At 40.1% G+C, this 278,164-nt stretch overlaps 3 protein-coding genes and 1 pseudogene across 13 annotated transcripts; 2 read left to right on the plus strand and 2 right to left on the minus strand.

Moving 5' to 3' along the window:
* The first annotated feature begins 92,557 nt into the window (after positions 1 to 92,557).
* On the plus strand, positions 92,558 to 241,119 carry LOC134226293 (liprin-beta-1). Of its 11 annotated transcripts, none has more exons than XM_062706973.1 (12): positions 92,558 to 92,951; positions 126,486 to 127,055; positions 205,018 to 205,838; positions 205,963 to 206,187; positions 221,710 to 222,057; positions 222,120 to 222,282; positions 222,391 to 222,837; positions 224,219 to 224,736; positions 224,790 to 225,326; positions 225,385 to 225,478; positions 240,607 to 240,647; positions 240,868 to 241,007. In XM_062706973.1, exons 2-11 carry the CDS (start codon positions 126,542 to 126,544, stop codon positions 240,615 to 240,617), a joined length of 3,678 nt encoding a protein of 1,225 aa, XP_062562957.1. In that variant the 5' UTR covers positions 92,558 to 92,951; positions 126,486 to 126,541; the 3' UTR covers positions 240,618 to 240,647; positions 240,868 to 241,007. The 11 variants fall into 11 exon arrangements, with proteins under 11 accessions (XP_062562957.1, XP_062562958.1, XP_062562955.1 ...); XM_062706974.1 differs by having other exon boundaries at positions 240,607 to 240,628; positions 240,868 to 240,996; XM_062706970.1 differs by lacking the exon at positions 240,607 to 240,647 and having other exon boundaries at positions 92,563 to 92,951; positions 205,018 to 205,398; positions 205,465 to 205,838; positions 225,385 to 225,723; positions 240,868 to 241,119.
* A 27-nt stretch (positions 241,120 to 241,146) lies between these two features.
* LOC134226295 (uncharacterized) lies at positions 241,147 to 243,563 on the plus strand. Its single transcript, XM_062706976.1, has one exon. It carries the CDS (start codon positions 241,147 to 241,149, stop codon positions 241,900 to 241,902), a length of 756 nt encoding a protein of 251 aa, XP_062562960.1. The 3' UTR covers positions 241,903 to 243,563.
* A 19,075-nt stretch (positions 243,564 to 262,638) lies between these two features.
* On the minus strand, positions 262,639 to 263,795 carry LOC134223445 (uncharacterized). The gene is made up of 2 exons (XM_062702592.1): positions 263,499 to 263,795; positions 262,639 to 263,433 (listed from the first exon to the last, which is right to left on the minus strand). Exons 1-2 carry the CDS (start codon positions 263,650 to 263,652, stop codon positions 262,718 to 262,720), a joined length of 870 nt encoding a protein of 289 aa, XP_062558576.1. The 5' UTR covers positions 263,653 to 263,795; the 3' UTR covers positions 262,639 to 262,717.
* Positions 263,796 to 266,577: 2,782 nt separating this feature from the next.
* Positions 266,578 to 269,223, minus strand: LOC134223446 (chromatin-remodeling complex ATPase chain Iswi-like; annotated as a pseudogene).
* Between the last annotated feature and the right edge of the window lie 8,941 nt (positions 269,224 to 278,164).

Raw genomic sequence — 278,164 nt, forward strand, 5'->3', positions numbered from 1 at the left:
TAACATACACAAAGTATATTGTAAAAAAAACGCATAATGCGAATCCATATAGGTGAAAATTTGTTGAAAAACTAAGTAAAAAACATATTCATAATCCCACCCTTATTCAACCTCAAGTTGAGATTAAACAAGAGTAGCTGAAGCCGAACGTCAAAGACGAAACACAGAGTACACTGTGAAAAGCGCATAATGCGAATCCATATAGGTGACAAACACAAAGTACATTGTAAAAAATGCATAATGCGAATCCATACAGGTGGAAGTTTGTTGAAAAACTAAGTAAAACACATATTCATAACCCCACACTCACGTTGAGGATGAACAAGAGTAGCCAAAGCCGAACGTCAAAGACGAGACACAGAGTCAGGCTTGTAAAATGTCATCTGCATGTCATTCGACTAATTTGTTCATAACTTTCTTCGGAAGCCAAATTTACTTTAAAATTTTAGATGCACGCATTACGCTTGAGTAGTGCTATATGTTTGTCCACAGGTAAATTACTCTAAATATAACATCTGAGGATAGAGAGTGAAATCTCTCCAAAATGTCACGTGTCATTTGACATAATGTCATTTGAATGACATTTTGCCTCCCACGCCCCAGATTACATATTTACAGCAATTTCTTGTTAGATAAAGTTGTAGCCACATTTAAGCGCCATAAAGTCGCCATACTTGATAGTTGATAGCTAACTACTGAAAAAAGTTCTGGGAAAATTATAAAAAAGAATGCAAATGACATTTTACAACACTGCACAGAGTACACTGTGAAAAACGCATAATGCGAATCCATATAGGTGACAATTTGTTGGAAACTAAGTAAAACACTTATTCATAACCCCACTCTTATTTAACCTCACGTTGAGATTGAACAAGAGTAGCCGAAGCCAAACGTCAAGGACGAGACACAGAGTACACTGTGAAAAAAAGCATAATGCGAATCCATATAGGTAACATACACAAAGCACATTGTATAAAACGCATAATGCGAATCCATAGAGGTGACAATTTGTTGAAATCTAATTAAAACACATATTCATAACCCTACTCTTATTTAACCCCACTGAAAGTCTCTTTAATAAAGACACAAAAAAAAAATTATTTGACCCCACGATGAAGTTGAATAAGAGTAGCCGATTATCTCGGAGAAGTAAAAAGTCAACTACGCCATAGCTCTGGTTAGCGCAGCGAGGGCTAAAATACTGTGAAGGGGGCCCTGGTGCTTCACAGGCTCCGTTTGCGGTTAGGTTCTTATTAGACCCCCCTAACCATTCATTCGTAGGTACGGTAAGCATAAAGCCGCATCACACCGAAAATTAGGGGTCACCTGTATGGTGGACTTTTACCACTGGAACAGGCAATCCGTAATGTTATTCTTAGCCAGATAACCAGCTGCCGACACCACACGGCTATCTAGGCTGCTCGTGGAGAGAAGTTGACATTGACTTTACGTCAACTCTCAATGTGACTGAACAGCCGACATATCCAGCTTTTTGTAGAGGTTTAACAGAGGCCGCTGCCAAGCCCCACCACGTCCTAGGCCGGCCACCTAACTCGCAGAGACCGTGGTGAGGGGTCGTTAAGCCCTTGGACATAGTTCCTGCTGCCCCCGAATTTTCCGGACTGTAATCCAGGATGTTCTGCGTTTCTCTAGTATACGTTGATGGTGAACCAAACACAGGAGTTTGAGCAAAACAGTTGAAGGATAGGTCTCTCTTACATTATTGGCGTTTATTTGCCCCGGAGACCAGCGCATAATTCGTCTTAAACTTCATTCAACGTTCCGGCCATAGAAACAGCACCAATCAAAGCTTAGGAGCCACTCAACATACCTTTATCGATAAATCCTCAAATCCAGTAGACTAGCTGGGTTTTTTTTCGGATTGAGAGAACTGGGTTTCGGATAGTTGATAAACCTGTGGCATTTTATGCAGCGTCCTCTTTTTTAATAGAACAGTTTCATCACCGACCAATATTTTATCGGTTTTTGATGTCCTAGTTTTAAGTATTCTGTCCTATTCCTATTCAATTTTAATCTGTTATCATAGTGCAATAAATTATGCTTCTGGGAGATCCCTAGGTTGGACCTGACAGTGGCTCCGTTTCAAGCCCCCTCTTTTCTCCAAATGCCCATCTGGTTTTTCCGTCACTAGACATTTGAAGAACTGATCCCTGTATCAAAATTCACAAAAATAAAGTAATATCAATGTTTCAGCTTTTACATTTCAATTCATCATTGTAATACTTTAACAATAGTGACAAACGAGGCAGTGGTGGATTTGAAACCATTTATAAAAGTAGTCGCTTGCTGGGTTTAAGGCAATGGTAGATGAGATCCCTTCATAAAAAGTAGGCGCTTGCATGGATTAAAGCAATGGTGGATATGATCCCTTTCTTTAAAAGTAGACGCTTTCCCGATTTAAGGCAATAATGGTGGATACGAACCCTTCTTCAACAGCAGACGCTTGTCCAGATTAAGGAAATGGTGGATGTGATCCCCTCTTAAAAAGTAGACACTTGCCCGAATTGCATAAAGGTGGATGGTGGCTAATGGTGGATGTGATCCCTGTTTTAAAGTAGGCGCTTGCCCGGTTTAAAGCAACGGTGGATGTGAATTCTAGCAGTTGCCCGGATTAAGGCAATGCAATGATGAATTTGACACTCGAAATAAGGTAAAGGTGAATGTAATTCATATTTTTGGAAGTAGAATAGGGCAATGGTGAATGTGATTCGTCCTTAGGATGTAGGCGTTTGCCTGAAATAAGGCAATGGTGAATTTAATTTCTTTTAAAATGGGCGTTGACCAGGGTTGAAGAAATGTTGGATTTGATCCCTTCTGCAAAAGTAGGTGTTTGTTCGACATCAAGCAATGGGAATTGAGATTCCTTTTTCAGAAGACGCCGTTTGCCTGGAATAAGTCAATGATGGATGAGATCCTTTCGTTGGAAGTAGTTCTGCCGTCTTGTCCTTCCGGTTTTCCGAAAAATGCCTACCATCTCTCTCAAATCCTTCCGAAATTCTGGCAGTTTTTTAGATTATTTCGGATCCATTCTCCTTCTCTGACCATAAGACTATCATCGTGTTATTCTCCTTATATAGTATTCCATGAATGGTAACTTGGTTTAAAAACCTTGAAGTTTATAACCGTAGACATGATTGATGAACACTAAACCGCGATTCGGCAGCGCTCCAGTGAGGGATGTAATGTCGACAAAAAGAGAAGAGAGATTTTTTGAAGAAAATCTACAACTCCTGCAAGTTTCTCCTGCAAATCTACAACTCCCAAAGTTCATCCCAGAATACTGTAGACTTTTTCTAGGATCTTGATAGACATTCAACATAGGGGAACTGTTCCGTTTTCAATCTCACTGTACATATATTCATCTCATCGCGAAACAAAGAAATACGGCACCAATTTCGTTCCTTCTTTTTGCTAACATGCATGCTCACTGCTGAAAAAAATGACAAAAATAATGAAAAATCAAATACCTTTTCGTTGCTTTGTTTTTCGTAGGACCAATATCGGAGCTATGAGATGAAGTCCAGGAGCAGTAACCCTAGTTCCCATGAAACGAATTTCTCAGAAAAAATATGTTAAGCTCTTTTAGTGCAATGTATTCAACCGTCTAAGACGAGTTTAGTACTTTTCATTTAATTCCACTATTTACGTTTTGTTATCTTTGCCGATACGTATTTCGACCTCAACTGTGAAGTCGTCTTCAGTGTCTCATACTTGACTCGACTGTATATGGAATATGGAATTAAATGGAAAGTACTAAACTCGTCTTAGACGGTTGAGTTACTCAGATTTCTTAAAGTCAGAGCCGTAGCGTGGACTTCTGGCGCCCTTTTTTTTTTTTTTTTAACTAATTTTATTTGCTAATTATCTAATACATGCATTCTAGGTGTTCCGTGTTTCCTAACACTATCATCCTTATTTGCTATGTTACGCTTTTAGTTATTATTAATACATTTCAATTGCCTCTGGCAGTTAGAATTTTTTCCTCTGGTTGAATTGAACCATGTAGGAATTACAATGTTTTCAACTTAAACTAAACTTAACCTATTTTATACTAAGGGTACAAGGAGTTAATCGTTGCAATAGAAGATTGCAACGATTTTTATCTAAAATTGGAAATTATTTTGTTGGACATTTGTTGCAATGTCGCAATATTAGAAATTCTATGAAGTTCATTGGTACTATACCACGGAGGCGACTTCAGAATCATTTTCAAAATTTTATTTTGAATCCTCTGGAGTGCCTTCTTTCTGGTATTGCAGCAACTAGCCCATATTGGCACAGCATACAACATGGCAGGTCTAAAAATTTGTTTGTAAATCAAAAGTTTGTTCTTAAGACAAAGTTTTGATTTTCTGTTGATAAGTGGATATAGACACTTAATATATTTGTTACATTTGGCTTGAAGGCCTTCAATGTGATTTTTAAAAGTCAATTTTTGATCTAGCAGAAGTCCTAAATATTCAGCTTCACTAGACCAATTAATTGGAACCTCATTCATAGTGACAATATGTCTGATAGAAGGTTTCGAATAAAAATCTCTCGGCTTATGTGGGAAAATTATAAGTTTAGTTTTAGAAGCATTCGGAAAATTTTTCATTTTTGCTAGTAAGTGGAGAAAATATCCAAACATTTTTGGAATCTACTATAAATGACACGAAGGCTTCGCCCTTTGGCTGAAAGGCCCGTGTCATCTGCAAACAAAGATTTTTGACACCCTGGTGGTAAATCAGGTAAGTCAGAAGTAAAAATGTTATACAATATGGGCCCCAGAATGCTGCCTTGAGGGACACCAGCCCTTACAGGTAATCTATCAGATTTAGTATTCTGATAGTTTACCTGCAGTGAGCGATCTGATAAATAATTTTGGATCAGTTTAATGATGTACAGAGGAAAATTAAAATTCATCAATTTTACAATCAAACCTTCATGCCAAACACTGTCAAATGCTTTCTCTATATCAAGAAGAGCAACTCCAGTCGAATATCCTTCAGATTTGTTGAGCCGAATTAAGTTCGTAACTCTTAATAACTGATGAGTGGTTGAATGCCCATGGCGAAAACCAAATTGCTCATCAGCAAAAATAGAATTGTCATTAATATGAACCATCATTCTATTTAAAATAATCTTTTCAAACAGTTTGCTTATTGAAGAAAGCAAACTGATTGGGCGATAACTAGAAGCCTTAGCTGGATTTTTGTCCGGCTTCAAAATTGGAACAACTTTGGCGTTTTTCCATTTATCTGGAAAGTATGCCAATTGAAAACATTTGTTAAATAAATTATCCAAAAAGGATAAAGAGCTCTCAGGAAGTTTTTTGATAAGTATGTAGAAAATACCATCATCACCCGGGGCTTTCATATTTTTAAATTTTCTAGTAATAGATCTCACTTCATCCAAATTGGTTCCCAACGAAGGGTCAAAAACATTCTCTTGATTGAGAATGTCTTCGAAGCTCCGTGTAACCTGATCCTCAATTGGACTAATGAGACCTAGACTAAAATTATGGGCACTCTCGAACTGCTGAGCAAGTTTTTGAGCCTTTTCGCCATTTGTCAATAAAATTTTATTTCCTTCTTTAAGCGCTGGAATTGGCTTTTGAGGTTTTTTAGGAATTTTCGTTAATTTCCAAAAGGGTTTCGAACTGGGATCCAACTTCGAGACATTATTCTCAAAGTTGGTATTTCTCAGAATAGCGAAACGTTTTTTAATTTCATTTTGCAAATCTCGCCAAATAACTTTCAAAGCGGGATCGCGAGTTCTTTGGTATTGCCTTCGCCTCACATTTTTAAGACGGATCAGTAGCTGAAGATCGTCGTCAATAATAATGGAGTTGAATTTAATTTCACATTTAGGAATTGCAATGCCTCTGGCTTCGACAATTAAATTTGTCAAAGATACGAGAGCATTATCAATATCACTTTTGGTATCGAGAGGAATATGAACATCAAAATTCCTATCGATATACGTTTTATATAAATCCCAATCAGCCCTATGATAATTGAAAGTAGAGCTGATTGAATTATGAATGGCTTCTTGTGAGATATCAAATGTCACAGGAAGATGATCAGAGCCAATTGGCCACACAGCTGACTTGAATCCGTTAAAACTAAATCAATTGTAGAAGGATTTTGACTGGAAGAAAAACAAGTTGGTCCATTGGGATATTGAATAGTATAATATCCCGCAGAACAATCTTCAAATAAAATTTTACCATTGGAATTGCTTTGAGCATTATTCCATGAACGGTGTTTGGCATTGAAGTCACCAATTACGAAGAATTTTGATTTGTTGCGAGTCAGAATTTGAAGATCAGCTTTCAACAAATTCTTTTGCTGCCCATTGCATTGAAAAGGCAAGTAGGCTGCAATGAAGGAAAATTGTCCAAAATTTGTTTCAACAGAAACTCCCAAGGTTTCAAAAACTTTGGTTTCAAACGAAGAAAATAATTTATGTTTGATACGTCTATTAATGACAATGGCGACCCCACCACAGGCGCTGTCAAGACGATCATTTCTGTAGATAAAATAGTTTGGATCTCTTTTAATGGAGAGTCCTGGTTTTAAATACGTTTCAGTTATAATGGCAATATGCACATTATGAACTGAAAGGAAGTTGAATAATTCATCTTCCTTACCCTTTAGAGAGCGGGCATTCCAATTTAGAACTTTCACACAATTATTTGGATCCATTGAAACGGAGTCCGATAACAATTTTTTGTGTGTACTTTATACCAACCTGAACAGCTTCAGGAATGGTATTTGCTTTGAACATTGCATCAATCATGTGATGCAATTGTTCAGTTAAAAAATCAAAATCGGAAACAGTCATGCTACCTGAATCGGCAACATGACCGTTATTTTCCGTTGGGACATGGGTACAAACCTCATTTTGAGAAGAGAAATTTGGTCTACCAGCAGCGATGTTTGCATACGTAGGTACATTCGAAAATTTGGAATTTACTGAAGTGCTTGCTACCTGTTGACGAGCGGCAAAATTTGTTTGTGAATTGTGGTGGGTATAAATTGCTCGACCGGTAACCGGTTTCGAAATTTGAGCGTTTGAAAAATTTCTACCCATCGAATCTGGGATCCGATTTGAATTTCCCGTCATCAATTTTGCACGGGAATTCAAAACTTTTTTGCGTGAAGGGCATTCCCAGAAATTGGATTTATGATTGCCCCCACAGTTTGCGCACTTAAATTTATTGGAATCTTCTCTCACAGGACATGCGTCCTTGGCGTGAGAGGTTCCACCACAAATCATGCATTTAGCATCCATGTGACAATGTTTGGTTCCATGACCCCACTTTTGGCACTTACGGCACTGGTTAGGGTTTTGGAAATTTCCCCCAGGCCTGCGGAAATGTTCCCATGTAACACGGACATGAGACATAATACAGGCCTTTTCCAAACTTTTCATATTATTTAGTTCACTTTTGTTAAAATGAACTAAATAAAATTCTTTTTCATCTTAATTACTTGGACTGGTGAAAATCCAAGTAATTGAGAAATTTCAATTTTAATCTCATCCAGTGATTTATCATCACTGGGTGAAAGGTCTCGACTTTGACGACGACTTTGAACAATCGCTCAGTTTTGTCGTCGTATGTGAAGAATTTATGGCGCTTCTCAGTTAAATAGTGAAGAAGACGTTTGCGATCGTCAAAGGATCCCGGCAAAACGCGGCAGTCACCCTTCCTAGCAATCTGAAATGAAACCTTGATCCCCTGAAGGTTACTCAAAATCTCATTCCGGAAGCCAGAAAACTCGGCAACAGATACCACAATTGGCGGAATCCTTTGTTTCTTCGCATGAATCGAATCACCTGGGCTAAAGGTAGATTCGATTTGCTCTGATTGCTCAGTTCGATAGGAGAAGAAACAATGTCAACATTAGATTTAGAAGGAATATCTGAAGTCTCCAGCTTCCTTCTATTTTTTCCGCGCTTAGGCAGGACGGTCTTGAAACCTTGTTTCTTTGAAGGAAGTGGAGAATTCAGAGACTCCTCCTTCTTTTTGTTTTTGTTAATACTCATTGCTAAGCGTGGAGACGTGACCTTCTGAGAGGTTTTTTGTTCACAAAAGTATCCTTGCAGAATTACCACCGCTTGTCATAATTTTACTTCCGCAAACGGGTCCAACGTAAAACGAAGGCACGGGTCCTTGCAAAGATCGTAACGGGATCAGTGGGTACAAATAGCGCTAAGAAGCACCGTTGAAATTAAAATAGCTTCGGGTAGTATTAAAAACTTCCTTCCGCAAAGAGAGAAAGAACCGCACAGCACGAAAGCACGATGCGGTCTGTCTGGCGCCCTTGGCGAAACCTTTACTGGGCGCCCCTTTCTTGCAGATGTTCAAAACAAAAAACGCAATAAAAGTTGGGAGATTTAAAAACATTTATTTGCGTGGTACACCTAATTATTTCTTCATGAATTAAGCCTCTAAAACCTTCAAATGTTCCAATATAGAGGTAGGAAGTAAGGATTACTAAAAGTCATAAAATTCCTAGAAATCGACTAAAAAGTTCAAACTCGCTTGATGCGAATTCACGCACGAGTGGATCTAGCTAGGCCAGAAATGTGTGCTGGTCGATGATTGGAGCGGTATCGGACCTAGACGAACAAAAAACTTACTTTGGAGTGGATTGGATGACCTTCAAAATCATCAACTTCAACTCTGGAGTGAATTTTGGTATATGGTCGTAATAACAATTGGACCTAGTCGTATCAAGAAAACCCAAGTCTGGAGTGGGTTGTTTAATGGCAAGAAAAGTCTTCAGTCTGTCGGTAGTATAGTGGCACTGTTGCTTGGACCAATGCCATCATTATTGGAATCTGTTGATGCAAATACCCTAGCAGCACACTTGTTCTACATAGGTTACAGCAACTCATATGTGACTAGATTTAGTCACAGTCAAGTTACTGCAGCCATTTTTGTCTGACTCGTGCTGCTCGGGCTCTGTATTCTGTACATGTGCTGTAAGATGAGTGACGTCATTTCAAATACTCATCTTCGTAAAATAAGTTAATACAGAACCAAGAGAAAAAATCACATCGAATATTCAGCATCTTCGCTTTGTCTTTTCTCATACAAGATTCTAGTTTAATAGTATCGGAATGTCACTGGATCAAATGCGTTTGTTTTCGGACCTCAAATAGGTTTTTTGTTTTTTTTTCTCAAACTCACGCAAAATCCGTGTATACGTTTTTTACAGTCTAGTCTGTGTACTGTAGGGGAAGGTGGGTAGACTTGATCCCCGGGGAGACTTGCTCACCCCCTGTTTTATCGAGAACTAAAGTAGTTTTGTTCTAGCGTATTTTTTAGTATAGATCCTATTGACAAATGATTGTTATGTGGTGAGCTATATTTTGGATTGACAATCTTATTTATTCTGCAGGGCGGTTTGTATGTTTTGACCTTCCTAAAGATTTTTTTATTGGCCACGCAAAATTTGAACAACTTTTCATAACAATGACCAAAGTCTTTCGTTTTTTCACAGCAACAAGCCATAAATATGCTTATTGATCTGTACTGATGAAAATGTGAACATTCCATCAAAGTTTTAGGATATTTGGATTTGAAGTTATTGCCTCAATATGGGGACACTTGATCCCCCGTTAGTCACCCATACAAAAATTTGCCGAAAAAATTAAAAAAAAAATCTGTTCTTAGGCTTCTAATTTTTCTGTAGATTTGACGGATTTGATGAAGGGTTGTCAGGAAAAATGATTTATTGCGTAGATCTCATAAAAAAGGGATCAAGTCTCCCCATATTTTAAAATTACATGTGCTGTCGAATTCAATAACAAAAATTGTTCATGTATACGCACAGCAATTCGATAATTCCGCGTATTTTGAAGGGAAAATATTTAAAAAATCTGAGGGCACCTTTCTAATTTTGTCAAAGCAATTTCTTGGAGAGGGATCAATTTCCCCCGAATATTTTCAAAGTCGATTGCACTCCAAAAAATCGATTGTGTATCAATAACAACAATAATTTAAGGACTATTATGCATCAGTAAAGTTAAATACTATATTTCTCAGAGAGTCTATGTGGAAATCGCGTATGTTTATTTATTTTTGGTTGTGATACATCGGGAATCAGAAAAGGGGATCAAGTCTACCCAGTCTCCCCTACTGTACTGTGTACTACTTTAGCGTATTGAAAATTGACCCTTCTAAGACTTCCTCCCCAGAATTATGTCCCGTACTCCTTGCCATTTTCATTTCCTCTTCTATATTTTTTCTTCTTTTTCTAATCCGTCAAACTAATTATGTAAAAGACAGTTGGTGGAGGCGATGGCACAAATCTTCTAAATTTGGAGAAACGTTCCCCCTGAGTCGACGTTCTGATACCTGTATCAGTTATTCACGGAAAAGGCTCTCCGGATACTAGTCGAACAGTTGATTGCGGAATCGTTTATTATCGAGGAAATAGTCTGATCGCTTGAATCTGAATCAATTTGAACCAGTGAGTTTGAGAATATTTTGTGATCATTTCCCATAGCGACATTCTTGATTTTGGCGCCCCCCGTAAGGCCTGGCGCCCTTGGCGGGGGCCAACCTGGCCAACCACACGCTACGGCGCTGCTTAAAGTAGAAGTCTCCAGAATTTCTGGGTTGGGATGTCCAATTCCCCAGCATCTTTTTAGGAGCAATCCTTTAGAACTCATGGAAGAAGGATTCCACAAAATAAATGGATATGGTATTCCGCTATACCCTTGAAATATGATTTTCTCAGATTTTCTGGAGTTCTCTGAAATCTCCACATCTCTTATCCAGAGATAAGGAATTTCACAAATTAAAAAATACAAAATTCCTTAGTGTTTATTCAACGTTGTATGGAACATAAAAAAGTAACATATCTATAGTTGCTCATATCACATTTTAACGAATTTATTAAACTAGGTAAAAATACCATTCAACAGACTATTACATTTGAAATGTTTATATTCATATAATTTGTCATTTTACCTTACCAATATGGTCGCCTTGCACTTGTATTGAGTTATTCCTACCATAATCCCTATTGCCATTACAAGAGAAAATAGTTCTCTTTTCAGAACGCAGCAGAACTTTTACAATAGCTTCCTCTATCCGCTCTTTGCGGTGGTTCATGGCTAAGTCGTCGTTTCTTCGTAGAGGATTTTCCACCATTTATAATACCCACTTGATGCTGAAAAGTTGCACGTGCCAACAATACGTAACAGGTCAAGAAGATAAAAATACACGAACAAAAACAAACCGAAGCTGCACAAATGAAAGGTCAGTCTCCCGGCAATGGCACATCATCCGGTAACCATCAGGAGAAACCGGGGCTCTAATCATCTTAATCCGTTGAGTGCGATAGCAAACCCACTCCGACGTAGACGATAAGCATTGTTTTTATGACCCAGATTTCTCGATTCTCGAGCTCGAGCCGGGGTGGTAAAATCCACTGACGTTAAAAACGATCATACCCGAACCGACCACGGGTTTCCATCGAAAAGGATTCCGCTTTCAGCAGCTCAGTAAACAACTTTTGGGCGGTAATCCCTCCGGTGAAAAGAATTCCGTTTGAATTGGCGGGCTGCAAAGGTGGAAGAAGTGTGGACGCACTTTTTATCCATTCACACAATTGGATCGTTCCTTAAGAAGTTCTCACCCGTGAAGCACGTTTAGGCGATTGCTGTTTAGATGAACAGTCCTAGCACTTCACTACACATAGTGACGGTCGTGGTGATGGGCGGGTGCCTCTGAATGGCTTTCACTTGACAGCTTTTGTTCCTGCAACAATCGTCAATTAGCGTACAAGCCGTTTCTATCTATCGTGCATGCCAGGAGCATTGCTCCGAAGCACCACATTCATCTTCCGTCCTTTGTTGGATTACGTTGTTGTTGTCGGTCACATTTTGTGATGTTTCTTAGTTTGCTGGTGGGGGGTGTATTGTCATTAGGGCGTTCAAAAAATATCGTTCTCAGAAATTTTATGAGTGTGACTATGTAGTTATGTAATTTTCGTCAAAGAACATCAAATATAGTATAGTTAGATATGTTTGGATTTATCATTTTTAAAAATAGGAATCACCCTAACAGTCACTCGCATTGATAACTTTTCTGAAACCCTTCGTTCCAAAACTATGGCAACGGTAGTCACGGACGCTGCTGATCCAGTGGTTGTCCTGCGGGGAAGGGGAGTTGTACAGTTTCTCAGATTCTCGTTGTTTGTGCTGTTTTTTTTTCTATCGTCAGTTCTGGTAGCAATGATGATTCTTTTCTTTGGTTGTTCTCCTCTGCGAAAAGTTGTCTGCGATTTGCCACGCGAAAGTATCAAAGGCACGTCGCGACGACTCTTGCTTTTGTGGCACTACCCACAACGAGTTCATCTTCTTTAGATAAATTTTGCTGTAATTAGGCACGGCTTGTGGTGGATTAAAAGCTTCTTTGATATTTCTGCCGAATAGTTACCTAAGGGTTGCTTCTCCTTCAATGTTAAAATTAGTAAAATGTTTTGTCGCTACGTTATTGTTAAATATTTTGTTCCGCAGAACTGAATGCCATGATTGAGGTTGATAAAAATTGGCATTAAATAATTTGTCGCAAAGACTGTAGCAACTTGTGTTGAATTTGAGTAATGTTACCAAAAGTAGCTCGTCGTCTTTCTTTTGACAGAGAAACATAATCATCCACCAAGAAATAAGAAAACAGTTCAAAGTTTTCTCCTTTTCACTTCTTACGACAGGATGTTACGATAGTCACAGTTCAGGTTTTATTACTCCCCGGAATATAAAGTAAAACTTCAATGATAAAGTTTTCTTTTAGTATTTTTCCTCTTATCAAAAGCCTAAGCTCGTGTTTGATGATATTTCCAATTAGCTTTACGAGTAAAGTCATTTTATTGTCAATATGGAGACGGTGAATTCGATTCTTGTATCATTCAAGAGTCTATATGTACCGGTAAAAAAATACTCAACTCCATTTTTTCTGTGTAATGGCAGACTAATAAGTACATTGAAAGCAGCACAAATATCAATAGATAGAGTTTTAATACTATTTCAAGTTTTCTTGACGAGCTAAAACACTTGCAAGGCTCTAACATTGCATGACCCTGATACCGACACCAAATAACGACCATAATGCCGAATTGGATAAAATTTTAAACGCAATTTTAGACTTAAAATAAGCTAACCCCCATCCTTCCTGCACTAGGCACGATGGCTACGGATCAGAGAAACGACTGGTATGACGGCGAATGTGAGCAGTTAGTTGAGGAGAAGAATGCAGCATGGGCGAGATTGCTGCAACACCGCACGAGGGCGAACGAGGCACGATACAACCGGGCGCGGAACAGACAAAACTCGATTTTCTGGAGGAAAAAGCGCCAGCAGGAAGATCGAGACCGTGAAGAGACGGAGGAACTGTACCGCGCTAATAACGCACGAAAGTTCTATGAGAAGTTGAACCGTTCACGTAAGGGCCACGTGCCACAGCCCGATATGTGTAAGGACATAAACGGGAACCTTCTTACGAACCAGCGTGAGGTGATCCAAAGGTGGCGGCAGCACTACGAAGAGCACCTTAATGGCGATATGGCAGACAACGGTGGCGGTATGGTGATGAACCTAGGAGCACGCGCGCAGGACATGCGACTTCCGGCTCCGAATCTCCAGGAAATCCAGGAGGAGATCGGCCGGCTGAAAAACAACAAAGCCCCTGGAGTTGACCAACTACCAGGAGAGCTGTTTAAACACGGTGGTGAAGCACTGGCTAGAGCGCTGCACTGGGTGATTACCAAGGTTTGGGAGGATGAGGTTCTGCCGCAGGAGTGGATGGAAGGTGTCGTGTCCCATCTACAAAAGGACGATCAGCTGGATTGTAGCAACTACCGCGCAATCACATTGCTGAACGCCGCCTACAAGGTACTCTCCCAAATTTTATGCCGTCGACTAACACCAATTGCAAGAGAGTTCGTGGGGCAGTACCAGGCGGGATTTATGGGTGAACGCTCTACCACAGACCAGGTGTTCGCCATACGTCAGGTATTGCAGAAATGCCGCGAATACAACGTGCCAACACATCATCTATTTATCGACTTCAAAGCCGCATATGATACAATAGATCGAGATCAGCTATAACAACAAATGCACGAACACGGATTTCCGGATAAACTTATACGGTTGGTCAAGGCAACAATTAATTGAGTGATCTGCGCAGTTTGAGTTTCAGAGGCATACTCGAGTCCCTTCGAAACGCGCAGAGGGTTACGGCAAGGTGATGGTCTTTCGTGTCTGCTATTCAACATCGCTTTGGAGGGAGTAATACGAAGGGCAGGGATTGACACGAGTGTTACGATTTTCACGAAGTCCGTCCAGTTATTTGGTTTCGCCGACGACATTGATATCATGGCACGTAACTTTGAGAGGATGGAGGAAGCCTACATCAGACTGAAAAGCGAAGCTAAACGGATTGGACTAGTCATCAACGCGTCGAAGACGAAGTACATGATAGGAAGAGGCTCAAGAGAGGTCAATGTGAGCCACCCACCACGAGTTTCTATCGGTGGTGACGAAATCGAGGTGGTTGAAGAATTCGTGTACTTGGGCTCACTGGTGACCGCCGATAACGATACCAGCAGAGAAATTCGGAGACGCATAGTGGCTGGAAATCGTACGTACTTTGGACTCCGCAAGATGCTCCGATCGAATAGAGTTCGCCGCCGTACCAAACTGACTATCTACAAAACGCTTATAAGACCGGTAGTTCTCTACGGACACGAGACCTGGACGATGCTCGTGGAGGATCAACGCGCACTGGGAGTTTTCGAGAGGAAAGTGTTGCGTACCATCTATGGTGGGGTGCAGATGGCGGACGGTACGTGGAGGAGGCGAATGAACCACGAGTTGCATCAGCTGTTGGGAGAACCATCCATCGTTCACACCGCAAAAATCGGAAGACTGCGGTGGGCCGGGCACGTAGCCAGAATGTCGGACAGTAATCCGGTGAAAATGGTTCTCGACAACGATCCGACGGGAACAAGAAGGCGAGGTGCACAGCGGGCAAGGTGGATCGATCATGTGGAGGACGACTTGCGGACCCTCCGCAGACTGCGTGGTTGGCGAAGTGCAGCCATGAACCGAGCTGAATGGAGAAGTCTTTTATGTGCAGCACAGGCCACTCCGGCCTTAGTCTGATGATAAATAAATAAATCCTTCCTTGATACTTTTAAGCACAAAAAAAATGTTTTCACAAAATCATAACTCTTTTGATTCTCAATCAAATTCGACGATTTACCCAATTGGATTGACTATTTGTTTCCGGAATAATCCCGGGGTCGAATGGGGTAGGAATGATCTTGTTGAAAGTGGTGAAACGCATCTTCTGGTGAGTCATGCTTCATGATATTACGCGACAAGTTCAATAGAGCCTATTCCAGTGGTTTCCGAAATAGAGCCTATTCCAATGCTCCTGGATGGATTTGACAAGTTTTATGCTCCATCGTTTTAGGCACAAGAAGAGTTTTTACAATACTAACAAAAAAAATGGAAGGTCTCGGAACTGAGAGATGGCCGAGTATTTTGACTACACTGGTCATTTGGCTAGTAATGGCGTTTCACCGAAATGGTCGTTTAACAGAAAGCGCCATTTGGCCGAAAGTGTGGCTTAGCTGAACAGGTTGTTTGGCCAAATAGTCGTTAGGCTGAAAATGTCGTTTCGCCGGAAATGGGTTTCGACCCACATAGTTGTTTAGCCAAAAATGTAATTAGGTCGAACGGGACATACCGCCGAAAATGTCTTTTGGTCATTTTGGTCATTAAGCCGAAAAGTTTTCTGGTCGAAAGTGTCGTTTTATCGAAAAAAAAACTTTTGGCTGAATGAGTTATTTGGCCATAATACGATTTGGCCGAATAGGTGTTTTGTTGAAAATTCCATTTGGCCGAAAATGTCGATTGGCCGAACAGGTTTCATGACCGAAAATGTTATTTGGCCGAACGGATCGTACGACCATAAATGTCGTTTGCTGAACGGGTCTACAGCCAAAACTGTCGTTTGGCCGAACAATAGTGAATGAGAAAAGGTAGTTGTGAAATGAGAAATGAGAAATTAGGGTTGAGAAGTGAAAAGTGAGACGATTCACTGCTCACTAGCACTCCATATTTCTTACTTCTTACTTCTCACTTTTCACTTCACATTTCTCTTACTGCATAACTTTCATATTCACTATTGTTCGGCCAAACGACATTTACGATCGTATGATCCGTTCGGACAAATAACGGTCATGAAACCTGGGTTTGGTTTTTGGTCATGAATCCTGTTCGACTAAATGTAATTTTCATTTGTAATTAATGTTTCAAAGAAATGCCATCAACATCATTGTAAAACATTTCAAGGAGCCTTCAAATAGCGACGGTCTACTCTTGAAGCACACCGTAGGCAAACATAGGCTCTGAAACACCCGAACATGAACATCAGTTGGGTCCCATATAGATGGATTTCAAGACAGTCAGACAGATGGATTTCAAGACAGTTTTTCATAGCCCCAGCGTTTTTTTTTTAATTGAAACAGTTTGGTACTTAACTCCTTAGTACGCATCTTACCAATAGGGTAGAACGGACCAAAATGCACCCCTTAAGCTTCTTCGAGGTAAAATTTACAAAACCAGCTACATTTCACAATGATCTTCTATTCAAAACAATAAGGTTTTCATGACTCTCTAACGCATTTAAAAAATGTTTTAAAAATAGGCCTTGGGAAAAACGCCCGAATGGTGGTGTAAAATGACTCAATTGCATGTAAAATTATGCTGCACGCATGGTTGTTTGTTTTTTGTAATGGATTGAACTACAATCTAACGGGAGAGGTGGAAGGATCGCAAATCGTTATATTTAAGTAAGTATGAAGGGATTTTTCCCGATGGAGCTCAATAATGGATAACTAATTGTGTGACCCTAAATGGCCGGACCTAGGGTAAGACGGTATAATATGCCCCCCCTAAGGCAACTCCTTGATAACTTTTTACTTTTCAACGCAATTTATACAAACTTTGTGTTATTTGGTAGTCCAGGAAGTCGCAAATGCATTGCCCGTGGCTAGTCTTATAAAAATATTACAGATAACACGAAATAAAGCTTTTTTGAAAAGTCGCGAAAAAATGGATTTCAACAAGTGCCTGGGCAATACGCCGCACATTAGCCAAAGACGTTTCATAGCCCTTCATTAGTATTTTATCAATCCCATAATAAAAAGGTAACAAATCCTTATGCGATTGACATTAAAAAACCAGGTGTGAATTACATTTCAATATTTTCCATACAATCTGGAAGCAACTGCTGCAGGCTCGCTGCGCTTGTGTCCAGTTGGTAAGGGCATATCGTCCTGCCTACACTGGGGCGTTTTGGCCAGTGAAACATGTTTTCGAAAATCGTTACATTTTTGAAGATAGAAGCAATTTTATATCATATTAACCACTGAGAAAAGTTATTTTGTTGCCCAACTGAGTGTTCCAGTGCAAGTTTTGTGGACAGTATGCCAGAGTCGCTCCAGAATGTTAAGCTAACAAACATCAAAAGTTACATCAAAACTGTAACTTTTTGTATTTTGCTATTATTTTCATTGTGTAATACAAAAATACTTCCACATTTACATAGTATGATGGGTTTACAAATACTTATAGGTACCAACTGATTTTGACCCTCAATTAGTTATAGTTTTCTAGAAATCCAAGGGGGGCGTTTTGGCCAGGTGGGGCGCATTATACCGTCTTACCCTAAGTTGTGGCAGCGACTCTCCTTGGACGCGTGTGCACGCCGCGGAGGTCTGACAAGAAGAGGCATAGTCATGGCTTGCTGCTCGCCGATTGACACGCTGATGTTTGAATCTATTAACGCACGGTGAAGGCATTTTACTCAAACCCCACATTTTCCTCTTCTCTCATTAAAAACGCTAAAAAATCTAGCATTGGATGCAACGCTTGTTTTTCTCCTGGTTTATTTAAATGAGACGAAGGTGAACATCGGTTGCAATTGAGCAATCGGATAACTCCATTGAAAACTGCACACCAAAATAAACTTGACTCAACATCATGGTTTTAATACCTGAACAATGATTCAGAGTATGGGTTCCCAAACTATAGGTCGAGAAAGATAAAACGTGATTCATACTTTCGTTGGATGATTAGAGAACAACAAATTTACGAAGCCTTCTTTTGTTTGTCAAATACAATGACAATTTCTTCCAAAAAACATTCCAAATCTTACCCAACTGCAATCCAAAACTAAGCGGTGTAAATTCCTTCCAAATCTAATTCAAATCCAATCTAAATCCAATCCAGTCCAATCCAATCCAAATCCAATCCAAATTCAATCCAAATCCAATCCAAATTCAATCCAAACCAATTCCATTCCAAATCTAAATCCAATCCAATTCCAAACCTAATCCAAACCAAATCCAATACAAAGCCAATCCAAATCCAATTCAAATCCATCCCAAACCCAATCCAAATCCGTAGATTTGATCCAACTTTTAGTTTGGCATATAGCACACCATCAACAATTTGCCATCAACTAGTTCTGCTAGCCAATAACTTCAAACTAATCTTACGCATAATAAATTCGAACTTTGTAAAATTCGGCAACCTTATTAATTTTTCAAATTCCATGATATCTGCTCCTACAGGTAATCTCGCTATGGCTACTAAGTCAGTACATTTCAAGATAAATTTCTAGATAACATATTTGGCTTTCCGAACAGTTTCGAACAGTACAGCATTGAATATTTCTCCATTTCGTTACATCATTACTCATCTGGCAGTCTCATGTACGTCGCCAAGTGGCATCATGAAATCTAAATTTGTTTAAATCAAAATTGCAAACCACAAACCAATTTCTTACGGTCTTCCAGGCGAGGCTTTGATGTTCTTCAAACCACAAACCATTTTTCCAGCGGTCTTTCGAGACGCGTCTTGTGATTTTGCAAACCACAAACCATTTTCCGACGGTCTTCGAGACGCGTCTTGTGATTTAGCAAACCACAGACCATTTTCCGAAGGTCTTCGAGACGCGTCTTGTGAATTAGCAAACCACAAACCATTTTCCGACGGTCTTCGAGACGCGTCTTGTGATTTAGCAAACCACAAACCATTTGCCGACGGTCTTCGAGACGCGTCTTGTGATTTAGCAAACCACAGACCATTTTCCGAAGGTCTTCGAGACGCGTCTTGTGAATTAGCAAACCACAAACCATTTTCCGACGGTCTTCGAGACGCGTCTTGTGATTTAGCAAACCACAAACCATTTTCCGACGGTCTTTGAGACGCGTCTTGTGATTTTGCAAACCACAAACCATTTTCCGATGGTCTTCTAGACGCGTCTTGTGATTTTGCAAACCATAAACCATTTTCCGACGGTCTTCGAGACGCGCCTTGTTTAACCACAATTTAACCACTTAAATTCAACTCACCTCATGAAATCAACGACAGGATCCAAAAAATAGACTGGCAGGATCGCCAAAATGTGAGACCCTAAATGGCCGTAACTCAGTTGTGACAACGACTCTCCGTAGATGCGTGTGCACGCCGCGGAGGTCTGACAAGAAGAGGCAAAGTCATGGCTTGCTGCTCGCCGATTGACACGCTGATGTGTGAATCTATAACACACGCTGAAGGCATTTTACTCAAACCCCACACTAATTGTGAATTGTAATGATAGGGGAGAGTGTTCTCAAACCGACCCCCCAGTCTATCTCACAGATGGTGTTGCCGACGAGTATGCCTGTATTGTCAGTAGAATACTGTCACAACACTACTAATTTGGACTTAGGCAGCCATCTTCCAAGGTTGTGTTTTCGGAGGTTCCGAGCCATATTGTGTTTTGACTACGCCGTTTCAACCCCTGAGTCCGGCCCTGGCAAGAATTTCAGAAAGTCAATATTAATTGAAAATGATTTTTTTATAACACCTGATTTGTATAGTTTGAGCATTTCCATGCATATTTCATTGTAATTGATTTTGTAGCTCATATTCTATCATTGTGACCCCCTGAATCCGGCCCTGAAAACAGTCAACCCTGCCCTACTTAAATCGTGAAGCCATCGGAATCGACTAGAAATCTTCACAAATATATTTTTGAGATGAACATTGCGGTGATGTTCGTATTTCAGGGTATTTCATCGAGAAGGCTATCTAAAGTAAATTAGTTACATACTATGGAACAGCTCATATTTTGGCTTATCCGGTGAAATACGTTAGGTGCGCGTGCGTGTCCTTCAGAATAATTTGTCGCTTACCAAGGCGAGTTTCAATACAATTCCTTCCCAACTAACATATTATTTCCTTCCAGTGCGCTCATGGAGATGCAGAGGATTCCTCGGTCTCTTGTAGTAATGAGTGTCTAACTAATTTCGCTCTCCAAATCCTAATTGAATGTGAGGACGTGGCCGGCATCGTTATTGGTCTTGAATTTGAGAAACTCCGAAGCATGTACAGTGAGAACAGCTTTATAGTGCCAAGAAAGCTACGAAGATATTCATATGGTGAGCTGTGCGTATTTGTTGTTTCTCGGCCAATCACGACTAGCAACTACGATGTGTACAGTCAATCAAGCTAAGTTACCATTTTTGCATTCGAATATCATGAGGCTAACACAATGATACTTTTATATCCATGGGAATCGAGAAAATGTTCAACCCGGGAATCGAACACAGTCACCTTCAACATGTTCTTGCGTAGGCGCGCATCTGATGCACGACTAAGGAAGACACCGAACGCAACTATCACAACATTAACTTTTGGAAAGACGATAGTGATACAAGTACTCAACAACAAGAAGCACTGAATAAAACGTAAATATTAGGGTTGATACTAGGGTTTATGATGTAGTCATGCATGATATTTGGGAAGTATGGAACCAGAAAGACAATTGATAGTTGACTGAAAAGTTTGCAGAAAGCGAAAATAGATAAGGAAGTTAAGAAGGGGTTAGAGTGGTACAATGTACTGTCAGGACCTATCGGTTTTGACAGACATTCTGAAAAGGCCATCGATTACAAACAGGACACCTGGTCAAAGTGTTTGTTGGTACAGTGCGCCACATGAAAAGGCTTTTTTTCAACAAGTTCACGGACTGCTGGAACCACAAGTCGATCACCACATTTGAGGGTACACGGCATAGGCAGAGGGTCCACGAGAGGCTGCAGACTCTGTCCTTGTCCACCAGCGCTGCAGGCCCAGCTGAAGAGCAGAAACAAAGAAAGGACCTACCACAAAAACTTTAAAAAAAGGAAAAGGGAAACATAAAGGATAGATGTAGGAGATATTGGTAAGCAAATAAGAGACATTGTTACTTGAAGTAATTTTCATGAAATAATGAACAATTTTTTATCAATTAACAATGCCGTAGGATCAGAGTCGTAGCGTGGACTCCAAGCGCCCTTGGCGAAACCGTTTTTTTGCGCCCTTCACATTCATGCATGTTCGAAACAAAAAGCATGATAAGAGCTGGGATATTTTAAAAATCCGTTGGTCTGGGTTCCTTCTCATTACCTGATCCCGGAAAATGAGAAAGCAAACTCTTTGGATAAGATGGAAATATCAGGAAACCTTGATCAGCTGGCAGCAGAAATGAAAAAATGGGTAGTTGGGTTGATGGCTGTATCAAGATTTTTTTATGTATACAGGTTATCCGACTTGTCAATATCCCCAACTTAGCCATCTTGGATTTTTGTATGGAATTTATGCTCGTTTGTTTACGTTTTGCACTGAAAATGTATGTCCCCCCCCCGCGCTGGTTTTTCCCATCTACTGACGAAGTCGGATAACCTGTACATAAAAAATCTTGGGCTGTATTCAATTCGCTTGCAGGTATCGAAGCGTTCAAAAAATTGAATATGGGATGAAAATTCATTCGAATCTTGGAAGGCAATCTCTAGGTTTGCGGCGAGAAATATCAGGATGTTGATCACGTCGTGTGGAGGGGCATCGTGGCTCCAGATTTGCGGTAAAGGAACATCTCCAGGTCCGAGGAAAACAACCAAACGTTGGGAGCGGGTGAAGTTTTCTTTAGCCGAAAAAGCATCTTATTCAGCTTAGGGCCGATTTCTTCACCTCCGGTTAACTCTTAAGCGGTGCTTATCCCTGGTTACCCTGGTTAACCTGGTTTAAGGTCTAAGTGGAGGTGAAAAAATCAACTCTTAAATTATTTATTGGGTTATTAGGGCAGTATTAGCGTGTCTTGATCTCGATTCCATGTCCATTGTTTGCCGATTTTTGAGAGTTGCTGATGTAAGAATGTAATCATAGTCCGCCCATTTTCTTGTCTGCCATACCCCCTCACGAATATCTTCCTCTTGTTTTCCATTTTATTGTCTGCCATTTCCCTTTTGTATGTCTTCCTCTTGGTATTATCTCCCGAGAAAATGTTTGTTCTACCCATTACAGAAGTGAAACATCATCAAGAATGGCAACTATGTGAATATCAGCATCATTATTACTTAAGCATAAGCACTCTAAATTCCCTTCCTTTCTTACTGTATTATTGTGTTCCATAACCAATACGCGTTTCCCCAAAACTAACATTTATGAATAAGAATCATAAAAATTTGTAATTTAAACATGATTTTGGCCCCGTAAAGCTTAATGGCAAATGAGCCTTCTAAATAAACGAAAGTTTTTTTTTTAAATCATTTTTTGCATGGTGGATTTAATAAATGCTTGCTTTATAAATTCCTTAAGCCTTAACCCGTTTCGGTCTGACCTAGAAATCAAAATTGAAATAGCCCGTGTAGGCTCATTTTTCGTCCGATTGCCATGAAATTTTCAGGGCAAAAGCGTCATCATGTCTATTTTTTGGTACATAACTTAATTTGGCCATGGTGCCAATCCGGTCGGATTTATTAAGGGGGGTCCTGGGTCGGGTGCAGTCAAAAACAGGTATTTTTTTAAAACCATTGATAAATGAACGAAAGTGCCCAGAATGTTGATGTTTTGATACAATTGAATCACCAGGACATGGTTCCGGATGTTCCGGGAACCTGGTTCCCTGGGGTACCCCTGGGGTAGTGGACACTTTTCAAGCGGACACAACCCAGTCTTCCGACATATATCAAACTTCCTGGGAGCCTGATTCCCTCAGGGGCCGTTCAAATTTCGATTAGCAACGAAACCCATTTTGCGGCATGTCCAACTCCATGACTTTGAAAGACAAGCACAATACTGCCGTAATCTGAAAAAGTGACGTATGCGCCAATTTACAACATACTAGTTTTCCATTTTTCTGTTAAAGAGCATGATGAATACTACTCGTTAACACCATTTTCGGAAATGGTTAGAACATCACTTTTTCAGATTACGGCAGAATACATGAATTTTTGAGAGATTTTGGCCACACTGGTCACGCCCGGGAGTGTTCCCGGGAGCCTGGTTCTATCAGCGAAGCGGTCAAATTTTGATTTGCTCCAAAACCCATCTTGCGACATATCAAAATTCATTATTTTGCTTGACTTTCAAAATCATGGAGTTTGTTACGTCACAAGATGACTTTCGGTACTAATCGAAATTTGTTTACTTCCTTGAGGGAACCAGGTTCTCAAGAACACTTCCGGTCATTGCTAATGCGTTCAAAATCTCAAAAAAAATCATGTGTTCAACTTGTTTTTCAAAATCATGGAGTTTGACATGTCGCAAGATGGGTTTCGGTGCTAATCGAAATTTGTCCGCTTCCCTGAGGGAACCAGGCTCCCGGGAACACTAACGGACGAGGCCAATGTGTCCAAAACCTCTAAAAAAATCATGTGTTGTGCGTGTCTTTCAAAATCATGGAGTTTGATATGTCGCAAGATGGGTTTCGGTGCTAATCAAAATTTGTCCACTTCTCTGAGGGAATCAGGCTCCCGGGAACACTTCCGGACGTGGTCAATGTGTCCAAAACCTCTCAGAAACTCATTTATTGAGCTTGTCTTTCAAAATCATGGAGTTTTGGCATACCGCAAGATGGGTTTCGGCGCTAATCTAAATTTGTTCGCTTCCATGAGGGAACCAGGCTCCCGGGAACACTTCCGAACGTGACCAATGTGTCCAAAATCTCTCAAAAATTCATCTTTTCAGCTTGTCTTCCAAAATTATGGAGTTTGACATGTCGCAAGATGAGTTTTGGTGCTAGGCAAGATTTGTCCAATTTCTTTAGGGAACCAGGCTCCTGGGAACATTTATGGATGTGGCCAATGTGTCCAAAATCTCCCAAAAACCCATCCATTGAACTTGTTTTTCAAAACCATGGAGTTTGATATGTCGCAAGATGGGTTTCGGTGCTAATCGAAATTTATCCGCTTCCCTGAGGGAACCAGGTTCCCGGGAACACTTCCGGACGTGGCCAATGTGTCCAAAATCTCTCAAAAACTCATCTATTGAACTTGTCTTTCAAAACCATGGAGTTTGATATGTCGCAAGATGGGTTTCGGTGCTAATCGAAATTTATCCACTTCCTTGAGGGAATCAGGTTCCCAGGACCATTTCCGGATGTAGCCAATGTGTCCAAAATCTCTAAAAAAACCCATCTATTGAGCTTGTCTTTCAAAATCATGGAGTTTGGTGTGTCGCAAGATGGGTTTCGGTGCTAATCGAAATTTGTCCAAATCCTCTCAAAAACTCATCTATTGAGCTTGTCTTTCAAAATCATGGAGTTTGATATGTCGCAAGATGGGTTTCGGTGCTCGAATAATCGAAATTTGTCCATTTCCTTGAGGGAACCAGACTCCCGGGAACACTTTCGAATGTGGCCAATGTGTCCAAAACCTCCCAAAAACTCATCTATTAGGATTCTCTTCTAAAACCCTGAAGTTTGATATGTCGCAAGACTGGGTTATGTCCACTTGAAAAGTGTCCACCACCCAGGGATACCCCAGGAACCAGGTTCCCGAACATGATTGACCACGTTTGCATCAGCATTCTGGCCACTTTCGTTCATTTATCAATGGTTTTTAAAAAAATGACCCGTTTTTGACTGCATCTGACCCAGGACCCCCCCCTTAATAAATCCGACCGGATTGGCACCATGGTCAAATCAAGTCATGTACCAAAAAATTGACATGATGACGAATATCTATTATTTGAAAACGGTTTAGCTTTCTTAGTCACGAATAAAAATTATACGCGTTTTTTTTTAAGTTTTTTTTTAAACTCTGTGTTTCGCTTTTGGCGTATTGAAGTCCTCATATAGGGCTTCTTCCGCAGAAACTTGTTACATTCTTCTTTTCAATTGTAGTTCCTGTTCAAGTTCCAATTCAAGTGGAATCCAACCAAGTAAAAATAACCTTTATTAGATTTGTCGTCACTTCCCATTGTTCTGGATTTCGGCGCCCCCCAAGGCCTGGCGCCCTTGGCGGGGGCTAACCTGGGCAACCACACGCTACGGCGCTGCGTAGGATATACTTTGCCGAATTATCTCTTGCCAAGAACACCAGCTCCCAGTGGGTACAAGAAATAGAAAAACATATTAGACAAAAAGGGCGATTAGTCCACAGGTCTATGGTGGATATATTATAAAGTAATTGGTGCAAACAAAGAATGTTTCTTTATTCTAAAACCAATGTGTCAATAACTGTTAATTGTCGTGACTCGCCATTTTATTCTGTGGGATTTTCAAATAAAATTACACTTTTTTTGCACTACTCAGAAAACCCGTGTATTTCGCTTGAAGTTTTCCAACAAACTGATTTAAATCTCCGCGCCTGCTGCGATCTACCAATTTTACGCTAGTAGAAAAGTCAAAAACGAAAAATTAGAATTACGAAAAAATGTCCACAGCAAGATACGGGATAAAACTCTCTAAATGTTTACATAACTTTAAAACTTTCAAAACGATATGTATTCGCGAGTGATTTGGAGCACCATGTTAGACTTTTGATTATCTACATTGTTTATATATTTATATGATTGTTAATGATAATAAATTTTCTTCGTGAATTGATCCCGGAAAAGACATCATTTTTTATGTTTATTCAATCTCTAATCTCGCGTAATAAACCATTAAAAAAAGGGCGGCTCGTATTTTTTAAATTATTTTGAACTCTATTGGCTATACCTTGCCGTGGACAATTTTTGTGATTCTACTTTTTCTCTGATGACTAGAGATGTCGCAAATTAATTGATTACTTCGATTAATCGATTCATCGTTGTGATAATCGATTAATTTTGAATCGATTATTACCCAACGATTAATCGATTCAATAATCGAGAGGAATCGTGAGTAATCGATTAGTTACTAATCGATTAATCAGAATTTTACGACATCATAAGGATGTCGAAAATTAATCGATTATGTCGATTAATCGATTCATCGTTGTGATAATCGATTAATTTTGAATCGATTACTATACAATGATTAATCGATTCAATAATCGACAAGAATCAAGAGTAATCGATTAGTAACTAATCGATTAATCGGGATTTTACGACATCTCTACTGATGACAGCGTTTATTCGGTTCTCCTAACGCATTCCTATTCAAATCCGATTTTTCAAAATATCTTACGCCGCATGCTGCGATTCGAGTTACTTTTTCTTTTTTTCATACCATTTTCAAATATTGTACGCCTACTGCATCCCACCCATTTCAATTATCATGCCCGTTTAAATTTGCCGAATATTTGACTTACATCTAGCCCACTGCGATCAATTCGTCATATTCATATTCATATTGAATGCTTCTTTTTTATATACTGTTAGTTTCTGCTGTTCACACACTAGGATCAATTTAGTTCGTTTATTTAAACATTTTTTTATATTCTTTGTTTTACGAAGGTAACACTAATGATGTATATATTTTTAATTGTTTTTATTCCAATCCTTAACATTAATGTCATAGAGGGACTACATCCGAGGTTGATCAAATTCCGATGGTTCATTTTGCTCTAACGACTTATATGGGGAAGCAATAATAATTATTTTGTGTAAGTTTAAAAAATTGAATAGTTCCTCAAGAAGTCTGAAAAAAGACCATTATGGTCGTGTTACCCCGTTAGGCATAAGCACGTTAGGCATAATGAACGTTCATGAGTATTAAGAGCATTTATTCAACTAAACTATATTGCCTTTTCTTCCTACATCAATATCTAGAACAGAAAATTCTACATCTACAAAAAAGATATTCACCCTTATTCTTGTTTACGGACGAACGATACTTTCGAACGAATGCGATTCGTTCGAACCGTTTCTCCATTTGATTTTGCTGGCGTAAACGAGAATGAGCTTCAACTTTCGTTCGAAAGCGCGTTCGTACGTAAACAAGAATATAGGTGATTATGAAATACCATCTAATGGCAAATGTTCACCACCTACACAAAGCTTATAGTAACAATCCTCAAGCTAAATCCAGCCCCCCCAGTAAAGTTAAATCAACCACAAATAAAGAGAACGTTGAACGGCTCCCAACTTCAACCTTGATTTAGCCAGACTACCCACCACGATGGATTCATGTAGATCAGTGCCAAAAATCTCAACCTCGCTCAGTCAGTTCAGCACAAGCCCTGTGTATGCATTTATTTAATTTGTTTCGTCGTGTTTCTGGCTTAAATCTATATAAATATGAATTTCGAATATACTCCCCTAACGTTGTACCAGCACAAGCTGATCATCACCCAGAATCTTCAACATTTCTATCGAAGATGGTTTGTTTGAAAGCACATTCGGTTAGAATTGGATTAAAAAAACAAATAATGTTGTAAATAATAAAAACATGACTTCGACCCATATAATCATTCCATCATCCAAATATTCCCATATCCACCAACGGGAGCCAAAATTACACCCAACCATATAAACGCAAACGCAAAGCAAAGGAAGCTGAATTGTTTATTTTATCATTTAGAATCAAGCTGCAGCACACCTCACCGAGTTTGATTCGTTCGAGTGCGATGTAAATCAGAGCCAGGAAGCATGAATCTCTTATTCTGATGATGCCTTATCTGTGTACAGCTTGCCGGTTTCTGTTCAAGATTGATGGTCCCCGCTCAGCAAGATAGGTCATCATTTCAACGTTTCAGGTGCACCATCACAGGATTGGAGAAAATTTTACAAATAATCGCTTCTCGGACCGGACTAAAAGCCCAACTTCTCCTGTAAGGCCCCTTTCCGGAAAAGAGATTACAAGAATTTCAATTAGATTCCGGATTGCAGCCATGGATGATGGACGAGTTGAAATATCCGATCAATTTTTCAATTACAGCCCTACCTGGTTGTAGTACACGATTGGTATCTGGAGCACCTGTTCGTACGGTCGACGAGCCGGTGCTTTTCCCAGTCGCTTGTGATTAATAACCATTCCATCATAAAAATCTGTCGTTCGTTGCTGAATGGTTTCTCCAGCTCTTTCAATTGGGGCAAGTTGTTCCTTCTGCTGGAATCGTGACTCGACTTGTAACGAGTCAACGAGCCAATAAAAATCCATGTATCCTACGTGCCGTTTTGTTCGAATTGGGAGCATATTGGGGATATTTATTTTCCGATGAAAAGACACATTTGATTCAGCGAAAGTTCTTTCCCGTGTACGGAGGGTGCACTTTTTATTTTTGTTCCACCACACAGTTGAAAGAACGAGCGCCGCCACTTCAGCGTCACCTCATTTGTTGAGGAGAGCTCTACTTCAGTGTCATCTTGCAAGGCCATTCCACCTCCTCCACACTTGCTATGTGCGAACTTTAACCTTCGGCGTAAGCTTGAAGTGGATTTTCTTGTATCTCTCCTCCATCGTACGGACACACGGTGATATAAATTTCTTAAAGTAATTTTCCTTTTCAGCTCAACATTTTTATTTCGCTCTTTCACTGCTTTATCAATTACTGAAATCGATAAAACAATAACCATTAACACCAAATTAACGATCCGATTAATAGAAAAGGATCCTCTTTTAGTATAATGTTTTCAACAATGTTCATCATGTTAGGTTAGATTAGAAATACAACGTTCATGAGTGAACATGTATGGATGTTAAGAAAATTATTTTGAGCTTTTTAGTGGAATGTCTTCACTTGTCATAAGACGAGTTTGTACAATCCCATTTAATTCCACCACTTAATTGTATCTTGTCTTGACAGATACGTATTTCGACCTCAACAGTAAGGCCCTCTTCAGTGTCTTGTCGAGTCGAGTCAAGTACGAGACACTGAAGACGGCCTTACTGTTGAGGTCGAAATACGTATCTGTCAAGACAAGATACAATTAAGTGGTGGAATTAAATGGGATTGTACAAACTCGTCTTATGACAAGTGATGTATGGATGTTTATTTGTTTTAACTCACAAGTCACATGAATGAAGTAAAGTAATATAATCTTTGTTTCAGTAAATAGTGAATATCTACACCATTAGTTCAACCCTTGTTATCACGATTTGGGGAAGGTTTTTTTACTGTTTTTTGGCCACAAGTGTCCACACAATGCGCCGCTTGGTTGACTCACTCCCAGATGGATGGCGACGGCATAATGACATCGTTGACGCCATAATTGTTCTCGGAATGTGGCACGTATGGTTCTATTCATTGAGTTCTCGGGTTATAGCTTCTGCTGATGTGAATGGATAACAGATTGAGAAGGCGAGAAGCTTCATAAAGATATGTGAAGGATAACGTTCTTCCATCATTTCACGAATCGGAATCCAGTGCTATTTTACGAGGTGGGAAAGTGGTTAATCGAGTGTGGCATGCCGTCGTTTAGTCAAACAATAATGGAAATTCTGATCTCGTACCGTTCAAACGTCCAACACCAATTTATACTTGGAAGACAATTATATTTGAAGTTTGGAAGGAATTTGGTGAAAATGAGAATATATTTTTTACGTATAGAAAAATTCTATGGGATTTCTCTCTTCCTTAACCTATCATGAATGAATTATTCGAAAATAAATGTAATTAATATCAAAGAATTGAATTTTTTTCATTGGCTCTACATTCCAATTGGAACTTTACCTGCTTTACAACTTCATGTTCTTTTAGTATTCCCACAGTTATTAATTGAAAGCTTCTCCATGCTCACCTATTGCATGGATACGTATCGTGTGTGGCAAGTCCAATGGATACATAATGAAAGAAGTCAAAAATGTATCCCAACCAAAAATCAAACTACGCCTTTGCCCGCTAGACTAACAGAATAAGGTTTTTGATGTTGTGTAATTTAAGATGTCTGTTACAAATTTGAAAATAAATACCTACCTCAAAGCTAATGTACCAAATCCGTACACCAATATTTTCTAGAAAATCAGTGGCCTGCTTTCCATCTTTCTCACTATTGTAATATACTCGGTACGTATTTGTATTTCATCGAACCCCAAAATTGCTCATACTTTATTATACTAAACTTTTCATATGTTATATAAATGATCGGAATGGCACCACCAACGAGCTGGGAACCGGCTTCATAGTGCTGGGTAAGATGCGCCAACGCGTGATTGGGTGGCAGCCAATCAACGCAAGGATGTGCAAGCTGAGGATTGACAGCTGGAAAAGACATACGATGGATGCCCACTGCGGGACGTTAAAATCGTCATCGGTGACATGAACGCACAGGTAGGAAGGGAGGAAATGTATAGACCGGTCATCGGACCGGATAGTCTGCACACCGTATCGAATGACAACGGCCAACGATGCATAAACTTCGCAGCCTCCCGCGGAATGGTAGTCCGAAGCACCTTCTTTCCCCGCAAAAATATCCACAAGGCCACATGGAGATCACCTAACCAAGAAACGGAAAACCAAATCGACCACGTTCTAATCGATGGTAAATTCTTCTCCGACATCACGAACGTCCGCACTTACCGCAGTGCGAATATTGAATCCGACCACTACCTCGTTGCAGTATGCCTGCGCTCAAAACTCTCGACGGTGTACAACACGCGTCGAAGTCGGACGCCGCGGCTTAACATTGGGCGGCTACAAGACGGTAGACTAGCCCAAGAATACGCGCAGCAGCTGGAAGTGGCACTTCCAACGGAAGAGCAGCTAGGCGCAGCATCTCTTGAAGAAGGCTGGAGAGATATTCGATCCACCATTGGTAGCACCGCAACCGCTGCACTTGGCACGGTGCCCCCGGATCAGAGAAACAACTGGTATGACGGCGAATGTGAGCAGTTAGTGGAAGAGAAGAATGCAGCATGGGCGAGATTGCTGCAACACCGCACTAGGGCGAACGAGGCACGATATAAACAGGCGCGGAACAGACAAAACTCGATTTTCCGGAGAAAAAGGGCCAGCAGGAAGATCGAGACCGTGAAGAGACGGAGGAACTGTACCGCACTAATAACACACGAAAGTTCTATGAGAAGTTGAACCGTTCACGTAAGGGCCACGTGCCACAGCCCGATATGTGTAAGGACATAAACGGGAACCTTCTTACGAACGAGCGTGAGGTGATCCAAAGGTGGCGGCAGCACTACGAAGAACACCTGAATGGCGATGTGGCAGACGAAGATGGCGATATGGTGATGGACCTGGGAGAACGCGCGCAGGACATAATTCTACCGGCTCCGGATCTCCACGAAATCCAGGAGGATATTGGCCGGCTCAAGAACAACAAAGCCCCTGGGGTTGACCAACTACCAGGAGAGCTATTTAAACACGGTGGTGAGGCACTGGCTAGAGCGCTGCACTGGGTCATTACCAAGATTTGGGAGGAGGAAGTTTTGCCGCAGGAGTGGATGGAAGGTGTCGTGTGTCCCATCTACAAAAAGGGCGATAAGCTGGATTGTAGCAACTACCGCGCAATCACATTGCTGAACGCCGCCTACAAGGTACTCTTCCAAATTTTATGCCGTCGACTAGCACCAACTGCAAGGGAGTTCGTGGGGCAGTACCAGGCGGGTTTTATGGGCGAACGCTCCACCACGGACCAGGTGTTTGCCATTCGCCAAGTACTGCAGAAATGCCGCGAATACAACGTGCCCACACATCATCTATTCATCGACTTCAAAGCCGCATATGATACAATCGATCGGGACCAGCTATGGCAGCTAATGTACGAACACGGTTTTCCGGATAAACTGACACGGTTGATCAAAGCGACGATGGATCGGGTGATGTGCGTAGTTCGAGTTTCAGGGGCATTCTCGAGTCCCTTCAAAACCCGCAGAGGGTTACGGCAAGGTGATGGTCTTTCGTGTTTGCTATTCAACATCGCTTTGGAAGGTGTAATACGAAGAGCAGGGATTAACACGAGTGGTACAATTTTCAATAAGTCCGTCCAGCTATTTGGTTTCGCCGACGACATAGATATTATGGCACGTAACTTTGAGAAGATGGAGGAAGCCTACATCAGACTGAAGAGGGAAGCTAAGCGGATCGGACTAGTCATCAACACGTCGAAGACGAAGTACATGATAGGAAGAGGTTCAAGAGAAGACAATGTGAGCCACCCACCGCGAGTTTGCATCGGTGGTGACGAAATCGAGGTGGTAGAAGAATTTGTGTACTTGGGCTCACTGGTGACTGCCGAAAATGACACCAGCAGAGAAATTCGGAGACGCATAGTGGCTGGAAATCGTACGTACTTTGGACTCCGCAAGACGCTCCGATCGAATAGAGTTCGCCGCCGTACCAAACTGGCAATCTACAAAACGCTAATTAGACCGGTAGTCCTCTACGGACACGAGACCTGGACGATGCTCGTGGAGGACCAACGCGCACTTGGAGTTTTCGAAAGGAAAGTGCTGCGTACCATCTATGGTGGGGTGCAGATGGCGGACGGTACGTGGAGGAGGCGAATGAACCACGAAATGTATCAGCTGTTGGGAGAACCATCCATCGTTCACACCGCGAAAATCGGACGACTGCGATGGGCCGGGCACGTAGCCAGAATGTCGGACAGTAACCCGGTGAAAATGGTTCTCGACAACGATCCGACGGGCACAAGAAGGCGAGGTGCGCAGCGGGCAAGGTGGATCGATCAGGTGGAGGATGACTTGCGGACCCTCCGTAGACTGCGTGGTTGGCGACGTGTAGCCATGGACCGAGCCGAATGGAGAAGACTCTTATATACAGCACAGGCCACTTCGGCCTTAGTCTGAATAAATAATGATAATAAATGATCGGAATAGGATTTCTTGGAAAATTTCAGGTCGGAAAGGTGTATAAAAACTTATACTTTCATTGAAAGATGGCATTGTTATGCTGAAAAGCTAATGCTAGTACCACTCTCAAATGGCGAAGGAACCACTCCCCATGGAAAGTCAAAATAAAATCCTTTCTTCTATCCGAAAACGTAAGGATAGAAGCACATAATATTTGCACCCATAATGATTGACTAACGGGCGGAGCTAATGGGCTTACCTTATTGGATACAAAATAGCCGCTTTCCCGTGTGCGCGAGCCATTTTGTTCGATTTTCCGTGGTCGAGCATGTTTGACAAACATTGACTCCGCACCCAGTGTTGGTTTCTGAAATGTGTTTTGGAGCAATTTCAATGTTTCATCGGTGATACTTGTTATAGATTTTGTTTAATGTTGATTCTAGCGGATTTTGCGTTTCGCGACGCTTAAATATAATGCCTTTGCAGTACATAAGAGTCTCTCCATTCAGCTCGGTTCAGGTTGCAACAGGTTCCCAAAGGGGTTGAGAGAGGTCATAAGCATTTTTCAATGGAACCCCAACAATATGGGTACATTTTTTTTTAAATGAGCTAAAAGTGGTCTTCCGGAAGTTCTGGAACACCCGGAGAACTGATCAATTCTTCCCATTTGCTCCAGTAGTATGTGACTATTTCTAATCACTCACTTATTGACCCCAGGTGGCCACTAACAGGTTCTCCGGGAAGACTTCCGGAACATCCGGAGCAGTGGTCATTTTTTGAATAGCAATATGAGGGCAAAATCCTTTTCAAGGACCACCTATTGATCCCGGAAGACCAGCAAGTGGCCAAACGGAAGCTCCGGATCATCCAAAGAAGTTGCCGATTCCGATGATTTGTCTTACAAAGCTGCGACTTTTTAGATATTGAGTGTTGAAGCCATGAGCGAGCAAAATCAATACAAGGACTCATTCATTTCGGATGGCCACTAAGTGATTCTTCGAAAGCTTGTAACGACATGCTGTCTATTCTTTACGCGAGGGGACACGATACACGCACGAGAGTGAATGTTTAAAGGGCCAGTAGCAAATGTATCTTGCAGTGATGACTAATTGGGTGGACGAGACCTATCGCGCTTATAAGTTAAATGCCGGGCTATGGCTATCAATGGTCGTCAAGATGCTCGGGCAGCCAATTCAGCTTAATGGATTCAAAAGTGTCCATAAATTTGTTTTTACATTGTATTGACAATTTTTCACTTATAACTACACCTACCTTACGACCTAACTTTGTGTAGAGCTGCTAATGACAGCCTCGATGCTCAGCCGCAGCTGCTTGCCCCGGTTTCCAGATCCAATCGTTCGAATGCGCTTGTCATCTGACCACGCTGCTTGTACTTCCACTTACTTACAGCATACAGGTCATCGCTTGACCCACAGAGGAACTTCTCATGCTAGAAATGGTCGCGGAATGTGTCTTCTTCTGGTTAGGTGTGTTCGCAGTATTACGTCTCGAATGCAAGGTACAAAGCAAACTGACTGTCGTTTTAAAAACCCGTATAAAGAAGCCCAGGAAGAATCAGAATCCGCGCTTGTTTTTTAGGTCGATCTACGAGACTTAAGTGAAAACTGACGACCTAAGAAAAGCTGCTAGCACACTAAGAGCTTTCTTTCCGGATGTTTCACTATCCTTTCCGGAGAGTGCTTAGTGTTGGATTTCGCTTTAAAATCGTTTATCCTGCCGTGTCCTTTGCCGGTAGACCGTGCTTCACTATATTGCTTGTGCCTCAGTTAGAGTAGGAAATTATGATTCCTTGCAACGTGGAATGCCGTTTTTTTTTCTTCCTAATCTTCCTAAGGGAATCTGCTCAACAGACATCCTGGGTTGTCCAGGAAGTGCGGGATTAGGGATCACCTCCAATAGCAAACAAGGGAGGCAGGACTACATCCCTGACCCGCTAAACCGTTTCCATTGCCGCCAAGCCCATAGTCCCTTCGGTACAACCAGAAAGTAATGCTTCAAAGGGGGGGCAGTGCACAACGCACCCTCGAGGTTAGCTGCATGTCCTTGCAGCATCGAACTTCGTGACTCGCTTTTTTAGAAGAACACCATGGTATCGTGCCAGCGCATTACCGGCTTTCCAGGTGGCCTTACCACGCCGGCGTTCCAGCCAACTTCATCTTTACACATCCTCCGAACTAGGTTGTCCGGGGTAGTGTCCAGACCACATGTGGCAAGCATGTGGTCACGCATTGCGCGAAAACGTGAGCACACGAACAACACGTGTTCCGCCGTTTCCTCTAAACCTGCGCACACCAAACTCTCGGGCGAGGCCGAGCAAGCTATGTGCGTTACCTGCACTGTGATTTTGTAGCACGCTTAAACGCCGGGCACATCGAACCCCCCATGGGGTACTTGCTGTTCACAGCTTTGCTGGAACAAATCAAACAATTGGGAGGGTTCGTGCAGCATTGTGCCTTATGACCCTCCAATCCGTAGCGTCGGCAGAGATTACTTCTGTCAGGGCCTTTGCAGTCCCATTGCTTGTGCCCCGGTTCCAGGCACTTGAAGCAAACTTCGGGTTGCTCGTATATGCCCACAGGGCATACCGACCATCCCACCTTGACGCTCCCTAACTTGACTACCTTGGAGGCGTCCGCTGCAGATAGCCGAACCAATGCTACCTGCGTCCCTGCCGGACCTTTCCGTAGCCGAACGGCTGCGGCGGGCGTCTCCACTTCACACTGTCGCCGCAGTGCCGTGACGAGCTCTTCGACTTCAGTGATCTCGTCCAGGTCTTTAACCCTTAGATTCACCTCCGTCGTGAGTGCCCTCACCTTGACCTTCTCGCCTAGGACCTCCTCCGCCAACTTCTTGTAGGCGGCGCCCTTTTGCGAGACGCCCCGCTTCAGCTCGAGGATCATCTCGCCCATCCGGGTACGTCTTATTCGACGTACGTCGGCGCCGAGTTCACCGAGCTTGACGTCACTCCTCATTGCCTTCAAGACGTCCAAGTACTTAGCCTCGTCCGCCGTCATGATAGACTTCTTTCTACCCTCATTCGCCTGGGCCTTCTTTTCGGCCCTTGACGTCTTCGGTTTCCTCTTGTTCTTGACCAGGGTCCAGGAGGCGTCATTCCCCTCTATTTCCCTGGTCTGGGGCGGCTGAGAGCTCTCAGCCTGCTGTAACCCCTTACCACCGTCTTTCCTGAAGACTGTTGTGGAGCTCAGAGGTCCTTACTGATATTATGCTTCGATGACGCAAAGTCGATGATGGCGTCCAGCTGTTCCGTCGCCACCTCGAAGGCCGAAAGTCCATCGCGTTTGCAGTTCATCGCCTCCACAAGCCATGGGCCGCCATTAACCCCCTACCGGCGTTTTTTAGCCGAGATGAAGGTTAAGTGACCCACGCTGGCGCTGCGCACTGAGCTGCCGATTATTGCCTCTGGCCTCCTAGGCGGAGACCTGAACAACCCACCTCTTGTGAAGGGGTTATCGCCTACACTACTACCACTAATTGAAGAATTGACTTGGTTTTCCATTTTGGTCCCACGAGTTGCTCGGGAAAAGAGGTCCACCACGCCAGAGCCCAGCATGACGCGGTAAGGGACAATTAATGTGGAGGGTGCCCAGGTACCCCACAGGCTCCGTTAAAGGCCTAGCTTATTATTTCACCCCCCTGGCCATGCATCCCCTCGGCACGGGTCGCTTGACGCCTTGGGATTAGGGGTTAGGGACGATGGTCCCGGTCTAACTCGCAGTGGCCATGGGGAGGGGTCGTCAAGCCCTTGGACAAAGTCCCTGCTGCCCCATGTGGATTACCGGTTTGGATCGGTTAAATTGGCACAGTATGGAGAGCACGCTAGATGGGGCAATTTTACTATGTGGGTCCATGCACTATGTCCGGAGAAAGAATGCCAATTGATGTTCTGTCAGTGTTGCGGTGTGAGTGGCGACAAGTTGCGAGATATGCTTTTGTCAGGTGACTGTTGGTGAGGCTGGATGCGTACTTTTATGTTTATGCTAATTACACTGCTAGTGGACATTATTAAATAACTTTAGAATTAAGGCAAAATATTTTATTGACATGACCCGTAACAAGCTCTGGAACATCCGGAGAAATGGTCAGTTGAACAAGCTCGTCCTTCGGAGCTACGATTTTTATAAATCGATTGTTGACGTAATGTGAGAGCAAAATCAATGAATAGGATACTCATCGACTCCGGATGGCCAATAAGTGGCCATTCAGAAGTTTCAGAACATCCTAAGAAATGGAAAATGGAGGAACTCCAGGAGGAATTCCTGGAGGAACTCCCGGAGGAATTCCTGGAGGAACTCCCGGAGGAATTCATGGAGGAATTTCCGGAGGAATTCCTGGAGGAACTCTCGGAGGAATTTCTGGAGGAACTCCCGGAGGAATTCCTGGAGGAACTCCCGGAGGACTTCCTGGAGGAACTCCCGTTGGAATTCCTTGAGGAACTTCCGAAGGAATTCCTGGAGGAATTCCTGGAGGAACTCTCGGAGGAATTCCTGGAGGAACTCCCGGAGGAATTCCTTAAGGAACTCCCGGAAGGATTCCTGGAGGAGCTCCCGGAGAAATTCCTTAAGGAACTTCCGTAGAAATTCCTGGAGGAACTCCCGGAGGAATTCCTGGAGGAGCTCCCGGAGGAATTCCTGGAGGAACTCCCGGAGGAATTCCTGGAGGAACTCCCGGAGGAATTCCTGGAGGAACTCCCGGAGGAATTCCTGGAGGAACTCCTGGAGGAATTCCTGGAAGAACTCCCGGAGGAATTCCTGGAGGAACTCCCGGAGGAATTCCTGGAGGAACTCCCGGAGGAATTCCTGGAGGAACTCCCGGAGGAATTCCTGGAGGAACTCCCGGAGGAATTCCTGGAGGAACTCCCGGAGGAATTCCTGGAGGAACTCCTGGAGGAATTCCTGGAGGAACTCCCGAAGGAATTCCTGGAGGAACTCCCGGAGGAATTCCTGGAAGAACTCCCGGAGGAATTCCTGAAGGAACTCCCGGAGGAATTCCTGGAGGAACTCCCGGAGGAATTCCTGGAGGAACTCCCGGAGGAATTCCTGGAGGAACTCCCGGAGGAATTCCTGGAGGAACTCCCGGAGGAATTCCTGGAGGAACTCCCGGAGGAATTCCTGGAGGAACTCCGGGAGGAATTCCTGGAGGAACTCCCGGAGGAATTCCTGGAGGAACTCCCGGAGGAATTCCTGGAGGAACTCCTGGAAAAATTCCTGGAGGAACTCCTAGAGGAATTCCTGGAGGAACTCCCGGGGGAATTCCGGGAGGAACTCCCGGAGGAATTCCGGGGGGACCTCCCGGAGGAATTCCGGGGGGACCTCCCGGGGGAATTCCGGGAGGAACTCCCGGAGGAATTCCGGGAGGAACTCCCGGAGGAATTCCGGGAGGAACTCCCGGAGGAATTCCTGGAGGAACTCCCGGAGGAATTCCTGGAGGAACTCCCAGAGGAATTCCTGGAGGAACTCCCGGAGGAATTCCTGGAGGAACTCCCGGAGGAATTCCTGGAGGAACTCCCGGAGGAATTCCTGGAGGAACTCCCGGAGGAATTCCTGGAGGAACTTCCGGAGGAATTCCTGGAGGAACTTCCGGAGGAATTCCTGGAGGAACTTCCGGAGGAATTCCTGGAGGAACTTCCGGAGGAATTCCTGGAGGAACTTCCGGAGGAATTCCTGGAGGAACTTCCGGAGGAATTCCTGGAGGAACTTCCGGAGGAATTCCTGGAGGAACTTCCGGAGGAATTCCTGGAGGAACTTCCGGAGGAATTCCTGGAGGAACTTCCGGAGGAATTCCTGGAGGAACTTCCGGAGGAATTCCTGGAGGAACTTCCGGAGGAATTCCTGGAGGAACTTCCGAAGGAATTCCTGGAGGAACTTCCGAAGGAATTCCTGGAGGAACTTCCGAAGGAATTCCTGGAGGAACTTCCGAAGGAATTCCTGGAGGAACTTCCGAAGGAATTCCTGGAGGAACTTCCGGAAGAATTCCTGGAGGAACTTCCGGAGGAATTTCTGGAGGAACTTTCGGAGGAATTCCTGGAGGAACTTCCGGAGGAATTCCTGGAGGAACTTCCGGAGGAATTCCTGGAGGAACTTCAGGAGGAATTCCTGGAGGAACTTCCGGAGGAATTCCTGGAGGAACTTCCGGAGGAATTCCTGGAGGAACTTCCGGAGGAATTCCTGGAGGAACTTCCGGAGGAATTCCTGGAGGAACTTCCGGAGGAATTCCTGGAGGAACTTCCGGAGGAATTCCTGGAGGAACTTCCGGAGGAATTCCTGGAGGAACTTCCGGAGGAATTCCTGGAGGAACTTCCGGAGGAATTCCTGGAGGAACTTCGGAGGAATTCCTGGAGGAACTTCGGAGGAATTCCTGGAGGAACTTCCGGAGGAATTCCTGGAGGAACTTCCGGAGGAATTCCTGGAGGAACTTCCGGAGGAATTCCTGGAGGAACTTCCGGAGGAATTCCTGGAGGAAGTTCGGAGGAATTCCTGGAGGAACCTCCAGAGGAATTCCTGGAGGAACTCCCGGAGGAATTCCTGGAGGAACTTCCGGAGGAATTCCTGGAGGAACTTCCGGAGGAATTCCTGGAGGAACTTCCGGAGGAATTCCTGGAGGAACTTCCGGAGGAATTCCTGGAGGAACTTCCGGAGGAATTCCTGGAGGAACTTCCGGAGGAATTCCTGGAGGAACTTCCGGAGGAATTCCTGGAGGAACTTCCGGAGGAATTCCTGGAGGAACTTCCGGAGGAATTCCTGGAGGAACTTCCGGAGGAATTCCTGGAGGAACTTCCGGAGGAATTCCTGGAGGAACTTCCGGAGGAATTCCTGGAGGAACTTCCGGAGGAATTCCTGGAGGAACTTCCGGAGGAATTCCTGGAGGAACTTCCGGAGGAATTCCTGGAGGAACTTCGGAGGAATTCCTGGAGGAACTTCCGGAGGAATTCCTGGAGGAACTTCCGGAGGAATTCCTGGAGGAACTTCCGGAGGAATTCCTGGAGGAACTTCCGGAGGAATTCCTGGAGGAACTTCCGGAGGAATTCCTGGAGGAACTACGGAGGAATTCCGGGAGGAACTTCCGGAGGAATTCCTGGAGGAACTTCCGGAGGAATTCCTGGAGGAACTTCCGGAGGAATTCCTGGAGGAACTTCCGGAGGAATTCCTGGAGGAACTTCCGGAGGAATTCCTGGAGGAACTTCCGGAGGAATTCCTGGAGGAACTTCCGGAGGAATTCCTGGAGGAACTTCCGGAGGAATTCCTGGAGGAACTTCCGGAGGAATTCCTGGAGGAACTTCCGGAGGAATTCCTGGAGGAACTTCGGAAGAATTCCTGGAGGAACTTCCGGAGGAATTCCTGGAGGAACTTCCGGAGGATTCCTGGAGGAACTTCCGGAGGATTCCTGGAGGAACTTCCGGAGGAATTCCTGGAGGAACTTCCGGAGGGATTCCTGGAGGAACTTCCGGAGGGATTCCTGGAGGAACTTCCGGAGGGATTCCTGGAGGAACTTCCGGAGCAATTCCTGGAGGAACTTCCGAAGGAATTCCTGGAGGAACTTCCGGAGGAATTCCTGGAGGAACTTCCGGAGGAATTTCTGGAGGAACTTTCGGAGGAATTCCTGGAGGAACTTCCGGAGAAACTTCCGGAGGAATTCCTGGAGGAACTTCCGGAGGAATTCCTGGAGGAACTTCCGGAGGAATTCCTGGAGGAACTTCCGGAGGAATTCCTGGAGGAACTTCCGGAGGAATTCCTGGAGGAACTTCCGGAGCAATTCCTGGAGGAACTTCCGAAGGAATTCCTGGAGGAACTTCCGGAGGAATTCCTGGAGGAACTTCCGGAGGAATTCCTGGAGGAACTTCCGGAGGAATTCCTGGAGGAACTTCCGGAGAAACTTCCGGAGGAATTCCTGGAGGAACTTCCGGAGGAATTCCTGGAGGAACTTCCGGAGGAATTCCTGGAGGAACTTCCGGAGGAATTCCTGGAGGAACTTCCGGAGGAATTCCTGGAGGAACTTCCGGAGGAATTCCTGGAGGAACTTCCGGAGGAATTCCTGGAGGAACTTCCGGAGGAATTCCTGGAGGAACTTCCGGAGGAATTCCTGGAGGAACTTCCGGAGGAATTCCTGGAGGAACTTCCTGAGGAATTCCTGGAGGAACTTCCGGAGGAATTCCTGGAGGAACTTCCGGAGGAATTCCTGGAGGAACTTCCGGAGGAATTCCTGGAGGAACTTCCGGAGGAATTCCTGGAGGAAATCCCGAAGGAACTCTCGGAGGAACTTCCAGAGGAATTCCCGAAGGAAGTCCTGGAATTGATCATTTCTCCGAATGTTCTGAATCTTTTGGTGGACCACTTGGTGGCCGCTGTGGGTCAAAGAGTGACCCTTGCATTGATTATGCACTTATCTTGCTAGAAAATCGATTTCAAGAAAACTTGCAGCTTTCTGAACCATTAAAAAAATGTTTAAAACGGAGATCGCAGTAGTCTGCGTATGTGGAAAGTCGTGTTTTCTTTTCACTAGTGACATTTTAGAAAACTTCCGAAAATTCTTTTTTTTTTCTTGTTGGTGCCCATTGAAAAATGACAAATGTGTTCGATTCGTGAAGTAAGATCCTGACAGCGATGGGACCCAAATTTATGCTGCAACCAACTGCGGTTTTTGGGGAAGTCTCCGGTGCAATACTGGTTTGATCAAGGTAATATTATAGCATCCGAGCAGCATACAGTGCCGTATATTCTGGATTCTGCTACATACTCTGAGAAGATTGTTTCTTTTGCCGTCTTTTCTGGAGGATCTTGAATGACAACGGAAATATCCGGTGAGTTAGTTCCTTTATTCAGTTTGGTATATATTAGGATTTCGGTTGGTGGGATAATGTGAGTATTCAAGTTTGATGGAATAGAAACACTATATTTCATTACATCGAACACGTTTATCATATTCCTACCAATAGGTTCAACACCCTATGACCGATTTTTTTTATGCAAAATCGGATCGCGATTGAGAATTTTTTTGAATAGCTCATCTCTTCTAATTTTTGCTCATGGAGGATTTTACAACGTTTTATGGCTTTATACAGGCAACATTCAAGAAAGCAAAACCTACCATAGAGAAACATATTTTAGTGATACTGTGCACTTTTTAATAAATAAATTTCATTTGTTGATCAAAATCATTATCATATCAGGGGGGAAGGGGAATTTAATTTCTCTTTGCTCTTTTTTCGTTTCAGAGAGCGAGCAAAGGCGCTTAAACCTAGGCTATTAGCCAGGGCAAGGCTAATACCTTCGCCCCATCCGAGGAAAATCATCGGCAAGGATAATGGAGTGACATAAATTTCTTAGCAAAGTCACTCCCAACGTATTTCCACAAATTTTCTATCATTTGCTTATAATGATACTCCTAAACCACATACCCTACCCACCATCCAATTCCTTGACATCTATGAGGGCGTCGGTGAGTCGCTGGCCTCTCGTAAAGTAGATGTCATATCATCATTTCCTTCCCTTTCCTAGTAACGGAGAAGATGGGCGTGGCCGGCAATGATAGCTTTCATGTTTTATCATTTTGGACCCCCAATTGGATTTCCATTGAATCCCAAATGGAAATCCATAAGCAATTGGGGTAAGAAAGGTAAAGAATATACATGACAACTATCAGTACGCAATCTACGAAATACTCCGTTACAACGCAACGCAACGCATTAAAAAAATGTTTAAAACGACTCATGACCCATCATGGAACCTATTCCGGAATGGACACTTTGGAGTCAACTTAGCTGGTGAACACATTAAGAACATGCGCTTGAGATTATTTCAAGAAGTTTGATATCCATATTGATGATGTTTCATTGAAAAATGTTTAAGGCCACCTATGACCCCTCGAGGAACCTGTTTTGAAATCGCCAATCGAAGGTTTGCACTTCTGATGGACCCAAAATAATAAAGATCAATCTGCTGTTGAAATTTCAAGAAATTCGGTACCCATATTGCGGAATACCTACGGAAATCAACAAACAATATCATCTAAGTAGGACGTGTCTCCGGTCCATCCCGATAATAACTTGATAGAAAAAGAAGTTCTAAATCGAACGAGCCCAAATTATGTAGATCGGTTGAAAATTGCCTGAGATATAAGCATTTTAGTTTTGTGGGTACCCGAGTACCTTGCCAACCTGTATGGTCCGTAGTTCGCCGTGCGGCGCAGCTTAGTCTTCCGGGTATGACCTGACCGCTGCACGGATCTGCCACATCGATTTTCGGAATGCCGCTTCTGATCCTGCTTATGAGTTACTTCGTGCCTTTGGCCTTACAATCACCTTTGTATACAATGGAGCTCAGTAGACCAACGAATGCTATGACAGTTTTCGATACATTTTCACGCTTAAAATGTTCGACCGTGTACTTTTTTCATGATCTTTGTTTGCTTGAAAAATTTACAATGCTCGCCGAAGTACTTTCTGTTTCGACGGCATGTTGTAAGCAATGTTGTAGTAAAAGTGTGTGAGCAACAATTCTAAGGAGTCATTCTAAGGATTTATTCACATAATGTCATATTTCTGTGGAAGCACTGTTATTCTGATATAAAAGTATTGAAGTCATTCCAAGTTTTTAGCTGCCTCCCGTTACTCACGAAAGTTCTATGATAAGTTGAACCGTCCATGTAAGGGCCACGTGCCGTAGCCTGACATATGTAAATATAAAAACACAAACGGGAACCTTCTTATGGACGAGCGTGAGGTGATCCAATCGTGGTGACAGCACTACGAGGAGCACCTAAATGGCGTTGTGGCAGACAATGTTGGCGGTATGAGGCCCTTGGGGTTGACAAACTACTGTTTAGCTGAGAATGTGCCATCACTCTCATGAACCTACAATCTGTAGGTGGGATAGCCAAATCATCCAAAAAGGTCTCTTATATGTTAGCTTTCTTGTCCTTAGGTACATTAACTCCATTATACAGACATCGCAAGTCAGTATTCAACTAAATTAAAAAAAAAAACAATTTCATAAATTTGAAAAATACATTCCAAGCCATTGAAACAGTGGCTCACCCTCACCTATACTTGGCCCAATGTCACCCCCGATGACGGTAGTATTTATTGTTTCGAAATGTTCGTTACGTGTTATTTTGTTATCTCACAAAATTGGTAAAATTAAGAAACAGCCAGTAAATAAGAACACTTGAGTATTCACAATATAGCCATGTCGAAAACTTATGTAATGTAATCAAAACTTATTGAATGCAATGTTTTACCCGAAAAAATATCTCTTCTATAATTTTCAATGTCTCCTTTGTGTCTTCTCGAGCTCCATTACAGAGGTCAGATACCCGTAAAGCCATTTCGTATCGATTTAATTTGACCAGGAAATAAATTCTGGTCAGCCGAAAGCTCTTTCACCAGAAGCGACTTTCCCGCTAACAACGTTATCGATAAAAATGTTCATAGCTATCACAAAGCCGGCAAAAGAGCAGCAGGTCGTTGATCCCATCTCCACCGGTGTGGGTTCGTGATTATATCGGGAAAATTCAAACGCTCGCAGCGATTGCAGACTAAGAGAAGCCTCATTTCCTGTAATGGTGCTTTGCCGCTGCGCTGGCTGCTGACGTCTGCAAATTTCGCCTGATTTTATGCCTATTTTTCCACTTCTATCCGAACAAACCCGGGACCGCACGGTTGCTCGTGCCTGATGAAAGCCACGTCTGGCTTTCTCGACAGGAACCAGCCAGCCCGAGACTCGAGAGTGGTAGGAGCAGTTCATTTCATCCTTTTATTTATCGCAAATTTTGTCTGGATTCCATCCGGACGACGATGAGGCACAGTGGTTGAAATGACCATTTTACAGGGAAATTTGTTAGCACCTTCCCCATGCTACTGCATACAGTTATGTCATTTTATATTTTATTAATAATTTGAAATTTTATTTTTCAATTTGCATTTGTCTTTCAATATTCGAAGAAGTCACATTCAAACCCACAGCTTCCATATTTGATCACACGAGCTTAACCATTGTGCGAGGATTGCGGGCGACATCGACACCACACCGCTGCCGGTTGAGCTTCGATGAAGGTTCCGATTTTGGATTCAATTTCCAGTTCGGGATGCCGGAATGAAGATAATTCCGAATGATATTTTCCATCTGGCAGCTATATTGAGCTATAGAGTCGGTATGCTTTCGGAAAACCGTGTCGAAATGTGTGCTGATTTATTTATGAGCCGACAATCAGAACTACAGTATCGCTCGATCGGGGGTAGAACAGGAAATAACGGTTGGAATACTTTTCCCGTATGCTAAAGATTCATCTTTGGATTTGCACCATCAGTTTTCTTTTCTTATTTTTTCTACACTGCAATGCTGGAGACGAAAATGATTTAAGGCCACGGTATGAAGTCTGCTAGCTGAGCTGGTAGCCATTCGAAGGAATTTTATGAAATCGTCAATTACATTAGAAGTGTTATGTTCTTAGCTTTTGCGAGAAAATGGTTAAAACTTAATCATTTTCAATTGTAAGACATTTCAAGAATGGTTTCAGCTGGATTCAATGTTTCAATTATTTTTTAATTTTAATCCGGTATGCGATAATAACAAGTTCGATACTGCATTCCAAGACAGAAAAAATTGATGCAAGTGTCAAGGAGTGTCAAGCCGATGTTGGTGATAAAAACATTATATGAAACATGAATAGTAGTACGTAGATGATTTTCGATTACGAAACTTCGTAATTATTAACTAGAAAAGTTTGTAATAAATGAAGCTACAAAACAGAAATCTCCCAGTGAAAGCTTTTTTTCCTTCCTTTCTTTTCTTTTCAAAAGTGCAAAGTTGTAGTAACTCAGCGCAACAACTAATGAGCAGATCCCCTCCAGTCATATGGAATTCTCATGTCACTTTGCTTTGGATGTAACACTAGATGCAATCCTGATTCCAGCTGGGACGAAATGCCACGTACTGCACGGTATTCTGACGGCACTTATATCAGCTTCCCATCAGCTCCCATAAATCTCTCAGAAATTCAATCCCACTCAACATACTTCCGTGCAAGTAAGCTGTTTACCCCGTCAAACAAAACGTGTGTACAAAGCTCCTACAGTTTCCTTTAACTGGAACCACTTTCCGATGTGCGTGGGTTCGAATCATATGCCCGCACAACATTTGTTTGCTTCAAATCCCTCGTCCCCATCGGCATGGCAGTGGCAATGATTGTTGCTGCAAGGTACCCAATCAAGCGGAACAACCCAGTCAAGCATGGCAACGCTCGGGAGCTGGAAAACTCATCCAGAAAGTCATCATCATCATCATCGTCAGCGTTCAGCGGTGCAAAAATATCGCCCCAATGAATAACGAAACATTAGGAGGACCGGCCACGCCACATGTGTGCCAGCGAGAAAAACCGCGAGCGCGCGAAATATTTGTTTTTACATTTTCCACATGTTTTCCCCTCGTGAAACGAACCAGGTCAGTTTCCTGGCGAATAGAAGAATTGCGCTCCCTCTTACGATGCACAATAGTTAGAGATGGAGTAAAATTTGGTGTAAATTATTTGATGAAGAGAATTCGGTTTTAGTGCCTTAGGCAGTGTTCAAATTTGGAAGCGAAATTGATTTTATAACAAAATTATCACCAGGTGTATGAAACTTGTATGGGTAATGAATAGTTGTATAAACGCCTTCATATGTGAAGCAGCAACGACTCAGTGGGGGATGTAATCCCAACAATGTAGAAGAAGGGACAGAAAAAGCGGTGGAGTTGAGAATACAATTTGATCTGAAAAGTTACAACTTACTTCATAAGAATATTGGTTTATGGTTTTGACCACCCTTGCGGATGAAACCCAGACACTGTCCAAAGTGGAGTCACATGGGGAGGGACTAACTGTTGTCTTATGTGAATAGAAAAGCCATAGGGATATCAGTGGCATGGGACTACGACGTCCACCGAATATAGTGCCGCCGCCACACAACCATCCAGACGAACGACAAATGAATGTGTAGTGCAATAAAAATGTTTATATTTCCAACATGGATGTAAACAAAGTCCAACCTCCAGCCGGAACGGAAGGCAAATGTTTCAACTAACGCGTGGCAGAGGCGATGACGACGGCTAGTCTATTAAATCAAATTTTATGAAAAATGCTTAAAATAGCACACAAATATATTCGGTGACCGTAGCTAGAGCTGTTGCTGCATCGAATGAATAGCATTGAGAATTAAATTAAACATTTTCATGGAAGCTGACTTCATGGTTGGGGTCAACACATGAGAACGTTTAATGAATGTTGACGGAACAAAAATGTATCTTGCTCATCGCTGGAGACGCTACAGATAGGCAAATAAATCTCCAAATGACAACGGAGGCGTGGGGGTAATAAATCAATTCCTTTATGGGACACTTTCCAAATTTTGGGCATATTCCGAAAAGCAGCAGACATACTCAGTAAAGGATCACAAAGTGGTGCGGTGGTGTTTGGAAAGTTTAAATTGATGCCATGTTGGAGTAAGACGGTTTCTAGAATTGAGTTTAGAGTTGAACTCATAAATTGGTTATCTAAAATTCCCAAAATAAACTCAAATTAATTTACTTGACGTGATGGTGTCTTTCACGTAATAAACAACATACTTTTGACGTAGGACTACGTCTGTCTTTTCTATATTGGGGCACACTTTGCGATTGCGAAAATCGGAGACCGTCACGAAAATTTGATAGACTTTGAACTTTAATATCTCAGCCATTCTCAAAGGATTTCCATTTTTTTACCATTAGATTAAGGATGAGTCAACGTTTCTTTGTATTTATCTGAAAATACTGATTTTCACTATTTATTATCGATAATTGATAGAAAGTCCAACCAATCACGTACGTACATGCATCGCAAGCACAGCCATAAAAATCAAGCAACTTGTGGGTTTGGATCTAATCCTCAGTCATACAAGAAAGCTGATTTCCGGCGCACGCGGGCAATTCTGATCGGAGTTCCGCCAAGAGCGGGGCCATCGCTTTGGTGATAGTCGTCGGCGTAGTTGCTGCAGATCAGTCAACCTCAACGTACCAACATTTTACCCAACCAACAAAATAGCGTATTTTAAAATTTACCTAACCAACAAAAAGCGTAAATCGTTTCTTGTCCGGACCACTATATTTACCAGAAGGGAGTTGATTCAAGATGAATTTTCTTCAAATCGACAGAAAATTCAATATCAACGATAGCGTAAATAGCGGTGATGCCCATTAGCCTGCCTGCAGTCATTCATGAGTAGGAAGTGAAGTTTTCTTATAATATTTAGTCACTTAATATTAACAATGTTTGGAAAGGCATATTATATAAATAAATCTGATCTCACGACAAACTCGGGAAAGGTGCAAAAAATAAAATTTTAATTAGCAAAGAAAGAATAATTTTCAATTTTTTATTCTGAATGCGTTTTCAATTCAATGAACCCACGTAAAATTCACACCAACGTATCCACTAAGATAAGTATGAAGCTACCCACTCCGTTATCCATCGCGGATAGCCAATATCATCCAATTTCATGACGGCTAGATTGTGCGGCACTGTAAATATCAAAAGCTTCAGCGAAATCTACATATTGAATACTTACTATACACTTTGTTAGACTCCTGAGCAGAAATTATATGCTCAGCTACGATCCCTTAGCTCAATAAAAACACGTGTATACTTCCGTTTATACTTGGATTGTTTTTATGGTTTTTCTGATCATTGTTCGATTATTTATTTGTCACATTTTGAAAAATGTTTGTTGATTCGTTGGTGAATTGCGCTTTTTCGATGGACTTTAGGTAAATCATAAAAAATGTGATTGGAACAACAATTTAATATACCAACTTCTTACTCGGAAGTTCAAAACCATCATTTGTTTTACTTCGAGACGAGATCCAAAGTTCATTTCACTTAGAAATCCATAAATCCTCTTACTAATGCTGCAGCATTTGGAGAAAGGCTATTTGCGACCAATGAGGATGCCTTCAGAATTGATTCGGTCGTTTGGTAATACGTCTGACCCAAACCTGTTGAAGGACCTATCCTGCAATCATATCGTGTAGATCGATACAGGATGGTAGAGGAACAATTTATTAATATTCAAAATTGTTTAATTTTGATTCAAATCTAATCCAAAAATAGACCAACAAGTTTCCTTATGAATTATGGAGGTGTCTTTAACGTCACTTAATCGCCAGAATCCGAACGTGTAGGATATTATTAGAAGTTTGTACCTAATATTTAGAAGGGGGGCTGTTCCGATCTCCATCTCACTGAACATATATTCATCTCCTCGCGGAACAAAATACAGCTCCAATTTCGTAGCTTCTTTTTGTCAACATGCGTGCTCACTGCTAAAAAAATCACAAAAATAAAAAACAAATCAAATTGAACCGTCTAAGACGAATTAAGTACTCTCCATTTAATTCCACTAATTAATTTTCGATATCTTTGCAGATACGTATTTCGACCACAACTGTGTGGTCGTCTTCAGTGTCTCGTACTTGACTCGACTTGCTTTTCATCGACTTGCTTTTCATTGCTTTGTTTTTGATGGGATGAATATCGGAGCCATGAGATGAATTCCAGGAGCAGTTATCCTATCAATGTCAAATCGAACACATAAGATACCATAAGTTTGTGAATACAAAAGTGCAATACGAGATTTTGCTAATTAGTATTAGCCTCGGACAAGCCAGTCAGGAAAGGTCAACAATGCTTATCAGGCAGCCACATCAGAAGTTGACCCAAGAGCTTGCCCAAAAGTTAACCTCTGCTGACAATCGTTTGTAGGATGTCAAATTATTAAGGTCACTCCTCACGGAATCCAAGTTTCAAAATGCTGCACAAGTAGCGGCACAGCACTTGGTACGGAGGCAGCGCACAACTGTCATTTTTGTTGATTTAGCTTTGCTGCGTCGCAGTATGCGTGAAATAATAAAAATGACAGTTGTGCGTTGCTTTCGTATCTAGTGGTGTGCCTCCGAAAACGCGAGCACTTTGAAACTTGGATTAGGTGAGGAGTGACCTTAAACAAGACTATAGGTTACTGAACAGATTTTCGCAATAACATTCACAGTCTAACCATTCACAGCATAAGAATATACCACAAAGATTTGCTTTTCCTTCTCCATCTCACGTGATAGGGCCGTGACGTAACACATCGACATAAGGTTGACCGTTGCTGATCGATTCTTCATGAACCCATGTTGAGAATTGGATAAAAGGCGATGCCACAGTGTATAGAACATGATGTATCAACTTCTCAAACACTTTGCTGAGGCAGCACAGGATGGAAGCACCACGATAATTGAACACTTGGTCTGAAGTACCGGATTTGGGAACGGAACTACGGAAGTTCTTTTCCATGCCTGCGGAATGGTTTTTCCGTTAACGATCGATTGAAGAACAAAGCAACAGGGTTTGCAAGTTCCGCTGATCAGTTCTTGAGGAATGATGGTGGTATATTGTCCGTCCTAGGTCTCTTAGTGGTATCAAGCTCATCGAAGGCTTTTAGTACCTCATCAGAAGAGAACTAAATTCGAAGCAGTCGTAACGAGGTGTTGGTGACACTTTATAAAATACACTCTCGAAGAACGTAGCGAAGAGATTAGCAGCTTCTTCATTAGAACTAGCTCGAGCTTCGTTGTGGTTTACGTTGCACGGGAGACGACCAGATAATTTCCGCTTTTTTATGAAATCCCAAAATTTTGATGGATTTTCCTCCACGTTTGCTTGGATATTATGTAGATAGGTAGGGGGAAATCCCCCAGCGCTATCATCTTATATAATACAAAAGAAAGCTATTGAAAAGTCCTTTACCTGTATGGAATATCAGATCCTCATGTCGTAAACTTTTTACAAAATTTGAAATTGAACAAAAATGTTAAAAACATTATTTTAGGAAGTTGAAATCAACAATATTAAATCAATCGAATGCGTTTTGTTTATGCAAGATGGTCCACATTAGTAATATTTCAAATAGCAACCGTGAGTTGTTAGATCTATAATGTATCTATGGTGCAAAACCAAATTCATGTATCCGGTATCTGCCCCCAGGGTCTGGACAGTGAGTTTTTCCATGTGATCAAATAGCCATTCTTTGCACATGTTTTGTTGAACTTTCTTCAATTCATTTGTTTATTCATTCTGAGGTATCAGAAAACTACGGAAATAAGCAGAAACTAAATTTGAAGATGTCATAGAAAATGGAAGGAATTTTGAGCAGGATGTGAGAAATTGAGCTGGAGAGTCAAATAAGCTCTACTAGCACGTGTTAATATCTACAACTTGAAGCAATTGGAAAATATTATTATTCTAAATGATGTCTTTACTCATGTAATAGGCACTTGATCATATTTGCACATAATGCAATAGTGTCCGGTACAAAAGGTCGAAAGGACAAAAGGTCGAAAAAGACAAAAGGTCAAAAGAGACAAAAGGTCGAAAATAACAAAATGTCGAAAGGGACAAAATTGCGATCAAGAACAAGTTGATAACAACTTGGGTGTTTGTGCTATGTTTTTAACTTCAAGCAGAAATAATAACACTCTCATGTCATTAATCAAAGTTGAAGAATGAGCCATTTTCAAAGAAGGAGAAAATTCTATGAAACAATATTATGAATGTCTATTTAGTTTTGTTAGAGATAAAGCAGATTGTTGATTTTGGAAATGATTAAATCTTCTATTGCGCGAGACAGAGTTGTTCTATACAGTTGGCAAAAAAAAATTGCCTATTATTTTTCACTATTTTTAACAATTAAATAAAATGGATTCAATGAGTGCAAATAATAGATGGATATCAAGGTTTTCTAAATGTCACTTCGATCTGTCAAAATAGGGCACGCCGCAGGCGCGCGCATTGATGTATTTGATGTGCGGCGTGCGCCATTTTGACAGATCGATGTGATATTTAGAAAACCCAAACATCCATCTATTAGTTGTACTCACTGAATGAATTTTAATTAATTGTTAAAAATTGTGTAATTTTGATCTTATTGATCTTTTGTTTCTTTCGACCTTTTGTCCCTTTCGACCTTCCGTCCTTTCGACCTTTTGTCCTTTCGACCTTTTGTCTTTCGACCTTTTGTCTTTCGACGTTTTGTCTTTCGACTTTTTGTCCTTTCGACCTTATGTCTTTCGACCTTTTGTCTCTAACCCCAGATCAGTCCTGCCTGCTGCCATCGGAGATTGGTGTCTATCTTCTCCCTTATCCGATTCAGGATAACTTTGCACAGAGCTTCGAGAACAATGCACAGTAACACGATGTCCCGTCAATTGTCGCACTCAGTCAGATCCCCTTTTTTTGAAACCTTCATTGATACGTCCTGTACACAGATAACACGGGGTAAATTTTGAGCATCTCTGGGAGCCGGGATTTCATGCTTCGGATGGCTGCTTAAATCTCCTGAAATGATGGACCTTCGGAGTTCACGCGTTTGATGCGTTGCTCCTTTGGCGGTGATCTATTGTAGCAATATGTTGATGGCTGGTTAGGCGTCTCAGCTTGTAGCATTTGTTCGGAGTACTGAACAGGTGGGCCGGTGACTAACTTATCTGATGCGTTTTTCACCGGAATCCTCAGTTTTACCCTTGCTTCACTCAGACGTCGTGAGATATCGGCGAATACCACCAGTTATTGCAGTTTTATCCCCTACGTCGGCCAGGGAGCCCATCCACCCTTATGTTGTCTGCAGCAGCGCTAACGGGACTCGTACTTGCCTGATCCGTTTTCTTGACCGCTCTATCGCGGCCTCTGCTTCTCTATTCTTCTTAATGTTCCGCAAAGTAACATCTGTGATCAGCTCAGCTCTTTCCACTGAGTGCGCAGCTCACCCAGATTGTTCGCGCTACATTCAATAAAGACATTGCTTTTTTATTCTACCACTTTCTGGAGCATCCACTACCCGAGTTCCAAGTCCTACCACGAACGGGCTCTTTACAGCTGGGTCGGCTGATGGTGTATTGATCTCAGTTATCTATCCGCTCAGTAAACAAAGGTCAATGTTTTTAGATTGATTGCACCGCTATTTATACCCTTCGAGAGGTGACAACTCTCAAAGGCACGCCCCCTCGATCAGTTTCGGCTTCAACATAAAGTGGGATAATAGGGGAGACTGGGTAGACTTGATCCCCTTTTCTGATTTCCGATGTATCACAGCCAAAAATAAATAAACATACGCGATTTTCACACAGACTCTTCAAGAAATAAAGTATTTAACTTTACTGATGTATGACAGTCCTTAAATTATTGTTGTTATTGATACACAATCGATTTTTTGGAGTGCTGTCAAAAATCGACTTTTAAAATATTCTGGGGAAATTGATCCTTCTCCAAGAACTTGCTTTGATAAAATTAGAAAGTTGCCCTCAGATTTTTTAAATATTTTTCCTTCAAAATACGTGGAATTTTCGAATTGCTGTGCATATAAGTGAACGATTTTTGTTATTGAATTCGACAGCATATGCAATTTTAAAATTTGGGGAGACTAGATCCCCTTTTTATGATATCTACGTAATAAATTATTTTTCCTGACAACCCTTCATCAAATCTGTCAAATCTACCAAAAATTAGAAGCCTGAGAATAGATTTATATTTTTTTCATCAAATTTTTGTATGGGTGACTAATGGGGGATCAAATGTCCCCATATTGAGGCAATAACTTCAAATCCAAATATCCTAAAACTTTGATGGAATGTTAACATTTTCAACAGTACAGATCATTAAGCATATTTATGGCTTTGTGCTGGGAAAAAACGAAAGCATTTAGTCATTTTTATGAAAAGTTGTTCAAATTTTGCTTGGCCAATAAAAAAATCTTTAGGAAGGTCAAAATATATAAATCGCCCTGCAGAATAAATAAGGTTGTCAATCCAAACAAAAACTATACTAAAAAATACGCTAGAACAAAACTACTTTAGTGCTAGATAAAACAGGGGGTGATCAAGTCTCCCCGGGGATCAAGTCTACCCACCTTTCCCTACTGATTTTGACCATGCATCGGAACTGAAGTTCAAACATATTTTTGCTTCTTCCTATGAAGTCCGAATTCGTTTTCGTACAGAGATCTGATTTCATTGCGTTTGGCATTTACTTTACCCAGAGCTCTAATCAGTTAGAGGATAGAGCAGATCCACCAAATTCGTATCCGCTTCTTTCCTACTTAATGAGCGCTCTGGAACTTGGAGATTCATGTCGTCGGCTTCGAAAACAGCATAAAAGTTGGATCATCTAAAAGCTATTTATAATCGTTCCACACTCTCCGATCATCGCTCTTAAGTATCAACAAGAATAGTAAGAACTAAAGCACAGTGTGGTAGATCTTACTCCGTATTGCACCACGTAAAAGTGTGTATCCAACATTACGGGAAAAGTTAGGATGTTACAAGCAAAGGTAATATCTAAAGACACTATAAACAAAGACGGGAAATGTTCCAATTGGAATTCCAAATGTACTGTCAATGCTATTCCAATCGAGCAGAAGACCTGTCATTCCAAAAAATCATGCATTACATATGGTAAGGGCTAATTGAACTTCCGCGAATAAACATGTTTAAATTATTGTTGTAATATTTTTGGATCAATGTAGCGTAATAAACCCGTACAAATGGTTGAAAATGACTTTCAACTTGTTTATAGTGTATTTGCTACCTGATTTGCGTGGGTAAATGCGGTACTAATCAGTTTTTTGGAATAAGGAAAATCACTTACACCAATTTGAAAAGTTTATTCAATATGAGCAGTGTTGCGCATTCAGAGTTGCCTGTCGAATTATTTGCTTAGGGATCAGATTTCGCGTCTTTGTATATAGTGTCTTTAGTAATGTCCTGTGCTTAGATGATATTACAATGCCTGCACGCCTAAAATCAATAACACAGAGATATGTTTGCTTCACACAAAACGGACCTAATGCAGAACAACACCTAGATGAGCGACAGTTACACAGGCACAAAAATGCCTCGTACGGTTGTGATAACGGTCCTTTTTAACATGTAAACGTTTGTACAGATTCCTTGTTTCATGAGGAACCAAATACTGTTGAAAATATTGAAATTCAAGCTTCAATAAAACCACACGAGCTATTTTTGTGGCTGTGTAACTGTCGCTCATCTAGGTGTTGTTCTGCATTAGGTCCATGTTGTGTGAGGCAAACATATCTCTGTGCTATTGATTGAAGCGTGTGGTTGAACCGCATTTCAAACAAGAGAGGATATATTTGCCAGTATTTTTCTTCAAATCACGTCAGATATCGCTTCAATGGCATCGGTAAGCAAATTGTTCAACTTTTACCGAGATTCGCACAGCCGAGCCCCAGCAAAGATGTTTTTCGCGTCAAAGATATCTGTCAAAGTTGCTGAAAATCAGCAAATTATTTGCCGAAACCTAGCAAACCTCATTTTTGATGGGATATCAGTTTTTCATTTTGCTGGGCACACGGCTGTGTGGATTTGTCCGAGCTGCAGAAATAAAAACTGAGTGTGTACGTGCAATTAGCGGTAGTTTCTTGGGTACCTTCTATTTTTTCATATTTCTATGAAAAATCATCAGAAGTTCTACGTGAAGTTTTAAAATTTACATGGAAGCTGTTCAGAATTTCAATGGGAAATTTTTCGAAATTTCTTGGGATGCTCCATAAGAAATTCTTTCGATATTTCTCGGTAAATTGCTCTGAAAGGAAGAGGTTCGTTTGGCCAACAGTCATTCGACGGAAAACTATTTGGGTGAATTCCATTTGGCCGCAATGGTTATTAAGTCGAAAACGGTTTGGCCGAAAATGTAATTCGAATCTATACCATTTGGTTGAAAGTCATTTAGTTGAAAGACGTTTCGCCGAATGTCATTTGATTGAAAGGTTATTAGGTCGAAGGTACATATTAGGTCGAGTTGGTCGAAATTAAGATTTTGGTTAACCATTAACGAACTATAGTTGGTATGCTGAATTGTTTACTTTTGTCTAAATAATCAATGAAAGAGAAAGTACCCATGAAATTAATAAGAAAATCTATGATGCAATTCACTTCTGACGAAATGTTCATTCGACCAACAATCCCTTCGACTACACGTCATTCAACAAAATGTTCCAAAGCCGTAATTTGGCCAAAGTGACACACGGCCGAATTGGTAATTCAGAAGAAGAAGTCGTTTGCTCTTACAGGTCGTTTGGATAAAATTATCAATGGACTGAACGCGTCAAACGGCCTAAAATGTCATTAGTTAAACAGTTAATATGGCCAAAAATGTCGACCCATTCGGCCAAATGACCCTTTCTGCCAAACAACCATTGCTGCAAAATTTTCTATTCCGTTGAAAGATTTATTAGGCTGAAGGACCAATGCAGCCAAATGACAAATTGGCCGAACGGCTATTATGTCGAAAATGGATTGGCTAAAATGTCATTTGGCCGATAGCGACACAGTGCCGAAAAGGACATACGCAAAACTGATTTCCCGAAAATGTTTTTTTTTTATATTCGTTTGTGGTTTTACCAACACTGATTATCATTGTAATTGTGCGTGAAAAAAAATGTCATTATACTCGTTGATTAACAGGTGAATACTCAAATAACTTGGCTGCGTGTATGCATGACTTATATTTCCGATGGACAAACTGATACTAAATTTGCTGAAAAGCCATCCACGTTTCTTGGAGGGACTAGAACCTTCATCTTCCTACTTACAATTTGTCCTTTTCGAAAATGATTAAATTATTTCTGAGCGTCTCAGGGAAAATAATTTTAATACAATTATAAGATTATTTTCTTCAATTTACTTGCACTATGATGAATTGTGTATAAACAGATGATGCGAGCTTCGTTTTAAACTTGCAACTTCTTCAGTGTTTTGTTATCGATCTCCAGTTAGCCTTGCGTGAAAAGACGTAGGATTGCTAATCCTAAAGGGAAATGGCGAGTTCGATTCTCGATCCGGTACATGATATTTTCGGGTGGGAAGCATTCTTGACTCCTTGGGCATAGTGCATCGATTGTACTTGCCACCCAAGATACACATACTCATGCATTGGCGGACATAAAGAGCTTTCTAATAACTGTGGAAATGCTGAAAGAACAAATAAAGTTGAAAAGCAGGCCAAGTTCCAGTTGGAATGTAGAGCTATATAAGAAGAAGAAGAAGAATAACAAAACACTGAAGAGGGTTTCAAATAGAAATCGAAATACGTGTGATACAAAATTCACCATAGCGGAAATAAATGGAAGAAACGAATCTTGAAATTAAATTTCGAAAAGTTATTTAACAACAAAATGATTTCTCGTTCGACCGGAATAAAATGCAATTAAGTTGAATACTGTCAACATTAATTGTATTGACACTAAACAGCCTTCCATGCAATCAATCTGTCATTATTTCTAAAAAGCACTAAATGTGCTGCTCTGATTATCAGAAGGATTTATTTCTCGCGCTTAGTTTCATAGGGGCGTAACTGCATTGATCGATTTCTCTTAATCGATTTTATATTTTGTTAATAACTCAATTGTTTCGAAAGCTACAACCGTAATTATTAATTCTGGTACAAGATACAATCATCCTTTATCGCACCAAATCATAAAATCATCGATAATCTAGCACAATTCGCCACATTTAAAAAAAGAAAACGTCGACGAAGAGAAATCGATCAATGCAGTTACGCCCCTATGAAACTAAGTGCGAGATTTTATTATCTCTAAGTTTCGCAATTACTGTCAATTGCAACTTTCTATTGTTTACTCCGATCGCCATCATTGAACACAGTAACTCATTATAATTTTCCATAAAAACTCGAAAAGACTGCCAGCTATCTGACAGTTCCCAAAACTTCTGCAAATTTGTTAATTGAACGACGTATTTCCACCCAACTCCCCGACGAATGCCAGGGCAAGTTATTCAAGCTGCTGAACTATTTAGTTGCATCCGAACTGTAGCCGGGCCGGGGGGCAAGTGCATAGTGGACAGACATTTTTCTCGTTTCCCCCAATAATCCCCTGGGGTTGCAAACGCTCCCAACAACTGCACAACAACGAAATGAAACAATGCTACTGACCACCACCAACCTCCGTTTCTACACCACCCAACGCAGCCCAGTGCAAGTTTCTATGGGTCAGTCCGGGGCAGTAGTGGCGTCGTTATCGCCAGCCAGCGTTGCCGGTCGCCTTAGTCGCCCAAGGAAGGAAAATACTTTCACCGAAGAATCAGCACTGAAACAGTTGCTTTTATTATCACGCTTCCAAGTTTCAGTCAGTTGTGCTGCATCCGGACCAGATCCCTTTCCTGCACTGCAGCAGCAGCAGCACCAGCATCGTGGAGCTGTTGCTTGGAAGCATGAAGCGAGTAATTCTGTTGTGTACTGTTTTTCGCTCGTTTGTCCAGCTCCGGGATCGGACAGCAAACTTTAACTTTTCAAAGTTTAATTTTCTTCACATTTGAGAGAAGTACCCATAAATGGCGAAGGGAACGGGTCCGGTCCCAGTGGAACGGGCGGTGGGAAGCACTCGATTCTAAATGAATTTTTACGCTTCGGACGATATCTGAGATTCGAATGGAGAGCAGCACACATTTCGAAAGTCTGCAACATAGTGTGGGTCCGTCTGTGGATGAAAGTGCTAATTGAGATTCAATTTGTCACGAATTAGAGTGTGAAGTGCTCTCTGCCCTGGTGAATTGTTTCATCCGGACAAATATCTACTATCGGAACGGAACTGTTTACCATTCATTTGTGGAAAGCCTTCTTCAATTAGACAGAAGGAAGGGCTTAGCCGATTTGATCCTATTGTTTCGCTTATGCATTAACACTTTTGGATTTTCCGAATGGAATTAGGTTATGTGTTAAAAACGGAGAAAAAGAATGCCACTTGGGAATCACAAACGCTTCTCGATGTTCATCAGTTTTTTTTCATCGTGAAATATCTTCATTAGCAAACGCGAATCTTTCTTCGTCTAGATGCTTAAATGTCAAACTTCGGCAAGTCCATGGAACTTGTTTGATTAACTTAGACTATTTACATTACGTGAAATTAACAAAATTTTGGGAAATTGTGGGGCTGCTCCAAACGTTGTTATAATTTCGATGCTGATCATTATAAATGTAATTATTTGCATGAAATTGGTGTTTATTTTAAAACTCTGGTACAAATGCATATGAGCCATTTTGAATATTTTCTAACATACTAACCTTTTTGCCTAAATTTTTCAAATCCTGAAGGTCTACTCTTGGTCTTCTAAAAGTTGCATTAATTATCAAAATGTATTTTTTTGTTATACGTATTTCTTAGCTCATTTTTCTGATTTTCCTACCTCATCTCATATTTCCAACTGTGGGACGCAATCGGTTTAAGGTGCTTAAACTTTTAATCCAGATGATACCCAACACTTTACGACAGAGGATAATAATATTCACAGCTCACTCCAGCCAGAAACCCAATCACTCGGCAAATGTTCTTCGGATGGTTATCTGTAGCCCGCATCGGCAACATTGTTGCATTTTCTTGGGGCCGTTTTAAAGACAACTGTCACAAATGTAGAATTTTAAATTGCTATCCCAACTCAAACTTGAAGCACCTATTCTGCTGCATAATAATGCACTTCTGACTGGAATGACTCTATCTTGCAGGGGATGCTAATAATAGCAAGCTTTGACACTCCTCGTTCCTCTTTTCCTCTTGAAGTCTAGAACGGGAGCCTTATTTGTGCAAGTCACTCGAAAGCCCCTTTCCGAATGTCTCGGTTCCACACATTCCAGTATCCATTTTGCCAGAGGCTCAGTCCCTGCACCGCAGTCGACATATTCCACGCTTATCGGTTGCATCAAATCGATTTATATGACACACTCACACAAACCCATCACATCGCACAGTTGGATCTATGAAAATAACGATGCAGCTCCGCTCGCCCAGAAGTTGGTTCGCTTTGCATACCAACCAGAGCCAGGGCTGCCTTCGCTGCCAGTCCGCTCTCTGTGATGTCTGTTTTATGTATCCTGCTTGTCTCTGCCGGCCGGTCGCCCCGCACGGCTGCATCCCGTCCTAATCGCCAGCATAACCGACTCTGTGGGACCGAGCGAGTGTTTATATGCAACCCGCGTTTACAGCATGCATACCGATTATTATGGATCGATCTACGTCTCCAGCCGCCACAGAGAGTGGCTGCGGTGGCGAAGGCCTTTCTCCCCACTTGGCAGCCGCGCACGGATGGGTACTTCTGCTCGGCACGGCTCGATGGTTAGCAATAATAGACAATATGATATGCATTTTGTTGAGAATATGGTCGGGTTGGTTCTACTGCATGTATTAAACTATCATCCTCTCATCTTGCTGTAGCTGCAAACCTCAAGTGATGGTCAGTTTAAAAAGTTGAAGAGCTTTCTTACGTAAATGCCACGGAAGTACTGAAATTGGCTCATCGATGACCTACTCATCGAATAAGAATATGTAAGCTTCAAAGACGAAAAATTTGGAAAATTTAATCAAGTCAGAGGTAAACCAGCCTTGGGTTGAAATTCTCTTTGATAAAGAATAAAAAAAAACAAGAATATATGTGATTACTCATACAAAATTTTATTCATTCCAATTCTACGCTTTCTAAAACACGAGATACTACAGTACTTAAACACGTTGAGTACCACATTTAACGCAATAAATTTCTTGTAAAATCCTTACATTTTTTGATTCATTATTGTGTTTCGGAATTATTTTTTTCCTACCATTAATGCAGACATTCATTTAAAGTATGCCTTAATCGGCACAATATGACTGTATTGACCATTCCGAAACCGCGTGTCTAAAATAAGAAAAAAAAACCCAGATTAATCCACCTAGCGGTGATGGTGCCTTTCTCGTTTTTTTACGAGTGAGTAATTTCTACGCACTTTTGGTATGAAAAAAGTATTTTGTCCATAACTTCTGAGCTCATAGTCCTATCCGGCCAATTTTCAATAGGAAACAATGGGTCAGGATTCTGCGTCGAATGCAACTTATTGCGAGCAAATCGGTTAGGGCTAAGTGCCTGAAAAGTGGGCTAGACTTTTTGGCACATACACACACATACACACACATACACACACATACACACACACACACAGACATCACCTCGATTCGTCGAGCTGAGTCGATCGGTATATAACACTATGGGTCACCGAGCCTCCTATAAAAAGTTTGTTTTTGGAGCGAACATATAGCCTTTACGTATACTTTGTATACGAGAAAGGCAAAAAGGCAAAAAAATAAACTTTGGCCATACAGTGTTGACCCGATTTTGTCACTCCCCGATTTTGTCTACCCCCGATTTTGTCTACCCCCGATTTTATCACGTTTTCGACCCGATTTTATCACGTCCCGATTTTGTCACGTTTTCGACCCGATTTTGTCACCCCAAAAAAAATTGTCATTCATTTTATTTTCGTAAATAATACCACAAACAACATTGATTTTCATGAAATAACTTTCACTGCCTGTAGTTTATTACGAACGACTTCTGAGTACCTGGGAAACATTCCGTAAGCAATTTCGACAAGAAATAACGGGTACCGTTCACGCATTTGGCCTTTCCAAGACATAAAATGATTCATGTTTGTGGAACGAATTAAAAAATTAGAAATATTTTTTTTTCCAATTTTGTCACATACCCTGTTTTATCACCCCAAAATTCACCAGGGGGGTGATAAAATCGGGATATTACTGTATCTGTTTAATTTTCAATACGAAACAATGGAACAAGATTCTGCGTCGAATGCAACTTGTTTGCAGGCAAATCGGCTAAAAGTAAGTGCCTAAAACCACTATCTGGTGATGGTTAAACTGCGCCCAAAACTATCCGTCATCAACAATGTTCGGTACCGACGACCGCCGCGGTACGACCTAGAGCGACTGAAGCAACCTGATGTCGCCACTGCATACGCGCAGCATCTCGAGGCAGCGTTGCCGGAAGAGGGTGAGCTCGATGGGGCCCCTCTTGAGGACTGCTGGAATACAGTCAAAGCAGCCATTAACGACGCAGCGGAGAACAACGTCGGGTATATGGGTCGAAGTCGACGGAACGATTGGTTCGACGAAGAGTGCAGACAGAATCTGGAGGAGAAGGACGCAGCGCGGGCGGTCGCGCTGCAGCAAGGTACCCGGCAGAACGTGGAACGTTATAGACGGAAGCGGAGACAGCAGACCCGCCTTTTTCAGGAGAAGAAACTGGAAGAAGCGGAGTGTGATGAGATGGAATAGCCCTGCCGTTCTCAGGAAACACGTAAGTTCTATTAGAAACTCAACGCATCCCGCAAATGCTTTGTGCCACGAGCCGAAATGTGCCGGGATAAGGATGAGAGCATCTTGACGGACGAACGTGTGGTGATCGAAAGGTGGAAGCAGCACTACGAGGAACATCTGAATGGCGCTGAGAGTACAGGCAGTGAAAGTCAAGGCAGCGGAGGAGATGACTACGTCAGTTCAGCGGACGATGGAAGCCAACCAGCCCCAGCTTGAGGGAAGTTAAGGATGCCATTCAACAGCTAAAGACCAATAAAGCAGCTGGTAAGGATGGTATCGGAGCTGAGCTCATCAAGATGGGCCCGGAAAAGCTGGCCACTTGCCTGCACAAACTGATAGTCAGAATCTGGGAAACCGAACAGCTACCGGAGGAGTGGAAGGAAGGGGTTATATGCCCCATCTACAAGAAAGGCGACAAACTGGAGTGTAAGAACTTTCGAGCGATCACCATCCTTAATGCCGCCTACAAAGTGATATCCCAGATCATCTTCCGTCGTCTGTCACCATTAGTGAACGAGTTCGTGGGAAGTTATCAAGCCGGCTTCGTTGACGGCCGCTCGACAACGGACCAGATCTTTACTGTACGGCAAATCCTTAAAAAATGCCGTGAATACCAGGTCCCAACGCACCATCTGTTCGTTGATTTCAAGGCGGCATACGACAGTATAGACCGCGTAGAGCTATGGAAAATTATGGACGAGAACAGCTTCCCTGGGAAGCTTATCAGACTGATCAAAGCAACGGTGGATGGTGTGCAAAACTGTGTGAAGATCTCGGGCGAACACTCCAGTTCGTTCGAATCGCGCCGGGGACTAAGACAAGGTGATGGACTTTCGTGCCTGTTGTTCAACATTGCGCTAGAAGGTGTCATGCGGAGAGCCGGGTGTAACAGCCGGGGTACGATTTTCAACAGATCCAGTCAATTTATTTGCTTCGCGGATGACATGGACATTGTCGGCCGAACATTTGCAAAGGTGGCAGAACTGTACACCCGCCTGAAACGTGAAGCAACAAAAGTTGGACTGGTGGTGAATGCGTCAAAGACAAAGTACATGCTTGTGGGTGGAACCGAGCGCGACAGGGTCCGCCTGGGAAGTAGTGTTACGATAGACGGGGATACCTTCGAGGTGGTCGAGGAATTCGTCTACCTCGGATCCTTGTTAACGGCTGACAACAACGTTAGTCGTGAAATACGAAGGCGCATCATCTGTGGAAGTCGGGCCTACTACGGGCTCCAGAAGAAACTGCGGTCGAAAAAGATTCGCCACCGCACCAAATGTGTCATGTACAAGACGTTAATAAGACCGGTAGTCCTCTACGGACATGAAACATGTACAATGCTCGAGGAGGACTTGCAAGCACTCGGAGTATTCGAGAGACGGGTGCTTAGGACCATCTTTGGCGGTGTGCAAGAAGACGGTGTGTGGCGGCGAAGAATGAACCATGAGCTCGCCCAGCTCTACGGCGAACCCAGTATCCAGAAGGTAGTTAAAGCCGGAAGGGTACGATGGGTAGGGCATGTTGCAAGAATGCCGGACAGCAACCCTGCAAAGATGGTGTTCGCTTCCGATCCGGCAGGTACGAGACGACGTGGAGCGCAGCGAGCGAGATGGGCAGACCAGGTGCAGAACGACTTGGCGAGCGTGGGGCGTATCCGAGGATGGAGAGATGCGGCCTCGAACCGTGTATTGTGGCGTCAAATTGTTGATTCAGTGTTATCTGTTTAGATGTACACTAAATAAATGAAATGAAGTGCCTAAAAAATGAGTGAGAATTTTTCTTGTCAACAAATGTATTTTGGCCATTATTTCGAATCCCATAGTTCGATTCGACCAATTTTCAATACGAAACAATGGGACAGGATTTCGCGTCGAACGAAACTTGTTGCGAGCAAAACGGTTAAGGATAAGTGCCTGAAAAATGAGTGAGAATTTTGTACGTGTTTCTCATGTGAAAAGTGGATTTTGGCCATAACTTCGAAACCCATAGTCCGATCTGTCTAATTTTCAATACGAAACAATGGGACAAGATTCTGCGTCGAATAAACTTGTTGCGAGTAAATCAGCTAAAAGTAAGTGGCTAAAAAGTGAGTGAGAAATTTTCTTATAAAAAAAATATATTTTGGCCATAACTCCGAAGCCCATAGTCCGATTCGGCCAATTTTCAATACGAAACAATGGGACAAGATTCCGCGTCGAATGCAACTTGTTGCGAGCAAATCGGTTAATGATAAGTGCCTGAAAAATGAGTGAGATTATTTTGCGCACACACATACACACACACATACACACACACACATACACACACACATACACACAGACATCACTTCAATTCGTCGAGCTGAGTCGATATAACAATAAAAAGTTCGTTTTTGGAGCGAACATATAGCCTTTACGTATACTTTGGATACGAGAAAGGCGCTCACCTCTAAACATTGTTGATATCGTCGAGAATTTTCCCGCAATGTATGAAATTATGAAAAAGATACGAGTCGTAGTAGTGGTTTTCCGGAGATTACCTATGAAAAACGATTTTCTGCAAAAATATGTCCGTTCTGAATTCGGAAAAGAATTTGAATTAGTGTTAAGCAAATAATTTCGAGCTTTTTAGTAAAATGTCATCACTTGTTATTTCGACCTCAACAGTTAGGTCGTCTTCAGTGTCTCGTACTCCAATCCAAGAGAGACGATCAAAATACGCCGATCTTTTTGCTTTTTTGAATAATTCTGCCGTGAAGCAATCAGAAACGATTTTGGCATTTTCTTCGAGGCATCCACAGCTATTTTGATTCAGCAAGCGTATGGGATCTTGAAGCGTCTAATCATTCTTGATACGATATTTGAAACTAAGCCAACAACCATACCTGACGATTGGTACGAAGAAGATGGATATTTTCTGGTTTATCGGTTAAAGATAAACTTGTAAAGAGACTGTAGCTTTGCTGGTGGCAAATACGTTGACGCCAGGTTCCTTGCATACAATCCGTAAGGAATTCTCCTATTATGAATCGGAAAGGATTGAGGGCAAGTATTTGACACTGATTTTCGATGGTCTTGGAACCATTCGTCCTACTTCGGTTGAACCAGAGAGAGCATTCTCAGTTGTTGGCAACACTGCTAACAAAATGCAATGCGAATTGGGAGATGAGTCGCTCAGTATGTAATGTCTACTTAAGTTTCGCTTTGCTCAGCTCAACAAGAATGATTTTAACATTTGAAGTTTGTCAACAAATATTGTTTTTCATCCAAAACTCCAAATCAAAAGTTTTTCCTTCACAACCTGAAATGTTCACAAAAACCGGTATTCTACCGGTATTACCGGTATTGACTTCATCAAATACCGAATACCGGTATTTAACTAAAATGGCCAATACCGACCACCCTAATTAGGATCTATGAGTAGCCAAAAGAAAGCAGAACCATTCAAGGTCCCAATCGTTAACGACCTTCTCAAAATAGAACCAAATCGAAAAGGTCTGAAAAGTAAATTACATCTTTGCAAATATGATTTACACATTAGCATCAATTAATCTGAATAGAAAAAATAACGTTAATTAGGTTACAAAATATTTACACATATACAGTTCGTCTCCGTTTACAGACAGAGAAAACGGTTCCCCATTACTTGGGGAAGATCCATAAAGTACGTCACGCAAAAATCGGCGATTTTCAACCCCCCTCACTTTTTGTATTAAACCTCTTGAATTTTTGTATCGTCACGCTGCTCGGAACACTCCTCCCCTCTTAGAGCGCACAATGCACTAAGGGGTAACTGGACCAAAATCCTGGCCAAAATTATATTTCGGCGTTTTCTGGTAGGTTTTACATTTATGATGCAAAAACATAGTAACAATCGATTTTCGAACACTTTTGCAGGTGCAAATTCACCTACGAGTGAGAAATGACCTTTCTTGATATTTTCAAAAATGAAATTATAAACTGATACAGAAGCGACAGCTCCATGACAGTTCATTTTTTCACACACTTTTGTCCTTAATTCACGTGGGAAACGTGGAAAATGAAAAATCTCGCGTAGCATTTGATAAGGGCCTATTACAGAAAGGTAAACATTAATCGATTCAAAACAAAACATTAGATTTTCAGCTCCCATTTCACAAGTTTTATTTTTAGCAGCGAAAGCTACCCAGAACGTACAATCAACACTGATTACTCACGCATAACATCAGTTGCATCGTAAAATTTGAAATTGATTAAACAAAAGTCTGGCTATTGTTTTTGCACCCTTATGGGTCGTTCATAAACTTTCTGCTAAAAACATCTTCATCTTACAATAACATAGGATTGATTATTTTTGGAGAGGAAATGTTTCTTTTTATTTCCTGTTTTGGTCCTATGTACAAGGTTGCCTCATATGGTTACTTCACTTAAGACCAAGTAGACTGCTTATTCGAATTGTTTTTTATTTAGCTTGAAGTGGCACTTGCCCGTTTTATCCCCTACCCCATATTATTTCTTTGCTTCAACTTGTCCACATAATATCAACTATTATGTATTTAAGTTATATCGAGTTTTACATATCTGTTGTCAATGCAATCGCCAAATTCAATACAATTGATATTTAGATTTTTCATAAGATTGGTTAGTGGGAAGGAGATGAAAGATAATAGAGCATTCGCTATGCTTTGTAGAGATTTAAATGAGTAGCAGATGCCCCAAACTAACATTATTATTTGAGGGTTAGGTTACAACATTGCATTAAAAAGTTTTTTTTTATCGGCTCCGTAACGCCCTACAGCATTTGAGCCTACCAAATGAACGAATGAATAACAAAAAACAGAGCATGTTACTGTTGTATTCAATCATGTCTATGTGTCAAATGCCTCGAAATCCAGAAAAAGCTATCTGCGGAATTTTTCTGCCTATATACTGTTGAAAACAATGGCCGAAAATATGAAAACAACCTATTTTGAAGTTACTCGCAAATTCGTTTGCGGACGAGTGCGGATGATCTTTAACCCGCAATGGAAAGATGAAAGCCTATATTTTCATGTGTGTACAATCTCGTAGCGGAATACGAGGGAGTACTTCTACTTTTTTAATAATGAAGTTTGTTAAAAAATGTCAAAAACTCCATATTATTTATGTTTATGAAATAATATCTTAATGTTAAATATAATTCATTTCAACTCATGGAGATCCTAGGGCAGTTCATGAATGGTGTTTTGTGTACTATAAACCTAACATTATATGTGTTGTTTAGATTAGTCAGCAGTGGTAACTGATCTTTGTCTTACGGCACGCTAAAAACCATCAAATTAACATGATTTTTGATAGGTTGTCATTAATACTAATAAGGAACAAACGTAAAAATTTCAATGACACATAATGGAGATAATATTGAAGAATATTCTAAAAATATAATACTATGCAAAAGTTTGAAAAACGAGAAAGGGTTTTTGGCCAGCCATTTGTTCTAGTTACTCCACCGTGCAATGGTCGGATTCGTCAAATTTCACGACATAAATTGATAACTCGAAAACCATCAGTGCTAGAGTTTTGACGTCTTCAGAAGAAATGATCTACAAGAAAAGATCTATTTTTGGTTTAAGTTGTCATTAGAGTGGCCCTTCGGTGAAATTTTTTTTGGAAATCTCGCTTAACTTTTCAAAAGGACCTAAGTAACATTTTTTTCATGAATTAATTTGAATAGCGCAATCAACAGAAAAACATGAAAGCTATTGATTGCAGTACTTAATTCATGAAACAAATTTTACTTAGGACCTTTTGAAAAGTTAAGCGAGAAATGAATTTTTTACCCTTTTGAATTAGGAGTTCATATATTTCTACAAAGTTGTAGAGAATTTAATTCTAAGCATTTTTCTAAGCTTAATAAATATTTATTTTATCTCATATAGGTGATGTTTTATGACAAAATTGCTAAATTTAGATAGGGTGGCCCTGAAAATAAAAGTTTTTAGCTTCCACTTTCATCAATTCAGAATATTTTCAAAAACTGTCTTAGCATCGCTTCACGGTCTTTGGATGGCGCATCTTTTGGTTACATAAGATGGTTGATTGCTTCATTTTCAAGCATATTATAAGCGTTTTTTTCATGAAAAAGTGATATTTTTTTAAACATTCTACTGCATTTAGTAGCAAATATTAGCAAATATTAGCAAAAATTTCAATCGTCATCTGAAAATATACATGCAGCCCCATCAAATCCATGGTATTTCATTTGTTCATCTTTGTCCACTTTGTTTGACGATAGTATTATTTTTGTACGAAAAATTAGGGTGAAACACATATATCATCTTTTGGATTTTCACAATATTTGGTAGAATAAAAGACAAGAACACCGTCTTCGACCAGAGGTCGTACAGACTGAAAACTTAACACCTAGACAACGGACAGGACTCATAATGCCCAGTGGGGTGGAGAATTTTTCGATCACGAAAGTTTCCTTCTTACCGAGGCAGGAATCGAGCCCACACTCCATAGTCCATGCCTCTAGAAGATTGACGGCGCTAACCGCACGGCCACATATCCCGCAAAGATTCGTTCTTTATCTAAAATATTCAAAAATATCAACTCGTGTGGAAAAGAAGTCGAAAAAATCATTTTGACATTTTAACTACTGGAACGATTTTTAATGTGTTTTCATGTAATAAATGCTTAAGAGCGCTACTTTTGTGGTGAAATACAAAATCATAAAATTCAAAAAAATATGTTAAGCTCGTTTAGTGGAATGTATTAAACCGTCTAAGACGAATTAAGTACTGTCCATTTAATTCCACCAGTTAATTTTCGTTATCTTTGCAGATACGTATTCCGACCACAACTGTGTGCACGTAAAAAAATTTAATGTTATTTATTATTAAGATTTCTAATACTTTTTTGCCAAAGCAGGCGCTTAATGATATGTATAAGAAAAAACTTATACATCGCATTAGTCACATACATTTCGAAACTTATACTTTTCATTAACTTATGAATGTTATTAGCTTTTTTATATGGGATCATTCATTAGGTGGCATAATGAAGAGTATAAGTATTTTCGAATGGTTTTTGGCCATAACATATAAGGTTATTTTTTTACGTGTGGTCGTCTTCAGTGTCTTGTGCTTGACTCGATTTTCGACGATAAGTCGAGTCAAGTACAAGATACTGAAGACGACCACACAGTTGTGGTCGAAAAACGTATCTGCAAAGATAACGAAAATTAACTGGTGGAATTAAATGGACAGTACTTAATTCGTCTTAGACCGCTATTTTATCCTTCTTTACGGCACATAAGAAACATATTTTACTTTTAAATAGTTTATTTCTGATTTATGTTTGAAACCAACAACCAACAACAAACCAACAAAACCAACAACCAACTCGATCGAAAGAAGTGATCCAGGCTACGGAACTCCCCCCTCTGGAAAAATTACGACAGATGTTTGAATTGCGGCCAGAGCAGAGTCTGGTCAACCAGGATCATCCGCCATCATTCGTATCACCCGAGCAGGAGAAATTGGCTCAATAATACTTAACTCTGTTATTGATACCATACTCTGTTATGAACTAGCCCTGTATAAGAGGTAAAATACCAAAGAAATTATACCAAAAACTAATATGCACAATACTTAAGCCATAAAAAACTCAGTTATTGAATTGAATTTCAATACCAAATGCATAACTATTTATTATTCGTTTGGTATAGAAATACCTAAGCATGGTATGCCTCAAGTATTTTGCATATAAGTTTTGGTATTTTACCTCTTAAGCAAAGCTAAATCATACCAATTTCTGTTATCGAGGTTGTCGCTCCTTCTCGGGCAGAGCTGTCGCGCCAGGACCAAGTGAGATCCGAGGAGGTGATTCCAGAAAACCAACAGCAACCGCTCATAGTCGAATCAGAGTCGCCATCTCACGAGCAAGTGATCTTCAATCTGGCAAGCGTTATTGAGGAGAACGTGGATACCGCTAGTCAGCTGGAAACTATTAGGAAACGAGGACATGGAAAGGGAAATTCTGATGTAACATCCGATGCATTAGGATCTGTGAGTAGCCGGAAGGAAGGAAAAAGTCTCAAAAGTAAATTGCATCTTTGCTAATATGAATTACACAATAAGCATAGCACCAATTAATCTGAAAAGAAAAAATTAACGGCAATCAGGTTTCAAAACATTTACACATAAACAGTTCGTCTCCGTTAACAGACAAAGAAAACTGCTCCCCATTACTTGGGGAAGATCCATAAAGTATTTGCAACCTCCACTACCCCTCCCCCATTCGTCTCACTTTTTGTATCAAACTTCTAGAATTTTTGTATGCATCGTAACGCTGCTCGGAACACTCCTCCCCCTTAGAGCGTGACGTACTTTGTGAATGGTTTGTTGAACAAATTCACCAGCATTATTCAAATTTGTTCAAAGAAGCCTTACTTCGGCAATATTGCTCTTGAACCGAACCCACTTGATAACTTGACAAAATCGCTTAGTTCACAGGAAGCAAATACGTAAGTCCAAACGATTTCGTAAGAAAAAAAAATTTCGCTTAAAACCTGTTCGAACCAGGACCAAATGGTCCAACGTAGGAATTTTACGAAAAAAAACTCTTTGACACAGTTAAAAACGATTTGGTTGCTTTATTTAATTCCTACTCCTAATTCCTATTCCACTCCATCCAAGGATTTTACTGTCGGTATAATAACATTGATTTCCAAAAAAGGTTGTTCACAAACACTTGAAAGGCCCATAAGCTTGCTTAATACGGATTATAAATTATTTACTAAGATTATTGCACGGACAACGTGAAAGATTTGCGGCGATTGATAACGCGCTCGGATTTATCTTGACCTCAAAAAGGCACTCGACAACGTTGACCAAACTATCTTTGGAAAATTTTGGACAAGTTCAAGTGTCCAGATCAACTCATCACATGCTTGAAAAATCTATATGGATCAGCCACTTCGAAGGTTCTTCATAATGGCTTTCTCACTCCAAACATTCCAATCCAATCATCAGTCCTTAAATTATTGTTGTTATTGATACACAAACCATTTCTTGGAATGCTGTTATAAATCAACTTTCAAAATATTCGGGGTAAATTGATCCCTCTCCAAGAACTTGCTTTGATAAAATTGGAAAGGTTTTATTAGGTTAGATTTATTTTTCCTTCAAAATACGCGGAATTTTCGAATTGCTGTACGTATCCATGAACTGTTTTTGTTATTGAATTTGTGCTGTGAAAAAAATGAAAGCATTTGGTCATTGTTATGAAAAGTTGTTCAAATTTTGCGTGGCAAATAAAAAAATGTTTAGGAAGGTCAAAACATACAAACCGCCCTGCAGAATGAATAAGGTTGTAAATCCAAAAAATAACTCATCACATAAAGGTCATTTGTCAGAGGATCTATACTAAAAAATACGTTAGAACAAAACTACAAAACTACTCTCGATAAAACAGGGGGTGATCAAGTCTACCCGGGGATCAAGTCTCCCCACCTTCCCCTTGGTCCTCTTTGTACTCTACGTTGAGCCGTTAATAAGGACCATAGAAGCCAGTTCAAGCGGTGTTCTCGTCTGTAGGAATTTTTCGAAGGTAGAAGGAGTTTGAAGATTTGATGGAAATCGGAACATGTTTAATAAGCATTTCAGAACTTCTTCTTCTCGATGTGTTTTAGAACAAAATATTGAATATGTAACTATTATAACATTTTTTTGTAACTATGACAAGTAAAACGAAGAAATGAATATGTTTAGGCTTTCAGGCATCTACGCAATCTATCCAAAAATTATTATTCCTAGCGATTATTTAATCAAATAGGACATGCCTTCAACATGTGGGCTTCGTGGCCGTGCGGTTAGCGACGTCAATCGTTTAGACGCACGTACTGTGGAGTGCGGGTTCGATTCCCGCCCTGGTAAAAAGAAAACTTGTCATAAAGCGAAAAGTTCTCCACTGGTCCACTGGGTGTTGTGTGAATGTTCTGTCCGTTGTCTCATGCTAGATGTTAAGACTTAACTTAGTGTTTAGTCTGTGCAACCTCTGGTCGAAGACTGTGGTTCCACAGATAAACAGACATAACACGTTGAACATTTACCCACCAAATTCATCGTCGTTCAAACACTAACGGCATCTGTTGATTTCAGTTAGTTGGGCAAATCACGAACCAGATGGTGGTAGTGAGCAAACATCAAACTCGAGCAAAAACGATGCGTGCGCCACAAGTGATCGATTGGCCAATTAATGATTATTTGAATTGACCAGTAAATCAGTGAACGATGGAAACTTGATTAGTGTTATGTCTGTTTGTCTGTGGTGGTTTTGTCTTTTTTTAACATGTGTTTCATTCCATTCCAAGAACTTGAAGGTCAATACGACTAACGAAACGCCTTTTTTGTTTTTTAAATTAAGCACACTCCTAGTGACCATGTTCCATTCCAGGCTATCCAGAAATTCCAAAAATAGGACTACATGCCTCAAGTTAAATACGCGTAACGAAAAATCTATTTGCTCCTTTCAGAAAATGCTCTTAGTGATCATTTGAACCAAATTGGATATACATGGAATGCATGTTCCATTTCACGCCATCCAAGAAAAGGACCAGTTACAAAAGAGGTAACAGCCCACTGGATACGCGTGACGACCTCGAGGCCCAAACTCCAGTGAATTTTTGAATGAACTGGAAAATACAAATCGTTGAGTGTTCATCCAATTCAATTCTATAGATCACAATCAGCATGAACGATCAAAAAAGGCTAACGGCTCTCAAGGAGTTGAAAGCCCATACCGTGTGGGACCGAAATCCGTACAGCACCGAAATCCGTTCACCTCAAGAGATATCCATAAAGTAAAGAGGGTTGAAGGTAATTAATTTAGAAATAATTTATCTTATCCTGTTTAGATACTTGACAGTAAGCTTTTAAGGACACTCCTCACGGAATCCAGTCCCAGAAGTGTGCGAGTTTTCAAGGGCACACCATTTAACAATGAAGCAATGCACAACTGTAATTTTTATTATTTCTGCTTTGCTGAGTCGCAGCATGCGTGAAATAATAAAAATGAAAGTTCTGCGTTGCTTCCGTATTAAATGGTGTGCCCTAGAAAACGTGAGTACTTCTAAGTTTGAATTCCGTGAGGAGTGCCCTTCTTAAGGGATTGAAATGGAAAGTAGGCTTTTAAATTAAAACAACAAAAATCAAAAACAAATTGCCACCCACCAAACGCGAAGTTTCTTCTGCCATTTTTTTGCGGATAGAGCATAATTGCACCAATAGTAGCTGTGTTGTAATTGTTTATTGTAAATCATTATATAAGATAAGCGGAATACAAATCGAAGGGATCGTTTCTCAAGGTGCGTATTGTACTATTTACAGTGGTAGTAGTCAATCAGTCTGCTTCAATTGAAATATTTAGTTAGAAAAGCTGTACGGATTTTGAACCTTCGATTCGAAATCTGTCCACGGTGGACGGATTTCGATTCAGGAGTTGATTTAATTCATTATGTTATCATATTGTTTGCAGTTTTTAATGTGTAAATGGTAAACACTTCAAAAGTAGTTTCTTTTGCATTCAATTTCTATTTTCTAGTGATTTTTTTTCCATATTCTAAGGTGCTTAAGTGTACAGATTTTGATGCTCCACGGTACTTCAGGGAATTCTTTGTTGAAGTGGGATGCATCAATAGTTGAAGGTATATCGATTTGTTTATATACCACCATCGGGGGTGACAATGGGTCTGGGGGGTGAGAATGGGTCATCGCTCTCACCGGCAGCAAAATCGTTCAAAAAGATCTTTTATATTTTAGTCTTCTTGCCCTCAGATACATTTAATCCATGCTACACACATTCTAAGTAGATGAAACAGTGACCCATTCTCACCCCCATTTAACCCATTGTCACCCCCGACGACGGTATATCACAAAGGTATCAACCATTTTTAGAAGCTTTTAGAGACTTCTGGTTATGCGTGTAGAACTTGAGTCATGTGCTCCAGAGAATGGCTAACTTATAGCGAAACATTTGATAAAGAGCTATCCAATTTAAATCTTTGAATAAAAAAGGGCACAAACCATTGTTCAAAGAGAAAACTGTTCTTTTGCGACGCATGTCGATTTTAAGACCCATACTTCAGGAAATTCTTGGATGACCTGGAATGGCAAAGTCATTGAATGCGTATCCAGGAGTACGGACTAAAAAGAGCATTAACCATTTAAATAACGGATCTTTTGTTACACGTGTAGATCCAAGGCCTATATTCCAGTAATTCTTGGAGTATCTGGAAAGGAACAGCCATTGAGGGTGAATTTAATTTGGTTTAATATTTCAAAATAGCATGAACTACTTTTAAAAAAATTAACAAACTTTCGATTACGTGTGTGGATTTTAAGACCTACAGGGAGTTCTTGGATGACCTGAAACGCAATGTTATTGAAGGAATATCTGATTTGATTTCATGGATCAAATGGAGCAGGAACAAGAGCAGGAACCATTTGAAAAAATATATAACCCATCTAGTATTGCGTGTTACGGTTAAATACTTGAAAAGAACAGTTATTGAATGCGTCACAAAATTAGTCAAATAGATAAAATAGGATATGAACCACGTCACGCACCATAAATGGAAGTGTCGAAGAGACAAAAGGTCAACAGAACAAAATTTAAAAATATTAAATTTTGCATACATAAGAGAGACAAAATATGCGATAACAAGTTTAGAAATATGCTTTCAAAGCAAAATCTAGCTTTTTCAACATTTCTCAGAGATTTCTCCTTCTTTATTTCATGGGCAGTTCTTTAACAAATTTACAGTGTGTGGAGTGTGCGATGGGATATGTAATCGCGTATTAGTGTATTGCACATAGAGGGCGCACGATATCCCATAGAATGTATTTTTGAAACAAACACGGTGTTAGCTTTGGGGTCTTTGAATAAGTGTCGTACAATGAACTATTTCGCCGCTTACCAACGTTTCTTATACATTCCATTCCCAACTAAACCAAATTTCATTCTCAATGTCGATCACGGAGATGGAAAAGATTGTCAGTCTCTTATGGCAATTACCGTGGGGCATCGAAATCCGTACACTTAAGCACCTCCGTATATGAAAAAGTCATTAGAAAATAGGCATAAAATGTAAATAAAACGTTTGTCATTGACCCAGGCGCATGAAGGCCTCTACTTTTGAAGTGTTCCACATTTACTCATTAAAAGCTACGAAAACATGATAAAATAATGAATAAAATCAACTACTCCTGAGTCGAAATCCGTCCACCGTGGACGGATTTGGAATCAAAGGATCAAAATCCGTACAGCTATTTCTTAACTAAATATCTAAACTGAAACAACCTGATTGATTAAACTACCACTGTAAATAGTTCGATATGCACCTTGAGAAGCGATCCCGTCGATTTGGATTCCGCTTATCTTATGTAATGATTTGCAATTAGCAATTAAAACACAGTTACTTTTGGTGCAAATATGCTTCACTCGAAAACAAGATGGCGGCACAAACTCCGCGTTTGGTGGGTGGAGATTTGTTTTTGATTTTTGTGGTTTTAATTTCAAAGCCTTCTTTCCAATTCTATTTCCTAAAAGCTTACTGTCAAGTATCTGAACAGAATTATTCCTACATTAATTACCTTCAACCTCTTTTAATTTATTGATATCTCATGAGGTGGACGGATTTCGGTGCTGTACGGATTTCGGTCCCGCACGGTAGTGTCAATTTTATTTTCCTCTCCTAATATACCGTGCGGGACCGAAATCCGTACAGCACCGAAATCCGTCCACCTCATGAGATATCAATAAATTAAAGGAGGTTAAAGGTAGTTAATGTAGAAATAATTTATCTTATCCTGTTCAGATACTTGACAGTAAGCTTTTAGGACATAGAATTGGAAAAAAGGCTTTGAAATTAAAACAACAAAAATCAAAAACAAATCTCCACCCACCAAACGCGGAGTTTGTGCCGCCATTTTGTTTTCGGGTAGAGCATAATTGCACCAAAAGTAACTGTGTTTTAATTGCTAATTGCAAATCATTACATAAGATAAGCGGAATACAAATCGAAGGGATCGCTTCTCAAGGTGCGTATCGAACTATTTACAGTGGTAGTTTAGTCAATCAGACTGTTTCAATTTAAATATTTAGTTAAGAAATAGCTGTACGGATTTTGATCCTTTGATTCGAAATCCGTCCACGGTGGACGGATTTCGAGTCAGGAGTAGTTGATTTAATTCATTATTTTATCATGTTTTTCGTAGTTTTTAATGAGTAAATATGAAACACTTCAAAAGTAGAAGCCTTCATGCGCCTGTGTCAATGACAATCGTTTTATTCACATCCGATTCCTATTTTCTAATTACTTTTTCATATACTAAGGTGCTTAAGTGTACGGATTTCGATGCCCCACGGTATAATTGATTTGAAAACATCAAAGTAAGCTTAATATGAACAACAACGGAGAGCCACCAAAATATCAACCTTAACGGATTGGAGTTACAGTTCTAGCAGACTTTCGCTTGCCTAGCAGCAGGATAATCTCCAGAATTCCCATCAGCATCCGAGTAGGATTCTCATCAGAATCCGAGAGGAATTCCCGTCAGAATCCGAGAAGAATTCTCATCTCTGAAGAATTCCTTTCAGTATCATCTAAGTATTCTGAATCGTTGAGGGGTACCCTTGGAAATCTGTGGGGGATACCCTTCATAATCCATGGAAGATTTGCTTCAGAATTTTTCGTTGATTTGCTTCGGAATTCCTCCAGATTCGTTCAAAGATTTGTTTCGTAATCGTTCGGAGATTTGCTTCGGAATTCCTTTGAGGATCTTTTTCAGAATACTTCGACGATTTGCTTCGGAGTCCCTTGAAGATTTAATTCGGAGTCTTTCGACGTTTTGCCTTGGAATCATTCAGCGATTTGCTTTAAAATTCTTTGATAATTTGCTTCGGAATCTCTCGACGTTTTGCCACGGAAGCCCTCAAGAATCAGAATCAGGAAGCTTCGGAATCATTCAACGATTCGATTCGAAAAACATTCACGGTTTGCTTCGGAATTCCTCGAAGCTTTAGTTTGAACTCCCTCGACAATTAACTTCGGAAACCCTCGACGAATTGCTTCAGAATTACTCGACGATTTGCTTCGAAATCCTTTGATGATTTGCTTCGAAATTTCTCAACGATTTGCTTCAACATTCCTGGAGGATTCTCTTCGGAATCGCTTAAGGATTCTGATCGGAATCCCTGAAGGATTAATTCGGAGTCCCTCGACAATTTGCTTCGAATCCCTCGACATATTGCTTGGAATCCTTCGACGATTTGCTTTTACATCACTGGACCATCGCCTACGAAATCCCTGGAACATTCACGCTGGAAATCCTAGAGGATGGGGGATCCTTAGAAGATTCTCATTGGAATCCTTGGAACACTCCCGTCGAAAGCTCTGGAACATTCCCTTGTGGATTTCTTTCAGAATCCCTGGAGGTTCCCTACGGTATGCTTGGAGGATTTCCGTCGGAATCCCTTGAGAAATGTTGCATTATTATTTTTTTCATTTGGTGTTCATAGATTATTTTTAAAATATGCAAAAATATCCACTGCTTACCGGTGGAAACTTAACGGCGATCCGTCACATATTGTCCTTTGAGTGTGCAGGACAAAGCCGAGCGCTACTACACTTAGACGCAATAGCCATGATACGCTATCAATTTGAGTCGTTGTAGCAATCATCGGATGGTAAACAAACACACTTCGATATTGTGGGCTACAACAGAAAACACGTGCTTGAGAAAAAAGAATATGGATGAGAGTGATTGATCAGCAAATGCCTTAGGTAGTTGGACCGTATTTATCACATTACCACTAAGATAACTTAATGAGGTGGTAAAATGTTGGAGAATTTTTTAAAAGAAGCTCAAAATAGAGAAAATAGATGCAGGGGCTATAGCCCCCCCTAGGCATCGGGGCTAGTTTCACCAATGGTATTCAATTTCAATTTGTATTACATATTTTTGTAAAAATGATTGAAGTTCTAAGATTTTGGAGTTCTAGAATTGAAATGCAATTATCATAGCTTGGTGGGCTTTCTTAAAAACGTTCGATTCATGAAAAAATCACTGCATTTATAAAAACCAAATAGTGGTCAAAACTGTTCACTTCTAATGCAACGGAGTTTTAAATTTCACTCAAACAAAAACATATTAAGGTTTTCCAACAGTTGAGAGATCTACAATCTGCACATGTGCTCCTTTGTTCAAACAGAGGCAAATACCGAATACAGTCAAATGACAATGTTCAAATTTATAGCGCTTCTTTAATTAAATTTATTGAATCCGTTCTTTCTACTTCCAAACGGTGACCCATTTTCAACTGCATCTCTTTCGCCAATCGAAAATTTATGTCTTTCACACGCTTCGAATGCACAAAATTGTGCGCTGGATTCACTCAATGTAGCGCTGGATCGCATTAAACGCGGCAATGTATCACAATTTACACTCAACGCAAATATGAGGTGGCGCACAAAAAAAATCTGTACTAAGAGTAATAAATTCACTTTGACACCTCATCGCAACTAGATCCCTGTTCCATCGTTGGGACAATCCGAGCACTTTTCCATTCGATTTTCAAAGTCCCCACCGCCGATGACAAATGATCGGCTAGTGTATCCCTTTTTTGTGCCCAGTCAGACTCGGTGTTGGCTGATTCCGAGTCCGGAATCAGAGACGACGCAAAACGGAAGCAAGACAGTTTGAAAACTAATGGAAAAATAATATGGGAGGAAAACAGAAAGATAGGATACGTACGCGGCGTGGCGTGGCGTGGGTCTGGCTGTCAACGTGCCTTGGAGCGGGAATCGTTATCGAATCGAACTGTTTAACTTTCCTTGTGTGGTGAGGTTTGAAAAACGTTGACTGGCAATCACCGCAGTCCAGTAAGAATGGCAGAGACTCACTGTTAGTGGATTGTGTTTTCCTCAAGTGGAATTGAATCCACGGGAAGAAAAATAGATTACCCAACCGAACAAAGGATGAACGAAAGCAGTCGACTGAGAAACGACGAAATTCACGTGACCGCAGATATCCTCACGACTACCCTTCTAACTACTTACATAAGAAGTTTCGATTGAGGAACACAATCACGCAACCCTGCAGCATCCGTCAGGAAATTGCATTAAAACTTAATCTTCGATCGGATCCAGTTTCGGTGCGGTCGGTTCCCGCGTGTCAATCGAATGCCACGACGTAAATAAATCACCCGGTGCAGTAAGTCACGACCACAAGACGTACCCGCTTCAAGTTTTACTTCGTATCGAATGTGCAGCACCCAATCGACCTCACTTATGTCAGGCTGCGGTTTCCATCCATCGATGCATCGTTCGGTATCCAACCAAGTCAAGGCAGCCAGCCCTGTCGGAGCATCGCGTGCTAAATAGATTGTTCTGATCTGATCCATACACGCGCGGTCCATTAAGCTCTTCCCCGAGAAGCGCTTTCTCATCACAAAGTTAAGATCGCTATCGACATCGTCGATTGAGATCCGTCCGGCTTGCCCGTCCCGATGCACCGACCGAACTTCTTACCGCAGAAATTCAAAATGCGATGAACTACACTTGCATCGTGTGCAGTTCATGTGGGTTTCTGTCGTGAGCCGGGCACACGCGAGAGAAGTATTCATTGTGTCTCGAGAGTGGCGGCGGTTAACTTAATCAAACATGCTCCATATTTACGCCACGAACGAAAAGACCAGAGACGAAGTTCACTTTAATTTACTGAGTTGGGTTTGGGTTGGCTCACACACGCAAAGATGTATCTTGTCGCAGAATATCGGAAAGAGATGTCTTGTTTGCTTTGGCAATATGAGACCCAAATCGATACGTGAAGCAAGAAAAAAAATCTACAAATCAATAAAATACGGATCAGAAGATTGCTACAGAACATCAGATAGGCACGGTTGAGAAAGCAGGTTGTATTTGCGTACCGGTCAGGGGCATCTTTTTCGAATTGGAATATTTTTTGGGCATGGATTATAATTTTCCTTGACATACAATTTAAAATCTCATGCATTAGTTGACATCTGGGCCATGATCAGGCGAGAACTGATAAAAATCATACAATTAATGCATGCTTGGTGGCCGGTAAATTTATAAACCTTTCCGTCCCGCTGAAAAAAACATATTTCTAGACCGATTCCCAGGTAGAAGCCGTGATATTGATAACAAAACATGTTATGAACTTGTTTAAAATAAGAGTAAAAATAACAAGCGAAAATAACAAAAAAAATGCATCGAAATATCATAAAAATATCAGGTTTTGCTATTATCAAGAACAAACCAAAAGCTCAAGGTATTGATAAGTTCTTGTTAATGATATTTTTATGATTTTTCTGTGTAAAATTTTGTTATTTTCGCTTGTTATTTTCACTCTTATTTCAAACAAGTTCATATCATGTTTTGTTATCAATATCACGTTTTACTGTTGTTAAGCTATTATCGTCTACCCGTCAAGTTCCATTCCAGCCTAATGGATCCTAGTTTTGGGTCAATCTCCGAAAAAGTGACCATTTACAAATCTTGGTCAAACCACACACATCTCCAATCTACAATCTTCATGATTTTACAAATCAGTAATGGGAATGATATTTTAAGGGTTCCTGAATCACTCGGATTCAATACGGCCACATCAGCCACAATCCGATGGATCTGTGGAATATCCATTTTCCAAATTGAGGCAAAGCACTTCGTGTAATACCACGAACTTCACGATTTTTCAAAGCAATGATGGAAATATTATTTTCAGAGTTTCTCGGCGACTTGTGTTTAATCCGTCTAGAGTACGCTTGATTTCAATGACCTAAATTCCATCATTATTGTTTTGTAAGATCATGAAGCTTGCGATGTCACACGAACTGTTTTGATTCAAGTTAGAAAATGGCCATTCCGTAGGCTCTTCAGATTGTCGCTGATTTGGCCGGATCGAGCCAGAGTGGCCCAGGAGCCCTGAAAATATCATCATGAAATCTTGCAGTTTGAGGTGTTACACGACGGCTTTGACTCAATTTAGAATATGGCCTTTCTGCAGGTCATTCAGATTGGATACTGTTGCAAACTTTTTCGTAGTTCGGGATTGAGCATGGCCCATTCCCCAATTTGGTCGTCTTATCAGCAAAGTTCAGGTTAGAAGGAACGTAATGCCATTGTTCTATTTTCGTCTGCGACTGAATTTCTGCATGCTATTCGAAATGCCACAAATTGTCAGTACTTCCTTTTGCAAGCTCTCAACCAGGCTAACACAGTTGTTGAGTCGGTCCACATGTACCGTTTTTGTACTGGAATGGAGTGGTTTTCTTGGACACTCTTGAGCGGCCTCACTCCGATCACTCCGGCACTTCATTCGTCGGTGTTGATCGAGGTTTCAGAGGTGTTATCTTAGCTTTAGCCGTTACTAGAGTACACCTTGGAACACCACTGTCGACAATCCGGAAATAAGCTACAGCACAGTAGGCCAACAAACTAGCATCTACGAAGACATGGAGCTCCAAGGTGTCCAGACTGCGTGGGCTGTAGTTCGGGAAGTAACACCTCGGCATTCGCACCTCCGCCAGATTTGGAATCAATTTCACCCAACGCTGCCAGGCCCCATAATCTTCTTCCGCAATAGGATCGTCCCATTGAACTCTAGATCTCCACACGTCCTGGAATAATATTTTCCCATGCACTGTGTAGGTGGCTACGATCCCCATTGGATCAAAATGGCTCATAACTATCCTCAGAACTCAGCCTTTTGGTGGGAACGACATGGCCGGTTACTAAAGGATTGAGATCATCATGAAACTGTGTGGTGAATTTGAATACATTGTTCTTGGGGTCCCAAGACATACCAAGGACACGTTCTGAAACAGTAGACTTCTACACTGAAAAGTGTTTCATTTTCTCATCGACGTCTACCCCGATCCGTCGAAGAAACTCCTCTGAGTTGGATTGCCAGTTCCCAGTTCCGCAAAAAATCCATCGAACCTCCTCTACAATACGCACTGTTTCTTCTATTGTACCACGGCTATCCAAGAAATGGTCAACGTAGGTGTTGTTGATAATCTCCGATGCTGCATCTGGACAAACCTCCCCGTACTACTTCGAATTTGTGTTCTTCACTCGTTGCGCAATGCATGAGATTGTCATTCACTTGCTTTACCAATATTTTGTGTATCATTTGACGCACATCTCCTACCGCTAGGTACTGTCTGTGGAGAATAAAGTGAGTCGGAAAAAAGCATTCGTATTTTTAGTTACTTTGGATTCACGATAAAAATAATGAAATAAACTAAACTATTTTAAAATGACAATAATAAAAAATAATGATAAAGTATTTGAAATTCAATCGTAGTAGGTATTTGAAATGCCAGCACACTTAGAAGCTAATGAGAAGAAATTTGAAATTCAATCTCAGTAGGCTGACAGGGAATGCTAGATTGTTCGAATGAAAATAAACGGTGATGATTCAGTGTTCATTTCTTGGAGCGTAAGCACGCTTTCCAATTTTCGAAGTTGAAGACAAATTTTCCGCTGATTTCAGAGCGAGGATTTGTAAGGCTACGACACTGTCTTTGACTGCATCCCTTCATAAGACCTTCAGCAGTGGAGTCAGCAGATCTGGACCTGTCAGTAGCATAGAGTGGAGATATACCTCTCCTACCCGTGCCGCTGCATCCCAAACAATGCGTACTTTCCTTGGCTTGTGTGGGTTTTGCACAATTTCCAAGGGAAGATACCAGATCCGATGTGGTTTGCAATTTTGCAGCTCTTTTTCCGTGCGCATAACCGCGCTCTCGATCTGCTTAACGACTTTTATTTGAAGTGCTGGATCCTTGGCCAGTTTCCTGTCCATGCAAACAAGGCGACGTCCTGCCATTTGATAGCTATTAGGAACTGCGAACTTGTCGTTTTCCATAACAGTCCGCATTCGAATCTTCCGGAATCGGTTCGTCTTGTAAACTATTCCAACATCTGTCTAGCATGTTTATCTTCAGGAGACTTCAAGGGCAAAATAGGTCTCACTCCGATGGATTCCACAGCAACTTAATCATTAACTAGACTGTGGAGTGTTTCATCCGCCTTGCAGTTGCACTTGTGAAACATCACGCGACCGGTATGTTGCTTTGCTTTTACTCCACCTCCGAAGATGGTCCACCCAAGTCTTGGCTTAGTTGCTATCGGTTTTTTGCTGCGTCTCTCTCGTTTGCCCAACGTTATCTTTAGCGTTGCATTATCCAGTCCTATAAGTATTCGAGGTATGTATTACATTGTAAAAGCTTCGTATGGGAAGTCCTTTCAATTGCTTGCAGAGTTCCTCGTAGTTTAAGCTTTGCTGTGGTAGGCCCAGATTAGGAGCTGTTTGCACTTCCGAAATGCTGTAACCTGGACCGCCGTTGACACTTGAAATACACTTGGCGTGTTAAAGTTTTTTTGCTGCCTGGCAAGGTTCTCGTCCGGTTGAATTCCACACATTGCATTTATAAACATCGGCCCCTCGAGAGAATCCCCCGAAAATATAGGAAACTCACGCGATACCACTTGACGTGCAGCCAACTGCTGCGCACCCAAGACGCTTTCCATGTTGGATACCGGATGGAAGCTCGAGACTTGACCCGGAAGCGTCTGTTGAAGACCATTTCCTTGATTTTGTTGGACGGCTCTAGTGGACGTTTCTTCAACCGTATTCAGCAATGGGTTTGTTGCTTTTTGAGTCATCCAAGCTGGTATTGGAACTGTTTGTCATCCTGTGGGATACGTCTGCTGATAGTCGCTGATCCGATGAGGAGCGTTGAATGGCGATTGGACTGGATGCTGGTTTAACACTGAGAACTGATGATGATTTGCTGCTTTGCTAACATTAGCATTCTGGGGCCACTGTACAAGAACAGCTGGCTGCGATGTAGCGTTTCGATTCCCTGTTGACGGTGGATGGAAGTCGGTTTGAAAGCCACCTGGTTGTTGCTGAGCTTGCTGCCACATCCCCACATCCTTTTTGCTGGTTTTTCCATATTTCTGGCATCTGCTTGGAATCGACCTTTAGAATTCCGCTGTACAGAAACTTCACTTTTTTTCGACTCCGCACTTGGTAAAGCTGACTCCTTCAGACCTGATTCAAATATTGGTGAAGGCTGTCGTTCCGTTGGATACGATTGATGTTGTTCCTGAAGATCTTGGGTGACCGTAGACTGATGCGAAACTGGATTTGTTTGAGCAGATGCATGAATTGCAGTATTACCCGAGCAAAGTCGGTTAACAAAATGAGAGCAAATTGATATTAAGCTCTGCTGTTGAGATTACATTGAAAACCAAATTTGATGTCAATTGTTATTTAATACAAATTGATATCTAAACATGCCTTCAATCTGCATTCCTCAGTACATAATGATAGCAGTTTTACATCAAATTTTTCAATCAATTATCTAAAGTGTGTTATTTTCGAAGATTAAGAGCAATCTGCAAACAAATATGCTGTTGTTGTTATGAATGCTCATAATAATAATCTAATCAGATGCTAATTTTGATATCAAATTTAGAATCTTATGATATCAAATATAGTAATAATGTTGATTTCATTGACAGCTAAATTTGTTTTCAGTATGATTCCACAGTGTAAAAATATGCTCTTATTTCTGCTGTGTTAACCTTCAATCCATACAAAACGAGATCTACTGGAGTAATCAAATAATTGACATCATGACAGCAAGTTTTGATTTCAAACTTTGCTCGGAACTTACGGCGCCAGTTTGAGATGGTTTGCTGGGGACCAGTGATCCAGCTGGCGCAACGGTCGTTTGAGGAAGAGTATTGCGTACAGTTGTCTGAGGAGCATTAACAATTTCCTGAACTACCACATAAGGGCCTGGTTCAGAAGCAGCTTGGGCTGGTAAACTAGTTTGCTGGAACGGTTTCATTCGATCGGTTTTCGTTGAAACGATGGGAGTTGATGTTGATGCGCCAGCTTGCTGAACATTCGGTGTAGTGTTGATCGCTTGATTAACCCACGTTCGAACCTCACTTCTATAACTGCTACGACTTCTGACGCTGTGCCGGCTCCTAAAGCTTAACATACTTTCCCTAAGCTCTATCCGACTGGACTTGAGCCTCCAATTGATGCTTTTCGGCCAAATAGGAACGCTCCCGTTCAGCTTGTTGCAGTAGAAGGCGATCGTCAAGCGCATTCCAGTCTTCTAGTTGCTTCAGTTGTAGGCGGGCACTAGAACAATTGGAACTTACCGATATTGCTGAACTATTTGTATCATCATCTTGGCTAGAGCAATATCCGCAGTACCAGGGTTTGTTGCAAATAGTTGGCTGCATTCCCGCTCATGTGAAGTGAAACCATGTTTTGCAAATATCGCATGCCACTATGTCCTCGGTGTGGTCCGGATAGCTGCAGACCTTGCTGTTATTTGCATGATGCGCTCCTGAACTGCTCATAACTGTCCGGAATCTTCTTGGATTTTATAATTTTTGAGAACTTTTTCGTAGTTCGGCTTTCCGCAACATTCTCTAAAATTAGTTTTCTCACTTACAACAATTCCAATATGTCCGAATCCCGGAGTTGGTATATGAAGTTAAGCAAAGTATACGTACTAATTAGATAGTAATCTAGTACTTTAGTTTAATTTAAGCTACGACTGTTGAGTTTAGGGCTATAACTCAATCTTCCAATAGTATACTACAAATTCACTAATTAACGAAATTAGTACAATTTCTAGATAATATATGGATAGAATTCACTATTTCTGTTTCCCTTCGTACGCTTCCACATTGCATATAATATTGCTGATGTCTTCCTTCACAATCGGTTAAAAACGTGTCACAGTTGGCAATCGAAGCAGCGCGTTGAAATGTTAAAGCGCCGACTTGTTGGCGACTCGATCCAAAGGGCCTATTTCGGATAATTCGCAACAGATACATAAATTATTATTTGCAGCATTTGTTTGTAAAATCATGAAGTTTGAGGTGTGAAACGTCTTGTTTTGAATCATTTTAGGAAATGGTAATTTTTCAGGTCTTCCTGATTGTGGCCGAAGTAGCCAGATTGAACACATGTGGCCTAGGAACCCCCTAAAATATATTTTTTATCACTGTGTTTTGTGAAATCCTAAAATTTGAAGTGTCACACAGCGTATTTTAACTCAAATTGATTCAGTTATTGTGGTCTATGTGGCCGGATTGAATCCGAATGGCCCAGGAATCCTAAAAATATCATTTCTATCATTGCTTTGTAAAGTGATGAAGTTTGAGGTGTCACGATCTGTTTTGACCTAAATTTATAAATGGCCGGGGACAATTGTCTCGGATCAAGATGATTCTGGATTGACCCAAATCCGAAAATTGGATTAATATGAAAATTGGAACGAATCGAAAATTGGAGTCCATCCGGGTGGAATGTAACTTGCTACGAACAAATCGGTCATAAAATTTGGTTTTGCAGCAATGTTAATTTTTGAGAGCCCTCAAAAACAGACGTCAGAGAAAGAAAGGTTAAAGTCAGGATCAAAATACAGCGCGGAACATCGTGGCAGTTGCCATCAAAGAAGGACGGCAAGGGACAGCGAAGCATGACGAGAGGAGGATTCTAAAGGAGCTTAACGAAAAATCAGTATACTACGCAATACAGTAGTGGTAAGGGATAAACAGGACTACGACGAAGAGATAACGACGAAAATCAACGGAGGATCCGCAACCAGGATTAATAAGACTCACGGAGAAAACAATAAAGGAGTGTAAGGCAGTCATCGAATAAGCTCGAGTGAAGATAGTAAACCCGGTTCTACCTAGATGCTGGGTCATTAGGCCGAATGCCGTTAGGCCGAAGGCCATCAGGCCGAATGGTCATTAGGCCGAACGGTCATTAGGCCGAATGAGAACTAGGGAGTGAGATATGAGTAGTGCGAAGTGAGGAAGAAGGAGAATGGAGAAGAAGGAAGAAGGAGGAAGGAAGAAGGATGAAGGAAGAAGGATGAAGGAAGAAGGAATAAGGATGAAGGAAGAAGGATGAAGGAAGAAGGAATAAGGAAGAAAGAAGAAGGAAGAAGGAAGAAGGAAGAAGGAAGAAGGAAGAAGGAATAAGGAAGAAGGAAGAAGGAAGAAGAAAGAAGAAGGAAGAAGGAAGATGGAAGAAGGAAAAAGGAAGAAAGAATAAGGAAGAAGGAAGATGGAAGAATGAAGAAGAAAGAAGAAAGAAGGAAGAAGGAAGAGGGATGAAGAAGGAAGAAGGAAGAGGGATGAAGGAAGAAGGAAGAAGGAAGAAGGAAGAAGAAAGAAAGAAGAAGGAAGAAGGAGGAAGGAAGAAGGAAGAAGGAAGAAGAGAGAAGGAAGAAGGAAGAAAGAAGAAGGAAGAAGGAAGGAGGAAGAAGAAAGAAGAAATAAGGAAGAAAGAAGAAGGAAGAAGGAAAAAGGATGAAGGAAGAAGGAAGAAGGAAAAAGGAAGAAGGAAGAAGGGAGAAGGAAGAAGGAAGAAGGAAGAAGGAAGAAGGAAGAAGGAAGAAGGAAGAAGGAAGAAGGAAGAAGGAAGAAGGAAGAAGGAAGAAGGAAAAAGGAAGAAGGAAGACGGAAAGAAGGAAGAAGGAAGAAAGAAGAATGAAGAAGAAAGAAGGAAGAAGGAAGAAGGAAGAAGGAAGAAGGAAGAGGGAAGAAGGAAGATGGAAGAAGGAGAAAAGGATGAAGGAAGAAGAAAGAAGGAAAAATGATGAAGGAATAAGGAAGAACAAAGAAGGAAGAAGGAAGAAGGAAAAAGGAAGAAGTAAGATGGGAGGAGGAAGAAGGAAGAAGAAAAAAAAAAGAAGGAAGAAGGAAGAAGGAAGAGGGAAGAAGGAAGAAGGAAGAAGGAAGAAGGAAGAAGGAAGATGGAAGAAGGAAGAAGGAAAAAGGGAGGAGGAAGACGGAAGACGGAAGAAGCAAGAAGAAAGAAGGAAGAAGACAGATACATAAAGGAAGATGCAAGAAGGAGGAAGGAAGAAAGGGTAAGGTGAAGAAAGAACTTCTTATTTTTTACTTTTTGCTTCTTTCTGCTAATTCGGCCTAATGGCCATTCGGCCTAATGACCGTTTGGCCTAATGACCTTCGGCCAAATGGCCTTCAGCCTCATGGCCTGAAACCTTCTACCTAGGATTAAAGGACTACCAAACATCCACAAACCCGGGAAGGAGATGCGAGAGATAGTTTCATTGGTGGGCTCCCCTATCGAAAACATAGCCAAATGGTTGATGAAGGAGTTTCAAAGTATGCCGAAACCATTCACCAGCAGGTCAGTCATCAACACCCAAAAGTTTGCCCAGAAGCTGTTGGAATCAGGACACATTGAAGAAGAGGACATAATGGTTTCATTCGACGTAGCGGCATTGTTCCCTAGCGTTCCAGAGAAAATGCACTGAATCTTCTAGAGGATTGGCTGCTAACACAAAGGACGGAAACAACAAGGCGAGGAAAGGTGAAGATGTACCTAAATCTGGCAAGGCTATGCATGACGGAGAACTACTTCACATTTCGTGGCAACTACTACAAACAGACGAAAGGAGCACCGATGGAAATCCGCTATCACCGTTTATTGTGCGAACTGTTCATGGCGATTCTGGAGACAAACCTACAAGAACAAGGAATACTACCCGAGAAGTGGTGAAGATACGTTGACAACATTTTCAGCATCATCAACCAAAAGGATCTACCCAGGATTTTGGACGCAATAAACAACGTGCATAAGGACATCAAATTTACCTTCGAGGAGGAAAAGAAGGTAAACTACCTTTCTTGGATCTACTGGTCATCAGGGAAGCAAATACAACGTTGAGCTTCGAAATCTACAGGAAGCCCACGAGCACCATGCGAGTCATCCCATATACATCGAACCATTCGTATTAACATTAACATTAAATGCCAACATTTAATCACATGATCCACAGACTGCAGACGATATCCCTGATCAAGAAGGAAAAACGAAGGAACTACAACACATTTTGGAAACAGCGAAGATCAACGGATAACAGAAGAGGACTATACGAGCGATCATCAATAAGAAGGAAAGGATCCTAAGGATCCGAAATGGACTTACAACGCCGACACCGATCGACGAGACGCTGAAAAGAGTTCCGGTTCCATATGATCAACACATAACCAACCAGCTACGCCTTTGTTCAAGGAAATTCGGCATCGATCTAGTATTTTCCAGTAGAAGCAACCAACTCCAGCCTTTATTGGGTTCAACGAAAGATAAAGTAGAAATGTTGAATTAGCTAGGCGATTATAAAATAAGTTGTTCTCAATTTGAAAAAAAATCTATGGGATCATTAGATGTAAGGTTCAAGGAATATATGGCGGAAGTAAGTAAGGCGAAAAGAGAAAACAATAAGGGATTGCATTACGAATTTAGATCTAAGGTTGCAGAGCATATGTATAAGGAAAATCATCTAATTACGGCATCAAATACTAGAATCTTAAGAAGTGTCTCTTCCCCTTGGAAACTTTATGTTGCTGATAGTTTGGAAATCTATTTAAGATTAGATAAGGTACCTCGCGTAGTATAAATAGTGTAAGCTACGATTGTTTTCTTCAAGTCGAGTCAAGACACTGAAGACGGCCTCACAGTTGTGGTCGAAATATGTTTCTGTAAAGATAACAACACGTAAATTGAATGGAACGTACTTCTCTGGAAATTGTTATAAGCTAGATTTTGCTTTAAAGCATGTTCCCAAACTTGTTTTCATATATTTGGTATCTTTCATGCGTACAGAACTATAGATTTTTTAATTTTGTGCACTCGATCTTTTCTTCCTTCAACCTTTTGTCCTTTTTACCTTCTGTCCTTCTGACTTTTTTCAAAGTTTTTAAAAGGAAGGAGTATTTTTTGAGAAAAAAAAACTGAAACAATAGTTTTCCCCTATCATAAGACGAGTTTATACAATCCCATTGAATTCCACCACTTAATTGTATCTTGACAGATACGTATTTCGACCTCAACAGTAAGGCCGTCTTCAGTGTCTCGTACTTGACTCGACTTGTCGAAATACGTATCTGTCAAGATACAATTAAGTGGTGGAATTCAATGGGATTGTATAAACTCGTCTTATGATAGGTGAAAACATTCCACTAAAAAGCTCAAAATAATTTTCTTATCACAATAGTTTTATTTTTAAAGCTGAAATGAGTGTGAAAAGTATAAAAAAATGATTGGAAATCAATAGTTACTAGCTTGAAAACTCGGTTAGGATCTCGGAATTCCAAAGGACCTCCTAGAATTTTAAAAGAGTTTGCTGAAAGATACTCCGAAGATTTTCATACTCTGATGCTCTGATAGATTTTCAAAGTCAATTCAGATGGATTTTCCAAAAACATCCATGAAAGAATATCCCGAGAAATACCTGTTGCAGTTTCCGATGAATTCTTTACGGATTAGCTCTAAAATTAAAAAAAAATGGCGGAAAATCAATTTATTTTCCAGAACAATGGTGGCATACTTGGCATACTCTATTTCAGGAAAAATATACAATTAGACAAATGTTCATGACAATTGATATAATTATTTTAGAAAAAACTAATTAAATCAAAAATATTTTAAAAGTGTACGTACAAAATAAATAACTGAATAAATAAATAATTAGTGAAATTCGCCTCTAATGACAGTCAAATGACATGTAAATGACATTTCACAACACTGGTTGTTATAACATGGTATTGAAAGTGAGAAAATATTGTAGGTCAGCAGCGTGACTTATTTTGAATAGCAGCACCGCAATGCAACAATTAATCGGCTGGTTACAACAGTGTGACGTGTGCCTCTAAATGAGATATTGGGAAATTCCTAGAATTAAACAATGTTCAAGCCTTTTTAGAATCTTAGTCAGGATTAGAAATCAGAACCTTAATGGAAATGAATGATCAGGTTTGTTTCCACAAAGCAACTCAGCAGCAGACACTTCACACCCTCATCCTACAATGTTTCTTTGTCGTCCTGGCTGACATACATTTTCTACGTTTGCAAGCCACATTTCTCCACAGAGCTGCTAGTCAGTTCGTTCACGGGGAGAGATGAGGTACTCCACCACCGTCTAGTGTGGTTAGCCGACAAGTAGCTGGTTGGTCTGTCTGCAGAATGCCAGCATTAATTATTAAAATCCTTCTTCCGTCCTGGATCTAGCCATTAGCGCACAAACTGTACCGGTACTACGTCGCCCAGTGGCGTGTTCAGGAATGCCCTGATTTCCTCAGACAACCTTAGACTTTTTCGGAGGCACGAATAACTGTAGAAGTAAAACTAGTTGCTTTGTACCCTTTTGACAAACTACACCGATGACTACACTTTACACATTTCACACCACAAGTACCCTCATTTCCATTGTAAAAGTATGGTATGCTAAAGTATGCTGCAGGTGGGTCACGTGATGTTCTCACCTATCCCGATGGCAGCGATGAAGACGGACATCCATCCATCGGGAAGGATGATGACGGTAATGATGGCTGGTGCCATTTCACTCACTGAACTAGAACTGGCGATAAACAAACCCAACTGAGACGAGGAGCGGAAAAAAAACTCTATTTAGAAAGGATTTTACGGGACCGGCTACACCTTTAGCGTACGGGTACGGTACGGTCGTCGCGTCGTCGTCGTTGTCGGTTTGCAGGTTGGTCGGTCTGTGTGGTTTGTTTGCCAACCTGTTGTGGTTTTATCCTCGTGACCTGGGATCAACCGGCCGGCTTTTATGGGCCGGGGGATGATATGGATTCAGCACTTTAGTGGATTTTTTCCCCAGCGTTGTCGGTTTATTGACCCTTTCATCACTGCATAAGCCTCGTAAGCCTATATTGCTTAGGGAGCTTCGTGTGCAGGGACTATTGTACGGATAAAAGAACCAAACTAGGTGAAAAGTTCTCCCGTATCTGTAATAAAACATGCCAACACAGGCGTTGCTGGTTCTTTTTTTTTTGATGAACATGTCCCACGCGGATTAGATCCATCACATGGTAATCGATTTTATTCAAACAAGGTATACTGTCGTTAAAAAGTTTGGCTGGTAGAACTCATTATTTTATTTCATATTAGAGATTCCTCCTGATCGGTTATTAAGGATTCTCATCTGTCTTTCAAATTCCTCTCTTTTGAATGTAACGCTTTGGGAGTTGGTTGCTTTCCTTTTTCTTAATTATTCCAAGTCTTTTTTTTATTTATTTCAAGCCATTTCATTTAAAAACGTTACATTAATACTAAAATACTAAAATCTAAATCAAATTCTCAAGTTCCAGACAGACTAAAATTGAACAACCCTAAATGAATGCAGATGTCCACTCCGCTTCTCATGCTCTCTCACTATCCAAGAATACGATCTCACATTCCAAGATATCTCTCTTCTCACCGTGCATTCGATTCACTCCAACTCTTGCGCGTCTCCATAAAATCCACACTCAATGCTGGCGCCGAGCCGCGCCGCGATGGAGACCAACTCAGCTAAGAACGCCGGCGCGGTTCATTCGCGCCGCACGTCTTGCTTCTCTTCGCGTTTTCGCGACCACCCCCCGCCAGATTGGAGCCAGCCATTTACTATCCACCGAAGAAAAACGGTTTTCAGTAGTGGTAAAACTACCGCCGAAAACGAACCGCCGTGTGGATCGATCGTCAAGTCACCGCGCTTGAACCGTGCGCGCGTGCGTTTTGTTATTCCGGAAGAAACAAAACAGGTTAATTTGCGTTTCTTATCGCCCCGCTGCTGCTGCTGCTCTCTCCAGTATGTTTGTGAATGCAGGCCAATACTGGGCAATTAGAACAAATAACACACTGACGTCGGTGGAAGCTGTTTGATTGATCATGTGGTCGATTTTAAAAAGTTCCAGTCAAGAAGTTTGCAAAATCAGTGAAATTAATTGGATCCGACGCGATTCGATTGCAAACAATATGTGGAAAATGAAGCGTGAATGATTGGAGATGACTGATAGAAGCCGATGAAAAATTGCTGGAAAATGATTAAGGAGAATCACGTTTATTTCTGTTGGTGGCAGGGTACTGAGCGAAGCGATTACAGCGAAGTGCAGTGGGATTATGTGATGGAAGAAAAAATCGCTGAAGGGCAAAGTGCATTTGGGACGTATGCGTATTAAGCAACGGTTCCAGCTTTACGATCCAATCGATTACCGACCGGCTTTAATGTGCTGATGAGGATGGTGACGATGACGGCATAGTTCGATCCGAAGCAGTGGTTTCGCTACACGTGAAGAAATAATTCAATTAAATCTCCTCTCCTAAACGGGGTACGAATGAGTAGCAACCGGCAAAAAAAAATCTTTAAACCCAGTCTCGCCAGAACCGCAGCTTTGGTGGGAGGCATATTGGAATAATGGTGGTCGGGGCGCCGGTTTTTAATTGGGAGAAACGACATCCAGAGTGATTGTCGTCGTCGATTCGTTGGCGTTGTACGCTAAGGGAGATTAAAGTCGTGGGAGCCGGATAAGGCCCGATGCCCACGTAGCGTCTTTTCAACGCTGCGTGTACACGGCGTTAAAAGGACGCATGTGTGCATCGGGAAAAAGCGGTAACGCAGCGTCGCCGCACCGATGCACACCTGCGTTTTTTCAACGCCACGTGCACGCAGCGTTGAAAAAACGCTACGTGGACATCGGCCCTAAATTGGGGCCTTTCGTTTGCCTCGGATGTGACTAGTTTTGGAAAGATTTGTAGGAGTTCAAAGTCGGTGGCCCGAAAATTGGAGAAGTTTGCAAAAAGAAGAGTTGCTGGAGGACGGTACGGTTATGGTTTTCATTGCAAATTTGTCAATCTGGAATCATGTAATTACTGTCGTAGCTAAATATAAATAATCATATTATGGTTTTCAAGTTTATGTAAGAAGCATGGTTTCCGTATCTTATTTCTTCACTTTAAACATTCAATAAGCAAACATCATAAAAGCATGATAATTGTAAACCACTGCAACAATTTCAGCATTTTACAGTTAAATTGAAAAAAGAATAAACTTAGTATCGTTTTGACTCATATTCCGAAAACTCGCTTTGATCGTGTGGTCATTTTGGTTTTGATCGTGAAATTTTCTCCATGGGAGCTTGAATTCGTTCCTAATCTTGTTTCTCAGTATGGACCTCCGATGAAAATTGCATTTTTAGGGCGCTAATACGCCAGTGTTCGGAATTTGAGTTATAAATCAAAACTTATAATTATTTTCTAATCTTGGAAAGAAGCCTTACTTAATCCAAAGAGGTCGATCTTCTGTGTCTAACATTGTGAGCGTCGATTCCTAATTTATTTCAGCAAAAGTTTTGCTAAACTTTCAAGCACAGTCTGTCTTTGTTCCAGTGAACAAATGATAAAAATGCTGTAATTTTATTTATTTTACGAAGCCAAAGAGAAACGTTATGTACACAAAAATCCACCTAGCGTTGGTAGTGCCTTTCTCGCATTTAGTTAAGACACCTACCTTATATGGGGTTTATATGGTCCGATGTACCATTTTCTTCATAACTTTCAAACGCAATGACCGATCGTTATAAAATTCATTTCTGTACGGAAAGTTGTCTAATGTTTTTTATAGCTTTTGTATACATACACACACACACACACACACACACACACACACACACACACACACACACACACACACACACACACACACACACACACACACACACACACACACACACACACACACACACACACACACACACACACACACACACACACACACACACACACACACACACACATACACACGGACAGACAGACATGTGCTCAGCTCGTCGAGCTGAGTCGATTGGTATATAATACTATGGGTCTCAGAGGCTTCTATAAAAAGTTCGTTTTCGGAGTGAAATGATAGCCTTTCGGTACAAATTAGTTGTACGAAAAAGGCAAAAAGTCAGCGAAATTTAACTGGTTTTCGAAACCGAAATTTGATGAGTCCGTCTACGTACTGTGTTTTGTTCAATAACGTAAAAACCCTTGTCATAAGACGAGTTTGTACTATCCCATTTAATTCCACCACTCGATTGTATGTATCTTGACAGCTACGTATTTCGATTTCAACGACCTTACTGTTAAGAACATCTCACTGAATTCACGTTTCACGCTCGCGTTTTCAAGGGCACACTATTCGATACGGAAGCGGCGCACAACTGTCATTTTTGTTGATTTAGCTTTGCTGCGTCGCAGCATGCGTTAAATAATAAAAATGACAGTTGTGCTTTGCTTACGTATCAAGTAGTGTGCCCCCGAAAACGCGAGCACTTTGAAACTTGGATTCCGTAAGGAGTGACCTTAAAATCGAAATACGTATCTGTCAAGGTACAATCAAGTGGTGGAATTAAATGGGACAGTACAAACTCGTCTTATGACAAGTGAAGACTGAAGACATTCCACTAAAAAGCTCAAAATAATTTTCTTAACATTTTTTTTTTGTTTAGAAAACTAACGAAGAGATGAGGTTTTTAATAAGGTACACCGGGGCAAGTTGAAACGGTTTTTTCAAAGTTGAACTTTGAAGAGCTGTAAAAAAATCACCCTTTGATAAATTTTGAATCCGTTTGTGGTGTTTGCTAGTTCGGGCCAAAGATTATGCATAAAAAATAAGCAAACTTACCAAACTTTTTTTTAAATCTTTTGTTTACTGAAATCATTTTTTATATACATTGTTTCAACTTGCCCCACATATCGGGGCAAGTTGAAACACTGCGCTATATACAGACATAACCTTATTTTGCCGTTTTAAAAACAAAATATATGTACTCAGCGAGACTCAAGATGCACCAGGTTATAAAGGTGATTATACTGGCAGGATTCGCATAAGAGTCCCATGTGATTATTTTGATTTTCTTTCAAAAATTAGTTCAAAATTGTCTCTTGTTTAAGGGAAACTGATAGAATAGTAAGCTTTGTTCTAGAAATTTGAAAATCAAACCCCACTTGTGTTTTCTCATCTCAATATTTACTCTAAGAAAAGTCACATTCCAAATTTTGATACTCTTTTAAACTAAAAAAAAATAAATATGATCAATTTTCCATTGAGTTCTCCAAATGAATAGAAGTGTGCGTGATTCGTTGTATTCCTCTCGAAGTGTTTGTAAGGTTTTGCTGCAACTAGATTATCACCCACTTTTATTTTATACATCGTACACAGTGACATTAGTGTTGGTGATTCTTACTTTGGAGAACTCAATAGCATAATGTGGGTGAGGGGGGGGGGGTTTGTCGTTCTCTTACGCACCATATAAATAAAAAATCATTTATAATAAGTGTACGACCCCTATACACAGATAAAGAACACAGTAATATCTTGATTTCATCACCCCTTGTGAATTTTGGGTGATAAAATAGGACTCAATTTCCGGTTTTATAATTTATTTCACAAGTTTGTGCCTTGGAAAGGCAAAACGAGTGCTCAGTACTCGTTATTTCTTGTTGAAAATGCTTACAGAATCTTTTACATGTACTCAGAAGTCATTCATCATAAACTACAGGCGGTAAAATTTATTTCATGAAAGTCGTTGTTGTTTGTGGTATTATTTCCGGAAATAAAAAGAACGACTAAAATTTTCAATTTTTTTTTTTGGGTTACAGAATCGGGCTGAAAACGTGATAAAATCGGGGTAGACTAAATCAGTGAGTAAAAAAACGGGTCAACACTGTATAATGTCAAATTCTGTTTTTAAATCATTAATTTTTTTGTGTTTCTCAATGAAAAAAAAGTTTTAAAAAAATCAACGGCAAATTACTCAAATCAAAGAAAACTGACATAGGACTCTTATGCGAATAAGGTCAGTATTCAAAAAAGTCACAAACGTAATTTTCAGGGACCAATCTCCACTACGAGGAGAAGTAGAATAGAATCTCAAAACTTTAATCATGACCCCTTTTCATCCTATTTTTTAGTAAAGATTGTGGGCGGAGGATGGGCAGAAATTTATTAAATTTATTTTCAGAAATTTGGACCTTTTTATAAATTTATGTTCTCCGAATGTATTTATGAACCATGTTGGATTCTGGGAAAAAATATTACTTTTAATTGCGAGGGTGTGGTTTTGAATCGTTGTTTCAACTTGCCTTGCACCACGCATTTCTATTTGCCCCGATGGGTTAAAAATGCAGAGCAATTTCAAACGACCATATTTTGAAAATTAAAACGGGTTTCCATCGATTTTTTATAATCATTATGCTTATTCAACATTGAATGATTGCCTACCATGCAAATTTGATGAAAAAGCTCAAACAAACATCATTTTAAGACCTGTTTCATTGGCACGTCAAATAGTTGGTTTGGATTTTGCAAAGGGCGAAAAATAAACAATGGCAGGGATTGCTTCTAGTAGCTGCAATCTACTGGGAATGGCAGTCAGAAGGTGCGCTTAGGGGAGTAGTTTGTTGAAAAAATAATCAGGACATTCGGTCATTTTAAATCTAAATTACAGCTTCCGTTTCAACTTACCCCGCATTTCAACTTGCCCCGGTGTACCTTAGTGAATTTTAGATTTCATTGAAGGCTGCTAAAAACGCATTAAGTCCGAAGGAAAATGTTCTCATAGGTTGATATTAGGATGCACAAGTCTTTAGCAAGAATGATTAATTAGACTAGTCAACAACGTTTCACTCCCTTCAACCATTTTAAGTGCACTTAAAAGATTTTTCTTCGCTGAATTCATTCATGCATTCAGATTTTTTGTAACACATCCAGTTTTTGAGAAAAATGGGGTTTTAATTCACAAAACTACGTGTTCCCATGGAAATTTGGTTTCTCTGTTCTGTAAAGCTGGTTTTCGGCTTCTAACTTTGAGAATTAGGTTTTAATTATATAGAAGAAATCGTACATGATCCAAATAAGTTGTTGAATTTTATTTGACACATTCATTTGTTGTGAAAAACGAAATTAATTTCACAGAAATTTGGTTTATTTTTAATGCAAAGCTCAATGTAGGTTTTTCACTATGAGAATAGGGAGAAAAGGGTGTGAAATGTTTCCAAAGCAGATTCGATGGATACGGGGAATTGACTGATATCCCATCGTTATTAGCTGGTTATGGAACAACTTCTCGCAAGGGCAGCTGTTGTATAATTGGTAATACGCAATATTTCATAAAAACACCCTAAAATGGCAAACTTAACTATGTGTATCAAAATTAAACATCTTCTCCAAAAAATGAGAATAACATTTGAATTTTATAGAATAGACCTTGCAGAATGCATATGGCTATTGGATTCTATTTAGCAAGTACATTTATTGTGAAAATAGAAATAAATCCATAAAAGTACGTTTTGTCATAGATTTTTTTTTCTCTGCTCTGCAAAGCTGAATTTCTGCTCCTCACTTCGAGAATAAAATTTGAATTTCATAGAATGTGCCTTTTGGAATGCAAATTGGTTGTTGGATTTTATTTGGCACATTCATTTGTTGTGAAAAAACGGAATTTAATTCACAAAAGTACGTATTTTCATAGAAATTTGGTTTCTATGCTTTGAAAAGCTGAATTTCGGCTTTTCACTTAAAGAATGAAGTTTGAATATCGTAGAATAGGCCTTGCAGAATGCATATGGTTTGTTGGATTTTTCTTAGCACGTACGTTTGATGTGAAAATCGGAATTCAATTAACAAAAGTACGTATTTTCATACAAATTTTGTTTTCTCAAAGTGATAAGAAAAAATTTGATTTTGCAGAGCAGGGAAACCAAATTGCTATTAAAATGCATGTTTTTGTGAATTAAATTCCGTTTTCACAACAAATGTACGTGCCAAACAAAATACAACAGACCATATGCGTTGCGAAAGGCCTATTCTACAAAATCCAAACTTTATTCTCGAAGCGAGGAGCCGAAATTTAGTTTTACAGAGGAGAGAAATCAAATTTCTATGAAAACACGTACTTTTGTGAATTAAGTTCCGTTTTTTACAACAAATGTACTTGCCAAATAAAATTCTACAACGTATATGTTTCTTATTCTCAAAGCGAGAAGCCGAAATTCAGCTTCGCATAGGAGAGAGTCCGAATTTCGATGAAAAATACGCACTTTTGGGAATTAAAATCCGCTAAACTCAAAAACTGGACGTGTTACAAAAACCTGAATATGTATCTGTATACATTGAAAATGGTTGAAGGGAGCGAAAAAAAGTTCAATTTTGTTGGATAGTGTTATTATCGAACGGTCGTGATGCTTATCCTCTAGTCGGATACGGGGAATTGACTGATATCCCATCGTTATTAGCTGGTTATGGAACAACTTCTCGCAAGGGCAGCTATGGCAAAATTGGTAATACGTCCGTGTACGTAATGGAATAGTGTCGGTTCAAGTCCCACCGGCAGCCGAATCTTTTTTTGCAATATTTTATAAAAACACCTTAAAAAATAAGAATAACATTTGAAATTTATAGAATAGACCTTGCAGAATGCATATGGCTATTGGATTCTATTTAGCAAGTACATTTATTGTGGAAAATAGAAATAAATCTATGAAAGCACGTATTGTCATAGAATTTTTTTCTGTTCTGCAAAGCTGAATATCTGCTCCTCACTTCGAGAATAAAATTTGAATTTCATAGAATGTGCCTTTTCGAATGCAAATTGGTTGTTGGATATTATTTGGCACATTCATTTGTTGTGAAAAACGGAATTTAATTCACAAAAGTACGTATTTTCATAGAAATTTGGTTTCTATGCTATGCAAAGCTGAATTTTGGCTTCACGCTTAAAGAATGAAGTTTGAATATCGTAGAATAGGCCTTGCAGAATGCATATGGTTTGTTGGATTTTCTTTAGCACGTACATTTGTTGTGAAAAACGGAATTCAATTAACAAAAGCACGTATTTTCATAGAAATTTTGCTTATCTCAAAGTGATAAGCCAAAATTTGATTTTGCAGAGCAGAGAAACCCAATTGCTATGAAAATGCGTGTTTTTGTGAATTAAATTCCGTTTTCACAACAAATGTACGTGCCAAACAATATCCAACAAACCATATGCGTTGCGCAAGGCCTATTCTACAAAATTCAAACTTTATTCTCAAAGTGAGGAGCCGAAATTTAGTTTTGCATAGGAGAGAAATCAATGTTTATGAAAACACGTACTTTTGTGAATTAAGCTCCGTTTTTTACAACAAATGTACTTGCCAAATAAAATGCTTCAACGTATATGTTTTTTAAGGCCCAATCTATGAAATGCAAACTTTATTCTCAAAGCGAGAAGCCGAAATTCAACTTTGCAGAGGAGAGAATCACAATTTCGATGAAAATACGCACTTTTGTGAATTAAAATCCGTTTAAATCAAAAACTGGACGTGTTACAGAAAATCTGAATATGTATTTGAATTTAGCGTAAAAAATCTGTTGAGTAAATATTGGAAATGGTTGAAGGGAGCGAAAAAAAAAGTTCAATTTTGTTGGATAGTGTTATTATCGAACGGGCTTTTTGGATAAAAAGGGAAAAGTAATCGATAGTAGACTCCCTTCTGTCGTGATGCTTATCCGCTAGTCAGATGGTAAGCTAAATAACCAACCAACAAAAATACGGAACGCTTGCTATTACAACAATAATTACCAACAGACTTGAAATGTTGCCAATCGTGTCCAAATCCCACCTAATCCAGGTTCAATCTAATACAAATCCAATCTAAACCAAATAAAATTCAAATCCAAGATAAATCCAATCCAAATTTTGGCAAAATGTGATTCCAAATATAATCCTAATACAATCCACATCCAATCTAAATCCAATCTGGAACCAATCCAAATTTATCTATGTGGAGTTCTAAACTAATCCCAAAACAATATGATTACAATTCGTAATCAATTTATTTTCAACCCGAATCCATTCCCGATCAAATTTAAGTACAATTAAAATCTAGACTTCTTGAGTCTGCTACCTTCTGTTTGGGAGTTCTTTTTATCTTCTTAATTCTTTATCTAGTAGGGTTCTAAATGTTCCTTTTCCACTTAAACATCTAATGATCTAGAATGAAGAATTGAAGGAACATTTGGATACCTATTTAAAGAATAAAAAATCATAGATGAATATGATTATATTTGGAATTACATTTGGCCAGGATTTTGAATTGGATTCGACTTGGATTTGAATTTGATTTGGTTTAGATTGGATGTGGACTAGATTGGAAAGTCTGTTGATAATTGTGGTTGCGATAGCACGCACTCAATATTTTTGTTGGTTGGAATTTAGCTTACCAACCGAATAGTGGATTAGCGTCACGACACATATAAGCTGTATTTTACACTTGCTGCTATTAGTCGAGGGCAATTACACTGGGGTCTCAATAAACTGTGGCTCATTCAGAGTGGTTAAAGCAGATCTAAGATCAATTTAATCACGACACTGTCCAAGCCGCACAGGACAAACAACGGGGTAATCCGATAACGAATATAGGTTAGGCATTTATCGGCAGCAGTCATTCGAACGGGCTCGAGTTAGCCTGCTCAGCATACCAGGAGCTGGTAAACACCATCTCCCCAGTCTTTAACCAAAACTTACGTATTGCCTCCGGGATCCTCCAATCTGGCTGCCTGCACTGAAGCAGAGTTCCTTAGATTTCGGCTCCATGTACTGACGGCTATTTGCCGAAAAGCAGCCGCTTACTCTATGGTCAAATCCCGGGCAAAACACCGAATATCTAGGTAGGTCGGTAGTGGAATTATTAGGCGAAGAAGCCCCAAAACGCCTTTCTGGTATTCCCTCGTATTTACCGTTTGGGATAGCCGTTATGAAACTAGACCTAAAATTATGTAGGTTAGGCGAAACAGGCCACATTTTTACAGTGGGACTAACCTACAATGTACTACGCGTCTCCACTTGCTGTCCATACCATAATGCTGATCCGCTGACGCACGGTGTGTTGTTCTCTAAGAGCTGACAGCTGAAATATCATCACGAAATATAAAAAAAAAAATTGAAATGTGAATATGATCAATATGATAAGAGTTTCTACAATTTCAAGACGTCAATATCACTGGTTTGAAATTATTCAGATTCTTGCTTTCCCCGACAATTTCCTCGGAGACTTAATTCGCAATCAATCGGCTGACCGATTTACAAAGGTCTTTTTTTTTTCTTAAGATCCAATACATACATTTAAGAGGTGGTAAGGAATTTGTGTGAATTTGGATACATTTTCTCATTCAACTTCCAGGGCCGAAAACCTCATTAATAAAAATATTCTTATATATAAAAATGAAATGGTCTGTGTTCGTATCCGCCTAACTCGAAAACGACTGGATGGATTTTTTCATTTCTTCAGCAGAAACATTCGTTATAGTTTCCGACGGGTTTATATGATATTTCCTAATGCGAAAATTACGAGTAAAGTTGAGCAAATCGTGAAAAACTAAAATTGTGATTCCTATGCGAACTTTGCATGGGCAGTTCGGAACGCACATTCTCGCCTACTATGCAGGACAACGTCTGCCTGGTCGACTAGTTAATAATTAATTCTCATTCAGACATTGAATAATATCAAATTTTGATTGAATAGCAAAATCAGATATGGACATGATTGATATAAAAGATAAAAGATCAGATGACAATATGAATATTTGCAATAAAATATCATGAGGAGATTGAGTTATGCTATTTGTAAGAAGAGATTAATATCATGTGCCATTAGTTTATTCTTAGCCATAGTAGGGTATGTTCCATTATTATTAAAATGCTCCTATATCAATAAAATTCGCAAAATAGGCAATTTGGGTTTAGATACTGCTTGAAATTTATTTAAAAACTAGTCGACCCGGCAGACGTTGTCCTGCATAGTAGGCGAAAATGCGCGTTGTGATCTGCCCATGCGAAATTTTAATACAAATCCTTATTTCAGTTTTTTTTACGATTTACTCATATTTTTTCGTGATTTCTACTAAAGAAATATCATATAAACCCGTCGGAAACTATAACGGACGTTTCTGCTGAAGGAATAAAGATGATCCATCCAGCCGTTTTCGAGTTATGCGGATACGAACACAGATCATTTAATTTTTATTATATAGATTTAAAATGTGTACTATTGAAATCCTTTACTTGTATCACGCTTCTAAAAACCGATATATCGGCACCAGGAGGTGCGCCTGTAAAAAAATCTCCAAGATTGCAGGGAGCCCCCACTACAACTCTGCGCGTTAGTTTTGCATCTTGGGATAGGTTGGGATAGGTTGGCATCGTGGGTGTGACTAAAAAAGGGTTTACCGTCTCTGACAGCTTGCAGCGTCTTTTCCGCTTAGGGACATTCCGATACTTGCGATATATCGGTATATCGATATTTTTATTTCGATATCCGATATTTTTGTATCGATATTTTGCTTTCAATATATCGGTCATATCGATATTTTTGCTTTCGATATCGATATATTGAATCAGAACAAAGTAACACAAAAATAAAAATGCCGTTGTATTCTGTGAAAAAAATACTTCAAAGTGGATTTGAAATGCCGTATTTTTAATGGATTGGAGGATTTTTCTCGGTAGCGCCGACGGTGTGAGGTGGGCGCTGCCACCACAAATAGTTTTGGCAACTCGACTTTGTACGACGCGCCATTGTGCAACATCGGTCATGCCGCTGGTCCTTGAATTGTTATGCGAATTCAATCATATATTTGACGTATTCATATGATAAATTAAATAAATCAACTTTAGATATTAGGAAGAGATGTGTGGTAATGAGAATTTAGAAGAAATGGAAAACATATGAAAATTACTTTCAAAATAATGTCTCGTAGGCAGTGGCGTAGCCACGGGGGTGGTTTTGGACATAACCCCCCCACCCCCAGAGACAAAATTTTTAGAAGAAATTTTTTTCTTCGAATAAAAAAAGGTTCAGAAAAAAATATATCGATATTTTGAAGTATCGGAACGTCCCTATTTCCGCTCGCCGCCACTTCCTCATCCGGGTAAGCCATTCCAAACCTTACGCCTTCATCGATTCCGTGTCCCTAGCTAATGTCAAAAACTGGATAAAAAGACGTTACGCTTGATTGGGAATGCAACTGGGCAAGGTTGACCACTGCGAATCTTTGAAAAGTGAAAAGGATTAGCGGTCCCTTCCAGCCTTCATGCGAAGCTGGATCGCTTTCGCCTCACATGGGTGCACATGAGTACGAAAAGTATTCTATTCTCAAAAAAGTGTTTCCTAGAAAAGCGAATTTCCAGATAGAATTTCTGCCGTCTGAGGTATTGAGGTGTACTAAGATTTTTATAAAGACAGGATCATCGTCTTCGACCATAAGACGCACAGACTAAATACTGAATTGGGCCCTCGTGGACTAATGAAAACACTTGCCACCAATACACCGGAGAGCAGCGTCGCTTATTCAATGTCCTAACCTTGCGATCAAACCACTAAAAAAATCAGGGTCCTGCACACAGCGTTCGTTCGCAGACTTAGAGACTTCAGCTCGAAGTCCGTAATAATATTACAGCTGCAATACGCCTTTTGACCTCTTGGATAACATCATTATCGCACGTCACTAGGTTTCCGAGGTACACAAATTCCTATACAACTACAACAAAAATATTTCATCATCCAGCACCATTAATGGACCCACGTCCAATGCCAGCGACCATGTACTTCGTTTTGCTGGTATTGATCATGATTCATTGTCTTCCTCTTAGAAGGCACAAATAAGATTTCGACATCATTTATAATCCATCTAGGATTATAAATGATGTCGAAATCTTATTCGCAATTCTTATGCTTGACTTCAATCTGTCCAGCGTTATTCGAACAGCCGTACCAGTTTGGCCGGTAAACGATGTTATAACATGATTTGCCACAATTCGTTTCGTTTCACTGAATCGTACGCTGCTTTTAAATCAATAGTGGTTTAAAACTATTGAACAGAATACGGAACATAATTTTCTACGCTGCACTATGCTATGTGCCCTTTCTTAAAGGGCAACTCCTCTTATTCCCAAATTTTTCAAAATATATTTTGCAATATTTGTTAAGCTGTTCATTACTATGCTTGAAGAGCTAAGCTGTTTCCCGTATCCTTATTGTTTTTCAGCTCTTCAATGGCTTTTCTAACCTCATTTAGTGTAGGCAGCTCCACAGTTTGTCCATCATCGCTAATGCTTATTTATTCACTGTTGCACCGTCACCGTTCTTGGCCATTGCACTTGACGGGCAAGGGCGCTATCTTCCTCCGCATGACAGTGTCAGTCACATAAAACTTCCACATGTTCCAAAATTCCTCAATATTTTTTAAATTTCCTCCAGAAATTTTTCGAAATCGGCTTGACACATTCTTCTGAATTCGCTACGTTTTTTTTTGGAATTTTGTTGGAAAATTCTTCGAATTTTGTCAAAACTTCTGCGGGAACTTCTTCGGATATTGCACAGGAAATTTTTCGGACATTAATCGGGAAACTGAAAAGTCATATTTTCTCAAAAATTTCTTCCAAATTTCTTGGGGAAATTGTTCGGTGCGTGCTCGAGAAATTCTTCGAAATTTCCGAAATTTTTTTGGATTTTGCCCAAGAATACTTTCGAATTTTCCGTCGAGATACTTCGCGATTTCTTTTAGGATTTTTTTGGAGTTGCCAACAAGAGTTTTTTGGAATTTCCACAGCATTTACTTTTTCGAAAATTTCTGTTGACATTTTAAGGAATTTTCTCATTAAATTCGTTAATATTTCCCACTTTTCGTATTTCTTTCGGAATTTCCTCGAGAAATTCTACTTTTCCTTGAGAAATTTTTAGGTGTTTGCTTGTAAAACTCTTCGGAATATCTTCTTGTAGGTTCATCAGATGTTCCTCAGAATTTTTTCAAGGATTTCTTTGGGAAGCTGTTCGGATATTATGTATCCCTGAACAACTGTTCGGAATTTCCTCGGGAAATTCTACAGAACTTGCTTGGAAAAGTCTTAGTAATTTGAAGTTTCTATGGAAACTCTTTTAATTTCCACCAGATTGTTTTTTTTTTATTTTCCACAAAAAATCCCTGTATCTTCTTTATATTATTTCCAGATAGTTCTTGAACCTTCTCTGATTTTCCCACTGGTCACGTGTGTGAGCAGCCATTCTACACAAATTTAGACAATTGTCGCTTTCATGGGACTCAGCTACCTCTGACTCATGGAATTGCATCTGCGCCAAAATTTTATGGAGGATATACCCCGTTAGGCATAAATACGTTAGGCATAAGTACTAGGGTGGTTCAAAAAATCGATTTTGCTCCACAGTGCTCATCTGATTCTTTACCATGTTCTGAGTGTCCTCTGAAAATTTGAGCTCATTTGGATTAAAACTGATTTAGCACAAGCCGTTTCAAGTTTGCATGCAAATTAGTATGGGGAAATTTATTTTTTCATTATACTGTTAATGACGTTTCCCCATTAGGCGCAGGTTAAAAGAAAACCTACATAGCTGAAAAGGATACTCAAAAGCTTTCACCCAACGAAAACCGCATGTTGATTAATCGCCCCAATAATTAGTAATCGATTTTAAGACAGGTTGCGAATCTTTAGTCATGATCTTTAAACTTCTTTGAGGGCATCACTGAAGTATGCAGTGCAACATAGTAGCCTGAATTTGTGTGTGCTATCTTTCGCGCCACGAACAGCAATGTTGCCTGTTGAGGAGTTATGCAATTAGCTCCAGAAAACTATGGTATAGATTAAATTCGATTACTAATTATTGGAACGATCAATTAAGATGCGGTTTTCACTGAGTGAAAGATGTTGAGTATTCCTTTTAGCTATGTAGGTTTTCTTTTAACATGCGCTTACTGGGGAAGCGTCATTAACAGTATAATGAAAAAATAAATTTCCCCATACTAATTTGCATGCAAACTTGAAACGGCTTGTGTTAAATTAGTTTTAATCCAAATAAGTTCAAATTTTCAGAGGACACTCAGAATATGGTAAAGAATCAGATGAGCACTGTGGAGCAAAATCGATTTTTTGAACCACCCTAATAAGTACGTTAGGCATAATGGACGTTAGGCATAACGGACGTTAGGCATAATGGACGTTAGGCTTAAAATGACCCAAAGAACAGCCCATAACATGAAGAAGGCAGAATTATGCCAAACGTCCAATATGCCTAACGTCGCGCACCCCAAAATGGATACGCTCTTGTACTGTAGGGCACTGCACGGAAAAATCTCTTTCTCTTTCGTTTTTCATTAATTTTGACATTAACTGGCCTCGTTGTTTTCTAATTTCTTTGCAGCGAAAAAGAGACATGGCAGTCCTTGCAGTGCCCTGTAGAGGTAGAACTGAAAGGTTTAATCTTTTCTGAGAAACAGAAAGTATTGATGGGAAACTCCTGCAGAAAAACTCAAGCCGTGCGCATATGCAGTGGTAAATCGTGTATGTGATCGTCCAAGTTTTGTGAACATCTTCACATTCACACCACTCAATATTTTTTTTCCGAGAGATTTCAGAATTTTTTGTTCATTTTTTCGAATCCTGATTAACGAAAAATAGCTATTTAGCTGACAAGCCTTTCTTGCCAAAGTAATAGTGAACAATGAACAGCATGAAGTAGCTCGAAGTTTTTCCCATCCCTCTCATTTCCATTTGTTGACAAACAAGAACGAGCAGGACGGGAGAAACTTGAAAGTACTTCAAGCTGCTCATTGGAAAGCATTTATGGTTTTAAATTTAGCTACTGCGATGCCCGATTTCGCTAAGCTCGAACAAGAAAAACTTAGTCTAACTTTGTGTGCTCGTGTGCCATTTAATCTCTTTTGATGCACATCTCTTTCGAGTCGAGCCCAGCTCGCGAAAGACTGAATTTGTGTTAGCAGCAAGGATTATCAGGATAGTAGAAGCAGAAGTATTAGAACGTTAGAGGCGCTGTTTTCCCATATAGCTATTATGATCAACATGATTGAATAGTAGAAGTATAAGTAGTACAACGCTAGTGGCGTTGTAACTATTTTAAAAGATTTACCAACCTATGATTCAACTAGCTTTACTTGGCTGTTTTGAGCCCTCCTTAGCCGTGCGGTAAGACGCGCGGCTACAAAGTTATACCATGCTGAGGGTGGCTGGGTTCAATTCCCGGTGCCGGTCTAGGCAATTTTCGGATTGGAAATTGTCTCGGCTTTCCTGGGCATAAAAGTATCATCGTGTTAGCCTCATGATGTACGAATGAAAAAATGGTAACTTGGCTTAGAAACCTCGCAGTTAATAACTGTGGAAGTGCTTAATGAACACTAAGCTGCGATGCGGCTCTGTCCCAGTGTGGGGATGTAATGCCAATAAGAAGAAGAAGAAAAAGAAGTACTAAGTAGCTGTTTTAGTCAAGCTTGTCAAGTTGTAGTTAATGAACTCATCACCCACATCGGTTAGACTCTTATCACATATCATATAGACATCTTTGCCGTGGAATGTGGTCCTTCCATGATTTTTAAACGCTTTAGTCAAGCTTTACTGAACAAAGCGCATAAGACAGAGCAGCATCGCATGCTTTGCTGTTGATACACAAAGTGACTACTTTGAAAATTGCCGTTTATTCTATGATGCCTATCTGTTTTGTGCACTTATGGTAATGGTACTTTGACTGCTAGGTCCAAGCAAACTAGATGTTGGTCACGCGAACAGGAACGACATTGGCAAACACTTTTGCATCAACTGATTGAACCATAGTAACCCGGATCACACAAAAAGAGTTTGATCTGTATCTTGAATGTCAGATTTATTGTTTCGGTTTGGTTGTTTTCAAGCATGAATAGTGGACTACTGTGATGAAAAACAAAGACTTCTGACACATTAAGTACCGCCTGGAGCAAAACATGTTGATCACAAGATTTGCAACGCCACTAACAATCTAATACTTATTCATCTACTATCAGGATAGTGACCATGCTGTATGGACGGGCAAGGACTCTAACCCCATGAGCATTCTGAAAACGTTGTGTTGACAAGACTTGTTCTCGATTACATATTCTTGGTTAACCAGTTTTCGAAAATCGACCAATTTGAATCTTCTAAACCTTCTAAATGATTAAAAAATGGAAATAGCTCAGATTCGAATTCAAAGGTTCTAGCTTGACTCGACTGGCATAGAAAATCTTGATATTTTTTAGACTAAATGCAATACAAATAAAATTGAATCGATTGGTTGTATCATCTGCGAAGAATATAAATTTCTTGCAATTCAAATTAAAAACTGGACTGAGAAGATCTCTAATTCCAAATTCAGATAACGAAATATTTTAATAACCGGCTTGCCATTCGAATTAGCAGAGAAGAGCGAACCCGTTCAGCTTAAAGACGATAAAATTTCTGCCACGGGGTGAGATCCACTTCTCATACATATAAACGAAGGCACGGGATTGGTTGATGGCAGAATTATAAATTCGTGTTTTAACATTTGCATAACCCCCAAATAAAACCGGTAGGACATAATTTTCTTGAAATCCAGTTTCGTTTTGGCAATTTTCAAACAAGGTTCCGTTGTTTATAGCATTAGCAATCTTGACTTTCAAATCACAGGCAAAGACAGGAAAAAATGGCTAAATATCTGAGGAAGGTCTTTAACTCTTCAGTCATCTCAAATACTTTCTAAACGGTTACTGTTTTGTTCAGTATTATGTGAAAGGTATTCTAAGGTTTCTCTTGGTTTGTAATGTGATGTCTTTCAGTCGTTTGCGTTTCTGTTGAGATTGAAATTCTCTACGAGAAGAACAATCATTATTTTGTTGGTTTTGATCGTTTATGCTTTACCACTATTAGTTGCTGAACGTAAACTGACCTCCAGAATCAGTCAATCAGTTTGGGCAGACTTATACGTGGCTATTTGAATATCATATTATTTTTAAATGTCAAGTGCAGACTATCTGGAACCCATCTGGCCAAGCTTAATTTACATCAAACTGCTTTAATCGCGAGCCCCGAAAAAGCAACCTAATCAGCATAATGAAGACGTCCATTAATTACGTATCTTTATACCGACTATCTATTTTGATTCTTTATTTTCTCATATGCATCGTTTTTCGAGTAAAAAATCCACTACTGATGCATTGGCACCTTCCTTTTTCCTGCGTTTCGCAATCAACGACCTACGAAAAAACTTTGAATAATTTTATTTGACTTCAAATTTCTCCTACTACTAGGAACCATATGTCGCAACGACAGACTGCTTTCCCAACTCCGCACTGTCGAAGAAGAAGTAGATTATGCTTCTAATTAAAAATTCATGTACCTACGGCATTAATTTCCTTAAGCTTGGGCCCCTCCAGCCGGAAGGCAGTCGTAAACAGCGCAACCAAAATACCAAAAAACCGGGCACGGAAGGGACACACCCGCCCGGTGAGCTGGGACGAGCGGGAACGAGGGATGATGAATCTATTAGTACGTGTTAAGAATCTGTCGGTTTGTTAGAAGTAGGAATCCGATGAATGTAAACAAACGCAGCGCCCGCCACCGCCGCCACCGACCGGTTCGGTGGATGACGAGAGCGGGTGGGTTGGTTTTCTTCCGTCGATCCTCGAATTCCCTGTATCGGAAAATTATTTAGGCCGTGAAAATGTGCCGGCTCCATTCAGCATTCCTTTCCCGGTTTTTGGTTCTTCGATTCCCAACGGAATGGAATGCGATGAAATTCGTTTTATTATACCCGCAAAGCGGGGGCAAATACGGTCCGACACGCTATATGTGAGTAGTCGAGGCACAAATCGTCTGGCGTCAGACCGCATATACGAAATTTAAGAAGCTCATCTCTTAGAGTAAATATATTTCACCTGCTTGCGGTTTACCGTGCGAACCGGATTGCCTTCAATGCGCCATTTTTTCGAGAGTGATAAGATAGGGGCTTAGAAGGCAGCAGACCAGTCATCATAATAAAACCGAGTGGCCTTGCGTGGGTACGTGATTCAGAGTGTGGAAGCACGTGAATTCCAATCATGAGATAAACTTGGAACTAAGTGCTATTTGTTCCACAGAGATAGAGTAACGTTTGAATTCCAGGAACGGTGTGTGAAATTTTGTTGAAACATCTGAAAAAATGATTCAGCATGAAAAGAATTTAATTTGAGTTTCATGCCGCATTTCTTCGCTGTAAAAGTTTTGCTCCGTCCAATTCTTAAAGTTTTTCAGCACTCCATGAATCAAAATTTAATCGTAGGCGTTGCAGTATATTCTGTATGTAAGCAATCCAGCACAACGCGATAGACGTTTTCCTTCAAATTCACAACTGGCTTAAAAAGGAAGCCAGATTTGAGGAGGTGTTCTGTTCACACGACGGTTCAATGCAAAATGCCAGTGATACTTTTTATTTGATGTAAACTGATGGAAATAGAAATGCTTATATTTTGTAATTAGATCATAATTTACATATAACAGAATTGTATCGTCAGAGGATGATAGTGACTTGAGTTAGGTGGACGATAAGAAAGCTTTCTTCAAGAGCTTCCTGAGGGAAGGCTAATGAGGCAGCAGCTTTTAATGGAAAAATGAACTTTTGCAAGCTTATCGTTAAAGATAGATTTAGCTGACTTTCAGAAAGGGGGGTGTAGCTAAGCCGAGGCCACTGGCGGAAGATCAATGATAGAATGTCTAGTCTATTTTTGAGGCACTTACCATTACCCGATTTTTTTTAAAGGAAATTTCAAGGGAAAAGGCGATTCCAATTTGTTTTCAATCTTTATGGTTACAAAAGGGTCATGCAAGTATACTTTGGCTTTGAATGTGACAATTTACGTCTAGAAAGTCGGTCAATTTACATCTCAATTCCCTCATGGATCATGATCTTTTTGGAACTCTAAAAAGAAAAGATTCTTTTCGAAACTCAAACATTTGGCTTTTTTTAAATTACTCCAAAAACTACTTTGAAAATACCTCCAGGAGTTTCTTTAAAATTACTCCAAAAGTTCCTCCCGTAATTCCTCCAAGAGATCTTCCAAGACACATCAGAAATTGTTCCAGGAGTTCTTCCGGAAATGACTTCGAAAACTGTTTCGGAAATGCTTTTGCAAATTCCTCCAGGATTTTTTCAGAAATTCCTCCAGAGATTCCTACAGGAGTATTGAGGCGATCAGCCTTGACACGGATTTTCGAAGTAAAATTACTTGACTGAGGTTGACAATTGACATTTGTTTCGTTTATTTAGTTTTTACATTCAATCCTGCTGGAGGTAGCTGTAATTTATTCGCATGTACTCGTGTAAGCGATCGATTACGATCAATATGAGAGAGAGAACTCGTAGAAAGAGTGCACATATGGATAAGGCAGTTTTAAGGCTGAAAGAGCTTTACGACTGTGACTTGGGAAACTGAAATATGAGTATGACACACTATTGTTGCCACAAGATTGTTGAAATGGTTGGTGGTCATTGTTTTGCTTGTGCGCATATTGCATTTGTCACCTAAGAAGATCGATGCTATGGGAACGTACTGACTTTCGTGGTAGATACCGCTGATGTGGTCCATCTTGAAAATATGATTGCTATGCGAGACTGGATGACATTTGGAGCACAGATTCCACGGAAATTCCTTCGAAAATTTCATCAGGTGTGCCTTCAGATATTCCTCTAGACGGACCGTCGGAAATTCCACTAGGAGTTCTTTCGAATATTTCTCCAGGAGATTCTCCAGAAATTACTCCCAATATTTCTAAAAGAATCCTTTGGTAATTCCTCCAATGGTTCCTCCGGAGAGCCCTCCAGGAGTTCGCGCGGAAATTTCTCCAGAAACAACTTGAGAAATTTTCGATGGGACTCCAGGAGGAATTTCCGGATGAACTCCTGGAGGAATTTTCGAACTAATTCGTGGAGGATATTCCGGAGAGGATCCTGGAGGATTATTCGGAGTACTTTTGGAGGTATTGCTGGATAAATTTCCTGGAAGAATTTCCGGAAGGATTTCTGGAGGAACTCTTGAAGAAATTAGCGGAGGAGCTTCCGAAGGAGTTATTGGAAAAATTCCCGAAGGAATTCCTGAAGGTATTTTCGGAGAATCTTCTTGAGTAATAATCATAATTTTCGGCTTTCAGTCACATAAAAATGTTGAAAAGCAGGAAGCAAGCCTTGCAAGTGTTGGAGATATGTTGTATCCATCTTCGGACGGACACCAACAATTTAAGCTGTGCGTATGCAAATTTTGAAATGTGTCGTCAACAAACAATGAACATTGACACGGCCCACATGACTTGACTACACAGCAATACACTAATAGTCCCATGTAATTACGTTACGTATTGCCAATAAAAGGCAGGCCCTGATGAAGATCTAATCTTTCGGATCCAAACGTTGGCACTTATCTAGAATTATCAACACTTTCATGTGACCTAATATCCTCATTATTATCAACAACTACAGACGAAATCCTAGAAAAATACCTACTGGATGAATATCTGGAGCACCTACGAGATGAATATCTGGAAGAACTCCTGGGGGACTTTTCGTAGGAACTCTTGTAGGAAATTCCTGTACGAATTTTAATAGGAACTCCTGCAGGGAGATCCGTAGAAACTTCGCCAGGAGATTCTTCAGAAATCTCTCCAGGAGTTCTACCGAAAATTACAACAAAAATTGTTTCGGAAATACTTCCACAAATTTCTCTCAAAATTACTCTCAAAAATTCCTAGAGGAATGCTTGACTAGTTACTGTGATCCTTTCAAAATTTCTACAGGAGTTCCTTCTGAAATTCCTCCCAAAATTCAACCAGGAGTTCATTCGAAAATTCCTCCAAAAGTTCCTCTGGAAATTGGTCCGAAAGCTGTCTTGGAGGTATTTCCCGAAGAATTTTCAAAGGAACTCCTGACAGAATTACTAAAAAAATCCTGGAGGATTTTCCAGAGGAACTCTTGTAAGATTTTTTGGATAAACTCTTGAAGGGATTTGCGGAGGAGTGTTGGAAGCAGTTATTAGAGTTATTTCCGGAGGAATCTGAAGGATCTTCCGGAGGTACTTTTGAAGAAATTACGAAGGGAACTCCTGCCGGACTTTTCGAAGGAACTTTTGAAGGAAATTCCGGAGGAGGATGAATATCCGAAGCAAGTCCTGAAGGAATGTCTGTACATGCTCCTTGAGGAGTTTCCGGAGGATTACCTTGGAGGAATTCCTAGAAGTGGGATCGGATCATGCACACGTTGGCCAGCGTCAACCTTTCCCCTCGGTGCCTGGATTCCCGGGCACTGTGGGGTGCCAGGCAACATCACTGTGGACATTCTGGCTGGATCAGGCCACCAAGGCCGGCGTTTCACAACATCGGTTCCTCGGCTGACGTTAAAGCCTGAATCAAAAAGATCGTCAGCCTGGACTGGGAAAACCAATGGGATGCTTCCAGAACCACGCAATTGCGGAAGATCAAGGGATCCACGGCACCATGGAACGACATGCCAGTCCCGATTCTCACGTAATTTCGGCGGAAGGCCCTTTCGTACCGTTTGTGACATCAGTGGAACATGTGATCTGCCGATGTCCAAAGTTTGACATTCCTCGCTCCAGCTACGAAATACCGACAAATATAGTGATGCCCTAGCTGACGATACCGCTAGCCTATCTGTGTTCATCTGCTTCTTCGAAGATGGAGGACTGTACAACCAGATCTAGATCCAGCTTGAACTTTCCGGGCACCCCAACCTGGAAATAAGTCCCACCCATGAAGCTGTGCGAACCTCTTGGGTCTTCCCTTTTTTGTTGTAAGTGCGATCTGAATTTTGTCATCGTTTAATTGACGTTCTGATTAGTTTATTGCGGCGAACCTCTGCTCCGAATATTTTTTTTTGCGGAGTCCTTCACTCTGAAAAGTTTTACTTTCGTCGGTCAGTTTTATGGATTGATGTTCTGCGCTAAGGTTGGGTTTCCTATCTGGCTGCCGCGATTAAATTCCGGAGAACAGCGAGACTCAACAATTGGATTCTTGGACATCCGTACAGCCACAGTTGGCCACCAGGTCAAAGTTTATCGTTGGAGACTCCGCAGAAGACCGTGATTGGTGTCCGTTTTTGTCGTCCAGCTTAATTTTACGAACCAACCAAATTTTTACCGTTTGTATGTGTATAGTGTATGGTTATAATTTTCATTGTTAGTTATTATGTATTGTACTATCTGCTTGTGAAAGGTCCCTAGGTTGGACCAAAGGGCCGCTGCTTTAGCGCCCACCCTTGCCAGTTGCTAACTTAGCGCTGGTAATATCATGAAAAGTGATCAACTGAAGTAATTTCAAAATTCACAGAAAAAACGAAAAAATAAAGAAAAATTTCAATAGGAACTCCTGGAAAAAAAATCCTGAACGAATTTGCACAGGAACTTTGGGACGAATTTCTGGAGGAACTCAAGGAGGTTTTTTTCCGGTAATTATTTGCGAAAGAATTTCTGGTTGAATTTTTGGATGAATTTCCGGAGGAACTCTTTCAGGAATATCCGGATAAATTTTTAAATTTAAATTTTTTTTAAATTTTAAATTTTTATTTTAATTAAATTTTTAAATTAAAAATTTTGTTAAATTTTAATTTTTTTTGAAAAGCATTGAATTTTTAAATTTTAAATTTTAAATTTTAAATTTTAAATTTTAAATTTATAAATTTTTGAATTTTAAATTTTTAAATTTTGAATTTTTAAATTTTAAATTTTTAAATTTTAAATTTTAAATTTTAAAATTTTAAAATTTTTAAATTTTAAGATTTTAAATTTTTTAAATTTTTAATTCTAAAATTCTTAAATTTTTAATTCTAAAATTCTTAAATTTCAAATTTTTAAATTTGGAAAACTTCAAATTTTTAAATTTTTAAATTTTAAATTTTAAATTTTTAAATTTTAAATTTTAAATTTTAAATTTTAAATTTTAAATTTTTAAATTTTAAATTTTAAATTTTAAATTTTAAATTTTAAATTTTTAAATTTTAAATTTTAAATTTTAAATTTTTAAATTTTTAAATTTTAAATTTTAAATTTTAAATTTTTAAATTTTAAATTTTAAATTTTAAATTTTAAATTTTAAATTTTTAAATTTTAAATTTTAAATTTTAAATTTTTAAACTCTTAAATTTAAAATTTCTAAATTTTTAAATTTTTAATTTTTAAATTTTAAATTTTTAAATTTTAAATTTTAAATTTTTAAATTTTAAATTTTTAAATTTTAAATTTTTAAATTTTAAATTTTAAATTTTTAAATTTTAAATTTTTAAATTTTAAATTTTTAAATTTTAAATTTTTAAATTTTAAATTTTAAATTTTAAATTTTAAAATTTCAAATTTTAAATTTTAAAGTTTAATTTTTAAATTTTTAATTTTTAAAATTTTTAAAATTTTAAATTTTTAAAATTTTAAATTTTTAAATTCCTAAATTTTAAATCTTTAAATTTTAAATTTTAAATTTTAAATTTTAAATTTTTAAATTTTTAAATTTTTAAATTTTTAAATTTTTAAATTTTTAAATTTTTAAATTTTGAAATTTTTAAATTTTTAAAATCTCTAAATTTTTAAACATTTTTAAATTTTTAATTTAAAGAATTCTAAATTTTCTAAATTATTCGAATTATTTTAAAATTTTTTTTTTTGTTGTCCCAAAGTTTTCTAATAGTAAGTTTGAAAAGGTAAAAAAAACAAATTTATTTTTAATGGGGGGAAAGACGGCTTTGGCAGGATTTGTTCTATTATTGGCAGGGTGGTTTTTGTCGACCAAATTTTATGAAATTCGACAACAATATTCTTTGATATGCAAAGAATGTTTAGGCCAAATTTGAGCCTAGTCAGTCATAAAAAAACCCCTGCCAATAATAGAACAAAACCTGCCAAAGCCGTCATTCCCCCTACCTAATTCATTTTTTTAAAATTTATTACTTTGATTAATCCATGTTTTTCTCTTGTGTTTTGATTTTATATTTTTGATTTTTAATTCTTAATTCAATTTTTATGCATATGCATTCAAATTTTAATTTTTAATTTTTTAATTTTCAAATTTTTAAATTTATAAATCTCTAAATTTTTAAAATTTTAAATTTTTAAATTTTTGAATTTTTGAATTTTTAAAATTTTCAATTTTTAATTTTAAAATTTTTAATTTTTTTATTTTTAATTTTTTTTGTTTTTAAATTTTTGCATACAGGCTTTTATTTTGAATTTTTACAATTTTTATTCAATATATTTAATTTACATATCATTTTGAAACTGTTGAATCAAAATTTTCAAGTCATTGAAATAAAAATTCTAAAATGTCTAAATGCTTAAATTTTTTAATCTTTAAATTTTAAACTTTGGGGTACTCTAATTTGAAACTTTATTATTTTTTAGATTTTACAATATTTAAATTCTTTTATTTTTTTAAATATTAAAATTTTCAAAACTTCATTTTTTTTAATTAATTGCATATTATTCGGCAACTCGGCCGTACGAAAACCATTATTTTGTTAAATATCTTGGCTGTGCATATGCACAGCATATGTTTCGAAATGGACAAATTGATATGAAATTTGCGAAAAAGAATCCACGTGTCTTGGAGGGACTCGAACCCTCAACCTCCTACTCTCTAGATAGGCGTGATAACCCCTACACAACAAGACCACTTAAAGATCACGTTTGCACTCGCTTGGCTGTGGATATACAATAGTAAAGCGCATGTGGAGATTGGACAAATCAAGCATCCGAAAGATATTCAATTTGCAAAAAAGAGAGCTAACCGCGGTGGAGGTTGGTACTCGGATTTTGATGGCTTTTCCGCAAACGTGACCTTTAAGTGGTCTTGTTGTGTAGGGGTTATCACGCCTATCTAGAGAGTAGGAGGTTGAGGGTTCGAGTCCCTCCAAGACACGTGGATTCTTTTCGCAAATTTCATATCAATTTGTCCATTCGAAACATATGCTGTGCATATGCACAGCCAAGATATTTAACAAAAAATTCATTTTATTAAATTAATAAATTTTCCTAAATTTTTATATTGATCAATTTTTAAATTATTCGAATTATTTTAAAATTTTCATTTTTTTTTATTTCTTAATTTGATTAATCCATTTTTTTCTCTTGTGTTTTGATTTTTAATTCTTAAATTTATTTTTTTATGCATTCATTTTTTGCCTTTGCCGTACAACAAAGTTGTACCGAAAGGCTGTAGGACTACTCTACAAAACAACTTTTGATAGAAAGCCCGGAGACCCATAGTCTTATATACCGATCGATTCAGTTTGACGAGGTGATGTCTGTATGTGCGTATGTATGTATGTGTATGTGTGTGTATCTGTGTATGTGTACAAATTTTTAGAAAAAAACATGAAAACACATGATTTTAGTAAAATTGGTGAAACTTGAGATAAAAAACAACATATCCCAAATTTTTGACATAACAAAGAATATTAATTTCTCTTCAAAATGCCGTGTGAATATTTTTTTGGTCTGCCCCAACCGGAGATATCAATCTATGAAAAAAAATGTAATTTTGACAGAAAAGCGATTATAACTTTTGACCGGAAGAAGATATTGAGCATATTTATTATTTATCCACCAAAAGTTGCATTTTTTTGAGCTCTAAAAGTCACCTGAAGACGACTTTTTCGAGAAATCTAAAACAAAAAAAGTAGATAAAAAATACTGTTTTTTTGAGTACTCCCTAATCCAATTTGGTAAATTTGCTCTTAATCAGCCAACTTAAGAGCTACAGAAAAAGTTTTTTAAGCAAAATTTATTGGAATAAGCTACGCTACAACTTTGTAGAACATAACATGTCAATATTCTGAGAAATAATAAACACATTTTCTATTTTTTTTTTTATATGATGGGCTACCCTATTTTTTGGTAGTACCATAATGATGGCCTTACTATTTCAAACAATTTTGTAGAACAACAGTTTTTTTTTTCCAAAAAATATAGTTTTGGCGTAAAATGCATCTTTCCGCGTAAATCTGTACCCTGGACCATAGTGGAATGGTGGGAATGCATAGTAATTAATGCAAAAACATGCAAAATGATAGAAAATATGCTTTTTTGACCTTTCTTATGTGATTTTTTCAGTGCATTTTACGATGCACGAGAAAGGCATCATCGCCGCTAGGTGGATTAATCTGGTTTTTATTTCATTATTTTTGGTAAATGCTGTTACGCTTTTACTTTTATCATTGTTTCATCCAAACCTTCATAAGCGCATTATTCCTGCATACGCGCGAAGGATTATCTGGTTTTCGGTTAGGTATAATAACCAGTAATAACCAGTTCAGATAAGAAACATCGAAATTCTTTAATCGAACGCAGTTTAGAAACAATCCAAACACCTGTTACGCTTTTATCATTGTTTCATTTAGGGGCCATCCAGAAACCACGTGGTCATATTTTTGAAGATTTTCAACACCCCCCCCCCCCCATGTGGCTTATCGTGGGAATTTGGCAGGAACCCCTCCCCCTATTACCATGTAGTTTTTTTCAAGCACAAAAATTTAAAAAAAACCTTATGTAACTAAAACATATGGTTAATCCGATCAATTTTGAAGATGGACAATTTCAACTGATACAAAAACAAGCAAAGCCCAGCATGGAAATTATAAATTTTCATGAATTCAAAAATTTTGATGTATCCGCAGGTCTATTGAGCCGATGCGATTTCATTTATTACTTTCACAATCTACAACAGACCTTCCATGAGTCGATGTTCTAAGATACAATATCGACTGAAGTAAAAAAGCAGCCTGAAAAATTTTAAAATTTTCCATAACAATTAGGAAATTTCCAATAAAGAAATTATGGTATGAGCAATAAAAAAAATATCAAATTTTCTACAAATAATGCAAAATTTCCATAAACAATTAAGCATTTTCCACAAAATAAAAATAAATTAACACTTTTCAAACCAAAAATTGCAAATATAAAAAAAGAATTTTTCATGAAGGAATCAAAATTTTCCACGGAAAAAATACCAACATTCCATAAATAAATCAATATTAGAAATAAATAATTACAATTTTTTTAAAAATTTACTAAAAATATTTTCTCGGTCACTCAGATGGTTCTTTCGAATAATTTTCCAAGGAACTTCTATTCCACATCTCGAATATGCTTCAGTCAATGGTCCTTTTATAAGCGACTCAAAGAGGAATGAATGTATTATAGACCAATTATTATTTTGGAGTTTTATAGACCAATTATTATTTTGGATCATTTGATTTATTCAATTAACCAACTTATGAATGATGTATGATATAATATCCCAGTAGGTTCATTGGGTTGATATGACTTCAATTATTATTTATACAAGCTACTACAGACCTTTTAGGTTATACAAAACGTCCTGGAAGTCGTAATGTTTGCAACTTGTCTCTTGGATCTCATGTTAATGGAAATTAGGATCATATGATTATTTCATCGGATTGGGTATATACCGATGATGAGGACATTGCAAAATATCTACCAGTATCGTGGGCTGAACTTGAGAGCATTTGGGAGTACCTTGAACATCTCGTATTCCTGAATATTAATCACTGGCTTAACGTTCAGGATGACCCATCTTATCTGAGTGTTCAGAATGATTCAAACATTTCAACTTCATTTGTATGCTCTTAGAGTCGAAATCTTCCCAAGGTTTCGGATATCTGAGTTTTCAGGGACAGTCAAATTTTAGCTCCCATATTTTTTCTGTAAAGCCAATATCTTGATGAACAATTTTACTGAAGAAAATAGTGGCCTAGCTCTCTTTTGTGATTTTATAGACAATCTAAAACGCTGGGCATATATGACCCATCCGTCCTGAAAGGGTTGAGATTTGTTTTGGAATTCAATTTCAATCATTATTATAACATAATTTTTTAACGTTGATTGTTTTAGGAATTGGAGGGTTTTTTTCTGGAACACTGCCGCTTTTTTTCATATCGCAGGAATCTCCTTAGTTCTAAGACCCTTTTATGAATTTAAAAAGCATTTTATTTAGAATTTTATGTTGATTTTTTAGATGCAAGTTTCTCTATGTCATAACCTTTTTCATACGCACTACTAGAATTTTGTGCATTTAGAACATTTAGGTGCATTATTAAATTTTTCGATCAATTATCCTAATTATTCAATATCATAAAAACTAGGCTTCTTAAGCCTAAATTATTGCCTATATTTATTGCTTGGATTAATTTTAAATTCCAAGATCTTCTTAATTATCAAGAATAATTATTCTGGAGTTGCAAGGAAAACCCTTCGGAATATTGACAAGAAATTCTTCGGAGTCTCCACGGAAAAATCTTTAGAATTTCAACGACATTCTTTTCCGAAATTCTGTGGAAGAGTTCCGAAAACGTTCGGTAGAAATTTTGAAGAACTATAAGAATCCGTAGAAGGATCCGAAATGCATATTTACGATGAAAATTCCAATAAACATCAAATTCCGAAGAATTTCCAATATAAATTAGAAAAAAAAATCCAGCTTACTTTTTTTACATAATCTCTAAAGATTTTCTTCAAAATCCTGGGCAACTTTAATGAATCTTCAAAAAAAATTCTTCTGAATTTCCAATGGAAATTTTTTTCGTTTTCCAAAAGAAATTCTTAGACATTTTCAGCAGTTTTTTTTAATTTCCAAAAGAAATTATTCGGAATATGCCAAAATATTTCTGATGGAAATTCCTAAGATTTTCCAGTAGAAAATCGAAAAAAGTTCATCTGAAACACCAATAATGAATTTCCCGAGGAAATTCCAATGTTTTTACAAGTGGAAATAACGAAAAAATTGTACTTTTGTAGTACTTGTAAAGGTTGTACATTTGAAGCTTTTAAATCAAAATTTTAAAGATTTTCTGATGTGAAAATTCTTTAAAATTTCTAAATCATTTCCTGTGCATCTTTGCATGGTAAAGATTTAAAGCAATGTTTAGCTGAACCTACAAAGAAATCAAAATGACTTCCCGAAGAAGAATGAATTCCCGATGAAATTTTGGAAGAATTTATGGTGCAAATTAAAAAAAAAACATTAACCTTGAGAATTCTAAAGATTTATTCTTTGAAAATCCAAAGAATTTTTTGAAGATAGTCCATAGACTCTTCCGTGAAAATTCTAAATAATGCCTCGAATAAAAAAAATACTTGGAAATTTTAAAAAAATGTGTAGAATTCACAAAGAGCGTAGAAAAGTATTCCAAAAAAATTTCATTTCAAAATTCCAAATTTGAAAAAAATCCAAAAACAAAAAATCAACGGAAAAAGTGTTTCATGTGGCATTGGCTGTTTAATATCTTTCGGAAATTCAGAAGATTTTTTCTTGAAAATTTAAAAGTCTTCTTCTTCTTCTATGACTGCATATTCCAACTGGAAGTTGGTCTTCTTTTCAACTTAGTATATTCTATTAGCATTTCCTCAGTTATAAATTGAAAGCTTTTATATGCCAGCCATTGCACGATTATATATCTTGTGTAGCAAGTACGATGGATACACTATACCTAGGGTATCGAGAATGTTTCCCACCCAAAAACATCCTAGACAGGAACTAGAATCGAACTCGCCATCTCCAGATAGGCAATCCTACGCCTTTGCTCGCAAGGCTAACTTGAGACTGAACATGTCGAAGTGTACTCCTTAAAATGTTCGAAAAACTTCTTTTGGAAATGAATAAGAATTTCTGGTGAAGATTCGAAAGAACTTGTCGAAGAAATTCATTAGAATGTAAAAAAAGAAAAATGAAAATATGAACATTTTTTTTCTACCGAAAATTATATGTATTTCCCACGGGACTGTTTTGAATTTTCAGACAGAATACACATGGAATTTTTTTCGGAGCTTTAGGGAAAAATTTTCAGAATTTACACTGGAGATGTTTTGTTTATTTTTTTCATTAACAATTTGTAGCAAAATTTCCAAGCAAAATTAGTCAGAGAGAATTGTTCAAAAATCATTTTATCATTTATATGAAATTTCTTTACTGGATTTTTCCTGATTATCCACAAGAAATTCTTTTGAAAGTTTTTTTCTTGGATTATTGTAAAAACATGAACATTTTTCAAAATTGTAGCTGCGTACGCTGATGCAAAAGTGTCGGCGGCGTGATGCCAAAAACCATCCGCGGCGGATTTTTTAAAAATATTTTTTCATTTTTCCTTTCCAATTTTTTTTGTGGGAATTGAGACTGAATCGCAACCTGGTTTTTCGTTATTTTTTTATGGAAAAAGGATCTAAGGCTAAGATGGTAAAATAACGCAGATATGCATCGGCGTTACGACTGACGCTGCGTTACCGGTTTTTCTCGATGTACACCTACGTCTTTTCAACGCTGAGTTGAATTGCGCTTTGTGTTTATTGATTAAATCATTAAATTTTAATGATATGTATTTTTTTCACCGCTATTGTTATTCACCAAAAGTTTTTCGTGTAAAAAAAACACGTGGTTCGAGAGCAACACCCCCTCCCCACTGTGGCTTATCGTGGTCATTTTCCAACCTCCCCTCCCCCATATATGACCACGTGGTTTCTGGATGGCCCCAGCTATTTAGGCTTCTTCGGCAAAACGTCTGAATCGGTAGATTTAAATATTCGGCAACTAGCTGTTGGCCTAACAATCGTTTCGATCAAACGTTCAATTCAGCCAAATGGAATTCAGCTAAACTTTCGGTCTAACGTGTTATTGGACCAAGCGGCAGTCGATGAAATGGCGTTCGACCGACTCTGCCTTATTTCATAATTTAATCTCAACCATTCATACCAAAATAGAACAAATTGTAATGATTTTACACAACACCTTCAGCGATTAATTGTACTGAAAGAATAAAATCAATAATTTGTTGGTTGCACTAAATTAGAACAAAAAACTGCTTTTAAACGATGAAGTGATGTGCCGGATCGAAATAAGTGACGCAGCAGTTGTTCTTCTGCCTCGGGCGCTGCTGGTATTGGTTGTTTACCTTCAAAATTGCCGATCGGATGCTGAAACCGTGCACTGCATTCCGGTTGATTATTTGTGTGAAGGAAGTCAATGATTGTCCAATGAGCCTTTTGCGTGTCAATAAAGCGCTAATAAAGAGAAGCATGATGTCATTCGATTCATGTTCGTTCCACCGGCAGGTGTGCAATTGCGATGGAAAGGCACATTGAAGCCGAATCAGAATCGAGCGTTTCTGGCAAAACAAAGTTTGAGGAAGCCAAATAAACAATACACGAAGTACGCCATCCCAACTTCAGATAGTATGTGAAATTGAGTCTTCGACAAACAACAGTTTTAATATGAAACATAATAGACACTCCAGAATTCGGGAAAGACCGCCTTTCTGCTTCTGGGCTTGCTGCCACCGTTCTTGGTTACACAAGTTGTCACCCCAGTCGAAGCTAGTGAAAGCACATGGCCGTCAAGTCAAGGGTAGGTATCAACCCGTGACACAACAGTGCCTCTCTATATCAGGGCGGGCGCGATGGTGCGGTGGATAAAAGCAAACATAAATAACAAATAAAACAAGTCACGACTATGGTGGAGCGGGCCCTTTCGAAACTTTCCAAAACAGAATGAGACAGCTTTTCCACCGAAAAATATATCCGACAACCCAACACACACCGCCCGGCGTAGAATGGAGAAAGTAAATCCATGTAGCACTATCAAGCGAAAATCACAGTTTTTGTTTTTCTTGTATGGGCCAGTTGGACTGAAAGGCTATCGTTTCAACTCTATTAATATTATTTTTACCCTTAATTGAAGGCATTGTCATTTAATGTTAATGGGAACTTAATGGAAAATATTAGATTTTTTTCATAAATTGTAGCATACAATAAAATGTGCTAAAAATGTGATTAATTGATAACATTGCCTCCTAGGTGGTTGAATCATTTATTTACTGTTAAACTAATCAAGAGAAAGATGCTGGCAATTGATTTTTGGAAGAAATAAGTGTGCTATATCCTCGATTAGTACAAGGAAAATGGACAGCGTGGCTTCCAATCAATATAACCTTGTTACAAATGTCACAAATTATTTTCCGAATGACGAATTACTTGTATCGGTGGCACCATCAAAAAGCACTTCATTTGGCAATATTTTGGTCGATTTAACCCTCGCATATTGTTCATGTTCAACTGCACCGGACGCACTGCAGTCCAATAACTGAAGCAATCGAGTTCCATTGCTAGTGTCGAAGCGATGTGGTGAGAGGTAGTAGTACAGCGCAGTCGAACGAAACTTATTCATATGGTAAAACATATTTTCCAATCCGAGTTCCATTTCGTGTTTGCATATTGTACCCCCGGCGAAGCGTACGTCAACGTTGGTATATTGTGCCCGGACTTTGGCGGAGAAAAAAAATCAGCGACAATACTTATTAATATAAATTTATTTTGATTGGAAACAAAGAGTGGTTTTGGCTTTTTCGCTTTATTTTCTCATGAGTTATGAATATTAGAAATCTTGCTCCATGCCATTTATTTTTTCGAGTAGAATATAAACACGAAACACTTTACAATTGCAGTTGAGTTGAGGGTTTCCGTAGAGGAGCGCAACTGTTTTCATGTCATTTGTCAGTGGTAATTGATGAGAAATGTTATTTTAATGAAATAGTATTTATTATATTGACAAAAATCGGTAAAAGAAATTTAGAAACATTTTTCAAAATCAACCACCACAATAAGCCCCTCATCGCGTGGGAGCTCTATACACATTGATTCGATCTTCGATCTCGCCACCAATGTCGCCATCGTCATTAAGCTCAATCCAACCAGCACCACCCAAAGGCCACCGTTGTTGATGTAAAGTAAGCAGGTAACTGTAGGAATGTTTTCTTGGCAGAAAACGATCCGCCTACGTTCGGAGCTAGTTACGCTGCTGCATTGCTTTTGTGGTGGTTTCGTGGTTTCGAGAATGGATCAAATTTCTGGCGATTCCATAACTGAGTAGAAAAAAAATGAAACTTAATTATCTGGTACCGGATCAGCAGTTGGATTGTCTCTGCGAGATGTGGGCCACCCCAAACCGACGACAGTGACAAGTTTAATTGGCTTTCAAGTAGGTGAAGTGTTTGGAGTAGGGTGATTCAAGCTCATAAAGCAATTTTTCGATGACGTCCATGTAATTTTGCATGTTGTTCAGCGGTAAAAAAAATCTGTGAAAACTGTGACTTGACCGTTTTTTCAAGCCACCCTAGTGTGGAGCCAGAAGGAAAATCGCCAGCAGAAACGTGCATTCGAACATACTATCTAATCAGAGTGATCCAACTAATTTGCCAGCAGGAACCAGCAGTGAATTCAAACTAACGTCAAGTGCATGATTTGTGTTTTTTTAAGAGCGGTTGATAATACAGAAAGAGAGTGAAGCACAGTGGAATCCTCGTTCAACCTTTTTTTATAACGATTTCCCTCAAGTGGAAAGTGATTATAGTTTTGCTGATGCGGGCTATCGTTTTTTTCAGCGCAGTAGTGAGTGGTACATGTGGAAGATAACGACGTTATTCAGCAAACTCAAACAAAGTGATGCGTGACCTGCCGAAGAGCACCACTCACGTGGTGAAGAAAGCTTCGGACATTTTTGTCCCCGGCGAGCGAGGTCTACATCTGTATGGAACCGACAAAGGGCTGCTCGCCCCTTCCAAGGTGGTGACCAACCCGAAGAACAGGGGCGGTCATCTGATGGGGGACGCGATCAAAAAATCCCCATCCGCAAAGCAATCGCTCCCGGCGGAGTTAGCTTTGGCCAGTGCTCGCCGGGCGGTGAGTTCAAGTTCGGAAGACGAAAATGATCGGGGCTTTCACGTGGATGACGACAGTGAGGAAGTGAGTAGTTCCGAATCGACGGCCAGTGAAGTGGGGGTAGGTTATGAGGAGGAAGAGGATGGAACGACTTCCGGAAGGCAGGAAATCTCGGTGGATGACGAAGAGGGGTTTTCGCGGGTAGAGAGACTAAACGGCGAAAAGGAGGAGCGTTTGGTGCTCGATGTTGATGAGGAGATTCCTCGGATGAAGAAGCAGCACGACGGTAAACAAAAAGGTATGTTCTTGGTTGTTGTATTGTATGATCGAAGCGAGAGCTGTTAGTTTGTTGATGAAGTTTGAAAATAATCTGGTACCATTATTATTACATTGCTAGTGCTCGCTAAGTTACCAAATGTTGTAGAAATGTGGCGCAAATAATCGTTCGCTACGAAAACATTCCGCACAGTTTGCCATTCGCTTGTCATAAAACCGTCAGCTCCAGAACGAGGTGCGAGTCGTAATCACGTGTCAGATGAAATGCAAGGAATTCAGTACTTGTTTTGAAGGCAACCCCGGTAGCGAAACTCCCGAGCAGACTATATTTAGCTGCCACTGCATGTTATAGGTTCCTACACTGCCAAATGGTGGAATTGCGCACAGTACACGTGAATCTTGAAGGTATTTGGAACTTTGGACGACCGGTTCGTTGGTCGGGTATGATTCACACGGGTGCGTGATGACGTTCGAAAGTACATACACAATATGATCGCAACTCATGCGTAACTGATTAATTCGTGTGCCGTTTGGTATGCAAATAAGAAGAAAGGGATTGAGTGAAATTAATTTGATTGGTAGAGTGCTTGTTAAATTGATTGAAATGTTTTTTGGATGCTTAGAAACAAAAACGATTGAAATAATAACTTTAAAATTATTGTCTTTTTGATGAATGACACGCATCTTACTTGTGTGAATCGTGGACGAGAAAACAACAATTGAAATCGCCTTAGTACACTTTAGTTTTATTAAATATTAGACCAGCCCGATCTTGCTCGGGTTTTTTATTGATCTAACTGTCTTATAGTTAGCTGCCGTTATTCAAAATCCGTCGAACCATTGATGTATTTAGAGTAATATCGCCAGCTTAATTTTGTGAGGATCTTTTAAATTTTTAGGATTTTTAATTTTTCAATCCATTTTGCAGTGACATGTCCATCTGAACAATAATTGATAATTCAATTTGAAATAAAATTGATGATGAAAAATTCATTCGTATTTCCTCGGAATATTCATTCGAATTCCCTCGAGAAATTCATTCAAATTTGCTTGGGAAATTAATTCGAATTTCCTTGAGAAATTCATTCCTCGGGAAATTCATTCGACTTTCCTCGGGAAATTCATTCGAATTTTCTCGGGGAATTCATTCGACTTTCCTCGGGAAATTCATTCGAATTCGTATTTCCTCGGGAAATTCGTTTGAATTTCCTCGGAAAATTCATTCGAATTTCCTCGGGAAATTCATTCGAATTTACTCGGGAAATTCATTCGAATCACCTCCGCAAATTCATTCAAAGTTCCTTAGGAAATTCATTCGAATTTCATTGGGAAATTCATTCGAATTTCGTTGGAAAATTCATTCGAATTTCGTTGGGAAATTCATTTGAATTTCGTTGGGAAATTCATTCGAATTTCGTTGGGAAATTCATTCGAATTTCTTTGGGAAATTCATACGAATTTACTCGGGAAATTCATTTGAATTTATAAAGAAATTCATTCGAAATTCCTTGGGAAATTCATTCGAATTTCCTTGGGAAATTCATTCGAATTTCCTTGGGAAATTCATTCGAATTTCCTTGGGAAATTCATTCGAATTTCCTTGGGAAATTCATTCGAATTTCCTTGGGAAATTCATTCGAATTTCCTTGGGAAATTCATTAGAATTTCCTTGGGAAATTCATTAGAATTTCCTTGGGAAATTCATTCGAATTCTCTTGGGAAATTCATTCGAATTTCATTGAGAAATTCATTCGTGTTTCCTTGGGAAAGTCATTCGAGTTTCTTTGGGAAATTCATTCGAATTTCCTTGGGAAATTCGTTCGAATTCCTTGGAAATTCATTCGAATTTCCTTGGGAAATTCATTCGAATTCCCTTGGGAAATTCATTCGAACTTCATTGAGAAATTCATTCGTATTTCCTCGGGAAAATAATTCGAGTTTCCTTGGAAAATTCATTCAATTTCCTTGGAAATTCATTCGAATTTCCTTGGGAAATTCATTTGAATTTCCTTGGAAATTCTTTCGAAATTCCTTGGGAAATTCATTGGATTTTTTTTGGAAAATTCCTTCATACTTCCTTGGGAAATTCATTAGAATTTCCTTGGGAAATTCATTTGAATTTCCTTGGGAAATTCATTCAATTTCCTTGGGAAATTCATTCAATTTCCTTGGGAAATTCATTCAATTTCCTTGGGAAATTCATTCGAATTTCCTCGGGAAATTCATTCGAATTTCCTTGGGAAATTCATTCGAATTTCCTTGGGAAATTCATTCGAATTTCCTTGGGTAATTCATTCGAATTTCCTTGGGAAATTCATTCAAATTTCCTTGGGAAATTCATTCGAATTTCCTCTGGAAATTCATTCAATTTCCTTGGGAAATTCATTAGAATTTCCTTGGGAAATTCATTCGAATTCTCTTGGGAAATTCATTCGAACTTCATTGAGAAATTCATTCGTGTTTCCTTGGGAAAGTCATTCGAGTTTCTTTGGGAAATTCATTCGAATTTCCTTGGGAAATTCGTTCGAATTCCCTTGGGAAATTCATTCGAATTTATTTGGGAAATTCATTCGAATTCCCTTGGGAAATTCATTCGAACTTCATTGAGAAATTCATTCGTATTTCCTTGGGAAAGTCATTCGAGTTTCCTTGGGAAATTCATTCGAATTTCCTTGGGAAATTCATTCGAATTTCCTTGGGAAATTCATTCGAATTTCCTTGGGAAATTCATTCGAATTTCCTTGGGAAAGTCATTCAACTTTCTTTGGGAAATTGATTCGAATTTCCTTGGGAAATTCATTCGAATTTCCTTGGGAAATTCATTCAATTTCCTTGGGAAATTCATTCAATTTCCTTGGGAAATTCATTCAATTTCCTTGGGAAATTCATTCGAATTTCCTTGGGAAATTCATTCGAATTTCCTTGGGAAATTCATTCGAATTTCCTTGGAAATTCATTCAATTTCCTTGGGAAATTCATTCGAATTTCCTTGGAAATTCATTCAATTTCCTTGGGAAATTCATTCGAATTTCCTTGGGAAATTCATTCGAATTTCCTTGGGAAATTCATTCAATTTCCTTGGGAAATTCATTCGAATTTCCTTGGGAAATTCATTCGAATTTCCTTGGGAAATTCATTCAATTTCCTTGGGAAATTCATTCAATTTCCTTGGGAAATTCATTCGAATTTCCTTGGGAAATTCATTCGAATTTCCTTGGGAAATTCATTCGAATTTCCTTGGAAATTCATTCGAATTTCCTTGGGAAATTCATTCAATTTCCTTGGGAAATTCATTCGAATTTCCTTGGGAAATTCATTCGAATTTCCTTGGGAAATTCATTCGAATTTCCTTGGGAAATTCATTCGAATTTCCTTGGGAAATTCATTCGAATTTCCTTGGGAAATTCATTCGAATTTCCTTGGGAAATTCATTCGAATTTCCTTGGGAAATTCATTCGAATTTCCTTGGGAAATTCATTCGAATTTCCTTGGGAAATTCATTCGAATTTCCTTGGGAAATTCATTCGAATTTCCTTGGGAAATTCATTCGAATTTCCTTGGGAAATTCATTCGAATTTCCTTGAGAAATTCATTCGAATTTCCTTGAGAAATTCATTCGAATTTCCTTGGGAAATTCATTCGAATTTCCTTTGGAAATTCATTCGCATTTCCTTTGGAAATTCATTCGAACTTTCTTGGGAAATTCATTCGAATTTCCTTGGGAAATTCATTCGAATTTCCTTAGGAAATACATTCAAACTTCCTTGGGAAATTCATTCGAATTTCCTTGGGAAATTCATTCGAATTTCCTTAAGAAATTCATTCGAACTTCCTTGGGAAATTCATTCGAATTTCCTTGGGAAATTCATTCGAATTTCCTTGGGAAATTCATTCGAATTTCCTTGGGAAATTCATTCGAATTTCCTTGGGAAATTCATTCAATTTCATTGGCAAATTCATTCGAATTTCCTTGGGAAATTCATTCGAATTTCCTTGGGAAATTCAATTGAATTTCCTTGGGAAATTCATTTGAATTTCCTTGGGAAATTCATTTGAATTTCCTTGGGAAATTCATTTGAATTGCCTTGGGAAATTCATTTGAATTTCCTTGGGAAATTCATTCGAATTTCCTGGAAAATTCATTTGAACTTCCTGGGAAATTCATTAGAATTTCCTTGGGAAATTCATTCGAATTTCCTTGGGAAATTCATTCGAATTTCCTTGGGAAATTCATTCGAATTTCCTTGGGAAATTCATTCGAATTTCCTTGGGAAATTCATTCGAATTTCCTTGGGAAATTCATTCGAATTTCCTTGGGAAATTCATTCGAATTTCCTTGGGAAATTCATTCGAATTTCCTTGGGAAATTCATTCGAATTTCCTTGGGAAATTCATTCGAATTTCCTTGGAAATTCATTCGAATTTCCTTGGGAAATTCATTCGAATTTTCTTGGGAAATTCATTCGAATTTCCTTGGGAAATTCATTCGAATTTCCTTGGGAAATTCATTCGAATTTCCTTGGGAAATTCATTCGAATTTCCTTGGGAAATTCATTCGAATTTCCTTGGGAAATTCATTCGAATTTCCTTGGGAAATTCATTCGAATTTTCTTGGGAAATTCATTCGAATTTCCTTGGGAAATTCATTCGAATTTCCTTGGGAAATTCATTCGAATTTCCTCGGGAAATTCATTCGAATTTACTCGGGAATTCATTCGAATTTCCTCAGAAATTCATTCGAATTCCTCGGAAAATTCATTCCTCGGGAAATTCATTCCTCGGGAAATTCATTCGAATTTCCTCGGGAAATTCATTCGAATGTTCTTGAGAAATTCATTCGAATTTTCTTAGGAAAATCATCCAAATTTTCTTAAGTAATTCATTTGAATTTTCTAAAGAAATTCATTCGAATATTCTTGGGAAATTCATTCGAATTTCCTTGGGAAATTCATTCGAATTTCCTTGGGAAATTCATTCGAATTTCCTTGGGAAATTCATTCGAATTTCCTTGGGAAATTCATTCGAATTGCCTTGGGAAATTCATTCGAATTTCCTCGGGAAATTCATTCGAATTTCCTCGGGAAATTCATTCGAATTTCCTCAGGAAATTCATTCGAATTTCCTCGGGAAATCCATTCGAATTTCCTCGGGAAATTCATTCTAATGCGGGAAATTCATTCGAATTTCTTCCGGAAACTCATTCGAATTTGCTCGGGAAATTCATTCGAATTCCATAAAGAAAAATCATTAGATTTGCTTCGGAAAAATAATTCTAATTTCCTTGGAAAAATCGTTCCAATTTCCTTGAAAATATCATTTGAATTTCCTTAGGAAATTCATTCGAATTTCGTCGGAAAATTCATTTGATTTGCCGTAAATGAAAGTTTCACTCTGCCTTATTTTCTTCCATAAATTTGGTAAATTTGAACCTAGATGAACATAATAAGAACCCTAGATCTTTTGATGAAGATCCTAGATCTTTTGTGAAAATTCAACGTGAAAGTAAGTAGGGTTATTTATTTATTTCTTTTTGGCATTTGCGTACTTTCAAATAGTTATAAAACTACATTACTCGATGCTGATGCAACCACAATGATACAGCATGCACCGGACACTCTAAAAATACCCAATGCGTAAGATCACTTCGAGCAAAGCGAGAATGAAATCCATTAAATCCCACCTCGATCGATTGGTCATGGGTGTCTTGACGGGCATAAAAAATTGGTTTGTTTCATTTTCGGTCAGCATCCCCCAGCAGGTTGGTCGTGAAGCGGTAGTTAGGTAGGCGGGTGCGGTAGGCGGGAAGAAATAAGATGTTAGGCGCTGAAATGTGACACATGTCAACCGCAGCGGTAGCACCCAAAACCGGCAACGGAACGTGTTGGCCGTCAGCGAAGCCGAACCGACCGACGACGCGCCGGTTCCGCTCCATATAGCTCCGTACCATCCCGATTGCCTTACCGACCAAAGGATGGCGAGGAAAGGAGAAAACCCCATCAGTGAGCAACAGTCAGAAGCTTGTAAAAGCTTCCTTCCATCTTTGAATGTATTTTCGGAATGTAAAGTTTGCGGAGGTAGATGATTTTGACACAAGTTGAATCGGCAATTCAAGGTTCCCCGTGGAACTTTTTACCTGTGACAGCGACTAAGCGCCTTATGACTGCAAGAGAGGTGCTTATTTGATCCGTTGACGGTACGGATTAATTCATGAAGCAAATTTGAGAACAATCGGTTTAACTTTTAGGAGTGTTGCAACTTGTAGCTGTATGTCGCAGCTGTGAGTAATTTTTATATTGATATTGATTGAGTTGAAAGCGCTTTCACAGCAAATAAACCTGATATGAATGAAAACGTGGGAAAAGGACCCTGACGACAAAAGCTGGAAAGTTTCTCACCTCCCTTTTCCCGAAAGAACGACCTTGCCTTTTGTTTGCCAATCTTCCAAACGAGCTAATCTTTTCACTAATGCGGAGTATAAATGAATGACCCAGATTCTGGGAGGTTTTTTTTACGTTCGTTCAACGTTTACCAACTAATTACGACCTTCCTTCCCCGGAGCGATGTGCTTCGTATAATGAAAAATGAACGTCGCCCGTGTGTCGACAACAGAAGGACCTTTTTGCTCTTTGCTGGTATGAAGGGGGAAATGGTCTGCTGATATTTTGTCCATGATCATAAGCATGCTTTTTGAAGGAAAATACGGAAAAGATCTTAAGAATCTGCCTGTTGCACTTTTTTCTTCATTTTTAGACCACTCCCCCTACATAACATACACTTCCATCGCGGGTTGAAAATGTTTAACCGGTGGAAACTTTCAGCTTCCATCACAGGAAGCTTCTAATGAGAGAGCATGCTAAGGCAGCAAGGACCTTAAGAAATCTGATTAGAGTACAAAACGAGCGACGATGACGCCATTCACATCATTTCACAGCAGCCGGATTCCACGACAACGACGCTCCAACGTGTGTCATACTTCCTTTGTGTCGTTCTTCCGGTTCATCCCGTTCGACGATACAATGAGAAGACGGACGGACGGCGAAGCAAGCCTCTGAGGAGGCTCCTGTTGCTATTGTTGTCACCACCATCCTGACTTTGGAAGCTTGGAGACACAAATGCTTCTTAGACACGCAACGGATTGAGGACAGCGCTGGAAACGAGGAAGTTTGCCGAGATTTAGCCAATATCCGGCTCGATTCCTAATCCCCGTTTCGTTGACTTTTGTCTGGGGGGAAAGGTGTGAAAACAGATAAGCAGCCGGGTGGGGTTCGCTCTGAAATGGGTCGGCATTAAACGTCGCTTGTAACTACGACAACGACGACGATGACTGCAGGGTCAGTGGTACGGAAACGTCCTTTCCAAAGCGTCTTCTATCTGCAGAAACAGCCCAAGTTGGTGGGCAGCACGTGTAAGGAGATTCTCGATAATTGAATTTTCATCATGTCAATTAGGTCCAATGCAGAAAACGAGGGAGAGTCAATAACAGCATCCATTGTTCTCATTGGAAGTATTTTGTTATGGAAATATAACTATAGGACGAGATTCGGAACAGAGATTGGCAGAGCACTTTGCCATGCCATTACCAAAACATTGGATCTTATTGATCGGAGAAAAGATTAGAGCCTATTAGCCACTAGGATTAGGCTGTCTATAAATATGCTTTGTGTTGATGTAAGATGGTTTCTTTCAACAAGATTATATTAATAAACCATGGGCTTGTAAATAAACTAAAAATAGATTGGTTTCACATCATTTCTCCTGGCAGATAGATTGGCAGCGTCATTGTAGAGAGGACTCATAAAAAACCGAAGAAAATGTTGTCCTAGTGTTCTTTGGACTCTCAATGTTGAAAATCACCCAGAAAAACATGTTGAATAAACTCATCAAAGTTATTTCTCCACAGGAACTCGAATTCGATGAAAGTTTTAGTTTAAGGGCGCTAAAACGCTAGTGTTCGGAATATGACTCATGTTCGGGATTTGAGTGAAAACGGTACGCATGATAGCAAAAAGTAGCGACGAGATTGGCTCTGCATTTATTTGTTTTGCGATGAGCTGAATATATGTTCAGTTATGTTCAGTGAGATGGAAAACGAAACAGTTCCCCTACATATAGTACATATTCATTATATTTTTGAAGGATTTGTTGTACGGTAACGATTTGGTTCGTTGTCCAGCGGTAATTTTCGAAATCGGTTTGATGATTTTCCAAAACAAACATTTTCTAAGGATAAGAAGATCGCTCTTTTGTAAATGGGTATACGACACCTTCCTTCTACTTCTCCGGTAGCTGTTCTGTTTTTCAGACTCTTAGTTTGTACAGACAAGCGGCAAGCTTTAAAGGGGATCATCTCGATGAGTTCAGCTTCTTGTTCTTGGTCTGTTGGATTCGATCTATTAAGTAGAGGCTGGTTGGCTCTATCATGACTTTGAAAATTATATACCTCTTGTAGTTTTTATTTCCTTTCAGCATTCATTCACGAATTGTAGATGGCGGTTCTGAAATTACATCCATATGAAACACATTTAATTAGATACATCAAAGCCATTATTTTAACAGCCAGCCAGATCTCATCTTTTTGTTTAAAGAATTTCGAGACATTTGGAGGACTTTCTTTCAAGAGGCCAGGACGCCTCGTTTTCAGAGGCCCTGAATACTCCTTTCAAGAGGCTCAGACCCGAGCAGCACACATGTTGCACAAAAGTTTCTGTGACCCATATACAACTCAATTTAGTCACATTTAAGTTGCTGCAACCAAATCTGTTTGGTTTTTGTTGCTAGGGGAAGGTTCCTGTCAAGAGGCTCTGAAGGCTCCCTTTAAGAGGCTTGTAAGCCTACATATTAGGGTGGTCTAACCGGTAATACCGGTATTACCGGCCAATTTTGGGTACCGAAAATACCGGTATTAGAGACGGAAAATACCGGTATTTTCGGTATTTTAAATTTTGCAGTCAGTATATAAAATCTCGAATAATTTTTACCTACTTAAATCAGCTCACCTGTTTTAATCGCATATCTCTCCCATATAAACAGGAAATCCAGCATAAATGGGACAAATATTCAATTACTCAGTAAAGACTCATCGAGCAAAAAATACAACAATTAAATGCGCGCATGAGTAACTTTGCCCAAGTAAGCATCATTGACGAAGTTTATGCTACAACAAAAATCGATCAACATCGTCATTAATCATACCTGTTGCTTCATTCTCTTAGCCATCTGTAATACTGCGAATGACTTTTTCTTCAATAAACATTGTTGATATCGTCGAGAATTTTCCCGCAATGTATGAAATTGTGAAAAAGGTACGAGCCGTAGTGGTTCTTTTCCGGAGATCACCTGTGAAAAACGATTTTCTGCAAAAATATGTCCGTTCTGAATTCGGAAAAGAATTTGAATTGGTGGCTGATGCCTAGGCACGCTGAAATAATTCAAGCCCTCGAACCTGTTCAAGCTGTTGTGGATCTACTGCTCTGTGAGTTCTGCACTCTATATGAAGCCGACGTGGCGTTCCAATTTACGTTGGAACAATTATCAAATCAAGCCACAGAAATTTCCGCCACTATTTCGATGCTTTTAAAGAATGAATCCAAGAGAGACGATCCAAATACGCCGATCTTTTTTGCTTTTTTGAATAATTCTGCCGTGAAGCAATTAATCAGAAACGATTTTGGCATTTTCTTCGGGGCATCCAGAGCTACTTAGATTAACCCTTATCCTCCCTTGATACTTTTTAGGCACTAAAAAATGACTTCAAAAAATCATAACTCCGTTGATTCTCAACCGATTTTGACGATTCACCTACCAAACGAACCGGTTAGGTTTCTAGTTTTCAAACCTCTGAAGAGAATCTGCATTGGCCATCTGGTTCCGGAATAATTCCGGGGTCGAGTAGGGTACCTTTTTTTTCCAAATCAAATGACCATGCTAAAAGTCTTAAAACTAATTTTTTGATGTATTATACTTCACGAAATCACGAGACATGTTCAATAGTGCCTGTTCCAAGGTTCCCTGGTGGACAGGTTCTGCGGCATTCCGGGGACCTGGTTCTCCCGGGACGTGGCCACTTTTCGATTTGATCAGAATCCCATCTTGCGATGTCTCAAACTTCATGATTTTGCGAAACAAGCTCAATAGAGTCTAATTTGAGGTACCTAAGTGGTTTTGGTCAGGTTCCGTGGCATTCCGGGAACCTGGTTCCCCCGGGGAAGTGGCCACTTTTTGATTTGATCCGAAACCCTTCTTGCGACGTCTCAAACTTCATGATTTCGCGAAACGAGCTCAATAGAGTCTAATTTGAGGTACCTGAGTGGTTCTAGCCAGGTTCCGCGGCATTCCGGGTACCTGGTTCCCCCGGGGTAGTGACCACTTTTTGATTTGAGGTAGCTGAGTGGTTCTGGTCAGGTTCCGTTGCATTCCGGAGACCTGGTTCCCCCGGGGAATTTGTCACTTTTTGATTTGATCCGAAACCCTTCTTGCGTTGCGGCATCTCAAACTTCATGATTTCGCGAAACGAGCTCCATAGAGTCTAATTTGAGGTAGCTGAGTGGTTCTGGTCAGGTTCCGTGGCATTCCGGGGTCGAGTGGGGTACTTTTTTTCCAAATCAAATGACCATGCTAAAAGTCTTAAAACTAATTTTTTTATGTGTCCCACTTCATGAAATCACGAGACATGTTCAATAGTCCCTGTTTCAAGGTTCCCTGGTGGGTTTGGACAGGTTCTGCGGCATTCCGAAGACCTGGTTCCCCCGGAACGTGGCCACTTTTCGATTTGATCCGAAACCCATCTTGCGATGTCTCAGACTTCATGATTCATGTATCTGAGTAGTGCTGGTCAGGTTATGTGACATCCTTGGAACCTGGTTCTACCAGGGAAGTGGTCCCTTTTTGATGTGATCTGAAACCCATTTTCCGTCGTCTCAAATTTCAAGATTTCACGAAACGAACTCAATAGATTCTATTTCGAGGTATCTGAATGGTGTTCGTCAGGTTTCGTGACATTCCGAGAACCTGGTTCTCTTGGAGATGTGGGCTTTTTTTGTAGTGATCGGAAACCCATCTCTCGACAAACTTCATGGTTTCACAAGACATTTTCAATAGAGATTTTTTCAAGGTACTCGAGTGGTGCATGTTATGTTCCGTGGCGTTCAGGGAATCTGGTTTACCAGGCAGCTTTTTGATGCATTTTTAAACCCATCCTGAATCGTATCACTTGTGTCATATCAAGGTGGAAACTATCCAGAAGTACAAAATTTCTCAGAATACTCGAGAGCATGTACAACATTTTAGAATTTCATGTTTCGTTGTTCATGTTACAGATTACATGATTCAGGATTCAGAATACATAGAGCAGTTTAATCATCCCCGAGGGCACCAGGTTACTGACATAATGAGAAACGTCTGCTTGTTTCGCGAGATCATGAAGTTTGAGACGTCAAAATATTGTTCAGTTCAGTTCACATTAAAAAATGACCACATCCCCGGGAGAACCAGGTCTCGCGAAGTCATGAAGTTTGAGACGTCGCAAGAAGTCGTCACCGCAAAAAGTGGCCATTTCTCGGGGGAACTAGGATCCCGAAATGCAACGGAACCTGACTAGCACAACTCAAGTACCTTTAAATTGAGCTCGTTCCGTAAAATCATGAAGTTTGAGTCGTCGCAAAATGGATTTTAAATCACATCAAAAAGGACCACTTCCTTGATGGACCCAGGTCCCTGGAATGCCACGGAACCTGACCAGAACCACTTAGGTACCTCAAATTAGACTCTATTGAGCTCGTTTCGCGAAATCATGAAGTTTGAGACGTCGCAAGCAGGGTTTTGGATCAAATCAAAAAGTGGCCACTTCCCCGGGGGAACCAGGTCCCCGGAATGCAACGGAACCTGACCAGAACCACTCAGGTACCTCAAATTAGACTCTATTGAGCTCGTTTCGCGAAATCATGAAGTTTGAGACGTCGCAAGATGGGTTTCGGATCAAATCGAAAAGTGGCCACTTTCCCGGGAGAACCAGGTCCCCGGAATGCCACGGAACCTGACCAGAACCACTTAGGTACCTCAAATTAGACTCTATTGAGCTCGTTTCGCAAAATCATGAAGTTTGAGACATCGCAAGATGGGTTTCGGATCAAATTGAAAAGTGGCCATGTCCCGGGGGAACCAGGTCCCCGGAATGCCGCAGAACCTGTCCAAACCCACCAGGGAACCTTGGAACAGGCACTATTAAACATGTCTCATGATTTCATAAAGTGGGACACATCAAAAAATTAGTTTTCAGAGTTTTAGCATGGTCATTTGATTTGAAAAAAAGGTACCCCACTCAACCACGGAATTATTCTTGAACCATGTGGCCAATGCCGATTCTCTTCTCAGGTTTGAAAACTAGAGACCTAACCGGTTCGTTTGGTAGGTGAATCGTCAAAATCGGTTGAGAATCAACGGAGTTATGATTTTTTGAAATAATTTTTTAGTGCCTAAAAAGTATCAAGGGAGGATAAGGGTTAAGCAAGCGTATGGGATCTTGAAGCGTCTAATCATTCCTGATGCGATTGAAACTGAGACAACGACCATACCTGCCGATCGGTACAAAGAAGATGCCTCTATGGAAATTTTTCGGTTAAAGAGCAAACTGTGAAGAGACTGTAGCAGAGCAAAACACTTGCGTTTCTGGTGGCAAATACGTTGACGGCAGAATCCTTGCATGCAATCCGTAAGGATTTTTTCTACTATGAATCGGAAGGGATTAAAGGCAAGTATTTGACTGATTTTCGACGGTCTTGCAACAATTCGTCCTACTTCGGTTGAACCAGAGAGGGCATTCTCAGTAGTTAGCAACATTGCTAACAAAATCCAATGCGGATTGGGAGATGAGTTGCTCAGTATATAATGTCCACTTAAGTTTCGCTTTGCCCAGCTCAACAAGCAATGATTTTAACATTTGAAATTTGTGAATAAATATTGTTTTTCATTCGAAAGTCCAAATCAAAAGTTTTATTTTTACTACCTGAAATTTTCACAAAAACCGGTTTTCTACCGGTATTACCGGTATTGACTCCATCAAATACCGAATACCGGTATTTGACAAAAATGGCCAATACCGACCACCCTACTACATATAAGAGCCTTCTTTCAAAAGGCCCGGGAGCCTCCTTTCAAAAGGCCCGGGAGCCTCCTTTCAAAAGGCCCGGGAGCCTCCTTTCAAAAGGCCCGGGAGCCTCCTTTCAAAAGGCCCGGGAGCCTCCTTTCAAGAGGCCCGGAAGCCTCCTTTCAAGAGGCCCGGAAGCCTCCTTTCAAGAGGCCCGGAAGCCTCCTTTCAAGAGGCCCGGAAGCCTCCTTTCAAGAGGCCCGGAAGCCTCCTTTCAAGAGGCCCGGAAGCCTCCTTTCAAGAGGCCCGGAAGCCTCCTTTCAAGAGGCCAGAAGCCTCCTTCCAAGAGGCCAGGAAGCCTCCTGTCAAGAGGCCCAGAGCCTCCTGTCAAGAGGCGCGGAATCCTCCTGTCAAGAGGCCAGGAAGCCTCCTGTCAAGAGGCCCGGAACCCTCCTGTTAAGAGGCCCGGAAGCCTCCTATCAAGAGGCCCGAAAGCCTCCTTTCAAGAGGCCCGGAAGCCTCCTTTCAAGAGGCCCGGAAGCCTCCTTTCAAGAGGCCCGGAAGCCTCCTTTCAAGAGGCCCGGAAGCCTCCTTTCAAGATGCCCGGAAGCCTCCTTTCAAGATGCCCGGAAGCCTCCTGTCAAGAGGCCCGGAAGCCTCCTGTCAAGATGCCCGGAAGCCTCCTTTCAAGAGGCCCGGAAGCCTCCTTTCAAGAGGCCCGGAAGCCTCCTTTCAAGAGGCCCGGAAGCCTCCTTTCAAGAGGCCCGGAAGCCTCCTTTCAAGAGGCCCGAAGCCTCCTTTCAAGAGGCTAGCAAGCCTCCTTTCAAGAGGCCCGGAAGCCTCCTTTCAAGAGGCCCGGAAGCCTCCTTTCAAGAGGCCCGGAAGCCTCCTTTCAAGAGGCCCGAAGCCTCCTTTCAAGAGGCCAGGAAGCCTCCTTCCAAGAGGCCCAGGAAGCCTCCTTTCAAGAGGCTCAGGAAGCCTCCTTTCAAGAGGCCGGAAGCCTCCTTTCAAGAGGCCCGGAAGCCTCCTTTCAAGAGGCCCGGAAGCCTCCTTTCAAGAGGCCTGGAAGCCTCCTGTCAATAGGCCCGGAAGCCTCCTGCCAAGAGGCCCGGAAGCCTCCTGTCAAGAGGCCCGAAAGCCTCCTTTCAAGAGGCCCGGAAGCCTCCTTTCAAGAGGCCCGGAAGCCTCCTTTGGGCCAATCACGATTCAGGTGGCAATATTGAGCAAACGTCAAACTCGAAAAAATCGATGCGAGCGCCACGAACCAACTTATGATAATTCGAATCGACTGTTAAATCAATGAACGATGGAATATTCTTGAGTGTTATATCTGTTTATGTTTGTCCTGAAAGTGTCTCCCAGCGTTGCTGGATGATTTGCTGTGTGAGCATGTCTATCAATGTAAATTTTCTTTTCACCGGAACACACCGAACACACTCGAACTCTCAGACCAGCGGTCTGTCAGTGGCCAGGGCTCAAATCCTGGAGAGCAGTAGGCTTTGAAAGAGCCATATCCCATTTAAAAATGGCAATAGTCAAAGTATTTCGGGTCCGCGACATTAGGCATAAGTACGTTAGGCATAATGGATGTTTGGCATAACGGACGTTAGGCATAATGTACGTTAGGCATAATTCTGCCTTCTTTATGTCATGGCTTTTCTTTGGGTCATTTTGTACAACATGTGCCTACGGCTCGGCACCAGAATGGTGGACCTGACAAATCTAACGACTTGCAGTTCCACGTTCCAAACTTCCAATCGAGCTCCTTTGTTTGTCGCTTAGACCGTTGCTGATTTATCGAGTAGTATTAATTTTGTTCGCAATTATTGGCTTTACATGCGGTTTATTGGGCCTGCGCAAACCTGCGCCGGAGGGCCTTCGTATCAAGTATGTTTAGAGTCTCACCTCAGAACTTGGGCTAGTGCACTTTGAAAGGCTTTGGAGGAGCTGCCTTGCGGATACATGCAGCTTTTCAAAGCCCACTGTCAAACACCATCACCAGACATGCCCAACAACTCGTTATAGCCGTTTTAAAAGTTTTGTATTATTCGCTTATTATTCGGCAATTTTGTTTGATATTTTATCATCAATTTGATTTCTAATCGAAAGTGTTTCAAATCAAACAATTACTTAGGATTGCGGTATCTATTTTAAAGAAACCAATATCCACCAGATACCAATCAACTTACTCCAGATTAATCCCTTGAACGTTTTGTTCATATCGTCATCATACTATCAAAAAGTCCCATTTCAATTAAGTGAACTCCAATCATGGCATCTATCAGCGACCCACCGTCGCAATTCGCGTAACTCGTCATCGACGCAGGGATTGTGTGATGTGACTACGTATACATCTGCATCGTCTTCCGAAAGCAACACATGTCTGCTGCCGGTATTTCCAAACCCCCCGGGGCCCATCGGTGCCGGTGTCCACCAAATTGTCACAGTGGGTGTCATCCCTGCCCTCGTATGAAGACACTAGACTACATAACGTAAGCGGCTTTACTGGAAACGATTACATCGTGTCATTCTTCCACCCACGGCTTATGACAATGATAGGCTTATTCGATTCAAACCAAGTAGTGCAGATTCGGTGATAGCGAAAGTGGCACTTCGAAGCCAAACAATGTATCCAGGCTTTACGACGAGACGGCGATGCTGCCTTATGAGAGGCGAACGTCTGATCAAATCGAAATCTATCGATTTTCCATGCAATTTTCAGCTCATGCTGCTGCTGCTGCTACTGGTCGATTACTGAGCTGCTGCTGTTAATCCACTACTGACGTACACTCACAGCCGGAGGGTAAAACGTTTAACGACCGTGTAGCGATGGAAACAATTTGCATAAAATTAGACTAAAGCAAGCTATTAGCCCATGACTTTCTTGAGGCGCAGTTTGTCCGGTCACTTCCCACTGTGCTCCCCGCGGCATGCCTCGAATCTCTGTGTGCAACCGCCTCTGTCTCTCCCTCTCAGTCGGCGGTAACCATATTGGCTATACCCCGTAAGATAATGGCAATTAAGCGCCCAGATTAGGTGAAACAACTTCTCCAAATAAGATTACCGCTAAGCCGAGGAAAATCACAACCGCCACATCACAACAAATCTGCCCGGATAGGCATCGCCTCCCTTCGGCTAGGAAAATAGACAAACACACGATGGGTATAATTTATTGCCTGCCGCTTGAAGTTGTGACATTTTTCCGCGATGTCAAGCCAGTTTGCGGCACGCCGAAATCATCCGACAGTTGAATGCACTCAGTTCGAGTGGTTACTGGCTGACTGAGAGATGGTTTGTGGCACTAAGTAGCTAACGACGGCACATGAATAAATCTGCATTTCAATCTCCCCGGCTCTGGCGGGTCGTGATGCTTCGTGCCCTTTTGGTATCATCGACCAGACCAAGTGAAATTGGAGAAGCGTAATGCGTTTTAATTACAGCGTTACATCCGAACCCGACGAGCAGCAGCGAGTTTTATTTCCTCTTTTTCGAATAACTCGTGCGCTCTTCAAATCGCGCTGCAAATGGAAATGGGGCTTGTCCATCAAGTCTTGTGGGATGTTTCGTTGGATGTAACGTAACTTTCTGCTTCATTAATTTATTCATCGAAAGAAGAAACAGAAAATTGACAATTACTTGCATTGTTCTGTTTCAGTTGTCGGAGTTCGGTACTTCCGCGAACTTGGCTGTACCGGGCTGTAGCCAATTAGTGCTCGTTGACCGAAAACATTTTCGAATTGTCTTGGCAAATGGGAGGTTTTTGAACACAGATTGAATGAATGCAACTTGGGATACCTCTTTCAAATGCTTTGAAAAGTCGAAAGTATTGTTACGTTCTTTTATTTATGTTTAGATATGCCACTGCAAGCAGCTATTACATCTTTGCGAAGATAATTGCATATGTTCTATTCGATCTACATTATTATGACCAACAAATCAAAATTTTAATCTGGCACAGCTCTAGGTCCCTATTAAATGCAATGAAACACGGATGGATTAAGGTGACTGACTCACGACGAGTATGTAGCTTTTCGGTACCTGTTCTACATTTTCCGCGCGTTCCTGCAACTAGTTTTGCCATGACGTCAAATATTTGGCAGATTTTTCGGTTTGCATCAAGAGTCTCTTTTCAGCTCGACATGGTTAGATTTATTTTTATCCCAAAACAAAAACCCCACTCGAACATCGAGAGGAAAACTCTCTAATAAATCTGACCTTTCTTCGCTGATTAACATATTTCACCGTTGCGCTGTTTTTGTTGGCGGACACGGCTGAGCGGAGAATTTCGCAAACCTAGCTCAAAATTCTATAGACGGTGGACGGTTTTTGTATGCGATGAAATCCCATGGAACCATAATTTCCACTTATATTTTGCATTCTGGTTTGCTCCACTCCAGGAATTGTTGCAAATTAAAATTTTGCAGGGTTCGGAGCACGGTCACAACGGCGACTGCCATACAAATCATTCCACCCACCACCATCATTCATAAACTTTTGATTCGAATGATGTAAATCTGGGTCATATAAATGAAAAGGTGTTACCGAGCTGAAAGTCATATTTTTTCAAAAAATTAGTTCCGTATTCGACGACATCGTCGTCGCATTGATCGAAACCCAGCAAAGGCGCCATGAGTTCTCTCAGCTGCGGAAGCGACAATTTCGGAATATTTGAAGTGATTAATTTATAGCACCACGACTCGACATAAACCGAGTTTGCAGTTGACATCGCCGTCGTCATCATCTGTTCAGCTTATAGGTATCCAACAATTTCTTTTGCTTCCATGAATCTTGTCATCCCCGGCTAAGACTGCTGACACGAGGGAGGTGTTGTATGTTTGTTCATAAATCTTGCTTGACCCCGTTGGATGCGTTGCCGCGATGCGACGACGGTTAGCCGTTGTCGTCCAACATCGTCGGAAGACACAAGGAAAAAGAGACAAAGCATGGGTTCTGCGTTTTTCCTTCATTTCTCGAATATCTGTTTTATGCTTTATGAATTTCAATGCTCGTTACGATGGTGGAATGTAAACAGACAGTGCCGGCACCATAGCTCAAAGCAGATTATGGTTTTGATGGCCAACGAAATGTCTGCGAATAAAAACAAAGCGCGGTTGATGTTCAAAACCCGCTAACAAATGAACCACTATCAACCATTTTAATCTCCTGAAGGTTCCGATTCATTCGAAAAGGCGCGCGACACTAATGAAAACGTTGCCCTTGGTCCAACGATCTCTGATTGCGTTTTCCGAAATGAATTCATATCTCGACGAGAGTCTAATTTCGCAACCACCTACTGACTCCCATCGGGTAACCCAAATTCCGTGGTGGCGCTGTTAGATTTGAATGATATGCGACATAAAAAAACCGTCTGGTGGAGCACCAACAACCGTCAGACGAGAATAGACCCGGAGATACTAATGCGTTGAAAATCCATTATCGTCGGCTTTCTCATCACGTGCTCGTCATCAGTCGCGAAGATTAGCTGTTTTGACAGATTACATCAACTGTTTGTTTTGCTTTGAAAGGTTCAGCAGTTTTTTCCGTCATGCCAACACCCACAATGATTTTAGGACGACAACAAAAAAAATATGTATGCATACCTTGTTAGAATGGTAGTTTTATGTTTAACAAGTAGCAGGTTGCTGTTTGATGATTGCTTAAAAATAATTCTTTGATATTTGAGATGCATCAAATCATAAAGACAAGAATGACAAAAAGAATTTTATTCTGGGGTCGCCCTGTTTCAATTTCAACATTTGCACGGCGTGTTCAGTAGAACAATATTATCACAAAAAAATGAGCATGGCTAAAATTTCAACTACGTGAAAATATAGCTTCTTATCTTTCATTTCCTGGGTATTTAAAAAAATCCTTTCCAAATGGAACCTGCATTCTAATCTAATACCAGCTGCCAGTCACGAGTCCCTCACGAGTTGACTCGTCATTTATTTTTTAACTATTTTTCATGAATTAAATGCAAGGAATGAATATTCTGCATGTTCTTTTATTTTGAACCTAATTTAAAAGGCTCAAATATGGAAAAGCATGACGGAGCCAAAATTATTAAGTTCAAAATTTGGCTAGCAAACATACTGCTTCGCAAGGGTTGAACCAAGGGTTGAACCCACTAATATTTTTAACAGTGTTTTTTGGATTTAAATGAAAATTAGCGAAATTCGTAGAAATTAGTCCAGATAATTTAGAAATTTCAAATTGATTGTTTGAGCTCAAAAAACGACAGGATTCCGACATTCAAGACATAACGATTTCTGAAAACCATATGATTTTTTATTACATTTCCAAGATAATATAAAACTATTTTATCCTACCGAGATAAGCATGCCAAGACCATGCTGCAGGTGGCTGAGTTGTATTCCCGGTTCGGTCTAGGAAATGTTTAGGTTGGACATTTCCTCGGCATTTCTATGTGGGATGGTTTTATAAAGATATTTTTGGTTTTGAAAGTAAGGAATACATTTTATTCTATGGAGTTTTATAAAATTAACGGGGCTTAATAATTAGTAAAGCTTTTCTAAATTACGCTTCTGATCATTGTTGAGCTAGATTTTTCCACTAGATAGATGAATAAAAGTGAAGCTCATCGATTACTTCAAAGTCTGGTGGTTGTACCAAGAGTCATGAAAATAAGTGTCTTTTTAGAAGAAGATGCATTTGATGCATAGGGCAGGAGATTGATTTTCGTTTACTGGTTAACTTTTTTGAACTCTTAGGCAATTTAGATTTTATTAGAGTCATCCCTTCAGCACGATTTTTGTGTCTAAAAATTCAAACTCTTCTCCAAAAACTTCTAAAACTATCCTGGTTCTGATCGTCCAGGTTTTGTGTTTGCGTTTTATGTTGGTGGTATTCGGCTTGACCAAATAATTGAACGTTATTGAAAGTGATTGCCAAAAACAAAATAGCAATAATGCGACAACACAATGAAAAGTGGACTAATTTTTAAATTGGTAATGAATTTCGAGTGAAAATAATCGTTTCGAATGAGTATTTCTCCAAGCTCACGCAGTGCAATATCATAGAAAGTTGCATGTTTGCCACAACATTTGTAGTAAAATGAATTTGCTTGTCTGGATGAATCACTCGTTCTCATAAACTATGCATCGCAGCGATATGATTTCTAGGACAAAATACATTACATATTCTTAAGTTTTTTTTATATCCATGTCACTTTTAGTTGAAATCAGAAGAGATTTTATTTTGAAATAAAGGCTAGTGTTCATTCTCAATGTATGTCTATAGATTCGTGCCGAACCCACTTGATCTAGTACTACATTTGAGGTCGAGGTAGTAGTAGTAGTGCTAGAACAGAATGCTACATGATTTGAATCTGAGCTAGTTGTAGTAGATGATAAGTTTCTTTTTAACTGAATTTATCAAATAAAATCACTCCCTGTTAACCACTAGAAACCGATAGGTTGTCCAATATTGTATTCCCCCCATTTGTTTATTTTATTTCGTCAACCAACGTAGACTAGTACATATACATATACATGTTTGTTTTTGTAATGCTATAGTATAATTAAATAATAGGTTTTTTTAGTAAAGTGATGTATAATTTTGATTTTGAATTTATATTGCTGAATTTGTAATGTTTGTTCTTTGGAAATACTGTCTAATGTTATGCCGAGACATTGTTAAGTCAATAGTTTCGCAGTGTTGATTGTAAACGGCCATCATTCGGTTGAGAGGCCCAAATTTGGCGTAATTTGTTCGGCAGTGGTTGGTTAAAAATAATGTTCTATGTCGAAGTAGCCGAGAAGGTATGTAAAAGTTAAATTTCGATAAAATTTCAGTTGAATCAACACGTTGAGAAACTATATCGTTAACAAATGAAACCGTTGCACATTCTCGACGCTCTTTCAAAGTTTGTATATTTATAAGCATGCAACGTGCTTCATAAGATGGAAGAGGAAATGACGTCCAACCTAATTTACGAAGAGCGTATAATAGAAATTGTTTTTGTACTGACTCTATTCTTTCTTCATGTGTGGTTGTATAAGGCGACCATACAATGCTACAATATTCCAGTATAGATCGTACATATGAAATATATAGTGTTTTGATTGTGTAGGGATCCTGAAAGTTGAAGCAAAAACGCTTGATAAACCCTAGCATATTATTAGCTTTGTGGATGATTGTGTTATAGTGATCAACAAGAGTTAGTTTCGAATCTAAAATCACTCCTAAATCCCTAACTCTTTCGTGTCTTTCTACAGTATTGTTCCCTAATACAATTTGTGTATTTGATGTTATTCTTTTTCTGCTGAATGATATTATGTTGCATTTCTTAACATTCAGTTGCAATAGGCTTTTTCTGCACCATGTATAGAACATGTGTATTTCATTCTGGAATATGATTATGTCGTCTTCATTTTTTATTTCCATAAATAGCTTTATGTCATCGGCATAAATTAAAATCTTTATATTTTTGAGAATGAAGGTAATGTCATTTACATATAATATAAATAAAAGAGGGCCAAGATGAGAGCCTTGTGGAACTCCTGAAGTGACTTGAATGGGATTGGTTTTCTTTCCGTTAAATTTTATTATTTGTTGCCGGTCTGTGAGATAAGATTCAAGCCATCTAAGGAGTCCTGGCTCAATTCCAATTTTTTGCAGTTTGAAGAGTAACATTGGAATGTCAATACGATCAAACGCCTTGCTAAAGTCAGTGTATAGAGCTTCCACGTAGTTACCATTATCCATTGCATTAAGAGAATAGTCAATGAATTCTATTAAATTTGTAGCGGTAGAGCGACCTTTGAAAAATCCATGCTGCTTATTCGTAATTCTGTTTTTAAGTTGTGAAAATAATTTTCATTGATAATGGATTCAAAAAGTTTGGGAATGCAAGAGATAATGGCTATTCCACGGTAATTACGAATGTCAGATTTTTGCCTGATTTGAAGATAGGCACAAGATAGGAGCTTTTCCATACCCTGGGAAAATTTCCGGATTCAATGACAATCTGAAGAGCCAAAACAAAGGTGCAGTCAGCTCTTTAGCCAGACTCTTCATAAATATCGGTGGAATACCATCAGGACCAGGGCCTTTGGATGCATCTAAGTTTTTTAAAGCGTTTAGAATATCGTTCACCATGAGAGCCCATTGAGCAATAAAAGTGAGTTTCCAACAATATAAAACTTATTCGTGATAAGAAGAAGTGACGCCTAGTGTGACATAGCAGCAACTCTTTGAGTTTTGCATATAGTGAAGTAGTGCGTTAGCCAATACCACCACCCCCGCAGAGCATAGGGCAACTTTACAGCCAATGCCCAATTTATTGCCCAGAGGAATTTCACCGGAAATCGCGAACCTGCCCCAACAGCTAGATATTTACTTCCATTTTTGCCTTTATTGTGCACTTAGCATGACTCATTTTTGCGCTCATCTGTTTACCGTATATCAATTGAAATCTGATTTCTATTTGAATGAGGTATTAAGGATTTCTATGAGCATGTTGGATAGTTTTTAGTGATAAATTGAAGTTACACAATCAAAAATACGACTGAAAAAAATTATATGTATCTACATTACTTCTCCTTCTTCGTTTTGGCATTACATTCCCCACTAAGACATTGCCGCCTCACAGTTGAGTGTTCAATCAGCACTTCCACAGTTATTAACTGCGAGGTTTCTAAGCCAAGTTACCATTTTTTACCATCAAATTTACCACCAAAGTTTCAATTTTGGTATATATTTGGGAAAGAATTGGGTGTATATGTGCATAAGATGGCGATACAGTGCCTAATTTCCATCCAAGCCATTTTTAGCTGTTTGCAGGGGATAATCGATAATCGAGTTCGGCTTCGTCATGCACTTTGACGCTTGAGCTCCAACAAACTATTAATTTAGACTATAACTTGGTAATTTCGGTACCCCTGAGTTTATATACGATTATTGGAATAAAAAAATCCAGGAATCTCATTTTAAATGGGACGCGATAAATAATAATCGTTGGTCTTCCAACTACAAAGATCCGTTTCAGGGAGAAAAAAAGTTGTTCAAGACCCCTCGGTAGATTTTTTCAAATAGTCACGAAATGAAAGCTGAAGAGCTATATTTTCACGTTGTGAAAGTTTTGGCGATGCTCATTTTTTGTCATAAAGGTCCCCATACACACACCGTGTTTGCTCTTCAAAAAGGGTAGCCTGATTATTATTTTTACATGAATCAGATTCTAAACTACAAATTAAATTTAGAAAGACTCTTTGGCTGAATGCAGGATCATAAAAAAAATAACATCTGCTACTTTATCTGCAACATGCTTCAGGGCCAGATACAGTGAGTAAGCATAACCCGGCCAATTACAATAGAGAAAAGTATTGTTGAAAAAGCGTCAAAACCCAATCGATACACGTAGTTTATGTTTATATTTATATTTATTATTTACTGTTTCAATCCAAGAAAGTTAATTACATTTAACAAAAGAAGAATACGAAAAAATCATGCCATGATGCAAACCATGGGTCGCGTCATGAACGATTCTTTAAGGCATGGGTCTGGTAAGTGGTAGGATTTTACTCACGCTTGATTTGAATCGTAGATGAGATTTGAGAATTTGAATTTTTCCCAACACTGGAGAAGAGAGAAGAGCTTAATTAATTGTCTTTTTGCAGGTTCTATGTCAATCATATGCTTTCCAACATGTTTTATATGAGTTGTGGATTTCAAAATCTGTTCTATTTGTCGAATGATATTTGGTCGAGAGGATGGTCCAAGGACCATGGTCCAGGACATGGGCTAAAATCAAATTTTGAATAATTTATATCGTGGCATTTCCTTGTAAGCTAATTTTAGATGAAAGACTTCTGTACCCTTGTCACTCTTCAATAAGCTTTAAATTGTGATTATTTATCTCAACGACAAAGTGCTCATTATCGAAGGCTGTGGTCGTGAGTAGGTAAAGAGGGTGAAATGCCAAATATGAAGCGAAACGAAGAAGGGCCAAACTATCCCGTGCATAAAGAATAATTATAACAAAAAAGATTAATTATATCATTTATGGTACATATTAATAGACCCGTGCGATGATCTACTTTGAGCCGGCGGCGGCGTGAATGCAATTTTCTAGAGGCGGTGGCAGCTCGAATCGGCGCGGTTCAATATTATCCTCCAAACATTTCGGCGACGAACAATACATTTGTTAAATATTTGCAGCCTCTTGGAAGAAGGCTTCCGAGCCTCTTGGAAGGAGGCTTCCGAGCCTCTTGGAAGGAGGCTTCCGAGCCTCTTGGAAGGAGGCTTCCGAGCCTCTTGGAAGGAGGCTTCCCAGCCTCTTGGAAGGAGGCTTCCGAGCCTCTTGGAAGGAGGCTTCCCAGCCTCTTGGAAGGAGGCTTCCCAGCCTCTTGGAAGGAGGCTTCCCAGCCTCTTGGAAGGAGGCTTCCCAGCCTCTTGGAAGGAGGCTTCCGAGCCTCTTGGAAGGAGGCTTCCGAGCCTCTTGGAAGGAGGCTTCCGAGCCTCTTGGAAGGAGGCTTCCGAGCCTCTTGGAAGGAGGCTTCCGAGCCTCTTGGAAGGAGGCTCGGGAGCCTCTTGGAAGGAGGCTTCCGAGCCTCTTGGAAGGAGGCTCTGAGCCTCTTGGAGGAGGCTCTGAGCCTCTTGGAAGGAGGCTTGAGGCCTCTTGGAGGAGGCCTGAGCCTCTTGGAGGAGGCCTGAGCCTCTTGGAAGGAGGCTTCCAGGCCTCTTGGAAGGAGGCTTGAGCCTCTTGGAAGGAGGCTGAGCCTCTTGGAAGGAGGCTTCCGAGGCCTCTTGGAAGGAGGCTTCTGAGCCTCTTGGAGGAGGCTTCTGAGGCCTCTTGGAAGGAGGCTTCCAGGCCTCTTGGAAGGAGGCCTGAGGCCTCTTGGAGGAGGCTCGAGGCCTCTTGGAAGGAGGCCTGAGCCTCTTGGAAGGAGGCTTGAGCCTCTTGGAAGGAGGCTCTGAGCCTCTTGGAAGGAGGCTTCCAGGCCTCTTGGAAGGAGGCTTCCGAGCCTCTTGGAAGGAGGCTTCCAGGCCTCTTGGAGGAGGCTTCCAGGCCTCTTGGAGGAGGCTTCCTGAGCCTCTTGGAAGGAGGCTTGAGCCTCTTGGAAGGAGGCTTCCGTGCTTATGGGGAGGAGGCTTCCGGGCCTGTTGGGAGGAGGCTGGAGAGCCTCTTGGAAGGAGGCTTCCGAGCCTCTTGGAAGGAGGCTTTCGAGCCTCTTGGAAGGAGGCTTTCGAGCCTCTTGGAAGGAGGCTTTCGAGCCTCTTGGAAGGAGGCTTCCCCAGTAACCATTTGGTTTTATGATGGTTTTTAAACACTCTTGTAGAGTGAATTATGGTCTTCGAGAGCTTTATAAAACATAGAATGTTACTTGGGTTCCCAGCCTCTTGAAAGGAGGCTTCCGAGCCTATTGAAAGGAGTCTTTCGAGACGCGTAGAAGGAGCCACTTGATATAAGGCTTCCGAACCTTTTATAATAAAGCTTTCGAGACGAGAAAGCTTTTGCAACGAAGTAACTGAGCTTTTTGGAAAAAGCCTTTATGTCTCTCAAATGAAGTCTTCCGAACCTTTAAATTCAAGATCGAGATTTCAATTCAGAAACACATTCCTAATATATTATTCAACATTTTGTTTCGATCAGATAGATTGTATCTGAAGATTTTTTCAAATGTTTGTCCCAGAGCACTTCAAACACTGCGCGGGTTGTGGTGAGCAGGATTCAATATAGCCTTCGATTTACAGATTGTCGTGCGATACAAAGCTTTGAAACAGAAAATTATACAATTATCAAAACTTCACCAATAACTTTTTATTGGAATTGTAATACATCCGCCATTACGCATTTTTGCCCGAGGTACCCCCTGGGTCAGGAAAGGTACCCCAGGGGTACATGTACCCTAGGTTTTGAACCGCTGATCTAGAATATCTGGGCTGAGGGGAGGATCATCGAAGATTTTTTTTTAATTCCTGAAGGAGGAATTTTTCTTAATTTCGGGGGGTAGATTTCTCAAATTTTGTGCGAAAGGAACTGCCCTGATATTTTGGAGGGGCAATCCCCAGAATTTCTGAATTAGTTTTCCGGGGAATTTCTGTAGAAAGAATTCATGCAGAAGGAATTTCCCAGAGTTTCTGAAGGAGTAATTCTCCAAAAGTCCTATAGCAAGAATATTCCACAATTCTTGTATAACGAGTTCCCAGAATTCCTGAAGAATTTCTCCAAAATTCCAGAGAATGCATGAAAAAGAAATTCCTGTGTTGAAGTGGAAGGGTAGGCTACAGTTTTTGATAAATCTTCATAATTCCTGATGAGGTACGTCCTTAGGACTCCTGAGGAAAGAATTCCCCAGAACTTTTGGAGATGGAAGAACCCACAATGATTGGAATGTCAGTTTCCCAGAATTCATAGGATAGGAATTTTCTAGAATTTCTGAGGAAGAACTTGTTAAAAATTCAAGAAAAAAGGTCAAAAGTCAGGACTCAAAAGTTTTCAAATATCCATGTTTCGTCATGAAAAAAATCATGTTTCGTCTTATTTTAGAAGGTTTAAATCAACAATATTAAAATCAATCGAATGCATTTTGATTATGTCAAGATGGTCAACATTAGTCATATTTCAAATAGAAATCAAGATTTGTTAGATATACAATGTATCTATGGTGTAAAACCAAATTTATGTATCCGGTAGCTGTCCCCCAGGGCCCGGACAGTGAGTTTTTCCATGTGATCAAATAGCCATTCTTTGCACCTGTTTGGTTAAACGTACTTCAATCTATTTGTTTTTTTTCTTTCTGAGGTATCAGGAACCCACAGAAATAAGCAGAAACAAAATTTTAAGAAGTCATTGAAAATGGAGGGAATTTTGAGCAAGATATAAAAAAATGAGCTAGAGAATCAAAAAAGCTCAACTAACACGTGTTAATATTTACAACTTGAAGCAAGTCAAAAATATTACTATTCTAAATGATGTCTTCACTCTTGTAATAGGAACTTGGTCATATTTACACATGATGCAATAGTGCCCAGCAGTGGCGTAGCTACGGGGGTGGCTTTGGACATAAAAGAGACAAAAAGTGCACCGTAACTATGCTATGCTATGCTATTCGACCAAATGTCATTTAAACTAAACATCCTTCCAACTAAATATCATTCTACCAAACGTCATTCGACTAAATTTTCCAGAGTCTATACCATTTCGTCGAAAGACATTTCGTCGAATGACATTTAGTCGAATGACGTTTGGACGAAATTAAATTACGTCGAATGGACATTTGGTCGAAGAGACATTTAGTCGAAATTGATTTTATAGTCCACTAGAAACGTTGGCCATTTGGTCGAAAGGACACTACGTCGAATGGACATTTTGTCGAATGAATATTAAGTCGAAATCAGATCTTAGAAAAAAGAATATCCCCTTGGTCGAAAGCGGATTTTCGAATGAATATAATAAATAATTGAATGCGGTATTCCAAAAAGTCACATAATTATTGCTCCGCAGGGCTTGAATGAATGAAGCAATGGAGATGAGAACCGATGCTTCAGCACCATATATACTTCCGAGGAAGTATGATTCATGAGAAAGCAGCAACGATGCCTCCTCGGCTCCACTACCTCTGCTTGTTAAGACACCACGTTCAAAACACCCCACATTCAAAAACACCCTACAATGTATAAAACGAATGCTTTGTATTTCCCTCTTCCCTTTTCGCGCAGCAAGCAGCACGAATGATGGGTTCAACCGAAAAAGAATAACGGTAAATATTCCGAACAGGATGTTGACTTTGGCCCTCTAACCGATAAATCGATACCACCTGGTCAAAATATATTTAATCAAATGATGTTTCGTCAAATGACACTTGGTCGGAATGAAAAACGGAAGGAAGAAAATTGTATACTGAACTAATAATAAATTGAGAGATATCAATGAAAAAAAATAGGAAAACCATATCCATTCGTCCAAATGTTCCTTAGTCGAAACGTCCTTTCGATGCTATCTCTGTAGGTCTTCAATTTTTGTATAGTCTATCACGGTCTCCAGAAGTTTCCGTTCGCTCAGGTGAAAAATCTTTATCAGTTTCCGTACTCGTAGTCAGCAGCGGGATTGATCTTCCTCACGTCCACTGAATTTCTCTAATCCGTTCATCCATGTCTCTTGGGGATTGTTTATTCAAATTTAACCACAAATCTATTGACGAATTATCCATTTTACCTATTACCGGCTGTAATTTGCCTTTACAATCGACTAAATTTGTATTTGACTAAATGTCCATTCGACTAAATGTCCTTTCGTCCACATGTCCTTTCGACTAAATGTCATTCGACCAAACGTCAATATTCGCCGTTTTCTAATTATTTATTCGTTTATGAATCCATCATTCTTTGGACAATATTGGATCAATTATTATTTGGCTTTTAAGAAAACTATAATAAATCATTTATTTTTCAATTCTTATTGACTAAAGTTCCTTTCTTTCAATTATTTATTCGACGGAACGTCATTCGACTCAATGTATCAAGTTTATTCATTCGAAAATCAGCTGACGAAATATTCATTTGACCAAACGTCATTTGACCAAATGTACGAAGATTCTTCATTCTCAAATCTTATTTCGACTAAATGTCCATTCTTCGTAATGTTCTTTCGACCAAATGTCATTCGACTAAGTGTGATTTGACGAAATGTCTTCCAACGACTCTTTGCTTCGGTATTTTTATTCGAAAGATCTTTCACAAAGCACAATTGTTCTGGAAATAGTTTTAATCAATTGTCTTTGAATCGTTTTACAAACACTGATCATTTTATTAAGAGACGCATGAGTGTTCTCAATATTGGCGAATGCAACTTTTTCATTTTCACAGAATATCCTTTAGAATTATCAAAAGATGTTTTTTTTTTATTTTCATTGGAAATTCTTCTGAAGTTCCTTACCAGTTTTTCTTTAAATATGGAATTTTTAATCTTGTAATTTTCAACAGAAATTCTTTAAAATTTATCGAAGTAGATTCTTTGGAAATTCACCGTGGCAAATGTAAATACTTAATAATTTGTTAGCTTCTTAGATCTTACTACAGTGAACTCTCCCTTATTCGATATTGAAGGGACCATCGAGTTAGGGAGGTATCGAGATAGGGAACACATTTGATATTTTTTCACAAAATATCAAATACTTTTCATAACATGTAGAAATATGGTTTAAGGTCATTTGGTCGAATGTCATTTAGCCAGGACCAGTTTTGGAAGAAAGGGTCATTTGTCCGAACTCATTTGGCCGAAAATTGTTTCCTTATTAATTGAAGGGAGAAGTGAGATTTTCGAAATAAACAGTTAAAAAGGAGAAATGAGATGTTCGAATTGAGCTCAGGGTAGGGAGAAGTGAGTACTGAGAAATAGAAGTACATAAGTACTTTGTAATGAGATGTGTACAGTAGCAAATAAGAAGTGAGTAGTTGTAAGTAAGAAATGAAAAGTGGGAAGTGAGATGCGATAGTCTTCTTCATTACATCCCCACACTGGGACAGAGCCGGCTTACCGCACGGCTAAGGAGGACCCCTATGAGATGCGATAGTAGTGGAGTGAAAAGTAGAAAGTGAGTTGCGATGAAAACAGAAGCAAAAGGTGAGAAGTGAGGAATGATAATTTGGATATAAGAAGCGAGATGCTGAGAACTGAGAAGTGAGTGATGATACATAAGACAGAAAGAAGAAGGAGGAAAAAGACCAAAGAAGAATGAAGAAGAAGAAGAAAGAAGGAAAAGGGACGAAGGAATAAGCAAAAGGAAAGGAGAAAGAAGGAATAGCGAAGATAGAAGGCGCAACAAGGATGCAAACGGGAGAAAGTAGAAAGAAGAGGGAAGAAAGAAGGAGTAATAAGGGAGAAAGGGTAAAAGAAAAGAAAGACGGAAGAAAGTAGAAGGCAGTGGGAATAAGAAAGAAGAAAGAAGGAAATACTTGAAGGAAAAAGAGAGAAGAAGGAAACAGGAAGCAAAAAGAATAAAGATTAATTTCAAAAAAAATAATTCTCACATCTCACTTAAACAATGAACAAAACAATAAACAATAAATAATTCTAACTTCTCACTTCTCATTTCTTCACTTCTCACTTTTCACTTCTCACCTCTCACCTCTTACTTCTCACTTTTTACCTCTAAATTCTTACCGCTCATTACTCATTTATCACTTCTCTTTTACAAATTCTCACTTCTCACTTCTTACTTCTCACATCTTATTTCTTACTTCTGGCTTTCTTCTTCTCACTCTTCCCTTCTAATTTTTCATTTCCCACTTCTCGTTTCATATTTCTCATTTCTCAGTTTGCACATCTCCATTTTCATTTTTCACTTCTCTCTTCTCACTGCTCACTACTCAATTCTTTCTTCGTACTTCTCACTTTTCAATTCTCAATTCCCACTTCTTACTTATAACTTTTCACTTTTCATTTTCTTCTAAGAAAGCGGAAGTAAGTAGAAGAAAGAGGGAAGAAAGAAGGAGAAATAAGGGAAAAGGTAAAGGAAAAAAAGAAAGTAGAAGGAAGAGTGAATAACGAAGAAGAAAGCGCACTTAGCACCTCCCACTTTCAGTTCTTACTTCTTATTTCTTTCTTTTCACTTCTTACTTCTCACTTCTTATATTTCACTTTTTACTTCTCATTCCTTCTACTTACTTCTCACTTCTCATTTTCTTCTTCTCACTTTTCAGTTCCCGCTTGGAATTTCTCATTTCTTGCTTTTCACTTCCCGATATTGTATTATCTATCCGTATTGTCCCGATTTTTTTACGTTTTCTACCCGATTTTGTCATCTCAAAAATTTTAGATAATTTTAGTCGTTGTATTTATTTTTGTAAATAATACCACAAACAACAATGATGTTCATGGAATAATTTTCACCGCCTTCATTATGAATCATTTCTGAGTACCTGTCAAGAATTTTGTAAGCAATTACGGGTTCCGATCACGTGTTTTTCCTTTCCAAGGCATAAACGGATTCATATTTGGTCGGGGTTCTGTCAAACCGCACCAAGCAGCTTTTTGTCTGACTTGAGATATTTTGTTCGTAGAAGAAAAACGGAAATCATTCCATACGTGCATTTGTTGTAGGATATCCTCAGTTCTGGGGCTGAGGGATATCCAATACGATTTGTGATTAATTTGTTTATTTGTTTATTTGTTGTATTAGGTTCGACTGGCTTTGTGTAGCCTTATCAAACACACATAAAATCTATTGACTTATAAACATCCACATTACAACAATTCTATACAAAGATACATCAATCCTTATAATACAATCTCAATTTAAATTATTTTTAACAAAATTGGTAATAGAATCAAAATCATGGAGACCTATGCATCGTTCTTGTTGAAAAATTCTCTGAACTTAACGTTTTAGGCCATGTCACAGGGTCCATTGCGTATGATTTATATAGTCGTGAAATAGTAATTTTGAATGAAATGTAATCTAATTTTAGTTTCCGTTTCCAATATGAAACTAACTTAGTGACATCTATCTGTTCAATAGCGAAACAATAACACGAGAAACTAGCTGCTTAACATCATATTGAGTCGATGTTTGTTAGCAAAAAAGAAAAACAATCGTCTTGAATCTGCTAACCGTAAGATTGGGCCGAAAAATGGCATGTGAGCCGTTTCTGCTAACATCGAGTTAGCGAGGGAAAATATCAAGTTAAGGAGTTTCAACTACACCCGATTCTGTTCCGGCCGTGTAAAAAAAATCCCATACAAAATTTTTGCAAAGTTGTTCCATTTTGCATGATTTGTCGAAGAATCATAAAACTTTTTTTACACGAATTTTCAAATTTTGAACTGGAAACTTTTCTTACACGGAACGTATCCCCCGTGTTAAAAAAGAATCGGGTGTGCATTGAATTATTGTAGAATAGATTTAATGTATCTAAGGGCAATAATATTATATTATAAAAATATTTTTGAACGATTTTGTTATCCTGTTGGTAAGGGCGCTTCCTTCTTCCTTCTTCCTCGTTTCTTTTCCCTCTTCTTTCTTTCTTCTTCCGTATTTCTTGTTTCTTTTTTTATCTTCCTTCTTTCATTTTCTTTCGACCTTCTTCCATCTTCCTTCCTCCTTCTTCCTTCCTCCTTCGTCCTTCCTCCTTCTTCCTTTTTCCTTTTTCCTTCTTCCTTCTTTCTTCTTTTTTCTTCCTATTTCCTTCTTCATTTTTCCTTCTTCCCACTTCCTTTTTCCCTTTTTCCTTCTTCCTACTTCATTTTTCCCTTTTCGTTCTCCTCTTTTCCTTCTACTCTCTTTTTTCCTTCTTCCTTCTCACTTCTGTTATATTCCTTTTTTTCCTGGCTTCATTTTTTTCTCCTTTTTTTCTTACTTCTTTTTTTTCAGTCTTCTTTCTTATTCTTTTCTATTTTCTGCCTTCCTTCTTTCTTGTGTTACACTTCTCACCGTTCACTTCTCACTTCTTAAGCCTCGCTTCTCACTTCCCAATTATCACCGCTCTCTTCTCACCACTTACTTCTTATTTTTCATTACTCACTTTTTCCTTCTCAGCTCTTACTTCTTGCCTATTATTTAAACATTTTACTTCTCAACGCTCACTCTTCGCTTTTCACCATTCACTATTCTATTTTTACATAGGGAACGCGTTCCGTAAGAAAAAAATTAGTTTAAAAAGTTTCATTATAGTAATATTTCATTGGATTTTTTTAGAATACCATTTAAAATTTATCCAATTTCTAAGGAAAATTCTGCTGAATATCCACGAGAAATCCTTCTGAATTCCCACGGGAAGTTCTTTCTAATTTCCACGGAAATTTTTTTCGATTTTCGTCGGAAAATTCTTCATAAACTTTGCGGTTTTTTTCTTATTTTTCACGCCAAATTCTTTTCAACTTCCGCGCAAAATTATTCCGAATTGAAGCGGGAGTTTATTTTCAAAATATCGTAGCACGTGTTGTGTAGATTTAAAAAATGCGTGATGTTGTTTCAACAACTTAGTCAAAAACTTAGGTTTTGATTTAATCCATTTAAAGGGGGAATGTTTCTGAGCGTCTGAAGCATCATCTTTCGATTCATCACTTTCTGTAATAACGGTTTCCACGCGTTTCCGCAACGTACAGCAGGTTCTGTCAATATTAAATGTTAATTTATAGTGCTTTTCTTTATTATACAATAATTTCGACCTTTTGCTCCTCCATTTTCTCGCTCTTCAACCTCTAAAGATTCTTTTGACCCATTGTCATTATGGTAACTCATAAAAATATAATAGTAGATTTAAAATTTAGCAATTTCAAACACAACTATTTTCATGAAAACCGAAATGGTGAAATACTCACTGAAAGATGTAAGAAGCTTGTTGTCAAAGGTTAGATCACGAATTTTATTGATTGAATATTGAGTCAAGTTGTTTACTTAAGATGCCTTGGTTACAATCGAAAAAGTACAGCTAAAATTTATCGAATTTGTGAAATTCAGGCAGGAATAATTGCAGAAGAAGAAGATGAAGAAACAGTCCACTGAGCAAGTATTGAAACGTAAAGTTTGTTCGATATTATGAACAACCCAGTTTCTAATAAGACAGATTCCAAAACAAACGTCCAAAACCAAAGGATTGATAATTATGGTCAAGTTATTGTTTTGAAGGATGTATTCGACTACTAGCAATCCAACTCCAAATCCAATCCAACTGATATTATGCAATTCAGAGTCTTACGTCGAAATTATTTATTCGTATCAAATGCGTTGATCCGCTTGAAGCCGGCAAACATCTGAATCAAACTTTAAATTTAGACTGAAATTATGCAAAAATCATATTCATACAAACCCTCGATTTCTACACAATACCCAGATGTGTGTCCTCCTCCGAGTACCGAATATGCCCAGAATATAAACAAGTCACTTCGACTGTTGTTTACCGCAGCTAAACACACTCACACGAATCGTGCTTGCCGTATGATTATCAGCTTGGCACTCTCCTCTGGCAGAGCGAATGCTGGCCCAATGAAGAAAAAAAATCACCTTTAGTCACCACCAATTCGTCGAATCAATTGCTTTGCACAATCATTCCGCAATGCAATTAATCACCACTCGGAGTAGCCCATGGCCGGCTTATCATCATCGTTATGCCTTCGAGGGTGAATTTGAAGCCATCGAAATGACCTCGCGATTGCAATGCATTTGTTACGACGACCGCGGCCGTGTGTTGCGTTGTCCGCTCTGATCGTCTCCAATCAATGCATCCATCGGCGGCCCGCCCGCCTTGATTCAACACATGTTCACAAAAGACGCCGCGATACAAGGCACGGTGGTCGGAAGCTGACTAAAACTGAGATATCTTTCATAGTTGTGTGAAATCAGAAATTTATTCTTAAATCTAGTTCTAATAATTTGAACATTTTTGTATCAGTTTGTAATAGTTTCCTAGTACATATATCTATTTGTTTAAAAAAAAAAAGGCACGGGCTTCGTAACATAGATCAACCCAGACTCTTTTGAGATTCGTGTTTTTTAGTCTGTGACAATATTTTGAAGTTAAATTCTTATGGGTTATACTTCCGGGACATCTTTATATGCGCTTCATTGCCACTATCGCGGATTTCGGCCAGCACTTCTGCAACTGCCTGTCTCTGTGAACCACTAAATACAAATAGTCAACTCACTACTGAGGAAAATGCCGTGAGCGACGAGAGTGAACACCGTTTCGCTTGAGCCGTGCAGCGCGCTTTTGACGGAGTCACATTTGCTCATTCGTCAGTTTAGTTAGTCGGACAAGTCAGATGGGAAGGCAACAACAGAACACGGCGACGACAATTTTCTGTGTATCTCTTTAGGGAAGAACCCGTAACGCAGGCGCCGCGTCGCCATTCCCCAATCGCCATTAAGTGGATCGTTCGTGAGGCGCGCGTGTTGCGAAAAATATTTATAACCGTGCGTTCATCGTTCGCCAGACGTGGCCAACGGTCCCCGTTGGAAGAACACAATTTCCCTCATACTGGTATCAAATCGAGCTGAATTCTAGTGACGTCCGGGATCGGGATATAATAGCGCTGAAAGTGATCTGAAATCCGTTGTTCGCGTCGTGTTTTCACAGTTGGTGTTTAGTGTGCATATCTTCACGGCTTCGCCGCCGTCGTGCAAGCATAGAAATGTTGTCTGTGAATATAAATAAATTAACAGCCAAAACGTGTTTTTGTTGGTTGATTTTTATGTGAATGTCGTGCTGTGCTTGTGATTTGTTTGTATTCTGATGTACAACGCCGATCCGGGATGTTGACGTACTAAACCCGAAGCAATTAATTAGAACACTGCGCAACTACCAGTCTGTCTAGAATAATGGAAGCCGATGAAGATCCGCACCATCACCTGCAGTGGGCTAGCACTGCTCGATGTGCGGATTTCAACCGTTTGAGCACGATCCGGGAGCGTAGCCAAAGCGACAGCAGCGAGGGTTCAGAGTTTTTCTCGGATCTACCGTTGCCACCGGTACCGCCGGCCAAGGAAACCAACAGCGAAGGCGATCAACCACCCAGAACGCCCTCACAGGAGTTTCTCTACTCGAGAATGATCGAGTTCGACGATGAGCCCGCCGCTGCATCCCAAGAAGATCTACGCCCCATCGACAGCAACAGCAGCACCGCCGGTAGTTCCAACACACTGCATAAGCACTCTTGGAGCACGGCCAGTGGTTCGGTGGACGAGGGGATACTCTACATCGACGGGGACGACGAGGAACGATCATCATTCTACAGAGACAAGTCGCCGATCTTGCGATCGGTGTCTGCGTCACCGGAGCGTCTACTGCGCCGGCGGAGACGGAGGAAAGGCCGCAGACGGAGAGCAGGTGATTTTTTATGTGCTGATGACGACGACGCGACGGGGATGTGGACGGCGTGAGCGACGTCGTCAACAACGACCTAGATCAAGTTGTTGGAGCACGTCACTTCGAATGCACTGTGCAAAGCAATCGTCGTCGTCGTCGTCACCGCCGCCGTTTCATTGGATAGGATGGGATTGGTCTTTGACAGGTCGCATTTGCATATGGGAACGGGTTTCGCATTGTGATTCATTTGGATTGTAATGCTCTGCAGGCCCGATGTTGCTTGTAAAGTGCGTTATTGAGGATAATCGAAATTATTCATGTGCGTATTTTTGCTAATACTGTCTCGAATAATTTCAGGGGACGGCTCGGATTGGAATGGATTCAGAATATTAGATTTCATATATCCTACCTCTATGAGAATCAATTGTTTGTAGTTCGATGCAATGTGAATTAATTGCAATATATAGGGGAACTGTTCCGATCTCCATCTCACTGTACATATATCCATCTCATCGCTATACAAAGAAATACGGCACCAAATTCGTCGTTTCTTTTTGTCAACATGCGTGCTTACTGCTGAAAAAAATCACAAAAATAATAAACAAACTAAATTCCTTTCCATTGCTTTGTTTTTGATGGGATGGAAATAGGAGCTATGAGATGAAGTGGCGACCCGTTCCCCTACGTGAATTTAATCAATTGGAGAGGTATCCCCAAAATTCAATAACTGTCAGGGATATTTTAACTGCTACACCATAAACACAAAATATAATAGTTTATGATTTCTATATTTTAGAGGATTTGAAAATGTTTTACGACGACGTTTTGCGATATGTTCAAATATAACAAACTTTATTATCTTTATTAAAGAAATCAAAAACATACCAGTGATATGTTAATTAGCTAAGTGATAAATAATACTGTCCGGATCTCTGAGACCGCTGCTCGGATTTCGAAAAAGGTTTTAAACCAGTGGTTTTACTCATGCCGCCGCCGCCAACGATTTCGCGTTCCGATTATTAATTCCATGTAAAAAATTAAAATTGATTCCAAAGACCTAAAATTCGTATTCCAATATACTTTGAGATATTAGTAGTTGGAAGTTCATAATTGCCGTTGAGATGAATCCCGTTTGGATTCAATTTCAAATCTTCCTCAAGAGATGGTTAGAACAGCAATTTTTTTACTCTATTGTGTATCTAAGTCATGCCAAACATTGTCTTGGTTAATAAATAGGTTGGTTGACTAGTTTGAGAGTTTAAATGAGACTTTATTTTGTAAAATATTACATAGATTATTTAGCTGATCTTTGGAATTCGTATTCAGCCAGGCACCCAAACTTGTAACAACTTGCAAAATATGGTTGTTTTGGTACATAAGCTTTTTTGGGGGGCTGAATACATGCCCAAAGCGCTCCCATCCGCCCAAAATCAGGCCACTTGGTATATTGCGAGCACCAGATGAAAAAGCTACTAATACAGTTATCAACTACATTGTTTCTATGCCAAATTACCTGAATTGAGAAAATTATTTTGTTAAAACGTCAGACAGTTTCAAACATAACGAAATTTCATTTTTTTTTTCATTGTCTTGAAATTGTTTTACACCTTGTTAGAAAGGTCTTGAAATTCTACTTCCAATTTCTGGAACTCCTGAGAATATCCGAAAAAGTATCATTTGGACGTTCATCTAAGACCTTTTCTGGTACTTCCTTCAGATATTCTGTCGGTAAATACTTCAGAAATTACTTCGGAAATAAATCAAGAAATTTCTTCAGAAATTCCTCCAGATATTCCTTCAAAAATTTGTCTTTAGAAAAACCTTTCTGAAGATTTTAGAAGAATCTTTCACTTTTGAAGAAGTCCTTGGAGAATTCTCCAAGGGAAATCCTGGCGTAGCTCTTTTAGATTGTTCCTGGAGAAAATTTTTGGAGGAATTCTCGAAGGAAGGAAAAGAAAATTTTGGAATTTCCAATTAAATTCTTGAAGGAATTTCCGAAACATAACCAGAATGAATTTTTGATAATCTAGTTCATACAGAAGTTTCTGAAGTATTTGCTAGAAGAATTCCTGAAGCTATTTATAAAAGGCTTTCCAAAAGAATTTTCGAAGAATTTCCGAAGATATTCCATAAGGCAATTCAAATAAACTTACAAACAACCTCCTACTAGAACTTCAGAGGAAGATCTTTTGCAATTTCCCAAGTAATTCCTAGATTTCTCCAGAAATTCCTACAGGAACTGCTCAAGGTATTCCTTCGGACATTTACTTAGTAATTCATTCAATTTTTTTTTTCAATGTGTTGGAGATTCAATATATTGGATTTCTACAAAAACTCCTCCAGAAATGAAATCCATAACTTTTTCAAGAAATAGTTCAGAACCTCCTCCACGAGTTTCTACAGAAAATTAAGGAAACTTCTTTACTAATTTCTAAAGAAATTCCTTTGAAAAAATTCTTTGCTTGTTTTCGTTGCTCAGCGTTCTGTCGACAGCTTCTTCGTTTGCAGGAGTCATAAAATACTTCCGTGCGGAACATACAACCTCCGGTTGACACGATAGTTCAACAAATTGGAAGAAAATTAGCAAACCCTGTTATTTTCTTCTTCTTCAAAAATCTTGATTTGATGTGGGGGTCGTTTCATCCATGCAAAAACCCTTTGGTTGTCTGGCAAAAAAATCATTTGGATGAAACACGCAAAAAAAGCGTTCCCGAATTCGTGAACCAGCAAAAATACACCGTGATTTAATTTATGGATTCGGGAACACCAGTCACGTTTTCTAGAATGCTCCAGAAAACGTAACTGTATTCCCGAATCCGTGACTGTTGTTCCCGAAATACACCGTGAACTCGTTAGTTCACGAATTCATGAAAGCTCTTTTTTTGCGTGCAGGTATCAACCTTTGTACAAACCTGGTTATCAATAAAGAAGCACACAAGTCCTTCCATTGTGCCACTTCGGAGTAGATGATGCCTTTGGTAAACACAATGTTGCATTTCACTTTGAACGAGTCGGAAGATTGGATTGGCACTAAGCATATGCGGTATTTCGAAATATTTCGTTTCAGGTGGTTCGAAACGAAATTCCGCGGAATTTCGCGGAATTTGAGCATGGCGAAATCTGATTTCAGCATTTCGTTTCGTAAAATTACTAAAATTTCGCTATAAAAAACTAGCTTCTGACGAAATTTAACGGAATTCCGCGGAATTTCGAAAGAAATTCAAAATTAAGCCATAAAATTACTTTCAAAACTTTATGTTATACAATTTTTTCTATTAACGCTTAATTCTTCTTCTGCAATGGTTCTACATGCCAATTGGAACTTGACCTACTTTTCAACATAGTATTCTAATAGCATTTCCTCAGTCCTCAGTTAATTGGAAACTTTTCTATGTCCGCCATTGCATAAGTATCTATATTTTCTTGTGTGGCAAGACAACCCGAAAACATCCTAGACCAGACCGAGAATCGAACTCACCATGTCTGGATTGGCAATCCTACGCCTTTGCTCGCATTGCTATTTGAGATGCTTACTACATAACCCCGTTCTGAGTCGACAAATACGTATTTAGTTTTCTTCTATAAAACTTCTTTAGTATTTTGTTAGAAATATCTAACAGAAAACGAAAAATAATCCTTAACTATTCTATCCTATTCGTGTAAATATAACCAGATATGAATTAAATCAGAATAACTTTGTCAAAGATGCAAAGTCGTGTCGTGGATTCCAGGGGCCCTTATGGAGTCTTTTTTCAGCCCCTCTTATTAGTAACCTATTTCTTCACCTTCACTTAGGCCTCAAACAGAGATTATAAAGTAATAATAATATTTGCCTCAAACCAAGTTAAGAAGGCCCTAAGGGATATATTGACTGCAAGCACATAATTGGCATCATTATTGCTCATGAATTGGTTCTTTTTTTACACGGTTGGTTTTTAGTTGATTGTGACCTTTAGCGTCAATGAAACTATGAGTTAACCCTACGAAAAAAATCACAAAAAATTGAAGAAAAAAAGTTGTGAAAGTTCAGTTGAACCGAGGAATTAAAGAATTCTTACCGTGTAAACAAAAATTGATGAGTTGTGCATATTTGCTGTTTCTCGACCAATAATGATTAGCAACTACGATTTGTACACCAACGAACCAAGCTAAGCTCTTCTTTGTCAATTTGCACAAAATGTACGGAACATTGCAAAGTCGTGGGAATTTTGTAACCAGTGGTGTGTGAACCCAAGTAACATTTTAAGTTTTATTCCGCTCTAGGAATGGTTTTCAAGAAAAAATAATAAGATCGAACAATAAAACCCGCTATTACATGACAACCTTGTGATGGCCACTATAAGAGTAAGATATGGCCAAGTGGCCCTCTCTAGATAACCACTATAAACCTATTATAAGAGTATTTAGAAATCCTTTTTAAACCACTCGCAAAAAAAGGGCTGCGGCCGCTGTCAAAAATGTTGCTTTAAAAAGGGAAACAAAGCTTTGCTGGGAAATGATAACAAAATAAATTGTTGATGGCGATCATGATGAGGATGACTATAAAATAATTTTCTTTCATGATTGTTTTAATTCACTTCTATCCAAATGAGGTGCGCGTTAAATTTCATGGTGAAAGCTAGTGAAAAAATAAGATTGAACACCACGCGCCCAAACAATAATATAGTTCTGGACATTAAATTTGAAATAATCATAATTGTTGTTATCGTAGATCTCAATTCTGATTTTCACCCTTATATATTTGTTATGCATGTCAGTCACAAAAAAAGGGTTTTACGCGGTGGACACATTGTTCAATCATGAATTTCAGGGATAAATTGCATTTACTTGAAATGCTTCTCCATTTTCAACATGGCCTCTCAAATTTCGATCAGGAAAATGTTGCTCTTATTAAACACCGTCATAAGCTCTTTGCAATGCAAATATACTTATTGGGGTAATCCATTTGACCACATTAGGACCAAAAATTGTAGCTTTTATCAAGCTTTGAAAATAAGGTTTATCACGCTCTTCATCACTACCGTAGAGCTGTTCATAAGTTTAATAGGCGTTTGACGTTTGAAGCTTTTTCAGCATACTTATAAGAGATTTATTGATAGCAATAAGATTGACAATAAAACTGAGCAACAGGCTGTGGCGATTGCTATGATAAATCCGCTATAAGAATTAAATAAATCCAAGAAGCAGGGAAATTGTTACTGGGGAAGTGTCACAAGATTAGTGAGATTTTCGAAGTTTTTATATTAATTAGGAAAGCTTTGATCACCGCGTGACTTTATCGACATTAATTTATTGGCTTTTTTCGGTGATAATTATACTACTCAAAGCGAAAGGGAGTAGATGAAAGTAATGAAGATACAGATTCGATTGACACCGCAAGCGAGCGGCAAGTGTGAAATGAATAGAAACTGAAGATTAGCAGAGGGCCATATGAGAGAACAAGCATTGTTGAAATCGCTGTTATTCTGCCTAACGTCCAATAAGATTCAATTTGGGCGAAGTATGAGCTTGCGAGAGTTATGCGTGAAGAGATTTAGCGCGCTCTTGTATGAATCTCTGAAAATATGCCACGAATCAATAGAACTGTTTACGCTTGCCGAACAGCACATTAGCAGATTGAAATCGCTGTTATTTTGCCTGTCTTGGTACAGTGATCACCACGTCACTATCCAAGCCGTTCCCGGGAGGACGTTAGGCTGAATAACAGCGATTTCAACAATGCGTGTTCTCTCACGTGGCCCTCTGCTAATCTTCAGTTTCTATTCATTTCACACTCGCCGATCGCTTGCGGTGTCAATCGAATCTGTATCTTTATTACTTTCATCTACTCCCTTTCGCTTTGAGTAGTATAATAATTCCCGAAAAAGGCCAATAAAGTAATTTCGAAAAGTTTTTATATTGTTCTATTTCAAAATTCTCAATACCAAGAAAACATTTGAATGTTTACGTTGGACAGCATCCGATACCCATGGTGCAGAACGCAGCCACAGGAAAGAATTCCGCTACTCACCATCAGGCGTCGCAGAAGGATATGATTGGGCGGCCATGGTGGGTGATAAAAGGGGGCCATGATGAGGCGAAAACCTTATGAGGAAAATCTCAACGAGCGAAGGCTTGGACAAAAAACCGCCATTGCTTGGAAAGCCATAAGTTCTAAACGCTCGGAAGAACAAGACGTGTGCACACGAGAAAGCAAAGTATATTTTGGCTAAGTTAAAATTGGATGTGAGTTTTGAGAGAGAAGTGTTAAGGAGAAGTTTCACCAAGGAATCATCCAGGTAGAACAGTCACTTTCCGAATACCCAACCGTCCCCTCTCTTAACTAGCCACCCACAACCACCTGGCTACCCACGTGTGTTCCACATTCAAACCATCACCATCTGCCTTCCAAGTTCCGACCAGTTCCGCTGTAGAGCCTGAAACATCCCGTGGCATACGGCACCGAGAGGCCGCAGTTCGGTTGTCATCCGGTAGTTCCACTACTCTCGTGCTCTTCCTGGACTCAGCCAGCGGCGTCCATTTTGTGGTTGCACGAGCTGACGCCAACGCAGGTAACGAAGCTAGCGAAGCAAAGGAATCGCGGAAGGAAGGGACCGAGGAACCTGGTGAGGTAGCGGAGTTTGAAGAAGGGGCCCCGAAGAAGAAGCTAAAAAGAAAGAGTTCGAAGGTAGGAGTTGAGACATAAGAAAGTGGGAAGGAAGGGTACCTGTGTGGAAAGCTATAATAAAGTGGGAGTGTTCAATTACGGTATTTGAGTGCTTTCTTGGCCGCGATAATCAAGCGCGTACGCCGACCCTGAAGCAATTGAATAAAGGGGGTCTCATTAGTGCTGGGCAGGGATCACCCCATTAGTTACAATTTCTAGATCTTTGCATGCAATTTGCAAAAAACAAAAATCCAGAACGGGTTGGAGGATCATTAAAATTGATGAGTTCTTTACTCATGATTGCTTTCAGATCACACTGACCATAACTAACAGCTGTTTAAGTGCAAGTTAATAGAAGTCGGTTGATGATGAAAATTTGGCAACAATTTTTGCATTCCGCATATGCACAAACACACGCTAAAAATGAACTACTCAAAATTGAGTCGAATCCGACTCATTTTCATTAAAAACGGGTTAACTCAAAATTTAAGTAAAAGATACTACTTCAATAAAATGGTGATTGCACTTAAACTAGGAGTCTGTTTGTCGTAAAATGCACTTAGATAGATAGATAAACTTGATTCGCATCTGTCGTATTAAAAATTGATGGAAGGCCAAGCTTAACTTTCGCGAAATCATCATTTTATTGAAGTAGTATCTTTTACTCAAATTTTGAATTGTCCCGTTTTTAATGAAAATGAGTCGGATTCGACTCAATTTTGAGTAGTTCATTTTTAGCGTGCACATATGCAAGGACAAAATACAATAGCTCAGATCGTCGAGCAGATTGTATATAAAACTATGGGCCGAGTCTCCTATAAAAAGTTTGAATTTGGAAGGAATGATAGCCTTTTGATACAACTTTTTGTATGAGAAAGGAAAAATTATTTCAAAACTACTGCCGTGAAAACTTTGCGATCACATTTGGGAAATACAATCTGAAATACATATCTTTGTGCATTTTGGAAAGGTGCACAGTATTCTTCTAGAGAGCAAATGTATGATATTATCAATTCTCTATCTGCGTATACGCCTGGATATAGTTGAGCATCCCACTAGATAAGAAATAAAATCTATGCATTCATTTTAAAATTTTGAGTTAGCTCAATACCATAAAACTACGCTGATAAGACAATATGAAGTATGATTCAGCATAATCATAATAATTCTTAAGTGAAATAAGGATTGATCAGATTCAAAAGTACACGCTCCACGATGTATTGCTTTGAAAGCGGCACAAGTGCTGAGGAATTGCCTACTTCTTCTCTTATTATAACTCTATTGGTCGCAACACAGTTATTTGACTTTGAAAAGTGAAATCGATATTCCGTACATAATGTAACACCAATTTAATAAAAATTCCGCGGAAAAAAAAATTAAAATTTCGTTTCGTTTCGAAAAATTTCGAATTAAATGGACCCTGATTTCGTATCGTTTCGAAGTCTCGAAAGTAAATCTATGTTTCGTTTCGTTTCGAATCAACATAGACATTTCAAATTTCGTTTCGTTTCGTTAGGAAAAAGTGTGTTATCGCATACCCTTAATTGGCACGGAAAATGTCGTTTCTTAGATCCCAGAGCAGATCATTCATGTTTATAGGGTAGTTCACTTCACTTTCTTCAAACGCGATCAATTGTTCCTGTCTACCCTTTTGTATGTGCTCAAGTAGATGGCTTGAATTAGAGCACCATTTAAGGAAAGAAAATCGTGTTTTCATTACGATGCTCCCCAGTTGCCCTGCTCCTCCAATGGTCGCTGGAAGTAATTCTGCCCCAGAAAATACGTCGTATATGTAAAACTTTTCTTGGCAATTTGTGCTTCAATAGAATAATCGGATGATTCGATTTCAACTGGCTGTTTCAAGCACCTGGTGGTCTGGAACGGAGATGATGATGCCCCGTACGTTACCTTTGTAAGATCCACGAACTACCTCCGAAAAATTGGAAACAATGGTGTATCTTTTGGATGCTGGTTTATCTTTTGATCCCTCTTTGGCTCGTTGGCGTTGCATTCAATTCGGAGTGTGCTGGAGCTCAACATTACATTGTATAGCTTCTTCAAGTACTTTGTTTGGCAAAAAACTAGCATCGCATCCTAGTTCTTCAGTGGTTAATCATCTCACATTCGGCGTTTCTTCAGTCTAGTAGAAACTTTGAATAGCATTTTCGAAATCATCCTAAAATGAAATTAACGAATGTTGAGCTTGGTCTGCAATATATTCTCCTCTGAAGACTCCAGCCACCACCTAGGGAGGTTTCGCGTAGGTCCGGAAACTCCTGGCCGAAGCATATATGTAAAAATAGTTCTGCACCCAAAAGCATATCTATTTTAATTGGTTTGTTGAATTCCGGATCAGCTAGTTGTATGCTAAATGGTACGTTTCATGATAACGTATCTATTTCCGTTGCAGGAATGACTCCTGTGACATTAGGCGTTATTAAACATTGTACTTGTGCTTGATAGTCTGCGATGCGGGTTCGGAACTTAACAACCACTTCATCATGGGCAATAGTCTTGACATCCTATATGCCTCTGATTTGGAACAGAGACACGGTGCCTTTGACTTCCAATGCGGCTTGCAAACTCATCTGTAACAAAGATAACTTGGGATCCGCAGTCCAAGAGAACACGACACGAATGCGGCTGATCGTTTTTGTCTAATACGTTCACAACAGCAGTAGCAAGAATATTGTCTTAGTAGAATGTGCATAATTGCATGAGAAGGATGTGGTTGGAATCTTGGTTGCAGCTGACGATCCAAAATATGAATCCTTGGTCAGATCTAATTGCGCATCTTGGACCGGAATGGATACGTTAGGTTTCGGTTCTTGCATTACCTCGTCATTGTGTAGCTGCGTATGATGCCGTTTTTGACATTTCTGGCATGATTTTGTCGATAAGCACTCTCTGCACGTTACCTTTTGCATTCTCTTGTCAAACGGCACTGTATTTAAAAGGTTTACTGGTAGTTAAAATGTGAACCTTCACAAAAATCGCAAAAAAAAATTTTTTTGGTTGTTGCTGTTGCTGCGGCGTGAACATTCATATTGATTGCCTTCGATGTAGTTTATTGTTTAGGATTCAGTTTAGCTTCCGTAAACGCTAATTCACAGTTTTCCAGCGTTTGGCATCTTGCTTGAAGGAATGTGATTGTTTGTACATATACTTTGGCAGCTCACCTTTTTTCTGTGTTCCTTCTCACACGCCATCCTTGTTGCATGGTCCATAGGGTAGGTAAGAATATGTATTAACAGCAATTCGGAAACGCCTAGATACTCCTGCTTAAGGTATTTCAAACTCTCAACATGGCGCGTACAGTCGTCTAGTAAACGTCGCAATTAAGTCCTTACAGGACCCTGAAGACATTTTCGGGATATCAAAATGGCCACGAATATGCGTCTCCACAATGATCCTTTTAATCGCATATCGCTCGGTGAGAATGTCCCACGCTTGCCGGTGGTTCCCTTCGCTTATCACTCGAGCATCAAGGACCCCAGCAGCAGCACCAACAAGAGCTTCGTCCAGATGATACAGCTTGATAGCATCCGAGTATACAGAATTTGCCATCAAGTCCTGGAATATGGCTTTAAATTTTGTCCAATTGGCGTAAGATCCATCAAATATGGAAATAGGGGCTTTTTATGATTGCTACTCCACTATTACTTGCGGCTGCGAGCTTTGGGTTTTGTCGGTTTTTGATTCATGTGCCATCATCAGTTCTTTAATAGCTGTTCGCACATGATCATAAGGATCTTCGAAGGCAATGTACACTTCTTCTTGTTGTCTAAATGCTTCATCCGGAATCACTGCAACCAGTTTGGTATGCACAGAGCCGAATTCGGAATAAACATCATCCACTTTCTTGTATGTAGGTTCACCTTTCATGTAGTTTCTGTTTTTCGGCTTCGGCCGAGTAGCTGACCTGGTCATAAGTGTGCGATCCATAGTGGCAAGAATTTCGGAAACGTTAAACACTTTACAATGTGCAATAATACGGATTTTCAAGGAAGTCTTGAATAAATTCACACGTGATGTTGCTTTCGAAAACGCAATCGGCTCGGATTTTCCACGGAACCTTTTGAAACTTATTCACACGCGACGGTCTTGCGGCTGTTTCTCGGATCGATACACGTTGGATGCACGTTCACACACAAAGTGTCTGGTGGTTATAGTGTTGTCACTTTTCAAAATCGGCACTGAATCCGGTTACAAGAACTACTATGTTGGCGCTATAACCGTGGTGGGTCGGATTAGAGTTTCCATTTCCCGGCCATTTTTGCTGTCCCGGGATTCGGGACGAAAATTCTTATATATCCCGGGAGATCCCGGGATCCCGGGAATTTTCAATGTTTGTAAAAACATTATTTTTTTGTTTTCCGAAGTTTAGGGGTAAAGTTCATATTTTAGAAAGGCCAGATGATACAGAATTCAAATTAAAACTAAATTCAATTTAAATTTAAATCGGTCCTTGGTTTGACTTCAAAAAGCAAAAAGTATTTGCGTTTGTATCGGAAAGTAGGGTTTCTGGAACAAGTGTTCCAAGTTCGAAAAGACGCGTTCGTTGTCCGTAGAAGTAGGATTGATTGTTTGTATTATATATTGAATTTAGACCATTTCTAAGTTTCCATTCAAGCAGCGTATTTTCTGTGGCAATACTAGGTAGTGTCAGACATCTCGCTGTAGACGGAAGATGCGCAGTGGAATCGTACTGGGACCATAATCTCACGAGTCACAACGAAAACACAATAGTAGAGTTCACTATACTCCATGGCAGGTTACTGACTGATACTTCTACCAGCAGTTACAGTTCCCCCTATTCATTAACAGGTTAAAGGCCCAGGAATGGTTCCAGATCTACAACTTAGTGTTGATAAACTAGTCCCATAGACTTTATCAACTAATCAATTAACTAATCTTTGACGTAATCGCAGTACGGGAACCATGAATCGGTTGTATAAGTCGCGCGGCGCCGTGGGATCATGAATTGACTGCAGGAGTCCTGAAACAACTCGGACCAAAACATAAGCATAGGGAATGAAGAGCTCAGGATGACTAGCTCGGTGTTAGGAGGGCCGAGAAGATTAACGTGGCGTGCACAAATGATAATTAAATTACGCGTAAAATAGAATCGCAAAACAAAATAAAATAGAAAAGCAAATATAAACTTTATTTGATTTATTAAAACTATTTTCTCATCAACCAATGAATTTAATCAATTTAGATTTAAAAATAAAACTTTTATTTTTGCGTCCTTTTTTATGATCCAAATATTTATGTGCATCAAAAAGAATGTAAATTTATGAAATATTTCAGGCTGTGTAGAGAAATGCTCAAATATGTATCGGATAGTGTGCGACTCATCGTTGTAGACGGAAGATAAGCAAGAACTATACACCAGTTAGATGTCTCTGCTCTTTTGGAATATCAAGGAATATTGTTAGCTAGCGATATATTGTAGATACTTGTTGTTTAAATATAAGAGAGCTGTAGTTGCTGGCAGAAGTATCAGTCAGTAGACCGCCGTAGGGTAAAGAAAACTCTAGTCTTGTGTTTTCTTTGTGAGGAAGTTCCCCTCGGCGTTGGGCGTTCAATGCAAATAAAAATTGTGAGCATACACACTATTAGCACAGATAACAGATATTGAAGCTAGAACAAATTTTATTGAAAATCCTGTGTAAACTTTTGAACTGATATACGTTGGCCTACTACTGCCATCTACTCAACTGATTGCGGCAGTACATAAGGATGCAGCTGATTAACAACCGTCGAACGCAGCCAATGCATTTGACAACCGCATTTGGGCTGCGTTTTCAATAACAATGATCCTTGCGCCATCTCCAATCGATTGCCAAACGCGGTCCTAATTTAAAATACATTTGAATTAACGGTTGCGGATGTTTACACACGTATCGGATGCCAGCCTCAATATCTGTTATCTGTGCTATTAGTAAGCCTGAAGTAAAAAAAAAATTTTTGTCCCGGGTATCCCGGGATTTTCGGGATTTCAAAAATAATATCCCGGGAATCGGGAGATCCCGAATTTTCCTAAATCACGGGATGTCCCGGGTTGGAAACTCTAGGTCGGATGGACTGTATTTCGGAATTCGGAATAAAAGATTCAACAGCATCAAATTTCACTTTTACTTAATCACTACTTTATTTTCACTTTCACTTGAATTACACACTACGAGATGGGTGGTTTGCTTGTTTTCGCTGCTCAACGTTCTGTTGACAGCATCTTCGTTCGCATGAGGCATCGAATACGTAACAGAAATAATATTATGAATATCTAGATAGTTCTGTTAGAAATAAAAAAGATTGTTGATTGTACGAGATTGATCTTCTCCGTTTTAGTTTCTTGTCTATTTCGATCTTTTGTTCTGTTCGACCTTTTACTTTGTCTTTTCGAACTTTTGTCTCGTTCGACGTTTTGTCATTTTCGACCATTTGACCCTAACCCACAAAGATATCCATGGGATCACGAAGGCGGCTACTCCAGTAAGATTCGACATCCATTGTAAGGGGAACCCAACAGACATGAGTAGGGGAAAAGGTTCAATTGTGGGCACACTTTTGTCTCTGGTCTATAGCTTTAGCCCTAGTTGATCTTATTCCGACATTTCCGACATGTGGATAGCTAGACGAATAACTCTACTACTAGCCAAGACATTATATTGATTTCGTCAATTGTGGAAATTTCATTGACAATTTTGCTAATTTGACATTTTTGGACACTTAAATTTTGTGTTTCGGTTGTGGGTACCCTAGAAAAATCGGCTAAAAATAAAGAAGAAAGAGTAAAAACCACATAAATTTAAAGAAAAGGAATAGTTTATTAATTCTTATAGCCAGAAGCCACTACAAAACTCCGATAATTCCACCTAGCAGTGCATTATGAAGGATATTGAAAATAATCACAAAAGAAAAGTCTGCAATTGCACTTCAGGTAAATGGATTTAATTTTTCCATTGATTTACGTTTATTGCATTCATAAAACTATGATTAGTCACCCTTGTAGTGTCTTTCTCGCACGTCATAAAAAAAATATTTAAGACGTGAATCAACACAATAAGCTAAGCAATAAGACAGGATTCCCCGTCGATTGCTTTAAAAAGTATATGAACAATAACTAGACAAGTAAAAAAACAAAAATATACATAAGAAAATTATTTTGAGCTTTTTAGTGGAATGTTTTCACCTGTCATAAGACGAGTTTATACAATCCCATTGAATTCCACCACTTAATTGTATCTTGACAGATACGTATTTCGACCTCAAAGATAAGGCCGTCTACAGTGTCTCGTAGTCGAGTCAAGTACGAGACACTGAAGACGGCCTTACTTTTGAGGTCGAAATACGTATCTGTCAAGATACAATTAAGTGGTGGAATTCAATGGGATTGTATAAACTCGTCTTATGACAGGGGAAAAATATACATTATACTCATTATTTCTATCAGTTATGTCTGAATAATAATAAAAACTGCATGAAAATGCCATTAAAAATAAGTTAAGGGACATCTACAGCGATATTGATTGATTTGTCAATAAAATGAGGGTGCCCACAACCGCAGCCTTTTTGGAATGTGAAGAAAACAAAAATTCGCGCTAAAATTTTGATGACAATCGTTATTGAACCTCAGAATAGATTGAATTCACTGTATAAATGCGCATTGGAACTCATTTTTTCAAATACAACACTTCAATATATGATACGTTGAAAAAGTTAAATAAAACTTTCGTGATGTCTTTCCTATAAACAAAATTGTTCTTGATATTGAGCCAATGAGAATAGATAGAAGGTGAGGAAGAAGACCAAATGCAAGTGTATTAGTGGATGATAGAAAATGTAAACAGCAAATGGTGACGTACATATTTGCACGGCTGCTTATGGGAGCTCGTTCGAATGTAGTAGTGAAAGCTTTTTCGCCATACACGAATGGCACGCACACAAAATATGGATTTCCATACCTTAGTATTTATTTTCATTGATATTGGGCACAAAACATCATGTTACTATAGCAAACAAATGACGGTTGTCAGAATAACAACCCAACTTGACGGCTTCATCTTATAGGGGATCGGAACGATGGCGCATGAGCCACTAGACTTCGTCCTAAGTAACAGGACTAAAGCACGCTCCAAGAAGACAAGATGGTCTTCAGATGATAGGCATCTACAGCTGGAGGCCAAAACGAGATTAATCTTCAACTGCAATATGGGACCCAAAACGGCAGGGCTGTGTCGCCTAAACTCATGATACACACACTTAATTTTATTTACCGGGCTCGGTAATCAGATTACCGATTTCTCAACAGCTGAGCTCTCGGTACCCACCTCAGTAAAACAGCTCAACTAATTACCGAGGTCTCGGTTCTGAGTGCTCGTGGCGAAATGTCAATTATTACTGAGCACTCGGTAAAACAAAACCGAATAATCTGCAAAAAGTAGTGCCGACTTCTGTAATAAAAAATACCGAATGAATTGTATTCATTCATAGAATATATTTCTTCGATATTAAAATAAAACATAAGAACATTTAAGTATTTTTTTTAAATTTTAATAGTATTTATACAATTTATTATCAAGCATATAATATGTAAAACTCAAGTCAAGTTGAAAACCGGAATGGGCGACTAGCCAAGTACATTTTTTTTAGCAATCCGCACGTTAAACCTCTTTACTAGTTCTGCGCTGTACAGCACTTCGCCAAATTTGATTAGCGCACTACAAACGAAGTACTTCACTGATCGCCCATTCCATTAAAACATTATAAATATTCCTGATCAAATGGCAAATCCCGCGAGAAGAAATGGCAAAGAAATGCAATCCTTTGTCTGGAATTGAAGAAAAGTAATTACAGTAGATGAACAAACAGTAGATGAACAAAAAAAGTTTGAACTTTAGTTTAACCTGATATATCTAAAGTTTCTGCGCGAGCGTGGTTCAGAGGTGAGGACTTAAGCCGAGGCTTCATTCGCACGATGTCGAGACTTATGTCCAATCACTATTCACTAAACGCACACCTCTATAGAATAAACCTGGTCGATAGCAACCTATGTAGGTGCGGAGCCGGTTACGATGACATCGATCACGTAGTTTGGTATTGCTCGGAAAATGACGCCTCCAGAGAGCAACTATTGGATACCCTTGTGGCCCTAGGTAAACAACCCTACAGGGAAGTAAGAGGTGTTTTGGGGGATCGCGATGTGGTTTATATGCAGGCCATCTATGCCTTTCTTTGCTCGTCTGACATAAAAGTCTAATCCCCCTTTTTTTTTCTTTCTCGTTTTGTTTTGTTTTTGTCTTATTGTTCTGTGTAATACGAAGCTATGGCCATCCGGAAGATGCTCCCTGACGAACCACAACTCGAGCCCGACGCTACGCCATACCGTTAATGACGTCAAATACCCGGATGAGCAGCTGTAATGCCTCAAACCTAAATCCCAACCTAGTCCGTCCTGAAATTACGCAATCTAACCTTGAGTCGCCACGAGTATCTTGGTCTATACCCTTTCCCCTTACTAACTGTTGATAATAAGATGATATCGATTGTAAATATCATAAAGTCTCGGCTCCGTTAAGTGTTATACACGCCTGAGCCTGTCAAATAAACGAAATAGATATAAAAAAAAATGTTTGAACTAACCTATATGATTTAAATTTCACCCGTTGAACATTTCGGTATATCTATGTACTGCATAGACCATTTCGAGATAAATATAACAAATCACTTATAGAAACTTCCTCCAAATAAATCGAAAATCTGGAGTAATATCGCGTCAGATCGCCACGTGATCTAAGCCGAGGGCTCGGTAATAATTTTACCAGATACTCAGTTAAGCGCTTTAATTTTTACTGAACGATTGGTATATTTTTGACAAATACGGGGTATTTTCTTAGAACAGAGTTGTTCGGTAATTTATACTACCGAAAACCAGTATATTAATTCGAATTACTGAGAGACCAGTAAAAATAATTACAGAAATCAGCAAACTTCTTTCAAACAACTGAGCTCTCGCTTTAAATTTTCATTTACCGAATTAAATCTGTAAATAATATTACCGAGCTGGAAAACTGAATTTGAGTGTGCAAGGAGAGCAGAGAACGGAGATGGTGCAGGTTATTCGCGTCCGACATAACGACGGCAAACTAGAGCTGAAAGCCCTTTGTGGTTCCTAGAAACAAGTGGATAACATGAAAGTCAGGACGGGTACTTCCAAATAATGTCACGAGGGTTAAGGACAGGGGAAAGGCTTTGTTACTCCAGACTCCAAAAGTGGGTAGACACTGGAGATCCTCAATTCGATGCGTAATGCAGAGAAGTTCTCGGCGATAACGGATGATGTCCTCAGTATTGGATGCGAGAGAGATGACCTGGTGCTCAAAAAAACCAGTCTAACGACGACTAATACAAGGAACTGGCACAATAGGTCCTAGGGGATGTCGTGGAGGTAATGGCCCTACGCCTAGAAGTGACTCCAGTGTTAGCATCATTACGGTGACCTTATCACCACCGTCAGGACGAAGTGTGGCATTGAGGTACAGTAACCTGCATAATAAAAAGCCCACTTGACGTTTTTCATACAAAATGGTCAACTTTGGAGATCTAGATCTCGATTGCGTGTGAACCAATTTTGCTGAAAATTTTACCAGAGCTCAGATATAACTTGAATTTTACCACACCTGAGTTTCGACCATATTGATTCAAAGGTTAAAAATTATCACGGTAATACCAAATCGATTTTTTTGGCAAAAAAAATGATTTTATAATATCTTGAAGACTACAATTCTTAGTGTACAAGTATATTCCGCAAAGTTTTTTATATTGCCAAAATACGCGTTTTTGCTGAATAAGTCATCAGTTTACAACCTATAGATTTCAAGATATTTAAAAAATAAATTTTTGCCAAAAAAATCATTTTGGTATTACCGCAATAATTTTTTACCCTATGAATCAATATGGTCGAAACTCATGTGGTAAAATTCAGTTATATCTGAGCTCTGGTCAAATTTTCAGCAAAATTGCTTCACACGCAATCGAGATCTAGATCTCCAAAGTTGGCCATTTTGTATGAAAAACGACGAGTGGGCTTTTTATTATGCCGGTCACTGTAGCATCGGCATCGGTTCGCATTCGTTTGAAAACATTTGAGATGCAGGTAGCGACGTTTAGGCTATCGGTAGCTGAGGCAATACGGAGAAGCTGAGAAGTAAGCATGTATCAGTCATCGGTGTTGTATCGATGCTGAAGGTGTTTTGAATCTGATCACAAGACCTGGGACTTCAGGGGCGGACAGGAGTAAACTGTACCGTGGATGTGCTATATGGGCCAGATGACGCGGACTTGCGTCAAGGCACTGAGATGCCAGATAAGTGCCTGAAACAAGGAGGCACTCAATCACAATGGAAGGGTCGAATTGTGTATTCAGCGGAGAAAATATGATATCTCTGTGCAAGTACAAACGCAGCTGAATCTTAACCACTGTGCAGCTACAACTGTGGCCGATAATAACCAGCTAGTCATCCAGTGGGTGTCTGCTTACTGGCGTCCGCCACCTAGTTGCCCCATTCTACGGTAGAGCGATTTACTAGAATAATTTTCAAAATGAAGTACGACCACTAGAAGATAATTCCTATTGGAGGCTCTAGTCAAACTTGACATGGTTCTCGTAACGACGGGACAGACAGTACGTTTCGATGCGGAGTCGACTACATACGAAATGATCTGTAGTCATGGGTTGACCAGTGACATAGAGATTACTTGGCAGACCAAAGGTTAGCCATGGCGTGCATAAAGTTAGATGAACCAACCGCCAATCGGTACCCGCAGGTGTGAGGTCTCACAATTGTATAAGATGTCCATCATCGCAGTCCTTAGGCTAGAGGAACTAGGCCCAAATGAGGACGACCTAGCTTCCGTTCTATCACGTGTGTAATGCGGCAATGCCAAGAAAAGGCCTGATTGACAAATATTGCAAGCCTTCGGACAACTTGCTTTAAGGCAACGAAAAGGATACTATGAGCCTACGATCGAACGCCGTACAGAGTTCATAGCTGCGATGTCAGCCCTGAACAAAGCCATCAGAGTGAGCAAAAGAGCGTGCTGCACTGCAAACCGCAATCAATGCAGCTTCTGGCTGCAATATCCAGGGCGGTGATGCCTTAACGAGTTGAACTTCCTGGATAGGTGCAAAAGGCAGAAGCTATCCAGGTAAGCAGTACGTGCGATTATCTAGTTTTCTGCGAGCGGTAATGGCCGCCTGCTTGCCTGCGGGTTAGTCTTTAATAAGACGTTTCTGGAGGTTAACTTCACCCACCATTCGAGCATTTTGATTAATGTGGTGTATAAGAAGGCTTGAATTCACTGAACCAGCACCTTCTTATATGCCACATTGGTCAGAATGCTCAAAGTGGTGGGTGCAGTTGACCTCCACAAACGTCAAACTAGAGACTAAACCAAAGGCATACTGGGCACTGGCGGCCATTACCGCTCGCGGAAAACTGGATAACGTTGCCATAGCCAAAAAGGCAAAACATAGTTCTAATGGTTACCTGCGCAGTTCTACTCTTTAAACCGAGAAAACCATCAGCGCACAGGCCCATATGTCTGATCGACACGACTAGAAAGTTGTCCGAGAAGATTATCCTCAACAAGGAAAGATCAATTAATTACATCAACAGTCCGAGTTCTGCCCCGGTCGAGTATAGACGCTTACTGGCAATTAATTAAACCAACTACCGCGATCGCGAAAGTATCATATTACCCCCGACCGAGACCGTGAAAGTGTCGAATCACCAATTACTAGTGCCGTCGACCGAAGCGTAAACAACATACATAGGGCTCTGAACTTGAATAAACCCTGCGCCACCGGCGACACCAACTTGCCGGATGAGTGCATCCAATTTCCCCGACTGGGGAAACCTCTGGGGCAACCCCAGAGAAATGATAATGGTGATGGAAAGGATGGAAGAGGATAAAAATTTCCACGGAGTGTCCCCGATACTTGTGGAAAAAACAATCCAAAGTTACTGTGGAAGCGGAACCAGCGCAAAGAAAACGAAGGATGGAAAAATTCTAGTGACGGTGAGGAACGAACACCAGGCAAAAAACCTGGCTAAAATTGAAAAATTGTGTGACGAAATTACCGTCAAAGTGTACGAGCACAAAACTTTAAATTCGAGCAAAGTAGTGATAGTCTGCCGAGACTTGAAGGAAGTGAGTGACGACGAGCTTCTGGAAAACCTATCCTCCCAAAGAGTTACGGAAGTCAAACAGTTGATGAAAATGCGCGACAATGTTAAAACTCCGATGGGAGTTTTCGTTCTTACGCTTAAAGGAAAAACACCCCCCAAAGAAGTTAAAATTGGATACACTGTGCTGGAAACAAGACCATGGTATCCAAATCCGATGCGTTGCTTTAAGTGCCTAAAGTTTGGCCACATTGGAAGAAACTGTTCAAGTGAGAAATAGTGCAGGAAATGTGGAAATAACTATCATGAAGAATGTGAAAACCGAGAAAAGTGTATAAATTGTGGAAACGAGCACGGAGGGTTCTTTAATGGATGCCCCGTCTTAAAAAGAGAAAAGGAAATAATAAAAATCAAAGTGGATAAAAACTTGTCTTTCTGGGAAGCCAGAAAAATGATAGAAGATCAAAGCTCGAATACTTACGCCGACCAAGTGAAACAACTAAACGAAGAAAAGAAAACCCTTGAAGAAAAGATCAGAGCTGACATAAAAATCAGTTCGAAGTGAAGCTGAAGGAATACAAAGAAGAAATCAAAAAGTCACAAATGAAAACGAGAAAAGATGGAATCCATGGAGGAAAAATACAAAGCACTGAACCACAAATTCGAACATCTGGTATCAGTCTACGAAGAGGAGAAAACAAGAAGAAAAGCAGCCGAGAACGAACTTGAAAGTCTGAAAAAGACAACAGTAAACTACAAGCAACATTGAATTTGTACGCACCCTCCCATAGCGGACAGAAGAACCCAACTAAGCACACAAGAAGTCAAGAGAAGCAGCCAAAATCACCCCAAAGGAAAAAGGAAACAAAATGAAAGCAGTTACCGAAGAAGTAGGATATATTTCCACAGACCCAGAAAATAACTCAGATGACGGAAACGAGAAAATGAAATCCTAGAAAATAATAGCAAAACCAAAAATCATTACAAAATAGCACAAACAACACAAGACCACTCAAGTACAATCAGCAGTGAACACCATATAATTTCATGGAATGTAAGAGGCTTAAGAGGAAGAAGGCCTGACCTCAACATCCTTGCAAGCACTTACAATACATTAGCTATTTGCCTTCAAGAAACTATGTGCCAAAATGACAACCAATCAGAAATCAGAGGATATTCAATATACCATCGTCCAAGAACAAATGGAGCAAGAGCAGCAGGCGGTGTAATAATCGCAGTAAAAAACGACATCGATAGTCAAATCATAGATATTGATACAGATCTAGAAGCAATTGCAGTTAACATCGGAGCACCACTGAACGCAAACTTACTAAACGTATACCTCCCTCCGGGGGAACAGATCACAAAAGAGGATATTATGGCTTTAATAGAACAAATTCCTGAACCTTTCATCCTGGTAGGTGACATAAATGCCCATCATCCCTTATGGGGATCGGAAAATATCAGCACTAGAGGTACAACAATAGAATCAATAATAAACGAAAAGAACCTGGTAGTTCTGAACAACGGTGAGAAAACCTACATAAACAGCGGCACAGGAATCGGATCTTGCATCGACATTTGCCTCTGCTCTAATCAACTAGCGGGAATATTGGAGCTTACCGTCTGTGAGGATTCACACGGAAGTGATCATATTCCACTAATTATGTCGACACCGTCAAAATCGCCAGCAAGTGATCGTATTCCAAGATGGAAAATAGAAGATGCGGATTGGGAAAAATTCCAAAATAACATTAACATTGAGACGAAAAATGATGTCATCGATCAAGTAGAAGAAATAACTAAACAAATAATAATAGCAGCAGAACAATCAATTCCAAAAACTAAACCAACAACTGCTGGAAAACGTGTGCCATGGTGGAGCAAAGAAGTAGCCACAGCTGTAAAAACTAGAAGAAAAGCTCTACGTAAACTTAAAAATAACAAGAACAAACCTCCAAGCCCGCAACTAATATACGAATATCAAGACGCCAATGACAGAGCATGAAAAATCATCACAGAAGCAAAAACTAGCTCTTGGAAAGAATTCGTCAGCAAATTCAACTTTCATACTCCGGCCAAAGAGATGTGGAGCAATTTTAGGAAAATTCAGGGAAAATACCAATCATCAGCTATCAGAGAAATCAACTTTAACGGCCAACGCATGAACACAAACATTGAAATAGCAAACAGCCTAGCCGACCACTTTGGAAAAATATCAAGCGATAAAGAGTACAATCAAAACTTTATACCATTGAAGAACAGGATCGAGCAAACACCTCTCGAAATAAGAAATGAGGATACAGCAGAGTACAACGCACCATTCTCCAAAAACGAACTAGCAGAGGCAATGGAAGGATTAAAAGGGTCATCTCCTGGTCCAGACAACATACACTACGCCATGATCACTCATTTGCCAGTAGAATATAAGAACCTCTTGCTGAAAACATACAACTGGTTGTGGAATGAATCCATGTATCCAGTTAGTTGGACCAAATCATTCGTAGTACCTATTTACAAAGGAAAAGGAAAGAAACAACCCTGGAAACTATAGACCTATTTACCTAAACAGTTGTCTTGGAAAGATCATGGAAAGAATGATCAACAACAGGCTAATGTTCATCTTAGAAGAAAAAAATCTAATCAATCAACACCAGTATGCCTTTAGGAAAGGTAGATCTACTACCGATTATCTGGGCCATTTTGACAACATCGTGAGAGAAGCAATGCATAAAAAACGGCTAACACAAGCAGTTTTTCTGGATATTAAAAAAGCCTACGACACAACCTGGCGCAGATTAGTTCTGAATAGAATCAGCGAATGGAAAATAGGAGGAAACCTCATCAAATATCTTCAACAAATGCTGATGAAAAGGAGCTTCAAAGTTAAGGTAAACGGCACATACTCCCGCGACACGCTAATGGAAAATGGTTTGTGTCAAGGATCAGTTATAAGCGTGACCCTGTTCTTGATAGCTATAGACACCATATGCTCAGACCTACCACCAAACGTCCAAGTCTTACTTTATGCAGATGACGTAGCTTTGATCTCCAGCGACAGTAACCAGAAGAAAATAGCTAAAAACCTGCAACTTGCTTTGAAAAAAATTGAAGCTTGGGAAACCCACACTGGATTCAAGATCTCAGCCGAAAAATGTGCAACCGTAGTATTCAAAAAAGCGAGATCAAAAAAACAAGCCAACGTAAACCTTAAAATTAACAACGACATAATACCGTACAAGCTCAGTCATAAATGTCTTGGAGTAACACTAGACCAACACCTAACATTCAAAATACACATCGAAGAAATAAAGGCAGCATGCCAGCAAAGAATACAGTTTTTACGTTGCACAACCACCAAACAATGGGGTGCAGACCGGCAAACTTTATCAAAAATATACAAATCAGCTGTACTAGAGAAAATGCTGTACGGCGCGCCAATCATCTCCTCAACCTGTGAATCTACAATGAAGCAGCTAGAGAGCATACATAACCAAGGACTGCGAATAATAACAGGAGCTTTTCAAACCAGCCCAATAGAAAGCCTACAAGCCGAATCGGGTATACCAAGTCTTAGAAGTTTTTTCAGTCAAAGACTCGCTATCTTCGCAACAAAGCAAACAAACAATGAACAGGCTTTAACAAATAGTGCAACAGACGAAGAGAATAACAACAGCTCAGGAGAATTGTGGGCCCAAGGCCCAGCATCAGAGCCAAACAATATCAGAACAAGAAGCAAGAATATTATCGAAAATATTGGAATTCCTCTACCACCAAGCAAATCCCTAAATATACCAAAAACTCCGCCATGGATAAGAAAAGACATTCTAATAGACAAAACAATGATGTCGGCTAGTAGAAACGGGAAAAACCCAAATGAACTTAAAAACTGTTTGCTGAAAGAATCCACACCAAATATAAGTTCTGCAAGCTGATATACACGGACGGATCAAAAAACGACTCTAAAACGGGATACAGCATAGTAACCGACGAAGGAATCATACGCAAGCGAACCCATAGTCTACTCAGTATTTATAGTGTGGAGAGCCTTGCAATAATAGAGGCCCTAAACTGGATTTCAAACCAGGAAAGAGTAGGCGCATATATTATTTGCACCGATTCTTTAAGTGTTGTCACATCACTAGAAAAGAAGAAAATCAGAACCTTGATCAGCTTGAAAGGCGCGATAGTTTATCTGTACACCAGCATAGGGAAAAAAGGAACATCAGTAACATTCATGTGGGTCCCCGGGAATCCCGGGAAACGAGAAAGCGGACAAAGAAGCACAGAGTGCGCTTGCGATGAGCACAATTACGCGGAAAACAGTTGATCATTGCGAAATAAAATCCATCATTAAAAATAGTATGGCTAGAAAATGTGAATCTGAATGGAATTTAACACCCCACAACAAACTTAGAGAGATAAAAAACACTACCAAACCATTCAAAGAGGCGCTAACAGGAAATCGTAAAGAAGATGTCATACTCAGCAGACTACGAATAGGCCACACCCGGCTAACACATGCATACTTACTGGAAAAGGAAGACCCACCAAAGTGCGTAAAATGTAACCACCCACTCACCATTAAACACATTATCGTTCAGTGCCCTGGATACGACGACGCAAGAAAGAAAATCGGACTCCAACCAAACATGAGGGAAGCATTAGCCGACGACAACAGTCAAGCAAAAAGAGTACTGGAGTTCTTTCAAGAAATATCGCTGATCGACGCGATTTGACCCCAAAGTGAAACCTTGAAGAAGAAGATGGAAACACCTTGATGAAGATGAAATCCCTGCAATAACTCTCAAGGAGAAAACGAACGATGTCATACAACGTAGTAATTTAAGCAGTGTCAATAAACTCTGTAAACTCTTGACAGACTCGAATAAAATTTTAAAGAGTCTCTAATAAAAAAAAAAAAAAAAAAAAATTAATTACATAACGCAAAATTTAATCATTTTCAAAAACCCCCTCCCCCTATGTCACACTTTTTGTATTAAACATCTCAAAATTTTATATGGATCGTCACAATTTGCGTAATTTGTGGATGGTCCCCAAACTAACTCCGTGTACAGAAGGTGCGTTAATTCGACGAGGACCGCATTCATTCATGACATCATTTTGCAGAATCTAATATACATCAGGTCAAACCACTTTGTTAGTAGATGGGAGAAATCAGCGCGGGGGCAAAAAGTTCATTTTCAGTGTGAAACGTAAACGAACTCGGTGTAAAATGTAAACGTAAACAAACTCATTCCATACAAAAATCCAAGATGGATGACGAAATCGACAGATCAGAACACCTATACTATTACTTTTACTATCCACTGATTTCGACGAGGACTCCGACAAGGTTCGAGTTTGTGATTTGTTGGCTGCCTCTGAGTCCAACAAGAAGTAGATGATACTAATCTGTCACCAGATTGAGGTTACATACAGACGCTGCAGAACCTAATATAATGTATGTACTCGCCTTGGTTCAACCTTGATCTTCCACGAGTCGTTCGTCATACACAGAAACACCAAAGAAAACTTTAAGCTCAATTCTTTATCTTGATCAATCGTGCAAATTCCATTGATTAATTCATTCACCCGAACCGAACATTAAGAGTCATATGTCAACAGGCATGTTTTGACTACCGTTCGGCAATCGAATACCTAGTCCCGATATATCCAATGATAAAACTCGTTACTGTTGAATGGGCCAACGTCAACACTCTCCCCCTAACCCAACCGTAACCCAACCGAGTGCAAACAAAACAATCTTGTTGACACCCCCGCCCCCATAGTTCGGTTCTCGAAAGCTTTGTCGATGGTTGATTTCGCGTACGACGATAGAAACCCGCCAAGCGAACGATAGAGGATGTCGACGGAGACCGGCCGCCATGTCCAGTGATGTGATGATTCCATCGATAAGGCTGTGAAATCCAAAAACGCTTAAACCAGAGACCGGTGGAGTCAAAAAGCTGTCGAGATGGCATAACTTTTACTTTAGGTATCATCCTTATGAGAAAAAATCGTACCGTTTTAGACAAATTTCGCTTTCCATGGTACAATTGAAATCGAAATATTGTCTCCGCCAATCTCTTGTTCTAGTATTTCTAGCGGAATCATAGTCGCTACTGCGAATTGCACGCAATGTCCTACCAGACTTGACTCGAATCGCTTCGACTGTTAATTAAATAACTTGCTCTGAAAGTGGAGAGAGGAACCAAAAAGGACAGCCCTTCAACTACAGACAATGCATAGCAACCATGGTTGCTATCGATTCAACTGATGGACATGCTTTCGCTATCTGATAAAGATAAAACAGTAGGCGTAGGAAAAACAATAGGACCATGCCGTGCCGGCGCTTGCAAATACATAAAGCATTAAATTCTTGCTTTGAACCAGTCTAAAAATATTCAAGAACGGATAGGTACGCCTATCATGACCCACCTCTTGCTGACACACCGATTGCCACCTGCCACGGCGAGGAAAGAAAAATTTATTCAATCCGGGAGATATTTTGGAATTGTTTTCAAATTAGGGTAATTGCTTATTCTTACCATGCTAGAGCCAATCTATCGCATACCGCTGTGTACTTCCGCTGACAAGAGGCAGATTGCTTTCATCGTACGATACCTACTTATCCACATTTCTGGAATGTGTTGCGCTATTTACCCATCGGTTTAGATCCGCCGATAAATCTGTGACGTCCCGTTCGCAATTAGATATTTGATTCTCGTGCTGGAAAGCGGTGGAACCGAACCGATGTTAAATTGCACTAATTTACTGCTAATTAGAACGACAACACGGCGTAGAACGAGACGCAATGGATGCGCATTTTCCGATGGCACTGTAGTAGAATATGTAGTACGGCTGAGTTGTGGGTGGGTTGTTCCGAGAGAAATTGCTATGTGCGCATCCTAAAATATCCTTCTGTTATTTACGGTTCGCTTGCATTATCCGGTTCGATCATCCGCATCTGTTATTCCACGTGAGCGTGTGCTACCTTCGCACAAAAGAGACGTTTAATTGTCAACAATCTGCTCATTAGGCGAAAAGCAGCTCGCAACCAGTAGTTGACGAACGATAAATGGCTACTCATTGGCGACATTATTCCATTATGGTGAATGATTGATACGCTTAATAGAATTAGGATGCAACATCGAGGCGCCAGCAGGGGTGAGAGTGAATAATGGCTTATACTCGACGGATTGCTACTATTGCAGATCAAACAATTTATGTTCGCTACCTACTATAACCAATCGCTTCCACCACAATTCGGAAACTCGGACTTCACTACGATAACCGTAAACTTATTGAAGGTAGTGAGTTTCAATGACATTTTTTAGTTTACGGTGGTTTCAGTTGATACGTCGCATTGTACTGTAAAGGGGTGTGTGACGAATTTTTGCAGTAAATTTCAAAACGGATTTAAAAAAACCCAGATTTGATCCACCTAACAGAGATGGTGCCTTTCTCGTGCGAATAAAAAATAGTATTTTGACCATAACTTCCGAGCCAATAGTCCAATCTGGCCAATTTTCAATAGAAAACAATGAGATAGAAGTCTGCGTCGGATGCAACTTCATACACGGTTCGAGGCCGCATCTCTCCATCTTCGGATACGCCCCACGCTCGCCAAGTCGTTTTGCACCTGGTCTGCCCATCTCGCTCGCTGCGCTCCACGCCGTCTCGTACCTGCCGGATCGGAAGCGAACACCATCTTTGCAGGGTTGCTGTCCGGCATTCTTGCAACATGTCCTGCCCAGCCCATCGTACTCTTCCGGCTTTAGCTACCTTTTGGATACTGGTTGGGCGAGCTCATGGTTCATTCTTCGCCGCCACACACCGTCTTCTTGCACACCGCCAAAGATGGTCCTTAGCACCCGTCTCTCGAATACTCCGAGTGCTTGCAAGTCCTCTTCGAGCATTGCCCATGTTTCATGTCCGTAGAGGACAACCGGTCTTATTAGCGTCTTGTACATGACACATTTGGTGCGGTGGCGAATCTTTTGACCGCAGTTTCCTCTGGAGCCCGTAGTAGGCCCAACTTCCACAGATGATGCGCCTTCGTATTTCACGACTTACATTGTTATCAGCCGTTAGCAAGGATCCGAGGTAGACGAATTCCTGGACCACCTCGAAGGTATCCCTATCTTTCGTAACACTGCTTCCCAGGCGGGCCCTGTCGCAACTTGTTGCAAGCAAATCGGTTGAGGATAAAGTGCCCGAAAAATGAGTGATGCTTTTGCTACATTTTGGTACGTGGTTGCGCACAGACACACACACATACACACAGACATCACCTCAATTCGTCGAACTGAGTCGATCGGTATCTAACACTATGGGTCTCCGAGCCTTCTATAAAAAGTTTGTTTTTGGAGCGATCATATAGCCTTTACGTATACTCAGTATACAGGGGATGGACAAAATAATTAGGATAGGCAAATTTTGGGTAAAATTAGATGTGTTGTAACTATCTTAGTTATCATTCGATTTTGACAATTCAGGCATGCTTGAACTAGAAAATTAATGCAGCTCGACGGTATGTCCATGGAACCGACTATGGCCACCGGATTCCGGAGATATTCCGGGTTTTTCGGAGGTAGGTTCAAAACCGTAATTTTGAGGTGGATATTAGGAGAAGTTGTGGTTGAAAATTGAATAATATTAGTAACCACAAATAAAGTAGGGCTCTTGCTGATTGGAACCATATATTGAGATTTGGAATCGGACCAGAATCAAGTGAGATATGGCCATTTAATTATAATCGGTTCCGATCGATCAAAGGGGTCAGGCCACAACTTCATTTGAATCTCGCTTTTTGATAGATCGTCCACTATGATATTATTCTAGAAAGCCTCTAATGTGTCAAGAATCAAAAACCAATTGCATAAACGGATCCTGGAGTCGCTGGGATGTCCCCGGGGAACCTGTGGAAGGGGACATTTAAGTTTTAGCACCAAAACCAGTCATTCGACGGCTCTTTTTTCATGGTTTTCGATCAGGAAGCGAAGTATGAATATAAAATGGTCCTTTGACGGCTCTGACCGCTTCCAGGATCTATGGATTGGCCCCGGGGAACCTGTGGAAGGGTACATTTTAGTTTTACCACCAAAACCAGTCGTTCGACGGCTCTTTTTTCATGGTTTTCGATCAGGAAGCAAAATATGAATATAAAATGGTCAATTGACGGTTCTGACCGCTTCCATGACCTACGGATTGGCCCGGGGGAACCTATGTAAGGGGACATTTAAGTTTTAACACCAAACCCTAGTAGCACACTTCAGTTCGATTTGGTTGCAGCAACTCTAATATGACTTGATTTGGTCGCATATGAGTCACAGTGACAGATATGTGACAAGCGTGCTACTCGGGAAACCAGTCATTCGAATGCTCTTTTTTCATGCTTTACGATCAGGAAGCGAAGTATGAATATAAAATGGTCCATTGACGGCTCTGACCGCTTCCAGGATCTACGGATTGGCCCCGGGGGAACCTGTGGAAGGAGACATTTTAGTTTTACCACCAAAACCAGTCATTTGACGGCTCTTTTTTCTTGGTTTTCGATCAGGAAGCGAAGTATGAATATAAAATGGTCCATTGACGGCTCTGATTGCTTCCAGGACCTACTGGTTACCTCCAAGGAACCTGTGGAAGAGGACATTTTATTTTTAGCACCAAAACTAGTCATCCGACGGCTCTTTTTTCATGGTTTTCGATCAGGAAGCAAAGCATGAATATAAAATGGTCCATTGTCGGCTCTGACCTTTTCCAGGGTCTACGGATTGCCCCCGGGGAACCTGTGGAAGGGGACATTTTAGTTTTACCACCAAAACCAGTCGTTCGACGGCTGGTTTTGTATGAATAAAAAAGTATGAATATAAAATGGTCAATTGACGGTTCTGACCGCTTCCATGACCTACGGATTGGCCCCGGGGAACCTGTGGACGAGGACATTTTAGTTTTAGCATCAAACGCAGTCATTCGAAGGCTCTTTTTTCATGGATTTCGATCAGGAAGCGAAATATGAATTAAAAATGACCATTGACGGCTCTGACCACTTCCAGGACCTACTGATTGCCCCCGTGGAACGTGAATGAGGATATTTTAGTTTTAGCACTAAAACATTCGATTTTCGATCAGGAAGCGAAGTATGAATATAAAATGGTAGATTGACGGCTCTGACCGCTTCCAAGACCCACGGGTTGCTCCTGGAGAATTTGTGTAAGAGGACATTTTATTTTATGCATCATAACAAGTCATTCGACGGCTCTTTTCTAGTGGTTTCGATTAGGAATCGAGAAATGAATATAAAAGGGACCATTGAGGGCTCTGACCGCTTTCTGAACATACAGATTGCCCCAGGAAACCTGTGCAAGGGGACATTTAAGTTTTAGCACCAAAACTAGTCATACAATGGCTCTTTTTTCACGGCTTTGGATCAGGAAGAGAAGTATGAAGTAGGCAGCTTCCCCGTGAGCTATCCGTAGGTCCAGAAAACGGTCATAGCCGTCAATGATCCATTTCTTGTTCATACTTCACATTCTGATTGAAATCCATGAAAAAAAGTCTAATGATTGGTTTTTGTGCTTAAACTAAAATGTCACCTTCCACAATTCCTCGGGGGCAATCCGTAAGTCCTGGAAGCGGTCAGATCCATTAATGGTCCAATTTATACTAATACTTCGCTTTCTGATCAAAAATCACGAAAAAAAAGCCGTCGAGTTATTGGTTTTGGTGCTGCAACTTAAATGTTCCTTTCCACTGGTTTTTCGGGGGGAATCTGTAGGTCCAGAGAGCGGTCAGAACCATCAATGGTCAATTTTATATTCATACGTTGCTTATATTAAAGAAGAGCTGTCGAATGATTGATTTTGGTGTAAAAACTAAAATGTCCCCTTCCACAGGTTCCTCGGGGGCAACCAAAAGGTCCTGGAAGCGGTCAAAGCTGTCAATGGTCCTTTTATATATATACTTTGCTTCCTGATCGAGAACCTATAAAAAAGATCCGCCGAATAACTGATTTTAGTGCTAGAACTTATATTTTCCTTTCCACAGATTCCTCGGGGCCAATCCGAAGATACTGGAATCGGTCAGAGCCGTAAATTGACCATTTTATATTCATACTTCGCTTCCTGATCGAAAGCCATGAAAAAAGAGCCGTCGAACGACTGGTTTTGGTGGTAAAACTAAAATGTCCCCTTCCACAGGCTCCCCGGGGCCAATCAGGGCCAATCAGAGCCGACAATGGACCATTTTATATTCATACTTTGCTTCCTGATCAAAAACCATAAAAAAAGAGCCGACAATGGACCATTTTATATTCATACTTTGCTTCCTGATCAAAAACCATGAAAAAAGAGCCGTCGAACGACTGGTTTTGGTGGTAAAACTAAAATGTCCCCTTCCACAGGTTCCCCGGGGCCAATCCGTAGATCCTGGAAGCGGTCAGAGCCGTAAATTGACCATTTTATATTCATACTTCGCTTCCTGATCGAAAACCATGAAAAAAGAGCCGTCGAATTACTGATTTTGGTGCTAAAACTTAAATGTCCCCATTCAAAGGTTCCCCGGGGACATCCCAGCGACTCCAGGATCCGTTTATTCAATTGGTTTTTCATTCTTGACACATTAGAGGCCTTCTAGAATAAAATCATAGTGGACGATCTATCAAAAAGCGAGATTCAAATGAAGTTGTGGCCTGACCCCTTTGATAAGTATCGATCGGAACCGATTATAAAGAAATGGCCATATCTCACTTGATTCTGGTCCGATTCCAAATCTCAATATATGGTTCCAATCAGCAAGAGCCCTACTTTATTTGTGGTTACTAATATTATTCAATTTTTAACCACAACTTCTCCTAATATCCACCTCAAAATTACGGTTTTGAACCTACGTCCGAAAAACCCGGAATATCTCCGGAATCCGATGGCCATAGTCGGTTCCATGGACATACCGTCAAACTGCATTAATTTTCTAGTTCAGGCATGCCTGACTTGTAAAAATCGGATGATAACTAAGATAGTTACAATACATCTAATTTTACCCAAAATTTGCCTATCCTAATTATTTTGTCCATCCCCTGTACGAGAAAGGCAAACATCGTTACAAGATTCAGACATATCTTTCAGCAATGGATATTTTTGCAATAAATTTCAAACACGTTTTTTTCTATGATTGCAGAATGCTGCAATTATGCAGCATTTATCTTCATTTCCAATAAAGTCTAGACCCAACAAAATTAAAAGCTGATAAAGGGCTAATTTAATTAAAAATAGGCTTTTTCAGCTACATTGTTTGTTGGGGAACAGGAAAATATCCTTCGGATATTTCCACAAGAATTCCATCTTGAATTCTTCATAGAAGAGGATTTTTTCGTTGCAGTTCCTTGAGAAATTTTCTAGAGAACGTATAAAAATATTTCTGAAAGAGTTCTAGAAGGATTTTTCGAGGATATTCTTGTAGATATTTTGAGAGAATTTTTGGAGAATTTTTAGGTCGTCTCTGAAGAAAAAGCAGAAGTATTTGCCTTATAATATTTCGGAGGAGATTTCAAGGGAATTGCCTGGAAAAATCGTGTAAAATTTTCTGGGCGAATTCTAGAAGAAGCTTCCATGGGTATTGTCGGCGATATTCTTGGCGGAATGTGTGAAGGAGTTCTTTGTTTTTTTAATTCCTAATGAAATATCCGGAGAAATAGTTTTCAGAATAATTTAGTTGTGAACGACTTTCCGGGAAAATCCTCGGAGGAATTTTTGGATATGAATTTCTGGAAGACTTCCTAGACCTAGCGGAAAGCGCGTAACACTTTCAAGATGTAGATTTTGCAATTGAATTCCATAAGAAGTTCTTCAAGAATTCCTGTACAATTTTTCGGAAGAATTCCTGGGAGGTGGGTGTAGGTGAATTCCATATGAATAAAGAAGAAATATCTAGTCCTCGAGTCCTCGTGGTAATTTCTGTAGAGTTTGCGAAGCAATTTATGAAGTGCTTGGAGGAATTTTTGGAGGTGAGACTTGTTCGCGACAAAATCTGGACACATAACATTAGAAATACAAAAAAAGATGGAGTCAATTTATTTCAGCGCAGTTTTTACGAGTATGCATGAGATTTAGTGACATTTTATTTTCCGAGAAACAGTTTATGTCGAAAGATCTGGCCTCCTCTGTAGTATTTGCTACACTTCCTATCTTTAAGGAGGTTTCCCAAAAACGGTTTTCTTTCACTCAATCGGGTTCTAGATGTTGTCAAACTAACATCAGACTATTGCAAGACGCTATGAATAGTGCTTACATGAAAACAATAGCCTTTCCCGGAACGTATCACCATATGGTACTTCCGGAGGAACTCCTGGAGGAAAAATTCCGGAGGAACTTCCAGAGGATTTTCTGGAGGATCTTCCGGAGGAACTCCTAGAGGAACTTCCGTAGGAACTCCTGGAGGATCTTCCGGAAGATCTTCCGAAAGAACTCCTGGAGGAACTTCCTAATGAATAATTTCCGGAGGAACTCTTCGAGGAACTCCTGGAGGAACTTCCGGAAAAACTCATGGAGGAATTTCCGGAGTAACTCCTGAAGGAATTATCGGAGGAACTTCCGGAATAACTCCTGGAGGAAAAAATCCGGAGGAGCTCCTGGAGGAACTTCCTGGATTTTCTGGAGTAACTCTTGGAGGAACTTCCAGGATTTTCTGGAGAAACTTCTGGAGGATCTTTTAGAAGAACATTCGGAAGAGCTTATGGAAAAACTTCCGGAGAAACTCCTGTAGGAACTTCTGAAGGAACTCCTAGAGGAACTTCTGGAGGAACTTCTGAAGGAACTCCTGAAGGAATTTCCGGATGAACTTCTGATGGAACTATTGCAGGAACTTTCACAGGAACTCCAGCAAGAACTTCCGGAAGAACTCTTGGAGGATCCGAAAGAAAAAAGAAAAACGACGAAAAAAAGAAACGAAAAACTTATGACAGATATAAATTTGAATATTTTACATCACTATACAGCAAAAAATATAAATTTAAAAAACTGATCTTTCCAAAACCGCAATCTTGCTAAAACATCAGTAGTGATACATACAGCTCTATGAAAATGCAAAACTTGTGATACCTCTCGCACAGATTTCAAAAGTTTCACCAGGAATCGCGTATCAAGTCAATTTTCGCTCAACAACTAGTATGTATCTATAGTATTCATGATTCTCGACAATACAGGCACCAACCCTTCTGATACCGCTCCGTCGATATCAAAAGTTTCAGTTTAACCGCGAAACAATCTACTGGATAGCTATATCGAACATTCAAAACTCTTTCAGCAGTAACCATACAAAAGTCATTCACTCCTAATCATTCAAACAGATCAAAATGTGGCACACGAAAATTAAATTTGAAATAATTTATACCTGTATTTCGCGCTCGAGGCTCAAACTCTTGTAGACTACACAAATAAAAGTTAAATTAATAATTACGTCAATAAAGTAAAAAATCCATCATCATCATCGAGGCGATCGTTGTAGTCGTTAATGCCCCAAAAACAATAAATAAAATAAAAATAAAACACACAAAATTATCCGTTGGGTAAAACTTCGTCAAAACTTAAATTAGTTAATGCTAAAAAATTGTCGAGTAGCTGTCTAAAATGCAGCTTTGACGTGTGAAATACATTGTCTCTTGAACTGTGCTAGTGTCGCTGCACGTTTGATGTGTGTAGGCATCGAATTGAAAACATTTACACCCTTGTAGAACAATGAATTTTGTGAAGCACCATGCAAAAAGAAAGGTGTTCTTACATCAACCGCGTTTCTCGTATTATATCTATGAATGTCACTTCCTCTTTCAATTCGATCACACAAATATCGAGGCAGCAAACCATTAATTACTTTAAAAATGAACACCATAGTCAAATAAACAATGCGTTGCTTCACTGACAGCCACTGCAAGGCGTCTAACAAAAAAGTTGAGGTAGTGAACCTATTGCATCTCAAAATCAAGCGCATTATTTTATTTTGCAAACGCTGTAATCTCGATATTTGTGTACCGTTAGCCAAGAATAGGATGGACGGGCAGAAATCCAGATGAGGAGAGATGATTGATTTATACAACAATATTTTACTAGCAATGGTCAAATCGTTTTTAATCGGCAAAGAATTCCATACTTCTTGGCAATTTTCTTGATAACATTGTCAATATGTTTGTCAAATATTAGCTTGTCATCAATAATCACGCCAAGATATTTAATCTCCCGTACGCGATCAATTGCCTCATCATCCATCATAACAGAGACATTTTCACTTATTCGGTTCCGCGAAATTATCATGAACTTAGTTTTACTTATGTTCAATTTTAACTGTTTATATTTCAACCATCTAATGCAAATCTTCGTTTAAGTGTGAAACGGCCTCTTCTAGGTTTTTAGCTGCAATGAACAGCACGGTGTCATCAGCAAAAAGATTTATATCACAAAATCGTAAGACTCGTCGCATGTCATTTATGTACATAATGAATAAAATAGGCCCTAATACTAATAGACCCTAATACTAAGCTCCTAATGGAGGAGCTTCCGAAAGAACTCCCGGAGGAGCTTCTGGAGAAACTCCTGGAGGATCTTCCGGAGAAACTTCTAGAGGAATTTCCGGAGGAACTCTTGGAGGATCTTCCGGAGGAACTCCTGAGTAACTACTGGAATAACTTCCGGAGGAACATCCGGAATAACTTATGGAAGAACCTCCGAAGGAACCCTGTAGGAATATTCGGAGGAACTCCTGTAGGAACTTCCAAAGGAATTTCTGGAGGAGCTTCCAAAGGAACACCTGGAGAACTTCCGGATAAATTCCTGGAAGAACTTCCAGAGGAACTCCTGGAGGAACTTCCGAAGGAACTCCTGCAAGAACTTCTGTAGAAACTTTCGCAGGAACTTCAGGAGGTAATTCCGGAGAAACCCCTGAAGGAATTTCCGGAGGAACTCTTGGAGGAACTGTTGGAGGATCTTCCGGAGAAACTTCAAGAGGAACTTCCGTAGAAACTCCTGGAATAACTTCCGGAGGATCTTCCGAAGGAATTCCTGGAGGAATTCCGGAGGAACTTCCGGAAGAACTCCCAGAGGAAAAATTCTGGAGGAATTCCTGGAGGAACTTACAGGAATTCTACAGAAACTCCTAGAGGATCTTTTGGAGGAATTCCTAGATGAACTTCCGGAGGAATCCCCGGAGGATCTTCCGGAGGAACTCCTGAAGAACCTCCGGAGGAACTCCTGGAAAAACTTTCGAAGGAACTCCTGGAAGAACTTTTGGAGGAATTCCTGGAGCAGCTATCAGAGCACTTCCTCAAAAAAAATTTATTGCTTGAAATAAGCTCAAGCCGACTCAAGCCGCCGCTCCGCCGATTACCAACGGCGTGACGCCGCCACGCCGCCGCTGATAAATTTTCAATCGGCGCACAGGTCTAGCTGTGAGTGAATATTCAAAATTATCACAAGCGAATAGTTTAGACTAAAGTCACTAGATAAGGAGTATGGAGAAGTGGAGATCGTAAGAATTGCTTACGTCGAATTTTGGCAACACTCAAAAAAGTTTAAGCTTTCGCATGGCTATTCGCTTTTGCAGATTGCGTTCACAAAGGAGTTTATCTTATAAAAACATTTCGAACTCTTTTCCAATTGCAATTTCCAATTGCAAAGATTAGAAATGTTAACTTCTCATGCTTTCCAAAAGCTAGTGATATGAAAAACAAATGGATTATACATTTTGTGATATCTCTGCTCCTGCTGTTGTAGTCCTCGAAAAAGATACACTCCTTGATGCACTCAAAAGAATTGTCACTAAATTTCCACTATAAAAATCAAGTAGGCTTGAAAAGTCGATTCTTTTTACGATCTTACTTGTATCTCATAAAACTTTCTGATACCAAATGCATACCAGAAAGAAATGTAGTGAAATTTAAATAAAAACGTGGAAAACAATGTCTATGTTCTTTTCTAGTGAATACTACTTGTCACGAATGTATGAAAAATACATGAGTGGGGTACTCAGAAAGAGTTTATGTTTGACATCAATCGCTAAAAATGGAGAATTGTGCAGAAATATCATGAGAGTAATTTATAAAACTCAGTCTTTGAGTATGAAATAAGAGACGTCGTAAAATCCCGATTAATTAGTTACTAATCGATAACTTTCGATTCTTGTCGATTATAATGGTTTCGATAGCCTAACATAGCCTTCCCAAGTAACATTTTAAGTTTTATAACGCTCTTGAAGACCATAATTTACTCTACAAGAGTGTTATAAAACCAGTATAAAACCAAAATGTTACTAGGGTTTTGTACCGAAATTTGAGTTCACTTGGCATAAGACGAGTTTATACAATCCCATTGAATTCCACCACTTAGTTGTATCTATGACTCAAGTCGAGTCAAGTACGAGACACTGAAGACGGCCTTACTGTTGAGGTCGAAATACGTATCTGTCAAGATACAACTAAGTGGTGGAATTCAATGGGATTGTATTAACTCGTCTTATGACAAGTGAAGACATTCCACTAAAAAGCTCAAAATAATTTTCTTATCAATTCCGAGTTTCCAATACCTGTTCCGTAGCCATCCCATAGCCAGTTTAACCCTATCGAGAAACTATGGCGTTTTCTTAGCTACTCATGAGATTTTGAGGATGTTTTGAGATGTCCAGATATTTAGAGTTTCCAGAACCTGATCAGTGGTCATCCGGAGACCAATTTATGTCTATTGTTGTCAACCATTTACTTTGACCATTAATTACTTATACTAAAACACCTGTTACGACTTTAAAAATTACAAAATACATTTGCTCAAAAAAATACTTATGCCACACATCAAAACTCACCCCTATGAAAAAGGGAAGGTCATCCTGAAGATTCTACTCGTCTACTTTCTTGAACTACTATTTCCCTCGGTTACAGTTGAAACCGCTTGCATTTTAGTTGAAAAATCACCGAGAACGAGCTGATTTAAGTTGTCAGTATTCGTCCCGGCAGTTTGAGGGTTAACAACTAAATGAATGCTTTATCACCTATTATTTATACTGCTTCCATAGCATTATTTCTCAAACTTTTAGCCTGAAAATTGACGGCTACAACCCTTCGTAGAGTTCGCGTTCGATCATGTATTGTGCAGCAAGCAGATAGTTTGCGCGATTCCGTCCGAGTTTGTTTTGATTCCCGCAATCCGTTCGAGTTTGTTATTCTAACTAATAGTTAGTTTATGATTCGCGCGGTCGAAGTGAGAATTAATTAGTTCGCGTTTGATCGTGTTTTGTGCAGCAAGTAGATAGGTCGCATGAGCAGTGCGGGCTTGGTGGTCGTAGGTTCAATTCCAGGCCACTTTCCATTCCTTGTACTTTGTATCTCTCCCTTTATTTTTCATGTTCCAGCAATCGCTAGATCTGAAAATGGGATTTGAATTCTTTTTCCTCGCTTTCGCAGCTCATTAACATAGCAACTGGAAGCAACTTCATTCGACTTCTTGGTCAACCTCGGGCTTTTACATCGGGATCCGACGAAACCAGTAACCAATGCGTCAGCTCCTTGTTTGTCCTGAAATCTAATTGAAATTATTCTAGATGTGTGTTGTGTACGTTCATTGTATTTTCAACATTACACTTTTGTTTACAAGTCATTGAGGAACGCATATTTTAAATATAATGAATAAAGTGAAAAACTTTATGATTTATCCTGTCAAGTTGAAAAACATATTTATACATCAAAATGAGATGGACGCGTAGAGTCTTCAGCAAAGTTGTAGCGAATATTATTATGAACAACTTTGCTTATCATGCCGAGTATCTATTTCTTATATAAAACAAACTTGCAAAGTTTTATATGAAAACCTCTTTAAAATCATATTTAATGATTTTTCACATTTTCCGTCTCATTAACAAAGTTGTAATACAAGCAAAAATATGTGTTTCTGCCGAACAATGTAACTTTTCATCTATAATAAAACCAGTTAAAGTTATTCAAATATAATGATTTTTCATGGGTTTTTATTTACAAAGTTTTTTTTTAATACAACAATCGAGAAGATTCTTGTCGATACATGTTTTCAACGACAGTAAAAAGAAGAAATGATCAACTTTCCGCATATCGTGAAGAAATTTGCGACTTTTTGTACTGCAAATTTTGCGCCGTATTCGAGTTCCATGCAAACTATTGTCCCACCACAATATGTTCCCACCAGTTTCTCCATATATGGATGACGTCTCCGGTGCAAGAAACAGCTTTTTAGAGTGTGAAAAAAATTGCAAGAATGATGTTTTGGATTGTGCTTTCGCTATATTTTTTTTATACAATTAGACGTGCGAGCATTTGTTTTGTTACTTCGACAAGTGGAAATACCTATGAAAATATGGATAATTTAAATATAACTTGTATGTGAGATGGAAAGTTTCCCCATAAAACGTCTTAAGTTTGTTATATCGGCACCAACATGTCAAAAGGGCGAAACTTCTTTCGTAAACAAGAGCTTCTCACGTCGCTGTTAGGCTAACTTGAGCCCACCCACGTAATCGAGCACAACTGATGAAAGACTCTTCTTTTATTAAATGGTACTGTATTGTGTAGGTGGTCATGAAATAGCCCTGCACCGACATGAGAAGCTCTTGTTTACAAAAGCAGTTTCGTCCTTTTGAAATGTTGGTGCCGATATATAAGGTATATAGAGACTCAACTTGTTCAGAAAAGTTGTTCGTAATAACATTTGCTACAACTTTGTTGAGAACACCACGTGCCCATCTCATTTTAGTGAAAAAATAATTTTCCCAAATCACTTGCGCTCCTAAATATCTTGCAACTTTTGTGACGACAAAATAAAGCACAGTGCGAAAGTGCCATTTGGCCGAAATTGTCGTTAGGTCCAACGGGTCCTACGGCCAAATGTCAGTTACTGAACGAATAATATAGTCAAAAATGTCCACCCGTTTAGCGAAATGACATATTTGTCCAAATGGCCTTTCTGCCAAACAACCATTTCGACCAAAGATCATTTCAACAAATGATATTTTCGGTCAAATGACCTATTTTGCCAAACAACTTTTAAGCCAAAATACCAGTTCGGGCAAACGACATTTTCCAGATAGGCGGATGGGTTTTGATATAATGATTTGTTCGGCCAAATGACACATTCGTTAGCCTTCGGCTAAATTTTACGTCGTTTGACTGAAAGTCATTCGGCGAAAAGCTATTTGTTCGTACGTCATTTGGTCGAATAACCGAGAGTCATCTTGCCAAACTCCATTTTACTAAACTAAACGTTTGTCCGAAATGGTAATTAGGTCGAAAATGGTTTGACTGAAAATGTAATTTGACCGAAAACTAATTGGATGACGAGGCATTTGGCTACCTTAAGAGAGTCATAGTTACTCCCGCCGGTTCGACTGGCAGTTTGAACGAAAAAGTCTTTTGACCGAATAGATCATTTGTCCATATATTATGTTCGGCAGAAATTATTTGACAAAAAAAATGCCAATCGGAACTTTTCAACCAATGACATTTTTGGCCAAATAAGGCTAGAAGGGTTTCGGCTAACGTTAAATGGTTCTTTTGGTCAAACGACATATTCGACCAAACAACTTTCGGCCATATGGCTTTCTGTCAAACGACCTTTCTTCAAAAATTCAATTTCATCGAGAAATTCTTTTAATACAAACGAGAAATCCTTCAAGACTTCCATTCAAATTTTTAGTTTCTACGTATGTTTTGACAATATTTTAACGAGAAATCATTTTTGTTTTTTTTTTCGGAGATGGCCTGCAGTTTTAACGTGTCATTTGGCCGAACAAGTTGCAAACCTTATCAAGCGCGCTGGTCAACTGTGACATCGTTTTGCCATCACCAAAACCTTCAGCCACTTGTTGTTTATACTTAAAGCTCACACCGAGCGTTTGACATTTCTTACTCTTACTTTCTTCTTTCTTCACTAATCATCATACTCTAATCTACGTTTTGCTTCGGTCACCAAAGCAAGTAATGTACCACAGATTTCAGAATATCCGAAAACCCAGTTACGAAGTTCTATAACCTATGGCTGTCCGTTGAGATGAAATCGTTTTTTGGTTAAGAAATCTACGTTGTATTTAAAGAGAATTATATGAAAAATAAAAAAATATGCTTATGGTCTATTAAAAATCCGGATTGATAGCGAATGCAAAAATTCCGGTCTGGGCATGGCACGGTACAGTAACAATAGTCGTCAATAGTTCATCAATCGATTTATGATTTCAGAGTTCGATTTTTCTTCAGAATAGCTTTGCATATGCCGCTAATGAATGCCGTTTAAAGCTAATCTCAGTTGAGATTCGAGCGGGACATCAATAATTCTCTAGAAATTACTGATCAATTAAGATAATTGATGTGAGATAAGTGTTAGTGGCAATTTAGCCCAATTTGATTTAAAAAATTACATTCAAATTTCAATATCATCATTCTAATTGTGATAATTCTTGGAAACATTCTAATATTTTTCGAAAGCGTAATCAGGCAGAACGTTGCAGTTAATTTTCTCGGAATCGAGTTTTTGCCACTTACATCCCTTTGCTGCCCCGCCTAATTGGGATCGACACTCATGGCATGGTTCAATCAACAAAGCCGCAATCATTAAGCCAATTTTATTCGACAGCCCATGCTGCTAATTCAAGCTAAAATCTCTACAAAACACTGCTGCAAACCGAGCAAATATTTTCCCATCAAAGTCGAACAATGTCGGCAATGTTGATGATCGGGCACCGGCAGCCGTCCCCTTTTTCCACCGATTGTAGTTGACCAACCGACCAATCGACAAAACCTGTTGCGCATAGTTTCATAATTGGATTGCCATGAAATGGGTCGACGTCGACGTTTGCTGACTAATTAGACGGGCGAGGCGAGGGTCCTAAAGTGGGTGGTAAAAGAAAGGGCTATGCAGCGAGCAGCAGCGCGACTCAATATTGGCTGCGATAAATAACTTTCCGACTGGGGCAATCTCAGCATCGGACGAATCGACGACGGCGGGCGGCGGCACGGAAGAAAGGGTCCAATGGAATGAAATTAGTTAATTTATGATAAAACCGCTCGCGTGGCTCGGAATTTTACGATAGCACAATGGCGGTTATTTGCGCAAGTGAAGGGATTGTTTGGCATGCTATAGATGCTATCATGCAGTGGTAGCAATTTAGATTTTTAATCGATTCAAATTAGATGGATCCGAAAACTGTATCAACAAACTGCTCTCATTTGAACGAACGCTGTGATTTTATAGCCCTCAGCATATGAATGCTTAAATGTTCGATTTCCTCCTTCTCATAGATGAATCTTCATGCCGCGACGAGGATTTCACTTGGGTCAACAACTGTGCGGAGGCGCCGAAAGCTACTATTGATTCTGACCGTAGATCCACTTCACATACAACTGTGGGAGGTCGATCCAGCCGTAGTCATACTCATGGTCACGATCCAAACCAAACCCGCACTCCGTTAAGTCCAGTTCTATCTCCTTCAGGAGTTCTCGGAAGTGGTAAACCTCCTCGCCCCATGACGGGAAGTCTCGACCGAAGACGCCACCTTGGAGCAAGTCGCCACGAAAGGGACTCCAAAAGTCGAAGCACCCACTCACTCAAGGATAAATCGTCCTCCTCCGAGCTTCAACAGCAGGACTCCCACTCCAGCAATCTAAGCTTAAACTCCAAAGGTAAACCTTCGAGCAAGCGATCGACCTGCGGGAAAGGATCATATGATAAACTTTGGAATTTTCAAGAACATCAACATGACTCGGGCAGTTTTAACAATTACAACAGCAGTGGAAGCAGTCATCACAATAATAACAGCGGCAACAACCATCGACAGAGTCCAGGAATTTGGGATCCTCCTCCTCCGCCACCCGTTTCCCATTGGGATCCACACTACTACTGGAACTGGAACAATCACCACAGCCGAGAGGAGCTGCGGTTGATTGATTACCACCGTCGCCAGCAGGCCGAACTCTACCGGTACGGCAGCAACGGAGCTCTCAGCAGCACCCAGGACCTATCTTGCTCCAGTGGATGTTGCAATCGACCCTACTACCAACCACCGCCCCCACCATGTTGCTCCTGCGAGCACAGCCGGACCATGTGGGGCAAGGATTGTCAGGTTGGCCTTACTGTACTACATTTTGTGAAGAACCGTCAATCTCGAATTCATTTAACCATAACTTCCTATTTGTATGACTTTGCATAATAGCTAACCCGTTTTTTTTTCTTCTACCCCCGAACAGCGCCAGGACACGGACGAGCGGTTGCGCCGCTTACAGTCGGACAAGGAAGCCCTAGCGCTCCAGGTCAAGGTGCTCACCGAGCAGATCCAAACCCAGGGCACCAAGATCAGCGACCTGGAGCGCACGGTGAGCGAGAAGAACCAACTGCTCTCGAACGCGGACGACCTACTGCAGCGAGTAAGCCAATTTGCCAAAACCGTTGGCATCCAGATTGACAAACAGAAAGTACCGCGAATTTCTTTTTTCTTTAGTTTACAAGTTTATTACTTCCTCCTTTATTACTTTTTTCTTACGTTTTTTTTTGTTCTCGAATTTGATTCACTTTCACTGTTTCTTTAGTTTGTATACCATACTTGAATGTTTGGATGTTGTATTGTGATAGATGTGTAGAAGTTAAACCGTACCCGATTGCAAACTGCATCACATTAGAATGCATGTAGACGTTCATAAAGAGTACCCCACTAGAGTATGAATCGATGATATTCTATTGAAGTTTGTCAGATGGTTGCCACGATAAGTACTTTTTCCAAATTTTTAAATCGCCAAACGATTATCATTCATTTCGGTCATAAAGATCATAACCATCTAACAACGTCGGTTTGGTTGCATGATAAGTACTGTATGTCCGTTTGTAGATAACATTGTTTAATCATATTGAAACTAACTATTAAATATTCAGGTTTCAGGGTAAGTCAATTATATTTGTTTATATATGTACATCCATACTTTTGTTTACGTTCGAATGTATTTTCGACGGTTAATGTTAAACTATAACATTGCCAATGACAACAACATTGTCCTGTCTTGAAAATATTGGGACAACCTCAACTCGCAACAAGCGTTTGTCCCAAACTGCAACACGCAAACCACAATAATCGCCTGCCGCGCATTTTAAGTCGGTTTTGGATTATGTTTTTGCCTTTCTCGTACAACGAAGAACGGTGATGTTGGTAGCGGTCCTAGCATCGATGGCAGTGGTTTCTGCATCGGCAGCGGTTTAGCGGCAAACTATCGAGTGGCTATCGTGGACGTCAGCGGCACTTCAGTGAAACTTTCTTGGTGCATTGTTCTGGAACTGATTTTGTTGCAGGATCAATAAATTGGTTCTTTTCAGGATAACCCCACCCTTATTTAACCTCAAGTTGAGAAGCATATTTTTAGTGAAATAAGCACTTTATCAGCTATCAATGTTTGTTGGGAGCCCTTCTTTTCAGGATCATAATTTTATACATGGGAAGGTTGTGTGAATAATTTTGTTCAAAGTGCAAATTAACCGCTTTGCGACGCCAGATTGTTGCCGTCCGTAGCAGAATCACGAACGCGCGTCAGAGAGAGACGCTGCAGAAAATTATTCGCATGGATAGCAACAATAGCAGTCAAGACAAATTTCCTCTCAAGATTATAATTTTAGTAGGTAGTCTCCAAGCGAATAATTTGAACTGCTGCCAGAAAAAGTGGTACATAAACCATTTTTGTCAATTTTGAGTTTTTTACATAAACGATAATAAATTTGAGAATTTTGAATTTTGTACCAATGAACTTGATATTTGTCAAGAAACTTTATATATTTCCCTCGACTACAGTACACTGACCCCACATATATGGGTCACTTTGTAACAATAATTAGTCACTTCAATTTGCATATTAGTTAAATAGAATAGATAGACTAATAGACTTATATTAGTTTGTGTGACCCATGATTGTGGGCCCAGTGTACTCTAGTACAGTTGAGTTGCAGAAAATTGTAATTTTTTGGGAAAATGCGTCCAAGGATGTTATCGATCATTTAGAAATCTACCTTCGATCATTTAGTAGTTTGTCAATAACTCATTTCAGAGGCTAAATTTCAAAATGTGTTGTATGGTGGACTTCTAGAGCAAAGGTTTATCTACAACTCTGCCTGACAGTTAGTTGCTTGAATTTCACTAATAACGGAGCTATATCGCTAGTAGCAGTAACTTAGACTAAATGATTGCATATTTTGTTATTATTTAGTATGAGTATAGCAACTAGCACCGTAATTCCTTTAATAGTGGAATTCGAATATCTGCCTGTTAAGAAGAGTTGTAGAAAAACCTTAGCACTAAAAGTCCACCATACAATACATTTTGAAATTAGGCCTTTGGAATGAGTTATTGACAAATTACTAAATGATCGAACGCAGGTTACTAAATGACCGATAACATCCTTGAATGCGTCTCGTGTAAAATTTACTCAATGAAACATGTACCACTTTTGCTGGCACCGGTTCATTTGTACTTGATCAAAATTGGTCTCGCCTCAAATTATGGCGTCAGAGCTGCTTTCATTGATGATAGCCAATCGATGGTACTTCAGACGCCACCGTTGCAGAAATGAGCTCCACTTCACTCCTGCCACAGACGCCTGCGTAGCGAAACAAGCAAGAAAATTTCATCTGGGTGCTGCTGATGCTGTCGACGACGACGACCGCATGACTCACACCATCGGCGGGAAGCAAATTTTGGGCAGGAGCTCCGCCGATGCCGATCGTGGGACCGCGGTCTGCTCTTCGCAACATCTCGAACGAAACGGCTCGCGCGCGGAAAAGCTGCTTTCTTGTAATCAATAAAGTTAACCCTGTAGCCACGCCCCTTTGGTGAGTGTTACGGTTACACAATATTTGCACTTATACTGATCAACAAAGAGACGGGACTAATGGGCCTTCTTTATTTACCCTTATGCGGCCGACGGGGTACCCGTGTTCCTTTTTCAAATTCAAGTGGTGATATTTCAATGAATTTTTATAGCTGAAAGCTGAAACTCGGTGACATCTAAGAACTCCATAAAATGTAGCATCTGTGAGAAAATCACGTTGATACAGTGAGGAGGGACGTGGGGAGGGGCATCTGATTTTTTTTACCACGTGGATGGCCGACAGGGTACCCGTGTTCCACTAAATTGATATTTTCATAACTTTAACAATTTTCAACCGATTTAGATAATTTTGACAGTTTTGGAAACAGAAACTCATATACTTTTTGCCCATAGTCAAGGTTTACAGCTTTTGTCCATGGTTATACAAGAAATCTTTGAAGTAAGACTTAAGAGTCTACACACGTAACCGAAGGACTATCAACCAGTTTCGAATATATATCATGCTCATTGCGCTTCTTAGAATAGTCGGTGTTCACAGTATACATTCTGGGTCTCCAAAAACCCCTGGAGTAAGGCCTAAGTCACCCAAAAAATCCCTGGAATAAGATCTTATGGTCTGCTAACGTAACCAAAGGTCTATCGTGTAAATTCAAAAACGGTACATGCTCTTTATGGTGCTTAGCTGTGAAAGCAGTATATGTTCCGGGTCATCCAATGACCTTTTCTTAAAACATGTTTGCATTCCAAGTAGTTCTTGTTGCTGTCATTGATTCCAGGTAGTCTACGAACTCCATACAGTCAAGGTCTTCGGATCAATCTCCGTAATGGAGGCAGTTAACGAAGAATAAACCAGTTGCGTGACCCCTTCTTGGTATATGTTTGTATTCAAAGTAGTTCTTGTTGTTGTCGTGGGCTCCAGGTAGTCTACGAACTCCATAGAGTCAAGATCTGTGGATCAATCTCCGTAATGGAGGCAGTTATCGAAGAATAAACAAGTTGTGTGACCCCTTCTTGGCATATGTTTGTATTCCAAGTAGTTCTGGTTGTTGTCGTGGGCTCTAGGTAGTCTACGAACTTCATAGATTCAAGGTCGGTGGATCAACCTCCGTAATGGAGGCAGTTATTGAAGAATAAACATGTTTTGTGACCCCTTCTTGGCATATGTTTGTTTTTAATGCAGTTCTTGTTGTTGTCGTCAGTTCCAGGTAGTCTACGAACTCCATACAGTCAAGGTCTTCGGATCAATCTCCGTAATGGAGGCAGTTATCGATGAATAAACAAGTTGCGTGACCCCTTCTTGGTATATGTGTATATTCCAAGTTGTTCTTGTTGTTGTTGAGGATTCCAGGTAGTCTACGAACTCCATAGAGTCAAGGTCTGGGGATCGACCTCGGTAACGAAGGCAGCGTTTGAAGAATAAATAAGTTTTGTGACCCCTTCTTGATATATGTTTGTATTCCAAGTAGTTCTTGTTGTTGTCGTTGGCGCGTTGGCGGTTGTGCAGCGCAATGCAGCTGTCATTGAGTCTGACATCGGTTTGAAGTTTAGCGGTCCGATAACTGTAAAACTGTTGCAACTATCGAATTGCAGTTAAATGACTTGCAGTTATCGAACGTCTGCTGTAGTTTTTGTTTTTGCTATGGTACTAGGTAGTCTATGAACTCCATATAGGAATGATCTGTAGATCAACCCACGAACGGAAGGCTATTGGTATATGTTTGCATTTCAAGTAGTTCAAGTTGTTGTCATTAGCTTTGGGCAGTTATTGAAGAATAAACAAGATGTGAAACCTCATCTTGATACATTAGCATTCCAAGTAGTTATTGTTGTCTTGTTGTTGTTGGTTCCAGGTAGTATACAAACTTCATTCATATCACTAATATGAAGTTTATGCTTTGGAAATGCAAAATGTAAATAAATTGGAACGATACAAATTCACGCCGAGAACGTGAGGGAAAAAACGGGCTAATATCGCAAAGATCATGTACCATATTAAAATTAGATTAAGGCCACTCCTCACGGAATCCAAGTTTCAAAGTGCTCGCGTTTTCGGGGGCACACCAATCGATACGGAGGCGGCGCACAACTGTATTTTTTGATGATTTAGCTTTGCTGTGTCGCAGCATGCGTGAAATAATAAAAATGACAGTTGTGCGTTACTTCCATATCGAGTGGTGTGCCCCCGAAAACGCGAGCACTTTGAAACTTGGATTCCGTAAGGAGTGACCTTAAAGACCCTCTAGATATTCGTGTAAGCCTAGAAGTCTAACTCCATAAATTTCTAGGATGACCATTAGCATATGCCATGAACGCATTTTATCCATGGGCCCCAAAGGCATGTACCAAATTTAAAACATGCTGATATATCTCTGGTGTAGATCCTTATGCCTTACTTCAGGGGTTTCTTGGATGATCATGAACATTTAAAATGGGTGCATTCTATTCTACGTACTACAAAAGGCATGTATAACTATTTAACTAGGCCGAAGGAACTCTGCTTACGCGTGAAGCTCTTGCTGATTGTTCAAGTGTTCTCTTGGATACCCATGAACATATGCAATGAAAGGTATATTCAATGTACTAAAAAGGGCATATGCCACTTTTGAAACAATCCGAAAGGTTACGTGTGAAGATCCTGAGGCCTATTTTAGCATTTTCTTGGAAGACCATAAACATATGCAATGGACGTATTCTTTTCTATGTACCACAAAGGGTATGTACCACTTTTGAAACAAGCCAAAAGATCTCTGGGTACCCATGCAGATTTAAAGTCCTATTCCAGGGTTTTCTTGGATGACCATGAACCTATGCAATGGACGCAATCTATTCTATGTACCACAAAGGGCATGTAACACTTTTGAAAAAATCTGAAACATCTTTAGTTACGCGTGTAGATCTTAAGGCCTTTTCCAGGGTTTTCTTGGATGACCATGAACATATGCAATAAAGGCGTTCTATTCTATGCACCACAAAGGGCATGTACCAGTTTTGAAACAATCTAAAAGATCTCTGGTTACGCGTGTAGACCTGAAGGCCTTTTCCAGGGTTTCTTGGATGACCATGATTATATGCAATGAAGGCGCCAGAGGACTTATCCGAGAGATTTCTTCAATAGCGCAGAACATATGTAGTGATCACATTTGATTTCGAGATGCGCAAAGAGCATGTACCACTTTTGAGTCAAGTCCATAGACCCATGGTTACGAGTGTAGATCTAAAGGCCTCACTCCAGAGATTGCTTGGATGACCAGGAACACATACTGTGAACGTATTCTATGCTAAGTACCACAAAGAGCATATACCGTGTTTGAATGTGCATAATAGGCCTTTGGTTACGCGAGTGGATCTTTAAGCTTTACTCCAGGGATTTCTCGGATGACTAAGACTTCATTTCAGGGATTTTTGCATTACCCGAAGCATATACTGTAAACACCTTCAATTCTAAGAAGCGCAAAGAGCTTGTAGCATATTTGAAACTGGCTGAATGGCCTTTGGTTACGCGTGTAGACTCTTAAGCCTTACTTCAAAAATTTCTTGTATAACCATGGGCATAAGCTGTAAACCTTGACAATAGGCTAAAAGTATATGAGTTTCTGTTTCCAAAACTGTCAAAATTATCCAAATCGGTTGAAAATTGTTGAAGTTATGAGAATATCAATTTAGTGGAACACGGGTACCCTGTCGGCCATCGACGTGTGTTTTTTTTGTTGGCCGCATAAGGGTTTATTATGAAAAAACTGCTTTCCCCTGCGCGCCTGTTATTTCATTTGAAAAGACGCGGAGAGCGGATAGCGGTCCCACCATCGCATCGGCGGAGTTGGTGAAGCAAATTTTAATCCCACCGGTGGCATGAGTCGTGTGATCGTCGTCGACAGCTGTTCGTGATTCGAAAAATGCATTATGAGACATTAATCGTTTCTACTCAGTACCACAATTCTATACAAAGGAATATTGGGCGAGAGGAAATTGTTCAAAGTACGACGTCAGAAAGTTGCCGTCCGTAGCAGAATTACGAGCGCGCATCGTAGGGAGGTGCTACAAACCACCACATCTTCCAACAAACTGATCCTCGTTTAAATCGACTCCGCCAGTGCAACCGCGACTCCCCAAAGTTTGCCTGTATCCAGGGGTATGCTGGGTACCAAGGAACGTGACAGAGTCTTTTGACTGGGACCACATTTAGATGAATCGTACACTGCACAACTACGAAAGATAAAGTACCGCAGTGGAGCTATTTATTCAACTACACGAAAAGCAATACAACTTCGGCAGAAGTCCGTTCTGGATTGTTTACGAGAACTGCGGAGTGTTAAGTTCTGTTGAGTGATATGGCGGTGCCCAAAGTATGAGGGTCCCCGATCCAACATCATGATCAATTGAGGGCTTCAGCTTTATTTCAACCTGCTTCTATCCTATATAGCTCTACCTATGGTCCGGTCACTTTTTCGTTAGTACGAATTCCCAGGTCTCAGTATTTCATCTGGTTGCATTACTGTTCAGCAGCATATGCCATTGGTTAATTAATTCTTCCGAGTACGCAAATTACTTTCGAATACCCGAGACGTCAGTTTCCAAACCTCTGAAAAATAGCACAAAGTCGTCATCAGATCCAAACTCACTGTATAACATGATATCTGCAATCAAGTTAGGTTTATTGTCCGTTCCATCCCTGGTAGATCACCATCAATCAGGCTTGGCATAAACTCCTCGCCGAGTGAAAAATGAACAAGAGTTAAAGTTTTCTTGAGAAACAAAAAATAGCATCAGAACTCACAACAGAACGGAGGGTCCACAAATCGTCTTCCACCTGATCGATCCACCTTGCTCGCCTTTATGTGCCCGTTGGATGGTTATAGAGAACCATATTCACCAGGTTATTGTCCAAAATTCTGGCTACGTGCCCGGTCCACTGCAATCTTCCGATTTCTGCGGTGTGAACGATAGTGGCTCTCCCAAAAGCGGTTGCAACTACTGGTTCATTCGCCTCCTTCTCCAATGTACGACTCATGAGACTCATCTCATGCCATAGGAATGCATAGCTGCCATTACTTATGCGACGTTATTATTGAACGGAAATTTCCCGCCCAAGTTGTTTAAGTTCGCTATTGTTTGAAAAGGGTTTCCATGGAAAACAGCGCATGATCTGATCGCATTGAGATGTCTCAATGCGACTCACCAATGTTAATTGTGAATGCTCAACTAGTGTGAGGAATCACTCAACATGGAGCAGCTCTGGACTACCAAGTCTCTTTACTGCTGGCAGGATGTGAACTGACGAGAGGATACTGATACTCCTTTGAAGCTTGGCCGTACTGATGTTTTGACGAAGCAGTGTCATGACTCTGATACAATCAATCTGTCATCATCGCCATTATCCATCATGCGCGAGGAGTAGGACGCTACAAGAGTATAAGTCTTATATGCACCTCACATTCCCCTTCTACCTGAAACAAAATCCGCCATCATCATGAGATTTGTTATACGTATAAATATCGTTATATTATAGCAATATACTTTTTCAAGAACTTGTCATTTACCGTATCTCGCCAACCACTTAGTGGGACATTGCCACTTCAAAATTTATTTCGCAATGTTTTCTTGACCCTTGAACTTACTTACTTACTTACTTATGGATCCTGTACACCTCCGGTGGTGCAAAGGGCCGACATGAAAGATTTCCATCCTTCCTGAGTGTTGTCCAGGTATCGCTTTAACCTGTTGCCAGGTTAGATTTCGGTCGACTTCTTTTATTTCTTCTGAGAAACTATCATGCGAGGCTTAATAATAAGTACCAATGAGTCTATCGGTAAAATTTTGCACGGTACCAACGACAACTTGAGCAAAATTCCAAATCTAAAGCAAAATCCTTCTGGACATAATTACAATCAATGCAAGAAATCCGAGCTTCCATTGTCAACTACTAAGGAACTTTGCCGCATCTTCGCTGAAAAATTCGCACACATGATCCGGAGAGCCACAAAGCAGTTAAAATCATCAGATAATCCTGAACCCGACGGCATACTTGTCGTTTTCATCAGAAGGTTTATCGAAAGTTTGCTCGTCCCATTACTTCTATTGTTCAGATCTTCGATTATCAACGCAATCTTTACCTCCTGTTGGAAATTTGCACTAATGTGTCCACAAAAAGAGATACAAACGCGATGTGAACAACCATCGAGGGATTACGTCATTGTGTGTCATTTCGAAGCTGTTCGAACTCGTTACACCTTTATTGTCGCACTGTAAGCAGCTTGTTATTGGCGATTATCGCGGATCTACCGGGAGTCGCTCTACTTCTATCAATTTACTGTGTTCCACGTCTTACGTTACAAACAGTCGAACAGGACAGGCTCAGGTGTTATACTGACCTATCTGCAGCCTTTGATAAGATGAATAACTCATAAGCTATTGCAAAACTGGACCTATTCATAGTCAGCGGCAGTCTCCTGAACTGGTTTCAATCGTATCTTTTAGACCGACATCTGATGGTAGCTGTAGGGGAATGCACATCTTAAGGTTTTCATGCACTATCCAGTATACCATAAGGGAGTCATCTACATCATCATCCACTGATCTACCTAATCTATTTCATTGATGTACACTTGGCTATCAATTGCTTCAACGATAGCCTTCTAGGCAAATAAATAGAGCGAGTGAGCCATGTGAAGGAAACTGGCGTCACCCTAAACTCACAACTAAGGGAAGATCCATAAAGTACGTCACGCAAAAATAGTCGATTTTTGACACCACCCCCCCTCCCCCCCTCCTCACACTTTTTGTATTAAATCTCTAAAATTGTTGTATGATTCGTCACGCTGCACAATAGGACAGTCCCATATAAAGGAGTGGCCAAAACTACCAAAAGGCCAATTTTCGATTTGAGCGAGTAAAATGTGATGAATACACAGCTTATAACCTATATTTTTATAATCAGGACGGTTTTTATTTTTTAGATTTTTTTGGGAGGGGTGGGGGGCGTTTAAACTAGCCCCTCCTAGAAATGATATTTTTACGTTTTTTGGAAAAACGGGCAGCTTTGCCATATTTTCGTCTCAAAAGTAACATATTTATATATCGTTACAAAGCTCTTAAACAGATCTATGCAATAGGCTTGATAATGTAATAATAACTCCGTCCAGTAGTTTTAAGTAGTTTTGTAAAAGCATATTTTACGCAGTTTTTAACGAACAAAACAGTTTGGTACCCCGCAATACACCGCAGTAAAACATCATGCACTATACTATTGAACGTTTAAGCTTTGAGGACCATGAATAAAATTCTGCCCAAATTCACAACTTTGTAAGACACATGATTTTTTAAAAATGCCTATTTTTGATTTTCTCGTGTACTAAGTATACGTAGAAGCTAAAAAAGCATTAAAAAGAACGCCCAAACACTTATAGTGTTGTATACCGATCGTCTCAGTTCGACGAATTGGGCTGATGTCTGTGTGTGCGTGTATGTTAATGTCTGTACGTGTGTGAGCAAAAATTATCTTAACTATTTTTTAGGCACTTACACTCAACCGATTTACTCTCAACGAGTTTCATTCGTCAGAGAACGTTGTTCCATTGCTCCCTATTAGAAATAGGCTGGATCGGACTATGGGCTCAAAAGTTATGGCCAAAATACATTTACTCATAATGTACGAGAAAGATAACATTACCGCTAGGGGGATTAATCAGGTGTTTTGGTAAACTTCTTCATTTTCAATTTTCATCTGAGTTACTCAATAATGCCACTTCAATTGAAAATGGTGACGAACACAATTTACTTAACATTAGAAGGGGGAGGTTTATGTCTTAACGTTGCGCCTAATTCAAGAAAAAATCAACTAACACATAAAAAGCGTCACGCAGTAGAAGGGAAGGGGTTCAAAATTAACAATTTTGACATTACTACATAATTGAAGCGAATTATAGATTTAACCATAACGTGTCATAAAGTGGTGGATGAGAAGTGTGTTAAATAACTCCTTGTCACAATACGTTTTTATATTTATGAAAGAAATCTTATGGAAATATCAAATAAATGAAATTCCATTTCGTTGATGTCACAATATGACGCTAATTGAATCTGTTCTACTCTCCTTTGCTGGTTTAATAAGTTTTATTCAGTGAATTTTCAACACCAGAAGCTAATAGTGCTTTTTTGATCATTTTAGGAAAACTGTGTTGCGTCCATTTGTCTGTGACACGAATATACAGTAAAACCCTTTATATGACCAGTAGTATTTTATCCAGCATCAATCAGGCTTATTGCAAGCCAAAAAAAAGTGACAAAATTCCGTTGGTTTTGTAGAATACGACTAAAATCGATACTATGCCAAAAATTGGTCCCATACCCCATTAAAGGCTCGAAAAAAATATTTTTCGTTTCTATCTATGTTTTTATGATTAATACCACCATTTATTGCAGGATTCATAATTTTGGCCAAAAATACCTCCTTTTTTCCTATTGTGCGCTGCTCGGAACCCCCCTCCCCTCTAACAGCGTGGCGTACTTTGTGGATGGCCCCTAATGTTCAAGCAGCACATCTTTTCCATCGTCGAAAAAGCATCCAGAACTCTGGGATTCAACTGAAGGAATAGAATCCCAATTCACCGCTGTTTCTTCCAATGTACGTTTGGTTTTGAAGCCAATGCCAGTTGATAAACCTTGAGCTACTCCGCTCAAGGAGAGATGTTGATGAAGCCATGATGATCGTTGATACCCTTCAGGGACGAATCGATTCTAGATTTATGCTGGAACAAATAGACTTGAACACGCAATCACGTATGCTTCGGAACAGACATATGTTGGAACTGCTACTTCGTTATACAAATTATGGCATGCACGGTGCTATAAGTGGCCTACATAGTCTTTAACGTGATTATACAATTTATCCCGTGGTGGATTTCAAATTTATCACATGTTTCTATTCCCATTTCCAAAAGTCTAAATGTGACGTACTAATTTTTGTATGGTGATGAAATTTTTGTCGATTCTTCAGCATTATTAAGCAAATAACCTACCCTTTACTTACTTACTTATGGATCCTGTATACCTCCGGTGGTGCAAAGGGCCAACTTGAAAGATCTCCATCCTGAGCGTTGCCCGGCTATCGCTTTAACCTGTTGACAGGTTAGATTTCAGTCAACTTCTTTTATTTTTTTTTATTGAGGCTTCGCCGCCATTAGCCTCTGGGTCAGCCTCTGCTGCGATGTCCCGCTGGGTTCCAGTCTAGTGCGTGTTTACAGATTTCGCTTCCGTCCCTACGTAGAGTGTGGCCGACCCAACCCCACTTCCGATCCCGAATTTCTGTTGCTATCGGCCTCTGGTGACAACGACAACCTACCCGTGCTTCACCCTTATGCTCGTTTTTAGTCTTTCAACTCATGCTCTTGAAAAAACTGCTATAAGCACGTGGTTTCTAAGATGGCCGATTTGCGGGTTTTTGTATGATCACCTTAGAGTTGCTAACTCGAAAAAGGATTTTCACGTTGCACGGAACTTGTTACGCCAAAGATTGTCATCTCTTTTTCGCAGGCATAAATACACTAAGACAACAATAGTGCTTTGCTCAAATGTTTTTATACCTATTTTGTATTATTTTATTTCTCAACCACATGTCTTTATTTACATTTTTCTTGAATGCTCAAATACTTCACGTCATTAGAGCTAAATGTAGTGTGTTGATGCAACAACTACAGAAAATAAATCAAGATCGGAAAAACTAATTGCTTCCTATTCAGTTCAGGCGTTCAGGCTCACATCCTTTTAACCTTTTCTTCCCTCTCCAGTCTACATGTACTATGTAAACATGTGTAAAAAATTTACTTCATCATCCGGTATCCAAAATTAATACAAAATAAAATTTTCCTTTTTTTGTCTTATCGTTTAATTTTATTCTAACTGACCGTATCCATTTAGTGAGTGAACGCACAACCATACACGGTAATTTAGTCCGAGACGAACAAATGTTGCTTCTTTTCCTTGAAACCCGTAAGGACGTTAGTTATATTCACTTGATGCTCTGAACTAAATCGCAAGTTCTAATTAACGGTTTTGCTGTTCATGCTTCTTCATAACTTTCAAGTGATCTTTTTAAATATAAATTTCTAATTATTCCGCTCTTGCATTTTAATCACCTTTCTGGAGAATGTTTCAAATCGCTCCTACGCGATTCTTATCTTTATTTATTTATTCAGACTAAGGCCGAAGTGGCCTGTGCGGTGTCAATGGCTACACGTCGCTAACCACGCAGTCTACGGAGGGTCCGCAAGTCATCTTCCACCTGATCGATTTTCACCGGGTTACTGTCCGACATTCTGGCTGCGTGCCCGGCCCACCGCAGTCGTCCGATTTTCGCGGTGTGAACGATGGATGGATATCCCAGCAGCTCATGCAACTCGTGGTTCATTCGCCTCCTCCACGTACCGTCCGCCATCTGCACCCGACCATAGATATCCCAAGTAGCACACGCAACATCTTCCTAAAATCACCTTGTTTCTATTCAGTTTCATTAAAGGCATTTTGAAAACATCTAAGCACAAAAAAGTTGCATCAAGATGTCAAAAACGCTCGAATTGTGATCAATGTTTTATTAAAATTGCAATGCAGTACGTGTTTGACATTTGAAACATTTTTATTTTATTTTTTTCCGCTGTAGTATTTTGCAACATTATTGCAATTTTACTGTAATCGAAGGATGTTTCCGTATGCTCCACCCCTTTCGCTTTTTAGATTGCAAGAGAGTTATATTTGATGGCACATACGCAAAGATTGTTTCTTTCCGAATAGTTGCAACACAGTGAAATGTTCAGTAGTGAAACAATTTGTGCTGCTATAGTACGCATCACTTTCCTTTCGAAAACTCCAAGTGCGCATTGATCCTCCACGAGCATCGTCCAGGTCTCGTGTCCGTAGAGGACTACCGGTCTAATGAACGTTTTGTAGATTGTCAGTTTGGTACGGCGGTGAACTCTATTCGATCGGAGCGTCTTGCGGAATCCAAAGAACGTACGGTTTCCAGCCACTATGCGTCTCCAAATTTCTCTGCTGGTATCATTTTCGGCAGTCACTAGTGAACTCAAGTACACAAATTCTTCTACCACCTCGATTTCGTCACCACCGATGCAAACTCGAGGTGGGTTGCTCACATTATCTTCTCTTGAACCCCGTCCTATCATGTACTTCGTTTTCTACGTGTTGATTACTAGTCCGATCCGCTTAGCTCCCCTTTTCAGTCTGATGTAGGCTTCCTCCATCTTCTCAATGTTACGTGCCATAATATCTATGTAATCGGCGAAGCCAAATAGCTGGACGGACTTATTGAAAATTGTACCACTCGTGTTAATCCCTGCTCTTCGTATTACTCCTTCCAAAGCGACCTTGCCGTAACCCTCTACGCGTTTCGAAGGGACTCGAGAATGCCACTGAAACTCGAATTACGCACATCACCCGATCCATCGTCGCTTTGATCAACCGTGTCAGTTTATCCGGAGATCCGTGTTCGTGCATTAGCTGCCATAGCTGGTCCCGATCGATTGTATCATATGCGGCTTTGAAGTCGATGAATAGATGATGTGTGGGCACGTTGTATTCGCAGCATTTCTGCAGTACTTGGCAAACACCTGGTCCGTGGTGGAGCGTTCGCCCATAAAACCCGCCTGGTACTGCCCCACGAACTCCAATTGGTGCCAATTGGGCAATTGGTGCTAGTCGACGGCATAAAATTTGGGAACTTGTAGACGGCGTTCAGCAATGTGATTGCGCGGTAGTTGCTACATTCCAGCTTATCGCCCTTTTTGTAGATGGGACACACGACACCTTCCATCCACTCCTGCGGCAGAACCTCATCCTCCCAAACCTTGGTAATCACCCAGTGCAGCGCTCTAGCCAGTGCCTCACCACCGTGTTTAAATAGCTCTCCTGGTAGTTGGTCCTCAACTAACTGCTCCCATACGCCGTCATACCAGTCTTTTCTCTGATCCGTGGGCACCGTGTCAAGTGCAGCGGTTGCGGTACTACCAATGGCGGATCGAATATCTCTCCAGCCATCTTCAAGAGACGCTGCGCCTAGCTGCTCTTTCGTTGGGAGTGCCACTTCCAGCTGCTGCGCGTATCTTTGGGCTAGTCTACCGTCTTGTAGCCGCCCAATGTTAAGCCGCGGCGTCCGACTTCGACGCGTATTGTACACCGTCGAGGATTTTGAGCTCAGGCATACTGCAACGAGGTAGTGGTTGGATTCAATATTCGCACTGCGGTAAGTGCGGACGTGCGGACTGCGGTAAGTGCGGAGAAAGTAGCCGCTCGATGCTCGCTTTTCCATACTTTCTGTCCTGTCCAGCAAATCTCCTGCAGCGCCAAGACGTCGACGATGCGGGGATGTAATTCATCGCAGTTCCATGTTCCAAGCTTCCAAACGTGATCCTTTATTTGTCGCCCGGGTCTTTGCCGATTATATCGAGTCGTATTATATCTTATATTGCTCGTAATGATTGGTGTTACAGGCGACTTATTGGGCCACCACATCCTAGGCAAGCCTCACAACTCGCAGATGGCCTGAGGAGAGATCATCAAGCTTTAGAGGCATGACACCAGCTAATATTTCTAGAGATCTTCTATGCGTGGAATTCATCAATTTTAAACAAATTCTTAAACATCGAAATATTGGATTTTCACAAGTTTTAAAAAATGAGTTTGAACAGCGTTTCCAAAAGCAAAACATCCATTTTCCATGACTGTACGAGTATTGATTAGTTATTAGTTTACTTATGTTTTTTATGAATTTTATCAAAATTCTACCAATAGTCAGCCATGTTTGTACTGCAATCTGAGCACCGTTGCGGCGTATAGTTTTAAAAATTATGGACATTGAACATTAACATATTCTCATAATAAAAATCTAATAACACGATGAATGACCCAATTAAAAATGCACGTGTTAATTTTGAAACAGTTAATTCAATCTATGCAAAACTAACTGCACTTACCAGGAACGCTTTGTTTAGTATGAACTAATAATTCTCTATTTTCACACTTTTTCTCATCTGTTCTACTAACTGATGTTCTAGATTTCTTTAAAATACACAAATTTAAAAAGTTCCCCCAACATTTAACAATCATTTTTTTATTCTCGCCCACAAGGAAATGCTATCCCGGTCATCTCTGGAGACGCAAAAGCTAGAACTCATGTCGGCCATGAGTGAACTTAAACTGCAGCAAGCCGCCTTAGAACGCGAAAACCTGGAGCTGCGATCTAGTCTGATCAACGGAACACCCCTCACCAATGGGAGCCTAAATGGGGGCATCTTGAACAGCAACACCCTCAACAACAACAGCATCGCAGCGAATCTGCTGCGACGGACTGGACGAATGGTCACGTCCACCCCGGGCAACTCGGTCAACACATCCCCGCTGCACCACGGCAGCCACGGCAATCTCCCCCAGCACCAGCAACCGATGGCAACCTCACCTAGTCCCGTTACGCCAAAAGTATGTCCCCTTCTATCGAAACCAAATACCGCCCTTGTCTAACAACTGATTTCCTATTTCAGACACCGCCAGCGTCCTACCGGCAGCGGGTGGACCTACACTACAGCAGTCTTCCACGGCAAGCCTTCGCCACCACACTGTCAACTGCCAGTGGGTCCAGCGGTGGCAGCAGCTCCGGGGTCGGTACCGACGCCAACGCTAACCCGAAGCGCAACGTAGCATTCGGTAATTGTCTATCGTCCCTAGAATCCTTTATCAATGCCATCAATCTTGAAGCCGGTGAAGCAGTGGCGGCAGCAGCTGAAGAATCTGCTTCTGGTTCCTCCCTTTCAGCTAAGACTTTGGTCACCACAAGTGGCGGCGAAAAGCCGAATCACGCCGCCGGTGTCGTGGTCCCCGCGAATATGTCCGCATCTATGAGTGCCCTGACGCTGTCCGCTGCGCTCGGCCACTCAAACTTGCGATCGTCGAAGCAGACGTCCGCTTCGGCGCAGAATATTTATTGTACGGTTGAGCCGGGTACACCATCCGACGAGCAGCAGTTGATCGATTTCGAGCAGGACCACTCGGAACGAGCTACCACAGAGCCGCCGTCTAGCGCAGCGGTCAGCAGCGGTGGGGCACCGGAGCCGGGTCAGAAGCTTGCCGCAGCCAGTAGCCCCATACTGGACCGAGAGTTTCATCAACGGTCCAAATCCCAGCCGCAACCTTTCTCCGTTTCGGTCGACACGTTGCCAACGGCACTCGGTGGAATGCGTGGATTTTCCGTGCCAAATCTAGGTTCTATACTACTTCCTCCGTTTTGCTACCGCGTCGAGTTCCGATGTTTACCGTTCCATTAATGGCTTGCCAGTTCGTTAAGAGTTTTACGCTGCTACCCGTTTGGATATTTTCGTTCTGCTTCTTTTCTGGTTCATTGAAGATTGCGGCACGATTCGTTCGCGATCGCGCGGCCATTTTTGCTGTCTTGTGTTCTTTTGTCTTGTTGATGTGATTAATGTTATAATAACGATGTTTGTTTCAAATAATACATTCGACTCATTGGAACGTTACTTTCGATAGAATTGAAACTGTGGAAATTGGAACTATGTCATTACCTATACAGTTGAACAACTGATCGTGCACTTTGGCACTTTGGGGAAAAGATTTGGCGATTACGAAGGATAAATCTGAGAACTTTCTCTAAATGGTTGAACAATTTGTTCTTTTTGCAGATTTGTTTAAAAGTAGTTTGAAAATTTCAGAAGAAATTCGTTCTGAATAAAAAAAAACTCTAAGGAAGAAAATTCTTTATAATTTAAATACAATTTATTTATTTACAATTATGAAGTTTTTGATGATCGGCGAATTCCTGTTAAAGGATTTTGAGAAAAATGTTTTTTAAGTCAGTTTTGAATTAAACATCGATGAATTTTCGGCTTTTCATTTATTGTATTGATGAATCGATTAACTTTTGGTTAAAGTGTGCACCACCACATTTGAAAGTCGATCAAATAACTCCAAAACAACTTTTTAGAAAATGTTCTTATGATACTGTTTTAATTGCTTTTCGAGTTACATTCGAAATCAATTTTAAATATCATTTGAATTCCATTCAGAGTTTTATTCCATATCCTACCAGTTTCAAAATTTCTAATCAAAGGTAATGTTTCACAAAATTAACCAAACTTCAATTTGCTGTAATTTATTTCACTCCACAAAATAATCTGAAGTTACTACGTTACCAACCTTTTCACTGTCGACGTACCCTTGGCTGACCATAACTTTCCATACTTCCATTGAACGAACAGCCATAGGAAAATCATTCTATCCACGTCCTCACCCATCAACGAAATACTCGTCAATCCGTTTCTGACGCTAACATTCCCAACTGTTCAACTCAACAAGCCATCAGTTGTGACCGTATCGAAACAATAACACTGCATCCCTGCAACCAAATTTTCTAATACAGACGAAAGATCAATTCTGTTTTTCTTTGCTCCTGTGAAGTGCCCTTGCTGACCAGCCGATTGTTCATCGTTGTCGAATTGGAACCATCAACTAATGCAAAGCAGACGATTCTTTAACAAATATTTGAACATAACAATGCTATTATTAAATTGTTCCTCCATCCATCTTTCAATTCCAATCGCTAATGAAGCATTTTCCTCTTCCATCACAGCCGAATCGGATACCCAATCGAGTGACCGTCTGGACGGTCAAGCTAGTCAACGAAGCTACACCCCGCAACCGTCGCCATCGCCCTCGATGAGCCACAAGAACCTGAAAGGCCTGCGGAACATCTTCGGTAAGATTAAGCGCAGCAATAGTGGAACCCTGGAGGACGTAGACCCCGGGGAGTTCAAACGGGGTGGGGTACGAGCTACTGCCGGAGCCAGACTGGGATGGAGTTCGGAGTTTAGAAGGCCTGACAAGCCACTGAAAGAGTGGGACCTGGATTCGCTCTGCCAATGGTTTGACCATTTGGGACTGGGGATGTACGAGGAAGAACTGCGACGATGGTTGAAGACGGGAGGGGCGTATGAGCTGGTGAAAGCATCTCCGGTTGATATTGAGAAGGAGTTGAGCCTTAAGAATCCACTGCACAGGAAAAAGATTGTACTGGCGATTGCCGATCTGACGGAGAGTTTTGAAGGGGATGCGTTGCTCAAAATCGCAGGGAAACTGGATACTCCTTGGGTAAGTAACTTGAACAAATCATATGGAGGCGAATTCTTATGTATCTTTTTTAGACCATTCGATGGCTGGAGGACGTTGGACTGCCACAATACAAGGATAGCTTTATGGCCGCCCGAATGGACGGTCGAATGTTGCACAAACTTACCATGGATGATCTAGTCAGTTTGCATGTGTCTTCCTGTGTGCATGTAGCCAGCTTGCGGCGAGGTATTCAGTTGATGAGGGAACAAAATTGGAATCCGGATTGCTTAACTCGCCGCTCGATGAGCGACGAGAACAACGGAACCAAAGAAGACGTACGATTATGGACCTGCTACCGTGTCATGGAATGGCTCCGAGCGGTCGATCTGTCCGAGTACTCACCGAACTTGCGCGGAGCAGGTGTTCATGGTGCCCTTATGATGTACGAAGTCAAGTTTAGCGCGGAATTGTTCGCCGAGCTGCTTAGTATCCCACCGAGCAAAACGCTACTGCGAAGGCATTTGGCGACACATTTCAAGGAACTTTTGGGACGGGACATTATTCAAGCCAAACGTGACGCGGAGAACACACTGGGCTTTCAACCATTGACGTTGGCTGCCAAGATAAAGGTTGGTTTCTTCTTCTTAACAATCTATGACTCGAATTACTTATTAAACATTGTTTCAGACGCCAAAGAAGTCGCAGTTCTCGCTGAAGCGCAAGAAGAGCTCCAAGGGTGGCGACGAGTGGAGCGACTACGTCTGCCCGATGGGTGACTCAGGTCAGGAACATCTGCCCAATCCGCCACAGCCATCTTCATCATCGCATCAATCACTCTCCACTGCATCCTCTTCCTCTTCCTCGGTCGGGGCGGCAGCCACCGGCAATGTTACCACTACTAGTACCACTACCAGTGCCACCAGCAACTACCACCAGCAGCACCACCAGCATAATAGCTACAACTCACACCAAGCTTCTCCCTACCGCGCTAATACTAATCTTGTCACTAGCAATGCAAGCGTCGCTGTAAGTTGTCAATTAATCTGTGTGTCTAACCCGTGTTTGTTTATGTTTGGGAGGAAAATTCACAATAGTCATAGTTTTCATAGGGACTCGTAAAACTTCTTCAATAGGTTGAATGCTTTCTGTGCACAATCAATTATTTTGCATTTTATGTTGAATCACGTGTTATAAAACTTTTGTAAAGATGGTGCCTGAGATATGAGTCGAAACGAAAAATGTGGATCATTAAGCATATGATTCTCACAGAAAATGTGTTTTATGTTACATTTTTTTGAATGCTGCTTTTAATTTTTTGGATTTAGGATTTAGGATTTTCTGAACGTTGTATTCATATGTACATATTATATAGGGGGGACTGGGGAGACTTGATCCCCTTTTCTCATTTTCGATGTATTACTTCCAAAAACAATTATACCTACGCGGTTTTTGCAGAGGCTTTATAAGAAACATATAAACTTAACTTTACTGATGTGTGACACTCTGTAAATGTTGTTGTTATTGATACACAATAGTTTTTTTGGAGTGCTGTCAAAAGTCAAATTTTAAAATATTCGGGGAAATTTATCCCTCTCCAAGATTTGATAAAAGTAGAAAGTAGTTTTCTAATATGTATATCTTAAAAGAAGGCTTCCGAACCACCTGAAAGAAGTCTTCCAAGCCTCTTGAAAGAAAGCTTCCAAGCCTTTTGTAAATAGCTTTCTGAGCCGTGTGAAAAGAACCTTCCGAATCTCATGAAAGGAGCCTTCCGAACCTCTTGGAAGGAGTCTTCCAGGCCTCTTAAAACGAGGCTTCCGGGCTTCTTGAAATCAGGCTTCCGAGTGTTTTGAATGGAGCCTTCCGAAAACAGGCTTCCGGGCCTCTTGTAGGGAGCTTCCTAGCCTCTTCAATGGTGGCTCTCGAGCCACTTGAAAGGAGGCTTCATTTGCATCTTGAAAGAACGCACAGGTCTCTTGAGAATACGCTACCAAGCCTCTTGAAAGTAGAATTCAGAGCATTTTGAAAGGAAGCTTCCAAATATGCTTTCGAGCTTTTTGAAATGAACATTCCGAGCCTCTTGAAAGGAGGCTTCCAGGCCTCTTGAAAGGAGGCTTCCAGGCCTCTTGAAAGGAGGCTTCCAGGCCTCTTGAAAGGAGGCTTCCAGGCCTCTTGAAAGGAGGCTTCCAGGCCTCTTGAAAGGAGGCTTCCAGGCCTCTTGAAAGGAGGCTTCCAGGCCTCTTGAAAGGAGGCTTCCAGGCCTCTTGAAAGGAGGCTTCCAGGCCTCTTGAAAGGAGGCTTCCAGGCCTCTTGAAAGGAGGCTTCCAGGCCTCTTGAAAGGAGGCTTCCAGGCCTCTTGAAAGGAGGCTTCCAGGCCTCTTGAAAGGAGGCCTCCAGGCCTCTTGAAAGGAGGCCTCCAGGCCTCTTGAAAGGAGGCCTCCAGGCCTCTTGAAAGGAGGCCTCCAGGCCTCTTGAAAGGAGGCCTCCAGGCCTCTTGAAAGGAGGCCTCCAGGCCTCTTGAAAGGAGGCCTCCAGGCCTCTTGAAAGGAGGCCTCCAGGCCTCTTGAAAGGAGGCCTCCAGGCCTCTTGAAAGGAGGCCTCCAGGCCTCTTGAAAGGAGGCTTCCAGGCCTCTTGAAAGGAGGCTTCCAGGCCTCTTGAAAGGAGGCTTCCAGGCCTCTTGAAAGGAGGCTTCCAGGCCTCTTGAAAGGAGGCTTCCAGGCCTCTTGAAAGGAGGCTTCCAGGCCTCTTGAAAGGAGGCTTCCAGGCCTCTTGAAAGGAGGCTTCCAGGCCTCTTGAAAGGAGGCTTCCAGGCCTCTTGAAAGGAGGCTTCCAGGCCTCTTGAAAGGAGGCTTCCAGGCCTCTTGAAAGGAGGCTTCCAGGCCTCTTGAAAGGAGGCTTCCAGGCCTCTTGAAAGGAGGCTTCCAGGCCTCTTGAAAGGAGGCTTCCAGGCCTCTTGAAAGGAGGCTTCCAGGCCTCTTGAAAGGAGGCTTCCAGGCCTCTTGAAAGGAGGCTTCCAGGCCTCTTGAAAGGAGGCTTCCAGGCCTCTTGAAAGGAGGCTTCCAGGCCTCTTGAAAGGAGGCTTCCAGGCCTCTTGAATTGAGGCTACCAAGCTTCCGAACCTTTTGAAAAAAAGGCTTATGAACATCTTAAAAAAAGACAGACAGAATCACTGTCTTCGACCAACGGTCGCACAGACTGAACACTTAACATCTAGCATGAGACAACGGACACGACATTTACACAACACTCGGTCCACTGGGTGGAGAACTTTTCACTTTACGAAAAGTTTTCTCCTTACCGGGGCGGGAATCGAACCCACACTCCACAGCACATGCGTCTAGACGAAGCCCAGAAGCCCACAAGAGAGAAGTCCTTCGAAACTTTTGTAAGAAGGCCTTCGAGCAGCTTGTAAAAGGCTTTGGAGGGCAGAATTTTATTGGATTTATTTATCGTTATACATAATACATAATACCAAAACAAAGTTTTGAAATAAAAAAAATACACAATTATCAAAACTTTATCTATAGGGGAGGAGGTTCGGTTGTGGGCACCGTTCGGTTATGGGCACCCCTATGTATCTTTTGACAGATAAGAGATGCTGTCATTCTGAAAACCGTCATTTGTTTGCTAGAGTAGCATGATGTTTTGTGCTCAATATCAAACCGGATGGGCATCTCTACTAAATTTTTTGTGCAAGAAAAACAACACGAAAGTTTTTTCTTGGCTTTTTTCAAAGTGTCATAAATTGAAGTGATTTAATTCAAAAAGTGAGTTCTAATGCGTATTTATACAGTAAATTTAATCTATTTTGAGGCTCAATGACGATTGCCATCCAAATTTTAGCGCGAATTTTTTTTTCTTCACATTCTAAAAACGCTGCGAAATTCGGTTTTGGGCACTCTTATTGGTTCGGTTATGGGCACCCTCATTTTATTGATAAATCATTCAATATCGTTTTAGTTATCCCTTAACTTATTTTTAATAACATTTTTATGCAGTTTTTATAAATATTTAGACAAAATTGATTGAAATAATGAGTTAATTTATTATTTTGATTGTTGGGCATGTCTTGTTATTATACACACACTTTTTCAAACAAATCGTTGAGCGATTTGCTTGCAACAAGTTGCATTCGACGGGCGTTCCTTTCCCATTGTTTCCTACTGAAAATTTGGTCAGATCGGACTATGGGATCAAAATTTATGGCCAAAATATTATTTTTTGTAATGAACGAGAAAGCCACTATTAACGCTAAAGTGATTAATCAGGATTTGTTTGACTGTGATGCATACCAATAAAACGTAAATCAATGAAAAATTGAAACTCATTTACCTAAAGTGCTATTTTAGACCTGTCTTATGTGATTTTTTCAACATCCTTCTTAATGCACCGAGGGAGGCATCATCACTGCTAGGTGGATTAATTTGAGTTTTTTAGTGTCTCCTGGCTATTAAAATGAATAAACTATTCCTTGTCTTTAAATCTGGGTGGTTTTTATTCATGCTTCTTTATTTTTAGCTAAGTTTTCATGGGTGCCCACAACCGAACCACAAAATGGAAATGTCCAAAAATGTAAAATTTTCTAAATATTCAATATTTTTTTTCAAATCGATGAAATGATACTAATTTCTTTGCTAGTAGTAAGGTTATACGTTTAGCTTTCCATTGCTATGCAAATGTCGGCATAATAGTTCGGAATTGTCGTTCGTCCGCCATTACTAATTTTTGTTCGAGGTACTTTTCAAATGCTGGTCTAGAGTACATACAATCTTAAATTTTGGGGAGATTAGATCCCCTCTCTATGATATCTACTCGATAAATATTTTTTCGAGCCAACCCTTCACCAAATCTGTCAAATCTACGAAAAATTAGCTGCCTGCGAACAATTTTATATTTTTTGAATTTTTGTATGGGTTGACTTTTTTTTCAGTAGAGTTCATTTGGTATATTGATGTCTTTAAGCTGTGAAAAAATAATAGCATTTTGTCACTATTAAGAGAAAATGTTCCAATTTTGCGTGCCCACTAAAAAAATCCTTCGGCTGAAATCCAGCCGGTGGTGTAATAGTCGGGATCTGTATTGGGCGACTGGGGCTGCAATCGAGGATAAAGCCTAGGAGTCCCCGTGTGTTTTGGAAAGTTGGTCAATTCCAGTGAGTTCCAGGTCGTAGAGCAGGTGACTATTAATGATAGCCTGTGTGGTCATGGTTTGGACAAGGTTCAAAATAGAGTTACTCTAAATCTGTAGCTGACTTAGTCTCCACTGAAATGCGGCAGAGATGTGAGACGCCGGCAATGGAGATTCCTAACGCCTAACACTATTTTCAGGATGGGGTATTCTGCCAACTTCTTGTTCGGACCGGATAGCTGATGTCGCCTTCAGTAATCGTTTATGATAGCGATCGTAGAAACCTCCACTGAGATAGCCCAGTGTATAACGATGCTAACGGCGGATTAAGATTTTATCCACGTGCGTGCTGGAGTCGCAAAAATGTCGTTGGCGTATTCAAAAATGTAAATTGTTGGTGGTAGGAAGCGAGCCAATAAACAATTCAAGCTGAATGAGCTAGTTTTTTTCATTGAAGAAGTCTATTTTTGACTGAATAAAAGCTTTGCCAGCTTCCATTGTTTGTTGAGGAAATACATCGTTCAAGGCAATGAGAAAAAGTGTAACAGCCAGGCCCTTGGGGTACGTTAGTTCTTCTGGTATGCCTTCGAAGCCTGATTTCCAATGAGCACTTGGACGCAGCGCGTCATGAAAAAAAAATCCGGAAGAAATCCAGGATTCAAAATTCCCACTCACGCAGCTGCTGAGGAACGAATGGCTCCCGTGTTCGGTTGAACGCCTTCAAAATGCCGAGAGCTACAACGTCCGCGTGTCTGCTCTCCTCGAAAGCGTCCTCTAGGACGTCTCCCGGGTTAGTGAAGTAGGAGCGCGTTTCATAGCTTGGGCGGAATACGTGCCGAATCTGTCATCCCTTTCGAGTTTTTCCCACAGTCAGTGGTTCCGGTGGGCCACCTTCAGCTCGGCGAATAATTTCTTCTGATGCATATCGTCAAGTCAACGCAGCAAAATCGGCGCAGGTTGTGTCCGTCTTGTACGAGTAAAAACGGTGACTCCACTCAGACAGATTCAAAATAAAAAGAAAAATTAGCAAATCAGCAGAGCATTGTTGACTACTTTTGGATTCCACGGTTGAGTTTCCAGCAACATAGAAGTTTTATATAGACTTTGCAGAAGTTTGGACCTCGGAAAGGACCGACGAACACGGAACGCAAACGGAACTTTACCGGTTTTACTTAGTTTTTTTTGTTCTTTTCTTTTTGATGATTTTTCACAGACAGCTTTTTTTTCGAATGTTCTGGAATCGAATTTACGCGCAATGTACAGAGAATAGGGTTGAGCGATCTCCCACACGAACATCCTCCCCGCCTTGAGGCACTACTGCCTCAATCCGTTGGTAGAACACAAATCTTTCGAATGGGCCGCGAATACACTGCTTGCACTCGTCGCAAAGTTACAGAGTGAACAACTCTAGAATGGTCTGGATGAAGTGTTACGATACGGACCAACTCTCACGGGGCTGGCGGAACATTGTCGTTCTTGACCAGCGCAAGCTGATCCTCTCTTAAATTTGCTTCGGTCGACAACCATTTCGTTCGAGGTTGTAGGGTGGCAACATATTCATCCCGCCAACGCAACGGTTTCAGATATTAGTTGTGTGCTTGTGTAACAGCTGCCACTTATACAGAAGTTTCACTGAAATATGACTCACTTCTGGTTGTGGGATCAAGTTGGCCAAATAGGAGTCAGCGCGTCATAGCTGTCTGAGTTGTTTGAAAGGGGGCATAGCGGTCGCGAGTTAAGGCACGCTTCCACCTGCGCTAAAACCGTTAATAGTTACTCAAACGTTGGTGCTCCTGATGCAAGGACTGCTACCAGATGCTTTTTGGCACTCTTCACTGTTGCCTCCCATATACCGCCGTGGTGGGGTACTGAAGGTACATTTCCACAGTTGCTTAGGAACCGATTTACAGCTACGTTTTGCATATGTTGTGCAACTTGAATCTCTCAACCAGCGGTCTGTAATTGTAATTTATCAGCCTTCACCCTGGCCGACACCGTCTGCCCATCTACACTTAAGTTAGGTGAAGACCTACCAAGCCTTCATCGTTAACATGCGCTAGACCGTATAGTACACCGGTTTCCAACCAAAAGCAGGCGCTGGGCTTAACCAAGTGTTAACAGGTGTCAGATACACACGCAAAAAAAAAAGCGTTCCCGAATTCGTGAACCAGCAAAAATACACCGTGATTTAATTCATGGATTCGGGAACACCAGTCACGTTTTCAGGAACGTTCCAGAAAACGTGACTGTATTCCCGAATCCGTGACTGTTGTTCACGAAAAAATACACCGTGAACTCGTTAGTTCACGAATTCATGAACGCTTTTTTTTGCGTGCATTAAAGGGAACGAGAGTTGGCAAGGAAGGAAAAGATTAGTGAAGAAGAGTTGCGTTTGCTGAAACGAGAAAACGATCGACTGCCACTAAGCCGAAAGTTGATTGGCTGAATATGCCATTTGGTCGAATAAGTCACTTGGCTTCAATAAGTCAAGCGTCATTTGGCCGAAAGGGTCGTTGAACCGAAAGAGTCATTTGACCGAATAGATCATTTGGCTGAAAGAATCATTTGGCCGAATAGGTCATATGAAAAATGAGAAATAGGGTGTGAAAAGTGAGACGTCTCACTTCTCTCTCCTCATTTCTAACTTCTCACTATAAAAAGTGAGAAGCGCGAAGTGAGTAGTGAGAAGTCTCACTACTTTTCAAAAGTGAGTAGTGCGAAGTGGGTAATGAGATGTCTCACTACTCACTTCGCGCTTCTCACTTTTTACAGCGAGAAGTGAGAAATGAGGAGATGTCTCACTTGTCACTCCTTATTTCGCACTTCTCACTGTGGAAAGTGAGTAATGGGAAGTGATAGTGAGACGTCTCACTACTCACTTCGCGCTTCTTATTTTTTACAGTAAGAAGTGAGAAATAAAGAGTGAGAATTGAGACGTCTCACTTCGCGCTTCCCACTTTTCACAGTGAGAAGTGAGGAATGGTGAGTGAGAGTCTCGTTTCGACTGAAGATAGAAGAGCTATGATACTCATTCAGATCTTGAAGAATTTAATACAGAATGTTATGCAGAAAACCGCAAGAAGATTAAAGTTTGCCCGGCTAAGTTATTAGCATTTTTTTGAAGTGGGGTTTGAGCAAATTTCGTTTCTTTTACCTTTGAAAAAAAAAATTCACCCCTACAACATTTCAGTAAAATGCTAATATCTTTGCCTAATAAACTCTAATCTTCTCGCGGTTTTCAGTATATCATTCTGTATTTAATTCTACAAGAACTGAATGAGTACCGCCAACGGGGGTGTCATTGGGCCAAAATGTGGTATGCTCCAAGTAAATGTTACAAAGCTTTAGTAGTTAACATTGGAATCAAGTTTTAATTAGTTTGGTACAAGCTTTAACAATGAATTTACCACTGTGTGGGGAAAAAATAATAAATTAGGGAAATTCTTCAAAGTTATATGTTGTTTAAAACTGGCCCATTCTCACCCCTCACAGGGGGTGACATTGGGCCAAGTACAATAAAGTTCAGCGGTGACGATGTAACGATTCAATCTACTATAACTACACTTGTAACTACACCTGTAACTCAAAGCTAGTGTGGGAATGCATTCTGGCTTTGAAAAACTTATCCATACGCAATCGAGTCTACCTATATTGGATCCCAGGACATACGGGTCTAGAGGGAAACGAGATTGCTGATGAGCTAGCCAGGAATGGATCTAATGAAAGGTTCATTGGCCCTGAGCCCTTCTGCGGGATCTCAGACTGCTCTGTAAAAATGGAACTGAACAAATATATGGTCAGTCAAATCACATCAAACTGGAATGCACTTCCCCATACGAGCCAATCCAAAAGGCTCGTAACGATTAACCCCAAGAAAACCCAACAACTATTAGGTCTCAACAAAAGGGATCTCAACATCTACACCGGTCTAATAACTGCAGATACCATCTACAAAAGATCGGAGCAATCCAAACCTCAAATTGCCGCTTCTGTGACGAGGAGAGAGAAACATCAGAACACATCCTCTGCTATTGCAGTGCACTCACTCAACGTAGGTTCAAAGTTCTCAGCAAGCCCTTTTAGGGCCTGCTGACATATGGATCTTATCCCCCAAGGACGTGATTGGCTTCATAAAGCTAGTCTCGCCAGAATGGGGGAGTCACATACTGTAACTCAGGATCTCTATTCATCAATAATAGATGGTCTTGAGTTCAGTCGATACCAAGGTATCTTAGTGACAAACATGTTACTGAGATAACTTGCGTATTTCACAGCAAAAGGGTATATCACAATAGTCCTAAAATCTGGACGCAGTGATCTTCACCCGACAAACGAGGAGATCGTTCATTAAAAATAATTGCCTACATTACGGCTCTTACCAACTATGTATGGCAAATCAACGAAAGGCTTGGCCCAATCTCACCCCTTTTCAGCGTGCATTGCTCGTTGCTAAGAAAAACCAGAACCGCTATATAAATATTCATCAAATTCGATAAAACAACAACAGATTATCATAACATGATAACCAGGTATCCATCGATCCAAAAACTAGTTATGTAATAGATTTGTGGGGCATTACTGACACTATTTTAATACGGGTTCATTCGATCAATAGTTTCACATTCAAATTCCAAGCATTATGGTACGAGCACTATTAGTTCTTGAAATTAGTTTTGTGATTTCCTAGACGTGAATTTTAATATAATTTCGAACCGTTTGAAGTTTTCATCAAAATTCGTAACAGTTTCTGAGATTTTGAAACATTTTTCGTTTTTGGCCCATTCTTACCCCCTAGGCCCAATGTCACCCCGAACGACGGTATCATGGGCTTTAATCGTAAATTGTGCCGTCCAACTGCAAATCACTGTTTTTGGATGTTTTTGCATACATTTCTGCATATAAACTTCCAACGAGTTTAGCACCGCCCAAACGTTGACCGATTTGGCTAAAATTTTGTACAGATCATCAGGGCATCAAATAGATCCGAATAAGGCCCATCAAAAAATTTGAAAAAGTGTTTTTTTAGCCACCTTAATATGAGGCATGCAAAAATTGTTGACAAATTTTCATCCTTAACCGACTTCAATTCAGTGCAAGAAACAGCTGCTATGGACAGTATAAGCCGGTCACGCCCTTATAGTCAATTCAGGATTAGGAGGGGAAAATTAGTCTGACACTCATTATTATAAGAGACTGAGGAATACTCTGCATCTCCGTTAGTGCCACGGGAAAGGAATCTTTGGTTTGTTGAAAAACGTAATTCATGCGAAGCCACCTTGGTAAGCGTCTAAATTGTAAACGAATTTATTTTGAAAACTCGTAAACGAAAACCGAAAATCATGTGCTTCGTTTAATAATAATGTTTTCCTTAGGGCCTTCTTAACCCTAAAGCGATGCTTAGTCATGCGCTTGAACATGTTTTGAGGCGGGCCTGCCCAACTTTTTCAAGCCACGGGCCAATTTTCAAATTTTACATTTTCATTTTCCCATTTTCAAAAAACCCAAACTATTTTTTTTTTTTCAGAATGGCGTTTAGTTTTACAGATAGTTTTCAAGAAGCACTAAACACGATATTATTGCGTTTGATCTATTTTTTGTGTGTTCTTATTTTCTTTTTCTTTTTACGTAACAGGACATGGAAATGTTGACTTCTTTCCAATACACGACGCATATTGATTTCACAATCGGTGATCGAATTTCGCAAGCAGATAAGGAAGATCAACAATTACTTTTCACTGCTTTTATTCTTGATAAGAGTTGTGCAAACAGATATGGACTTCTGAAGAGAGAATATATCTCTCAAGAGATGTGTTTTTATGAAATTTAGATTTGAGTTTGTTGTTGCATTTGAGGTCAATTAACTCCATTTGGAACTTTCCATGTACATTATTTACATCAGTAAACGATGCTGAGGAACTGTGTTCTCAAAAATTAGCGAAGAGATAAAAAATACTGTCGAAGCTTCGATTTTAGCATATTCAACAGATTGGCAGGAACTGTTTTCTACCGGATTAGAGAAATGTATCAGTTTTAAAAAATCAATTGTGCCAAATTGTTTCAATTTTGTTTCAATAGTTTGCATGTTGGATAATGAAAGTTCGACGTGTTAATCCCTGACTAGCAGCTTAATGTTCAAGTCATTGAGATGTTTGGCGACATGTACTATAAAGGCCAGCTACTCACCAATTTAGCTTAGGCATTGGTTTTGCTTTATCTTGTAAAAATAGTGTGATTTTCTCTCGCTCTCAACCAAGGTACCATGGGTTAGCCAACGAATTAACACAACAAATCTCCGTATTCTGCTTCCATTTTTGTCAACATAATTTGAAATTAGTGGTGGTTGAGTTTCCTCGCGTAGGTAAAATTGAGTTACTTGATAACGAGCGACGCTACGAATATTAATCGTTTTGGCACATAGCATCGCTCAGGATGGAGATCTTTCAAGTCGGCCCTTTGCACCACCGGAGGTGTACAGGATCCATAATCACATAGATCTTTTTTGGTGAAAAATACAATATGCAGAGAAATATCACAAATTAACTTTTGCGGCTGATAAACAGTTCATTAACAAATAAATAAAATGCTTTATTTTCCAAGTGTGACAACGCCAGTGTTCTTTTCCGTCATTGTCGGAGCTCCATATGTTGTTAATCTTTAGGTTTGCAAAGAAGAGTTCATACAGGTACATACATACCTTTCCCCAGGTCGATACTGGTAGTCGTTTCCTTCATTGGGATCAAAGCTGCTATTTTCTCTGGGATTTGAAGATGGTCATAAATTCCCATAATGAAGACAGCTACATGTGCCTTGTTTTTTTTAAATTAAGTATTTTCGGTTCAATCAAAGTTAATTGCCTATTTCCGGGGATTAAAAATATACATATCGCTTTAATGGGCACATAACTCGAAAAGTAAACAGACAAAATTGAAAAGTAGTTTTTTACCTTTGCTCACTTGCAGCATACACGAAAAAATGGTTTCCAGATGGGCTAACCGCCTAAAAATTTACATTTGTGCGAGCAAAAACGCGAGGTGAGGGATAGCACGGCCATTGTGGCTGCCATTTTTGGACGCCGCCGGAACTAAACTTAAACCACCCGACTTGGACATTAATTTACAATGTTGTGAACACCCAAATGTGAATATGTACGTTATGTGGAAGATATTGATTTGGAAAATGTATTGGTGGTAACCACTTTCCCTTCGATGGGACTCGAACCCATGACCCTACAGTATGCTAGACTGGTGCTTTAACCAACTCAATATCTTCCACATAACGTACATATTCACATATGAGTTTTCATAAGTATTTTCATCGATTGCGGCTTTTTCATGTAACGTACTTTTCAAATCTTCTGTGAGAACTTTAACTCTTCATCGTACTTTACGAGAAACTAATAGAAACTGAAGAAGGCTTTTCTTTAGAGCACACGATATTACCAACAGCCGATATGCATTCCCTGACAAGTTCTCCGTCCTAGAAAGGTTCCATCCGTACTGCTAAAATCTCATTAACAGCAAAACTGGCCCGTGTTGCATTATTCGACTCCGTGCCTGCCCAGATTTTATTTTTTAATCAGTAATAAGGCCGATACAAATATTTAAAATCTATTTTGTCTTCCCCCCCCCCCCTCTGATTTTTTTTTTGTCAAAAAATAATATTTTGAGGGGGCAACAAAATAAAATTCGGATAATTTTAAGGATTTTCAAAACATTCTTTAACAAATCCGAGGAGTTTTTTTATTTTTTTCATTTTAATATTTATTTTTTATTATCCCCCCCCTTGACCTTTCGGAGACCAGTAGGACAAAAAATTTATTAAATATTTGTAACGGCCTTATCTGCAGTACACTGGATTCTGTTTTTACACGATTTATTCCAATCGTATTTTTGATCGTGTGGCTTTAATTTACCACAAAAATCTATCCAACATGTTCATAAAAATCTCGAACAATTCAAAGAAAATTCAGATGGCAATTAATGTACGGTAAACCTTTTAGATGGGCGCAAATCTGAGAAAATGTAAATCGTGTAAAAACAGAATCCTGTGTATTTAAAAATAAATAATAAGAAGTCGAGTTAAGTACGAGACACTGAAGACGAGCTTACTGTTGAGGTCGAAATACGCATATGTCAAAGGTGAAATCAAGTGGTGGAATAAAATGGAATCGTACGAACTCGTCCTTTGGGGTCGTATACTAATTACGTTAGCACTTATGGGGGAGGGGGGTCCATTTTCTTACGCTCCGTATAATAAAGTAATAGTAAAGATATCCCACTAAAACCACAACATAATTTTCTTATCAATAAAAAGCAGCTTCTCGAGCCAGATAGATAGATAGCCAGAAACGATTTCGGGCCGATTTTGAAGTATTTCTTCTTATACGCCGCGGGCCACCAAAAAAGGAGCCAAAGGCCGCAACCGGCCCGCGGCCGTACGTTAGACAGCCCTGGTTTGAGCCATAAGAGGTCAAGAAGAGGCGCTAAGAAAGAGGCGCTATAAAAATACTTCACAAGGGCCTCAGGAATCCACGCCACGGCTTTGCCTCTTTGACAACGTTGTACTGATCTGATTCATATCTGATTACAGGATAGAATAGTTAAAGATATTTTTCGTTTTCTGTTGGACATTTCTAACAAAACACTGAAGACGTTTTGTAGAAGAAAACTAAATATGACTCTCGACTCAGAATGGGTTTATGTAGTTAGTGTTAATAGAAAAAATATATAACATAAAGTTTTGAAAACAGCTTTATGATTTTGTTCAGCGACCGTACGAGACAGTATGGTTTAAGTCTGAATTTCTTTCGAAATTCCGCGAAATTCCGTTAAATTTCGTTAAAAGCCAGTTATTTCCAGCGATTTTTTTTTTTTGTAATTTCACGAAATGAAACGAAATCAAGAAATCAGATTTCGCCATGCTCAAATTTCGCGAAATTCCACGGAATTTCGTTTCGAACCACCTGAAACGAAATTTTGTGAAATACCGCATATGCTTAGTATACGTAAAGGCTATAGGATTACTCCAAAACCGAACTTTTGATATAAGGCTCGGAGACCCATAGTGTTATATACCAATCGACTCAGCTCGACGAATTGAGGTGATGTCTGTATGTGTGTATGTATGTATGTATGTGTGTGTACAAAAATGTGAGACACACTTTTTTGTACTTAGCCTTATCCGATTTGCTTGCAACAGGTTGCATTCGACGCGGAATCCTTCCTAATTTTTCGCTATTGAAAATTGGCCCAATCGGCCATTGCGTTCCGGAGTTATTAAAAAAACATTGTTTGTTTCCCCATTTTTCCCGAAGGCCCCCCTTGATTTTTTTTTCAAAATCGATTTTTTTTGTCAAAAACTGCTGCAATGCATTCAAATGAATGTGAATTGATGAACATAATTGAATCTATCTCCCTAAAGTGCAGTTTTGACCTCTCTTATGTGCTTTTCTTGTTTTATAGTACACGAGAAAGGCACCATCACCGCTAGGTGAATTATTCTGGGTTTTTTGTTAATTTCGTCGCCTTCTTTGTTGTCAGGAAACTTCAGAAAATCGTTAAACGATGGGTTTCCTCCATTAATAACTTGTTGTGCCCACAGTGAGCGCCCAACAAAATTAAAACACAATTTTAGTTGAATAAGCTAGTTTTCTAGCCGAAGAAGACTTTTTTGGGCATAGAAGCGCTTCACTCACCTGCAATGTTTGTTGGCGAGTCTCCTTATCCAGCTTTTCCAGTAGAAGATGGATCAACCATGGGTCACGTGTGTTGTATTCATCCCCAAACGCGTTCGATTGTCGCACGACTTCGTCAGAAGTCGATAAGAGCATACGTAGATTCCCGGCGTTGCAGTTAAAATTACCGCTTCGTCCACGATTTCACGAATAAGAGCAAAAACAGTCTTGTCGTAAACATTTGTGAGCGTTTCCCATGCTTCTTGGTAGTTTGCATCCGAAATCGGATACGAACTCACCAGCTGCTTCGCACTTCCCTCTAAATATGACAACAGGTACTGCATTTACAATGCATCCCGGATGTAGTTCCGGTTGTGATTGGTCGATTCGAAAATATCCTTGAAGGACCTCCAACTTTTCGGTGGAAATCGCACATTCAAAAGTGCACAATTCGACACCTGTTCTCCCGCTGAGTTGACGTTCCCTCTCGCACGGTTTGCACTACCGCTGCTTGTTGGCCCTACAACAGTGAACGCTGTGTATTCATAAGCATTTTTATCGCTTCTCGAATATAACTGTCGATAATTGTTCTGCCACTCGATGAGGATCCCGATTTATCCGGATTGGTGTCTGCAATGTACCCCTTGAGAATGTCTTTTGCTGGAAATAGGCCATATTGACTTCTTCCTGAATATTATGTACCAGGGCAACTGCTTCCGGATCGTATGGAATTTCAAACATTTTTTTTTTCTTCGAATGTTCTGGAATCGAATTAGCGCGCAATGTGACAGATGCGCAAGGGGTCACACCTCGCAGGTACAGACGATAGGGTTGGGTGATCTCCTACACGAACAATAGATTAAATGATTAAAACCGTTATAAAACCAAAAAGTCGTAACTCGTTTCTAATCATCAGACATTCACCATGTTAATAATGTTGTTCAAAGTGTGAAGTTTGATCGTGTACGCTTCTTTGCTTACGTCCGAACCGCACAGACCTATCTCATGCTTCAGTTCCAATATAACGATGTGATGCTTCAAGCTTACCGGAATTGCCCCGCCGCAGACGAAAGCTTGCTATAATCAGCTTCATATTCGATCTCTTTTGCAGGGTCACGATAAACCATATAAAGGTAGTCTTATAAGACTGCGGTAACTATTATTTTCAATATCTATATAATTAATGTTTTGTAATATGTACATTTCCGAATAACAATCATTTGCTTGAAATTTAATACATTCTCTCATCGATAAAATATCGTAATGAACACATGAAGTAGAATGGAATCAAAATTATTAACGGGTGTTACATAGAGTAAATTAGGAATGATTTTGCAGGACGAAGAAATAAGTAATTCGTATCCCATTCCAGATGACGAAGACTCCCTACAGCAGCTACCCGGACAGCACAATCAGCAGCACCAGCAGCAGCACAGCAACCACGACCTCCGGAGTCGGGTCCGAAGTTGTTTCACATCAGCATCTTCTGAGTAACGCCTCGAGCAATGGCAGCAACAGTAATAACAACATCAGTAACAACAATAACAGCAACAACAACAACGGCAACACAATCGGGTCCGATTCGCCAACGTCAACGCGCAGCTCGACCACGTCCACCTCCTAGCAGCGGTTGATCTCGGCCGGTTGCTCTATGTCGTCGACCGCTTCGTCCTCGCCGATACCGAGCAGCGTGCTGTCGAGCAAGAATAACTTCAACTTTATTGCATCCTTCTCGCCGGTGAAGGATGTTTATAACAAATCGGTTTCGACCAGTTCCAACTATTCTTCCTCGTCGTCGTTGGTGTCCACGGCGAGTTCAGCCCGACCGCAGTCCCAACAGTCACATCAATCGCACCAGCAGCAGGGACAGCAACAGCAGCAGCAGCCAGGTGATTCGGGCACGGGAGTTCCAGTCCAGCGGTCGGCATCGTTCAACGCCGCCTGTACGGTTCCGTTAAGCATAAGTAAAACTACGCAGGTCAAAAATTCTGCATCGTTCAGTAACTGTTCACTGCTATCTAAAGTAGCGAAGAAGTCCGGTTTGAGCGGATCGTTAACGGCATCGTCGCTGTTGAAATTTTCGGCCTCGAATTCGGCGAACAGTTTGTTGCAGTTGAAGCAGCAGCAGCAAGCCAACGGAATTACGATATCGAGCAACATCACCGAGGCCCTTGCTATGGCCGGTCAGAATCCCAACCCCTGCCTATCGACTTCTTCGTCCGGGCAGCTAAAGAACTCTCCTTCGGCTTCGTCATCCACGTCGCTGGCTTCGTCTACGACCTCCACTGTGACGGCAGCCGCGGCGGCCGCCGGAGCAGTGCCCACTACTAGTTCCTCCGCTGCCGTTACTGCTGCATTGTCGCTATCCCAGTTCAATAAGAATAACATTGTTGATTATTATGTCTAATATTAAGCAAACCTGTAGCTATTAAGACTAGGGAAAAATATACAAACTTTTATGATTCAGTTTGTTTTAGGTAGAACACTGCACGGTTTACTTATATGCTGTAAATGTTTGATGGAAATTATGTTGATATTACTAAACTGGCAATTGTACTAACGTATGCTAAATATATCAAAAATGTATGAAAACATAAGTTCGGTTTTATATTTTAGATAACCAAAACTTTGGGATGTTTATATGTTCGAGAACAATCGCTTGATTCGAGATTGGTATGATATTAAATGTCATGGAAAAAATGTCTTCTTTGTCTAATTTATATTAATTTCTTAAGGTTTCCCATCAAATGTTCACAATATATAATTCAAGCGAGTTTTTATGTTTTTAAAACTATAACGTTGATCAGGTGGTGCACACAATCATCAAACCCTTCGTAGGCTGCTCTCCCTTGTGTACCACTAAAGGAATGGAATACACCGAACGAAAACTAAAGGGAACAATCATAAGTCCCAAACGACCAGATATTTAGGCTAACACTAAGTGGATTAATACAAACTATTCTAATATGTACCTACTAGAACAGCGACAAAAAGTAAGACACACCCATATTTAGGGTTTAATGCTATTCGAATACCATACATATGACAGAAAAATAAAGTTCTTTTTTACCTTCCGAACTTGATCGAAAACAAAAACTAATCATTCTACCAAGGACCAGTGAACGAGCTGGTAAATTGTTACCGAAGTATTGTGCATAAAAGTCAAACCTTCCCCTCCCGAGTAATAATTCCTATATTTGTAAAACGCCATAATCGGCATAAAACGTTGAAACAGTTGATTAAATTCTTATAAAAATATGTATGAAGCCAAAGACAATAAATACATACAAAACAAGTACGAACTGAAAATAAGCCAATTTCTTCTTTGCAATATATAAATCCAGAATTTTACTTTACAGAACGTCTTTCTCAACTGGCTAACTTCTTTCTATCCTTTCTTCTACCACTGTGAGTTCCTTCCAACAACTGCATTTTCTCCGAATTTCAAACTACCAATTTCAACAGAGAAAACTAAGTGTACTAAGCAGAAATTCTTAGCTTTAGGGAATCCGTATCCGTAAGAGTATTGTTGACTAACAAAACGTCCCGATAATCATGTTGTAGGGCGGCGGACACAGGTAGGAGCACACAGGTTTAAGCGTTGATCGATGATTGTTTCCTCGTGTTAGAGAACCGCATTTTGCTTTAACTTAACCAAAACAGAGAAAACGAAAGAACGGAGTTACAAACCCCCCTGGACCCAAGTTGCAAGTTTAAATCCTCTAATTATAAAAAAAATAACATGATATCGTCATTGACGCAGTAAAACATTTGAAGACTTTATACAGAGGAAAAAAGATATCGAATAAACTACCATATTAGAGGGATTATTACAAACTAAATTGACTTACCGAAGTAAAAGTTTACACACACTCGACGAAAATGATTAGAGCAATTTCTATGCGCAACGGCAGCAAAAGTGTGACGCGGTGCGCGAAATTTGTTAGCAGTTGATTCAAGTTGAAGCTTAGTGATAAGACTACTATTGATAATGACAGGGCAGATGAATAAGAAACCTATTGTAAATCAGTGATTGAAATAAATAAAACTGAAGAAAATCATGATTTTTATTGGTGTTTGTTTTATTTATTTTTTACCAGGCCGCAGTGGCCTGTGCAGTACATAAAAGTCTTCTCCATTCAGCTCGGTCCATGGCTGCACGTCGCCTACCACGTCCGTCATGGCTGCACGTCCGCAAACCGTCCTCCACCTGATCGATCCACCTTGCCCGCTGTGCACCTCGCCTTCTTGTTCCCGTCGGATCGTTTTCGAGAACCATTTTCACCGGATTACTGTCTGACATTCTGACTACGTGCCCGGCCCACTGCAGTCGTCCTATTTTCGCGATGTTAACGATGGATGGTTCTCCCAACAGCTGATGCAACTCGTGGTTCATTCGCCTCCTCCACGTACCGTCCGCCATCTGCACCCCACCATAGATAGTACGCAGCACTTTCCTTTCGAAAACTCCCAGTGCGCGTTGTTCCTCCATGAGCATCGGCCAGGTCTCGTATCCATAGAGAACTACCGGTCTAATAAGGGTTTTGTAGATAGTTTGGTACGGCGGTGAACTCTATTCGATAGGAGCGTTTGGCGGAGTCTAAAGTACGTACGATTTCCTGCCATGATGCGTCTCCGAATGGCTCTGCTTTTACAGTTATCGGAGGTCACCAGACCAGTGAGCCTCCGGAGGTCTCTTGAGCCTCTTTCTATCATGTACTTTGTCTTCGACGTGTTGATGACTAGTTCAATCCGTTAAGCTTCGCTTTTTAGTATGATGTAGGCTTCCTCCATCCTCTCAAAGTTACGTGCCATAATATCAATGTCGTCGGCGAAACCAAATTACTGGAGGAACTTCGTGGGTACGTTATATTCTTGGCATTTCTGTAATATCTGGCGTACGGCGAACATCTGGTGGAGCGTTCGCCCATGATTCCCGGCTGGAACACGAACTCTCTTGCAATTGATGTTACACGACAGCCTAAAATTTGGGAGAGTATCTTGTAGGCAGCGTTCAGCAATGTGATTGCGCGGTAGTTGCTACAATCATGCTTATCGCTTTTTTTGCAGATGGGACACACGACACCTTCCATTCACTCCTGCGGCAGAACCTCATCCTCCCAAACCTTAGTAATGACCCAGTGCAGCGCTCTAGCCAATGTTTAGCCGCGGCGGACGACTCCGACGCATGTTTTACACAGTCGAGAGTTTTGAGCGCAGACATACTGCAACAAGGTAGTGGTCGGATTCAATATTCGCACTGCGGTAAGTGCGTACGTTCGTGATGTCGGAGAAGAATTTACCGTGGATTAGAACGTGGTCGATTTGGTTTTCCGTTACTTGATTAGGTGATTTCCATGTGGTCTTGTGGATAATTTTGCGGAGGAAGAAAGTGCTTCAGACTACCATTCCGCGGGAGGCTGCAAAGTTTATGCATCGTTGACCGTTGGCGTTCGATACGGTATGCAGACTTTCCGATCCGATGTCCGGTCTATATATTTCCTCCCTTCCTACTTGAGCGTTCATGTCACCGATGACGATTTTGACGTCCCGCAGTGGGCATCCATCGTATGCCTGCTCCAGCTGTGCATATAACGCTTCTTTCTCGTCGTCGGGTCTCCCTTCGTGTAGGCTGTGCACGTTGATGATACTATAGTTGAATAATCGGCCTTTTATCCTCAGCTTGCACATCCTTGCGTTGATTGGCTGCCACCTAATCACGCGTTGGCGCATCTTTCTCAGCACTATGAAGCCGGTTCCCAGCTCGTTGGTGGTGCCACAGCTTTGGTAGAAGGCAGCCGTTCGATGCCCGCTGTTCCACATTTTCTGTCCTGTCCAACAGATTTCCTGCAGCGCTGCAACGTCGAAGTTGCAGGGATATAAATCATCTTAGATTACCCTGTCGCAACCTGCAAAGCCTAGCGACTTGCAGTTCCATGTGCTTCTAATCGTGATCTTTTATTCGTCGCCTAGGTCGTTGCCGATTGTATCGAGTCGTACCATCGTCTATGTCGTTCGTAATATTTGTTTTTAAAGGCGGCTTATTGGGCCTGCGCAAACCTCCTGTCTCGTCGAAGGGCCGTTGTGTCAGGGCTGTTTAGCGTCCCATCTAACACCAGGACTTGGACTTGTGCGCTTTGAGCGGCACACGGTCGATTTGGCGGAGCCTACTTGCGGATACATGCAGCTGCAGCAAACCCCACCACATCCTAGGCAGGCGCCACAACTCGCAGATGGCCTGGGGAGGGATCGTCAAGCCCTTGGGCATAGTCCCTGCTGCCCCCGATATGGGATACGATTTACGATGATTTACAAATATTCCAGAAAGGATGTTCTAGGTCAGTTGCTCCCAGTATGCATACTATCATGAGCTTCGCAGCTATTGTGGACTGTTGGAGCAGGCCGCTGAATATTTGGTTCTTATTCAATATTGAATCACTTGTCATAAGATGAGTTAGATACGTATATTGACCTCAACATAGAGGCCGTCTTCAATGTTTCGTACATGCTTATACTTGGCTCATTAAGAAATCCAAACTTTGGTTGCACCTTGAAGCCCTAACTAGTGAATTAATTAATAATAAATTTTCGATATCGATCAACTTCTTCCAGACTGGCAATTCTAAGAACCCCATACAAACTTTGGTTTTGGATTGTTAAGCCGCGTTGGAACAGGGAGAGATGTTCAGTCCAGAAGAAATTAGTCAGTTTTGAAAAACCTATTTTTTGTTTTCTTTCTCGGACAGTGCTTCAAGATGCATACAAAAATTAACTGAAGTTTGGGTTCCCTAATGATCGGTGGAGAACAATTTTTTGAAAACAAATGGAAGGAGGCTTCGCAATCCATGATCCATTCCGACTTTGCATGAATCTTTGTTTGAAGTCCTGGAGATATTTAGTCCAGAAGGAATTACCTCATCAGTTTTCAAAAAACAAAATCTATTTTTTCATCCGCGGACCGATCACAAGGGACTACAAACTTTAGTTGATCTTTGGATGCATCTTTAAGCGCGGTCCGCGGAAGAAAAAAAAAGAGATTTCTCAAAACTAGGGATAACTCATTCATTTTAAGTTCATTTGCCTCCGCCAAGTTGAGGCCAATTGCACCATTTTATCCATTTATCTTTTTCAATAAAACCTTTAAAACAACTAAAAACGTATGAGTTAACCATAGGTATCGTTTATATAGATTGCAGAAGTGTAGATTTGAGTTGTACATTTGAATTCATGACGATTTGATATTTTTAGGATACTTTAAACTTTTGCATATAAATTCCCATATAAACAAAAATTGCCTTTGCGCCACCCCTAAATCACCTCCATATTGTCTGAAATTTTGCCAGGACTCCTAAATCATCAAAAAGAAGCTAATAGACATATGGGAGTTGGAATTTTCGAACATTTTTGAAATTTGAACTACCCTCCCTCAACCGTCGCACATAGGAGTACGCAGTGTAAAAGCGTGGCCAAAAGTATGTCAATCATTTTATCGTTTGTTAATGCATTCAATAGAAACAGTAAAGTTTTTTTTGGTTCAATCAAAGGTAATTGCCTATTTCCGGGGATTAAACCACCCGACTTGGACGGTTATTTACAATGTTATGAAAACTCATATGTGAATATGTACGTTATGTGGAAGATATTGATTTGGAAAATGTATTGGAGGTAACCACTTTCCCTTCGATGGGACTCGAACCCATGACCCTACAGTACGCTAGACTGGTGCTTTAACCAACTAAGCTACGAAGGACCTCCGTCGGCCTTCGCAACTTAGCGGCTACTGAACGAGCTCGAGATTCCCAAATTGGACGCATAGTCAAATCACTCGCAATCCATTTATCAAGCCAATACTTTCACATGTGTATTGTACACGTCCACATTAGAGGAGCGTGAGTATTTAGAATGTCTGGCGGCTATACACATTCTTCATCAGCAACGGTACTGATCAAGTGAGGTTGTGTAAGCTATTTGCCAGTCGGTCGTCAAGCACAGACCCGACCGCATTGCGTAGGCAAGAGCACGCAACTCAAGTTCAGTTCAATCAAAGGTAATTGCCTATTTCCGGGGATTAAACCACCCGACTTGGACGTTAATTTACAATGTTATGAAAACTCCAGCCGGATGACACACAGCTATGCTTCTGGCTCCAGCATAAAATTCACGTTACTGTTTTGCTGTTGGCGTTATTTTCTGTTAAAATATTTTTACCAAATATTCAAATTTGTTTTGCACCGTACTAACCGTGTTGTGTTGAATGACGGTCTTATTACATTTTAATTGAAAATCGAACACATTTTTCACGGCACGGAATACGTGGTACGTAACGAAAATAGTAATAAATTCATTCAAATCGCTTAACAACAATTACACCATCACAGAAAATTAGTCCTGAAATGATGTTTTTGTTTACTAATTTTGAATTGTCAGTGGGGCCCACCACGCGCTAACCCCAGAGATGCTAGCCACCATTTTTTCCCATTGGAGAGATAGGCGATGACAGTAGGGTGGAAAACTCATATGTGAATATGTACGTTATGTGGAAGATATTGATTTGGAAAATGTATTGGAGGTAACCACTTTCCCTTCGATGGGACTCGAACCCATGACCCTACAGTACGCTAGACTGGTGCTTTAACCAACTTGATCAGTACCGTTGCTGATGAAGAATGTGTATAGCCGCCAGACATTCTAAATACTCACGCTCCTCTAATGTGGACGTGTACAATACACATGTGGAAGTATTGGCTTGATAAATGGATTGCGAGTGATTTGACTATGCGTCCAATTTGGGAATCTCGAGCTCGTTCAGTAGCCGCTAGGTTGCGAAGGCCGACGGAGGTCCTTCGTAGCTTAGTTGGTTAAAGCACCAGTCTAGCGTACTGTAGGGTCATGGGTTCGAGTCCCATCGAAGGGAAAGTGGTTACCTCCAATACATTTTCCAAATCAATATCTTCCACATAACGTACATATTCACATATGAGTTTTCATAACAAAGTTTTTTTTGTTTTTATGCTGTTTACATTCATCTAGCAGTGAAGTATGACCATTGGTGGCGTCAGTTATTGTTTTTTAAAGAGCACCACTTGGCGCAAGAACGCTGTCCTTGAGAACTACAGCGTGCTTGCAACAAGTAATGCCCACATCTGGCTCAGTCAGTGGGTATGGTCTTACTTATGTTAATCTTCATTCTTTGATTATTACTTAATAAATTTTCCGAAAAGATGTACCTTGTTTGTTTACTTCAACAATATAAATTTGTCATCGAATCATGTTAAAGTCCCTGGATAATGTTTTGTAATATCAAATGGAGCTGATCTAATAAATCCGAAATGCAAATCAACCGCTATGTTTCTTAATAATCTTAATATCCGGAAAATGCGTATGCTTTTATGAATCGGTGTGTTCATCAAATTCTCACTCTTCTTTGGAAGCGAAACATAATTTATGTTAGGTTTGCCACTCAAAACCATGATTTTTTCTAGCATTTTTAAACAAACGTAACTAAATAAAAATAAAAATAAGTCACGATTGCGTGAGTATGCGTGAAATGTTTCTTATGGAGCTCATTCAGGAAACTCCAATCTTTCCAACGCTGACAATTTTGTTGCCTGGACTGGCTTGGAACCTAATCAAAAGTTTTATTTTTTAAAACATATTACTGTAAAAAGTTAGAAAAAAAGCTAGTAATTCATAACATGATTATGGATCACCTGAAAAAGGTTTTAGATCGATTCATGCTTGAAAAAGTTTTAAATATCCTCATTATTGTTACCTATATTGATTTTCATCTTGAAATTCATTAAAAATCAAGAAAAACATGATAAAACCTGAATATGGTTCAATGCATAATTGCGTTAAAATTAGCATTGAAATTATGGTGAAGTTTCAACAGCCAGCATCGCTTACAAGTAAACAATATTGTTTCAAAAAACCCATGGCAAATTAATATCATAATTTGAGAATTCAAAAACGAAAAATAATATGGAAATATCTAAAAAATTTGTTTTTGACTTTTGGCCAGGATTTGGGCTGAAATACTCTTCAGTGCGTCGCTGCTGAATCCCAGCTCACTCTTACTTTTCCCGGCTTCTTTTCTTTTACGACGACTCCTATCGGTAAGAGCATGTACCGAAGGTGATGAATTGTGTTAATTGCAAGAAGCTGGGCCACACCGCTTAGTACTGCTGCAATATATCTTGTTATGCATCATGTGGAGAGAAGCATGTGGAAGGCGCATGCAAAACGGCACCGAATTGTGTTTTTTTTTTCTTCCTAAGCAATGGAGGGGGAATCTGCTCAACAGACATCCTGGGTTGTCCAGGAAGTGCGGGGTTAGGAACCACCTCCAACAGCAAGCGAGGGAGGCAGGACTACATCCCCGACCCGCTAAACCGTTTGTCGCCAAGCCCATAGTCCCTTTGGTACAACCAGAAAGTAATGCTTCAAAGGGGGGCCAGTGCACAACGCACCCTCGAGGTTAGCTGCGTGTCCTTGCAGCACCGAACATCGTGACTCGCTTTTTTAGAAGAACACTATAGTATCGTGCCAGCGTATTGCTGGCTTTCCAGGTGGCCGTACCACGCTCTATGTCCTTGGAAGGTGGGAAGGGTCGACTTCGCGCCTGCTTCCCTCTGCACAACTGGTATCAAGAATGATGATGCCGCGTGCTCCCCAAATTGACCTCTCTGCGACAGGGTCTATTCGCCAACACACAGAGGGATTTGCCGACGCGGGCGATAGCCGATAAAACGGCGTTCCAGCCAACTTCATCTTTACACATCCTCCGAACAAGGTTGTCCGGGGTAGTGTCCAGACCACATGTGGCAAGCATGTGGTCACGCATTGCGCGAAAACGTGAGCACACGAACAACACGTGTTCCGCCGTTTCCTCTAAACCTGCGGACACCAAACACTCGGGCGAGGCCGAGCAAGCCTGCTGCGTTACCTGCATTGTGATTTTGCAGCACGCTTAAACGCCGGGCACATCGAACCCATGGGGTGCTTGCTGTTCACAGCTTTGCTGGAACAAATTAAACAATTGGGAGGGTTCATGCAGCATTGTGCCTTATGTCCCTCCAATCCGCAGCGTCGACAGAGCTTGCTTCGGTCAGGGCCTTTGCAGTCCCATTGCTTGTGCCCCGGTTCCAGGCACTTGAAGCAAACTTCGGGTTGCTCGTATATGCGCACAGGGCATACCGACCATCCCACCTTGACGCTCCCTAACTTGACTACCTTGGAGGCGTCCGCTGCAGATAGTCGAACCAATGCTACCTGCGTCCCTGCCGGACCTTTCCGTAGCCGAACGGCTGCGGTGGGCGTCTCCACTTCACACTGTCGCCGCAGTGCCGTGACGAGCTCTTCGACTTCAGTGATCTCGTCCAGGTCTTTAACCCTTAGATTAACCTCCGTCGTGAGTGCCCTCCCCTTGACCGTCTCGTCTAGGACTTCCTCCGCCAACTTCTTGTAGGCGGCGCCCTTTTGCGAGACGCCCCGCTTCAGCTCGAGGATCATCTCGCCCATCCGGGTACGTCTTATTCGACTTACGTTGGCGCCGAGTTCACCGAGCTTGACGTCACTCCTCATCGCCTTCAAGACGTCCGAGTACTTAGCCTCGTCCGCCGTGATGACTAGGGCATCGTCCCTGGAGCGATTGGCGCCTACCCTAGACTTCTTGCTACTCTCATTCGCCTGGGCCTTCTTTTCGGCCCTTGACGTCTTCGGTTTCCTCTTGTTCTTGACCAGGGTCCAGGAGGCGTCATTCCCCTCTATTTCCCTGGTCTGGTGCGGTTGAGAACTTTCAGCCTGCCGTAACCCCTTACCACCGTCTTTCCTGGGTGGACGGACCTTTCCAGGTCCTTTCTCCCCTGGTTTTGGAGGTACCTGGCCGGGGGGCTTCGGCCCCCTGGAGACTGTCTCCCCCGTTTTTGTGTCTGCTCCGTTGGAGCAGTCACCCCCGACCATAGGCCATGGGCCGTCAATAACCTCTACCGGCGTTTTTTTAGCCGAGAGGAAGTTTAAGTGACCCACGTTGGCGCTGCGCACTGAGCCCAGGTCTCCTAGGCGGAGACCTGAACAACCCACCTCTTGCGAAGGGGTTGTCGCCTACACTACTACCACTAATTGAAGAATTGACTTGGTTTTCCATTTTGGTCCCACGAGTTGCTCGGGAAAAGAGGTCCACCACGCCAGAGCCCAGCATGACGCGGTAAGGGACAATTACTGTGGAGGGTGCCCAGGTACCCCACTGGTTCCGTTAAAGGCCTAGCTTATTATTTCACCCCCCTGGCCATGCATCCCCTCGGCACGGGTCGCTTGACGCCTTGGGATTAGGGGTTAGGGACGATGGTCCCGGTCTAACTCGCAGTGGCCATGGGGAGGGGTCGTCAAGCCCTTGGACAAAGTCCCTGCTGCCCCTGTGTATGTGTGTGTGTCTGTGCGCACCCGCCCAAAAAAATGACACTCATTTTTCAGGTACTTATCCTCAACCAATTTCGATTTCTGGGGTCGTGGGATCAAACCCCACCGAAGGGGCGGTTACCCTCCAATACCTTTTCCGAACTAAATCTATCACATGTTGTACATATGCATAATCAAGTTTCAGACATAGTAATTAATTTCCACTCCGGGTGGCTTAATACCCGGCATATAGGCAATTAACTTTGAATGTACTGAACGATTTTTGTCTAAAATTGGAAATTATTTTGTTGGACATTTGTTGCAATGTCTCAATATTGGAAATTCTATGAAGTTCATTGGTACTATACCACGGAGGCAACTTCAGAATCATTTTCAATTTTTTTTTTTTGAATCCTCTGGAGTTCCTTCTTTCTGGTATTGCAGCAACTGGTCCATATTGGCACAGCATACAACATGGCAGATCTAAAAATTTGTTTGTAAATCAAAAGTTTGTTCTAAAGACAAAGTTTTGATTTTCTGTTTATAAGTGGATATAGACACTTAATATATTTGTTAAAATTGGCTTGAATGCCTTCAGGGTGATTTTTGAAAGTTATTTTTTGATCTTGCAGAAGTCCTAAATATTTAGCTTCGCTAGACCAATTAATTGGAACCCCATTCATAGTGACAATATGTCTGCTAGAAGGTTTCAAATAAGAAGCTCTCGGCTTATGTGGGAAAATTATAAGCTGAGTTTTGGAAGCATTCGGGGAAATTTTCCATTTTTGCAAGTAAGTGGAGAAAATATCCAAACTTTTTTGCGATCTACTACAAATGACACGAAGGCTTCACCCTTTGGCTGAGAGACCTGTGTTATCTGCAAACAAAGATTTTTGACACCCTGGTGGTAAATCAGGTAAGTCAGAAGTAAAATTGTTATACAATATGGGCCCCAGTATGTTGAAAATTAAAATTCATCAATTTTACAATCAAACCTTCATGCCAAACACTGTCAAATGCTTTCTCTATATCAAGAAGAGCAACTCCAGTCGAATATCCTTCAGATTTGTTGAGCCGAATTAAGTTCATAACTCTTAATAACTGATGAGTGGTTGAATGCCCAAAATGGTTGAATGGCGAAAACCAAATTGCTCATCAGCAACAATAGAATTGTCAATTATATGAACCATCATTCTATTTAAAATAATCTTTTCAAACAGTTTGCTTATTGAAGAAAGCAAACTGATTGGGCGATAACTAGAAGCCTCAACTGGATTTTTGTCCGGCTTTAAAATTGGAACAACTTTGGCGTTTTTCCATTTACCTGGGAAGTATGCCAATTGAAAACTTTTGTTAAATAAATTAACCAAAAAGGATAAAGAGCTCTCAGGAAGTTTTTTAAATTTTCTAGTAATAACATCGAGGTATACGCAATTTGTCTATTTTCCTAAACACCGCTATCCAATCCTTCCAATGTGTAGCGATCTTTCCAGGAATGCTGTTGCCCCATCCATTAGTCCTCCACACTTCTTGAATAAGTATTTTACCATGGACAACAAATGACGCCACCAACCCTAGAGGGTCATAGATGCTCATAACCAGTCGAAGTATTTCCCTCTTCGTGGGAGTCGTGGCAATATTTAGAAAACCGCTCATCTTCTCACCAAACTGTAGCGTAAATGCAAACACACCTTCTTCCTGCATCACGCTATCAAATTCGAGATTTTTTTTTTTTTTTTTTTTTTTTTTCTTTATTAAGGAGACTTTCAGCCCTAGGCTGGCTCGTCTCCGAGCTACACTGTAAAGTGAATTCATGCCAAGGATGAAATTTTCACATTTACAATATATAATTCAAATTCAATTTAATGCATTATTTTTTTCTCGATCTGGTGTTGTACGTTTTCCAGTCCGATTCATTCTGCTCTCTGCTATTGCTCGTATCGTACACGTCATCCCCACACGATCTCTTAGGGATATTATCGTCTCGCGCAGGGACAGAAAAAGTCATTTCAACTACACTCAAATAGCTGACATCCAACACACAATCAAGTTGCTAGTCCTTCCCGAATTTGAATGTGCGAATGAATAGGACGGCCTGTGCACGAACAGCAGCAAGCGACGACTCTCGGTGTCAGCGTTGTATTGTGCGGTGTCAAAATGAATCTTCAGCTTGGCACATTGATATTCAGTTTGAAATCTCAAAATATGAATATCATTTCATACTGCGGTGCATGGATTCAACATTTTGAAGTCAGATTCCTAAAATATATGCATCTGTTTAGTATATAAAGTAAAATAATCATCATTTATCGGTGCAAATCAAGCGCAATTCAAAATATTCATTACAGCCCCGGTAGATATTCATTTTTTACGCTCGATTATCAATCGGCTATTGAGGATCGGGCGGTAAATTTGGTATGGAAGTTTGACAGCATGCTGCGAGATGTTCGTGCCTGCATTGCCGAGCGTCTGATCAAAACAAACACGAACCAATGACGAAGCTGCCTACTGAGCATCGATGCAACTGATAGTAAAACGAAGATTTCCGTCCTTGGTCTCGCGTATCGCTTGCTGTTTCCGATGCGGCTGGCAATCGCCTTTTCGCGCTGGCTGCAGTAGTGCCGGGCCCAAATACACTGAAAACATTACACACGCCTATGCGACTGGTTTCACACATGAATTTTCACTAGTTGTATAACATGGGAAAATAACGTGTATTTCCAGTCCCTAATGCAGTGATCTCCAGCATGCTTACTATCAAGGGCCGCACAGACGTTTTGAGTTGTTGAAGCGGGCCGCAGTATATTTGCAAGATTTGTTTTTATGTTTATATTGCATATTATAGAATATCAAATATTTTAACAATATATTCTATTCCTTTGAATCTTTTTTACATAAAGAATCCATTTAAGATTCTGAAAAGAATTCGTTCGGGAATATGAACAGAATCCGATCAGAATTTTAAACAGAATTCGTTTGGAATTCTAGAGAGAATCCATTCGCGATGCTGAACAGAATTCCGGTAGTGATTCGGGGCAGAATCTTTTCGGAATTCGTATTAGAGTTCGTTTAGAATTCTGTTTGAGATTCTGAAAAGAATCCGATTGAAGGTTCTGAACAGAATCTGTTTGCGATTCTGAAAAGAATTCGAATAGTATTCTGAACAGAATCCATTGTTGATAGTCAACGTAGTTTCTGGAGGTAATAATCCACAAAATTCAGTTTAATTTCTCCAAAATCTAGCTTATTTTGAGAAATAAAAACATTTTTATTACGGATCAGTATATGTGAACATTATTTTTACCTGTTGAGTTCTTTTAAATCTGCGAATAAATACAAATTTGCTATTTTTATAACCAGGGGCGATAACATCGAAGTATATTTGCTGTCGGCCTACATATCATCTATGTATGAACTTATGAATTTCATGAACTATAATGATAAAACTATTCACGATATATAAATCGTGCTTCAACATCATAGTGATGTAAACTTGACAGGTTCCCGAGAGATATTGGAAAAAGCTTTTCCTGTCATATAATGCTTATGAATGGGCCACATGTAGTGTATTCTCAGAAAACCTTCGCGGGCCGCAGGAAAAGGCTTGGAGGGCCGCATGCGGCCCGCGGGCCGCACTTTGGGGATCACTGCCCTAATGTCAGAAATCAAAACGTTCGATACATTTGAAGTACATGGAGAATAAAAATGGAAAACACGTTAAATCCGTATGAATTGTTTTTGTGGGAAACTTCAGAATGGGCACTTTGGGTATTTTACCAATTTTGAAATGTTATTAATCTTCAAACAATAAATAAAACACTTTTGAGAAATATTTCATTAAAATAGTCACGACATTTATTTTTAGATTGTTTTGAGAGGATATTATTGAAAGCAAATATTTTGGATGGTGAAAAACGAGCCATATTGTGCTGTTTAAATGAACTTATTTGCCATATGCTGGACCCGGGAAGCGGCACTGAACAGCTGGTCACTCATCTACCTGTAAATCAAGCTTAAAAATTATTTACTTTTCACTGAATTTTTCACACTAGATAATAGACTTACATTAATAGGAAACACGTTTAGCGCAAGAGAACTTCCTTTTCTCTTGAAATGAGTTGAACGTTTTCTCATCAGCTTAATGACAGCATACCAAAATTTTAACTATAAAAACAATGCTCAAAACACGTTACATTCAACAGAATTGGCAAGTGGTGTCGATTCAATTTTGTTTCTGATGAGTTTAATGTGAATCGTAAGTGAAAATGAAAAATAATAAAACGCGATAGATGCATGTGAAAAGGAACATTGAATTTAACGTGGAATACTAGTGAAAAAAATATGTCATAAAACACGTTAGATTCACGTGGAAAAGCACGTTTAACGAGCGTGTAGATTATTTTCAGTGTATGATCTCCTCTTTCATATCGTGGGCAGGGGGATCTTAAACAATTTTTATTTTTTTCACTATTTTTAGCTCCATAGAAATCTCAAATGATAGCCGATTTAATCCCCCCAAAAATGTATGGAAAATGACCCCCGATAGAACATTTAAAAAATACACCAACGTGGAAGAGGGAAACCTAAACTTTTGCGTAGTGGGTGTTTTAGAGATACTGATTTTTTTTAAAAATTAGCCTCTTCGAAAAAAGACACCGTGTTCTGAATATCATGATTATTCACATAATCGTCCACATAGTGTTTTTTACTCTCTGTCGCACAGAGGGACGAATCCTTAGAAAGAGGGTCAAAGGGTCATTTTCCAAAATGATGTATTCTATTTTTTAAATATTTTTCTCGCATTATACAGTTTATAAAACATTGTAAAAAACTTTGGTTGAGTCAATTTGACGATATTGTGCCCATTGGGGTACCTTTGAAGTTGGCATGAAAACTATTTTTAACACCATTGATAATATATAAATATGAAGTATGATATCTTTGCAATATTTTTCAAATTTGTTATTCAATCATTTCAAACTCAATACATCTTCAAAGATAACATAATCAACTATCAATTGCATACATTGTATCACAAATTCATGAAATATTAACCCTTGGCTTATGGAGTTGAATTTGGGCTTATTTCGAAATTTACTCATTTCGTGGTGTTTTCATGTGGTCAGAAAACAATTTACCCATCATTACCCAGCGCTGGAAATCGCATGGCTACTACTTTACATTATATATTTTCAAACTAAACGAAATTTAGGGCCCGCCAGGGCCCGCAGGTTTTTTCCGAGGCATTTGAAAATGACGTAAAATACATGAAAATGTATGTATATGTACTGAATGCTACAATCACAACACTCGTTATGAATGTAGTTGAAAATGATAAAATTTCATCACAGTAAGTATAATAAACCCATTTGTTCTCATTTTAAGCCATATTTGTACTTTTGACCGTCTTTTTTTCAATCCGTCCCACTGTGTGTCGCCGCACCTTTTGGAAACTTGATATCACTGATAAAAATAACTCAAAAGTAAGTTAAAATAAACTCAACGTTGGGTACTTTTTTTTCTTCCGTGTAGAGTTGCCTTTCTATCGTGTTGACTCGTGGTTTACACAGGCTGCCGCACACTACCCATCCGATACTGGTCTTTGTTGCTATTGACTCGTTCAATTTACCTTCCCGTAGCTTTGGCGATGCGAGTAAATGAGAATTGCTCAATCCAATCAGAATTCCTGTTACTGTGGACTTAAAACTTAAAACTCCCTTGTTGCCACCAGCCTCACAAATATACACTTCTATGTATTACATAAATCGTCTTGTTGATTCATCCAGTCCATTCGATGTGCAGCGTCCCTAATTCTCCATTGCCATTGGCCTCAACAGCCTTTGCAATCGACCGCTACGAGCGTAACTGAAGATCCATCGACGAGAAACGCATAAGTGTTGAACTGAGCTCCAAACAAAGTGACTGGTAGAACATGGAAGACCTCCTTAGCTTGGCAATAAGACGCGCGGCTACAAAGCAAGACCATACTGATGGTGGTTGGGTTCGATTCCCGGGTCGGTCTAGGCAATTTTCGGGTTGGAAATTATCTCGATTTCCCTGGGCATAAAAGTATCACCGTGTTAGCCATATACGAATGAAGAAATGGTCATTGGCTTAGAAACATCGCAGTTAATAACTGTGGAAGTGCTGGATGAACACTATGTCTCAGTGGGGGAGGCAATGCGGGTAAGAAGAAAAAGAAGAAGAAAAAGTTAGTCTAAGGTCTAAATTGATGAAAAAATGTAGAACTGTGTGTAATATAAATGCTTAAATGTTAGAAATGCGGTAACAAATGTCCTAGTCTTATAGCTTGAGTAGTGTTTTAATGGAAAAAGGAAAAAATAGTCCTGGATTGTCCTGCTGAATGTGCCCGGAGAAGGTGAAAAACATATGTCTGTCGAACGTTGGAAAAGGATCAGTTCGCCAACAATGGTTAAGAAATATATTTAAAAAATTTAAGTAACCAATTCATTTCATTAACACACTGCTGGGCATAGACTGATAATACGCACACATAAAATCATGTTACAACTAGACCTGTGCGCCGCCGCGCCACGCCACCGCCGCCGGTGGTTTTAATCGCGCCGCCGCCGCCGACGATTTCGGGTCGGTGCGCCGCCGATCATAATTTTGCCACGCCGGTAACTAATCGCAATAAAAAAATCAATTAACTTAAGTCCAGTCAAGCCAAGCCAAGATACTGTTTACGGTTTAATAATTGAGGTCGAAATACGTATCTGTGAAGAAATACAGCGTATAAGAGTTAATTGGAATAGTGCTAAACTAGTTTTATGACAGTTCATAAATGTTAAGGTGGATCTCGTCAAAATTCTATTTCAAATCTACCTCAAGCGATGGTGTCTCTAAGTCGGTGTAGTGACATACATTGTCTTGGTTATTTTTTTCTATTTTAAAAATTTTTTTATTTTATTTTATTGTCTTGAGAAGCCTTATTGTGAAATTCCTGGTATTTCTGCGAATATTCGGAGAAGTATCGTTTAAACATTCATTTATGAATTCCTTCGAAACTACTCCAGAAATTAGTTTGGAAATAAATCAAGAAATTTATTTGATAATTCTTCCAGATATCCTCCGAAAAGTTTATTTTAAAAAACCTTAGAAGATTATTTTAGGAATTCTTCCTAATTTTTTTGGGTATTCCTTCGGAGATTCCTTACAAAATTTCTCCGAAAATTTCTTAAGAATTTTCAATACGAATTTCTTTAGGAAATTGCTTAAGGAATGCTTTCGGATTTTGTTCCACGAATTCCTACAATCTCCTTCTGAGACTCTTTGAGGAATTCCTTTGGAATTAGCAATTGGCTTAGCAATTCCTGCGAAAAGTTCTTAAGGATTTCCTTAAAAAAATCCATTCGTTCTTTTGAGAATTTTTTCGGATTTTTTTTTTAAGAATTTCTTCGGAAATTTTCCCTTTTGAAATTGTTTGGGCGTTTATTTCATGAATCGCTGGAAAAAAAAATCTTCTAGATATCCATAAGAAATTCATTCAAAATTTTCATATGGAATTTCTTCAGAACTTCTTCCAGCAATTCCTTTTAAACATTCTCCGGGAATTTTTCCGGAACTTCCTGCAGGAATTTCTTCGAAAATGGCTTCATCTTTCCGAAAGTCTTTGTTTGTTTGCTGTTTATTTTTGTATTTTTTTTAGAAAATTCAATAAGTAACTACATCGCAAACAACTTCATTTTCAATAAATTTCAAAGGATTTCCTGGAAGATCTTTCGAAAAAAAAATCTGGAGAAATCTCCGAAGGAAATCTCGGAGGTTTTTCGAATAATCTTTTAAAGAAGTCCCTGGAGGAATATCCGAAGGAATTCCGGGCGGTATTTTTTTATTATTAAAGAAATAAAATTCTGGAGGATTTCCCAAATAAATTATTGAAGGCGTTATTTAAGAAATTTGTGTTGGGTTTAGTGCAGGAATTTTTAAATAAACTTTTGAAAGCATTTCCAAAAGAGAACCTGAATGAATGTTCGAAAATAATTCCTAAAGGAACTTCTAAAAGAGTTTTTGAAGGTAAAATACTTCCCCAAAGAATTCCTAAAGAAATTTCCAGAGGAATCGATAAAGGTATTTTTGGAGCATTTTATGATGCAATTTCCGAAGGAATTCTCAAAGGAAATTACGAAGAAATTCCTAATAGAATTTCAGAGAAAATGCCTACTGGTTTTTCTAATGTAATTCCTAGGTTTCTTCAAGAATACCTTTGAATTTTTTTTCCAGTAATTTATTCGCAATTTCCTCCAGAGATTCCTTTGAATATTCGCCCAGGAATTTCCTAGGAAATTGCCTCAAAAAGTTCTACTAAACCTCCTCACTAAACGAATTCCAGAAAGTTCTTCGGATATTCCTTAAAATTCACCTCAGGAACAACGTCAGAATTTCCTTCACGTAAACCTTTGTTTAAGAAAACCTTAGGAAATTAGTTAAGGTTCGTTCTTTTGGAAATGCCTTTGAAAATTTCAAAGGAAATTGCTTCATAAAATCCTTTAGGAATTGTTTCGTAATTCCCTTAGAAATTCTTTCGGATATTTCGGATATTCCTTTTGAAATATCGACGGAAAATATTTTAGAATTCCTCTAAAAATTCCTTCAGAAATTCATTTACAGATTGCTTCGGAAATATGTTTAGTCTTTGAAAGTTTGCTTAGAAATTTCTTCGGAAATTAATACGGAGGATTATTTTAGGAATTCTTTCGGATTTTTTAGAAAAAAAAACGTTGGAAATTTTACATAAATTCCTCTAGGGGTTTCCTAACGAGTTCTTTGACAAGTTTTCCTGAAGTTCCCATAGAAATTCTTTCAGAACTGCCTTAAACAATTTCTTAAGAATTTCTACAGCAAATCCTTTGAAAATTCTTTGGTAACTTTAGGAAGAAGTTCTTGGACATTTCCCTCAATAATTACGTCACAACATTCTCCATTTCTTATGATTTTTTGTCGGGAATCTCTTCAGAAATTAATTCAAAGAAATTTCTTCGGAAATTTGCCTTGGGAACCATTCCGAAATTCTTCTAGGAATTCCCTAGAACAGTTTTTCAAAATTTTCTGAAAAGATTCTTTCAGATTTTTCTGTGGGAATTCCTTCGGTTCCTCAATGTAAACTGTTTTTGAAATCGGTGCTACCGGGCAAAATTATAAAATACCTATACATATAATAAGCAAGACCTGCGTGCCCAAACCTTTGTTATGACGAATAAACGAGTCTACATTTAGCAAGCAAACATGCTAGTTCGGTTTAGTATTTTCTTAGTGTGACTTGTGGAAAGTCAGTCGTGAGATCAATAGTGAAGTTGGCCAAGTTCGGACGAAGTATTTTTAGTTCTTTCGAAAATTATTTCAAAAATTTTGCCAGAAATGTCTTTATAAACTCTTTTCGCTATTCCCTCGGAAAGTCCTTTCTGAACCCCTTCGAAGATTTTTTTCGCAATTTCTTCGGAAATTGTTTAAGGAATTCTCTCGCAGCTATTTCTTTCCTTTATGAATTTACGAATGAAATCCTGAAAGAATAGTCTATGGTGTTACCTGTGGATTTACTAAAGGAATTTCCCAACGAGAACCTTATTGGTTTTTGAAAAAATGCCTGTATGAGTTTTCGCAGATTTTTTTATAGGGTTTTACAAAGGAATTGCTTATGAAACTTAGAAAAAAAATCGTGGTTTCTTCCAAAAATCCCTTTAAGAACTCCACCAATAATTTTTTTTGGCATATTTTACCAACTTTTGAAGAAAATATTCAATTTGGTTGGTCATCATGTCCCAGTCTACAGCCACAGCTCATTTTAGTTATGTTGATCATCTATTGTGATTTGTGCATACAAGATTTTTAGATATATTGAGAAGTAAATCGACTGGAGTTTATCAAAATCCTGAATTTTTGGAAAAAAAATTAATTTTTGGAAAAAAAATTAACAAATTAGTCCTATGACACCGAAGTCTAATTCTCAATACTGCTCAAGGGTTACGAAAAGTGAAGAGGGATTCGTTGTTAAATTTTGATTCTTCAAAATCAGAGAATAATAAAATAGTTTTAATTTAAATAGCATTTTGAGATCAGGTACTTATTAGTGTCGCTGGTAATTTACTAAGTATGGAATGTGGTGTTTGATGATCGACAAACACAGAATATTACAATTTTATTCCACTGAAGTCGATTTTTATACGGGCGATTCGTACGGTGTGAATCAAAACCGCGTGAATTAAAAAATCCGCGTTTAAATTGATTTTTTCATCCACGCCGGTTCACGCCGCCGCCGCCGCCGCCGATAAAAGCCAACGGCGCGCCGCCGTGACGCCGCCGCCGCCGGGGCAAAAGTGACCACTACGCCGCCGCCGCCGATTATATGACCGGCGCACAGGTCTAGTTACAACCAGGCATTGCATTTTATCCTATCATTCGATCTTCTGAGCAAAGATACTGATGATATCCAGGGATATCGATCTTAGTTATCTATCTGCTCAGTAAACAAAGTGCAATGTTCGCCATGGAGAAACATTTTTTCACTGTTTTTGTTGTAGCAACGCCCTCGCAACGTGAACAAACCCCGAAACACGCTGGCTATCTGGATCATCATTGAATGCTCAAATGATAATATCTTTCCAGAGTGCTCTTTGATTAGGGATAATATCTTTGCATAAGCAAAGATAATATCCTGTGCTCAGATGATATTGCAATGCCTGGTTACAACTAGTGTTCTCATATTTGAAAATCAAAAAGCTAATTTTTATTCTTTGAGATCGTTTATTTTGAGAAAAATATATCAACTTGAACTATATTTACAAAACACTAAATTCAAAATAAAATATTTATTTTTGTTTCGTATATCGTTTCAATGAAGCAATTTGTGCCCCCAACACTATCTGACTGATTTGTAGTTTTGCTTTGGCCTGTTCGAGCGGGTCCAACGTTTTGACCGTTTTCGCCATACTTAAAAAGAACAGGTCAACATCATCGTTGTCGTTGACACAGGTTAAAATTTGCTCGTTTGGAATGGATACCTGGGGGCTGTTGGCTCTCTGTCGCTTTACTCCAAGGCCATGACTGCCTGGTTCATCAGGTAAGTGTCGTTTCTTCGTTCGATGACTGCACTGGGAAACCATATCGTCTTCATCGTACTCCGATGGACCTGGAACGTGCTCGAAGCGGGATCCGGGTATCGTGTCGTTATTCATATCATTATCACTCATAGAGCAATTGGATACCGACGGCGGTTGGATAAATTCCATCAAGGAACGCGTTTTATCTGGCTCCGGTTTAATGATTGCTTGAATGTCTATCTCGTCACATACTTTCGAATTATTGTTGCCACTTGCATCAGCCAATCGGATATCATCCGCTTCTGAGTAGTACGACAGATCTTCTGAACCATACTTTCCATGTATTTTCGATGGGTCAATATGATCATACAGAAAGGACATCCGCTGTTCGTAACGCCATGGAGGCATCGCTTTACTTTTTCTGCGCTTGATGGCATTCATAAAGCATCGACGCAGTTTTTCCCATACCTCTTTGGCTTGTTCTCCTATAAAGCAAGTACCAAACAAAGCGATTAGCGAGCACGACTTATAATTCAACATGAGCTCTTACCTTTCACGTTCATGTGTTTTCCAACTTCTTCCCACGCCTTGGTACGTGTGGGCTGATCCTTGTATCCTTCTGTATTAGCATCGTAAAGGCAGCGACGCAGAAACACTTGTTCGATAACATTCTCCTCGTTGAATATATGATCTGGCTGTTCCATTTTAAATGCAGTATTTTAGCATCTCACATCGAATGCAACCATAACAAATCACTCCACCTCAGCCGATAGACTGATAATTGTCGGTGTCACGTACAGTACTGATGGCGAGACGGCTGTCGACTCGGTCACGTAACTCAATCGTCGTTGTCACACTGAAATAGTAGATGTATGAATGCACATGACGAAAGAGATGATAGTACCAATACATCTAGACGTGAGCTCACGTGTGTGTATCGCTACCTACGGATGACTTCGACTCCCACCATGAAAAACGCCAGAAGCAAGCGTGGTTTGGTACATGTTTAATACGGTGCGTGCCTTCGTCGTAATTTGGTTCATACCAACCAATGCATGTCAATATGCTGTTGTAATGTTAGTAATGTTCCTTTAACTCGCATTGAACATACATTATAATTATTTGAATGTATATAAACAGTAATAAATTAATAATTTTTAAAATTATCAAATTTTTCAAATAATTCAAATAATCAAATAATGAACAGGTTACATAGAATCGAATCATGAAATGTGGTACATATTCTAGTACTACTCCTTCGTTATTCACATTATTCTAAGCAAAAGCATTGTTCCAGTTACAAAGCACGTCAAAGCAAGTTCAAATTCACCACGAAAAGCTCACTAAGCTTTCGATTTTCGTAACGCGTGTTCATTAGGGTGACACGCCAACATGAAAATGTTCACTTCTTTAGGAAACAACTATCAAGACAAGGTGTCAAATGTGGAAAACGGCTTCAAACGTGTTATTGAATAACCATGTATTTCAATTATAGACGAAGATTTTAGCTTATCATTAGGCGAATTACTCTACAGGGCGGACTTGATTATCTTTTGAGTTATATAAACCGTTGTCAGAAAAAATGGTGCATAAACCACTTTTATCTATTTTGAGTTTTTTTATACCAACGGATTCTTTTTGCAAAAATCTAGTAAAAAACAAAAGTAAAAGTGTGCCACAAGGTCAAAATTCTCGTTTGGTAATATTTTTGGCCATTTTAGCTATTCAGCAAGTTTCAGCAGTGTGACCTGTTCTACCAAACGACATATTCGATCAAACGACCATTTCGGCCAAACACCATTTTCGGATAAATGATCTTTTTGGGCAAACGATTTTTCCTAGCAAATTACCAGTTTGATCGTATGATCACTTCGCCCGTACGTCGCTTTCAGCCACATGACATTTTCGGCCAAACCGTTTTCGATCTTAAAACAATTTCGCCGAAATGGAAGGCAACCAGATGACTCTTGCCATAACATTATTATTATTTATTTAGACTAAGGCCGAAGTGGCATGCGCGGTATATAAGAGTCTTCTCCATTCGGCTCGGTCCATGGCTACACGTCGCCAACCACGCAGTCTACGGAGGGTCCGCAAGTCATCTTCCACCTGATCGATCCACCTTGCCCGCTGCGCACCTCGCCTTCTTGTTCCCGTCGGATCGTTGTCGAGAACCATTTTCACTGGGTTACTGTCAGACATTCTGGCTACGTGCCCGGCCCACCGCAGTCGTCTGATTTTCGCGGTGTGAACGATGGATGGTTCTCCAAGCAGCTCATGCAACTCGTGGTTCATTCGCCTCCACCACGTACCGTCCGCCGTCTGCACCCCACCATAGATGGTACTCAGCTTTTTTCTTTCGAAAACTCCAATTGCGCGTTGGTCCTCCACGAGCATCGTCCAGGTCTCGTGTCCGTAGAGGACTACTTGTCTAATGAGCATTTTGTAGATAGTCAGTTTGGTAAGGCGGCGAACTCTATTCGATCGTCTTGCGGAGTCCAAAGTACGTACGATTTCCAGTCACTATGCGTCTCTGAATTTCTCTGCTGGTATCATTTTCGGCAGTGAGCCCAAGTACACAAATTCTTCTACCACCTCGATTTCGTCACCACCGATGCAAACTCGCGGTGGGTGGCTCACATTGTCTTCTCTTGAACCTCTTCCTATCATGTATTTCGTCTTCGCCGAAGTACATGTGGCACGTGGCTCTTACGTGAACGATTTAACTTCTCCTAGAACTTTCGTGTGTTATTAGCGCGGTATAATTGCTTCGTCTCTTCACAGTCTCGATCTCCTTGCTGGCGCTTTTTCCTCCGGAAAATCGAGTTTTGTCTTGCCTTAACATGTTATTTGGATAAGTCGCATTTGCAAAAAGGCTGTCTTCCGAATGGCTTTCGGACGTCGAGAAAGGCCACAAACCATCCTGGTCGAATATGTAATTTACCTGAAACGCAACTGGTCATTTGGTCAAACGGGTCGATATTTCAGCAAAAGACATTTTCAGTCGTTTGATCCGTTCGGAAAAAATGACATTTTAGCCAAATAGCCCTTCCTGTCAAACTACGTGAAACGTCCTGTTAGGGCATACGAATTTTCGGCCAATTTACCTGTTGGGTCGTACCGCCAAACCATTTTCGTTTTGGCCAAATGGAGTTCGGTCAGATTGCTTTCGGCTTTAGGATGAAGGAAAGTTGGGCAAAGCAACAGCTTTCCGAATGATTCACCACTAGCGGTGCGCCTTCTGTCTCTTTCCGTCCTTCTGAAAATTGTGATTGTATTAGTTCGACACCGGGCAATATCACAAACACTCATTCAAAAAATACAGATTTATGTAGTAGTGTGTGTTGGGTTTGATGCCCACGGGCATGCAGCGTTAAATAGACGCAGGGAAAAAGCAGTAATTCAGCGTCACCGCACCGATGTACAGCTACGTTATTTTAGCGTGCTGTGGGCACGCAATGTTGAAAAGATGCTACGTGGGCATCGAGCCTTTTGCGGCCAAATAGCGGTCTGACTTTCGGCCAAACTTCGTCTTTTTTAAAAGTTCTCGTAGAATTTCCAATGAATGACTTACACACAAAAAAAAATCGTTGGTAAAATTGAGAAAACGTTGGTAAATTTAAGAAAATTCGTTAGTGATTTTCAGTAGAAAGTATAAGACTGTTAAATCCACAAGTGCAAGAATGTCACTTCGGTAATAACTGTGACAGGTGTTGACTTTTCAAAATGATATTTTCCTCTCAAAACTAAATGTGTATTTTACTTTCGATTTAAGAGTTTAGCTTTCAAAACAACAAGTAGTGTGCGCTTTCAATTTGAGTCTAGTATGTCAAAATACAATCATACGTATTAAAAATTGAATATTCCGTGTTCATTTTATTTATTATTTTTATTCAGGAATATTATATTTATGTACAACAAAAAAACGAATCACACATCATTATATACAACATATAAAAATTGCGAGCTTACGTCTTACCGTGTTTCGCCCGCTACCTCCTTGGCAATGTTTTTAATGTCATCCCGACCTTCCCGAACTGATTGAAGTCTAGTTTGTTCCAGTTGGTGAAGCCTTGCGCCAGGAGCGACTCGAGTAGCTCCTTGGAATCGCGGATTCAATACGTCGATTTTACCCTGTTCCTCCCGTTGAACTTTGGTTGCTTCCATGCCCAGTTCCCAGTTCCATGGCCAGTTGGGGTGCGAAAACAGGAAGTCTTTAACGACTGGTTCGGCCACCCGGAGCCTTTTTGAAGTACACATCAACTGCACAGTTAGCTTTACGCTCGCGTTTTATCCAGCTTGGCAGTTTGTTCTTTACCTTTCTGCAGAATACGGTCGATGTTGATGTTAATCCATCTGAGTGTTCCAATCGGAGTTGTAGATAATGCCAATTTTCGAGATCCCTGCTCCTGAAGTTTGATCACCAAGTTATCCAAAACGATCATTTTCCGCTGTTCTTCAATAAATGATAATTGGTGGTGTATGGTGGACCAGGCTCAGCAGCATGAAATAGGTAAGGTTGCACCTCCATTCCAACAAAGATTTTGGCATCCTATTTCGGCAGCAGCCACTCATCTACTTTCGATTTCAATGGACGGAGCAGGAAATGCTCCAACACCGCATGCAAACGTTCGATCTGTTTATTATCCCCAATGCATTCATTTGCATTGAACCAACATCTGCGCTGTTAAAATATCCGGCAACAGGACATTCAGCAAAGCCCACAAACAATTCATGAAAATTATTCTGCAGCGGCGTTCCCGTTGGCCGTCTTAAACTCCCTCCAAATTTCCGAGAGCACAGATTTTTCCTTCCTAATACGATGGGCCTTTCCAAGGCATCAGCACATCCCTGATGAATACTTTCCTACTTTCCAATCAACCAATCCGCACGCAACGAATGACACCACCGTCCGAACTTGTTGACCCAGTCCTGTAGCGTCGATTTGGGCGCGATAATAATGTGCAGTTCTGGATTGCTTCGCAAGCTCTTCAAATAAACCATCAGGGAAATTGTCTGCAGCGTCTTTCCCAGACCCATCTTATCGGCCAAAATTCCGTTGATTCCATATTCGTACAGCATAATTATCATCCTATTCAGACCTCTTATTTGGTAGTCTCGCATCTCGCCAGCCTTGAATACGGCGGGACGATTCAAAGCGGAACACCATTTTTGGTTTAGTACTCCTGTTCCGTCTTTTGATGGCGATGGCTGCAAAACAAATATAAAAGGTTCTAATGTTATCTTTCTTACATTTCAGGAATTTTTAAAGACTATTCGATTGAATTCAAATGATAAAGATTGAATATGTAAGCATGATAATTAAAAAAATCGTTCTGTGCAAAAAATTTAATCACCCGAACTTAATATACTAAGGTACTGTTGGATAATTAAAAAAAACAAAGTTTTCTCCGAGGATTTCGGAGGATACGCCCTGGCATTGCGTACAAAAATCAAAATCAAAACTATACTCACTCTTCCGGGTCGACATGGGTGTTCGCGGCGGGTTGCTTCTCTTCCTCATCGGTTTGCCCTTCGCCTTGGCTGGTGGGTTGCTCGATGATCCCTTTGCCGGGCCGATAGCATGATGTGAAAATCTCCGTCTGCTTCAGCAGAAAATCGAATTGCTTGCCGCGTCCCGTTTCCAGCGCATCATAATCCGGTTCTTTCGTGTGCGACGAGGTAGTGTCGGAGTTGGACTCATTCTAAAAAAGACAAACATAAGTTTCGTCAGCTGTCAGTTCACCGTTGTGAATTTCGCCGGACGGACGATCATGTCACCATTCTGAGTCGAGAAATTTCAATGTCGTTTATGGTGTAAACTTACGGAATTTTCGTTCGTATCCACCGTTGCAATGGGTTCGTCTTCCCTGGACATGATTTAGCGTTGTTTACGTCTGTTATCGCACTGAAAATTCACACAAAAAACACAATTTGCACACAAATCCATACGTGAGAGGCACAAAAGAGCGGCTGAATTTCGCGTGTTGTTTTCCCCAAATTTTTAATTTGACAGATCGCAAAGGGCTGCCAGTAAATTTTTTTGTTGTTGACATAGTTGCCAGAAAGATTAAACATGGAAGTAACTTTAATTATTTTCCAAATTTTGTTTTGATTGTTCTCACTGTGAAAACCACAATTTTACACTGGGATAAAAGCATTCAGGTCAAACATTTTACATTCAATTCAAATATTATAGCACTTAAAAATACCAAATTTGCCATACTCTTAAAATGAAATGTAGAAAATGTAGAAATCCCAACTTTTTTTTGCTCTGTGTATGGACAATAAAAAAAAATTTCCCGTAGAAATCCGAAACAAAAATCCAGTCGAAATTCCGTTACCCAACAAGTATTCCCATATACACTAGCTCCACCAAGCGGATGAGTTCTGGAATAATGTTATCTGCGACAGTTTCGATCTGACCTCTTGAGCAAATTTGTAAAAGATGGCAACTTTCAAAATCTTACGGATCTCAAATCAGCATGAACATCGAGCTGGTGAGCACCAGCCATGCAATTTGTATGAAAATCACGACTTGCTCAGACGTTTCGAGATCCCGAGACAAATTTTGGAGGGCGGAAAAATTTGTGAGTCCCAAAATTGTTCTAATCGGTGCACAAACGGCTGAGATATATCTAGTTGAAAATAACATTCCAACTGTTTGGGAGGCTTGGTTGATGGAAATTCAAAAGTAAAAAATCGGATAAATCATTTTGTTCGTTTGCAAACGAATGATTTTTTTTTCTTAATTTTATTATCCTTTCCCATCGATACGTTGTACATAGTATTAAGTCTATTTGTCTGTGAACCAAAATGTAATCACAATCCCTCAAATCATTCAATCATGTCAACGGACATTGCTGAACGATCACAGTAGCCTCCTCCAAACCAAGCACAATACTCCTTTTTGTTATATTTGTTTGTTGTTCCTTCGAATATGGGAGGAGCTAAGTCACGCAAATAAGCTGTTGCTTCATAGAATAGATGTGTATAAACCCTGGGGGTACCTTCGCTGGTCCTAGGGGGTAGCTCGGACAAAATGCGTAATGGCGGACGTATTACAATTCCAATTTGAAACTTATTGATAAAGTTTTGATAATTGTGTATTTATTATATCATAATTGTTTTTTTTTTTTGTTCTAGACTTCTGGTCCTACACGCTCAAGATTTTTTTTTCACTGCGGAGATCTGCTCGCTCCTGCAACATTCATTCAAAGTATCGGAGGCCTGCTCGTGCCGGCATTTTTTTTTCAACCTCGGAGGCCTGTTCGCTCTGGCTTTTTGTTATCCAACCTCGGAGACCTGCTCGCTCCTGCATTTTTTTTAGTACCTCGGAGACCTGCTCGCTCCGGTTTTTTATATTTTGTTGAAATCTCGGAGACCTGCTCACTCCGGCAATTTTTGTTCAAATCATGAAGACCTGCTCGCTTCTTGTATTAAATTTGAAAACAACATGAAAATCAACTAGCACAGTGTATGAAGGAACATATGCGAAACAAAAGATAAAACGGACAAAACGTCTAACGCGTAAATTTTAGAAATCTCCAAAGCAATCTTCCTGATCTAAATGAAATGTTGAAAAATATTTTGAGTACACCCGATTCTTTTTTTACACGGGGGATGCGTTAAAAAAAGTTTTCAGTTCAAAATTTGAAAATCCATGTAAAAAAAGTTTTATGATTTCTCGAAGAATCATGCAAAATGGAGCAACTTTGCAAAAATTTCGTATGGGACGACCGTGTAAAAAAAAAATCCGTGTAAAAGCCTTCGTTATAGAAGGTATATTTCCCATCCTAAAACTTGCCATCTCCGGATTGGCAATCGTATGCCTTTGCACGCAAGGTTAATTGGAGACCCTGGTTAGTTCGTTGCAAGAGGAATAAAAGCATCCTTCTACGCTTCTCAGAAGCCTTCTTACAAGCAGCTCGAAGGCCTTCTTTCAAGATGTTCAGAAGCCTTCTTTCAAGATTTTTAGAAGCCTTCTTTCAAGATGTACAGAAGCCATCTTTCAAAATGTTCAGAAGCCTCCTTTCAAGTTGTTCAGAAGCCTATTTTCAAGAGGCTTGGAATCCTCCTTTCAAGAGTCTTGGAATCATTCTTTCAAGAGGTTTGGAAACCTCCTTTCAAGAGGCTTAGAAATCTCCTATCAAGAGGCTTGGAAGCCTTCTTTCTAGAGGGTTGGAAGCCTTTTATCAAGAGGCTTGGAAGCATCCTTCCAAGATGTTTGGAAACCTCCTTTCAAAAGGTTTGGAACCTGCAAGCCTCCTTTCAAGAGGCCCGGAAGCCTCGTTTTAAGAGGCTCGGAAGCCTTCTTTCAAAAATCTCAGAAGTCTCCTTTCAAGAGGCTTAAGGTTCTTTTTAAAAGGCTCGTAAGCCTACTTTCAAGAGGTACGGAAGCCTCCTTTCAAGAGGGTCGGAAGCCTTCTTTCAAGATTTTCAGAAGCCTTCTTTCAAGATGTTCAGAAGCCTTCTTTCAAGATGTTCAGAAGCCTCCTTTCAAGATGTTGAGAAGCCTCCTTTCAAGAGGCTCGGAAGCCGCATTTTAAGAGGTTTGGAAGCCTCCTTTTAAGAGGCTTGGAAGCCTCCTTTCAAGAGGCTTGTGTGCCTCCTTTCAAGGGGCTAAGGTGCCTCCTTTCAAGAGGCTCGGAAGCCTCCTTCCAAGAGGCTCGGAAGCCTCCTTTCAAGAGGTCTGCAGGCCTCCTTTCAAGCCTTTTTTCAAAAATCTCAGGAAGCTTACTTCAAGGGGCTCAAGGTTCTTTTCAAAAGGCTCGTAAGCCTACTTTCAAGAGGTACGGAAGCCTCCTTTCAAGAGGTACGGAAGCCTCCTTCCAAGAGCGTCGGAAGCCTTCTTTCAAGAGACTTGGAAAGCTCTTTTCAAGAGCCTCGTAAGCCTCCTTTCGAGATGCTCGAAAACCTACTTTCAAGTGGTTCGGAAGCCTGATTTCAAGATGCTCGGAAGCCTCCCTCCAAGAAGCTCGGAATTCTTCTTTCAAGAGGCTTGGAAGCATACTTTCAAAAGGCTCAGAAGCATCCGTTGAGATGCAAAGGAAGCCATCTTTTAAGTGACTCGAAAGCTGCCATTTGAGATTCTTGAAATCCTCTCTACAAGAGGCTCAGAAGCCACTTATCAAGAGATGCGTAAGCCTACTTTCAAGAGATTCAGAAGCTACTTTCAAGAGGCTGGCAAGCCTCTTTCCAAAGGGCTCGGAATTATTTTTATCAAAAGGCTTGGAAGCCTACTTTGAAGAGGGGGTACCTAAATTAATGCAGAACATCGAAAGGGTACCTCTTTAGAAAAAGGCTGAGAACCGCTGCATTACCTGATCCCTCCAGTGGTAGTCTGTTTTGGACAGCGGTTCGACTGCACACGGACAGGCTATTTGCACGGCATCAATTGTTCCTGGAGCACTGACAAAGGAATTCAGTGTTTGTTCCATCAGTCCGATCCACTCTCAGACCCTTCCGGTAATCTGTTGTGGACACCGGACTGACTTGCACACGGACAACCTGTTTTCTTTGGCCTGTTAGTGTTAGCCAGTGATGCAAGTTGATTGCCCACCCCCGAGAAAGAAGGGATTGAGTATTTGTCGCCCTCCGTTCCCCCACATTGTGCACCACACACATTTTGTTCCTTTAAAATGATACTTTTCCAAGAACAATTAATAAAGAACAATAAAAATTAACAATATTTCTATTTTTTATATTTTTAAAATTGATGTTTATTGGCATTTCGGTCTGAGTTTTGCTCAAAGTAAAAGGGAGCAGCGTGTTTTTTTTTATAAAGTAATGGAAGGAGCGAACTGAAAAGTTAATACAAGGTTACGACAAGTAAGAAATCAATTTGAAAACAAGTCATATTAAGGATAATAACTGTCGAAGCGTCCGCCTTTGCCGTACATCCCATTGGGATAACTCTGGAATCACTCTACCGAGATTGGCAAAACGGAGACAACGGCTGGTCTATATAAAAATGAAAAAGGATAGAATCGAGAGCTTTTCCATGAATAATAAACGTTTTAAAACGGGATCATCTATAGCAAAAATGCTTAGATTAAGGACAAGCCTTCCGAAATCCAAAACAAAATTCATTCGCGTTTTCAAGTTGTACGTAGAGCCTGGATACGAGAAACTCGGATAGAATATGAAGGGGAAGAGACCTCATAAAATTTTCCACATTTCGATAAAACATCAACATCTTGGTTAGGCAAAGCGCCTTAGTGGTACTAACCTACAATGTACTATGCGTCTCCACGCACTTTCCATACCAGAATATGATTCGCCGACGCGTAGCTTCCAGCTTAAAGGCGTTTTGCCTCATGAGTCTTCCGGCAACAAAATATCACCACTTTTTGCAAATGTATAAGGACTGTATCGAAAATAAGTTATCTTTATATTGAAATTCGAGTTTTGGACACATGGCTCCGTGAGAAGGGCATCGAGATGGATAATTTGATCAAGCGTTTCGCTATCCACCCCTAAAAGTAAAAATTTATGGTCAACAAGTTTGGGGAATACCACACGTTCGCTAATCTGTTGGAAATGGAAGAAAATCGAAATCAATGGACCGGAATTTGGACCACAAAGTAATCGTGTTATAAAACGAGGCAGTTTTATGCTGATTTGTGACGAGGGAGAGAAATGCTCGAATAAATGTTGAAATAGTGCAATATTCATTCAGTATTATGTTTTTTCATAAAACTTAACAAGCAGAATTAACATATATTGGTGGACAATTTTTAATAAATTTTTAAAATGCATTCGATTTTATTCGAATAAAATGATGTGGATAACTTATTTTCGATACAGTCCTTATTATCTAGATGGTAGAAACAACTACTGCTTTCATTACTTTCACACAAACCGTATTATCGATAATTCCTGGGTTTTGTTTTGTAACAGAAGGAATTGATGACATATTACGTAAGCACTTATGGGGGGATGGGGGTCTGTCAATATCTTACGCGCCATATAAATAAAAAATCTTTTGTATGGGAAAAATCTTACATGGGGGGAGGGGGGTCGAAAAACCCAGAAAAATTGCTTACGTAATAAGTGTACGGCCCCTTATAGATGCAGCGTACTTCCCGATATGCTCCACCCATGCCGCAAAAACCTAGAACAGTTGAATTGTTGATAGCACATACCGAAATATGCCTACCCCACATCATAACCTGGTACTGAGGCAACTTTTGCAAAAGTAGTCCAAAAGTTTCGGTTTGTAGACGTGTTACTTCAAACCTTTTATTCCTGAAGTTAGGTTTCTAACTACACGATCGAACTCAATGAAAGGGAGAAGGGTCGTTTGGCCGAATGCCACTAGGCCGAACAAACTATTAGGCCGAAAGGGTTATTTGGCCGTAAGGCTCAGTTGGCCGAAAGGGTCATTTGGCAGAATAGGACATTTGGCCGAAGGGGTCATTTGAAAAGTGAGAAATTAGGAGTGAAAAGTGAGATGTCTCACTTCTCACTCCTCATTTCTCACTTCTCGCTGTCAAATGTAAGAAGAGAAAAATGAAGAGTGAGAATTGAGATGTCCCACTTTTCACTCCTCATTTATCACTTCTCGCTGTAAAAAGTGAGGAGGGAAAAGTGAGTAGTAAACCTCTCACCACTCACTTCGCGCTCCTCATTTTTACAGTAAGAAGTGAGAAATGAGTAGTGAGAAGTGAGACTTCTCACTTCTCTCTCCTCATTTATCACTTATCGCTATAAAAAGTAAGAAGCGCAAAGTGAGTAGTGAGACGTCTCACTACTCACTTCGCGCTCCTCATTTTTCCACAGTGACAAGTGAGAATTGAGGAATGAGAATAGAAACGTCTCTCTTTTTACTACTAATTTCCCACTTTTCAAATTAGGTATTCGGCCAAATGACCCTTTCGGCCCAATGATCCTTTCGGCCAAATAACCATTTATGTCAAACGACCCTTTCGGCCAGATGACCCTTTCGGTCAAATTTCCCTTTCGGCCACACGACCCTTCCGGCCAATCGACCGTTTCGGCCAAATGACGTTTTTAATCAAACGACCCTTTCGGCCAAATGACCCTTTCGGCCAAATGACTCTTTCGGCCAAATGACCCTTTAGGCCAAATGATCTTTTCGGTCAAATGATGCTTTCGGACAAACGACCCTTTCGGCCAAATGACTCTTTCGGCCAAATGACCCTATCGGCCTAATGGTCTGTTCGGCCAAATGGTATATTCGGCCAAACAACTTTCGGCCTAGTGGCATTCGGCCAAATGGCTTTCAGCCAAACGACCCTTCCCCCAATGAAAGACTACCAGTCCGATACTAATGGAAGGTTTCTAATTTCGTAAATAAATGCCTGCAGTAGAAGTTCCGATCTTCCGAAGTGAAGTTCAAGCCATCATCTGACGTCGCCTTACGAATGGTCATGGGTTCAATTCCCAGCATCTTCACCAGTTTGTCAGTCGCCGCATGCGCAACCTATACGGTGGCGTATTGGGGAGCACCCTTACCGTTACGACTGCCTGATGACAACTGACAAATTGTTCTTCTCGGAAGCATTCCTCCAACCAAAGACCATGCCTCTTCAATATCACGTACACGAACAACTTTTACTGTTTGCAGCGCGAGCTGGGGGTAAAAAGTCGGACCACTACAGTAAAAACCCAGATTAATCCACCTAGCGGTGATGGTGCCTTTCTCGTTTTTTTTTTCGAGTGAGTAATTTCTACGCACTTTTGGAATGAAGAAAAACATATTTTGGGCATATCTATCGAGCCCATAGTCCGATCTGGCCAATTTTGAATAGGAAACAATGGGACATGTTTTTGCGTCGAATGCAACCTGTTGCGAGGAAATTGGTTGAGGGTAAGTGCTAAAAAGTGAGCAATAAATTTTTACGCGCTTTTTTATGAGAAAAAGTATTTTGACCATAACTTCTGAGCCCATAGTCCGATCCGGCCAATTGTAAATAGGAAACAATGGGACAGGATTCTGTGTCGAATGCAACTTGTTGCGATCAAAAAAAGGGGCTAAGTGCCAGAAAAGTGGGCTAGAATTTTCCACTCGTTGTTGCCTAAAAAAAAGTATTTTGACCAGGGTTTCGACTTTTCGTTTCAATGAGACCAAAGCAAGCGTTTTTCGGGCCAAGGGAAATTCTTGTTTCGTTGTTTATGTTGAGGATCATCTTTCACCCATCAATCTTTTCTCTAGAATTAGCATTGGAAGATGAACGAAAATCTTGCCTATTAGATGAAAATCCTTTTTCGTTTCATTACTTTTACCTCTCACTCACTTTTCGCGAGAATTATCGCAGAACAATTACAAAATTGTATGGCCGCGCCGGGATTCGAACCCAGAATAGTAACAATAATAGCTGTGGGGATGCGCTTACTCTAGCCACACCACCACGTTATCTGTATGAAAGCGTTAAGTTATTTGTTCCACATAAGCTACTACCATTTGCCTTGATGATGCCCCGAAAAGACTCGAAAATGAAAGAAAACGAGCAAACCAACGTTTAGCGGCAATCGAAGTGAGCGAAAAATTGTTATCACTCTCCAGGCTGTTTTTCTTTCCCGAAAAGCGATTTCTCCCCGAAAACTTGCGTGAGGGAAAATCATGTGCTCCTGAGATTGAGTGAGCATTACGAACCCTGATTTTGACAATAACTTCTGAGCCCATAGTCCGATCTGGCCAATTGTCAATAGGAAACAATGGGACAGGATTCTGCGTCGAATGCAACTTGTTACGATCAAATCGGTTAGGGCTAAGTGCCTGAAAAGTGGGCTAGACTTTTCCACTCGTTGTTGCCTAAAAAAAAGTATTTTGACCATAACTTCTGAACCCATAGTCCGATCCGGCCAATTGTCAATAGGAAACAATGGGACAGGATTCTGCGTCGAATGCAACTTGTTACGATCAAATCGGTTAGGGCCAGGGTTACTGGAAATCGCATCAAGTATCTCGCATTCACTCATATTTTGCGAAAGGAATCGGAGAAGAACGATAAGCGATGCATCCCGAATGAACCGCACAAAATGTATCTTCCCAAAGCTGACGAGTGAATCCTGTATGAATATGTTTCGTATCATTCGTACTGCTTTAGCTTCGGTTTTGATTCATCACCATGTGGTGAGTGACTCCGGTGTGTGCGCAAGTTTCGAATTGTTCTTACTTCTTTTGCATCGGCCTCGATTTATCTCCAGCAGAATTAGGAGATTTGCGATCGGGCGGCGATGATGATTGGCGATGAGTGCCCGGGTAGAAGAAAACAGCAAAATAATATCATATTTTACTATTAATATATGAATAACTGAATAGCAAAATCTGATATTAGTTTGTTTGACATAGTTGCTAAAATAGCAAAAATAATAACAGACATTGCTCTAGCAAATAACTTATAAATAACTCATTTTGCTATTATAATAACAAACCAATAGCAAAATATTTAAAGAAAAGAAAATATCAAAATCAGTTATTATTAATATGTTGAAAATGCAAATGATAAATGAATAACAAACTTTGCTATGATTGCAAAATGTGTTCTTCATTTGTTGTTCTGCTCTTTCTTACAATAACATATAAATAACAAATTTTACTATTATAACAAAATTTGTGATGCTATTTTATGTTATTTATGAATAACACAAGAATAACAAAATCTGATATCACAGCAAAATTTGTTATTACTATGTTATTTGTTTGTTATTTACCTCTACCCGGGTGGTGATGGTGATAGAAAAATTGAATCATCGCAATGCATCGGCAATGATTGAAACGGACAGCAAGGGATGCGGACGGAGAAAAATATACCTACCTAGGTTTGGAACGATGTTCAAATGATATCGCTGCTCGTTGTAGTTTAGCTTCGATTACTAATAGCATGACAAATTGTACGTTATTTCATATATTGTTTGTGCATATTGGGATAAAAGCTATGTAGTACAATTAGAAACCATTCTTTTGCTGCATAATTTCAGAAAAATCGAGTGTGTAATCGAAACGTTTTCAAATCATCTTCTAACAGATTTTTCTTTGCTTGTTTAATACTGTTACTGTTAAAAGATAAAATACTGCCATTGTATTTATAAAAGTTTTTATTGAGATTGTTATTCGGATATATTTAATACTGGCAAACACGGCTTAGCATATTTCGCATTTTTTATTACGAACAATTACATCCTACCATGTTGGTTTATTTTATTAGCACTGTTCAAAGAATTTAACTATTCTAATACATTGAAGAA

Source organism: Armigeres subalbatus, chromosome 3 (assembly GCF_024139115.2).
Source record: "Armigeres subalbatus isolate Guangzhou_Male chromosome 3, GZ_Asu_2, whole genome shotgun sequence".
Classification (NCBI taxonomy): Eukaryota; Metazoa; Arthropoda; class Insecta; order Diptera; family Culicidae; genus Armigeres; species Armigeres subalbatus.

Coding starts and splice junctions, on each gene's coding strand:
- LOC134226293 (XM_062706965.1), top strand. CDS start 126,542: ATGCGTGACCTGCCGAAGAGCACCACTCACGTGGTGAAGAAAGCTTCG. Junction 222,283..222,390: donor GAAGCGCAACGTAGCATTCG/GTAATTGTCTAT, acceptor CCTCCCTTTCAG/CTAAGACTTTGGTCACCACA. Junction 225,327..225,384: donor CGTTGGCTGCCAAGATAAAG/GTTGGTTTCTTC, acceptor ACATTGTTTCAG/ACGCCAAAGAAGTCGCAGTT.
- LOC134223445 (XM_062702592.1), bottom strand. CDS start 263,652: ATGGAACAGCCAGATCATATATTCAACGAGGAGAATGTTATCGAACAA. Junction 263,434..263,498: donor AAAACACATGAACGTGAAAG/GTAAGAGCTCAT, acceptor CTTGCTTTATAG/GAGAACAAGCCAAAGAGGTA.
- LOC134226295 (XM_062706976.1), top strand. CDS start 241,147: ATGTCGTCGACCGCTTCGTCCTCGCCGATACCGAGCAGCGTGCTGTCG.